At 36.3% G+C, this 271,957-nt stretch overlaps 4 protein-coding genes and 1 non-coding gene across 11 annotated transcripts in view; 3 read left to right on the top strand and 2 right to left on the bottom strand.

The window, feature by feature from the left end:
* The first annotated feature begins 30,374 nt into the window (after positions 1-30,374).
* Positions 30,375-172,985, top strand: baiap3 (BAI1 associated protein 3). 3 transcript variants are annotated; one of them, XM_039775309.1, is made up of 34 exons: positions 30,384-30,570; positions 73,940-74,095; positions 99,194-99,281; positions 119,756-119,839; positions 126,829-126,936; positions 127,412-127,471; positions 128,923-128,989; positions 132,089-132,302; positions 135,537-135,581; positions 137,235-137,312; positions 140,851-140,956; positions 142,412-142,519; positions 144,594-144,686; positions 145,045-145,148; positions 145,663-145,780; positions 146,558-146,682; positions 147,339-147,429; positions 149,009-149,065; positions 149,881-149,978; positions 151,313-151,364; positions 152,340-152,491; positions 153,131-153,254; positions 155,184-155,327; positions 162,720-162,815; positions 163,630-163,845; positions 164,222-164,290; positions 165,390-165,469; positions 166,412-166,520; positions 166,781-166,852; positions 167,568-167,651; positions 168,041-168,161; positions 168,253-168,376; positions 171,128-171,333; positions 172,445-172,985. In XM_039775309.1, exons 2-34 carry the CDS (start codon positions 73,947-73,949, stop codon positions 172,549-172,551), a joined length of 3,549 nt encoding a protein of 1,182 aa, XP_039631243.1. In that variant the 5' UTR covers positions 30,384-30,570; positions 73,940-73,946; the 3' UTR covers positions 172,552-172,985. The 3 variants fall into 3 exon arrangements, with proteins under 3 accessions (XP_039631245.1, XP_039631243.1, XP_039631244.1); XM_039775310.1 differs by lacking the exon at positions 30,384-30,570 and adding an exon at positions 32,485-32,503; XM_039775311.1 differs by lacking the exons at positions 168,041-168,161; positions 168,253-168,376; positions 171,128-171,333; positions 172,445-172,985 and having other exon boundaries at positions 30,375-30,570; positions 167,534-167,618.
* Positions 172,986-175,640: 2,655 nt separating this feature from the next.
* tsr3 (TSR3 ribosome maturation factor) lies at positions 175,641-200,349 on the bottom strand. Its single transcript, XM_039774641.1, has 7 exons — positions 200,228-200,349; positions 193,026-193,245; positions 187,204-187,420; positions 184,385-184,578; positions 184,002-184,169; positions 179,147-179,201; positions 175,641-176,124 (listed from the first exon to the last, which is right to left on the bottom strand). Exons 2-7 carry the CDS (start codon positions 193,141-193,143, stop codon positions 175,923-175,925), a joined length of 954 nt encoding a protein of 317 aa, XP_039630575.1. The 5' UTR covers positions 193,144-193,245; positions 200,228-200,349; the 3' UTR covers positions 175,641-175,922.
* A 180-nt stretch (positions 200,350-200,529) lies between these two features.
* gnptg (N-acetylglucosamine-1-phosphate transferase subunit gamma) lies at positions 200,530-215,240 on the top strand. The gene is made up of 11 exons (XM_039774640.1): positions 200,530-200,672; positions 201,455-201,503; positions 202,316-202,383; positions 202,600-202,654; positions 205,595-205,678; positions 206,028-206,121; positions 207,690-207,804; positions 208,321-208,403; positions 210,389-210,520; positions 213,028-213,109; positions 214,508-215,240. Exons 1-11 carry the CDS (start codon positions 200,606-200,608, stop codon positions 214,633-214,635), a joined length of 957 nt encoding a protein of 318 aa, XP_039630574.1. The 5' UTR covers positions 200,530-200,605; the 3' UTR covers positions 214,636-215,240.
* A 13,700-nt stretch (positions 215,241-228,940) lies between these two features.
* Positions 228,941-229,075, top strand: LOC120543454. Its single transcript, XR_005636354.1, has one exon. It is a non-coding gene; the product is annotated as a U6atac minor spliceosomal RNA (small nuclear RNA).
* Positions 229,076-234,452: 5,377 nt separating this feature from the next.
* unkl (unk like zinc finger) overlaps positions 234,453-271,957 on the bottom strand; it is a 97,095-nt gene continuing 59,590 nt past the window's right edge. Inside the window, exons 6-16 of one of the 5 annotated variants that reach the window (XM_039775705.1) lie at positions 271,894-271,957; positions 271,647-271,731; positions 257,377-257,537; positions 247,197-247,385; positions 243,695-243,757; positions 243,348-243,525; positions 242,255-242,347; positions 237,042-237,278; positions 236,188-236,378; positions 235,089-235,346; positions 234,453-234,706 (exon numbers count right to left, since the gene is read on the bottom strand). The exon at positions 271,894-271,957 is cut by the window's right edge and continues 54 nt beyond it. In XM_039775705.1, the coding sequence (XP_039631639.1) occupies positions 234,551-234,706; positions 235,089-235,346; positions 236,188-236,378; positions 237,042-237,278; positions 242,255-242,347; positions 243,348-243,525; positions 243,695-243,757; positions 247,197-247,385; positions 257,377-257,537; positions 271,647-271,731; positions 271,894-271,957 (1,675 nt within the window). In that variant the 3' untranslated portion in view covers positions 234,453-234,550. The remainder of the gene's footprint in view (positions 234,707-235,088; positions 235,347-236,187; positions 236,379-237,041; positions 237,279-242,254; positions 242,348-243,347; positions 243,526-243,694; positions 243,758-247,196; positions 247,386-257,376; positions 257,538-271,646; positions 271,732-271,893) is intronic. The other 4 variants (XM_039775710.1, XM_039775708.1, XM_039775706.1 and 1 more) reach the window with 4 other exon arrangements.

Below are 271,957 nucleotides of genomic sequence, written 5' to 3'. Positions count from 1 at the left end.
GTCTGAATAAGAGCTTACAACTAGTGAATGCTTATCCAGAAGTGCAATGCATAGAATATAGCGACAAAGAATAAGGAACACTTGTGCTTTGAACTTTGTAAACAGAAGAAATGATTGTGTTACTGATGATAAAACAGAATGGAAACAAATTAAAAGATGTATGGAACATTCAGGCACGTTTGGCAAGTAAGTTAACTGATATGAAAGTTGGAGCTTTTTGCACTTTTCATGTCCTTCATCCAAGAGTTGGTTATTACATTTTGGTTGATTAAATAGTTTTGTAGCATTGAGTCATGTTTAAAAGTAACAGTGATAATAGAATGCAGTTCCATGTGTTAGTAGACTGCACTAAATACTGTATGTGCTTTTTAACGGCAGTTTACGATGGAGTTAAAAATGGAGCACAAATAGGCTTGTGGTGGCTCAATAGCTTTCATATAAAGAAGAATGTATTTCAAGTGAAGGGAAAATGGCATCGACTGATGTATGTCAGTTGTAGATGGTCTATGACTAATTATTATTCAATTTTCTTAAAACTAACATTTCTTAAAATATACAGAGTAGTATCAAATAATTAATCATTGGGAAAAATCCATTAATACAAAATGACCAAAACTAGTGTAAAATCAGTATCATTACCAAACTATGAAAAGAAGAAAAGTAGCTGAAATAAACTCCCCCATCTAGGTATTGATATTAGTTAAAAAATACTAACATTTTATAAGTAAGAACTTAGAAAATGACTAATTTATTGTATAAACAGAATATGAATGATGATGGAGTTTCTCAAGGAATAAATACATACTTAATAATTAACTAATTCACCAACAAAGACAGATTACAGAAACTACATCTTGTTGCCCATAGAAGCCTTCATAGATAACAATCTACCCACACCACCACTTGAAATATTCACTTGTAATCGTGCTGGTCAAAATAATTCAGTTTCCAAGATAATCAAGTATTTCTCACATATATTGTACAGCAGGGGCCCTCAGTCACAGTCCTGGAGAGGTTTTTGTTTTAATGCAATTGCTTCATGAGAAGTCATTTATTGCTGATGAAGCACTTATTGTTTAACAGACATTTTTTTGCTTCCTTTTAGTTGTCTCAGTTGTTAAGATTTTGAACCCTTAATTGCTTATTTTAATCTTAAACAGCTGCATTCGCTGTTTTTAATTGCTTCTTATTAGTAATAAGATGCAAATGACAAAGGACCAGCAATTCTCCATCTAGCTTGTTTCCGTTTACACCTCTGTACATTCATCATACGCTATTTGGTTTAATGAAGTTCTCAGAAGTAAACTAAAGATAAGGTGAGGAACTGAAAATTACTCATTCATTTTAGGATTCAAATAATTTAGATGATATGATTAGAAAGGAAAACAAATTTGTGATTTAAGAATGACCTGACATTGCAGAGTGAAAACACTAACAGATCATGATATTAAATAAGATCTGCCATTGGCAAGGATTGTTTTCTTATTAATCAACTGGGTTGGAACACAAATCTACTGTATAGCCAATATGGTCCTTCAGGACAGTGACTGAGGACCTCTGTTGTACTTTATTTTGATTGGTATAAGCTAAGGTTTGAACATTCACCATTCGTGTAGGATTTAAACATAAATTCTTCAATAAATCACAGAATATATACGTGTACTGTGCTAGTGGGGACATGGCCACAGTATTTATTTATGAGGAAGGCAACGAGATGAGTTAATGTAGACATAAACTGCATTAAAACTGAAAGCCAAGAGATTATATAAACTGAAATCACCAAAATGAACACTAGAACCAGAAATCATAGTCAAAAAAGTTAAGAAGCAAAAGAGTCTTTTTTTACTGAGAAGTTTCATACTAACACTTCAACACTTAAATGTTTCTTTTTAGATTTTGTCCTCAATCTTAGAGGACAAGAGTTGCTTTCAACAGTATTATAAAGTCTCAGACAATTGACACCATTCTGCAATAAGTGTGAGGAGCGCAAGGGTGACAGCAGTGCTGGCTGCTACAACAAAAACAGTTGCAGCAGCTATGCAGACTGTCAAAATAGTGCCAATTGTGAAGAAAAACAATAAGGTACTATTGTCACCAAAATACTATTATCTACTGAGAATCTAACAAGCATAAAATCACAAAATGTGTAAAACCTTCAGTAAATACAACAATGCAAAAATCACAACAATCAGCAGAACATGACAAAAATTGCCAAAATCTGCATATCATTCAAAATTGGATTAAATGTTTATTCAAAATAATCCGCAATGGATATAGCTTTGACTCTGCAACAGACCTTTACTTACCATTGTATGTGTGACAGCAATGGTTTCAAATGACTTGGATAACCTCTGCTTAGTCGTATTAACCAAGAAACCATTTGACTAGAGACAGATGGCTTACAGGAGTAAGTCTTCTGCTCAATCTGGAATATCAGCTTCCTACCACTAATAAAAAAGTAATGTTAAGAAACAAATAAAACATCCTTAACTTTTACATTTGTTTCATTTGTGTTTTTTCTTCTTAGTTTTTTGGAGGACACAGAATTTCCTTTTCTCCTTGCTGCACTAAAGAACCCACTAACACGAGTGCTATTGGATTTATGACAAAGGCACTTGTGGTGTCACTTGTGCAGTTTGTGTGGGAACAATGTTGGGCATCATTGCATCCTAATGACCATATCTCACACTACAGTGTGAAATGTATAATACAAACACAAAGAACATTAATCAAACAAATGAATAAAAAGACAATTATTGGCATAGAAAATGAACTCTGAACCTTTAATATTTAGGTAAAAGATCCCCAGTTTTAACTGCCATATTTCTGTTCTTGCTGTAAATGTGGATTCTGGACAAAGTTCAAAAACTCAGTCCCTTTTAAATATGCATCTCTGTTATGCACTAGAGCATTTTCCAGAGGAGGTGTATTTAGCAATATTATAGTCAAAATATATATGTTTGCAGAAAAAGAAAAAAAAAAAAGATATAAATCGTTTGCAACTAGTGCAGAATGCAGCTGCTAGAATCCTAACTAGGAAAAGAAAATCCGAACACATTTCTCCAGTTTTAATGTCACTACGCTGGTTACCTGTGTCATTCAGAATTGACTTTAAAATTCTGCTTATGGTTTATAAAGCCTTAAATAATCTCGCCCCATCTTATATATCGGAATGTCTGACACCTTATATTCCAAATCGTAACCTTAGATCTTCAAATGAGTGTCTCCTTAGAATTCCAAAAGCTAAACTTAAAAGAAGTGGTGAGGCGGGCAGCCTTCTGCTGCTATGCACCTAAAATCTGGAATAGCCTGCCAATAGGAATTCGCCAGGCTGATACAGTAGAGCACTTTAAAACACTGCTGAAAACACATTACTTTAACATGGCCTTTTTATAACTTCATTTTAATCTTAATTTAACTTAATCCTGATACTCTATATGTTCAATTTCCTCAAAATAACTATTCATGGTGGCTCTAAAATCGGTACTGACCCCTACTCTCTTTTCTGTTTCTTTTTCCGGTTTCTTTGTGGTGGCGGCCTGCACCACCACCACCTACTCAAAGCTTCATGATGCTCAAACAATGATGGACGGATTAAAAGGCAGAAGTCTACGTGACCATCATCATCAAGTCCTTCCGTGAGAATCCTAAATCCAAAGAGGACTGTTTCATTTATGTTAGGTAGAATGCCCAGAGGGGACTGGTCGGTCTCATGGTCTGGAATCCCTACAGATTTTATTTTTTCTCCAGCCGTCTGGAGTTTTTTTGTTTTCTGTCCCCCCTGGCCATTGAACCTTACTCTTATTCGATGTTAATTAATGTTGATTTATTTTGTTTTATAATTGTGTCTTTCATTTCTCTATTCTTTAATATGTAAAGCACTTTGAGCTACTGTTTGTATGAAAATGTGCTATATAAATAAATGTTGTTGTTGTTGTTGTGAACATGTGATTAGATACTTGACATTTAGATGTGACACAAATAAGTTGGGATTTTTAAATGTATTTTTTGATATTGTATGCTGTTGTACAAGTTGGGTCTCATTTGAAGTTCATTTTTGTGATCTTCATTCTCCATGAAAACAAGAGACTAAAACTATTTCTTAGCCATTACTGCAAACAATGGGTTGGGATAAGTAGCAAAAAAAAACTATTTTTAATGCTTCAAAACAGAAGCTCTCCAAGCCTCTGCTGCATTTTGGTATCCTGTCTGTGAAATAACAAAAAGAGGACTGATGCACTCTTGAGCAAAGATTTATGTCAACCTTAATTGGATTTTTACTTTATGTGGGCACCAGTTGTTATTTTTTTATTTGGTATTTGGTACACTGTATTAACCCGAGGAGAAATTGCTATGATCTGTTTTAATTTTTTCCAGGTTTCCTGCTACTTCTTATTGGATATTTTGCATTTATTCATTTTTTTTATTGGAAAACCTGTTCATGTTATTGATTTTTCATTTTGGTTTTGTTTTAAAACAGCCACAATTATTTATCTTCCTCCCACAATACCACACGGGCACTGCCATTTTGGTGAATTGTGCTGTTTGTAGTTGCTGCCATATTCCTATAATGTTGCCATTCCGACAATATAAAGGATAGTGTAATGCACTTCCTGGTTGTGCAAGACTGTAAATAATCTCAAAACCTTCCAGCATACTTTTAAATTTAATATAATGTTTCTTATTTTTAATTTTTAGCTTCTGAATTACAACTGTGGTTTAGCTTTGTATTTTGGGTTAGACATAGCAATTTAATATACTTACTGGTAATGAGCTTTAACCTGTTTTTTGATTAAATTTCATCTCATGATCTCTTTACCTTTAAAAACTGCTATGTCCCTTCTACTAGCAGAGTATTTGCCTTGTATTGAAAATACAAAAGCTGAATGTCACTCAGCAACAGCCCTGGCTCCGTGTATTTTTGTAGCATCTACCACAAGATACTCTAAAATACAGACATATACTGTAAGCCTTCTACAGGCACAAAACTTATGGGTAAACTCTCATAACTTCACCAAAATCTGTGTAAAGACAAAGTGTTTGTGCACTACACCATGGTCAGAATGGAATTCACTTTGCTTCCCCTGAATCTGAAGTTTAACTGTCATCTTTCCTTTTTTATGGTTATGTTTATTTTACTTTCTACTGTTTTAGAATTTCTATTTTTCAAATGTTTTGTTGGGATGTATTTTTTTTGTTAATATTGTTATGTTTATACCTTATTTAGTATTTATCATTTATTTATGTTTTTCTATGTTCCTTGTTTTCTGTAGGTGGAACACAAACAGGTAGAGCCACCATGACAACAATGCTGAGGTACTGCCCTCTTCCTGTATATTTCAGGCCAGGGAGTAGTCCCTCAGAGGTTTATTGTGATTACTGTGCCTGCCTTCAGAGTTTGGGGCCAGGCTACTTGCCTTAGAGGTGATTCAACTGGAAAGTTAAAGAAAGAGAGAGAGAGCAAGATAATTTCCCCTACATCAGGAAGTCTAATTACATTCTTTATAACTCCACTGTAAGTTCTGATTCCTTTATACCAGTGAAGAGAGAGTCTATGATCCAAAAAATAGTTTCCATTCTTAAAATTACTGACAACTAACTTCTGAAATTGATATTTGAATAAGACGGTAAAAAAGAGCAGCTAACAAACCGTACTAATGGCTTTCTGCTTATCACCATCATATCATATACTATTTTGTTAGAATTCATCAAGCTGTCCAGACTTTGGAACTTTACTCGATTCCAAGACAGCTGGACACAAGTGAGGAGCCAAGAAACATGTCCATGATGCTGTTTTCCTTGTTGGACCATGTTCTGCCTCTCTGTGCCTTAACAGTTGATGATCTGAAACAGTCACATCATCAGTTAAAGCCAAGCTAAGGACTTTAACGTTCCAGTGTTTAATTCCTCTGCTGTCTGTGTTGAGGATAACATGTTCAGTAGAAGGAAAAAAAAGCAATTAGCGAAGGCTGCAAAATGAATGAACCTGTTTTTGAGGAAGAATGTGCCCCCTGTAGAACACAATGAATTCAGCAATGATAATGATAAGCAATCAATAGGAGAGTCGTGCTTTAATTGAAGTTGAAGACATATGATATATTTTTGTTATATTTACTCATCTATACATAGATTTAGTTTGTGTACATCAGACACATGCTAAAAGTATTAGAAGTGCTATATGTTAATTATTTTAGTCATACAGTACTGTGGTTCTAACAAGGATATAGCATATGGCGGTGTAACAATAGGAAGGGAAAATGGTGCATTGCCTTCGTCAACCGTTTGTGTCAAGAAATAACCCACTGATAGGAACAGACAGCCGCCAGATCCCGGAATACAGATGACGTTGTACAACAACCCGTCGACAGAGAAGATACTGTCGTTCATTTTATAAGAAACGCTTAGGAAACAACCATCACAGTATAACAAAAATAGCAAGGTGTATGGGAGGCCGCAGGCAGCATGGGGAAAGGTTTGGAAGAGGACGAATAGAAATCGAGAAATGCTGTGTCGGCTGTGTGTGGGCAGGACCGGTTTTGAAGTGGAAGCAGGACGAACCAGAAGAGAAATATATATAAGAGATTTTATAACTAACACTTAAATAATAATTTAAAAAGGCCACCATTTCTTTTGTTACAGCCTGCCATCGATCTCGCCCTAATTTTTATCTTTTTTTCATTATGTTTTTGTTATATTGTTTTGTTTATGTTGTATGTTGTATTAATTGCTCCTTCATTTCTATGTTTTGTTAATTCAAATAATTTATTTATTGTTAACTTGAGGTGCAAGACCCAAGATTAAATAATTAGTCTCAGACACTGTTATTAGTGTTTTCAGCAGTATTTGGGGGTTTATAAGAACTATCTGCTACCATTGCAGAGTGCAGTGGCATTAACCTTATTATTATTTTTCTGCATCTTTTTGCTATAACTTTATATTCTTGCTTTTTTCAGCATTAACTTATGACTTCTCTTTTTTCAGTTTTGGCTTTTTTAAATTTTCAATTTTGTAATTGGATTGTTGTTAGTATTTTTTTGACTTTATGAAAAGTTAATTAATTGTTTTCTTATATTTAGTATTGCTATTACCTGAATTTCCTGGATTTATTCTTTTGTTTTCAAAATTCAACGATTAAAAATCCAAAAAGAACTTTCCAATTTGGATTTTGCTTTGTTTTTTCTTATCATTTATTTTGAATGTGATATGTTGGATTTTTTTGTTTTATTAATCAAACTAGCAGAATACCCGCGCTTCGCAGCGGAGAAGTAGTGTTTTAAAGAAGGTACGAAAAAGAAAAGGAAAAATTTTAAAAATAACGTAACATGATTGTTAATGTAATTGTTTTGTCATTGATATGAGTGTTGTTCTCATATCTATCTATCTATCTATGTTGTTCTCATATCTATCTATATATATATATATCTATTTATATATATATCTCTATCTATCTATTTACGGTATATATATATCTCTATCTATCTATATATATATATACCTCAATCTATCTATCTATCTATCTATCTATCTATATATATATATATATATATATATATATATATATATATATATATATATATATATATATATATATATATAGCAAAATACCACTTGTGCGATGTCATGTGTTAAAGAAGTTATGAAAAAGAAAAGGAAACATTTTAAAAATAATGTAACATGATTGTCAAAGTAATTGTTTTGTGTATTTGGCGGCGGCACAAAGTTATTTTCGTCTAGCTGCATCAGAAAATGTACCACGACGTCTGACACGCCTCCTTTTACTGTTTTCTCACAGCTTGGATTGCTGCTGTCATATACACACACACACACACACACACACACACACATACATACATACATACATACATATATATATATAATATACATATATATACACATACATATCTTCATATCTACATATCTATATACATATCTACACACACAAATTATATATGTGTGTATGTGTGTGTGTGTGTGTGTGTGTGTATATATATATATATATATATCTATACACACACATACATGCATATATATACATATACATACATATATATACACATACATATACTTGTGTGTATGTTTGTATGTGTCTATATGTGTGTGTATAGCTTTGGTCACTGAGTGCAAGGGAAAAATAATGAAATATAGTCTATAAGTTATTAAACAGTAAAACATTAACGTTTTAAGAAGTACAGGTACATTGAGCACTACTGGAGTGGTTGCGGGTAAACTACATTTTAAAGACTGTGTAACAAAACAGGTAAGTAACTAACAGCAGCTAAAATGTATATGGATCATCTGTCGGTAGTAGATCCCTTTTGAAAGGCTACACGACGGCTGTGGTATAGAAATCACATTTTCTATGTGAACGTTCAAATTTGTGCCTCTGGTAATGTGCCTTACCGGCAATTAAAGAAAATTATTTTTGTGGCTTTGGTTTGGGATAAAAGGAAAAAAGGTGTAAAGAAAGGAAAGTTGCCTTTTTCTTTTATATAGTATTGAGAGATGTGTTCGCTGACGTTATGATCGCCTTTTGTGGACAGTCGCGGTGGGTCTTGTGTAGACTGGTGAGACGTCCCGCCATTAATCGGCTGTGATGGCACTGAGTCCTCCACTCGTATGCGTGTGTTCATAATCCGAGTTGAGGACCTGATAATTGTATACGTGCAAAAGAAAGTGTGAATCGCCTTAATATTATTTTTCCGTGGTGTAGAAAAGGGGTCCCGTGTTTGCACTTGTCTGGGCTATAGCTCAGGGCGGATGAAAAAATTAAAAGTGCTCACTTTGACTTAAGGCAGAAGCGCAGTCAGCGTCTCAAAGGCCGGCACAGCTATGCACGCGCGCTGGCTGCTCGGCTTTTGCTGGGCAGGAGACCCCCTTTTGTACACACGTTCATGATATCAAAAGTCTCAGCGCTCTTTGGAGGTAATTCATATATTATATATATAGCAAAATACCAGCCTGGCAGCGGAGAAGTAGTGTGTTAAAGAAGTAATGAAAAAGAAAAGGAAACATTTTAATAATAACGTAACATGATTGACATTAGTGTTGCTGTCATATATATTCCTGCCTAAATAAGTCACCCTCGCTTCGCTCTTACTTTTTTACCGTTCATTTAATCATGGCTATTGGCGGAAAAATTATAAAATAGGAGGATGGCTTTACCAAAACAATTATTGATGGCGAATCGATTATTCATAAAGCTTGAATTGGTGATCTGTTTTTCTGTGTTAACCTCATATTTTTTCATACTTCTTCTCAAACTAAGGTGGTGCGAGGGTAAAATGAATCGGGATGCTGATCAATGTAATCGGTGTACCAGGAAATCATGCATTGACAAAAGCTCCCCTTTGCTTGTAATGCAAAGTGTGATTAAATGCATTATTTTTCAGCGCGTTATGGAGCACATGCATCGAAGCTTCTCAGCTGTGCTTGTGCTAAGAAAAGGAAAGATTTTAAAAATAGCGTAACACGCTTGTCAATGTAACCTTTTGTAAGTAGTGCCTGGAGGATTCAGTGTGTTGAAACTCTAGAGACAGCGTGTGTATTAACTTGAGGTAAATGGGAGGGGAGATGATGGCGTGACTTCCCCACCCGCCTTAACTGTCAATCCCCCACAAACACAGTCTCTCGGAATTTGCATAAGCACACCCCTTCACCTACAATTTTAACTTAGTTACAAAGTGATCAAAACTCTCGTGATGATGTCACACGAAACCCTGCCCCCTACGTCTTTGCAGCTCTACTCCATTACAGTTAATGGAGAAAAATACCTTCCAGTTATGACCATTAGGCGTAGAATTTCGAAATTAAACCTGTCCAACTTTTGTAAGTAAGCTGTAAGGAATGAGCCTGCCAAATTTCAGCCTTCTACCTACACGGGAAGTTGGAGAATTAGTGATGAGTGAGTGAGTGAGTGAGTGAGTGAGTGAGGGCTTTGCCTTTTATTAGTATAGATTAGAAATAGCATTAATTATAATTAAGTTTTGCTGCATGTGTCAAAACTACAACAACTGTAGTAGAGGCACAGAATGATTTTCATACAACAACAACAACAACATTTATTTATATAGCACATTTTCATACAAATAATGTAGCTCAAAGTGCTTTACATGATGAAGAAAAGAGAAAAAAAAAAGACAAAGTCAGAACTGACATAAGACAACACTTATTAACATAGAATAACTGTAAGGTCCGATGGCCAGGGAGGACAGAAAAAACAAAACTCCAGACGACTGGAGAGAAAAAAATAAAATCTGCAGGGGTTCTAGACCATGAGACCGCCCAGCGGGCATTCTACCTAGCATAAATGAAATCAGTCCTTTTTTTATTCAGGGTTCTTATTGAAGGACTTGATAATGACGGTCACGTGGACTTCTGACCTTTAATCCATCAAAGTAGGAACATCATGGTGCTTTGATTAGGTGGTGGTGGCGCAGGTTGCCACCACAGAAAACCGGGAAAAGAAACAGAAGAAAGAGTAGGGGTTAGTACGGATTTGTAATCCATAAGCATTATTTTAAAGTCAATTCTGAATGACACAGGTAACCAGTGTAGTGACATCAAAACTGGGGAAATGTGCTCAGATTTTCTTTTCCTAATTAGGATTCTAGCAGCTGCTTTCTGCACTAGTTGCAAATGATTTATGACTTTTTTGGGTAGTCCTGAGGGGATTGCGTTACAGTAATCTAGTCAACTGAAAACAAAAGTGTTAACTAATTTCTCAGCATCTTTCAATGGTGTAAGAGGTCTCTTTTGCTATGTTTCTTAAGTGAAAAATTGCTGTCCTAGTGATCTGATTAATATGCGATTTAAAATTCAGGTTACAGTCAACAGTTACCCCTAAGTTCTTTACCTCTGTCTTCACTTTTAATTCTAATGCATTAAGTTTATTTCTAATAACCTCATTACATCCATTATTGCCAATCACTAAAAATTCTGTTTTCTCTTTATTTAGCTTGAGAAAATTACTATTCATCCAATTAGAAACACAAGTAAGACATGGTGTTAATGAAACAACGGAGTTGGGGTAATCAGGTGCTATTGATAAATACAGCTGCATGTCATCAGCATAGCTGTGGTAACTCACATTATGCCCCGAGATAATCTGACCTAATGGAAGCATGTAGATTGAAAAGAGCAGTGGACCCAGGATAGAGCCTTGTGGAACACCATATAGGATATCCTAATCAGAATTGACTAACAAGAATGAAAGGTAAAATTTTCTTTTTCTTTTTGGTAGAAGAATACACAATCTTGGACCAGAAATTGTATGGAATTAACCTTTATAATGTAACAATACGTATGTGTCAATCAAAAGGTCTTGAAATGGCAGTGCCCATAAGAAAACACTATAGTGCTATGGGTGTACATAATTGATTTTCAAAATAGTTAAAACTTCATTAAATTGAAAAATAAAAACATGACAGCATGGATAAAGTTTTCTTTATAGTTTTCCCCTCCACTTTCAGCATTTTGTCTATAATAGTTTTTTAAATATTGAATATATCATGTTTGTGATCTCTGAAACAAGTCAACTGGACACAGCTGAAGAACCAAGGACTCAGTACTAGATAACAAAACTAGCTAGTGATTAGACTGAAACAGACATAATGTGTGTCATGAAAGTGAATGCATCAATCAGATATTTGTAAGCTTCAGCTGGAAAATGTTAGGTTGCATTTACCCTAAGTCCTGCAATAAGAGAGTTACACTATTATGGCCTACAAAGAACAAGTGCCTGAACACTGAATTCGCTGGTATAGCTAGGGAGGAATGATTCAGTCTTTGACATGTTGTAAAGAAGGAAAAAAAAACTAAGACTAGGTCAATAAAGAAATGTATCGTGAAAAAAAATGTCTGTGAATGAAAAAGGTAAATCAGTAGGTAAGTGTTTAGGCTTGTAGTCATATTGTATGCTAGATAGTGACTTCAGAAATGTGAACATTAAGTCATATAAAGTGGCCTTTCCACTTTTTTGTACATTGGACCTCAGTCTGACTGCTGCCTAGGCAGACTCATTCTGGAATTCTCTTTCACCTGATTGAGTGGCAAAATGTGCAATTTTATTCAAAATGTCCTGAGATGAATTAAATCTAGTTTGTTCATTACAGACCTGAGGTTGTATTTCTCACAATGCACGAGAAGGAAATGCCAACTACAAAGTGCTCATCACACTGTAAAAGACATCAGATTGGAACGTTGCGTAAGGAGGCTACCAAGCGCCCCATTTCCTCCTGGGTGCCTAAATGTGTACCAATGGTGCTCTGTGTGTGTCATTCCTCTCTCTGACAGCAGCATAATTAACATGTCGCACTCTATTTTTAGCCCTGAATGCTCCAGCTGAGGCCTCACTGCCATTAAGATTGACAAAGAAGGAAATGAAACAGAGCTGAGAGAAGCCCACAAATGCTAAAGCACGAGAAATATCACACTTAATTAAAAAAACCCTGAGAGGCGGCAGCAATTTCTAAAGCAAGGAAAAGTCGAACAGTGTTGCCAGATGATCGCCAGTGGCAGAAGCATTCAAAATCCCACCTGAGACTGTAGAATGTAGTGTGATGACTGTACTTTACATAGGTTGTGTCTATAATTCTTATTTCTCGAGTTTTTGATTTTAATTTATAGTCTTTACTTGATTTTTAAATATAATTTCAATTAAAATTCAGCTTATTAGATAAATATCACTCAATAAAAGCTTTGTGTAATCAAGGGAAAAAACAGTTACGCTTACAAATTCACACATCTATCAATCTCGCCTATCTAACATACTTCATTTGGGGTTACAAGTAATATGAAGGTTCTTCCAATATTTCAATAGACAGGGCCAAAAGGACATGGTCTTCTTCATTGAAATAAACAATATCATTATAAATAATGTAGTACAAAATAGAGCTTGGTCTGCTTAATATGAGAAAATATTACCTGTGACTATAGTGATGTCACTTAGCTGCTAACGGCAGCCTGTTTGAAACAATATGGCTCACAAAAGTCTGATCAATTTCTTTGAACTTTTGTTAGCTGTCAACAGTCTTTTGTTTACTGAATTGTAACTAATGAACTGTAAGTAGATACAACCAAATGCTGCTACAACACAGTGCATTAATGATATTAACTCCAGCCAATAAGCTCTTGCCCTGTATTTCCTCCAGCCTTAAGCATAGTCCTTTTCCATAGTGCCAGTTCTTGAGCTCATATTTAGAAGTAGGTTGAAAAGGCAGAAGAATAAAACAGGAATATCAATGGCATTGACCTTACAATGTACCCAGGTTCTCCACCCATACTCGGGGTCAAGGAGAGCTTTGTTATTCAAAATACGTTTGGTCTTAATATGCTACAATTAACAATCATAAATATCAAACAAGACAAACACATTTACTTACATTAATATACTGTGAAAATTCAGACCATTGCAATTAAATATGTAATCTTAACTGTACTGATTTCTGTATTTTCTGTATTTACTAATTATTTTAATATGACCAAAAATATTTATTTTTCTATTGTGACAGATAGGGGGCGCTATCGCTCCCTTGAAGCCTTGACCAAGACATCAGACATGAGGTAAAAGTCCAAATACTTTACTTTATTTTACAGTAACATGCACAAAGTACTCTCCACCCCACTATATTCATAAATCAATAATCAATCACAATACAATAAACAATCCTCCACTCCCAGATGCGTTGCCACCCTTCCACCCAGCTCATCTCCTTCCCACAATGCACTGGGTGCGGTCACGTGTCCCTCGCCGGCAGCCGACATGTGGAAGTCCTCTTTCGTGCTCGTCTGCTCATACTGGAGTATACCACCATCTTTGGGAACATCTCCTGCCTCCCGCAGAGCCTTCGGATGGACATCTGTGAGTCCTCTCAGGACTACCCAAAAAAGACATAAATCATTTGCAACGAGTGCAGAATGCAGCTGCTAGAATCCTAACTGGGAAAAGAAAATCCGAACACATTTCTCCAGTTTTGATGTCACTACACTGGTTGCCTGTGTCATTCAGGATTGACTTTAAAATACTGCTTATGGTTTATAAAGCCTTAAATAATCTCGCTCCATCTTATATATCGGAATGCCTGACGCGTTATATTGCAAATCGTAACCTTAGATCTTCAAATGAGTGTCTCCTTATAATTCCAAAAGCTAAACTTAAAAGAAGTGGTGAGGCGGCCTTCTGCTGTTATGCACCCAAAATCTGGAATAGCCTGCCAATAGGAATTCGCCAGGCAAATACAGTAGAGCACTTTAAAACACTGCTGAAAACACATTACTTTAACATGGCCTTTTTATAACTTCACTTTAACTTAATACTGATACTCTGTATGTTCAATTCTTCATAATAATTATTCACAGTGGCTCCAAAATCCATACTGACCCCTACTCTCTCTTCTGTTTCTTTTTCCGGTTTCTTTGTGGTGGCGGCCTGCGCCACCACCACCTACTCAAAGCATCATGATGCACCAACATTGATGGACTGAAAGCCAGAAGTCTACGTGACCATCATCATCAGGTCCTTCCATGAAAACCCTAAATACAAAGAGGACTGTTTGACTTATGTTAGGTAGATTGCCCAGAGGGACTGGGCGGTCTCTTGGTCTGGAACCCCTACAGATTTTATTTTTTTCTCCAGCCTTTGGAGTTTTTTTTTGGTTTTTCTGTCCACCCTGGCCATCGGACCTTACTCTTATTCTATGTTAATTAATGTTGACTTATGTTTATCTTTTATTGTGTCTTCTATTTCTCTATTCATCTTGTAAAGCACTTTGAGCTACATTTTTTTTGTATGAATATGTGCTATATAAATAAATGTTGATTGATTGTGAGGTATGTGAACGGGACAACGTGTGTTATTTTAAAAATGTTTTTGAATCCTTCCCCGGCACATACCTCATTGAAGTCGTCCTCTTCCGGATGCTTTTCCCGATACGTGTAGCTGCTCCATGGCACTTCTTGAGTGTAGGCAATGTTAAACACAGGACCTCCAGTCAAGCTGCCGCTCTGCCTGTTCTTCTTTTTCCCCATGACGATCATGGAAAATGGGGTTTGTGGCGATGTTTCTGAGTATCTAAACGTAGACGTAGTCTTCTCAGGGTTTATCTGGCCACAGAAAATTTATATACAGGTCCTCTGCCAAAACGACGGCCAGAGAATCCTGCCAACTACACAACTGTGACAGATAGGGGGCGCTATCGCCCCCTTGAACCCTTGACCAAGATGTCAGACACGAGGTAAAAGTCCAAATATTGACTTTATTAATAATGCACAGTGCACAAAGCACCCTCCTCTCCACAATAATCATTAAATACACTACAATAATCAAAATAAAGCAATCCTCCACTCCCAGACGTGTTGCCACCCTTCCACCCAGCTCAGCTCGCCATCTGGGAGTTCTCACAGTCCTTTTATATTCCCTAACCCGGAAGTGTTTCCCATCCTTCAGTCCATGATTCCTTATCACTTCCGGGTCAGATAAAAAATCCTTTTCTTCACCCCAGAAGCACGTCATTCCGCTTGTCCATGTGACTCGGACGTACTTCCGGGGCATAGACCAAATAGTCTTTGTTTCTCCCTGCAGCTCCATCTAGTGGCCCCTGTGGTATCCAGCCCAGCCAATACCACCAGACCGCCAGGTGGAGCCTTCCCTGCAGCGTGGAGGTGCCCCGAATACCAGCAGGGATTTATGGACAATGGAGTTTTCATCCTCAGCCCTGCTGGATACTACAGGGGCCACTAGATGGAGCTGCAGGGTGGAACAAAGACTATTTGCCCTACGCCCTGGAAGTATGTCCGAGTCACATGGACAAGAGGAATGACGTGCTTCCGGGGTGATAAGGAATCATGGACTGAAGGATGGGAAATACTTCCGGGTCAGGAAATATAGAAGGACTGTGGGAACTCCCAGATGGCGAGCTGAGCTGGGTGGAAGGGTGGCAACGCATCTGGGAGTGGAGGATTGGTTTATTGGAATATTGTAGTGTATTTATTGAGTATTGTGGGGAGGAGGGTGCTTTGTGCACTGTGCATTATTAATAAAGTGAATATTTGGACTTTTACCTCATGTCTGATGTCTTGGTCAAGGGTTCAAGGGAGTGATAGCGCCCCCTATCTGTCACACTATGTGTTAAGTCCACTTCAGATAATCTTAGAGTGGTGTATACATTTTGAAACAAAGCATAAAATAATATCCCATAAAAACACCATGGAGAACATAACCAATCTGAGAACATCTTTTAAGGTTTAGCATTGTCTCTTAAACTCTTAATTTGGATTTCTCTTAGCTGTATTTTCGTTTCCCTTCTATGAGATTATACTGTATACAGTATGTACTGAAATATCATCTAGTTCTTCAATTTGCAACCAATCTTAACCTCTACTTTACACTATTTTCTTTACTGGTTTTCTGCGTTGGTGTTTTGCACCACCACCATCTGATCAAAGTTCTGTGCCGCTGTCAACTGTTGACGAAACCCATAGCATAGAATCTTCTAGGACAAAGCTTAAAAACAATAAGGACTTACTTAAGTACATCCATGTTAGGAAGAATTCCTAGTGAAAGCTGGTTGGCCATTTGGTTTTGGAACCTGTACAGAGTATTTTTTTATACCAGCGTCTTGCCAGCTGGAGTTTTTGCTTTATTTTTTCTGTCCACCCTGGCCATCTGACCATAGATTGGACTTATCATTATAATCATGTAAGACTTGCAAATAAACCTATAATTAAGCAATCTACTTTATCTGTCTCTTGTATATCTCTATTATTTAAGTGCTTATTGGTTTACTTTTATTTAATATTGCATTTCGTCTATTCATTCATATACATATTTATTTCTAACTTGTTTTTTTCTTGCAATTTTCTTTGACATCTTGTAAAACACTTTGAACTACAGTATATTCCTTGTTATTTAATGTGGCTTTTTGACACTGATTAATGGAAAAAGATTTTTAGATTTCAAAGTGAAAACCAATCTCTGCAAAGCAATCTAAATTAATTAAAGCTATGAAGCCCCTCAAGTCAGCATTTAGTCGATACAACTTTGGCAGCCATGACAGTTTGAATCAGTATGCACAAGTCACTATTAGCTTGCACTCCTGGGCATTGAATTTTTTTCTCCATTGTTCCTGGCAAAAAAATGCTCAAGGTCCGTCAGACTGAATGGGGATTATGAGATGTTTTTAAGTCCAGCCACAAATTCTCATTTAGATTGAGATCTGGACTCTGACTTGGTCTCTCCAGGACATTAACATTGTTGTGTTAAAGCCATTCCTGTGTAGCTTTACCTTTCTGCTTGGAGTTGTTTACTTGATATAAAGCAAATTTTCTCAAAAAGCACAGGTTTCCTGCAGACTGCATTAGTTTTTTCCTCCAGGATTTACCCTTATTTTGCTGCCTCCATTTCCCCCCCTACTATCACAGGCCTTCCGGGTCCTACTGTAGAAAAGAATCCCCACAGTATGATGTTGCCACCCTCATGCTTGATGGTGGGGATTGTTTGATTTTGATAATGTGCAGTGTTTGCCTTGCACGAAACGTGGCATTCAGTCTGATAGCCACAGAATCTTCTTCTAGCTCACTTATAAGTGTTTCATGTGCCTTCTGGTGTCTTTAACAGTGGCATTCTTTTTGCTACTGTCCTGTAAAACTGAGAAGGTTGAATTAAGTTCTCATAGGTCTCTTGGTGGCCTCCCACACTAGTCTTCTTGATGATCACTCGGTTTTTGTGGATGGCTTGCTACACTGTACACAAATTTACATATGTGCCATACTCTTTCCATTTGTTAATGATTGATTTAACTGGGATTTTTAGTGACTTGGATATTTTTTGGTCTACTCTACATCCCATGAGTTGTGCTTGTCAATCACATTTTCATGGAGTTGCTGGGAGTGTTCTTTTTTTTCTTCTTTGTGTAGGTTAGGCCAACATATTAACTTACCTGAAATAGGATCTTCCAGATTGTGTACATTTAGACTGCAATCAATTAAAAACCCCTGACAGATGATCTCCACTGAACCAGTTCTGTCACTTCTAAATCCAATTGGCTGCACCAGTGATGATCTAGGTGTGTTGTAATTAAAGGGGTAAATATTTATATAATCAATTAGTTTCTGGTTTATACTGTATTTGTAATTATGTTAGACAACTTTGCAGAGATCGGTTTTTACTCTGACATTAAAGAGACCTTTTCTGTCAATTAGTGTCAAAAATGTCAAAATATGTCTACTGTGATTCAGTGTTATATGACAATAAAATGTGAAAACTCCCAGAGGGATAAATACTTTTTATAGACACTGTATGAACATAGAAGCATATGTGTTACCTTAGAGAAGGTTTTTAAGCTCCTGATAGAAGCAAAATAAATAAATGAATTACAACAAAGGTCTGACACTCTTTTTGCCATGGGTGATGCACATGTAATTTATCCCATGTCAGATTACACTCCATGGTTATTAAGAAGACAAAGAAAATGTGAAAGACTTAGTAACAGTTGACCAGCAGTATTACAATTCAGCACTCTATGAATTGCCTCAACATTAAGTCCAAGACAAGAATGGTATGATGTTAAAATAATTGGCCTTCATTCATGATTTAAATGTTAAGCCCAATATAACAACTCTTATATTGGCAGAGAAACATTAATTTTACTTATCCTGGGACTTTTAAAGTCATTTACAACATTATATATCATAAGAAGGATATTTAAATGAGTTCTGTAATTTACCGGATGGCAATGTAGAGATTTAAAAACTGTATTTATCCGGCTATAGTATCTAGTTCTAATAATGATCCTTGCTGCAGTATTTTAAATGAACTGAAGAATAACAATGGAAGTCTTTGAACAGTCTCTCAGTCAAGCATTGAAGTGTTTAGATATTTCTAATACATATGATTAAACTAGCATTTCTGTATCCCACATGATAAGAAATTTTGGATTTTTTTCTAAACAACTTTTAATAAAGCAAAACGGTGGCAAGTTAAAGCTTAGATTAGTATGAAACATAACACTTATTTTTTGTGGATTCCACCAAATTCATATTCAGTCCCTTAAAGTTTAAGGCTGTTGTTTTTGTCCAATTTGCAGAAATTTCCACTTACTAAAAGAAATTTTCCCTTTTCCTAGAATTAATGACAGCAATTTCCCCATATCCAACATTTTACCTTATTAAAAGACAAAACAGAAATAAATCCTTCAGTTTTATTGATAAATAATGCTAAAAGTGTCACCAGGGTGAAAATTTAAGAATGGCTTCACCTAATCTTACAATATAGTGACGACTCAACAACTTTACACCACTGGCCCACAGAAAGGGTCCAACTACTGCATATAACGGTATCACAGGCATGTAGATGCATCATCATCTGTTATAATGGATAATATCAGAATATTATTCATAATGCATGTTAAGGCAGATTTTGAATTGTGACTCAGGCAAAAATCAATTTGAAATTGTCCACGTGTTTCTGTACCTTTTTGAAGTTAACAATAAAGTTGTGTTTAATTCTACTATAAGATGTATGAAAGAAATTGTAACTTAGGAATTCAGTATAAAAAAGAGTTTAATTAGATATCTTTAATATAATTCTATCAACAGCCATTTTTCAACAATTAGTGGCAATTGATGTATATTATTCATACAGTATTCATAATAGAATCTGCTACTACTCTTAATCTAAGGAATGTGTGGTTGGTTTCAGTTTCCTGTGTGGCGATTGTAAAAGGAGTTCAATTATTCCAAGAATAAATAGTAAGATTTAAAAAAGAAAATATTTCATCAATCCATTCATATTGTCATCACTATTTTCAAATCACAATCTCATTTGAGTGATCTCTAAGTCTGTGATTGCCACTGCGAGTTTCTGTTCTTTAGTGTGCTAGGCTGCTAACATCATTTCAAGGGAGACTCACAGAATCAATAAGCTGATTAAGAAGGCAGGATCAGTTATGGGATACACTCTAGACCGGCTGGTGGTAGTAGTAGAGGACAGAATGAAGACAAAACTGACAACTGTAATGAAGAAAATGAACAATGATATACATCCACTCTCTGACACACAAACTTACAGGACTTTCAACCAATGAATTACTCAACAGACGTGTGTGAAGAAATGCTACAAGTGCTCCTTTATACCAACACAAATATGTTTTTCTAATGCCATCTTCAGGTCTCTCCACAGATATTTCATGAAGCTTAAGTCTGGGTTGTGGCTGTGCCGCTCAAGGACAGTTTAAGACTTGTCCTGAAGCCACTCCAGAATGGTTTTGGTCTGAATGCTTCAGGTCATTGTTGAGCTGAGAGGTGAATTGTTGCTCAAGTCTTAGGTCGTATGCACCCTGGAGCAGGATTTCTTCATTGACCTCTCTGTATTTGTCAGTATTCATCCTTCCCTCAATTCTGATCCGTCTCCCTGTCTTTGCTACTGAAAAGCACTCCAGATGCATGACACTGCCACCACCATGCTTCACCATAGGAATGTTATTAGGCGGATGATGAGCAGTGCCTGGTCTATGTGAGACCTAGTGCCTGGAGTTCTGCCCACAGAGTTCAGTTTTTGTTTCATCAGACCAGAGAATCTTTTTCCTCATGCTCCTTTAAACTGTCATATTATGCCTTTTACTCAAGAGTGGCTTTCGTCTGTCCACTCTACCAGAAAACCCTAACTGAGTGCTGATGAGATGGTCATCTATCTGACAGATTCACCTATATCAGCAGGGGAATTTTGAAGCTCTGTTAGAGTGACCATTGGGTTCTTGGTCACCTCCCTGACCAAGTCTGTTCTTACCCAGTTACTCAGTTTGGCCAAACGGATAACTCTAGAAAGAGTTCTGGTGGTTCCAGACTTCTTCCATTTCACGAGGCCATTGTGCTCTTGGGAGCATACAAAGCTTGATAAACGGTTTTATACCCATTTCCTGATCTATGCTGTGCCACAGTTTGATCACAGATGTCTAATAAGAGTCCGTTGGACTTCTTCAGTTTTGGCCCTGACATGCAGTGTGAATTGTGGGACGTTATATAAACTTGTGTGTCCCCTTCCAAACAAAGTCCAAACAATTAAATTTGCCACTGGTGGACTCCAATCAAGTTCTAGATACATTTTAAGTATAATTTAAGTAAACAGGATACATCATACCACAATGGCTCTAAAAGCTTATTGAAATTAGAACACTCTAGATGAGAACAGGCCATTCAGCCCAACAATTCTTGCCAGTCCTATCCACTTATTTCCTCCAAGAAAACATCAAGTCGAGTTTTGAAAGTCCCTAACGTCTTACTGTCTACCACACTACTTGGTAGCTTATTCCAAGTGTCTATCGCTCTTTGTGTAAAGAAAAACTTCCTAATGTTTGTGCGAAATTTACCCTTAACAAGTTTCCAACTGTGTCCCTGTGTTTTTGATGAACTCATTTTAAAATAAGTCTTGATCCGCTGTACTAATTCCCTTCATAATTTTAAACACTTCAATCATGTCACCTCTTAATCTTCTTTTGCTTAAACTGTATAGGCCCAGCTCTTTTAATCTTTCCTCATAATTCAACCCCTGTAGCACTGGAATCAGCCTAGTCGCTCTTCTCTGGACGTTTTCTAGCGCTGCTATGTCCTTTTTGTAGCCTGGAGAACAAAATTGCACACAGTACTCAAGATGAGGCCTCACCAGTGCATTATAAAGGTTGAGCTATAGCAATGTTTTTTAAAAACATGTTTTCACTTAGCCATTATAGGTTATTGAGTGTACATTGATAGGCAAAAATGGAAAATGATTGTGTTATAGATTTAGCTTTAAATGAATAAAGTGTGCACAAAGTGAAGTGGTCTAAATACTTTCTGAATCCACTGTATGCATGTGTATACTGTATATATATGTGTGTGTGTGTATATATATATATATATATATATATATATAATTGTGTGTGTGTGTGTGTATATATATATATATGTGTGTGTGTGTGTATATATACTGTATATATATGTGTATATATGTATATATTATGTGTGTATATATATATGCGAATATATATATGTGTATACAGTATATATATGTGTATATGTGTGTATATAATATATGTGTATATATATATATGTATGTATATGTATGTGTATATACTGTATACACATATAAACTATTCACATATTAAACATGTCAATTTTCACTTCTATAGTCACTGAAGTCAAATCAAAACTAAATAAAACTTTGTATGTTACGCCATAACACAAGTAACCTATTGAGTCACTAATCTGACTCTATATTTACTAACAAATTGATATTTTTTTGCAGCACTTTAAAATGGATTGGCAGCACTGTCCATGTACATTTTCCATCCTAGGCAGTCACCTAGAGTAATCCAGTGACGGCATTAACGAAACACTAGCCAGCTGGCGAAAGCCTCCAATTTCAGCATTACTGCTCACTGCCTTATTATTTAGTTCCACAATAATTTTGCTTTTGTCTAATTATGCATGATTACAGCAAATTGCAAATGCACCAACATATTATTTTGTTCAACAAAAAATAACTGCTTAAATTTTACATTTTATTTGGTGCATATTCTGGAGTTTGCTTGGGTTTCTTCCCACAGCCTGAAGATGCAGTAACTAATGATTGTGTCTGTATTTAGGACTGAACTGTTGTCATAAACAATGCAGTTACAGTTTTGTGCCCACTGTAGCTAGGCTAGGAGCTGGCCCCATTTGAATTTGGATAGTCTGGTAAATGGAAATTGTATACATTTAATTAAAGATGTAAAGAAATTAAAGCTTTTCTACAATTAGCAGCAGCATTCATCTGTTATGCTAATATCTAAAATTGTGCTAAGCACCATTTATTTAAAACAGACTATATGTAATTTTAAAATGGCAATATGAAAAATGGAACAATAATATTGCAGAATACCAATATCAAATTTTAAAATGTTAATAATAGTTTAAAAATTTCAGACCAAATTTGTAAAAGGTCAAGCCATATTTCTAAAAAGTATTTCTATTTCTCAAATACAAACATTTTGGTATCAATTTGATTATACTTTACTGTATACCAATTTTTTTAAAGGTCAATAACAAATCAGATTGAAACAAAAAAATAACCTGGTGTAAGAGTTCTGAAAATTCCTATTGTTTTAAAAGAGGGACTATACTGTATGCTACAGATCTGCCATAATTTCAAGTTGTTTTCCTGCAGAATGGATCCTGTTATAGCCATGGTGCCAGTATTTTTAGTATAATGCCATTCTTTAGCTGCAACAGGTAAAAAAAAAAAAACACAAATATGTCCTGTGTGTTGTAGATTCTCAAACTTTCACCACAGGCCAGAATGAAGATGCACAAATCAAAAGTTCAGGAACCATAAATCTATAAGACTCCATAAAGAAATTGGCACTCTTTACTATATATTACCACATTTTTAAATATTTTTTATGGCTGCAGATAAAATGGTGAAATACTGCTCTACTGTGTTTGCCAGTGTAAACAAGTGTTACAGATTTAAACCTTCAGGCACTATTCCAAAGCACTTTTTTGTTATGTTAATTTTAGTTAGGGGTTGAAAAAATCAAAGGTGAACAACAGACAGGTTTCACAGAAACTTAAGTATTAGCTTTAACTTTAAGAGCATTGAGTCCAATTTTAGCGATCAAGATGCATTTTGGTGTTTGATGGTCACTTACAGTCAGAAAGTGACAAAAAAGACCCAATTTATTCATTAAATGCAACAGTGAATTGTCCCAATTTTTTAAATGACTAAATGATATAATTTTCCAAATTACACTGGATGCATTTCCTCTGTTCTCCGGAAGAAGCCATCTGAAGTGAATTAGAAAATGGGTAAAGATCAGGATTTCCCTTAAATTATGTTAATTATGCAGGTGATTTTACTGAAAGGAATAAGTGGGCGTTTGAATAGAAAATAGCTTTCCTGATGTCCTTTGTGTGTTACGATTATCCCACTCGTGGCCATGTCCGCAATAACCCAGCTGTCCCGCATGTCATCCCAGCCAAGTGTACACAGCAAAAACTAGAAGCAGCAGGCAGAATGCATGTACATTGACAATGAATACTCTATAAAAAATACAAACATGAAGCTTCAAAAAGCAAACAAGAAGCCTTTATCACACCCATTGATGCCCACAGAGCATCTGATATAAAATGGCCAATGTTGGAAAGGAGATCCCTGTCACGACCAAACAAGTAAAAGAGGTTTTTGATGCAGCTACTGAATTCAACCACCTTTTAGTCTCTCACACTTTGATCTGCATATGAAAAGGTGGTTGTAGTGATGCAGTTTTATTTATATAAATAAAATCATAAGCTGTGTGTTCACCAATCACACATAAATGGGTAAACTCATTTTTACAAAATGTTATGGTGTTTAAAGTTTATAGAGTTCCCTAACCCAAAAGAAGCAATGTTGCATCTATTCAACTCTCCCAAAAGCATTTTAAACTCTAAAACAACTTTTTAGTGAGTTTCACCAATGCAAAATCGTATGTGAAATGAAGTTTGGCATCAATTTTGCAAAAATGTATGTAAAAGGAAACTCTGTCATTTCACTCAAAACTACCTACAAATACTAATACATTAAAAGTATGTTTAGAAAATGGTTGCATTCCTGTTATACATAATCAAAAGACCAAGGTTCAGGGTGCCAGGCAAGGACAGTGGCAACCTGTTCCATGTTGGTCAAACGTACAGATAGGAATTTCACTGTACTGTGTGTATCGGAGAATGGCTCCAAAATGAAATGAATACAGTAAATTTTTTATCAAAGGAAAACCTTACATTTTTGAAAAAGGCTATGCTGGTAGACCTGTATATCATTAGTACTTGTAAGTGTGACAGAGATAAGCCACGATGAAACAGATTGAAATTTTTTTTTTAACACATGCTGAGTCGCTGCTCAAAATAGAGTAGAAAAAGAATGATGTTAGGAATGTTTACTGTTTCTTAATGGTAGAGATTTCCTCAAATCCATTTTATGATGAATGAGTTATAATTTTACACTTTGATGCCAGTACAATATTATGATTTGTCTTAAATCAACATTGAAAGAATCAACTTTGAATCATTTTTATAATATTATCAAATATTTCCACTGGTACTGCTCCCTGTTATAATGTAGAGACCTGCAGTGATGTCCAGGATCCCCAATTCCCCCAAGCCCCAACTAATGTACACGCTTCTGTGGACCATGGAGTCAATTTTTCAAAAAGCTTTTCAGTTTATTTGTTTTGGATTACACAACTATTCATGAAACCACAGTAAACCAGGAAATACAAAGAAGCAGTGTTCATGGTTTTAACCTGGAAAGAAGTTACCACAATTACGGAATCCAATCATAAAAAAAGAACAAATTAATGACAGCGGACAAACTGATAGTGAAACAAATTGATAGCAATGGATGGTACACTTCCACTTCATCCAGTATTGACAAAAGCATCAGAGTTAAAAAAAAATAAAAATAAAAAATAAATTGTCTCCTTACCTTAACTCAATATAGAAATTCAGTATATCTGGGCAATGTCAGGCACTTTGGAAAATTATTCTACAGAGCATGCCTGATGCATATTGGAATCATTAGACTTCCCTTTATTTTTTAACACATTTTAAACATACACTTTACTTTTTGACTCATTCTTTGTGCATTCACAAAAATTTTTAGCAACCAGCTTGGCCCCAATTTTCTGGTAACAACTGCTGCTGAGATTTTTTTCTTTGCCTTTTCAAATCATGGCTGTGTAACACATTAAACACTAAATGTCATTCCTTCCTAGTGTGTTCAAATACTTGTAGTTAAAGTCATTATGTCTTAAAGCCAATTATGCAAGGATAAGTGGAATGCAGCTATTAACTATTCATGCAGAGAATGAATGGTTCTCCATCTTATTAGGATTTGGAGGAAAAACAACAACAAAATCAAGCAACTGTGGACTACTATAAAGTAATAGAGGAAGAAATTGCCCATCTTATTATTTTTGTGTATTTGAATTATTTGCACCCTGTATTTCACAGAGCCTTCTTCTTTTTCAGCTCTACTGCCATTGTGGTCCATTCATTGATATATTGTGCAAAGACTACAAAAATATTGAATAGCACATCTCCAAAGCTAAAATTGTTACAATGTACAAATAGTAACAGAACCTCTGTTCATTTCTCATGTATTTATATTTCTTTTAAATCTATACCTATTGTAAGTTCCAATACTGCTTTGCTTTGCTATTCACGTACAACCACCTGTGTAAGGAACATGCTCTGTAAACACAGACATTCATTTAATTTATTTTTTTGCAGCATACACTTTGGTAACAAATATCTAGACATCTTAACCATACAACTTGCAACTGGTGGTTATGTTATGCAATTTTAGTTATGTAAAAAATTAACGAGGACTATACTTTTCCCTGTTAAGACATCTCATCTTGGCACACAAGTCTACTTTATTATAATATTTAAATTTCTAAAGTCTAGCCAGAGTCTGTGATTTCACTGATGTGGGAAGCAGCATATATCTTTAATCCTATGTTCAACTGCCAGTTGAGCCCTAAGATTTACCCTACAGATTTCTGATCTTCTTTTGCAGGAAAAATTAACATCATGTTCTGTAGTATGGATTCAATAATTTGTAATCCATTAATAACATACAATAAGATAAAATCACTATACAAGTATTCCTAATGAAACAGAAAATAAACATATTCTTAACCAACCAGTATGCAGTGAATAGGATGGACATATTGAAATAACATCTGTAGTGCAAGCATCTATGGCTCACTCATTGTTTATTAGAATATTTAAAGCTGGTCTTGGCTTACTTTCAGTACTTTTCTTTTGCAATCTTATCTTGCTTGCACAATTGCAGTGGATCTGTGTTTTGGGATTTCTTTGTTTGGACTATGCCTTGTGATTTTATTTTTTACTCATTCGCTGAGAATTGTTGCTTTGTTTAAAGACCTCACTTTTGCCTGATACCCATTCTCTTGCTTGGAGTCACCATTATACAGACTTTACTCTTTTCCAGCAAGATCTTTACTTGTCCCCAAATTGCCGGCATTCGTCTTCAGACTTTTAATATAAAAAAGTAAATGCATCCTTCTTTTTTTAATTTTAGAGATGTCCAGTCACCCGCATCATAAACCTGTGTATATGCATTGTGTGTGTTGTTAATTTTCCTTGTGAGAGGATGCCTAGAGAGGAACTTGGTATGCCACTTTGAGAAATCAGGGACCATGTGGGGTTGGAAGGCCTTGTCATGCATGATGCATTTGTTTTTTGCTCATTGAGTATTCATTCTTTTGTTAATCACTCCCTTGTTTGTATATATGATGAACCATTCAGATTGTCATGCAGTCTACCAGTAATAAAACCATTAACAAGTACTGAACGACTATGAAGGTGGCAAATTACAAAAACAGGGTCTGGCAAAGATTTGCCAGACAGAGGTGATAGTAACAAAATCATGATCATATTACAAAATAAATACTTTTCAATGAATATTGTTCTCTTCATTATTATTGGATGTTCATAACAGGGTGAGCATATACATCTTCCAAAGAGTAATCTGTGGTTCAAAGATGACAAGTCCTACCAAGTTTAAATCAGTATATTTTTTTTGCCTGATGGACAGGGAATGTCAGGGCACATCTGTCTCAATGAGTCACAATACCCTTAATTGATTGCCCTCATTGTGGTATTTCTTACCTCTCAATTAGTTGTTCTAGGAAATATTCATCAATCCATTCCCTGATCTGTTTATTCATTTCAATGTCTTGGGGACCCAGCGTCTGTCCTGTCAGCAGTGGGTACAATGTGGTAACCAACTGTAGACAGGCAACCAGTCTACTACAGGTAAGACTTATCCACTTGCTCAAAAAGGCTAATTCTTTGCTATTTTAAAGTCAGCAATGAACCAAATATGCATTTTTTTTCCTTGGCAGGAAAAGTGGAGTACTTTTGCAAACTTCAAAAATATAGTGACCATACCTAGATTCTTACTGTGGATTCTGGAGCTGTGAGGCAGTAATGCTGACCACTGCACCAGCAAGCTGGCATCTAAGAAGCATGCCAGAGATAAACCACCCTTATGAATGCAGCTTTATATAGCTGTTTTGTTTCCATGATGTTCTTGCTCAAGTGCATTCAACCTAATAGCTTTCAAAATGGTATTTTATTGTGATGACATGACCACCAAAAATGTGTGCCACATAGGAGTAGCAAGTATGGCTGGTAAACTTCAGCAAACTAGACATGAAATTACTGCTAATGAAAACATATTTGATTTCATAAAGAGACATTGCTAGATTAATTCCAGATTTCTGGTTTCAAATCTCAAACTAGGCACAATCTGTGGGGTTTTCTCCTGATACAAATGTTTTCTTCAACAATTTAATGTGTACTGAAATTAAGGTTAATTAATATTTTGCAGAAATGATTTATTTTAAAATTGGGTAAAATCCAATTAACAGTAACTAGGTTATTTAGTCACTCTAAATTATCTCATTGTGTTTGAGCATGCCCTGTGATAGTCTGGTGCCCCATCCATCATTGTTTTTACCTTGTGCCCTGTGCTGCTGGTATAGGTTCTGGCTTCAGAATAGCATCCATATAGCTGGGTTAAGATAGGTATATGTTTGTCTGATTCTTTACTTTGCTACCATGCACCGTTGTTCAGATTAGGTTTTTGAAATAGTATCATAACAAATAACCTCAATGGAAAAAAATAAATGGAATGAGTACTTTTTTTGTTGATTAAAACAACTTTTGTTTTCCAAGTAAACATAGGTAGTTTTAGTTTGAGTCCTATAATTTGTATTAGCATTTTGCAGCTGGAGACACATCTGTGCATTTTGACACTATTGTCGAGGGTCACATTGTCATAAAATTTTCACTGTGAGCACTTTGATCAGACTGATAGTAGAACCAAATAAAGACCTGGAGCTTTTCTGCATACACAATTACATAGCTAGTCAGAATGATTTCATTGTAAACAATACATCTGTTAAGAATGCATTCATGGAAGATTTTACAACTTATTCCTTCTTCTATTGCTATCTTTTCTAAAAGAAACAACCATTCTCCCCCTTGTGTGCCATCAATTTTACATGGCTACCCTTACCTATGGTAATATTTAGGTCTTTTTTTATTTATCCAAATAACTACCACAACAAAAAACTTCTCATCTCATCTTTTCTCATCTTCTCATACCTCTTTTCCTGGTGAGGGTCTTGGTGGCAAGTAGGCCAAGGAGATCAGCCCAGGCCCCCCAAATTAGAAAACAGTGTACCTTGTCCAGGATGTGATTACTGAGACGCAAACCTGGAGCCAACCCTGGGGGTGGCATTTACTGGCAGGCACCTGGTGGTTTAATAGGCAATATAACCCGATCAATCTCAGGTCCATCTTGTGGGCTCACTACCTACAGGAAGAAGGCCGGTTATGATGCCAGGTTAGTGGTAGACATAGTCATGAAAGACCTATAGGTGAACTAAAAAATAATAATAGTATAATGTCACTTAAGCCATTACATGACCAAGAGTGCTAAACAAAGTAAATTATCAGTCAGTAATAAAGTTAAACATTTACCCATACATGCACAACTCACATACTAAATTCTGCTGTTTAAATTAGTCTTTTGGTGTTTTCTGGTTCATAAATTGTTTTGTAATGACAAAAATTTTGATTAATATATTGCGAAAATGATTGATCTAAAAATAGAGTAAAACGCAAATCAACAGTTCAATCAAAACAGGACATTCATGATAAGCACATATAACATAGTGGATACATTTCTGTGAACAAAATAACAAACTGGGTTCAATAAATTGCAAAAATCGTCACACAATCAAGCTGTGGCACCTTGGGTTTTTAACTCCAGTTCTGAAACTAACCAGGAAGAACATGAGCTGCTAAATGAATCCATTATACCGGTTATTTTAGGAGTAAGAAATCGGTTGAAATGAAAACCTGTAGCCAGTGGCCCCCTGTTAAAAAGGCTTACTTCAATCTGTCCTAGAATTTTGCTTTGCTACGGGGAATGGTTGCTGTATAGTTTGCATTTCTCGTCTCACGGCGGTTCTCGAGTCAAAACTCTTACTTAAAATGCAGTCTTACATACTACTTGTGTACTGCTGTATGAATTAATTTCATACAAAAGACGCACTCATCAATGAAACGCTGTTACCGAACGCATAATAAAGAGATAATAGAAAGAGAATTACAGGAAGCTGCTTCAAGTATGTCCAGGTGCTAAACAGAGAAAAAAAACGTGCTTGTTAGATTCCCCCCAGCAACAGCTCGGGCGAAGCTTTCTCTTGCACTTCCTGTAACCATATAAGGGAGAAGTGGGATTAACGGTGGAAGGAGCGAGGGGGGCATCTCTTGAAAAACCGAGAATCGATCGATCAGCAAAATAAAACCGTTTCGTGCTGCCACTTGTAAAGTGTTAGAAGGACCGGCGGGGAAATCGAATCGAGCTCAGATTTTCCACTCATCGCTTGACGAAAATAAAAAAGAAGACTTTAAGACTCACGCTTGGATTCGATATTCAGTAATAATAGTTTAAAAATTACTGTGCGGAAAATTTAACAGGTGAGTGTGGGGAGTGAATGCTGTATGTATGACTGACTAGCTGATAAAGCGAGCAAATAACACACAGGCAATTCAAGTTAGGAGCTGTTACAGTACAGGCTCTTTCACTGCAGATCGTTAAGATACAGCAATGCGAGGAAAGTTGCTGTCCATGGTGCCATGAATAGCCTGTTGTGGCGGACTATTCCCAAAGCCAATTTCGAAATTATTTGTAATACGCTTGAATCCGGTCCACCACACGATCCAGACTTGGCTAAGCTGCTTCATATAATGGACGGATGAATGTTAAAATGAATCTCCAGAGCGCAAGCAATCCTTTAAATCTGCAAGTTTGCTCAACAAGACTGTCTATATAATAAACAAACAACTTGGTAAGGCTGAGCGCGGACGCGTGTTGGTGTCTCGTCTGTGCGCCTGCGAGCGCGCGTGTCGGTGTCTAGTCTGTGAATGCCTGAGAGTAAATAGCTCAGTGATTAGACCTAAGCTTACGCAGCCTTAAATTCTGGCTGCAAAAACAAACGGTGTTTTGGAGGATTTTTTTTTTTTACATTTCGGTTATTACAAAGCATTACACATGAAAAGTTGATTCTTAGCAAATTCACCAGTTTCGACTGCAAAAGGGAGGAGTCGCTTTTTCGAATGCCAAGTGCAAACAAGACACCTCGCGCGCACAAATACAAACACGCATTTCCGCAACTCATTTGCACGTTCCTTTTAACTCTGTTTAGTTATATGCTTACCAGTAAATACTATTTACACATGCCGACAGAAAGCATCGACGTCCTTCAACTTCTTATCCCGTGAACTAAGCAGCTACAAATAGCCTTGGGCAGAGCTAACGTTTACTAGATAGGCATCGACAGGATAGCTCGATAACAATGACATGCCGCTGGGCACCTGGCCAGACATTTGTGTAGTGGGCAGGCTGAAGGCGCCTGGCCCGACTCGGACAAACAGCAAGCCCAGTTTGGGCGGGAAGTTTTGACTCCTCGCCACTCCGAGTTCCGCTGAAACTGAAGGCAGCGAGAATTTATTTACGCGCAGGTTTGGACGTTACTTCAGTGGTAGAACGTAAAACACGAGTAAGTTTATTAAATGTATTTTTTTTTTTTAGCCAGCTACAGTTATAATAAACACTATTCTGTAACGATGTGCAAATAAAGTGGCAGGTTTAAACTTAGTTTAAGGGATTAATGTTGTTAGGCTTAAGATATTTACTATCATTTCGTTCAAGTTTATTGTGATCGCATGTTGTCCAGCCTCGCCCCCGATTATTCTGAAATCTGCTGGTTTTCGTTTCTGCCGTTTTTAATAGAAATGTAACCTTCAGAATACATGTACGAATTATGTAATTAGACGGTTTAAATTCGGCGTGTGAAGTCAGGAAAGCGCTACAGTGTTGATTTTACAGTTTTCTCCAAAAAGAATGCAGATTACGTTTCCGTTTGGTAGTTAAAATTAAGTGATATCTTCTTTTGTTGACTATAGGTTTTGTTTATTTAAAATAACGCATAATGTGTAATGGGTTCAAACTATGTACTGTTCAATTATTAGCTTAGCAGTCAATATTATCCAAAATGACTTACAAGCTGGGTCAAGATAATCTAGAAAACATCAGTCTGGGGCACTGGGCAAGGTTACAATATTGCTTATCACAAGTGAAGTGTACAAAACGAAGTACAAGCTAGTTACACTTTCTTAGCTACAAGAACCTAAATTTACTACACCAGAGGTTCTTCACACATTTCTTAAACATATTGAAGGGAGTCAGAATTTCAGATAGAAATGGCTGCGCATTCCAGGAAAATAGTCTGGATTGAGATGTGATGCCATAAGATGCCTTTCATCTGCAGACCTGAGTGGTTGAGAAGGAGGATAGGCCCTCGCAAGCGTCTCCATATATATAGGTGCTGACGCATCAACTATTCTGAAGGTAAGCATCAAGGATTTGAATTTAATATGTGCCAGGAACATATGGAGGTAATGTGCTACTATAGGGAACCAATGTATTGATCTGAAAAGAGGAGTGACATGTACCAGCGTTGAATGGTTGAGCACCAGATTTGCCACTCTGTTTTGAATAATTTGCAGCCAGCTTGTTGACACATTCTGGTACTCTTGACATCAGAGAGCTGCAGTGATCCAGAAGCAACACCACCAAAGCCTGGACCAGGAATTGTGCTATATACCCGTAAGAAACAGTCTGTGCTTGCTGATGTTCTGTAGAGTGAATCTTCAAGACTGAGAGACCATTTCTGTGTGGTCAGTGAAAGACAACTGGTCATTGATCACCACCCAGACTTGGCTGGTGTTAGCATTAAGAAGCAGAGTTCAACAGTGATGGGGTGTTCAATAGACGGATGTGCAGGGATAACAAGAAGGTCTGTTTTTGCCAAGTTGAGCTGTAGATGGCGCTCCTTTACCCATCTTGCAATATTTGTGAGACATGCAGAGAGATTCTAGTTGATACTGCATGGTTCTTTGGAGGAAATGACAGGTAGAGTTGGGTATCGACATAGTACTGCTAACATAAACCATGGCATCATAAGATAGGACCTAGTAATGAGGTATACAAAGAGAAGAGGAGAGGGTCCAGAATCGATCCTTGGAACACCCCCATGCTTGCCTTATGCACACAATAGGAACTACCCAAGTGGTAGGAATCAAACCACATGAGAGCACACTTTGTGATGCCAAAGTCAGAGAGGCTGGCAAGGAGAATCTGGTGGTGGACTTTGTCAAAGGCAGAGGAGAGATCAAGCAAGATAAAGGCAGATAACATGTTGGAATTACTAGCCAGCCATAACTTCTTTTGAGAACCAGTCATTCTGTCATTACTAGCAATATGCATACTCGTCATCAAGGGAATACTTTTAAATTTTTAACAAAATATTAATTCAACATTTCATTAGGATTGTTACTCTATTTGTAAAATATATTATAATTTTAAAAGAAAAACATTTAAACAATTTAAATATTTATTGTTTCATGTTGTCAAACTTTCTGTTACTAATTACAATTTGAGGACAAAAGCAAAGCATCTAATAAAGAGGACCTCACTCAAAGGCAAGAACTGGCCTGAAGAAAGTTCGTAAGGATCAGGGCTGGAGACTCAAAATATGTTCAAAAGCTCCATTCATGTCTTCATTTTCTTTATTTTTTTTCAGTCTGTGTGTACATGATCATGGCAATCTAAGATTACAGCATTTTGTGTAGTGAGCAAACGGGGTATAGGAATGTATGAGTGGCATGCATAGTGGATGTACATTATTAATTTCTACAGTGAATTCTTTGAATAAGTAGATCTTTCATTTTGAGTAATGTAGGATGCAGTGCATTTTGGTTTTGAAATTTCTAGTTGGACCATACCTGAATTTTACTTCTGTATGTGAAGAGCTCTAAAACATTAACATTAACTTAGCTAACAAATCATATATGTCCCTCTTTTGGTAATAACTAATGAGGCATGAAAGTTCATGCTCCATTCATGTCACACAAAATCAATCAAACAATGTAATGCGGGTAATGGGCGGCCTTGACTGGCATCAGGGCACTGTAGTATCCTCTGAAATCATCATTATCTAACAGAATACGGCAATATAGATTTAAACATTAAGTGAAGTGAGAAGTTTACAACCACAGGCTTGTCTAGGAAAATATCAACTATGAGCTGCCTAAATTGAAAGGGCAACATCTCAGAATCATTTAGATTCAAGCGGCCTTTTAGATGAAAAAAGACAAGACATAATAACACATAAAGAATACACAAACTACACATGCATGACTCATGTACAAGACTGGGGCTGTCCAGTAGCAGTGCTAACAAGTGCATGAGGCCAGCAAACAGTTGAAAAAATAATTTTCTACATACCTGTTCTGTCTGCATTAGAACTGTACACTTTTGTGAAACAGTAGTGTCATAGTGCTAGCTTATTTTCTATGAAGTGAAAGGTGCATATGTTAAACTTCCTTGATGGCTTTTTCAAATTTAGTGGCATCATGCAGGTCCCCTTCAGTAAAATGGATGAAGATCATGATTTTGCTCAACTGTAGTCTGATCAGTGTAATGACTTGTGTGCAATGCATTCCTGATATTGTGTTTCAAAAGTACTGTGGCTACGTTTATGGGACTCGACTTTTCATATTATATCCCTGGCATAGCTTTGACAGGTAAAAGCTGAAACTGTAACTTCAACAGACAATTAAAAAAATAAAAAGTAGTCCTAATTTTAACACAGTAAAAAATACTATTATGTTGGGTGTTCTTGGCATAAATTAGTAAAACGTTGCTGAATAGCAGTATTAACTCAAGCATTTTAATTATATTCAATGTGAATGATGAGATGCAAATGTATTCTTACATGTAAAAGATTGAAATTTTATTCAACACTACAGCACAAACATGGCCAGTTAAACATTTGTAAGAGTATATGCTTGTTTTAAAGAATTAATTTTTACTGCCAAATTAAAAATGTTTATTTCCTAGTTTTAAGTAAAGAAATAAAATTTCTTCTTTCAGAAAACAAGCCATAATAGAAATTTTCCGCAGATGTAAATATATCGGTATAGAAATCTAATCATTTCTTTTGTGCCTCTTAATATCTATGTCATGTGAGCTAGCATAGGGTGTAAGGCAAGAACAAACCCTGGACAGGGTGCCATTCCATCACAGGTCGAACACACACACACACCAAACACACACTAGGGCCAATTTAGTGTTGTCAGTTCATCTAATGTGCATGTCCATGGAGAATGGGAGGAAACAGGGGCACCCGGAGAAAACCCAGGCAGACATGGGAAGAACATGCAAACTCCAAGCAGAGAGGACCCAAGATTTGAACCCTGGTCTCCTTACTGTGAGGCATAAAATCTATGTTTTTTTATAAATGCAAAAAAAAAAAACAGTTTAGGGCATTTTTTAACTGATTAAGTTAATTGATTGCATTTTTTGTAATCCATTCAACAAGGGAATATTAACTTTTTCAAATTAATTCAAATTTCAAATTATGAGATTTTGTTTGTCCAGTTTTGTAGAACTTTGTCCTCATATTAGATAGACCTGAAGCTAATATTCAGGTATCCTTGGCAAGTTCAAGTAATACAGGACATCTGAATTCATGAATGTTATGAAGCTCTTTGCTTCATCCAATGGTTTTGTTAGCGCAAAGCCTTATAAAGTAATTAAAATATATTGTTATTCAAGGATCACCATTTATTAAATTGTTTTTAAAACTTACATGAATCCTGACTCAGATTTTTGCTTGTCATTATAGATGTGCACCAAAAATAGTAAGACAATTTATTTTTAAATTAGGTCAAGAAAAAGAGGTTTACAGAAATTTTTCAGCATAATGTTGTATTTATGCTTTTAAACCTTCCCTCCATTCATCAAATATATATGATTAATATGTTTTTAATAACCTAGGGATACATTTCTATTTAAATCGGAAATGGTTTTGTTTCCTTTTGACCACATAGATATGATTACAATATATTGTTAACTAAGATGCTTTTGGAAAAAAACAACAACAGTGTTTCTCACTGAATACAGAATACAGGTTGACTGTAGGGTTTTTTCCATTGTGACTAGAATTACTTAACAATTTTATCTGCTAACTTTGGAAGGGCAGGGGCAGTAGATCATGTTGGTAATTGTGCTCCAGAGATTCTACAGGCAAGGTTATCAGTGCAGAAAGAAGAGTGACAATTTCTTAAGTGGCAACATACTATAATGTAATTTCTAAGGGCCCTGGGCAGCAGGAAACCCTGGAGATTTCAAGGGGGGGTCTAAACCACTATTGAAAGAGACAGTCAGAAAGAACAAACTTATAGAAGGCTTGCAGGGAGTGCACATCTTCCTAGCAGGCAGGTGACAGCACAGTGTCCTTAGCTGGGGCCAGGTTTCTCATTTGACTTGGAGGATAATTCTCCTGCCCAGCCAGTAGGTGGAAGTAGACAGTTGTCCCTTTAAGGATGCAGACAAATGATAAGATGTCTTTAAAGAACAGGTCTTTCAATAACTAGTGAGGGCCCAGGACTTCAAGGACACAAGGAGGTGCCAGGCAAGAGTTCTAGCCTTGGGTCACTGTATTAAAAAAATGGATGTCCTTGATTCTGGAAATTGCCACTAGAATGGTTTTAAAGCTTCCTATGACTATAATATATTGAGTTTAATGTGGAAATAAATCGGGGTCATGAAGAAAACAAAGCTTGTAAATGGGAAGTGGTTTGGTGTGGTTCCTACAGACTTAGTTTTTTCTCTATGGAAAAATTTCAGAGTACTCTGTATATATGACAATACTACTGCAAATACTAGTACAATGTACTACAAATACTAATACTACATTAGAAGTGGGCAGATAGGCTAGCCGCATCACTGGATGGGGGTTCAAAGAAGCAACAGACATTCTTTTGTAGTTTGATTTCTCCCTGTTTAGCCCTCCCTTGTCTCTAATTGTGATGATAAGCACATCATTTTTTATACTTTTGGGCTGTATAGTACCAGTGTGGACAGATGTCTTTAGGGTGGTGTTTCCGGTTTCACAGGGTACTACATCTTTCACTTGCCTAATTTTTTTTCCTTACACTGTCAGAAAACTTACTATCTGATTTACTGCTAAATTGATTTAATAGAGCTTCCTATGGTATATGGTGTTTATTGTTAATTTTACTTTATCATTACAGTCATCAATAAAATACATTCTATTTGTTAATTGATTTGTTGTGCAATATTTAGAGCAGTGCTGTAATTGCAAAGAATTAAGTGTCAAAAGTAAATTAAGAACTGCTTAGTTCAGGGTTGATATCTATTATATACACAATGCAAATTCTCTTTGTCATTGAGTCTTAATAAACATTTTTTGTACATATTAATTTAAGCCGTTATGCAATTCCAATTAGGTTGTGTACTCTTTGATAACATAATTGAAAGCCTGGGATTGAGGACAGCACTCCACTCTTTGTAGTTTTCCTATTGTAATCCCTTTCTGCATAGAAAATGTAGTTTTTTCGGCGCATATGGATTATTTTCTATCTGTAACCTTGCATTAGCAAGTTGAATAAAAACAATGTTTTAATTACTTATTATAATAATGAAGTTGTATTTGTGTAAATGTCTTGTCCTTGCTGTATTTAGAAGCTTATGGTATACTAAGTATCAGTATTAACCTAGACAACCAGTTACGGGCAAATTGATATGCCATGGATCGATCGATCTATCTATCTGTTTATTTAATTTATTTATTTCCTGTGACATTTAGCAGAAATCAACTCAAGCATTCTTCTAAAATACTCACTAAATATTACAACTTATCTTTTTCTTTAATGGCAGTTGACTATCGATGAAAAACTAGATGGTTTTAAAATTGGAGTAGCATACAAGTCCATCCATCCATTATCGAACCCACTATATCCTAACTATAAGGGTCATGGTGGTCTGCTGGAGCCAGTCCCAGCCAACACAGGGCGCAAGGCAGGAAACAAACCCTGGGCAGGGCGCCAGCCCACTGCAGAGCATACAAGTCATGTCATGTTATTTTCTACTCCTCCTAATCCAGACCCTTGGTTTGGAGTGGAGCCTACCCCAGCTAGCATATGGCGTAAGGCAGGAGCAAATCCTTGACAGGGTGCCAGTCCATTGGAAGCTGCGATGTATTCAGTCCTATACTGTTTAAAATTGAGAAGCTAAGAGATGATTGATCAATTTTACCTTAAAGTACTTCGATTGAACCTCTTCAACAGTTAAAGTGATATGGCAATTTATTCTCCCTCCTTCTGTACTCAGTGTAGTCTAGTCTCCATCTAGGTCCTTGGTGGTAGCTTTACTGTGGTAGTTTCTGGGAATCTTTAAAAGGTATCAAAGTATATTTGTCAAAGGCTCTCTGGAGTCTGTAAATATAAGTTGGTTACAGCCTTTTGTGTAGGAAGAATCTTGTTGAGAGAACCTAATAGAGCTATGTGACCTTAATCACCTCAACACTTTATACCATATACTATCTTACTGTTGCACAGAACCTTTAAATTTTTTTCCCAAATGTTTAATGTTATACATTATTTTATCATTTGCCTTCTTGAATTCCTTTTTTGCATTATATTTTTCAAATTATATTTCTGTTCAGTTAAAATGACTAACGTGTACTTTTCAAAAATTAAAGAAAGAATTTAGCATCTTTGTGTCTATGTGTACATTGGCTTAAGGAGCAGACACTAGAAAATTAGAAAAATATCACATTTTCTGGCAAATTATCCAGTCATATTATGACTTTGTGCCAATTCATACCAATGGGAGAAGAGGCACCTTCAAATTATTTTTTTTATAGTTAATTTCACTGAGGACAGGCTATACAGTATACAGTAAGTTATGGCAAATTGCATGAACACTTGGATCATTTCTGCTGGGCCTTAACAGTTTACAGGAGTTTTGTAAAGATGCTTTCAATGTGACACGTTTTGAGTCCTTTAATATGAAAAGAGTAATATTTAAATGATATAGGCTATCTGAACATCATTTTTGTCAAGTACATAGTCACCCTCTTGCCAGTGATACAAGCATTTGCTAATGGGATTTCATTGCTATAATATGTATTTTACAGGGAATGTAAACACAGTACAAGTACTGTACATGACAGTTCATTCAGCTTAATGATTTCCTCTTTCCACCCAACTATCACCAATTCTTAAACCATTTAGGCATTGGTTGGATGAAAAGGAACAAGTTATTTGAAGTAAATACTAAGTCACCACCTTATTTAACTCCATCTAGCAACTGTGGGACCTGTGGAAGTGTGAAGACAACAAAAGCCTTGTGCCACACTTGTGGCTACTTTTTGATGTATGCGTGAATTAATGTTGAATATTCTGAGGTAAAATATAGCTTTGGCCGTATGTTTTGGGTCATTGTCCATCTGTATCATGAAACACCACCCGATCAATTTGACTGCATGTATTTGGATTTGAGCAGACAGTATGTCTCTGAACACCTCAGAATTCATTCGTCTGCTTATGTCCTGTGTCACATCATCAATAAAAAATAGTGTTCTAGTGCCACTGGCAGCCATGCACAACCAAGCCATCACACTGCCTCCACTGTGTTTTACAAATGATGTGGTATGCTTTGGATAATGAGCTGTTCCACGCCTTCTCCATACTTTTTTCTTGCCATCATTCTGGTAAAGGTTGATCTTGGTTTCATTTCTCCAAAGAATGTTTTTCCAGAACTGTGCTGGCTTTTTTAGATGTCCTTTAGCAAAGCCCAATGTTGCCTTTCTATTTTTGAGGCTTATGAGTGGCTCGCACCTTGCAGTGCACCCTCTGTATTTACTTTCATGCAGTCTTCTCTTTATGGTAGACTTGGATATCGATACGCCTTCCCCCTGGAGAGTGTTGTTCACTTGGTTGGCTGTTATGAAGGGGTTTCTCTTCACCATGGAAATGATTCTGCAATCATCTACCACTGTTGTCTTCCGTGGACGTCCAGGTCTTTTTGCGTTGGTGAGTTCACCAGTGCTTGCTTTCTTTCTCAGTTTGTACCAATCTGTAGATTTTGCCACTCGTAATATTGTAGCAATGTCTCGGATGGGTTTTTTCTGTTAAGGATGGCTTCTTTCACCTGCATGGGGAGGTCCTTTGTCTGCATGTTTGCTATTCACAGCAAAATCTTCCACATGCAAGCACCACATCTCAAATCAACTCCAGACCTTTTATCTGCTTAATTGATAATGACATAACGACGGACTTGCCCACACCTGGCCATGAAATAGCCTTTGAGTCAATTGTCCAATTACTTTTGAGCCCCTGAAATAAGGGGATTGTGTTAAAAAATGCTTTAGTTGCCTCACATTTTTATGCAATCTTTTTGTTCAACCAACTGAATTAAAGCTGAAAGTTTGCACTTCAGCTGCATCTGAGTTGTTTCATTTAAAATTCATTGTGGTAATGTACAGAACCAAAATTAGAAAAAAGTTGTCTCTGTCCAAATATTTATGAACCTAACTGTATATCCAATATCTTGTCTGTAAAGGCCTGCATACTGCATACGTATTTCCATGAATTATATACTGTGTACATTAGTACATTAGAGAGGGCTGGAATATATGATTAGCATGCACAGAAGCAAGAGCTCCTTTCCATGAATAAACAAATGAATGCATTTCTCTTACCTTTTGTCTACCTTCATATTTGCAAAATATGAACATTTGCATCCTGGTAGTAAAGCTAGGTTAGAGCATGTCGTACTACCCTCGGATTTAGATCTTTACAATGTCATCCTTTTAATACATGGCCTTTATGTATTTCACATTTACAAGATTGCAGGTGAGTGGTGCAGTGGGTAGCGCTGCTGCCTCACAGTTAGGAGACCCAGGTTCGCTTCCCGGGTCCACCCTGCGTGGACTTTGCATGTTGTCTGTATGGGTTTTCTCCAGGTGCTCTGCTTTCCTCCCACAGTTCAAAGACATGCAGGTTAGGTGCATTGGCAATTCTAAATTGTGCTTGGTGTGTGTGTGCACCCTGAGGTGGGCTGGCTCTGGGGTTTGTTTCCTGCCTTGCGCCCTGTGTTGGCTGGGATTGGCTCCAGCAGACCCCCATGACCCTGTAGTTAGGATATAGCTGGTTGGATGAGGCATAGATGGAAGATTGCATCTGTATCTCGCTTCATTAAATGGTTAGTTAACAATAGGGAAGTAGAAGGTTTGGAAAAATATTTATTTTAATAGTATTCATTCTCCCAGCTAAAGAGAACCAAGTAGATGACCACCTATAAGCATCTTGCTTTTAATTAATGCCATCCTGTTGCAGAAATTAAATTAGATTTTTACATTTTCTTGTCACTGAGATATCTGTACTGTGCTGAGGCAATGAATAAAAATTGATTTTGTGATTTACTATGACATTGAAGAGATGTTTACTGAAAAAGTGTGCTCTTATTTAAATTAATTTTGAACCTGCAGATATTGTAAAATCCTTGAAGTAAATTTAATAATATTGAAAATGAAGAGTTCGGAATTGTGCTAAAGCATGCCATGTCATCCTCACAGACAGAAATTTTTTGTTACATTTCTTCCTTTATGATTCCATCCATTATGAAAGCATTGATAAAAACAGACAGCCCTGTCTGGTTCTGCAAGGTAAAATATCCAGAATTTATATTGTTCACAAGAACAGAGGCTTTTGGGCTAGAATATAAAAATTTGATCCAAAAAGATATATTGAGTCCAAACCCATATTTGCTTAGTATAGTAAAAAGATATCCTCATTCCAGTCTAGCACATGATTTTTGCACATCCAGAGATAATAAAATCTTTGGAAACTCAGATGTGACATAGAATATTTGGTAAAATATCTTTTTTCACTTATTCAAAGATGACTAGCATTAATATGGTTAATTTAATAAACAACATTTTACAAAATTCCGCTTGATAGCTGTCTGGTTCTGCAGGTTTCTTGATTTTATAAAGAATTAATAACACTTGGATTTTGAGTACTACGTGGCAATACAACTTGCCACAGATTGTATACATAAAAATTAATTATTTATAAGTGGTGTGACTGTGTTTTGTAGTTGCCTTCAAAATGTCCCTGGAACCTTAAACAAACTTACTAATATCCACACCATGTTTCAAAATCTCAGTTGAAAATTGTCTATAATGCCAGCTGGCTTATTGACAACTGGTCCCTAGATATCTTCTTTTGATTTACAAGTAATTTTCTTTACTTTGAAATTTTAGTCTAATGAATTTGAAATAATACGTAAGCACTAAAGGGCAATCATATTGAATAAGCCACTTATTGAGCATGAATCTAGTTGTTTCTTTCATTCTAAAACACTCAATATGTTTATGAAATGTAATTATGAATCTTTTTCTTAGGAAGTAATTACTTCACATGATATTTGTTTTCTCCTATATGTCATTGGTGGGTCCGTTAGTTGCTATTTTGTGTGTGCCTTTAGAACTTTTTGGTAATCTGTACAGTACCTGGAGCCAGCTACATAAAACATCTTTAACAAAGTATCCACTGGTCAGTTGTCTGGAGCCATTTTATCATTTACATGGTTGTGAATAGCATTGGGCAAAAGGAAGTTACTAACACTGTACATGTGTGCTTGACTGAGTCCTACGGTGGACCAGCCTCTCACCATAGGACTCATCTACACCCACATCAAACCTGTGTAATCTTTCCATTCATCCTAACATACATGTCTTTGGGATGTGGTAGGAAATCAGAGAGAGTGCTGAACTAGAGCATGCAAAATACTCGCAAATGATTACTGAGTCCAGAATAGAGCCGTAGTTTCAGAAGTAGGGGGCAACACCAACATGTTGCTTTATGTCTAAAATTTGTTGATAAATTGTGATTTTCTCGAAGACCATGTTTCTTGAGGCATCCACTGACAACAAAAGACCCTACTTAAATGTCTTAGTAATGCGTGTTTTACTATAATACTGTAGTCATTGTCTAAACCTTTCCTCCTCAGTATATCGAATTTCCTTCCACATATACACAAAAGTTTGAATGGTGAATTTTCTTTAAAGAAGTCATTTTCTGTGAATGCAATTTTTTGACAGCACTGTAAGAGTTTTATTCAACAATCTAGGACAGCATATCAGTAATAATGACTGCTCTATTATTACATTATTGTGTTATTGCAGAAGGAGAGTACACCCTGGTATTTCTTGTAGATAAGTATTGCTGGCTAGTTTGATTATCAGTTTAAAAAAGGAAGTTTTCATGAATTAAGAGCTTGTCTAATATGTTAACAAATATTTTATAATGCAGGTTATATTCTTTAATTATGAATATTTCAATTGAAATTCCCCACCTTTTCAATAAAATAAGCAATTTCAACAGTAATCTTGTCAAGATTTAGCTGGTTTTTAATTAAATACTTATCAAATCCAATTGCAGAAAACTTGGTAAAATAGTCTAGGATCATCATTATAAAGTGTCAGCATTAATAACTACTTTACTGCTTGTTCTATAAATATAGTGAAATAATTTTCCTTGTAACAGGTTGATATTCTATGGGTAAACTTAAACTTGCATATCCAGCTCTTCCTTGAATGAAGCCTACTCCTCCATCCCAATAATAATTTTTAAAAACATCATATATTTTTGGTATAAAGTCAGACAGCCTTTATCTTTATTTATGAATAATTATATTTGGGTGTATATTTGTTAGGCTCCTCTAGTTTTTAGGGAAACATGTACCTGCTATCAGGGATGCCTTATTTGTCTGTGTTTCATTTTCTAATCTCAGTTTACTATGGCTCTTGTGTTAATTATATGTAGATTCTTGCTCAGCATTTACAAATGCCCTATAAAAACCTTAACAGAATGAGAATTTCTAGTTTAAATCAAGATGTGAACAGGGAGCTTAAGCTGGTGATGTCTCCCTTTATGAAATTCGTATTTCAGATTTTTTTTTTTTTGGCAGTCAGTATGACTGTGGATTTACTGCTTGACCTATCTGCTGGCAATATAGTCTACCTGTTAAAAGTGATGACCAGAAAACTGATCCATTCTCTTTGTGAAGTTGTTGTAAAGTGTGTTGTAGCTTCTTTCTAATTTCCTGTCAGTGCCCTCAGTGGTTAGTCTGGCTTCCATGTACCTCTGTCTCATTTTCTTCTAAGACCTGCAGCATTTTTGTTTCATCTCCACTACTGCACTGCATTTTCTTTCCGGATTCCTTGCAGACAGTCTCCTTTGAAGTTGGCTCACTAGGTGACATTTTCACAGCGATTTAATAAACAAGCTTCTTCCCTGCAAAGCACTTCCAACAGAGGCTTGCTGGAGAAGGCTGGGCTGCTGATGAGCAGGCAGGTAGTAAGTGCAATGAGGAAAGTCACAAATTCAGATTCAATGCCTGCATTTCAGTAGTCTTCTAAACAAGCAATCTATTGGCATATTCCTTGTAAGAGTGTTCCTACTTTCTGAAATGTATTATACATAAACTTTAAGGTATATTCAGGAGACTGGAGTAGGCACAATGATGTGTAAAAATGTCATCAAGTAATTGGAAAAAGAGCAGGATTTGATCAGCTATCTAAAAGCACATGACCACCGTTACATGAGAAATTATATGTTCTCTTCACTTTTTCAGTCTTAATGTCTATCATAAGCATCACAGATGGAAACATAATGAATTCAAAAATGGATGGTTATTGCATTAGTGCTAAAGTAAACCACATAGTGATTTTTAACTTAAGTACACAGGGAAAAGAAATAAATGAAATAAGTATATGTAAATTAACTGAAAAATGTTTATATCTACATGGGATTAAAGTTTCATGACTGTAAATAAATTACTTTTGAGGTAGTTGACCTTGGCTCAAGGTTTCCTAATATAATGGGCAGGTATATGGTCAAACTATGAGTTTGTCATATTTTAATTGCAGACTGTAAAATTATTTACATTTAGTTGTATTTTGGAAGGAAAATAATGTCTTCATGTGAGTGATATGTGTGTGTTTTGTTTTTAATAAAAAAAAAAAACTGCACTAGGGTTTTCCTTGGCACTGTCTTAACACCTACAGAATGAGGTCTTGTCCTACAATTAGTAATGCCTGGGTAGTCGAGCAATGGTTCCAGTTCCCTAGACTGATGGAATCACAAATTGTTTGATATTCTTTTGTAATGCAATTGCATCTTGAGTGTCTTCCTTAAAAGAACTGATGATGTTTACTCAATTGTTGCCATGGATACGTCACTTGCAAAGGTATTTATACTTTTGGTTTCATTTAGTAAAGTTGCAGCTTTTTTTAATCCATAGCTCTGCTGCTGTTCTGGTAAAAGGCTTAATCAAAATAGTACAATGTTTTATGACTACATGCTTAAATTAAAGGTGGCACTGGTATTAGTACTGCTGCCCCAAGATGTCTTTGACAGCTCTTCAAACTTGTCTATATGGGATTTCTTAGGCTCTCAGTGTCGATGAGATCTTAGGTGAATAATGTCAATTCACTTATTTATTTATTTATTTTTGCACTTAATATTCACTGCAGGTAAAGTAGATTCTAGTGCGGGGTGGGCAAATTCAGTCCTGGAGGGCCACAGAGGCTGCAGGTTTTTGCTCCAACCCAGTTGCTTAATTAGAAAACAATCCGTGCCAATAATTTAATTTGATTGCTTGTTAGTGCTTTAACTCTGCCATATCAGGCCATTCTCATATCCTAGATGTTCTTCCCCTTTGTAAGGATATCATTTAAATGATTTGAAGGCTGAAATGGAGTAATACTCAATCTTTCACTTTTTTCTCTTCACTTTCCTTCCAAGTATTTAATTAAAGCCAATAGTGCATGATAAAAACACACAGGTGTAAATGGTAACAAAATAAATGGAGAAAAGCTGCTTTCTTTTGTCATTTGAATCTTATTGCTAATAAAAAGCCATTAAAAACCAAGAGAACAGCTGTTTAAGACTAAAACAAGCAATAAGGGTTCAGAATCGTAACAAGCGAGACAACTAAAGTGAAGCACAAGTGTTACTTGAGCAATAAGTGCTTCTTATTAAGCAATTGGGTTGGAGCAAAAACCTGCAGCCACTGCGGCCCTCCAGGACTGAATCTGCCCACCCCTGTTCTAGTGTCAAGTATGCTCTTGGCTGTTTGAAATGCATTAATGATTTCAGAATAGATTAATCAAGGTGGAAAATATGTATGATTGGAACATTAAATTTAATTTAATTTGTGACAAATTATTGTAATGCAAAGTAAGTCAATCTCACCATACATTTTCCACAAGTTTTAGAAATTTGCAGAATAAGATTTGGACAAATATTTGTTTGGAGAGAAGCTTGAGAGAACTTTGAAAGTAATTACAGAAGGATAGAACACACACTGCACCCCTTTTCAAGTGTATATAAGCATAATTTATTGGAAATGTATTTCGTTTTATTTTGCATTGATTTTCAAATTCAGCATAAAGACAATCTCCATTTTTACTAATCTCATGGAAGAAATCAGTTTGGCTGCCTCCAACTGGAATTTAATGTATAGCTTTCAAGGCAACAGGTCCTTGACCTCAGATCATGTAAGAAACATTCAGCAGTGAGAAACTTACTGTAAATGTATAATGTAATCTATTAAAAATGAGTTCATTGTTTTAGCTTGAGTTTGCTTCACGTGCTGTTCATTTTTGCATTGTATATAATTCTTGTACATATGTTTCTTAAATGCAAGAGGCATTATCTTCAAACCTGCCATTCCAAAGATGTATCATAAAGATACCTAGACATTGTGCTTTGTCCAAATTTCTATGTTTTTTTACATTTTCAGTTTTCTGTTCATCTTAGCTATTGTTTTGATTTTATATTGAAGTCGCACAAACTGAGGACTTTGAAGGTCTTGGTATCCTTCCAACATCATAACAGGCTACTTAAAGAACGACATTAAGATAAATGATGTGCTGTAAAGCCACTTTATGTTGGAATTCCCAAGTGTTCAGTATTTCCCATTTGGCCAGTTAATATGTCAAAATATATTGTAAAATAGGTTTAAATGCTTTTATTGCAAATGAATCCTTTTCTGTGCTAATAAAATTACTTTTAAAGGACAATTTATTAAAACCCCTATTTTATATGTACTAAACATCATCCTTGGACAAGAGATGCCTTCAGGGACTTTATGTTTACTCTGAGATAAGCTTTGATTCTTAATAGATGCAGCAACATTTTTAAGGCATGCCAACAATTCTTATTGTTATAAGTAAATGCAGATTAATGCTTTGTCTTACATTTACTTTATGAACTCATACAAAAATGTTTTAGTCCATAGTTGCTATGCTTTATTATACATCTCTTTTTTAAGGATATTCTAAGAATCTTGTTTTACTGTTGTTTATCTATTCAATTATTGTTCTTAATGCTTCTGTAAATGAAGGTGCTTATACATATTGATTTGAGTACATACAGTATTGTTTGATCAGATAATGAAGGTCCAGAGTCATAGAGGAACCTTTTTTTTTTAATTGCATTTGTCTGGAATCTGGACCATAAAGGGGACTATGTTGTCATAGCAACCAAACCAAATCTCTGGGACCTGTCAAGGCAGATAGCTGAACCAAAGAACACTACACCATTATATTTAACCTGCTTTTCTTCACTCTCCATTGCCAATAAAACCTGTAAAAACTCGCGGCAAACTGACAGCAATTAGAGAGAAGCATTCCCTGTAACTGAAGCCAACTTCTTTGTGAGCTGTGAGTTGTTTACGAGCATTCAAGAGAGCTTTGCATTGCATTTTCCTTCTAGAGCACCTGTTGATGTTGATCACCAGAAACTGTTTGTCTAAATTCTTTTCTGTGTCCTGTGGTAAACAGGCAACACAAAGATGAGAGCAATGCTGAAGTTTAATTTTTAATGCTACCTAAAGCCTTTCTAAGCTGTAACTTTCAGACATAAATATTAATTATTAATCACTGGGTGCATTATGCACGAAACAGCATTAAAAGGTGTCATGAAAATAATCACTTGTGACTATTTACTGAAAATATATACTAAGGAAGATCAATTAGTTAATTGAGGAGTTTTTCATTATTGCCTAAGATAGTAAAAGATTGCATCTCTTTGTGAAGAGTGCTAATCAAGAATGTGTTTACAAATTTCAGAGCCTTCTATCTAGTGTTTTATAATGAGCTGCATTTCTTTATGTGAGCTCTGGTAGTGTTTGTTGAAACTACAGTTCCAATTATTTTAAAAATCACAATGGAAGATCAACTTATAAAACCTAATAATGTGTGATCCTTAACTGTAATTTGTTTTTTTTATTTGAATAAAGATAAGCTAAAAAATTTGTAAAAAATATCAATTATAATTTCTGATTATAACTGACATTTCCTAGGAGTTGCTACTTAAATGTCTGCATTATAATGTAGTATTTAAAAACATTAGGTTGTGTCATCAATTGTGCCATAACTGATACAGTACCTTTTCAAAGAGAGACATGTTTCCTTTTAAGAATAAATTCCCTTCAAAGCTGATGAAATTTTCATAAATTCCATTCATAAGAATAAGATTGTTTGAAGTATTTTTATGCAGCAAGGTCAAAAATAAATTGATTTTGTAAGGAAGCAGGAAACTCCAGTTTGTTAGTCTTTATTTTATATAGACTGACATGTATTATTGGCAATTAACAATGCATCATTGTGGTACATTTGTCCACTTCTTTTACTGAGGTGGCATAATTCTTGTCAGAGATATGGGGAGCTGGTGTCTGACCTTGCATTCCCCAGCATAAGGCAGGAATCAAAAATGGACAAGAATGAGTAAATAACAGGACTCTCAGTCACACACATTTGGTCAATCAGAGTCACTCTTCAGTCTAACCTGGCTGTCTTTGAGATATGAAAGGAAAAGAACCACAAAAAACAAGAGTAAAACCAGCACAGACAAATGAATAATGAGCAGGCTGTACATAGGCAGTGGCCAGGCCAGCTTTAATCCTAATTTCAGGAAACTGTGTGGCAGCTGCACTAACCAGTGCACCATAATGCTTCCCTACTAAATTACACAAGTAACTGGGGAGGGGGTTGGCGAGCTAAGTGAGCAGTGGGCACAGCCCCCTAGTCTTAAGTAATATGAAAACAAACCAAATTTACATATATTAGATGAATGTGCTTTTTATTTGCATTGAAAAGATTTTCCCGAATGGACCTAATTAGAACAGCCAATTTGGGTACTAGACAGGTTACTCTGAAGCTGCCTGGCCCTTTAAGTTTGAGCTGGTACTCAAGGCTCCAGGAACAGCTGGCCACAACAGATCTACAGTGGCCACAGTAGGTACACAGAACCCACCTATTGGCAAAGATAGTTAGAGGGATTTTAGTTGAAAGTAATGTCTAGCTGGAATATAAAAGCTACTTCCAAGGCAGTGCTACAGTTAGCCTGATGTGGAAAATGCTTGAAAGATATATAATGCTTGGGTAAAATAATTAGTGGTGTGCTTGACTTGGTGTTAACCTGGGAGGTGAACTCGCCACCGCTGTACTTATATAGGGGATTAACCTTGTGTTTAAGAAGGCTCTGAGTGGGTTGTTGTATTCTTTTGTTTGCTGTTGGGTTTTTTGACTTACTTTGTATATTCCTTGCCTTGTAGTTATTTTGAGTTGAATACAGTTTATTTTGTTGTAAGTTCTGTACTTGTGATGTTATTCTTGGTTTGGGGAAACCATGACAGCGCATACTATCGTCTAGACTATATTTATACCATAACTGCAATGACTTCTTGCAATAATACCTGTTGTATGTAACCTGCAGATAAGGCATCATAAGAAATTAAACTTTCTCCCTTTGTGTAGTTCTTGATCTGATTACTTTTTTTAGAATTGTGCTTTTGATGGGATATTTTACCACTCTACTATAACAATTTGAGATGATTGGTTTCACAATGAAGGGAAAATATTTTTAATCCTCAAGATCTGTCTTATACTTCTGATTCAGATTGGTTTCACACTGAAGAGAAACATATTTTTAATCATCATGATCTGTATCATACTTCTGATTTACTTATAAAATGATATTACACCACTTTGTTTTAGGGAGCTAACTTCAGTATTTGGTTAAGCTTTTAATATATAAACTGTTATTTGTACAATGAGTAATTGATTTACAAATAATTGACAAGATCAAAACAATTATGCATATCTCAAAGCAAGCTGAAATGAACCCTACAGTCAGTGGTTCTCCGCACAGTTTTTACACACTTTGAGATGCAAAGTGAGACACTGTATTATATATAGGTTATACTCAATTATCTCATAATTAGTGACAATCTGCACAGACTCCAGATGATATGTAAATATTTACCATTGGCAATTCATTGTCCAACTAATTATACTACTATTTGCTATCTTAGTGCAAGCTAAGGTTAATAGCTTTGCAGTTTTTTTGCTTTTTTACTGTTTTGCATGTGAAATTGCCATTCATTTTTTGATCCCACCATTTCTATGACAGGAACCATGTTCTGAACGTTATCTTACTGCCTGGTCAGACTATTTAGGAAATTTGAAATGCTAAGGCCAAAAGGATTGAATGTTGTTAAATAAGATGAGAAGAAGATAGAGAAAAGATATAACACTACATATGCATGGTCCCTACTTTGATGTTATGAGCAACTTTAAAATACATCTACAGTGGCATATACAGACTATTAGAAGTTGAGATTGATTTTTAAGCCTGAAATGTCTAGAGTATCATAAATATAACAGGTGCTGTTGTGTCTTCTTAATAATCATGATTTGAAGATTGCTTGTAAGATTGCAGGCTACTAGTAAACAGAATATATATTATTTAAAGAACAAGAATGAGAGCGAAAACAATGAGCAAAATTTGTAAGTAATTTAAAAGTGTATTACATTATGGTAGCCATATGCAGTTAAGAGTTTGACATTGCAAGTAGCAAAGTGACAGGTAAAAACTCTGCCATATTCTGCCTTTTGTGTCATGATTTGCCATCCATATTGTCCCTTCTCCACTTCACAAGGTATTAATCCCAGACTTATGAAAGGTATGTTCCATATTTATATATTTGGACTAGATTATGGAGTGGAACCAGAGAACACATATCCAAGTACAATGAAGGGCATGTGCCAATCCTCTTTAATAAAACCCCTGTGTGCGTCCAGGTGTCCCAGTGTGTGTCTTCTGGTGAAGTGCGCATGGGCGGGGATGCACGTGTTCAGTCTCTCCCTGTGCATTCCCTGTGCAGAGAGAGAGACACACACAGGCGTGTGTGCGAGAGAGACACACACACACACACGAGAGAGAGAGAGAGAGAGAGAGAGAGAGAGAGAGAGAGAGACACAGGCACAGGCACACACACAGGCGCGCGCGTGCATTGTTGCAATGTTACTTTTCTTGGTTGTTTATTAAATTATGGATTTTTCAAATGTAAATTTTTTTTCCCTGCACTTAAAACTCATTTAAAAAAAAGTGTTTTTAGTGAACTCTTGCAGTGTTAGTTTTCTCGGTTGTTCAAGGTTTTTTCAGTGTTATTCAATGTTTTTACATTTAGTTTACTATTATGCTATGCATTCTATGGTGTAATTAACTATATTTTAAAAACTTAAAAAAATATATATTTACATACAGTTTGTACGGTCTGGAAGAGATTGATTGTACTGTATTTACGTACAATCCTATGGGGGAAATTAGTTCGGTTCACGCCCAAATCGGGTTTCGACCAGAGTTTTGAAACGGATTATGGTCATAAACTGAGGTTCCACTGTATTACTGTCAGAGAAAATTACAAGCATTTTACGGAAATGCAAACCAATATTACTGCGACAGAAAATTAAAGGCACACAATACAGTGACGCATATTACAGCCACATACAAGGTCCCTTGCTATTTAATATGGATTGTTCCTACTAATGTTTATGCACTACTGTTCTAGCGCCCGTTATTGAAACGGGCTTAATGTCTAGTATCTTTATATTTAGAAACTGTCAGAAAGCAGTGAGATCCATCACCACAGGAATGTGACTAAAACTCCTTATTGTAGAAACAATCCTATTAGTAAATGTCTGCTCTGTTCCTATATACATTTGTTAGAATTCATGTTTACAAAATTGTTTCTATGAATAGATTTAAAAGAATAATGTATTATGTTTTGCTTTGTCTAATCTTCTGGTACAAAAAGCTATTGCTAAAAGAGTACTTCTGCTTTAAAGATTTCAATTGTTAAAGCATTTTGTGCGTAGTGTTTCCTTGTTTCCAATCATATTGCGATTACTATCAACAACATGGAATTAGAAACCTGTAAGCTAAACTCTAAGAACATATTATGCTACAGTGTGTACACTGTGCTGTAGTGTGTTATTATAGATGGTCAGATCTGTCAATCAGTTAACAGTTTAATTGCAAAAATCACATAGCATCAGTATCTCTTAATTATCTCCTTATTTTTGTACAGCCCTTGTATACTGCATTATATTTTATATTTTATAATTTTATATTTTATCTTGTTATATTTATCTTTTCTATTGTGTGATGTCCTTGTATGATTCGCCAGTACTATCAAGACAAATTACTAGTACACATTCGTGTACCTGGCCAATAAAATTAATTCCTATTCTGATTCTAATATAGTGGACTGAACCCAAAAAGAACTAAAACATAAAAATGAGATGCACATGACATCCGAATAATTTTTTCTTTAATCTAGGGTTTGAAGCGCAACGTATAACAAATGACAATAATTCCATTCCACAGGTAGGCAGTACCAGGCGTCAATCAGTAAAGGCAGAGTCAACTGTCCCTGGAAACACAGACATTCAGTTTCCTTAGTCAAGAGCTAATATAATAAAAGAGATGTAGTGGTTTTGCAGATGTGGAAGCAAATCCATAGAATTTCTGGATCTAGCACATAAAACGTGTCAGTGGCCTTATGTAAGAAATGATATCTTAATGCCAATAAAAAACATTCAATACAAACTTAAAGGGCTACACATTTAGGGCCTATAAATAGCTTGGTTGTTTTCACAAAAATTACATTGTTTTTTTTTTCAGAGTTAGCTAAACTATATGGAAGCTATGCAGAGTATAACATAAGGTTTCCATCCGATTTTGCACAAAATCTTTGTCAGATTTTTAGTGGGCATGGCTTTCTGTTTCAAAGCCACTGCTGAGGTAGTAAATTTTCTAACAGCATTGGGAGTGGTGGGCACAGACAGAAGATAAACAGGATGTCTTCATCTAGTTGAATTGAAGTAGTGTGCAGCTGATGTTTAGAATAAAACATTCAAATATACTTACTATGAAAGAAATGGGTTAAGTGAAGTTTAACTGAGTTTTTAAAATGGAGTGCCTGTTGTAAAGAAGCAGTCTTGTTGTTCTGAAATTTAACATTTTGAAAAAACTTTAGTGTGGGATAATGGTACAGTGGTTAGTGCTACTGTTTCATAGATTTGTTGTCCTGAGTTTAAATCCCTTTGTGAAGGTTTGCCTATCCAGTTTTCATCCTGCATCCCCAAAGACATGCGTGTTAGATTAGCTTTTTATTTCAAATTGGCCAAATGTTAGTGTGGGTATGGGTTTTGGCCCTGTGATGGATTGGTGACCTCTCCAGGGTTGGCTCCTTCTTTGTGCCCAATGGTACTGTGATAGGTTACAGTACTCAATGCCCCTGAGTTGGATTAAGCTGGTGTGAGAATGCATATAACTGAAGAGTTAGTTAGCAACAAACACTAAGTTCATTTCAGCATCTTTGTGATAAGAACATATTATTTAAATATATATTTGCATGAAAAATGTATCTAATAGACTAAACAAAGAACTTAACCACTGCTGCTCACTAATCAATTACTTTAGATGAAATAAATAAACGTGGATATTGGCGGGACAGAACCTTTTATGCAACTTTCATGATTCCCACCCAGTTATTTGTGACTAAGATATGTGAATGCTATCTGTTCAAGAAATTATTGGGTCATCCTGGTATGTGTGAATCCTTCTGATTTCCAAGGTTCTTGAAAGAAGCTAATGGTGCAAGAGATGGATTGAATTGGTTTTGTAATCTAAAGGGGCATAATTAATTGATTGCTAAAAGTTTACGTAGTAAAATGGTTTAAACATGAATACTGTGGACCACCAGGGGGCGTACCAGCCACCCTACCCGACATGGACAGGCACAGACTCAAGTGCAGGTGCAACACACCTTTATTTTTTCACATGGGAACAGCTTCCCCATGCTTCCCACCCTCATAGCACAATTCTCCAGTAACTACAGGTTCTCTTTCTTTCTTTTGTCCTTTTCTTGCCACCACTCCTTCTCCAACAAGCTTTGTCCTCTTCCACCTGACTGGCCTCTGGAGTAGTGGCTACTGACTTCTTTTATAAGGCACCTGAAAGTGCTCCAGCTGCTCATTGAGTGGCTTCTGGCAGCACTCCTGGGTGTGGTGGAAGCGCTGCAAGGCAGGACTCCAATAATGTCCAAGCCCCCTCTGGGTGCAAGCCAGGTTGAATGCCCTCTAGTGTCCCAGGAAAGATAATGCCCAGAACACAGTCTTTCCTCCAGTCCTTCCATTACAGGGGCATCCTGGCCAGGCAAGGGTTCCAGTTGTTCATCACAATACATTTTGAACAGTTGTTTGTTTGCTATTTACAATGTTCTGGCTAGCATTATATTATTCATTTTTGAACTTCCCCAGGGGATAAAACTCCTTCATAATCAGTGATTTCTTACTGCGCTACATTTTAAAAAGATGACCTATTGCAGTTTTTTCTGGACTTCATTATTATTTTCATACCTCAGCAGATGCTTGCCTTCTTAGCAGGCTTCCTTCAATTAATGTCAACCAGCAGAAATCAATCGGTGTCTTATCATCTTATGTGTGCTTATCTTGTTGATAGACACTTCACTTTAATGAATTATTTTAGATTAATTTCCACACTTGCATATCATATTTATTTATAATGTTTAACTGAACATTAAGGTAAATGTTAGATGCAGGTGTAGATATCAGCAGCAAAATATTCATTACTACAGTCAAATTTCCTTACAATATTACCCCCTTGTTAACATGATCAAGATAAAATTTTAATGTGTCATTATGCCAGCAATATGCCCAGTTGCAGTGTAAAAAATATGAACTATTGTATGTCACACAGGTTATGATCACATGTAGACAAACTAATACTTGTCCAAATTTTATTTTCGCGGTTGCATTGTGGTTTGTCATAAACTTCATTGAGGTGAATAATCCACTGAAAACTTTGGGTCTAGGTGCTGGCCAATCATAAATTCATTTAAAATGTATGATTTTACTTTGGGCCTTCTGATGCTGTCTCATAATTGTTAACATTACGGTGGTACCCACACATTTAAATATTACAGTTAAAAGAAATACTCAACTTTAGTGACTTACAATATAAATGTAAATGATTAAACAGGTCCTGCTGATGTTACTATCAGAAAAAAATGTCAGTCATCTGAAGAGCTTTACTAAGTTATTTCTGTCCCACACCCTTACAGGCACTGTTTAGGATCTTTTACTTTGTTGTAATATTTCCTAATTAAAGATTTGGAAATTAAGGCATGGAGAGAATTATTTAAATTATACACTGTTAGCAGATGCTTTTATACTCCCGCCTTGTGCTTATTCAAAATGCATAACTGGTTCTTCTGTGAACTGTTTCATGAATGTAAAAACAGATTGAAGAAGAACAAAGAATAAAACAAAATGTCTTCTTCACAAAAAGTTCTCACCCTGTCTAAAGATTCTTAGCTATGTATCTTTTTAACATTGTTTTTTAGGCTTATAGTCATGTTTGTGTTTTGAGATTGCCAAAATATATAGTTTGACCAAAGGAAACTCTAAAACAGTTAGCATCTACAGCACTAACAAGCCCCATCTGCAAATCATACTACCTCTGATGAAAAAAATATTGTGCTTCTTGTATTTTATCTTACAAGCTAAACATATAAAAGCATTGCAGTTTACTTTTCACCCTCCCCTAAATATGTTCAAAACCAAGTTCTTCTAGGACAGTTCTGTACTTGAGTGTACTAATGTTTGAAACAGACTACTAAATTGTCCTTAATTTGCCTTAAATAAAGTTTGATATTAGGAGTCATAAATCTTTTGTTTGAATACTTCCTTGATATGGTGATCAGATAAAAGCTAAATGTTCAAATTATTTAGGAACATTTAACCATAATAGTAGGAAAAGGAGGAGGTTGGCAGCATGCACTGATACAGCGTGTTGCCTCAACCACCTCAGTGTCTTTATTAAATGAACACCTTGAAATGGAAATGGATGGCAGCCACTGGGTTACTGGAGGAACAAAATTGAAATTGCCCAAGTACACTTAATATGGTACCCCCTCTGCCCTTCATTGAAAGTTAATGTGATAAATGTTAATTGAACTGCAATTTGACATTCTTAAGCAAATGTTGTGCTTGTGAAAAGGTGGGCACCATTCTAATGGCACCTAGTTCTGAGCTGAAAAATATTTACTTTATGACCATTCGTACAAATAATGATTGTTAAAATAATCTTAATTATTTACTACTTCACTATAACACATTCAGTTGCCTCTTCACCTCTGTGCTGCATCACTACCAAGTGCCAACCACTCAACAATCATATAACCTCTATATACACTAATCAGGCACAACATTAAAACCCTGAAAGGTGAAATGAATAATATCATTCTTACAATGGCACCTGTCAATGGGTGGGAAGTATTAGGCAGCAACTGAACAGTCAGTTCTTGAAAGTGATGTCTTGAAAGCAGGAAGAACAAGCAAGCGTCTGTCTCTGTGCGACTTTCACAAGGCTTATTGATGCACATGAAGAGTGAAGACTTGACCAACTGTTTTGATCCTGTAGAAGACCTGCTGTAGTCCAGATTCTTTTGTCAAGGGTCATATTGTGATGGCTAGATGTCTGGATCAAAGCATCACCAAAGTATCAAGTCTTGTGGAGTGTTCCTGTTATGCAGTGATTAGTAAGTACAAAAAGTGGTCAAAGGAAAGGCACTCGGTAAACTGAAGGTAGGGTCATGGGAGCGAAGGCTAATCCATCTGGTCCAGTCCTACAGAAAAGTTAATGTAGCTCAAATTGATGAACGTTTTAATTCTGGCCATAAGAATAATGTACCAGAACACACAGTACATTGCAAGCTTGCTGCATATGGGGCTGTGTAGCCACAGACTGGTCAGAGTGCTCATGCTGACCTTTATTCTCCACTGACCATGGAGCAATGGAAGAAGGTAGTTTGGTGAGATAATTAATTTTTTCTTTTAGAACATCTGGATGGCCGGTTGTGTGTGCGTCATTTACTTGGAGAAGAGATGGCAGCAAGATGCAGTATGGAAAGAAGACAAGCCAGCCGAGGAAGAGTGATGTTCTGGGCAATGTTCTGCTGGGATACCTTGTTTCCTGGTATTCATGTGACTGTTACTGTGACATATTCACCTGTTTAAAGATTGTTGCATACCATCTACAGCTCTTCATGGCAATGGTATTCACTGATGACAGTAGCCTCTTTCAGCAGGATAATGCTCTCTGGCACACTACAAAAATTATTTAGGAAAAGTTTGATGAACATGACAAAGAGTTCAAGGTGTTGACTTGACCTTCAAATTCCCCAGATCAAATCGAGCATCTGCTGGATGTGCTGGTAAAACAAGTCTGTTCCATGGAGGCCCAGCCTTGCAACTAAGTGGACTTAAAGGATCTGATGCTAGCACCTTGGTGCCAGATACCACAGGACACCTTCAGAGATCTTCTGGAGTTCATAACTCTACTTTGGTGCACAAGGGAGACCTACATAATATTAGGCAGGTGGTTTTAATGTGTGTGGCCAACTGGTGTTTGGCTTTAGCCTTGTGTTCATCCAGGAGTACTGGCTTGTGTGCTGTTTATTGCTTTTTGTGTTCAGTTTATTTATTAATAGGTGAGGCATAATCACTACATTTGGTATGTTACATGGTCAGTTATTCAATGACAGCCAACCAAAATGCTCCACTCCTGATCTCCCCATTCAAGTATCATTATCAGCACCAGGGTAAAAAAGTATATCTACTGCATGTATTCATAAATCAAAAACAACTAGAAACCCACAATAAACAAACTCCCAAGAGAAAAATGAAAAACTGCGCAAGGTAGTTATGTTTGAAATACTTGTAATTTCCACAAAAAGCATGAAGAAATGAAATGAGTTAAAAAAGCATACATCTTAGTGGTGCATAATCTGTTGGATTAAACAGGAAAGCTACTCTTCTAACTAAAAACAAGCAAACAAACAAATAAAGTTGAAAGTATAGGAAAAGTCCCAACACTAGCAGTGAAACCAAGCTACCTAGGGAATTGTGTGAGTCAGACTGCATGTTCTTGAGGTAATGTTTCTGCTTTGAACCCCCAACCTCCATCTTAAAGGTAACCGGAAATAAACGCTCAAAGCTATCTGCTCAAGAAAAATGAAGAATAGATTCTAACAACATTCCATAAACTTGCATAGCCTAATATTAAGACAAACTTGTGTAGCTTAGGGGTTCTGCATTACATCTCATTCCAGTCGCCATGGTTACACTGTCTGAAATCCAATTTAAGGGGTGAAATGAAGAACCTGCCTTCCAATCTAAGATTCTGTGTTGCTTGGAAATGAATTATATTTAGCATAAAAAGGTGATCAGGCAAGGGATTGCTCATACAACAAGTCGACACATGGCAAGAGTAAATGGTGGTTAGGAAGTGCCACTCAGAGTCAACGACAATATAGTACTTTTTAATTTGGAGGCTGATAGGTTTTCTAATAAAGAGACAGGCATTAGCACTGCTGCCTCATGAATCTAGTATCCTGTGTTTTAGTGCCACACTCAGACATTGTCAGTGCCAGTCCCCGTGTCTGTAGGGTTTATTTGTGGAAATTACAGTTTTACTCCAATACCCTAATGATGTATATGTATTACTTTGATTGGCAATTCCAGATTGGCCCTGGTTCCAGAATATAAACTGGATTAAGCAGGTTTGAGGATATTATGTTACAAAATGATGGGAATATTCCTTTCTCTCTGAATGCAGATATTAACAAAGATTAGCACAGTGTACTGTACCAGTAAAACAAGACACTGGGATATAGTAGATACTGCTTATCCAAAAAAGAAATGGCTGCTTTGGCTCACTCCAGACTATGCTTCATACTGACTAAACTGCCATCTTTATTTAGCTGAAATAAATATCAAAAAAATGGTGTGTCTAGCTAGGGACCGAATGAAAGGTTTTCTGTGCACATTTTCCTTTTTACTACTCCAAATAATAAAAGATTCCTGATATGCTGACATCACTATACTATTGTGATTTTACTATTGTGTAGAAAACAGTAATTTGATTATATTGAGTCTTCTGGTCCATAGTTTTGTTTATGTTTTAAGTCATGAATACCAGAGAATGGTTTGAAATACTACTTTTTTGTCACAATTGTGTTCACTAAAGGAAAATGACCAACCTCTGCTGAAAATATTGATTTTTGCATTTCTGTTTAAGCACACATTGTTAAATCACCATCTCACAATTTGGGCATTACCTTCTATATAAGGTGTAATCCAGTGGTTGTCTGTCTGCATATCTTTAATTTTCAGTGGTGCTTATTAATCTTGATTGTGACCTCAAATTGCAATTTAACAACTATATTTTAAGTCTAATTAAAAAAATAATATAAACAGAGAGATGTAATATACATCAGTTGTTGAGTAACCTTTTCACTCATTCATACATATCAGGGCTACCCAATAATTTTCTGGTTTAACAGGATTTATATATACAGTCACATGTAAAGATGTGGATCTCCTGAAAATTCCCATTACTGGCTACAGAGCTGTGTTATTGACTTATTCAATATTTTTCAAAGAAAGATATTACATTGCAATGATCAACATTTGTTTTTATTATTCATTCATCAGGTAAACTAGGGTATAGTGTAAGATATAGTGCCACAAGAATTTAAAGAACCTGTGCCACTCTAATTTTGCTGTTTGAGATAGGTGCATAAGGTTTAATTTCCACTGAATGAGGACCACACCATTTCTCATTAACCACTGGTGGAAAAAGAGTGACTGTGAAATGGATAGCACATGGGCATGTCCAATGACAACCAAGGTGAACAATTTATACTTTAGCTTAGTTGGAGAGTTTCTTAAATACTTGAAATGTATCCATTTTCCAGAGACTTTACAGTCAGCTGGCCATATAAAGCAAATTACCCTAAAATAATTAAGCTAGTGGTATGCTTTAATTCAACACCACCCTGAGTCTCTAATGATTAGTTCACTTATATCGAGGTCAGTGGGGTGCATGTTAGCTAGGCAGTATGGTGAGGTGGCAGACTAGAGTACATGAATGGTGATAATTTCTTTCCTGGATGTAGAATCTGTGCTTAGAATCTACATTCATTTTCAGATAGCTGTAGCAATCCTAGATATTTTGTCTGTCTTCCATTTTTCAGAATATGCAGAATTAAAGTCTGTATCAACCCGATGTGTTATCTATGATAGTCATTTAAAAAAACATGACCCAGAAGTTAAGTGTTGGAAGTATTAGATGTCTTGCAGCTTATAATGAAAAATCTTAGAGGTGAAAATTAGTGACCTTCCTGTGTTACAAAGGCAACTAAATACTGTACCAATGTACTATAGACTAAAGCAGCTGGCTGTACCACTAAAAATATATATCAATATATCCGTGTTTTGACCTTTCCATTCTAATATTTGACAATCCAAAGTGAAGGCTGTGTGCAAATGCATTCTGAAAGATCACTTTGTATACCAAGTGCATGGTTTATATGAAAACTGCTTTGTAATATAGTTTGTTTTGCCAACAAGGACAGCCATTTACAGAATGAAATGGTCACTATGGTTACAAAAGAATTATCCAGGAAAAGAAGTATGTCATAATCTGTTTTGCAAGGTCCATATAAAACTATCATTGCTATTATATGCTGCAAGAATTCTTTTCATTTTTAAGACCTTGCCTCATTCAATGGTATTCAGATACTTTCAGTACTTATTCATTTATTTATTTTCAGTGAGCTGCATGAAAAAAAGTTATTTAAAAAAGTGAAGGCTCAATGGCTAACACATTGTGTCTTGCACTCTTTTGATTTTTAGTGTGGAATTAAATCTGTCAGTTTAGTTTTAAAAAAATGTCTTTAACCCAGGAAAGAGTTCTACACTTACAGTATATGCGAGTGTCCTTGACTTTTTTTTTTTGAGTTTCACTTCAAAATTTCCCTTTATAATGTTTGATTTTTTGGGCATGTTTTATGTTTACTCTACTATTTAAGGATTCCACTCTTATCCTCATTTGTTGTGATGTGAAGGATTTTCTGACTTCCATGGTCGTGCCATTGTCAGGAATAGCATACCTAGATTTGCAATTGGAATGGCAGAAGTCGCCAGGGGTTGGTAAGGCCTGAACATGTATTGGTTGCAAAAGTACATCAAAAAAATCTAGCATGGGTGGAAGTATTCCCCAATGATTCAGCAGAAGCCAGTGAAGCCAAACAAGCTCCGAGCATGGCCAAGAATGGCGAGAAGAAACATGAAAGACTTGCTGGATGCTAGATAACAACATGCAAGTTAGGACAGCATCATACTGTCCCTTAAAATAAGGGAGAAGCATGGGGGCTGCCTGAGAGAGTTAGCAATTCAAGGTGAATACTTATTTGTGTAATAATATCAAGTCCTTTAGAGAGTTTAAACAAACTTTAGGAGGAGTGTTAATTGAGCTGAGAAGGAGAGATTGGAGGTGAGAAAGGGAACTCTTGGTGTTACTTTTATGGTAGGTAAGTGGATAAGCTACTCCAACAGGTAGTCACTACATGCATTCCCATTATGGTAGTATGAATTACTCTATTTTCTATTTTCATTTATCCCATCCTTGTGTATTCCACAATAAATATGTAATTTTTAATTATACTGTCAGTCATAATGTCACCTTAGCCTTATTCTGGGTATGGTGAGTTCACCACAAGGGGCCCTGGTCTAGTAACCTGCCATTGTTCCAACTCAAGAAATTTTACACATAATGTACATGCTATACTGTATATGTATAACCAGTTTTACCAAGTTTAAATAAAAGGTAGATGGCATCAGAAAATGATATTTTGTAACTTAAACTTTGCCTATATAATTAAGAACCTTTGGATCTAACTCTAATTCCTTTAATAAAGCTCTAAGAATAGCCAGTTTAAAGCATAAGCTGATGTTAAGTATATTTGTTATTAATTGTATTCAGTATGGGCTGTGCTACAACTGAAAGTGAACTTAGCAGACCAGTTGGAACTGAGTTTAATAGTCAGATAGTAGTTTTTCATTTAAAAGTTATGTTTCGTGTTCTGTTATTGAAAATTAGTATAATTGAAATGGTAAGCACAAGAGGGATGTGTTGCAATGGAAACCTGCTAGATCTGAAAAATAGCTTCTCATTCTGTAAACTTACATTATCTAGCTTAATATTAAACCAGTAAAGACATGGATAGTATTGTAGAAGATGAAAAGTAAACAAATGATGATCTGAAATGGTTACATTATCATGAGAGGTAATTACATTTTGATTGGGAACAACATTGGTAATTTAATCTAGGTTTTATTATGGAAATATGCAGGATCCTATCTGGACAAAGCATCAAAAAATTAACCTGCGCTTGAAAGCCTTTTACTGAGGATAACTATTTCCTCATCTGTGTCAATATTAAAATTATTTGCTAAGACAGACTGTTAACTAATTCAGATCGAATTTTCCTTTTCTTGAGTATGAATGAGAAATAAGGCTCAGGAGGTCTGTGATAAAAATGGTTTATCGTATTTTTATTTCTGAGGAGAAGACCTTGAAAAAACTTAGTATCATTTAAAACTTTTTTTTTTTGAAGTTCATGATTAATTTTAATGCTATCTCCACAACCTTTGTTACATTAATTATGGAACAAAGCAAAATCATTAAGCAATGTCTCAATTAAAGGAAACAGAGCTATATGTTTAAACCAGTGTTTAGATAAATAAATATAAAATAAACAATTATAATTGCTTTATTTCCAAACAATTGGGTGTTGAATAAACTGGGGCCAAAGTATGGCATATATAATGATTATTATAATTATTTTTTTGTAAATTTAGTCAATAATGAAAAGTATTTTTGAGATGCTACATCCTGATGCAGAGTGATAGATGACTCACCAATATGTATCTGCTGAGAATGGCATTGTGTTTTGTAATGTTAGTTATTTTAAAGTTACTACATAAAATAAAGATGGCCTACTGACCCCAAGAATGAACTTCTAAACTTGTGTTAACACAAATAAGTCATTGCAGAATTTGGTGTCTTTTAAAATGTTTGTGCATACTGTTATTTATCCAGCGCAGTTTAATATAAACTACTTTTTCATTGTATGCATGTGGCTTTGTAAAGAACTTTTTAAATGTGCTTGTTATGAATTACGGTATATAAAATGTAGCTTTACAGATTACAATAATTTTCTGAGTGGTAGTATTCATTCACGACTACTAAGAATGTGAAACATTCATTTTAGAATCATTGTGTTGGGATAAGAATTCTATTTTGTTTCAGGCAGGCACTTTAGTTACTTTTTTGCCATTATGAGCTTTTCAATTTCACATGTGTCCTGAACTGAAATAATGGGAATGGTGGGGCAGGGAGTATAGCACAGGCCAGGTTTAGATCTATGTATGGAGGAACAAACAACGGTGTAAAAATAAAAATACGTAGTGATGTAAATTCTAAGCCAACATTTAAATGTAGAAGGAGTAACAACATTAAAAATAGCTTACTTGAATGTTAAAAGTATCAAAAATAAGGTGAGTTGGAGCTGTATGTAGCAGAGCATAATTATGATATTATAGCAGTAATAACAAAGATAGGGATGAGTGTAACACAGAGGGATACACATTTTTTAGGAAGGATATACAGAACAGAAAAGGAAGTTGGGTTGCTGTCTATATCAAACAAAATTTAAATGTAAGTCCTCTTCAGTTGGACGATGAGCCCCATCTTTAGTGAGGACATATGGCTTTACCTGGAAAATATTAGGAAAGAGGTCTTATTTTAGGATTGTATTATAGACCACCCAATTTAGACAGTAATTTCAACACACATCTTTTTAGTAATATCAAAAAGGCACATTTACAGGGAGATGTTTTAGTCATGGGGAACTTTAATTATTTAAATATTAACTTGGGATAACCTTGCAGATGGAGATTTTAGAAGTAATCAGTGACTGTTTTTTAACACAGTATCTTAAAGTACCAACACGGGGTGAAGCTTGTCTGGATTTAGTATTTTGTAATAATCAGGATAGAATTGAGGATGTAGAGGTGATTGAACCACTAGGGTCAAGTGACCATAATATAATACAGTTCTCAGTGTTTTATAACAGTGCAGATGTAAAGACTAAAATTGTTAAATTGAACTTTGGTAGGACAAATTTTGATCAGATGCAACAAAGTATAAGGAGGATACACTGGGATAAGCTTTTAAGTGTGGAGAGAGTAGAGGAGCAGTGGAACAGGTTTAAAAATGTTTTACATGTAATGCAGGACAGATACATACTTACATTTGGAATTACCATGAAATTTAAGAAAGCCCACAGTGGATTAATAAAGAATTAAAAAAGAAGCTGCAAAGGAAAAAAAAACTGCTTTATAAAGCATATAAGACTAATGACTGCAAAGTGAATCATAGATCATATGAGAACATGAGAGCAACCATTAAGAAGGATGTCAGGGAGGCTAAACGACAGTTGGAGAGGAATATAGCAGATAAGGTGAAAGAAGACCCTAAGAGATTCTTTCAATATTTTAGTAGTAAAAGAATAGTCAAGGAGGAGGTGAAGTGCATCAGAAATAGTAAAGGGGAATTAAAAGATACAGCGAATGAAATTGGGGATGCCCTAAACTTACATTTTTCTGAGGTCTTCACAAATGAGCAAGTGTATAACCTCCCAGAGGTAAACATGACTACTAAGGAGGGATTTGGAAATTGTAAAGGGAGAAGTACTTCTCAGATTAAATAGGTTGAAATCAAACAAATCACCAGGACCAGATAATATTTACCCTCGAGTTCTTAAGGAGGCTTTCGAGTACATATATAAACCCTTGACACATATTTGTTACTGCACACTGGAGAGATTGAGAAGGACTGGAAAATGGCAAATATCATCCCATTATATAAAAAGGGTGACAGGGCAGATCCAAGCAACTATAGGCCAGTAAGCTTAAAATGCATCATATGAAAATTAATGGAAGGAATTATTAAGGATAAAATTGAGCAACACCTGTCGAGGACAGGAGTTATTAGGAATAATTAGCATGGGTTGAGAAGAGGGAGGTCATGTTTTACAAACATGCTGGAATTCTAGGATGAGGCAACAAAAGGATATGATCAAAGTGGGGCTTATGATATTATTTATCTGGACATTGATAAAGCATTTGATAAGATGCCACATGAGAGGTTGGGCATCAAGCTAAAAGAAATGGGAGTTCAGGGTGGCGTTTTTAGAGGGGTGCAGAATTGGCTCAGACTGGAAGCAGAGGGTGGGTGGTGCGAGGAACCTTATCAGAATTGGCTGATGTTAAGAGTGGTGTTCCACAGGGGTCAGTGCTAGGGCCACTGCTATTTTTAATATATATAAATGATTTAAATAGGAATATAAGTAACAAGTTGGTTAAATTTGCAAATGATACCAAGATAGGTGGATTAGCAGATAATTTGGAATCCATTTTATCATTACAGAAGGACTTGGATATCATGCAGGCTTGGGCAGATTTGTGGCAGATGAAATTTAATATCAGTAAATCTAAAGTATTACACATAGTAAGTAAAAATGTTAGGTTTGAATACACAATAGGCGGTCAGAAAATCGAGAGTACACCTTATGAAAAGGATTTAGGAGTCATAGTGGACTCTAAGCTAGCAACTTCCCAACAGTGTTCAGAAGCCATTAAGAAGGCAAACAGCATGTCAGGTTATATAGCACGATGTGTGGAGTATAAGTCCAAGGAGGTTATGCTCAAGCTTTATAATGCACTGGTGAGACCTCATCTGGAATACTGTTTGCAGTTTTGGTCTCCAGGCTACAAAAAGGACATAGCAGGACTAGAAAAGGTTCAGAGAAGAGCAACTAGGCTGATTCCAGGGCTACAGTGGTTGAATTATGAGCAAAGATTGAAAGAGCTGAGCCTTTACAGGTTAAGGAAAAGAAGATTAAGAGGTAACATGATTGAAGTGTTTAAAATTATGAAGGGAAATAGTGGAGTGGATAGAGACTGTTATTTTAAAATGAGTTCATCAAGAACACAGGGACACAGTTGGAAATTTGTTAAGGATAAATTTCACACAAACATTAGGAGGTTTTTTCTTTACACAAAGAACAATAGACACTTGGAATAAGCTACCAAGTAGTGTGGTAGACAGTAGGACTTTAGGGACTTTCAAGACTCGACTTAATGTTTTTTTAGAATAAATAAATGGACAGGACTGGCGAGCTTTGTTGGGCTGAATGGCCTGCTCTTATTTAGATTGTTCTAATGTAAAATAGAGAGCAACCAGGATCTGTCTATTAGGTTGCATCTGTTGACAAACTTGCTTTTATTCATTTTTAATATTTGTGACACATTTAGAAAAGATATATGTATACATTGACATTATATTTGGATCACTTGAAATTTAATTTAAGCAGTCAAATGGAGAAAAATAAGATAAGACAATGTGGACATAGCCTAAAAAGTTATGATCATGTTCAGACAAGAGCTTTTTTATTATATTCGATAACAGCATCCAGTAAAGTACTAAATTGGGGAAAAATGCTAAATATAGAAACATTAATTATTACTTTATAAGCAAAATGAAATGGAATATCAATACAGTGTATTCATACCCATTAATTTTTTTCTCATTTTGTTATGTCGCTAAAAACGTTTAAATTGATTAATCTCTCAACCAGCAACACTTATTACCCCAGAATGTCATAGGAAAAACAGGAAAATAAAGTGAAATGTCACACTGACACTCTTGTATTCTGGCTGGGGTTCTAATCCTTGTTTCTTGTCCTTTTTGTTATTTTTTAAATTATTTATTTAAGTTTATATTACTCTTGTTAATTATTTTCTTTATAACCAATGCATGTTATGTTGCTAGTGTTTTGTTAGTGACTCCACAAGAGGCTGGGCCATCTCCCCATCAATGCAAGGAAACCCACAGTTCCTTGCTGTTCATTCTGAATGCGCTCATAGTGTGGCTAGTTATTCTTGTGTTTTTATGATTTTTCTGAATTTTTGTATTTGTGCTCTGTTTTTGACTTTGTCTTTTGAATTCTGTATGAGGACTTTGATTGCTGTTGGATTGCCATACTACTTAGGCAACTTGTTTGCATTTTGTGCTCTATGGAGCTTTTTGTGCCCCAAGGTATTCTTGGAAAACAACCCAAGCCCAGCTAGTAACAAGGGCTTGCCTTCTTACTAGCCGGGTTTGACTGTTTCTCCACTAGTGGGCATTCATATTAAGAGCCTTTACTCAGACCTTAGCTGAAACACCCGTGATTCCAGCCTGGAGTCTTCTTGTGTATGACAAGCTTTGCACATCTGGATCTGGGTATTTTGTGCCATTCTTCTCTGCAGATCCTTTCAAGCTCTGTCAGGTTGGATGAACACAGTCAATGTACAGCTGGTTTTACATCTCTCCAGAGATGTTTGAGTGTGTTGAAGTCTGGGCTGTGCCTGGGCCACTCAAGAACATTAACACAGTTGTCACTAAGCCACTCCTGTGTGGTTTTGTGCCTAGGGTCATTGTCCTATTGGAAGGTAAACCTTAAGCCCATTCTCAGGTCCAGAGCACTCTGAAGCAGTTTTTCACTAGCGAAATCTTCAGCTTTTATCAGCCTTGACTAATTTCCCAGTTCCTGCAGCTGAAAAATGACCCCACAGCATTATGTTGCCTCCAACATTCTTCACTGTTGGGGTGGTATTGCATAAGTGATGAGGTGCTGGGTTTTCTCCAGACATGACAATCAGAATTGAAGCCAAAGACTTAAATCTTGGTTTCATCAGACCAGAGAATCTTTATTTCAGAGTCATTGTCAGCACATTTCTGTACATACTGAAACTAAACCATCCAAGGATTGTACCTGAGAACATAGTTTTTCCAGCCTATGTAACAGAATAGAGTAGTTGATGATATCAAAGGCTACACTTAAATCTAACAATGTCTATGCAATTTGGAAGACTTGCAGCTTTATTGCTTTCTACCTAAGCTTAAGTTTTTGGTTCTAATTTAAGTTTACTTTCATTAAACCAAGGTGAGTTTCTATGTTCTTCAATCACTTCTCTTTTAAAGGCAGCTTGTCTATCCAAAGCGCCTTTGAAACTCACATTATAATTAGATGTTATCTGATCTATCTACATAGTTTTCTATAATGATGCTTGAGCTTTTCAAAATATCTACAAATTTTGATGCAATCAAAATCTAGATGTTGCACTGTTCTTGTTTTTATTTGCAATTAGATTGGTAAGGGAAAAACATATCAGGCATAGTTACATAGTGATTAGGGATAACTTAATTTAATGAAGTAATATTTAAATTTTGAATCTCAACTCTGTAAGTAATAATTAAATCTAATCTGTGATTATGACAATGAGTTGGACCATTGACACACTACTCTGTTTAGCAGATGAGTAAAACATTTATGCAAAGTGTCATTCTCTACATTCATGTAGATATTAAAATACTCTGAACAATACATGATCATAATTAATAGCTAAATCAGTCATAAAAAATAAAAAGAACCCAATGGTTTGTAGACTACTATTACAGCTTGGTTTATTTAAAATGTAAAACAATTTGGTTCTCCCTCAATTAAAGGAATAGTGTTCAGATTTACAAAGCTGAGCTTCAGTAAGCAGACAAGAACAAAGTTCCAGAAGGGACATCGTTGTTCTTTCTGGTGGTGTTCCCCCTCTCTAAAAGCGGAATTAGACAATCTATCTATCTATCTATCTATCTATCTATCTATCTATCTATCTATCTATCTATCTATCTATCTATCTATCTATCTATCTATCTATCTAATTAAAAAAAACATAACTAAGACTTTTAATATTACAAACAGCTTAATCAGCAATTCTGAGAAGGGAATATAAGACTAAATACTGAATCTACAACTTGGATTTAATGCTATGATTGATGGAGTGTCCATTACAGTAGCAGACAGATCATTAAAACATTTTGGTGCCTTGTATCTAAAGACTGTACCATATGCTAGTTGTTGCTTCTATACCTAAAGTTTTTTGAAGAACTGCTACTGGTTGTTACAGTATACTTTCTGAAATTTATTCATGAATAAGTTCTCTTAAATGTAAAGGGTCAAAGTCATTTTCTGACTTATATGTTAGAAAGAGGATTTGATAAGGATGAACTAACAAGATATTTATACAGTAATAGAGTGGTGTGGTCAGTTGTGTGAAAATTTACACTTATATCTAACAGCATATTATTTATAACTTTTCCTCTTCTGCAGGATATTAAAATGTTGTTGACAACACAAGTTAAGGATATTTCTGTTTTATGACCAACATTAATGCTAAACTAAAACCTTACAAATAGTGTGTAGTGTTTAAAGCTTAAAATTGCTAGCCATTTTTTCCAAGCCATGCCTGAAATTGATATTTAATTATGTATTCAGTTTGACAATTGATTTTTTTCTATACAGATTTGATAGAGGGCAGTTTATGGCTTGAGAAACAATAAAAAATAAACATATAACATAAAGTAAGGTTGATGCAAGTACAGTAATTGAATTCATCATTAGTTTGGTTGAAATAAGTCCTAAAAGACAGTAGACTGTTTCATCACATAAATTTAAGGTCATTTTTTTTTCTTTTAATTTTGGATCAGATTTTTCAGTCTATGCTGTTTTAATAATTTTGGGAGGAATTTTACACAAAACCTTCAGGTTTAATTATTATCATATTTTCTGAATGATACAAAAGCTTATTTCTCTTTTCATCTATTGGAATAATGTTAAAAACAGGCCAGATTAAGAGCTTTCTTACATCTTTCAGTGTGTCTACCTGATACTATTTGCTTTCTACTTTAGTCTTGAGCATTTCAGTTTAGGAAATGTTTCAGCTATTGTTAAAACATGGAGAGTTCATTTTTGCATTACAGTATATTGTTCCCGAGAGTAATGTTATAGTTCTTCACAGTATCATTTTTTTTATTATAATCTAAGTGTCACAGTTGTAACCTTCACATTGGCTGGCAAGTCATGCAAATACTTAATATTTTTTTAACTTGCTGTTTTTTGCAATCAGGGATACATTATAACCCTTAAAAGCATAGGTATTTCCTTTAGGGAAATTACGAAGAAAGACAAGGTCTCAGTAAGTATGGTATAGATTCCTACACAATTTAAACAAACTTGGAAACTGGAGGATACTCCGACAGGAACAGGTGAGACATACCCAAAGTCACAACAGAATCAGAGGACACGTTTCTGAGAGTCAACTGCTTTTATGATGGGCACCTCACAGGACAACTGCTTCAGGCACAGCTTAATAGTGGTTGAAGATAGGAAGCCTTACTTTCAACTGTGAAGAGAAGTCTTTGATCTTTGGATTTGACAGGTCATGAGGCAGTAAGGAAACCATTGTTAAAATGGTCAAAGGTTTTAGAACGAGTCTGTTTTTCCAGTTTTTATTGAAATTTACATAGTTTAATGTCTAAGTCTAATCTTAAATTAAAGCATAGAATGTGAGGGTGGTGATGTGCTGCATGTTTATTAGCACAGGCAAATAGCAATTTCACTGGACTCTTTATATGTGACAATATTGTCTATTTAAAACTATAAACTGCTTCTGAATATACTGATTTGAGTGCCCATGGCCCTGCAACCTTTTCTAGAAAGGAGCAGTAGGAAAGACAGTCAAGCAGGATTGCTGAGGTCTTTACCTGTTTGCCTTTCTTAGGCAGTGTGTGTTGTATATGGCCTGAACAGAAGGCAGCTTTATACTAGTAATATTCTGTGCTGCCTTCACCACCCTTTGTAGTGCTTGCAATCTTAAGCCAAGCAAACACTACCAGGATGTAATGCAGCTAGTAACAATGGACTTTATTATGTACCTGTAGACGTTTGTAAGAACAGATAGAGATATGCAAGTTTTCCTCAAACATCTAATGGAGTAGTGGTGCTGGTGAGCACAAAGGTAAAATGTGTTATGCCCATTTCAATTCATCACTAGCCACTCCAAGAAAATTCAAGCTGCTCACTCTTTCAACAGTATCTCATTCAATATAGATGTCAATGTGGTCTTCCCCTCTGACCTTTGAAGTCTAAGACAAGTTTCCTGGCCTTTCTGACATTAAGGATGAGATTATTGACAACACTGAGTCAGAAGGTAAACGTTATCCTTTTGATCAGGCCTGTGATGGTGGTGTCATGAGCAAACTTAATGATGAAGTTGGATTTGTGTCTAGTCACACTGTCAAAGGTGAACAAGGACTATAGAAGGCAGCTAAGCACACTACTCTGTGTCGAGGGTCAGCATTGACGATGTGATACACCAATCTGCACATGCTGAGGTGTGCTGGCTAGGAAGTCCAAGATCTAGTTGCAGAGTGTAGCACTAAGTCCTAAATTGAAAGGTTTGGTGGTCAGCTTTTTTGCTGGTTGCAACAATGTTAAATGCTGACCTGTAATTTATAAACAAGACTCCGACATAAAAGTTTTATTATTATTAATATTATTATTGTTATTATTATTTTTGCTACATATATAAGGGTATAAATTTCATGTGTGAAGAGAAAGGATGATTCATTTCATTGCATCAAGAAATGTGAAGGATTTGTTTGGTTCAGGGGAGTTTTTAACAAAGAGTTTTTACAAAATGATATGATGATCATGGACAACCTGATTTATCTTAACAAGTGCATGTGAAAAATGTATTCTCTGAAGTTTTCTCTGTAGTAACGAGTTGGCATCTCATTCACTCCCATTGCCATTCAAATATGTGTAGTATGTGTTTTCAGTAGGTGAGTCACATTTTATTTGTTATACTATTAAAAATTTATTTGCCTTCAAAATTCCAATGAATGATAGATTAAGCTCATTCATTTTCAGCAGTAAAGTATGTTGTTTTAGGAGTCCTGCTAAATGCAGTCTCTGTAATTTTACACATACACTTTAATTTAACACATTACATGTTACCACTGGAGAGATTCTACTTTTACTTCTAAAAATTATGAGCTCAGCCATATGAATGTCTGGCCAAATGTGGAAGCTATTAAACCCTAACTAAAGAAATTTTATTTTGGAATGAACATACAGAGCATCTCATTTTGTTACTTTTCTAAACATAAGTGTGTGTGTTTGTGTGCCAGGGTTGTGCCCTGTCTAATTCTGGATCCTGTGTCATACACAGTATAGATGCATTGGCTCCTAACTCTTACACTAAACAAGAACAGAGTGGCACAGGTGAGAGATAGTCTAGAACTACATTTCTAAAAAAAATGTTGAATGTTTAGAATCACATATAAAGCAGTAATAACAGTGTGAAATTCATGTTTTCAAGGATTGGACATGCTGCACACAGCACTTCGCCTTATTCCTCTTATGACCTCAAAAGAGAGAAGATTTGTAAACTGTAAAATCCAAGCAGTATTGGTTGGTGGCATAAATGGAGACCACACTGTGAATATTTACCATTTCCCCATCTTTTACTGCATATCCCCTGTTGTGTAAAGCTTTTTCCTCTCTTCTCATTTTTGAACGGACCATTAAATTTTTTCTCCTTCCTGTCTCCACAGAAACCATATTTTTTTTAATCAATTAACAGCTGGGCTTAATTGTGTAATTATTTTATTCTGCATTTAAATGGCCCTAGCACATTGGAAGCCATATATATTGATAGATCTGCTTAAAGGCAAAGAAATACAATGTTAAAATGTGTGGTCATATTTTGAAATGTCACAGCACCCTGGTATGAGCCTTTCTAATACAGCTGAAGGTAAATATAAATAAATAAAAGAACAGACAGAACCAAATACGAGACTCTGATTTTCTATTGATGAAATGAAGGTCACTGGTAACTCTTTTAGAGCATTCAGAAAGGCAAACAAGCTTTCCATAATATCTCCATTCAGACTGTTTCAATATGTTTTTTTCTCTTTTGTGTCGAAACAGAATTTTTATAGTTTCCATATAATGCAAACAACAAGGGACAGTCAGTGTGCCCATTAAATAAGTGCTCTATTGTAATTTGAAGAGTTTGCTTCCTTGAATAATTTTTTTATTCTGTCCCATTCTATACATTCAGACAATATAAAATGTTTCTGTCTTGTGTTTATAAAGATAACTAAGGTAAACTTGAATAGAAGAAAATAACGTAAAGGCTGTTTTCACTCTGATAGAATATAAAAGAAGGTCAGAAGAAAACCTATTCGCTGTATAGCCTAGATATGATGTGGGATTCAGAGATTTGTGGATGAACTGGAAAATGTTGAAAATAAAGGGACAAAGAACTAGAGAAGTCAGGCATCAGGTTGAAGTTAGGGCCAGAAAATATTCAACCCTGCCGAAGTCATCTTTAAAGAACAATTCTAGGAATGTGGAAATTGGTTGGTTTCTTCAGCAGTTGTGTCTCCAAACTGAGAACTTTCAAATGTGTTCTTACATGCAGTGGTTTTTGATTATGATACCTTGTTTGATATCTTTACTGCTGCAACAAATCAACACCTTATTCAAGACCAAAGGATGATTTGCCTATTTGAGATATGCGTCTCTACTCTGAATAGGTCATGTATATTTTCAGGAAGAAACTGCTGGCGAAGTTCCAATCACTATGCTTATTTTCTGTCCTTCCCACCCCAGGTGACAAATGAGCATGTCGACCCTGCTGGAGCTGAAGAGCAGTGTACTACGGCAGGTTCAGAGCCGACAGTCCTTTCGAAGGAGAGCAGACACAGTTGCCAGCCCTGGCAGCTTTGGCAATCCTGAGACTTCTAACCGAGAAAGTTCAGCAACCAGGTAAAAACATGCAATTTTCTGTCAGTGTGTTTTTCATCGTATTCCCAGAAGTTATATTTCACTTGATATTATGTAAGGTGTCATTTGTGTGATAAAGAATGTGTATTAAAAGATACTGTTTCAGGTATAGACTTGAAACATATATACTTACAACTTATAAACTTGTAGAATGAGAATTAATTCATATGCAGGGTGCATTTTCTAAATGGAAGATGTCACCATACAACAAAATGGTTAATAAATTGTTTTTTTTGGGTGCTCCCCTTCTTGAAGTGTTGTGTGATCTGGTATTCAAGTACAAGACGAAAAGTTTGCCGGTGCCTTTCACATAAAACTTATGTAGTCATATGTGATACATATTTGCAGTGAAGGTAGCAAGCTGCTTTAATTTCAAGCCACTATTCGAGACCTGTAGTTCTTTCTTAAATTTTAAACTTATAATGTGGCTCGGGTAACTAAGAGTGACCTGTTGTGATGGTTTTCCCTAAACAAATTTACAGTTGATAATAAAATGGTCTTAAGCAGGAAATCACAGGTGTCTAGAAGAATAACTATATTAATAAAGACAAGTAAGTTTCAAAATCCGGAGAGACAAGGGTATAAAACATTTATCCTAAACATATATTTTAAGCCCTACAGTTTAAAGCCCATAATCTTATAGAAACAGAAACTCGTCCTTGTGATTTCCACATTTTTTCCATTTGTTTTCTTTTTCGTCCTTCATTCCCCTTTTTAGATTTTTTTAAAATTCCTGACTACTGTATAGCAAATTCACATTTCAATATGTTTGGTCACCTTAAAAATGGGCCCCTTAGATGTACATTTTGTGTGTTTTTTTTCAGCAAGTAAGAAATGCTGGCTAAATCCTCCACATCCCCGCCTCCACACATTAAACACCTAACAATACTGGACTAGAAACTTACAAGCAAATTTGACTAGAGGCTGTTCAGTATGAGATCACGTGAAGTGTTAATGTATTGTATATATTCATTGATTCATTCCACACTGAGTGGAGGAGTTTATTAAATCATCTCTGGAAGATGACAGAAGTAAAAAAGAAAAAGTAAATTACAATCACAGGCAGCTTGGTATGAACGTTGTGTTGGGAATTAAGTCCTCAATTTTTGCTTCAGCTTCCTTGGGACAGCAGATGAGGTTTTGCATCACATTGCATTTGCTGATAAAGAATGGCAGGTGCACCCAGAGACAAAGGAAAATGCACACAGCTACAAAAAAAGAAAACATTTCATTGGAAAAAAGTGAATGTTATCAAGAAAAAAAGAAACATATAAAGGTAAAAAATAAATGAACCACTGTAAAGAAATTCATTCTTCGGCTCAGCAGCATACCTAGGATTGAAGGCAGGATGACTCCACAGCATTGATAGCAGTGACATGTAAACACCTACTTGTACAGTAAGATAGCAGCACTCAACCTCAGGCCCATCTGTAGCTGGGTCTCTACTGTGTACCCTGTGCAGCACATCACACATTTAGCTCTTCTGATCACTACTGGTACCCATCACTTTGTTCCATGTCACTGCATGCTGTTTATATGCCTGTCTGTGGGCCACTGTTTACATTCAATCCAAATGCAGATTTGTACACGAATTCTTCCCTTAAAAAGGTAAAGACAAACAGAAAAAAAATGAATGATGTAAAATCAAAGAAATTACTTACAGAACATGAAATATTATCACAGGATCAAAGAATTACATTTCTTGCTTTCCACCTCCAACATAAGAAGCCAATTCAATGCAACCTAATCTTCCCTCATCTCTCTAACTACTTATGAGGAAACAAAGTTATGTCAATACAGGTGTTTCAAGCTTCACAAATTATTCTGCCTCATTGCTCAACAAGAAAAAAACAAAGTGAAAGAAAGTGCTTATGCCTTAAACAAATAAAATCATTCTGTTTCTAAAGCACACTGTTTCTAAAATTAAGAGTTGTGAAAAATTATATAAGAATGGTTTATCAAAAATAACCTTTAGTCCACATATACTTGTACGAACAAAGTCAATTTTAATTAAGGAATGCAACTGGGAACAAGTTAGGCTGATTCTCACTATCTTCAAGCACATGACATGGATGCAGATGGACTTTATATTAACAAATAAATCTTTATCTCTTATCTTTTTTAACATATGTCTGTTTGATATAACATATTTCTACTGATGAAGAATAAAAGTATAATTAAAAAATACATGTACAGTACTATACAAATTATTAATGCGCATTTTGGTAACGTAAAAATTCTTCTATTTAACAGAATTACACTCTAAAGATAGTAAAAAATGATAGAAAGAAAGAAAGACAAAAAGAAAAATTACTCAGGATAAAAGAAACAGGAGTTTTCATAAATGCTTCCCATAACAAGAAGAGTGTGTGCATATCAGGAAAGCTTACTTCTACTGGTTTACCAATATTCCTTTTTTGCTTAAGCTGATTTTTCTATTATTGGGTTGCAACATGTCAAAGTCTATCCCTGGAACAATGCAGGATCCAAACCTGGATGTCATGTTAAATCATTATAGGGCACAGTCATACACAAACCTACTCACTCACAATAAGTTAGTTTAAAGGCATGAATCAACAGATATGTATATGTGTTTGCTCATTATTTCAACAGTACTCTGACTTTTAACATCACAAACTTTATGATAACATGGAAAAGCCACACAGATAATGACTGAGCAGGGAGTCAAACCTAGGCCCATGGAGTTGTGGGGATGGAGATCTACTTTTCCCACATATGTAAAATGTAGACATGAAAACTCTTAGTAATAATGCAGGTATTGTTGAGTAGAGGAAATACTAGAATTGCTTGCAGGAAGTAATGCTCATAAAAATTTTTTTCTGATGATCAGATAAAATTAAAATAATATTATAGTATTTACAACAATAGAAACAAAATGCTAGGAATCGGAAAAGAAAACACTAAGATGTGTTTTAATTGTGAGTACTGTATAGTATATTTGAAATGACAACAAATATAATATTGTACATAATAATGCAGGTATTGTTGGGTAGAGGAATACTAGAATGGCTTGCAGGAAGTAATGCTCATGACTCTTTTTTCTGATGATCAGATAAAATCCATCCATCCATCCATTTTCTAACCCGCTGAATCCGAACACAGGGTAAAATGAAAATAATATTAATAATATTATAGTATTTACAACAATACAAACAAAATGCTAGGAATCGGAAAAGAAAACACGAAGATGTGTTTTAATTGTGAGTATAGTATATTTGAAATGGCAACAAACATAATATTTTACCACTGAATACATGTTGTTTTGTTTAACTGGATATGAAGGATAGTAGCTATCTCAGAAAAGTATAGGAATACTTAAATATCACTGATAGTGAAAAGGATCTATAAAATGCCTGCCAAGAGGCAAAGGAAAAGGCTGAACATCTACTTTACTAAAATTCAGTGAGGAAACTGAGGTTCTTTTGTCATATTCATCACACATCACTTAAGGTTTTTCAAACTAAATAAAGAAAGAGGTAGCTCTCTTCACTATTTGTAAGTTTCAGTTTTCTGTTATGTATTGGCAATGTGCAGTACTTTGCATATATCTTATGCACATATAAAAAATCTGTAAAGTGAGGATACTTTAAAAATATTGAAAAGTTTTTCAATATAAAAGACAAATCTCTATTGAACAGCAAATCCAATCAATATTTAATGTGACTATCATTTGCCCTTAAAATTATATTGTTTTTCTTAGGTATACTGTTGAGCAGTTTTATAAAAAATGCTAGTAGTTTGATTCAGGCATCTTGAAGAATTTGCTACAGTTCTTCTGCAAAGTTTGGCTGTCTTGCTTGCTTCTTTTTCTCTAGGTAATCTCAAATAGCCTTCATGTTTTTGAAATCAGGGCATTGTGGAGACCATACCTACTGTTCCAGCGATCCTTGTTCTTCTTTTTTCTGAAGATACTTCTTTATGCTGCAGGATGAAGTTGGGCCTGATCAGACACCACCTAGATGGTATTGCAGAATGGATGAGAATGTGCTTATGCTTCTCAGCAGAGAGGATTCCATTAATTCTGATCACATTACCAATTCCATTTGCAGAAATGTAGCCACAGACTTGCAGGGAACATTTGTCATGCTTCACTATTGGTTGCAGACACTTATCCACAAAGGCCTTCAGTGGACAAACTGCCTTCACTCAGAAATTAAAAATTTTGACTTGTCAGATTAGAAGATTTGCTTCCATTGTTTATAACTCCAGTTTTTGTGTTTCTGTGTGTGGGCAAGTCTCTTGGCTTTGTTTCCACTTTGAAGTAATGGCTTTTTTCTTCGATGAAGACCACTTCTGACAAGACTTCTTTGCACTGTAGCACATCGTACTTGGGTTCCACTGCTTTACGTAAAGTGTTAGACATCTTTTTGTTTTAAGGGACATCAATTTGATGTATATTTTGTGTACTGCACTCTATTTCTGTGTCTGGTGACTACATTTCTGCTCCTCAACCTTTCATATTTCTTTGCCCTTCCTCAGAAGAGATCAGGGGTGGTGAACTCCAGGCCTGGAGTGCCACAGTGGCTACAGGTTTTCATTCTAACCCTTTTCCTAATCAGTGACCAGTTTTCACTGCTAATTAACTTTTTCCCCATCACTTTAATAGCCCTGTTAGAAGAGTTCAGCCCTCTGAATTGATTCCTTTCTTCATTAAATGACAGCCAAGCAGAAATTAGATGTGAAACGAGCTAACAGATGACCAGCTAAACTGGAGCTTCAAACTCCAACCAATTTCACTCCAATCACTTTCTTCATGAGAAGCCAATTCTTGCTGTTAATTAAACCCATTATTTAATTCCATGGCTTGTAGCTGCTCTCATTCTGCCACAGCACACATTTTTAAAACTGTTGTTTTTCTGTTCTTTCTAAGAGCACTGTCAAAATGTTTTGGTGACCTGAGAGATCAACCTTACCAAGACCATCACCTCTCTTTAATTTCAGATATTTTGTAATTGGCACAAGGGCGCTGGTCATGTTGCTGCTTGTTTTGTGTCTCATTATTGTTTGGCTGCTAATTAAAGAAAAAGAAACAACTATGGGGCCTGAGTCAAGTTAATTAAAAAAAGTTATCAGCAGCAAAAACTTATCACTAATTAAGAAGATGGTAAGAATGAAAGCCTGCAGCCACTGCGGCACTCTAGGTCTAGAGTTCGCCATCCCTGGCTTAGACGATAATCTTGAAACTCCTGTATGCCATGGAATGTCTGCTTGGAAAGACACCTGCTGATACAGGATAACTACCTTATGTCTTGTAATTTATTCTTAATATTCTGGTCAATACTTTTTCACTGCAAAAGTGCATGCAGTCAGAAAAGAAGAAAAGATAGTGCTCATCTTTAATGTGTTTGTGTTTCTTTTTTTAAACTGAGTTTTAATAAGAATTAATTACAAGTACAGTGGTGTATATGCATAGCAGTGAGTGAAGACACATAAGAAAACCTGTTTTTTAGCATAACAAAATTGTTAAAATTGTTAAAATGAAAAAATGAAAATGGTCATCTTTTGAAATATAATCAAGCAAGTCTCACACAATAGCCTGTCACTTTTACTGATGTGTTCTCTCCCTTAATGGTCCTTTACAGAACCACCATAAGCATTAAGTAGCACTTGACAGTACTATAGACCATATATTCAGGTTCACACTTGTTACATCCAGGTCAAAAACATTGGTGCTTATTCATGTTCTCTCCTCTGTAAATATTCACTTTTATTTGAACACCCTTTGTACTTACAAGTTAATGTTGAATCGTCACATAATTCTCCCCGATTCTCACAGTTGTCAACTGAGGCAAGCTGCACTGTTTGTTTTTATTTGAACAAATGCTACACCACACACAGTATCTGGTTACACTGCATACAGGTTCAGTAAATACATCTGTTGTACAAAGAATGAAATAAATATTTACGTCAATTGTTTTTTCACACAGACTGAATTCAATCAAGAGTTTTAGGGACTTTATAAATACCAGCTAGACTGATATTTTAAGTCTCAAAAAGAGGAAATGCTTGAAAAAAGAGGATGTCTTATAACCCTATCTATCTATACATCTTTTGAAAATGATAGGATTGAATATATTGTAAAAACAATAAACAGTCATAAACATATTTACTCACACCTGTATGATGTTTTTCCTCTTGTAAATTCTGTTGTTTTAAGAATCCACTTAGGCTATATACCAAATTTTTCAGGAACTGGCAAAAAATTTTTGCAGGAGTAGAAGAGAGTTTGTGGATAATATTATTTTGGGAGTGAGGGTCAATAAATAATATCATGCAGAGCTGTCGACTTCTGGTTGCTTTGTACTGTAGCTGACTGTAGCTGAAATACAAAGCAATGTGGAGGCACTGAAGTGGTAAAAATGCTAAAACCAGTTTGGTAAGAAAAATATTATTAATGATAGGCTCGGTTGAATTGATAATGAGAAGACATCTGAATGAAAGAGTTAACATTAAACAAAGGTGGCTAATGTGGAGAAAGGCAGTCCATTGGAGTTAACATTTGAATAATGCAATGAGTTAAAGCCTAGCAAAATGGGAGAAATGGTTGGTTACTGTTTTTTAATAATAATGACTATAGTAGACCTGAGGGCAAAAGGAACTGAGCCAAGCTGAAGAAACCCATAAATATCATCAGGTTAGTAGTGTCAGGCAGGGGGAGAGTAGTGGGAGGCATAAAGCTAGAGAGTAGGTGGTAGAAGAAGAAAGCAAAAGGACCTCATAAGCATCAGAAAAAAAAATCTCACAGGAAAAGATAGACTCTGATAAGTGAACGCAAGAAAGGTAGTAAAAAATATGGAAAAGTCAAATATGAATTTACATTTGACCAGAAAGTAGGTAATAAAAATAGTGAATTATTTATGTTCTCAGTATGGTTTAAGGTTTGCATGCGCAATCAGTGTTTATGCTTAAAACACCTTTACTGTCTTCTAATGTAATCACTATTTCAAACATGCACTTTAAAGAGAATAAAACAGACAGAAAAAAAAGTGCATAAATTTTTACACTCCTCAAACAGTCCCTGCAAGAGGAAACCAATATACTGGCATAGAAAACTATCTAATAAAGTAGGACAAGTTTTTGCTTCTAGAATTGATAAGTAATTTCAAATAAAATATATGAAAAATAATAATGCAACTAATTCTGTACAGGATAAGCAGATGCCTACATTTGCAAATTTAATTTCAACATTTCTTTATTTATTTGTGTTCAGTAGTTTCTTTTTCACTTTTCTAGAATCCTAGAAACAAGGATGTTTCTAAGACATGAAGGTCTGTATTATAAAATGCTCACTTGGATGGTCTAAAAATCACACATGCAATTCATGCTAATAAGCTGGAAAACTCTTCACATTGGAATTCTCTTTTGCCCTCTGAAGATCTTTTTGTTGTGTTCTGCCTATTTCATTTATCTATATAGAACAGTAGTATCAACCTCTGTTTTAGAGTTATATGTCATGCTTTTACAGTCACCAAAAGCTTACAAGGCATATAAGTGGTCAGCATGCTTATCCAGTTTTTCATTACATTCACTTATGCATTTTTTATACTGGATGGAGATAAGGAATTTTGAGGAAAATGTGCAGCACTGTCAAGCACATATATTGAGCACAAACCTTTTTTGTGCTAAACTGGAATGCTACAAACAGAATAAGAAATAAGTGTTTTGTTGAAAACAAAAATACTGTTTAAGTAGCCTTATCTAAAAGACTCAAGCAGAAATTGAATTGTACATTACAGAAGGTCACATTAGCAAAAAAAATCTATTTTTATTATATAGGATAATTTTGTACTGTTTGGCATATGGATCATCAAAAATAAACAAGACAAAGATCAATGCGCACAGTATGATGAATGTCGAGTACAGGAAGCCAGAGAGTTGAATTGACCTGCTTAATGAATCCTGTGGACTTTGTGATTACCAGGATATGGCTAACAACAAGAACACAGCTGGGGTTTAGTCTACATAATGTAGCTCCTGCTCCAGAAACAGTTGAAGGACTGCAACCATTAATAGACCTATAAATCTGCCTATATTGCATGCTTATTCTAATTTTTAATTAGGTTTTGCCATGTTTTAAAAAAGTTTTGAACTGATCCCCTGATTTCATTTTTTCCAGTTTCAAATAACATCAGTTACCCACTGAGTTATAAATGGTGGGTTGGGATTTTTCAGTTAAGCAAGATACATCTATGTGCTACTAGCAGTAGGCTATTACAATCAATTTGTCTTTATCCACTTTAAGCCCATCTGGGATACATTTAAATATACAGTAGCTGTTAATAGGTTAGAAATGATTATGATACCAAGGCTGTCTGATAAATATTTAAAGAGTTTTATCCAAAATGATATTAACTTGGTGCACTCCCAAAACATGTAGCCTAGTGAAGTTAGAGCTGGATGGCAAGACTTGCAAGCTGGGTTTTTCTCTGGGTACATTGTGAGCAATATTAAATGAGATATGTGTGATTGATGAAAGATTTTAAATTGAATTATTGAGTACTTGGTGCACAGAGAGCTAGAGTGAATTCTGTGTATGGCTGATTTCCACCACATTTCTGAGATGTAACTGAAAAGTCCCTTTCCTAGGATCATCGAAGGGAAGATTCTTTGAGATGTTTTTATATGTATATTATTGTGATGCTGCCTGAGATTTCAAGACTCATCAGTATTGCCTCTGAGATAGAAATAGAGGATAGGTATGAAAAATTGAATAGATTTCTTTTAACAAAATGACTAATTTGAAAACAGTGGAACAATTGTGTTGCTGGTATGTTACATTTCAAACATAGTTGTTCATAAAATGCAAATACACGATCTATACACAGTTGTTTTGGTGTCTTAATCAGGAGCTTTTTCCAGAGATTAAATACTGAGTATGTTTGAGAAGGTTAAAAAAGGTGATTATCATGTAAAGGAGCAACAGATAAAAACTTCTCTACTTTGAAGTGTGTCCTGCATTGGTACCATATTCTAAGTGATTGGTTGACGACTAAATTATTCACATATTGACAAAAGTTAATATTTATAGGGGCACAAAGCTGTGTATATAATAAAGTACAACAAGTTTTAATATCCATTGCTGGCCAAGTTGGTGTAAATTCATCAATTTGTGCCGATTCCCAGGTCTTCATAGTGTGTATTTTGATGCCCAGTAATAAAAGTGAAAGTTAGTGTCATGCTACATACAATTTTGGTCTTTGTAGAATAATTTTTTGAATGCATGGATGTCTTGAATTCCAAATAAATGAGATTATGCAGTAGTTAAGTCTTGTTTCTTAAAGAACGGCTTGTTAATGTATATAGGGATGCTCTGAAATAGAAATAGCAGCTTAGGAAGGGTGTTCCTCTTGACAGTATTGTTGCTTTCCACCAAAATGAGATAGAGGGGTAGACCATCCATTAACATCTTGTTTGACTTTTTCCATGCTGTTACCAAACTTGTATTGAAAAAGATCTTTATATTTACTTGTGATGTTTATAATTTTCATTTGCTTAAATTGAATAGATTCCACTGTTTCAGTCTTTCTCAGAACTTATACCTCGAGTCCTAAGACCAGCCTAGTTGCTTGTCTTTTGACTATTTTCTAGCACCACTGTTTGTTTCTAATTTGGACAATAAAACTGCACAACATACTCTAGATGTGGCCTCATTGGCGTGTCATATAACTTGAGATTAACCATTCTTTTCATGTACTCCAGTAAATCAGGCTGTATAACCTAACAACCTATTAGCCTTGTAATTATCTCTATACACTGTCTGGAAGGTAACAGTGAAGAGTCTACTACCACTCTTCTTATAAGTCATTGTTGAAAGATATACTTTCAAGTTTCAAACCTACTTTTGTCAATTAAAATCTAACATTTTTACTTCCTTTGTGTAAACTCTCACTTCTTTTAGTTTGATCACAAAGCTGTCATTTGGAACCTTATCACAAGTCTTCAGATAATCAAGCTACATAATATCATATTCAACACTCTGATCATATGCATTTGTTGTTCCCTCATATAACTCCATGTTAGTACAACCCAATCTCTGTTGCCTAGACCCATGTTGACCATTCAGTAATGCATTTGTTGTTCATATTTATTATACAATATTTGGTTTAATTACTGCTTGCATTAACTTACCCATGCTGTATGTTGTACTTACTGGCTTAAACAAAGATTTGGAGATCTGCATTGCCATGGAAATTCCACTGAACTTGACTCAAGGTTTTGTGGCATGAGGCTAAATTTTAAAAGTTGTCAGTGATGTGGACAATAGAACATTATTCATCTCTGTCTCTCTTCATATTTATGCTAGCTGTGCTACCTGTATAAGACAGGTTAAAATATTAAGTAATCAACATAGACCTCAGTGTTAATGTTTGCAGTGCACCATGCAATTTGGTATGGGATTCGTAAAAGCAGTGTTAATGTATGTGATGCACCATTTATTAGAATGATGAATGCAGTATATTTTACTACTAAAAATGTTTGTAATGCGCCTTCTGTTGGAATGACAGAGACATAGCAACTGGACAAATAAACAGACAGACTCTCAGTCACTTATCTTTTATTTTAAATTGGACACACAGAAACACACACACACACATTTTTATATATATATATATATATATATATATATATATATATATATATATATATATATATATATATATATTCAGAAGAACCGTGACCAAATAAGTCCCTGGATAGGTCCAGACGCCCCCTGGCGGTGGCCACGGGTTCCAACATAACCCATGGTCCTACTGAAAACACTTTGAGCATCCTGGTCGAGCAAGTGCCCCAGCCATCCGCCACAATATATATATATATAGGAATAAACAGGAATATGGTTAGGAGTGAATAAAACTATTTGTGGTAGGAATGGAAGGCATGGGTGGAAATAGAGTGGATTTTTGTTTGGAGTGGATGGGAGCTGGATGAAACTTTGTGTGGGGGGTGTGCTCAGTAGTGGGATAGAATAATCAGTACTGCATACAATACAAAAAGCACCTACTGCAGTTGCCATGTATGTCTGTCCATATGAAAGAACTCATCTCCCAGTTTAAAGATTGGTGCACTTGTTATTCAAAAAATGTATCTGGACAGTTTGATTTTTGTTGAGATATCTCAAATAGAGCATGCTGTACATTGCAAAGCGTTGATGAATTTGCAGACTTGTCTAATTAATAAACGAAAAACAGTGTACAATTTCAATTAATGATTAGTTTTTTGTTTCAAAATTACCTTGAGAAACATTACTTTAACTTGTATATTTTGCATATTTTCCTCATTAACTAGTCTGAAAGTCATTCAGTTAGTCAAAGCTCTGGGGGAGGGTATACACCAGCCAAGCTTCTTTCCAAGCTTTTAGTTATTTGAATAATTTAATCAGCCATTGGGTTTTTACTAACATCAATAGCTAGATGGGGGAACCAATTGAAGTTTCTTTTTCCCTTTCACGGAGTAATATTGATTGTGATTTTATGCTAGTATTGGTTATTTTGCATTTATAGTCTTATTTCCCTTGTTAATTTCTCTTTGTTGTTGATATGTCAGCATTTAGTATGTAACTAAGTGGATTGGTATTATTACCATTGTTGAGAAGAAGGGTGTTGTATTTATTGCACTAAATACATTTTGGGGTGGTTATTGGGGTTTTTATTTTTGAGGATGCTTTTTTTTATTAAAAACTTTTATATATTTTAAATAAGCTTACATTATATAATAATTAAATATTTCTCTGCTGATACAATTTATGGGCAAAACTCCAGATGTGCTCTCCATCCTGGTCTGAATCAGTTGATAATTCTATCTTGTGACTTCAAAAAAGATTTTAACTCTCTGTTAGGTAATTGTTTTAAAAATGGTGTTTAAGAAATTTGACTCATAGACCCTTCACAACTAACAATAGCACATCAATTGATGACACTTTTTATATCACTTGAATTTGACTCTCCTGTCTATGAAAGGTATTTTGACACTAGAAGCATAGTTGGGGCTACATTTTTAACTACATAATCCTGTAAAGTCTTGTTAAAAAGCATGCATACTAATTTATGTAATTGTATATATTATATGAATATAACTTGTTACAAAAATATTAAACAAAAATGTGCTTTTGAAGTAACTAAAAATTAAAAATATACCAACTTTTAGTTGAGTTAACTGAATGTTACATTATGCATACATTTTCCAACTTGTTATGTATTGGGAAACATTTGCTAGTTTACAATCTGTAGAAATTTCCCCTGTAATTTTTGAAAAATACTTGTCAAGGGTTTATGTATGTAATCACCATCTTACTTAAGCACTATAGGGTAAATGTCATCTGAGCCTGGTGATTTATTTAATTTTGGCCTTTGTTTTCTATGGCCTTTGTTTTCTAAGCAGCACTTGTTTTTCTACATTTTTAAATGTCAGGATGGAATTTGTCCTGCCTTACATGTAAAATGCTTTTAAATCTGCTCCACTGCTTCTTGACCATCTCTATACTTGAAAGATTGTCTCAATTTACCTTTTTTTAGTCTTTGTTACAGGTGATCAAAATTTGCCCTTCACAAATTAAACTAAACAGTTTTAGTTTTTGAATAGCCCAGTCTACCTAAATAACATGAATAAACACCTCAACATCATGAATGATATCCTGATTATTACACAAAAATAAATCTAGGCAGGCTTCTCCTCTTTTTGGTGCTTTAATGTGTTGAGTTATGAATCAGCTACTGATAATATCTATGAAATCCTGTTCATGTGCTTGGGTATCCCAGTTAACATTTTGGTAATAAAATTCTCCCTTTGCTATAATATCCCATTCTAAATTAGATTTTTGAACGCTATTAAAAATGTTGTATATTGAAACTACTGTCTGTCTTTGGGGGTCTATCATACAATCCCAATCTTAATTTCCCTAATCCAGGCGGATACACTGGCAGTGTATCACTCTACCGTCATATTTTAATTGAAGCAATCTCTTGATTATGCTTCAGTATCACATCCTTCATCTGTTTTTAGTCTTCGTCTGCTTCTTTCCCTTGGTAGCTGTGTTTGTAATACTCGTTTTAGCACAACAATGTAGTGTTGTTTTGTATTATTTTCATGGTTGTGATTTTTTTTTTCAAATGTCTTCCACAATTTTGTATTATTTTACAGGTACAGCATTTACTTGCCATGCTGTTTGCCATCATGTGGGCCACACTGCATTGCATGTGACATTGCTAATAGCCAATCCTATTTATTATGCCTTTGAGGGAGCAAGCGTTACCCTGGTTTTGCAATTCTGTAATACTTTACTTTGTGATTCTTTTTAGGGACCTATTTGTTTGCTTGGAAGAGAATTTTAAACCATGACAATGGGATTTAGACTTTGATTTTTGTTTTACATTATGATTTTGATATTAAGTTCCTTTTGATCTCAGTAAATGATTCTCACCATGACATTTGACTCCCCTTTATTGAATGAACTGATAAACGGAAACTGAGTGAAGGCTTATAAAGTATGCTGACATAAAGGGGTGGGTCCAGGAGAATGGAAACTGGAAATTATGTCAGTGGTGGTTGGATTGTCAGTCAGTCATTCTGCAGAGGAAGAAAGAGAAAAATGATAAGCACCAACCCCTGGTTTGGCGGATAATCACACTTACTCAATCCCATAAACTATCACCCATGTGCATAACACTACTTACACTTAACTTTTGGGTACAAGTTACATTTGTGGCATTACAGTTTTCCTCATGTCTCTATACAAGTTTTTGGTCTCACTAAATCTTGGAAATTTTTTCTTTTTTTTTTTCAATTTTGTCACAGAGTATCCCACTACAGTCTCTCCAGTTTTTTTTTTAACTTATTCTGATTTTCTTCCTACTTTCCTGCCTCTAGTCCTTTGCCCCTTTGACTCATTCATTCTAATTACCAAAAAAACTACACTTTTCTCAACTGCTGTCCAGCTTCACTTTTCTATTTTTAGCCCCTCCAATATAGTCGCAGAACATATATTGACTTTTTGATCTACTTTTCACCCCTCTGTCACCCAGCAATTTCTAAACTTCCACTGGTACCTCATATTCTTCATCTGCTTTCTCATTCTTAAATACTGTATATTGCTATATGTATCTCTATAGCTCTATAGATAAAGTATATGTATACCTACTGAAGACCACAGTCTTTAACAAAAAATGTAAGTCAAAAGTTTTCATATTATTTTATTTTTGTCATTCATGTATTGATGTATACTAAAGTAAAGGGTATTGTATATGATTTTGCTGTATTTATACAATGGTCTGTTACTGGTTCTGCCAGTTATGATCCTTGTTGCATAAATCTGAATTAAATGTAGAAATTTAACTGAACAATGTTAATAACCTGAATATACTAAATTATTGTGGCCATTTTTTCTTAATATTTATGCATTAACTTGATTTTTATCTATCCTGTATGTTATGAAACCATCTTAATTTCATGTATTTTTAAGATGGGGAAACAGTTTTGAACATAGTGTTGAAAAATGATGATTAACAGCTTAATCGGTGTCAAAGATAACCTTAACTTATGCAGCGTCACACGATTGTAGTAACGATTGGGACTTATAGTTTAAAGTCATTCTCCTACTCTCTAGATCACATTCTTAAATATGTTAGGCACTTTTTAAAGGATCTAGTTAATACAATTTGGAGTTGTAGGGACTAGAACCTGTCATGGGAAACACTAGGTATAAGGCAGGAACTAATTCAGGATAGGCCACTCTTTTACCACAGGGTTTCCTTGTACACACATACTAACATACAATATATGTCTTTATGATTTTGGAGGAAAAGTGAAGTGCTCAGAGAAAAGACCCATGCAGTCACATAGAGATAATGCAAATTTCACACAGACAGAGGCCATAGGGGTTTTATACCAGCTTCCTTGACCTATTAGGTACTGGCCATTAATAACTGCTTCACAATAATTCCCTGCATGTATAATATTATTTTCTTTTTTTATTCTAAACATCTGCTGTTTATGTCAATTACTCCTTCCTGTTTTTCCTTTATGAATGTAAATCTGTTTTAAGACAAATTATCATTTTGTAATATTTGGAAAGTGAAAAATCCGTTTTCTTATTGTAAAAGAATGCTTGTGCTACCATTGTTGTTGAAAAAAAGGTTTCACCTTATGTGTAGAAAAGTGTTGCGACAACAAAACAGAAACTAATAATTTACTCTCTTGATTGACTGATTTATTTATTAGCTAGTGAATTTAACTGTTAGAAAGGAAATCAAATTTAGGACCAAAGCATTATCTGGTTAACTTTGAAGAAAAATATTAAATGTCACACAGAATTTTTCAGATTTTGTAAACCAAATAAAATGCAATGTGTTCCTATCTAAGAAGCACTTGACAAATTGATCACTTAGTAATGTTATTTTAGGACATTTGCAAGAAAAGATCAGCCTTAAGCATAAACATAGACTGCATGGCATTGGTTGGGCTAGTAAATGCAAAGCCACATCAGCATTTTCACAGTATTAAAAAAATACTTCATCACTGAAAGATGAATGATATGTTGTATAAAACAGGCATGGAGTTAAGAATACATTTTAAAATAAACAGCTATAGAAGATAACAATAACAAATGCTCAGATATATTCAAATTTGCACCAGAACTGGTAACAGAATTTTGATAAGTTTGCAGTTTGCTTTTTGTGATGTGTAGTTTCAGCTTTGTAGTGATGTTTAAGTTGGGTTGTGCACCATCAAGAATTGTATTGTATGTGGTTTTTAGCAATTATACTGACAATTTAACTCAACCCACATGCTTGCCTGAGTGATAAAGCTTACTTGTTTATTTGATGACAAAGATTACAGATTGGGCACACACTTCTTGAATTCTTGTAGCCGAATTCTATCCCAAAGCCATTGACACATACCACAAAACAATCAGTGGGAGACTGCACATTTAAACATCAGAGAAAAACAGCAGTTAGCTTTTTTAACCTCTTTACATAAACAGCTACGAATGTAGAATCAACACCATCAAATAAGAGCATCTGGTAGAACAAGAACATAGACAGTTTCTTGTCTGTGGCTGAAATATTGACTTTCCAACTTTGTCTAGGTGCTGTGGCACAGATGAAAGGTCCAAAAGGTGGATGGCTTGATTAATTCAATTAAGACAACACTCAGATAGTAAACCATTCTAATTGACAAACATTCCATTAAAAATTGAGCAGCTCTCTTTTTACCATTTTATTCAAATATCATTTATAGGAATTAGTCCAAAAAAATGTTAAATTTTCTGTTAAGTCCCTTTTCCCCACTTTCTCTCTTTAACTAGAATATTCCAGGAAATTCTTGGTTATGAGAAAGTTTTGTGCTTGATTCTTGCTGTAATCTTATTTTCTAGTTTATTTCTGGATATGTATATCTTAAAAGGAGCTTGCATAAAATAATATAAAATCTACTTTTAATTATGCATGTACACTTAAAAACAGAACCAGCTCATTTATTTAGGTGAACTATTTAATTGCCTAGAGTGGCAATTCAGCAAGGGTGGTGATGTATTATACAACCTATAAGGAGCTTGATGGCAGAGCACTCCACCCAACCAAGCTCTGACTTATCATACCAAACAAGTGAGAAATGTGACAATCACAACTTAGGCTGCTGACTCCAGAAACTATAGTTCTGGTACCAGTTCCAATCAGTAGGGTGAAACGTTGTCAATCTACAGTAAATTACAGCATGTTGAAAGAGAAAGAATCAATCTGTCTGGCTACAAATACAATATGAAGAGACGGTTGAAAAAGCAGGCACACCAAAAACACAAAGACTCATTCTTAAGATGCATTTTCTTACTGTCTCAGACAGTAGACAGTGTTTCCTCACCATTCCCATCACAGTGGTTCCTCCACATTACAGTATTATAACACAGGGCAGTCATAACTGACGAGTAAAATTTTCATAAAGCATTGACAGGCTCTGACCATGAAGGTTGACATGCCCACTTCTTTAAAGTAGCATAAATGAAGTAATAATATTAACTAATGTAATAATTCTTTTTTTTAATTTTTTAAACATTCTACCAATCTTGCTTGTACAAAAACATTTCTTTGTAGACTTCAAGTTTGAGTTTGTTAACACTCGTATTAAACAGTGCATTACTAATGCTGGTCATCGTGTTTGTCTTATTACCCATTTACTGATTATTGAATAAAGAAGTGCCATAGTGCTACATTATTTACTTCGTGAGTGCATGGGCAGATATTGGACTTCATACGGATTTTATTTTTTATTGTCTATTGTTTGCAATATTTAAAGTCAAAAGGGGCAGCACTACTGTGTTTTATCTGGAGAAACAGAATGTGAAAGACAAGCTCCAGCAGAAAGTCACATACCTGTACATGTATGGCTAACTACTTAAAACTTAAATCACAATAGCATTATAATTCTTCATTATTTTTCTAGCATACTTCAACTTCCTCTCTTATTGTGTTTAATTAGAACCCTTGCAAAATTAATTTCACAATCACGCAGACACATTCACATATGGCTTAGCTTCATACATGGATTGAGTGTTCCAGTTGTTTTTCCAGTCTTATTATAGAAGTACAACATTTACCACTGCTGTCTTGGCTAGCTATAATCAAAGTCCTAGTGTCTCCAAGAGGGATTGTTCTTGAACATTCTCTGCCTTGCTGAGATAACTCTAATTGTAGGTAATTGTAGCCACTGGTTATAAAGTACAGTATTCTGGAAAATGTATATGATCAAAATGGTAAATTCTATTAAAATAATGTGACTTTGGAATTTTAGAAAACCTCTACCAGAAAAAAATTGATTACATTGCAGTTTACAGAGCAATTAAGAAGCATAGGTCACAAATGACAAATAATGAGTATGAGTAAAAAAAATATATGAGTTACGACTGCAGTCAGATGTTGCTGAGAGGCTATTTTGGTATTTATTTAAATCAGTCAGATAGATGACACCCTTGAATTCCCCCCTCCCTCCAAACATATAAGAATTTACAATTGGACATATTTTATGGTAATGCTTATAAAAGAGAAGCAGGTGGTGGCTGTGAGAAGCGGCTTGAAGGGTTATGCGGCAAGCAAAGCTGGTGCCAACATGCTGGAGACTTTGGAGCTTGCAAAGATTCTAATGATGCTGGCTCCTGAAGGAGTTGTGCGTGGGTGTGGGAAATGGAACTGCTGATTATTATAAACTGTTAATTGCTATATTTATAATGAGAATAAAAGCCTAACTTCAAAAGGAATCATGTGTTTAGTGCTTTTAGTTAATTAAGTGATCTGTTAGGTAGGGGAGTTGTACTGAAGTTTCATTACATGTTAAAGTATTTTTCCATGTACTTTACAACTTCTTATAGAAAAAAAATCACACTGTAATAAAAATTGAAAAAAAATTATAATTTTCAGGCCAATTGGCTGTGAAAGAGAGGGTAGAAAAAAAAACTTGGGCATGTATATTTGTATTTTGTGATACAAAGCATCCTTCGGGTTATTAGATATAGAAAAACAGGCGATGAAAGGAAATTATTTCTTTTTATATTTAAAGAAAAATTTTATTTTCCTGGGAAGTAAATCTGTGAATAGAAAAGCAATATTTTGCATCTCTGTTTTTACAATGGTCATTTTAAAATACTTTTAACCTTGTACTGGTCAAGATAGCTATCATTGCATCTTTCTTTCACCATGATCATTGTTCTGTACTTTTCAACAAGTATATGTGAAACAACTGTACAGAAGTTGTAACAGGAAGTCTCTTAATTTACTGTCCTTGAATTTTAATTTGATAAGAGTCTACCGTGAATTTAGACATTTTTTCTGATATGAATGTTTTTTTTTTGTAATATTTCCACGTTTTTTAAAGTTTACTTCCTCCAACTTAAAACAGTCAGTCAGTCATTTTCCAACCTGCTATATCCTAACACAGGGTCACGGGGGTCTGCTGGAACCAATCCCAGCCAGCACAGGGTACAAGGCAGGAACAAACCCCAGGCAGGGCGCCAGCCCACCACAGGGCACACAAACACACACACACACCAAGCACACACTAGGTACAATTTAGGATCGCCAATGCACCTAACCTGCATGTCTTTGGACAATGGGAGGAAACCGGAGCACCCAGAGGAAACCCACGCAGACATGGGGAGAACATGCAAACTCCACGCAGTGAGGACCTGGGAAGCAAACCCCGGTCTCCTTACTGTAAGGCAGCAGCGCTACCACTGTGCCACTGTGCTGCCCACCTTAAAACAGTACAAAAATTAAAACCTTTAAAAAGAATTATATGCATTCATTTCTATCTCAATTGATTATGGTAGTGTTTTATTATTAATGCATTAATTTCACTCACTTCCTAATATATAGTTAATTCACACCATGGATCAACATTAGAACTAAGAAGTTTGAACATATAATTATATTGGCTTTTGAATGGATTTATTGCAGATTTAAAAAAAATTCTCCTTTTGACATACAGTATACAGCCTTAAATGACCTAGCAGCCATCTACTACCTTCTAGAACTTTCACACTGTAACATCAAAATGCAGGTCTGCCAGAGATTCCAGTGATTAAAAAAACCTACTGTCTAAGACAGAGCCTTTAGCTGTAAGGCAACCATTCTGTGGAATGATCTTAATGGTCAATGTTGAAATCCACCTTCTTAGCATTTTAATGATGACTGAAGACTCAGTATATTAGTCTACCATACACTGGTTAGAGCTACTTCTGAGGATATTTTGGTTTCTTTTGAATACTTGGAAAATTTGTTTCTATTTGACAGTTGTGCCTCTGTTGTTTTCTTTATTATCTTTGCATCCCGTTTTGGTACTTGATGTATTCTGGAGTGGCCAGGAATGTATTCACTAATATTTAAATGTGTCTACGTATTTCTGTTGTTTTTTTAGTAATATGTAATGTTACTGCTGTATGAAAATTTAATTTGTTACATGTAAAAAGTATCAGTTAAGTTTAAAGTATACTGTAGTAAAAGGATCCATTTTTGCTAAGTTTAATGTAATCATAAACCGACATGCATCCATAAAACAGAATCAAATAGGTAAAACATTGATTATATCTTTCAAACATACTGAAATTTTCCATTTGATCACTTGAAAAGATTGAAAAGATTTTTTACAAGACATATATTTAAACAACCCTTGGAGTTAGTTGTTGTTGGAACAGATCTCTAAAAATTAAAAAATTCATGCATTTTTTTACCCAAAGTAATTTTTCTAGTTAATATTTTCAATGTTTTATCAACAAAGACTAAACTTGATACATAGTTCAGTCTTAAGGTTCATAAACTCATTTGGTGAATTCATTAATATTCTTTACTGCCCCACCTTCAGGTTGTTCAGTAACATAAACCTACAGATAAATGTGCATGTGCATAATAATAAATGTAGTACTTTTTTGTTTTCTACAGTTTTTATCTCCTGTTTATGTCATGCTACACCTCAAGTGACTGTTATAACTATTTTTGTGCAGCACATTAAATAGCATGTTGCTTCAAGTGCTAAGTGAATTCAGTAATAAAATAACAAGTAAGCAATACACCATCTGATAATGAGGAGGTTGAGGGTTTTTGCAAAGTACAGCTAAATTAATTTGAGCCAAAATATAATGATAAGTATCTTGTCAGCTGAATGAAGCAAGTGTATCAAATATTTATCCTGAAGACACCTTGATGCTGCTCTAACACTGTAATTACATTTCTTAAGGAAAACAATAATGTACAAAAGAAAAAAATGCACTAATGAGTTAGAGGAGTTAACGTGTTCAGTTGTGGGCATGCACATTTTTGCCAGTTCTGTACCTGATACAGCTAAATAGTGAGCTATCCTTCACAGTATTGCTGATTTTTCCAAAAGAAGCACAGTATTCTCAGGAGTTAAATATTAAAGCATAAAATGTTGTCGCCTTTCATAGCATACACCAAATCAGGGCTTTGCTGTTTTGTTTATCACACTAATCTATACATGCAAACTTATTTTTTCTCTCAGTATAATATGCTATATGAATATTAAAGTACCCTGAAAAGACTCATCTCTATAAGTTTAAGATTTGGATAAATGATGTTTGAGAAAAACTGTTTTTTTTAAAAGCATCTATAATTATGTGCAAATTCATAAGATAATAAGCATATCCAATGGTTGTGTCATTGTATACATTCAGCAAATTGAGAAAATTGAGCAGAATAAATTTAAACCATTCAGTATTTCAAGGGCTGATATAGCAGTTCTTCTTAATGTTATTAAACATTGAAAATTCATGAAAAAGAACATGCAGTCGATTTATAAACACTTTTTCTGATGTTTTGTTGTACACTCTCTCAAAGAAATTATCACTGGCTCTCAATAAAAAATATTGTATCCACTAAGAAACCCCTACCTACCACAAGTCTACTATGTAAAATTGTCACTGGGAGCATGGTTAAAGGATTCTCTGCCATTGTTAAGTCTGCTGCAAAGCAATCTTACATTTAAGCAGCTGGACATAATAGCATGGTACAACTATCCAGTGCATATTAAAGATAAATATTATTATTAGCAAAATATTGCAGCTATTAAATTGTAATTTGTTGATTACCTTCTGTCTCACAATAAAATAATTTGAAATGTGCACTTCTCTGAAAAACAAGTAAAAGTGGAAAAAAACACTTGCGGTATGTTAATGAAAGCTAAGCTGTCTGCTGTCTGGCTGGTGTCTAGCTGGCAGCCATGTGAAGCTGTTTCTTATCAAATATGGGAAATTCCTCTGTTTGTGAAAGTGTAAAGGGCTTCTCTGCTTTTGGTTTCTCAAAAGCAATAAGTGGAATCTGAGGCAGTTTTAAAATATGCGTAGGCTATTTTCAAGTGTCTGATCTTCTTCCTGAGAATAAATCATACCGCACATGATGACTGCTGAACAGATGCATCTGTAAAGAAATCAAAGAAGTCACATAAAAGAAATTCCTGTTTCAAACCATAATTTCAGAATCTCCTGCTCCCAAAAGTGACATTTTCAACTTGCTTTCCTTTTTCTTTGCAATCTGACAAATGAATCTTGAAAACAGTCAAGAGAGACCGGGCACAATTTAATTAAGTGGGCTTCCCTTTAAAAGCAGCTTTGGCTGAGGTGCGTAGGCAGGAGGCTGTTCCTTAGCAACACAGAATGGAGATGCAACTAAGCAGGAGAGCCTTGTCTGTCCAGATGGCTGGCCTGCCAGATGTATAAATAAAGTTTATTGGTCTAAAGGCATGTGATTGTAAAACACTGGAAAGTCAGACAAATTAGCCAATCCAGAAAGATTAGTGAATAAAAATATAAAAGGACAAGTTGCATTTTATTATTGCAAAACAATGGCAACGTATACAAATCAGCATTTTTTTCCAATTCCCATGTGTACTAGGGCATATAGTACTTCAGCCCATTTCCTGTTTGAATTGAAAAAAAACAACAAAAGTAGCCAGGTGTTCAGGTTCTGCCTTGAATCCTACCTATTCATTAAATAAAATCAACAGGTTCCCACCAAATAAATTTTGTTTAGTTTTTTCATAAACACAGCAAAGCATAAAGAAAACCTATTGTACAGTCCAGAATTGACAAATTCTGTTGCAAGACAACAGAGAATATTTACCAATAAAAAATTCTGCATGTCACTGATCAGATTGGTGATTTGCAAAAGCTATTCTCTTATGTGTGCTTTTCATTTCTTAATTTTACATTTATCATGTTGTTTTAATAAAACGTATCCTATTCGCTTTCTTTTTAAAATAATAAATTTGCTGTAGAAAATCAAGCTACCAATTCAGTTACTGAATGATATTTTATTGTGGCCTAGACAATGTCAACTAGTATACCTATGATTTCTATATGCAGAACTGTTGAAAAACCTGATGAAAATAAATTGATAAGTGTACCTTTGTATAGAACATAGGTATATTCTGACTTGGATAATCCTGAAACAGTATCCATTAAAAGCAAGCAGAAATCCTGACAAAAGACTAGTTGAGATTATATTTTGTGTACAACTGAGTCATTCCTTTGGTAACATCTGTGGAGCCCCTCCATGTAAATTAGCAATCACAAATACAACTCTGTTTCCAAAAAAAGTTGTGACACAATGTGAAATATGAATAAAAATGGCATTTGATGATTTGCAAATCATGCAAACACTATATTTAATTGAAATAGTATAAATGCAACATACCAAATGTTGAAATTGAGAAACTTTCATTGTTTTTTGAAAAATATATTCTCATTTTAAATTTAACTCCAGCAACATGTTTAAAAAAATTTGGGACAGGGGCATGTTTACCACTGTGTTACATCACTTCTTTTAATAGCACATTAGGGAGCGAGAAGAGCAATTGCTGTAGTTTTGAAAGTGTAATGTTGTCCTGGTCTTGCTTGTTATAGGATTTCATCTACTCAACAGTTTGGGGTCTCCTTTCTTGTATTTTTCGTTTCATAATGCACCCAATATTTTCAGTAGGTGACAGGTCTAGACTACAGACAAGCCAGTTTAGCATCAGAACTTTTTTACTGTGGAGCCATACTGTTGTAAGTGCGGTTTTGCATTGTCTTGCAGAAATAAGCAAGGCCTTCCCTGAAAAAGATGTTGTCTGGATGGCATATATTTCTCCAAAACCTGTATGCACTGTATATCATTAAGCATTAATGGTGCCTTCCTGGATGTGCAAACTACCCATGCCACATGCACTAATTCACCCCCTTACCATTGTAGATACTGGCTTTTAAATTATGCGCTGATAACAAGCCAGAAGGTGCCCCTTTTCTTTAATCCAGAGGACACAGCATGCATGATTTCCAAAAAAAATTCTAATTGGACAGTTTCCACTCTGTCTCAGTTCATCTTAAATGTGCTCAGGCTAGGAGAAGGTGGCGGTGTTTCTGGATCATGTTTATATATGGTTTCGTCTTTGCATGGTAGAGTTTTCATTTTCATTTGTGGATGCAGCAGCAAACTGTGTTCGCAGGCAATGGTTTTCAGAAGTGTTCCTAAGCCTATGTAGCGATTTTCATGTCTGTATTTAATGCAGTGCCACATGAGGGCCTGAAGATCACAGCCATCTAGTATTGATTTTCAGCCTTGGCCCTTGAATACAGAGATTTTTCCAGATTCTCTGAATATTTTAGTGATAATACTGTTTGTACTCTAGAGTTTGAAATCCCAAATTCTTTGCAGTTTTACATTGTGGAACGTTATTCTTAAATTGTTACACTATTTGCCCATGTAGTCTTTCACAGAACTTTTCCAGCCTTCTGTCCTAACATTTTTTAAACATTCAAATTCAAAATGATCATATATTTTTCCTAAAACAATAACACTTGTCAGTTTTAACATTTTATATGATGTTGTTGTTCTGTTTTCAGTTAAATATAAGTTTTCATGATTTTCAAATCACCACATTCTGTTTTATTTACATTTTACACATCATCTCAACCTTTTTAGAAACAGGGTTGTAGAATGTTTTTGTAGAACTCACCATTTGTTTAATAACATTACAATGGAGAAACAGTAATTATCTTCGGCTATTAATGCTTCATGTCATGTGTCTGCCTTAGAGAATGTTTTTTTTTTTTTTTGCTTTTAATTTTAGTGTTTTATCTTTGCTTTGTCCTTTTGTTCACCTGTCAATTAATCACTTAGGGTAAGATCCATTTTTCTTATGTCAGTTATTCATACAACATTTCCAGGAACACAGGAACTGATAATAATCTGTTTTCAAAATGTTAGGGGACATTTTAGATCCTAATTAAGACCATACAAGAGTTTGCAAGGATCTTATTATGAAGCAGTGACTAACCAACATATATATTTAGATAACACCTATTGTACCATATATAGTTATTTATCTAGCCATGTGATTAAAAATACACCTTGGAGACCAATTTAAACCTTGACCATTATAGTTTTGGAATTTACAGACTAAGTTGAAATTGACAAACTGTATAGAGTAAAATGCCTAGCTCTCTTTAATTGTTTTATGTTTTTCAGAGTGTAAATATATTATCTCAATGAAATACTCATAGTTTCAAAGTTATATTTATAACTTTTTCAGGAGTGATCATGATAATGGCGAATTTTTTGAAAGACTGAAAATCATTCTTCAGAAACAGGAGGCCATGCAACGTTCCACTCGCAGTGAGGTATGTGAGAGGCAATTGAAGATTGCATCTTTCTGATTCAGAAATGGATATATACGTGTATTAGTATTATGATCCTTTCTGTTTTGTCATGTATGGATTGGGGCAGATAAATATAATCATGGTAGTCATTATCATCCTCTGGTACTCATTAGGTCACTAATATTTTCTCCAATATGTTTAGCTACCTGTTTGATATTCTGCTTAAATTTCCTATTATTTTTATTTCTCATACTATTTAAATTGGCAATGGAGCTAAGGTTGATCACTGCAATAATAAAGACAGTATAAGTGTTCTTGTTCACTTTGAACAATTTAAGTTTAAATTGACTTCAATAATCCTTATAATGCTTTCTTTTAACCATCCTGTGACTTCTGCTTTTCAATCACCTTTTCATGGATTTGCTTAAAGTGTTTGTTTGTCACACCATTAGTTGAACCTTCCAGATAATGTGCATTTATACTACTAACAGTTGAAACCCTTTGACTACAGACAGATGATCTCCATTTAACTAACTAGCTGACTTCTTAAAGAATTTGGCTGCATCAGTGATGGTTTAGGTGTGTTATATTTTGTTATACTTATGAAATCAATTATTTGTGTTTTATATTTGTAAATAATGTAGACAACATTGCAGAGATCTATTTTACTATGACATTAATAACTATTTTTCTGTTGATCAGTGACAAAAAAAAAAAAATCACCTTCACTGTGAATAAATGTTTTAAAACAATAAAATGTGAAAACTTCCAAGGGGTAGGTTCTGGCCTCCAGAAAGTTTCTGTGTTAAATTGTTCCACATTTTAAAAATAAAATGCTTTTAATTCTTCTCTCAGATTTTATTTGCATATTTTTATTCTTTGCTAAAATGTTTTAATTATGTGAATGGAAGAGTGTCATTACATAACTCTCATTTCATAATATAATGTTATAAAATCTAAATTGTAACACTGTAAATACAAATCCATTTTTGTAATTTTGTAACAGAGAGAATCAAATTATAATCCATCCAACCCACTAAATCCTAACACAGGGTCACGGGGGTCAAATTATAAGGTATTACTTATTTGCAGATTCTCCTTCCAAAGGCTTGAGTTCTCTGCTTCCCTACTTGAACATGTGTCACTTTTAGTAGAAAGACTGTTTCTGTTTAGAATTTTCAAGAAAAATGCTTTCAGTGGTGGTCAAGAAAAATTTCTCAAGGCTGAAGTTCTGGACAAGCTTATTTCACTATACAAGTTAAAAGATGCAGCGATCTCAAAGTAGAATTACCAACCACCTTCTTTTGACAGTATCCTATCTGAGTTATTTTTAGCACTGTTGTCCATACTGACATTTTTAGACTCTATAAATTGAAGGGAATTGATTTTTAATGATTATAGATAGAACTTAATTTATCCCCAAAGGGAAATTAGACTTTTTGATTATCCATGTTATCCTGATGTGTCTTCAGTTAATATCAGTAATAATCAAATACACTAAATATATTTTTAATATGCTAGTGACATATTGCTGTATTTGATCAATTTGTTAGTAACATAAATGTTCTATTTGATGAATATGATGCATTTTTAGGAAATATGATAAAGTCTATGTCTGTGTTTTTCGGGATGCAGTTGAATCCTGCTTCTAGACAATTTGTTTTTCTGCCTTTCCATTTGCAATTTTCTGGTTTTATTTATTTAAGAATTAAAATTGTCCTAATTGTTGGTCCACACCAGCAATTCATTGCAAGGATGTATTTCTATAATGCAACTGAATATTTTGATTAAATAATGTCTTTATTAAACCTCTCAATTTTATTTGGAAGAATACCTGCTTAAGAATATGCTTTGAAATTTAGAAATAACCAATTTATTTACAATCTTTCGCTTCTTCAGTTCACTTCACTTACTATTGGCCTTTTGAACTTAGAAGAATTTTGGTCTGGTTAGTCCCAATTCTTCAGGTTTCATTCTGTGGACAAAACCAAAATTACAGTGCTCAGGCTGAAAGATTTGCCTTTTTCAGTTAAAACAAAGAAAACAATTATCTTTTTGTCTAAGACTAGTTATGGCTTACTCACTGAAAGAATGGAATGAATGAAATAAAAATATAGGTCATTTAGTCATTTTGGTTATGTTTGTGTGTTGTATACTTTCCTTAATTAGGTTCCAGATGTTTTGCATAATCTCAGTGATCATCTAAATCCAAATTCAGGACATCTTTGATGAAAAAGGGAATCTCACTTTTTGGAATATATTAATTTATTTTTTCATATATTTATTTATCTGTTTTTGGAAACAAAACATTATAACAGAGCACAAATCAGTTAGACAACAAATAATCCAACCCTTACTCAGCAATTAGCTCCTACCTGACAAAGACAACAATGCAAAAAGAAATATCTAAAATAGTTCCTTGTATAGGATAAAACAGCATGTACATAGAACTTGCATAGAAAAATGTTGTGCCTACTTTTACTTTAAAATGATATTAATGAGATCTTGCCAAATTCTGATAATGTTTTTAATAGACCCTTATAAAAATGTTTTTTTTTTCCCTAATTGAGATACATGTATAGAACACCAGTTTCCCATTAGTTATAGACAATATATTGGGATTCTTCCAGTTAACCAAAAACTTATCTAGCCTAGTAATACAAGTGATTAATGACATTGCTCACAAGTTGCATCTTGTCCTGGGTACATTTTGAACAGTTAAGATACAGTGTATTCAATCAATTACATTTTTTTGTTAAATTATAGTGTACTTGGAGCATATTGAACTAGAATATTTTTTTATGAACGGCAGAGTTACACTCTTTTTCTGAGATTTTTATTTATTTATTTATTTTTTATTTTATTTTTAATTAAAAGATCCCATTTCCATTGTTCCCTAATAATAGTAAAAGATACATTTCTTGCTTTTTTAAAATACATTTCTGAAATGCTGCTTCAAGCTTACACATCCACATCAACCAGTATTTCCTCCCAAACTGGAATCAGTAAAAGGTGTTAGACTAATTTCAGCAAAGTTCCTCATTTGTGTACAGAAAAAGTGTGTAGTTCAAAGATTAAATTTAGAACTTAACTGTTCAAAGGATGCAAATATATTCTAAATATTCTGTATGGATCTATGTAATCTGCAATCCCAATAGGAAGTTACCATGTATAGGGTCAATGTTTAAAAACTTCTTTCCCTTAAAATTTGTTATGTTAGTGCTATATCTTTGTTAACTTGACAACCACATGATGGCTACTATGATAATATTGACAGGAGAACAGAGCAGAGCTTACAGGGAAGATTTAGAGCAGGATTTATTTTCCTTTGCAAACCAAGCAGATGTAGATTCATAGACTTTTGCAAGTTTCCAATATTTAACTATACAAAAATGTGATTCCCAGTAATAGGACTAGAAGACAGTTATTGCCATGCTTCCAACTGTATTAGATCTCCATACAGTTACCTTTTTGATGACTGGGCATTTTGAATTCAATATAAATGATGGTACAATTGAGTCTGAATTATTAATGAAAGTTTTGTTGATTTATGGATTCTCAGAAAGAAATATAGGAGCTTTGTAAAATATTCATTTTGACAGTTTTAATTCTGGCTTTTAATGTAAGTCGGAGGGAGGACCTTCTATTAACACCTTGTTTGATATTTTCTATTGTACTACTAAACAGGGCTTAAAGAGTTTCCTTGTAATACATATCACTGGATATTCAAACTGTTCTGATACAATCAACAGAGAATTCACTGGAAAAATCACTCTTTTATTTGATTTCATTTTGAATTCAGAGTTCTTATGAAATTCTCCAAGGAGATTTAATATTAATTGTATAGATAATTGAGGGAAAGAAATATACCACCATATCATCTGCATAAAGACATATTTTTTATTCAAGGTCTTTAATTATGATCCTATTTATCTGTTGTTTCTCCCAGAGATGAATAGCTAATGGGTCAATAACAACTGCAAAAAGCATTGGTGCTGATGTACATCCTTGTCTGGTTTCTCATTCTCAATCCAAGCTCATATTATTAATTGGCTGAGGCTTCTGGACTTGTGAAAAGTAATTCTATCATGTACATATGTTGGGGGAAAACCTACATTTGCACATGTAATGTCTGTAAAGGTATGTTTCAGTGCATTTGAAAAAAAGATCATAAGAAGAAATGTAAATAAAAAGACCTTGTGTCTGAATTCAGATGGCAGCCAGAAATCGAGGTCTTGAAACATTGCAAAATGTTATTTTTTAATTTCATGTAAGAATGTCAATCGCTAAGCAGCCTAGACTGAATTTAAATGGTGGGGATGAATTCTCCATATCCCAAAAGCTCATAATACTTCAAATATAACTAAAAAAATAAAGTGATCACCTCATAAAGGCACAGTATTGTTGATAGATATCCAACTCTACTTAAGGTTTTTCATGCATCCAAGGACAATAAGACTTCTGGAGAGTTAGGTTCTGTAAATAAGTATATTACATAAAGAAACATTGAAGATGGATACTAAGTGTCCGTCTTTAATTAATCCTTTTTGCTCTTGTGATACTACAGAGGGAAACACTTTAATGATACTTTTAGAAAAAAAATAGGGCAGTGCCTTAACATCATTATTAAGTTGTTTTATTGGTCTGAATGGTGTACATTATAGCAAGTTTTTATTTTTCATTGGAAAAACAAAAATTTATATTTGGTTTAATGTTTTGGATAGACTTTTATTTTCTGTAGCTTCTGTAAACATTGTTAACAATAATGGCACTTAATGAGCTGAGAACATATTATAAAATTTTACTGGATAACCATTTGGACCTGCAGCTTTTCTGCTCTGCAGTGAGTTTATGGTATCTTGTGCTTCAGGTTTTTTCAGAAATTTATCAATCTTTTCTGCACAGATAGCATCATGCTGTGGTATTTTTATTTCAGCAAAAAAATCCTTATCTTGAACCATGTGTTCTTTACCCTGTGAAGAATATAGTACTTGCAATACTTCATAAACTTATTAATTATTTAATTGTTCTTCCTAAGTTTATTTCCTATATTATTAATCGGCATCATTGCATTGCAAATTTATTGATATGTATTTATTGAGCTACTATCTTTTTTGGCCTTTTCTCCATATTCATTATATGGATGTCAAGATCTGAAAATAAGTTGCTCTTTTTCTGTTGTAGTCAGGAGATTAAATTCCTATTGAATGGTCAACTAATCAGTTCTGATGTTTTTTACTCTGCAATTCATTTTACAAGAATCATGTAAGATAATTTGTTCCCTTTATAACAAATTCTCACTTTCTTTGAGAGTCCCTGCAGGAACCTCTGGGGACGCTTTGGTCTTTAAAAATATATTTGCATGGATGTGCATTTTAATTATTCCTTCTTTGGATTTAATGCTGACTAGGGGGCTTCGCCCCCTGCTCGCTTTGCTCGCCAACCCCCGTGTTTGGTTTTCTGGATACACACTTTTAAGATTTTTTTTCTTTAAATTGTTTCTATTTCATTATTTTCACTTTTTTTTCAGAACTTCTGTAAAAACAATATTTGTAATCTTGCGAGTCCCAACGTGCTGAATCTTTTTAATGAGGTCAGTGAGACATGTGTTTAATGACTTTGTACCATAATTCAGTATAGGTTTCTCTGTTTGAAATTTTAGCACTGACAAAACGATCTACATCATCAGCAGTTAATAATTTTTTTTTTTTTACAAAGTAACCAATAAATGCATGTGCGGTAAACTCTGTTTTTGTAATTGTCAAGATTCTTTATTTGTCACATGCATAGTTTATACAGGACAACACGCAGTGAAATGCATCCTGATCCGCTTATCAAAAACTGTGCAGAGTTAGAAGAATATCAGTTAGATTAACAAAAAGTCATAAATTGAAAGATAACAGTACAGTAGAACATAATAAATAACTAAAATTATGTGAATAAAGTAGAATTAAGTGTTAAGGTGCAATAGTGTAGTGATTACTGTGCAAAAACCAAAGTTAGACTGGTGCATAGTTAAATGAGGCAGTTTGTTTGTTTACGCTACTGTGATCTTTACTTTCTTTTTTTATTTTTTCTAATTATCCTACTTTCATATCATTTAACTTTCTCCACATGTGTATAGCAACCAATGTTTTTTTTTTAGAGCCTTTCGAATTACACTGCTTTCATAATCTGTAACCTGCTCTGCATGTATTTAGCGCCAACGTTTGTGAACGTCTTTTTGAAGTTCTACTTTGTCTTTTACTCTGTCTTTTAATTCTGAGCCGGATTGGACGTGCTTTTTTTCAATTCCACTTGTTCCGGGCAGATAATTGCTTTCCTTATTTTCTGAATTTGCACCTCGATTATTCTTTTTCTATTTTGCTCTTTTTTCTCTCCAACGCTTCTGAGTCTCTTTTCTCCGCTCTGCTTTCTTCTTCGCTTAGATGTCGACATTTCATTTATAATGTATTGTCCTTATACGCTTTATATGCGCTGAGACCCTCGATCTTTGTGTGCTCAAAGCCTCCTTTACACGACTGAATGTTTTGCTGCCTCTTGGCTTATTTGATATTGATTGTAAGTAGGGCATGTCTTGCAAGAATCTCATGTTCCACGTCATCACAAGACGGTCCTGGGTCAATCTCTTGGCACAAAGTCTCATGTTTAAGGTCCACGCAAGACCCTCCATGGCCATCTCGCGGTTTCTTTTTAATTATATCTTCTCTTCTCGACGCCCTTGTGTTTTTCTCCAGGATTTTTTTTTATAATAGAGAGATGTTTGTGATTGGGTCTTCTTTCTTTATTACCCATAGATTACATTTTACAGTATTATTTAAAAGCTTATTGTGAGACACCAATGTTTTAATTGATGCTTTTCTGTCACAGGTTTTCACTCAAGGCTTGCTTTATCAAATTTACATCTAAAATAACTGTCATCCTATAATTCAGTCATTATTAGAGAAATCCATAATATTGAACCTAAGTAGAATTAGGAAAATCAGATTCTATGTAAAAATGTGGCTAAACGCCCAGTCATATTAAATTTGTGGTAAAATTGTATGTAGTGTAAAGAAGATGTCAAATTCAAGTTACACAAGAAAATTTGCGTAGTTGGTATCTTGAGTATGCTTAAGCATTTGCTTTGGGGATATTCAGCTTTTTGTTCTATGGAAATGGCCTCCATGTTGTATAAACTTAATCGGACTGGTGGAGAGTCTCTGTGTCTCCAGCTTAAATATTTTTAGATGTCTTTATACTCTGTGTCTTACTGAATCAAAAATATTTGTTGATTAAGGCATTAACTTTAGCTAAGAATGCTGTCTTATAGGAGTATGTTGAACTATATCATATGTCTAGACATTAGATTTGTACTAGTTAGATATCTGGATATTAAATCTAAGAATTCTTAAGTTCATTAGCAAGTATCTCTTCAGTGTTGTCTTGTAAATCCCCATTTATTTGGATAACATTTGTCCACATTAAAATATTTCTAATTCACAAATACTAATGAAATCAATCAAAATGTCCATCCATCCATTCATCCTCTTCCGCTTATCGGAGGTTGGGTCGCGGGGACAGCAGCTTGAGCAGAGATGCCCAGACTTTCCTCTCCCTGGCCAGTTCTTCTAGCTCTTTCGGGGAAATCCCAAGGCGTTACCAGGCCAGTCGGGAGACATAGACCCTCCAGTGTGTCCTGGGTCCTCCCCGGGACTTCTCGATGCGGAGGAGCAGCGGCTCTACTCTGAGCCCCTCCCTGATGACTGAGCTACTCACCCTATCTTTAAGGGAAAGCCCAGACACTCGTTCTTTCGGTCACTACCCATAGCTCATGACCATAGGTGAGGGTAGGAATGTAGATCGACTGGTAAATTGAGAGCTTTGCCTTACGGCTCAGCTCCTTTTTCACCACAACAGACCAATGTAGAGCCCACATCACTGTGGACGCCGCACCAATCCACCTGTCGATCTCACACTCCATTCTTCCCTCACTCGTGAACAAGTCTCCGAGATACTTGAACTCCTCCACATGGGGCAGGATCTTGCTCCCAACCCTGAGAGGGCACTCCACCCTTTTCCGGCTGAGGACTATGGTCTTGGATTTGGAGGTGCTGATTCCCATCCCAGCCACTTCACACTCAGCTGCGAACCGATCCAGAGAGAGCTGAAGATCACGGCCTAATGAAGCTAACAGAACAACATCATCTGCAAAAAGCAGTGACCCAAGCCTGAGTCCACCAAACCGGACCCCCTCAACGCCCTGGCTGCGCCTAGAAATTCTGTCCATAAAAGTTAGGAACAGAATCAGTGACAAACGGCAGCCCTGGCGGAGTCCAACTCTCACTGGAAATGGGTTCGACTTACTGCCGGCAATGCGGACCAAGCTCTGACACCGGTTGTACAGGGACAATCAAAATGTATATCTTGCAAATACAGTACATTAAACATGGAAGCAAAACAAACAAACAAAAATAAATAAATATATAAAAGGCATTCATAACTTTTGTGATCCAATATTTCTTAAAACAATGCATGACAGACCTATGAAAAGGGTTTAGACAGGATTTGGATATATTTTTTTTTTATCGTTTATTTATTTACTACCGGCTTCACCTGGGAAAAGACAATGAGCCTCGGTTATAGTGGCATCAGTTAATCAGATGTACCAAACATACCATGTAACCAACTAATTACTTTTCTGAACACAATATTTCTATATCCTTTTTACCAGGGGCTAATTTAATTTGTTCTCTAGAGCTACATATTCTTGAATATACTACATATAATTGGCCACCAATAGAACATTCCTGCTGTTGATCAATTCCTGCTTTTCCTAGTCACTGACCTTGGCTTTTGTTGATGGTCATTGGAAAAAACAGTTTTGCAATTTCTCCTTTCTTTTCCTTTTTTTTATAACATAGGCTCAAAACAAATCGACCCCACCCATGAGAAAGAGAGCTAGGTCAGCAGAGTAAAACTTTAACAATGGTAAACATATGTAAGTAAATAAATTAATAAAAATAAATTAAATAAAAAAATAAAAAGGGGAGAGAATCTACGACATCAATTTAAATGCTTATTCTAAAATGTTAAAGATCAGTTCCTGCCAAGTTTTGAAAAAGTTTTGTACAGATCCTCTAAGTTAGAATTTTATTTTTTCTAATTTTAGATAATATATAACATCAGTTACCCACTGACTTAAAAACGGTGAGTTAGCATTCTTCCAGTTAAGCACGATAAGTCTACATGCCAATAGTGAAGTAAAGGCAATTACAGTTTGTTTGTCCTTCCCCACTTTAAGCCCATCTGGAAGCCCACCAAACATAGTTTAATGGATTAGGAGGAATTGTGACACTAAGGCTGTCTGATTATGTTAAGCTGGTGCATGTCCAAAACATATTGTCCCGTGAGGCTGGAACTTGATTGCAACATTTGCAGGTTGGATCTTGCCCTGGAAACAATTTTGGACATTTTTAAACATGACAGATGCGCTCAATATATAATTTTAAGTTGAATAATTGTATGTTTTGCACATATTATGCTTAAGTGAATTATGAGCATTGTTATCTTTCACTCCTTTTCCAAGATGTTAAGTGAGAGACCCTTTTCCAACTGTACTCTGGGATCGTTGAAAGGGAAGGACTTTAAAATGTTTTTATATATTATAGAAATGCTGTCTTCTGGAATAGAGGTAGGTGGGAGGCGAGGGAAACTGGGTAGGTTTTGTTTAACAAAGTTTCTAATTTGAAGGTAGTGAAAGAAATGAGCTGCTGGAAAGATAAATTTAGATTGTAATTGTTCCTAGGATGTGAAGACTTTGTCTATGTACAGATCTGTAAGTGATTTAATCCCGAATGTTTTCCAGATATTAAAAACTGTACGTTTGACAGGGTGGAAAAAGGTGGTTCTCATGCAGTGGTGCCACAGATAAAAGCTTCTCTATCTTAAAATACTTCCTACATTGGTTCCATATTCTGAGTGAGTGAAGCACTATTGGGTTGTGAGTATATTAGCGATAACTTGTACTTATTGGGGTACAAAGCAAGGAATTTAAAGAAGTACTGCAGGATTTTATTTCTTTTGCTGACCAAGCCTATGTCTGTTAATCTATTTGTGTCAATGTCCAGGTTTTTATAGCTTTTGCAATTTCTGTATTTTTCAAAGAAGTACTTAGTAGGAATAATGTGAATTTTGGGTGTAAACATAATTTCTCCTGCACATCTTGCAAAAATAGATTTGGATGTAATGCTTTACTCTGTAATCTTGTACCATCACAAAGTTTTTAAGAGTTTAAATCAAACGCAGTTTATACTGAATCATGGTTTACTTTAAATTGCTGTTACATACAGCATTGACATTTACATGCCATTTGCAATGTATTGAATATTTTAAGTATTGTACAGAAATGAACAAGTGAAAAAAATATTATAAACTGTGTACAATATGTAATATATGTAGGTTTTGTCTATGGAGGACCCCTGTACTGATTTCCAGAAGCATTTAAACTGACCAAGGCATGCTGTTGCTCTGCTTGTATTGTGCACAGGACCTGAAGTTGGCCAGTGCACTGGCATTTCACTGTTTGTGTTTTGAGAAATGGTTTGTAGCGACACATCATGGTCTGACCTTCAAAGTGATACACCTGTTCTCTATAATACTGCAAGTATTGCACCACCTAGGATCACTGTCCCCCACACTGCTAGTCGAAGTACATGTATATAAGCACACTTCACAATCCACAGGGGACAATTCCCACTCCAAACCTTCTTCGAATTTGTATGTTGAGTCTGCAGGGGACAACCCCCAACCTTTTTTGAATTAGTATGTATTTTATACCACATTGAGAGTAGTAATAAGCCTATATATTAGGGAATTGGTTGTACCCAAGTACACAACAAAAGGACATGGGGCTTTACAATATCTTATTTGTTACAGCACAGGGTGGCTAATTTTCTCTTTTCTATAAAGTTACCAAATTTTAATTAAATCAGTCAAAGCATTTTTGAGATCCTGGGATGTTTAGTTTTTCTATTGTAAGGAGGGGTTTAACCCCTAAATATTGTTATCTCAAAATATATTTTCATAGCAGATACATACTGCTCTAGATGTACAATCCTGCCAAATTTCATCCTTTTAACTAAACAGGAAATAGTATTTTTGTTGACGAGTGAGTCAGTCAATTTTGAATATATATATATATATATATATATATATATATATATATATATATTTGTATATGTGTGTGTGTGTGTGATTTAATTAGATTAGATAAACTTTATTAATTCCAAGGGGACATTTAGAATTCTAATTCTCATGTTTTAATTTTAGATCTGGTTAAGTGAGTTCATTTTACAATCAGCTGACAATAAAAAAAACCTGTATAAATTGTCCTCATTTAGGACTGGGACGCTATGATCTGTCAGAACAACTTTAGTGTGCCTTGGTACATTTTCAAGTATCTTGAAAGGTATAGAAGTGATTCAACACAGTTTTTCCACCAAAAAATTACATCATTTTATATTTTGTTGGTGAAGATGACATTCTTCGGAGACCCTTCTCGATTAAACGTTTTTCCCTAATTTGATGATGATTTCTGCTTTACAGTTAAATGATATTTGAGTTTTTTCCTCTTTGTCCTTTCATCTCAAATAAATGCCCAGGGTTCATGCTAATGAAATTTGCAGTTTTCTCTACAGTTGCACCCAACCTGCTGATGTCTTTCCATCTGATTTCTATGATAACCTCAAATTACCTCTATTCGTCATAAAACATAAGTAAGCTGAGCCATCATCAGTCCTGAAGTTCTTATCCTAACTACCATCCCACCTTAAATTCTGTGAAAGCTCACATTTGAGTTGTTGTAGCCAACATAATTAGTAACCATGTTTACATGGCATTTCTACCTATGAACTTAAACTTGATTGGATAATAATTAATCCATTTTCCTCTATATAATTTGCTTCATTTTCTTGTTTTCTTTATTTGTCCGTTGCATGTATGGTGTACACAATGGTGCCTAAAAAGTAGACATTTTAAACATCTATTTAAATAAATCCTTTTTTATTATGTACCATTTACCTATAACTTATAATTGCTAGAATTCAGTATAACACTCAATATGTCCCCGCAGATGATCTTATATCATGGAAAAGAACACAAACCTTCAATAGCAGGAAGTTTCAATTATTACCATTTTTCTTAGGTTTCTTCCTTTTGTTTCAATTTATATTCATTCTTCTTCTTAAGACCAGTGTGTTGTAAACATACACTATATTTAAATATAATAAAAGGTGCCATGCAATAAAAACACAAAACATAATGTGGGAACAACATGTAATTAAAAATGAAAGATTTCTTTCCCCAGATTTCAGCCATTCTAGGTTGGCTGCACTCTGCAATAGCCTTTGCTACAGACAAAAAAGTATGATTACAGGATAATTCCAAAAAGATCTGACAGTGGGTCAGAGTTTGGTAATGACACATCCAATCCATATATACCCAGAAGGGAAAAAATTGGAAAAGACTTCAAAATGGTTAAATAAAATAATTACTCAAGCTTTTAAAAAGCACTATGAAAAGCTATGGCTGCTGTAACAATTGTACACTATAATAAAATATGATGTTTTCAGCCTTGATTTAAATACTAAGACCAATGGTACATTTCAGATATTAATAGATAAAGGCTCAGACTCCTACAGTTGTTTATTCACCCTTGAAATTCTAAACAGAACTATATCTTGAAATCACAATGTATGCTCTGGAGTATTGATATTGATACATTCAGTAATGTAACAAGAACTACATGTATATTATTTTACAAAGAGTTTAAGTGATATTAAAAACTGGAATTATGGTATTTTGTATAACATCTTAAATTAAGTTATGCTCCTTGGTGCTGTGTTTTTAATTAGGAAATAAAATGAATTTAACAGCTTGGAAATAGAACATTACATTAGTCAGTTCTGCTTAAGATGAAGAATGAATATGTTTTTCAAGATCTTGCAAACAAACTACCATAATCTTGCAATATTTGTTAGCATGAGAGCACAGATTTAATAAAGTGTGGAAATGCCATGGCTAAAAGTAAAATTAGTAAGACAGCACCTAAAGAATGAGTGAATTCAGCCAAACTGCACTTCAGATCTTTAAGTTAAGAATCTTTATTACTGCTTCAATATTTCTACCCAAAAATCTATTTTTTTGCCTTTGATGACAAATAATTTTCACTTTTTTCACAGTTTTACCTCCCTAAAGTAATTAATAATGAACATAAGTAAGCATTATTTAGTTTAATATATAAATTTAGCTGGTATCACTAACATGCAAATAAAATTATCATTATGATATATTTATTATGAAATAGTTTAGCGGATACATGTGTGTTAGTTAAAAGTGTGCAAGAGTCTTGATGCTTTGCTCTTTCCAAAATATTGTGTATTTCAGTGAGATTTCTTGGTAAGATTAGAACTCATAGTAGCATTTTGTCTATCAAGTGCAACTTGCATTGGTTACAAATATGAGTGTTCAACCATCAAATTATGGCAGTCTTTACAGATTGATACATACTGTACAGCAAATGTTGAAAAGTAGTACAGGGTCTGCCTTTCATAGCTAGCCATGAAAATGTGGGTTCCATGCTCTCTGGCTCCATCCAATTCTCAAAGTACAAAGATTGATGCTCAGAATTCAAACTGAAAATTAGGTATTTTATGAAAATTATAAACTTAATGCATAATCAACTTTGCTCACTCTTTTAATTTACCTTCTTTAACATTTTTGAAGCTCTGCTTCTAATGCTAGTAAAGGAAACACTTCAAGACTATATGATCATTATAATATAGTGACATAATTCTTGATGATCTGGGAATTGAACCTATAGCTAGGTTATCGGACCATGAATGGCCAGCAGTAGACAAAATACAGTCTTCTGCAGTTTGTGTGGGACATGGTCTAATTTAGTTTTGCATGCATTTCACTAAGGTTAGACTGTGCAAAATATCACTTTCTAGTCCCTTTCTGTCAAAGATGTTTTCAGCTATAAATCTCCATGCATAAATTATCATTTATGGGATAATGCAAAATGAAACACTGCATCTTAGGTATTACTGTGTAATACCTCCATATGTACAAAAAATCCTGACCCTAACCCTAACCCTAATTTCAAACATTTTAGCCTATGACAGCTCCTCACTAATATTGTCTACAGCTTCTACATGTTAATAAAATAACTAAGTAAGTTCAAATATTGAAGGCAATTTAACTAGACTATCTTTTTCAATACTACAGTACTTTTTACTATACTTTCCTCCATCTTTGTAACCTGTTTTGTGGTGGGAAAGAGGGATTTGATTGTTATTTTAAAATAAATACTTAACGCATAACTGTAATTGGCTTATTGAATTGAAATGTGTATATTGTATCAACATATTGAAATCAATAAAATATTTACATAAAGAAAGTTATATTTCTAAATTACATTTCCATAGTGGTAATATATAAAGAAAAAAATAATTATCCCCAGCACTGAACTAGAGAGAGGAATGACGTAATCAGTTTCATTTTAGAAGTTAAATGTAAAATGTTCTTGTCTTTTCCTAAATAAGAATACCACAGTAAATTATGTATATTTTTTCAGTGCTAGATACTGACAAGGATCTCTTTTTATTAACATTGAAGGAAACTTTTTAAACATACTTTTTAATAGTTGGTAAATGAGCATTGTGCAAAGTTTTACTTTTAACATTCTTGAGTGTAACATATTGTACATCACTCATTGACTAAAAAACATAGTTCAGTTCAGTTTATTTTCATGGACACTCAGTTAGGGTGAGGGTGCATTTACTTATTTACAAATATAAAACCACAACATAAAGCAAAAACACAAAATACTACACTATACAGCATCTATGTGTATATATACGTATATATATATATATATATATATATATATATATATATATATATATATATATATATATATATATATATATATATATATATATATATATATATATGATATATCTATCTATGTGTGTGTATATATATATATATATAGTGATATATGGCTGGCAGCTTATCCCGGCCAATGCCCCCAAGCCGCCAGAGGGAGCCCTCCCTGCGACGTGGAGATGCCCCAAATTCCAGCAGGGCATCATGGACTATGGAGTTTTAGTGCACAGCCCCGCTGGATAACGTCGGGACCGCCAGGGGACGCTGCAGGCAGGCATAGAGATGTTTATTTTCCATACAGCCCGGAAGTACGTCGCAGTCACATGGACAGAAGAAATGACGTACTTCCAGGTTGAAGAAAAGGAGTTTTTAACCTGACCCGGAAGTGCTGGATAATCACATGGACCGAGGGATCAGAAGCACTTCTGGGTCATGAACTATAAAGGACTGTGGGAGATCCCAGATGGGCGAGCTGAGTCGGGTGGCAGGGTGACAATGTGTCTGGGTGTGAAGGATTGGTTATGGTTATTGATTATTAGTGTTGTGTTTATGAATATTGTGGAGTGGAGGGTGCTTTGTCCACTTTATTATATGAATAAATTTAGTTGTTGGACTTTTACCTGTTTACTGGTGTCTGATCCGAGGGTTCAAGGGGATGACAGCGCCAACCTGTCACAATATATATATATATACATATAAGCACCCAAGTGTTTTTAATTTGTGTCATAATTCTGATAATTCTGTACACATTTACAGTATTTTTCGGACCTTAAGGCGCACCGGATTAAAAAGTGCAATATTAATGAATGTTTCTACTTTCATACATAAGGCGGATCGGATTATAAAGCGCATTCAGCGAAACAAAACAGTCAGATAAGTCAAACTTTATTCAACTCATTCACAATAACTCTCAACATTGTTCAGTTGTAACATAAAATGCAAAACAATACACTCACTTTTTCAGTTCATTCCTCTTCCACAAATCCATCAAATTCTTCATCCTCAGTGTCTGAGGTAAACAGTAGAGCGATTTCAGCATCAAGCATGGCCGGATCTCTCTCGTCATTATCCGAGTCAGTCTCATTGCTTTTACTTAGCTGTTTAGTGATGATTCCGCCCTTCGTGAAAGCTCGGACGATACTTGAGACTGATGCCCAGGCATCCACGATCCATTGGCAGATAGTGGCGTAACTCACCTGGCATTACTTTCCTGTCTTGGTGAATGTGTGTTCGCCTTCCGTCATCCAATGCGTCATCCGTCATCCAATCCCACGCAGCTCGCAATTTAACTTTGAACGACCTGTTGACACCGATATCTAACGGTTGGAGTTCTTTGGTTAATCCACCCGGAATGATAGCAAGCTCCAAATTAGTTTACTTCACTATGGATTTTGAAAGTATCGGTGAGATGGGTGCGCATGGAGTCGCAGATCAATAGAGACGGAGGTTTGTGGAAAAAGCCATCCGGTCTCCTGACGTAAACTTCTCTCAGCCACTCATTCATCTTCTCCTCGTCCATCCAGCCCTTTGAGTTAGCTTTGATGATGACGCCGGCTGGAAACTTTTCTTTTGGCAAAGTCTTCCTCTTGAAAATGACCATGGGTGGTAGTTTCTGGCCATTAGTTTGGCAACCGAGAACTACAGTGAAGGATGACTTCTCGTTCCCTGTGGTGTGTATAAATACCGTACTGATTCCTGTTTTCTCGACAGTACGGTTCACGGGGATGTCAAAGGTGAGAGGGACCTCGTCCATGTTGGTGATGTGTTCTGGCCGGATATTCTTTTCAGTGATCTTGTTCTTGCAGTAAGTGCGGAAAATGGCCAGCTTTTCTTCGTAATCCTTTGGCAGGTGCTGCAAGATGGTAGTTCTTGTGCGGATGGAGAGATTACGTCTTTTCATAAAACGGAAGCACCAAGAAGGACCTCCTTGAAAGTCAGTGATCTTCATGTCACGTACTACCGCTGTTGCCTTGAGTTGAATAGAGACTGTAGAGACGCTTCTACCTGCTGTTCTCTGTTCAGTAACCCACTGTTCAAGTTTGTCCTCTAACTGTGGCCGTCTCGCTTTGTTCCCTCGGAAACTCAGTTTGGTCTTCTTTACTTGGCACACGTCATTTTCTTGCTTCTTCCACTTCCGCACCATTGATTCATTAATGTTGAATTCTCTCGCAGCTGCTCTATTTCCATGTTCTACTGCATGCCTGATTGCCTTGAGTTTGAAATCCGCCTCGTAAGCATGTTTCTTAATAGGTGCCATTTTGAGGTCCTAATAAACCACCGTAATATTATGTTGAAGTACAGTACATATTACTCCGCGAGGCCCCTGACTACGGTAGCCGTAATGCTCCAACAGTCCATCAAGTGGTGCGGCTTCGTAGCTTACCAAAGTCATTCTAAAACATTTTGACAGATTTTTGAGCACCGTGTGCCACCTAAAATCGGTTTGAGGTCACTAAGCATAACCTGAATTAATACATAAGGCGAACCGGATTATAAGGCGAACTGTTGATATTTGATAAAGGATTTTAAGTGAGCCTTATGGTCCGAAAAATACTGTACCTGGTTAGATCACTTTTATTCTAGCATTGTATTTATTCTGGCATAACCTAAATAAATGCACATATATGACTTGCGACCAATGTTCTCACATTGTTGACATCCTCTATAAAAAGCACATTTCTCCGTTATCTTCATAGACTGTTCAAGAGTACTGACATATTACCCCATTGCAGGTTTTGCACCATAGTTTACCTTTGTTCCTTTATTTATTGATTGATTGATTGATTGATCTATTTGTTGTTATGTCTTCTTCTATGTTGCCACTGACAATACATGTCATTAATATATTTTCTAAATGAACTGCAGGAAAGCCCCCCATAGAACCTGCTTTTTTTATTTTTTGCATCTGCTTTACACTTTTATTAGCTATAGCAAGCCACATTTCTTCAAGACTTAGCAGCATAAGCCAGTGCTGCAAAGCTGGCAAAAAAACTCTGGCTGATATTTTATCTCAGACCACTATACACCGAATTTAATATGAAAATAATAGAAATGTCAGCATGAGAATAAAGCATTAATCCTTCCATTTTCTAAGGGTAATATATTGCTATTGAACTATTATCAGTGATATGTATAAGTCTGAATGTGGACATATTTCATGTTTTGCCTTTTTACTAGTTTTAAATTTGAAGGTGTTAGAAATAACTATAGAAAAATCAAAATTGGCTAAAGATTGATTTTTGGTTTAATTTATTTATTTAAATTTCTGAATGTCACAAGATATGCCATCTGTCAGGCTCTCAAAATAACAGCTTGCAAAGATGCTTCCTCCAATATTAATATAATGAAATATGGAAGAAAAACATAAGAGTGCACATCTGCATTGCCATCCCATTTGGCAGCTTCAAGAGTATTCATCGTTAATACCAATTAAAATCACTGAAACAAAATGAAGGTGAGTTTCAGATCTTTCCAAACTGTTCTTTACCAACAATATTTAGTTTCTTTTGGGAAACCAGTCTTCTCTGAAAAAGAGAAAACATTTCTAATACATTAGATCATTTTGACTTGTTTTAAAAATGTTCAGTTTTTTATTTACTCTGCTGTTTAGCATTCCATAAGTTTTCTCACTGAAATGGTAAGAGAAAGAGGTGAAGGAGTCACCATTAGGAAACTTAAAATAAAATGTATTTCACAAACTGCCAACATATCAAAACTGAACAAACCTGGGAACTAGACAGGTGTCAGTAACCTACCCAGAAAATGGCTGCATGCATCTTATTTTGGTGACAAAAAATAGTATGATAAGTTAAATGATTGAATACAAATTTTATCATGTTTCACTTTATAGTCTAAGTGAAAATTGTATTACTAGTGCAATTATTATTAGCAAAATTATTCATATCTTGGCTGGTTTTACCATTTGGATTTTAATAGTGATACAGTACCAGCTTGATTCCCTACATGATCACTATCTCTATGGGTTTTTTTTCCAGATACTAATGTTTCCTTAAACAGCCCAAGACCATGTATGTTAAATTAATTTGCTGACACAGTATGAATGTTACTGATATTTCGGAACTTCCAGTTGGTGTGTTGGATATTCTATTGCTGACTGTTAGTAAGTGAAATTAACAAAGAAATGGAATGTAACTAATAATAATGATACAAAATCTATATTGCAGGAACTTCAGAAATTTGCATATAGAGTTTCAGATTAGGTGCTCTTTGAAATAATAAATAAGGAGGAAATATCTATCTATGCATACATTGTCATTACCTGCTTGTTCAGTTATGGGGCTGTAAGGACCTAAAGCTTCATGTTTACAAGCACACTTACATAACAGTCAATCAATGCATATTCTACACAAAGATTTTGACTGAAAGTTAAACAGATGTACTGGGAGCTTTGAGCCCAGAGTGCTAGTCTGTCCAAACCAGTTCAATGGAGATAATAGCAAGGAGCTACATACGATTACTAAATTCAACTTGTAATGACAAAAGAAATCCTGAACACAATTTGGAGGTTTATGTTAATAAAGTGTGCTCTTCATAAATGGAAAAATAATGGGCTTTGTTGTAAAGAATTGTTATATGCTATGTTTATAGTGTTATTTTCAAACTCTTCTTTCAATTTTCAGACTACATTTTTGAAACGTTGTGTTCACCTGATCTCCTGCTTGCAAAAATGATGGCTGGCAGGCAAATCTGTAATTTTTATGATACTTAAAACCATTGTCAAAGAAAAATAAACAACATACTTCCATCTTACAACTTAAACCTGCATTTGAAGACACTGTTAGAAATGATGGAGAATTTTATTCCAAGCAGATTACAGAAAGCAAGCATGATTCACGTCCATGATGCATTAGGTTGGGAGCATGCATTGATAAATAAATCTTGACTAAAACACTTAATCATGTAGCTGAGGCTAACAACTTGCCATCTTTGAAGAACAGGTTGAATAATTAAGTGAGGCCAAATGAACAGAGTTCTGTCCTCTAGTTTGAATATTATTAATATTATTTTTTTTTTCATTTTTACAGCTGATATGGACTTAAGTAAAAAAGTAGAGTAGCACAATAAAATACACATAGTAACTGGGGTGTGTTAAAGTGTTAAAAGGTTCACTTGTAAAAAATATATTCATGCAATATTAAATTGTCATGTTAGAGGTTACATTTCTCAGGATAGAAATGTACAGTTAGTTCTAAGATATATATTAGCAAACATTATGATTATATGTGTGATGGTATGGCTGAGTTAGAGAAGGTTCATAATTTGCTATTACAAATGATGATTTTTTTATGCACCTATAGCATTAAAGATCTAGTGTTAAAGGCTCTTTATAAAAGTGGACTGTAACATGTACTATATCATCAAATAATTTGAATTAATAAAATGAATGAAATACTAGATAAATAATCGTGTCATTAAAAATTCAGTTTTTGAGGTGACTGAAGAATGTTTAGTGTGCATTGCTCAGAAGGTAAACTTTTTTCCCTCATTCTCTTTAATAATACTTTCTCTGTTAAGTGACTACTGCTTATCCCTCTAAATATCAGGTGTCTATGGAAAGCCGACCTCCTCCACCTGAATCAACTGGACAAAACAGAGGTCCACAGTACCAAGGCTTATCAAGGCGGGAGGTGAGTTGAAGTACAAATAAATACCGTCTGAAACCATAGAAATGGGGACTATATATAGTGAGCTATGTGAAATTGTGTATGTCTTTATTTGTAGATTATTACTTAAATACCTCCAGATGTAAATACCAACTAGTTCAGCTACAGAATATTGCACAGGGTGCTTCTTAGTAGTATAAAGCTTTCATAGTGGGATCTAGTGGCCTTGGTTCATAATTGAAATAACTGGAACATACTACTACAACTAATAATAAGATTTGTTTAAATAGAAGTTTTCTACAAACAAATGTTAGCAAAAATTGCACACAATAACAAAAGAAAATTAAACACAATTAATTTAAAGGAAGATTAAATAAAAACATTATAAGATTATTGTCAGTTCTAGACTTTAGAGCCATAACAGTTTATTGCTGATTCCCCATATTTTAACCTAGTCCTGGGATTAATCAGCAGGGTGCTCTTTGATTATCTAAGAGACCTGGTAGTAACATACCTGATAATCATATCTCTGAGATAGGGACGAACCATGCCATTCAAACTTTTAAAAACAAATAAAAGTATTTAAAAAGTTATAGATTTCTGTGTGTCCACTTGACCACTATTCCAGTACCAAATGCACTTCCCTTACCAATCTTACTCTTTATAATAATAATAATAATAATAATAATTACTTTATTATATATCACTTCTCAAGACAGATGGCACAAAATGCTGAACAAACAAACCAAACATTGAAGAGCTTTACAGTTAAGAACCAGGACCATTTAAAACATCTTGCCAATAAAGGAAGATTTAGAAGTTGATAACGAATCAGCGGGTCTAATTCTAAGTTGTAATCTGTTTCAAAGTCTAGGTGGTATCACTAAAAACACTTTATAACCTTTAGTCTTTAATCTGGACTTTGGAACAGCCAATAGGCTTTTACCTAATGATCTTAATATATATCCACACTACCACATATTTATTTAAAAATGGAGTTTTTTAACAAAAATTATCTCTGTCTACACTGGAGTTTTCGCATCATTTACAAATGAACTCCTGTCCGTATTGAAATGGCCAAAAGAGCATATGACATAGACTTTCTCCTACACTGGGCATGCGCACATGGGCGAAACTGTGTAGTGAAAAAAATCAGAGCTCCGTGAAAATCTGATTCCTTTGTGCTTTATGCACATTCAAAACTATCAGGACTCTGATAGCATGGTCACAGCTTAGAAAAAGAAAGAAATTCTTTAAGGAAATTAATAGAATTGCTTTGTGTCATGTTAAAACATTGATTACAAATCAAAGCAACAATCTTCAAAATTGGTGATGGTTGTATTGTCATTAAATAAAAATAAAGGAAATGTTAATGTAGGGCGGCGCAGTGGTAGCGCTGCTGCCTCACAGTTAGGAGACCCGGGTTCCTCTCTGCGTGGAGTTTGCATGTTCTCCCTGTGTCTGCGTGAGTTTCCTCCGGACGCTCCGGTTTCCTCCCACAGTCCAAAGACATGCCGGTTAGGTGGATTGGCGATTCTAAATTGGCCCTAGTGTGTGATTGGTGTGTGGGTGTGTTTGTGTGTGTCCTGCGGTGAGTTGGCACCCTGCCCAGGATTGGTTCCTGCCTTGTGCCCTGTGTTGGCTGGGATTGGCTCCAGCAGACCCCCGTGACCCTGTGTTCGGATTCAGCGGGTTGGAAAATGGATGGAAATGTTAATGTGAAATTGTATAGCTTCACATTCATTTGCGAGATAATAAGTTGTCCACAGCAATCGAAGCGCATCTTGTATCAAACAACATTTGTAAAACTAACTCAACAGAGCAGTTAGATAGATAGATAGATAGATAGATAGATAGATAGATAGATAGATAGATAGATAGATAGATAGATTCTCCAACTTCCCGTGTAGGTAGAAGGCTGAAATTTGGCAGGCGCATTCCTTACAGCTTACTTACAACAGTTAAACAGGTTTCATTTCGAAATTCTATGCGTAACGGTCATAACGGTCATAACGGTTGACAGCGTCCGCCATGTTGAACTTTCTTTTTTATAGCCCCATCTTCATGAAATTTGATAGGCGGCTTTCCTGCACTAACCGAAACCAATGTCCGTACTTATTTCGGTGGTATGATGCCACTGTCAGCTGCCATATTGAACTTTTCAATGGTCTTTGTTACTTATGGGCCCATCTTCAAGAAATTTGGTACGCGGGTTCCCAACGCTAACTGAATCCTACTTACGTACATATATACATCCATAGCCTGCAGCTTGGTCACCGTGTGAGGCAGCATTGGATCCCCCATCCCAACGCCTCCCACGTTGTTGGCTGCCTGCCTATATAAGGCCGTCCGTCGCTCCGGTCTCTACATTCCCTTCCTTGCTTCGCCACGGGATTCAAGTCTCCCTGCTGATAACTACAGCCTTTTTATTTAATCTACTGCTTCTCCGCTGTTTTATTGTTCGCTTATTACGATTATAGTTATTGTGTAGGTATTTTAGACTTACTTTACATTGTTATGGTACCCATTTCCTTTATCGTTCAACCGTACCACCATTAACATGTCTATCGAGGTGATCACCATCGATCAAAGAACTGTCACTTACTGAGTGGTTTCCATGCCCGGAGATGGCACCTGCCTTTTCCATTCTCTTTGTTACATATTGCACGGCCATATCAGGCTCACTCTTGATATCCAGAGGAACATTGTGTCTTATATATTGAATGACTGGGACAGGTTCAAGGTGTGGACTGATGACGGTACAACACAGGAGCACAAGAGTGAAATGCTTAAACCCTTCACCTATGGTTCTGCATGTGAGTTGATGGCTGCCGCTGAATTGTTCGGTTGTCGCTTTCAAGTCTGCCGAAATGGCCAAATATTTTACACCTTTCAACAACCGCCAATGCCTCTTAAACATCTCAGATTCACAGGTGACGATTTCAGTAGTTGATACTTTGATGTTTACGAATGTTTAAACTCTCAAAAGCTGGATGTGAAGTTATCGATGAAACCGGTTGTATGCTTACAACGCTTGACAGATGCCGAATGTCACTTCAACACAAGTCCTGCAAATACTGTCATAATTGAAACAAACCATGAAATTCACACCGATTATGACAGCAGCAATCCAAGCTGTGAGATTTGAGACAAGATTACTTTTCACATGGCCAAATGTACATTGCATGCTCAAGAGTAAGCTTAGCGCACAGCTTGGTCATACAGTATTACAACCGGAGGGCCGTACTGACAACGTGGTATACAAAGAAATCCTTAACAAATAATTATTGGTATATTTTCCCTCAGTTTAAAAAGGTTTAATTTTCTTCTTAATAAAAATTTTAAGGCTGTGAAGCGCGGGTATTTTGCTAGTTAAGTAATAAACGTTGATTAGAGGTTGTCAACTGACTTATTTAGAATTTGATTTTCATGGGGTTGTGAATTTTTCACTACAACTGTAATGCCACTGGCTATGGGATTTATCATAAAACTGCAGTGACTGGTAAGTAATTTGCTTTTTATGCATACAGGCAGCATTAAAACTTAACAAAGTACAATTTAGATCAATACAAGTAAGCAGCACATGAAACACCATGGAAAACAACTCTTTCATACCCGTTATGTTGGAAAGTGATTTTCTTCCATGAAGGGAGCCATGTAATAAGGATGAACCAATTGGAGTACGATTAGAGGGTTGTTTTTGGAAAACCATATTTACATCCATCCACACCAAAACGCTGACACTATGTTTTCAGAAGCATCTGGCTCTAGAGAACAATTTTAAAAGTTTTCATTTTCATGGTTCAAAAATGATGGAGTACTGTGAATGAAAGGTGAAAATGTAGACAGACAAATGTATTTTAAAACAAAAATGCAGTAGTAAGTACAAGTCTTTGTAATCTCACTGTTTGATAATGTATCACCACTTCAGTGATATATGCAGGAACTAAATCATGCAAGACATTAAAAGTAATTAAGATAAGTAATTAAGATTTTTAACTTTATTTTAAAATTAATTGGAATCTAGTGTAAAGGTGCCAGTATTGCAGTAATGTGATCATTTAGTTTTAAACTTTTAGTTGATCTAGCTACAGCACTCTACACCAAATACAGCTGGGCAAGATAGGCTAAGTTCAAAGTAGCAAACAAAGCATTGAAATAATCAAGACAAGATGTAAAAAACACTTGTATAACCCTTTCAGTATCTTCAAATGATGAAGAAGTTCTGATCATAGCAATGTTACTCAATTGATAAAAGCATGGCTGTACCAGTTGATTTGCATGAACTTCAAAGCTGGAGTAGAAAAGCACCCCTGAATTCCTGGATACTGATTTAATACTTGCTGCCAAACACTGTAGGGCCTGTTTTACCTGAACTGTATTTCATTGTTGGTCAATTATTAAAATCGTTGTTTTAGTAGAATTTAGCTGAAAAAAGTTATATGATATCCAATATCTTCTTTCATCTATACACCTACAGAACTGACAGATATTAAACATTAGTGGATTTACAAACAAGAAGGTAGTAAGTCATCAGTATATCAATAAAAATAAATATAATGTTTCTCAAAGACATATCAAAGTGGAAGTACGGTATGAATATTTATAAATAAAATTGGACCAAAATTGGATCCTTTGAGGAATTCCAAAAGTATCTATAGAAGAAGAAGAAATCTCCTTTCCAATGGTTACTACAAGTGTTCTGTTGGACAAATAAGAGGAAAACCAATCCAGTGCCATTCATGATATTCAAACCTACTGTTTTAATTGATTGAACATGATAGCATGATTAACAGTGTCAAAAGTGCATTTAAATGCAAAAGAACTAGAGCAGAAACATTCCACACATCTTCACTAATTAGGCCATTTGTATCCCTAAGGAGAGCCATTTCTATAATATGATTTAGTCTAAAACCACATTGAAATATCTCAAAAATATTATTGCATTTAACCAGGTGTGAGGCTACCACTTTTTCCAAAACTTTGGAAATGACTGGGAGCTTGGAGAGTGGAGTATAATTATTTAGGTCTGACTCATCCAGATTCAGTTTCTTGATCAAGGGCTCCACAAGAGCATCTTTAGAATAATTATGAACTACTCCATTGGACAGAAAACCATTAAAAATTTATAAAAGAAGAGAAGGTACAAAATCACTTACTTCTTTAAGCAGTCTAATAGGTATGATATCCAGAGAACAAGAGGTTGGTTTAAATTGATGGATTATTCCAATGAGTCCCTGGTAAGAAATAGATGTAAATTATCTCATTAGCAATCTTTTATGACAATGTACCTCATTATAATTCTAAGGATGCACAATCAAAGCCCTTAGTTTATTTATTTTACTGGTAAAAAAAATTGGGCACAGGTGGCGTACGACAAAATAAGATGGTTTTCATCTTGCTTGGGTAGAAAGTTTTAAAAACTATAAATAAGCACTTTCAGCTGCTAGGACAGTATTTTTCTCAGATTTTATTAACACTAATAGAAATAATCCATGATTTTTGTTTAATACGATTATCAAGCTCGCACAGAATGCTCCTGCACATAGCTCTTCATTCAGTGTTAATGAATTTCTGAGATTTTTCATAAATAAGATTGACTTTGATTGGAGAGAAAATCAATGGTCTACAATCCTGTCAGAATGATGGCTATGATCTCTCCAGCACTTTCATGAATACAGGTACTGTGGCTCTGACCTCTTGCAATTTTTCACAATTTCAGTTAGTTTCCCCTGAGGCTTTGTCCAGCTTTATAACTGCTTTTAAACCTACAACCTGCATATTAGACCCAATACCATCTTATCTTTTAAGGATCTGTCTCCCATTTTAATTGGACCTAGTTTGAATATTATCAACAAGTTACTCTCCATTGTCTCTGTGCCCTCTGCTTTTAAAACTGCCATTATTAAGCCATTGCTTAAAAAACCTAACTTGGATCCAAAGATTTTGAATAATTATCAACCAATTTTCAAACTTTCTTTTATGCCTTAATTACTTGAAAGGGCTGTTGCTGATCATTTTAATGTCTACTTGTCTGACAATAATCTTTTAGACAAATATCAATCTGGCTTTCAGTCCTGTCATTTTACAGAAACTGCTTTGACCAGAACATACAATGATCTACTGATCACTGTTGAATAGAAGTTGATGTCAGTGTTGCTGCTTCTTGACTTAAGTGCTGCTTTTGACAACCGTACACCATAGCATACTTTTTTTTTAAGTCGCTTGGAGAAACATATTGGCATCCAGGGGACGGTACTTTTATGGTTTCATTTTTATTTATTAAACAGAGCTCAATGTGTAAGTTACAACAATACAATCTCTGGATTTTATGAAGTAAAGTTTGGTGTACCCCAGGGATTAGTTCTTGACCCCATGCTTTTCCCCATCTATATGCTTCCCTTTGGTGAAATAATTTATAAATATGGTGTTCATTTCATAGTTTTGCTGACAGTACACAGCTATATACAGTATACCGTTAAAGCCAAATTAATTCTTAAATACTGATAAAACAGAATTATTGGTTGTTATACTGTCAAAGAGCGTTTGTGTATTGTGCACCTTATATTTGGAATGGCTTTCCATTATGTGTACATGACACACACTCAATTGATATTTTTAAATCAAGACTAAAAACCTACTTTTACTCCCTTTATTACAGTGTGCCTTAGAATTCTGTCAGGTCTATCATCCTTGAAATATTCCATATTATGTTATTCCTTTGTTTAAATATCTTAACTTTTGAAGTTTTATTGTTACTACTTCAATTTTATTAGTTATTATTCCTTTAACATTTATATTGTTTTATTTTAATTTCTGTTTTCATTTGTTTATATTATATCTTGTCCCATGTATTCTTCTAATTTGTACAGTGTATTGGGACCATGCTGCATGGTGATTTTGCACTTTAAATAATGTTGATTGATTGATTGATAAAAAATAATTATTTTTGTTTCAGTTTTTTTATGTTTTTAAGGAATGCTCTTTACATGTTTCTGCTTCATATACTGCAGTTAGATCTTCTTTATGAAGAAGCTGTCTACACTGTAGTGAACAGGGTGGGTGTCACTTCTCCAGACTATGTCACAAATGAAGAAGACCTTTTTTCTTATCTTCAGGAGGTATGTATCATTAAAATCTTGACAGTGCTAATATCATACAGCAGGAGGTCATGAAAATAATGAATGGGTGGGTGTAGAATGCCGCTGAGCTCACAGTATTACAGGATAGAGAGAATGAAAGATTTGCAAAACAAGCAATTTTAATTTAGAAGTACATAGGAAAGAAGTTATTTTACACTGTGAGTTTCCAGAAATATTTTCAAAAAGCAACATTTAAACCATCTGTTAAAAGCAACATCACCAAGAAAAGTAATATAGTATCCAAAAAGGTTTAACAGTTAATATTTAAAGTGTAAAAAATTTTGACAAATTGCTAATCAAGGCCTGCTTTGATAATAGTAGGAAATATCTCTGTCCTCACTTTTTTCTAGTATTTAATAATACGCTAAAAATCAAACAGTAGATGGCATAAAGATTACAGGTTCTACCCCTTTTTGCTGGTCATAAGGATTTTTTAACTTTTGCTTTCCTCTAGGTATTTCAGGTTGGTCCAGATGAACATGATATAATTCTACAAAGAGTCAAAGAGGCCAAGGTAACAGTCTCACTGGTTCTTACTTTTCCCTGTATTAACTCATCAGCTTTGTTTTTTGCCATATGTGCACAGAAAAATTACATTTTTACTTGTCTCACAGGGAAAAGTAACAGTAGTACAATGCAAATAATAGGTAGCAATTACAAGGCAGACTGTAAATGCAATACAAGCATACATCGGGTACACTCAAGTAGTTCACAGTATTAGCAAGGTCTCCAATTACACTGTTTGCCTTCCTAAGGCAGAGCGTGGTATGCATCACTTCATTACCCTGCTTGCAGTTTTGATTGTACTATCTCAAAGGAGCAAGTAAGAAGTATCCAACTTCAGATAACAGAAGTTTGGGGCTTACAAAGAGTGACTTTTGTACTGTCGCTCTTGATAATGTCGTCAAGTCATAATCTCATTGCCTGATGGGAGCATTACCGAGGCAACAGGTGACGCAAGGTTCTCAGGATGCATGGCAGCACCCATTTCCAAAATAAATGGCTTTGAAAATAATGTTACTAATTAACAAGTATATAACTAAGTCCCCAAATAAAAAATAAACAACAGAAATTGATTATCTGGTTAAGAATACCCCATAATAGATGTAAAGATGAATTTTAAGGCTTAAGGAAAGCTCAAGAAAAATTAATAAAAATGTCAATCTCAGCACTGAGCAGGTGACCTACTAAGATTTAATGTAGCCAGTGTAGATGAATTCTTCTGTGAACGTATGCATGTTTGTGAGCACAGACAGAGATAGCTAGCTTTTCCTGAGATTTCTTAGGAAGTAATTGTTAAATGTTGATATATTGTATCTACGTCAGATCATCATCTACACTGCATTCTCTGTAGATGGGAGTTTAGTCTGCCTCCTGTTTCTAGAATTTTATGACCAGGTTCTTGGCTTTGTTGACATTAAGGGAAAGATTTTTATTATCAAATATTGTGTTACAAGGCAAATGTTTTCTCTGGATGCCATTTTGTAGTAGTTGGTCATCAGGCTCAGGATAGTTATGGCTTTCCACAAATATAATGATGAAGTTAAAGCTGTGCTATATTGAGAGCAAGGTGTTTTCTATTTCACTTCTGAAATCACGTGGATGTGAAATCCATTACAGAACATTTAACTTAGGCGGAACAACAATATATATAACAATATATAACAATATATAGGCAGCAGAAACTTTTCATGTTGAGATAACTTAACTGGTGGAGTACAGAACATAGGGAACTCTTCAGAGCACAAAAAAGGGATATTTTGTCCATTGATTAGCATTTAGGTCATGTCAGACCAGTGGTAAAACTGTAGCCATCAGTTGGAAGGATTTTTTCTGCAAGTTTCTTTGTGGTCTATATATATATGGACTTGACCTCTTCAATGGTTTTTAAAATTTTTGTTCAGAGTTACATTTTTGATATGTGCATTAGTAAATATTAGCATTTTCTTTTTTTCTTCAATTTAGCGCACAAGTTATTCTCTGAAGGTTTCAGTAAAAGAAGGGCGAAACCTGCTGGCCAAGGATGCCAATGGTACGTTTTTTTTCAGTGTTCACTGGTGCTTCATTTTTCATTTTTATGTATAACATTTATTTATTACTATATTCAATGAAATTCTGGTATTATTTATACTGTATAGTATATGGTAAAGTATGGTACTCAATTACTTTCGTCAAAATACATTAGTGCACAAGCAACCAGAACACAAGATCTTTCAATACAGTTTCCATCCCAGACATAAGAGAAACACTAATTAAATCGATTTATTTAAATAATACATTTATTGTGAGTCAAAGTTTCTCTTTCCCACAGTTATCAAAGCCAGGCACTATTTAAGCCAAAAAATACAATTCAGTGCTTGCAATACAGTTTGTTTATAAAACAGCATGTGTCTTGCTTATCAGAGTACGGCCCTTTCTTTTCACATCTGTCACAAGCAGTATACCTCAGGCCCTTCTGATGTACAGCTTCTTCCCCTGTGAAGAGGAAGAAAACTTAACTGCTTTTCTGGAGCTCATATTTTTCCATCAGTCCAAAGTTATGTGACTTGAAGTTTTCATCTACCCCTTAGTTGTGACTGGGTGAGGTTACTTGCTGCTGGCTTTTGATTTCCTTTGGGAGTGTGTCTATTACTATGTGCTTTCAGTCTCCTCCTGGACAGAGAGAATAACATGTTTTGAGGTATCTGGAGTCATTTGTCATTTTCTTTGCCTCATTTTCCTGGGGAAGCAGAGCAAATTGTGACAATATATGCATATGTGAATACATGTAAATATGCTGTACATACATGCAAACATATACACATACAGTAAACTGCAGAAGTCTTATGCTACTTAATAAAAGTATTTTTAAAACTAGTTATTTTGGTGTTAGTTGTTTATTTGCTTGAGAAAACACTATATAATATAAGAGTTAACAGAAATAAATACCATAAATCCAGAAAGAGGCTTGGAAGAATTTACCACAGGACTAACTGAAAAAAATGAATTGCTTAAGTTTTGCATTCTGAGGAAGGCCATATAAATCACTAGTTGTATTTACTTCCCCTATAATTGCCATTGATGATAGAAAGTAATTGTAAATAGCCCAAGTTCTTGTTTTGTTTTAATTTGTTTTGCTTTCTGCCTTGAAAAATTGCGCACCAGCTCATCTGCAATATACTTTTGATTACTGTGTCTTTTTCGCATCCCAATTCAATGGCTTATTACAGTATATATATATATATATATATATATATATATATATATATATATATATATATATATATAATATTTGCGTGTATATATATATATAAAATGTATACGCAAATATTTTATATACATAACAGTATATATACATACACATTCATACACATACATATATATGTATAAATACATACACGCAAGGTGATTTTTGAAGCCCAATAAACCAATGCAGTGCCTAAATTACAAACTGCTGATTCATCACAATTAGTTTGGAAAAGTAAAATTTTTAGATCACCACTCTATGAAAAATGTATAGTTGTGTTGGAATATTTATAGAGAGAAGCAAGAAAATGCATTCTTGAACTTAAATTGAATTTTTAAAGAACAATGTAGTATACAAATACTTTCAAGATTCTTATTTTGGATACTCAGTCTACTCAAAAGCTTTTGTAAAATTTAAATCCTAGAAACAGAGTGTAATGAGCACTAAGAGACAATAGTGTAATGAAATTTGCTCAAGACAGAAATCAGGAGAACTTGTACTTAACATACAAGAGATAGCAGCAATATGAAAACATGCTTGTCAGTCATGTGGCATAGATGAAGTAAGAATTTTAGAACACAGTGATATACTAAGATCTAGTATCTAACCATATGTTCAAGTGTAGCGAAAAACAGGATTATCTTAATGATGTTCTAAAAACCTAAATGTTTTGACAATATTACAGAGGCTGTTTTTTGTTGGTCATTTTTGTCTGGCTTTATCTATCGTCAGTTTGTTGGCAGAATTATTCCATATTAGTTTGCTGCAAAGAACTGAACTATCCTCCTATGTTTTCAAGATTTCTTTTTGCTTTGGTATGCTTAAGCACAAAATCAACTTCTGTTGTACCTGCTGCTGATTGCTGCAGTACAATTATGCCCCACACCAACATTGAAGTTATTGAGTGAAGACAGTCCCACAGGAATACATGCCTTTATGTGTCAATCAGTTCTTGCCTAATTCAATTAAATCTTTGCAGAAAACTGTCATATGGCTGGATAACTAGACAAATAAAATACAGACTCCTTTAAGGTCACTTGCTACATTTACAATTCATGTAAATGACAGTTTTGTTTATGTTTTCACAGCACTGCATGGTGAACAATGGCTTAGACATGAACTACCTTCAGTTGTCAGTTGTTATGCTCAAAAAGCTTTTCAACATCTATTGTAGCAAGCCAACAACTACTGGTTTACTTTTTTAATGACATTGGAAAATAACTTCCATATATTTCATATTCCTTTTGTTATTACAATGGATTTAATGTTGTCCATTTTAAGGACCTTTTCAAGGTAGAAAATACTTTTTTCAACTGCCTCACACCACTAATCTTTTTCACACTAATTTAACATCTAGTGTGAGTGGAGTGTGTCCTGCTGTCTGCATACTGTATTGGCACATGCTACCTAAAATAGTGAGCAGCACCTTAAAAATGATAAATATTTATTCAGCAACTTAAATACAAATGAAAATTTTGATAAAGAATTATTTTAGTCCTGCTTGTTTTGCTCTCTCCATTTTTAAAAATGGACAGATATGTGGACTGTTTTTATATAAAGTTACATGGCCATCTTAAATAAACCCACTTTTTTATTAGATTTTCACATTTCATGTCTAAGAGACAAGACTGTTGGATAAACATGTAGTATTAACTTCAAGAATAAAAGAAAAAGATCATAAAAACCAGGCTGCAAAACCAGAGTGGCATTCCAGCAGCCAGAGTTGTGGAGAAACGTCTTCCTAAAAATAAAACCTTTCAGCACAACCACATATGTGGGAAACCCAGCAGAGAGTGCAGGTTGCTCCCAAGAGCAAGGGGGATTAAAATGGCAAGGCTATATTGTAGGGAAGGGTGATTTTTATGAGATCTTTAGACTCAGTGTTTTGGTGTCTTCAACACACAGGTTACAGCGACCCCTACTGTATGCTGGGTATTCTTTTAGGACAAAGCCCCAAAGACCCAGAAGAGAAGAAAGAAAGAAAATTCAGTTTTCGTAAGAAAAAGGACAAAATTGAGAAAAAATCCAGCATAAGAGATGTTCTACCAGCAAAAGTTATTCAGGTTACTGAGGTCAAGCCAGAAACGTTGAACCCAGTGTGGAATGAAACATTTACCTTGTAAGTTTTTAAACCTAATGTTTAAATAATTAATCTCTTCCACATATTCCTAAGATTATATTTACAAAAACATTTATTTTATGATTGTTTTTATTGCTTATTTGAAGGTTAGGTATACAGGTTGGTTATGGGGACCCAGGAACTTTAAAGGAGAAATTCAGACTTTCCACATATTTGCTTGTTATAACTATTACTGGGGCCAGTCCCCATATCCCAAACAGTAATAATATTAGTTGCTTAGATTATTGCTAATTTACATTTTTTCTCTTTAATTGTTATTTTGGAAATTACTAAAATAATGCTAAATATCTGATAAGCTATTAATAGAATATTGAATGTCAATTATTGGATTGGTAGAAATATTTTATTTAAAAAACCTGTTTCTTTCAAGTGCATATCAACTATGTCTTCTTCAGTAAAGACAAGCCAGCAAATTCACAGTTGGCTTTCAAGACTGTAATTAAAAGGCAGATTGTTAGAGTATAAAGTGATAAACTTGTCGAAAATATAAAAAAATCGGATTATTCAAAAAATAGTAATATAAAAAAAGTTTAGAAACAAGGTTTACAAAAACTACAGCTACTATGAGAAGCAGCAAGATATGTTTGTAAGGTACTTGGGTAGCAGGGTATATTTTAAGCTTATCAAAGTATGTCTTTTTCTAGGGAGAATGGATATACATAGGGATACTGATACATGCTCTTGCAAATGTTGTAATTATATAGTGTTTAAACGTTTCCCTTGTAAACCTCCCTTTTAAATTGAAAGCAGTTCTCTCTAGCAATTTGGATGTGACATCTTACAGATTTTAAATTTGAGATTTGGTCTATTGTTCATCTTGTATTTCTGTTTATAATTGAGGGGCAAACGTAACTAAGATTTCAAAATAACAAATGTAAAAAAAACTGCAAACAAGTCATCTCTACCTGTGTTTCCAGTTTTCTTAAAAAACAAAAATAGTAACACTTTTTATTAATATAGTAAGAACACATGTACAGGCTTTAAATGATACATTGCCAGCAGAATGCATTTTAATCTTATATTTAAACAGACTGCTTATTTTAAAATGAACAGTCATTGATTGTAGTCAACAGCTTTTGGCAGGCCTTCTCCCAATGTGTTGCTAGTGATTGTTAAAAAAAATATGGTTTGTTGTTTACAAAGCCTTATATTGTGTAAAGCAAGGCTGGATTCATAGTTTACATATCTAACTAAAACAACTTTTCTCCACATTAGAAATTTTCCATGTCTTTTATAATAAAAATGTGCACCTTTTTTCTCCTTTCCATTCCATTTTAATGCTTTAAAGTCTACTTTTTGGAGTAATTCTGAATTTTGTTTCAGTTATTGTGTTAAATTTATGTTTAGTATGATCATTTAAAGCTTCTTACTCTGCAAACTATGCCCTATAAGTATATGCTAACTGTACCACCTGACTTTGCCCACGAACTTCCCCAAGTCAATTGTTCTAGTTATACGTAGCGCTATCAGTTAATCATATACTGTATGTCAGAAGTACTATGTATCTAAGTACTTCTGTGTATGCAATATTTGTATTTTTTAGCAGGAATAATATCATTAGTTCACTGGAGCCTAAATCTTAAACATGCTATATACAGTTACACATGAATAAATCATTCTCTCCTTATTTCAATTCCTGTGTTTGCTACTATATGAACTTGGCTTTTGTGTAATTATTGCAAAACACAATTATACAGGAAACTATTCTTTTAAAATGAAACAGATAATCAATAGGAATAATGTGTATTTTTAGCATATATTATTATTATTGGATGTTTGCAGTTTTTGTTTTTTATGTTGTTCACTCCATCATTTTTTTATTTATTTTTTTTTTTTTTGTCAATTGTATGTTCAAGCTTCATTTTTGCCATACCCATAGCCAGACTTACTATAAACAGCATTAACCTTTACTGGTTGGACATTTAGTCATTGAACCATGAATTAAATGGAATGTTTTTAATTTTGGGGTTGTTTTTGCTACTGCTTGAAGTGGAAGAAAATAACTGCCAGTAATTTGTTTTTGGAAGCTTCTTAAATGATTGGGCTGAGGATTTAATTCTGCAGATGCAAAGATGCAAGTGGAGTGGGAGTCCCCCTTCAAAGTGGGAATGTTTATTAGAATTAATCTTATCAACAAATAAAAACCATGGGTTGGCTAATTTTCTTTTTTCTATAACACTAGCAAATTTCAATCAAATAAGTCAAAGCATTTTGGAGTATGTAGTGTTTTTTTTAAGGTTACCCCAGAATATTGATAGATCGAAATGTCATTTCTAAACAAAGATCTACTGCCATAGAGTTCAGCTTTTTAACTAAATGGGAAGTAGTATTTATGCTGATGAGTGAGTGAGTAAGTCATTAACTTTGCATTTTATAAATATATACCCCTGTTGAGTTAAATACAGAATGGAGCTAGAAAATCAAATAAAGTTATCAGGTGTTTTAGCTGAGAACATGTAAAATTGAAATATGAAAGGAAAAGTGAAAGTTGGCTGGAACAAGATCGATAAGGTGTATGTGAAAGATGCCACTGGGAGCTGTGAAATGCAGCAGGCAACGTGTGAAATCAGGCAGTTCTGGATCACAGTGACAACTGCAATGAATGGAATTTATTTATCTAATCTGCAGTTCTTCAATTTTAAAGTATAACTAAAGCTTTCTTTCTCAGCAAGTGCCTAAATAATATCAGCATCTAGCCTTTATTGTGAGCTGGTTTTACATTTTATATACTATACTAAACTCATTTCAGTTTTTTACACAAAAGCTATTTCATGTATACAGATCAACATTTCATAGCTTATCTATTACATGCATTGTATCTGAACACAGCAAAAGTACTCAGGGTTTTTTTTTTCTTAATGAGCTGTGTAGTAAATGCCTGGTAAAAAAATAAAAACAAAAATTATTAATTGTCTAAACATATTGAATAGAAATTTCAATAAATAATTCAAAACCAATTGTTATTTTAATTTTGAATAAACAAACTGAAAAAAACATGAAATTTTAAATGTACTTTGCAATCACATATTAAACAATCACTTCCCAGCATATCACTTAAAAATTGTATTTGTATTTGGCAATAGACCAAATAGTTGATTAATACAGTGCTTTTTGAAATATAATATTTATTTCCTGCATTTACATTTGATTCTTCTTTGAGTTATTCCTTTATCCAAATTAAGAACTAAGCAAGTTAAATGTTTTATTTTACAGTGAAATTGATGATGTCTACAATGATCAACTTCACCTGGATATTTGGTGAGACTATCCTTAATTGTTTATTTTATTTTCAACGTAATTTTTATTTTATAATGTGCTACAGCAAATTTCCTTAAATTTCATTAAAGATCCTGCTTTGGAATGCTCCTTTTTGTTTTCCTTAGTAAATTCAATGAATGTTTCTAGTTAGAGAATTATGTTGTTGCAGGTGCAAAGTTAAAAGTTAAGATTTTAAGATAATTAAACAGAAGGGAAAATTCACACAGAGGTCAAATTGGAGTGGGAAGGATGAAGGGGTTGGGTGACATAAAAAGACAGAAATCTGGAAAGCTTAGTGTTTGGATGAAAAAGATGAGTCAGACATTTAGCACCAAGTGAATGTGTTTTAGACAGTCAATACACTTGGCTATTGCTGTTTCCCTTCACACATTTGTTGTTGGTGAATTTCTTTGAAGCACATAAATAGAAAAATTGAAAGAAATAAAATATAGAAGAGACTGGACTCAGATAACTCTATACTTTTAATATCTTCCCTGCTCTTGTCAGTTATAGTTGTATCCTTTCTCTTAACTGCTTTCAGGCAGTGTATCCACTAAGTCTACTGGACATGCAATTAGTTGACATTGTCAAGTTGGCTGTTGAAGTAAAGGTTTTTGTAGCAGCTTTGTGGGGTCTGACATCAAACTTAATGAGTTAAAAAAGTTTGTATTTTATTATTATGGAAAATAACAATTCCAGCCCGGAACTATAAACTCGGGTTCTCAAATCCCACCTAACATTGAAAAAAAATGTGTGATCAGAGTGCTATACTTTCACAGCTTGGCTTCAGTGAAGGCAGCTTGTGTTGCTGTTCTCATCAAGGCAGTTCAATTACTCTACCGAGAGTCATTACACATCTCCATTAACAATTAGTGCTGTGTCAGTTTAGACCCAGGTACAGAACACATCTATGCACATCCATTTTCAAGTCTGCAAGCAGTCAGCTTCCTGAGCTCTGCAGTATCCCTGACATCAAGATTGCTGAATGAGTGGACCCTGCTTAAACAATTTAGTACATATAAGACTTGTCATGCAAAATGTGTGCTATTTATTATAGAAGAAGGTCTGTACAGTCTGTCAAGGTTAATAATAAAGAACCGTAGCAACACAGAAACCATAAACACAGTAACATAGCAAGTAAAATTAAATTGCACAATAAATATTCTGCAACTGAGTACCTACTTTATTTTAAGAAGTCATTTTAATCATTGTAGAAGCAATGTGGAAGAAGAGAAGAGTTTTAATGATTTAAATAAATGGGAAATGAAAGTGCTGGCTGTGTAAATCATTTTGTTCCTTATTTCCTTGAAAGAAAGAAAGAAAGAAAGAAAGAAAGAAAGAAAGAAAGAAAGAAAGAAAGAAAGAAAGAAAGAAAATTTGTGTTGCACCGTTCTTGGAGTGTTTTTTCTTCATTATTGCACAGTTCTTGGAGTGTTTTTTCTTCATTACCCTTAATTGTGTAAAATAGCTATTTATAATATGAACAATTAAAATTAAATTATTTTTTCTCTCATTTTCTTATTTCTATGAGACAAGGTTGTCTCCTCTGTAAGTCTTAAAATAATAAAGCACATAGATGGCTTTTATGCCATAAATCTATTTTAACAAACTTAAACTTCACTAGGATTACTAATGCGCTCTGTTTCATTACAGGGACCATGATGATGATGTCTCTGTGGCTGATGCTTGCAAAAAGCTCAATGAAGTGAGTGGTTTCAAAGGCATGGGCAGGTAAACAGTCAATTCACTTAAAATTTCAGTTTAATGGAATAGGGGAAGCTAGCTGCCTGAGCATTTGGGTTTACAAGCATAGGGAAAAAGATGGTCTGAGGATCTTAAAGAAATTACATGAACTGTACACAATACCTAGACTGCGTGATCTAGCAATGAAAAGGCTTCAAAACAAAAGCTCACCCATTCAAATTTAATCGCTCCCTTTCTGCAGTAACCCTGCATAAATCTGGTAACTCCTTACTTATAATGCAAATCCATAACTATATAGGCAAGTTACTTAATTTAATTGTGTTAAATCTGTAAGCAAATCATTTTAGGAAGCATACAGAAAAAGGTTTGGGGATGCCCACCCCGTATACTGAAAATCAGCAAAAGAAAAGAAACACATTTTTACATAAGCAGAGTTCACAATTGAACTGACTAACAGGTTGAATCTGCTCTGTAAATATGGTGGATAGGAGGAAGAAGTCAAGAAGAGTCAAGGTGGCCTGAACAGGAACTGATGTGGCAGGAAAGTGGATTCTGGTTACCGGAAATGGTGTCATCAAAGTTTGCTGGAAGTGATGTCAACAGTGGATGGACTGGTGGTGATGTCATTGAGTGGCAGGACCTTTGACTAAACTGCCGACTGACATTAAAATATGGATGTCACAAAATTTTCTTAAATGATAAAAAACAGAGATTATGAGTTTTGGATATTCTGATCTTACCTGTGCTCCTGCAAGTAACCTTGACCTTTTGACAACCTACCATAAACAATTTGAAAAATATTTTGGATTGATTTTTTATAATGCCTACAAATTTAATAAACAAAATAACTCCATTGTAAGAGCCAGTTTTCATCAGTTCAGGGTACTAACTAAAGTCAAGCCTTTTCCTGCTGCAGATGATCTTCAAAAACTAATTCATACTTTTGTCTTTTCTTGGTTTGACTATTGCAACTCATTATACACTGGAGTAAACTAGTTCAGAATGCTGCTAACAGGCACATGAAAATATAATCACATCACACCAGTCTTAGTGTCTCTTCACTGGCTTCCTTTTCACTACGGGATTGAGTTTAAAATTTTGTAACTTGTTTTTAAGTCTCTGAATGGTTTAGCCCCCTGTTATCTTACTGACCTCTTAAACCTTTACTTTCCCTTGCAATCACTTAGGTTCTCTGACCAGAACTTGACTTAAGCTCAGAGGTACCGTGACTTTGCAGTGGCTGTCTATAAGCTTTGGAATAGTATCCCTTTTTATATTAGGTCAGCACCAACTTTGGTCACTTTTAAAGCCACTCTAAAAATTTTTTTGCCTAATCTTTTTAAACTTGCTTGCAAGTACTGTTTTTTAATTTATTTATGTATCTCAGTGTTATTTATTTACTGTATCTATATATTTATTGGTATATTTATGGAAACTGTATAGCACTTTGGTCAACTTCTGTTGTTTTAAATATGCTCTATACATAGAATTTACCTAATACTAGTTATAAGTAGGTGCACCTGTTTACATTGAGTTTAACTTTCATTTCTACAAGATATTTTCCTAATTTAAATGGACCATGCTCATGACAGCTATTGTGGAGGCAGGGGCAAAAAGCTGTGACCAAAGGTTATTATCATGGTGGCAACTCTTAGACCCATTGGTGGACTCCAGTAGCAAGCAAAGCTGTCAAGATAAAGAAAAAAACAGGCAAAAAAGGTGGTTTATGAAGTGGTGGCCTGAGTATTTATGTAGTTTTGTGAGGCCATAGAGAATGATTTTTGCACAGCTTTTAAAAACCCCACTACTCCACTAAAAAAAACTAAATGGGATGGTTCCCAGGCTGTTTTAAACTATGGACGAAGTGGCTGGCCTCACATAGGGATGTCATTGAGAGGTGGAAAGAATATTTTGATTAGCTACTAAATGAACTGGACATGCCTTCAGAGCTGGAGATAATGCTAGAAGAAATGATTGGGGGTGACCATCTCTGTGCTTGAGTTGTAGCAGCCCCGTAGCGGCAAGGCTATAAGATAAACAAGATCTAACTTGTGCTGCTGAAAGCACTACATATTGTGGTGGTATTTTTTATTTCATTGTTTCATGGAAGGCAGGTATAGACAAACTGGGCAGTTTAACCCTATTTTTGAAAGAGGGGCAAGAGAATCTATTTACTGAGGGATCACATTCCTCAGCCTCCTAGTAAATCGTAGGCCATGGCACTGGAATGGAAACTCTTCCCAGCAGTTGAAGGGAGAGTAAGGTATAATCTATCTTAGCCCTCGAAGAGTGCTTTGGGAGTTTGCCATTCCTACCTATATGTGATTTGTGGAGCTGGAAAAAACTTATGACTGTGTACCACTTGGTATCTTGTAGAAGATGCTGCAAGAATATATATAATATTCTTGGGGCAATGCTGCATGCCATTTAGTCTGTGTATTTTGTTGAGCACGGGTCGAGCATTCCATCAATGTTGCAGAATCTTGTTTCCTCACAGATTCATGATGTTCATGGACATGGATATCAGAGCACAGCCAAGATTTGCATGATATTAAGTTTAAAGATCTATTTGTTGCATCTCTGGAGTTTGCAGATACTATCTTCATAGCTTTATCATGCAATGATCTTCCAATGCACTATGGAATGTTGCACTGCTGAGTGTGATGCATTTGGGATGAGAACAAGTATTTCTAAATCTAAGGTTGTGGTTCTTTTTCTGAAAATGGTGGATTTTTCCTTTCAGATAAGTGGTGAGAAGCAGTTCCAAGTGTAGGGGTTCAAGAATATTGGGGTCTTATTAACATTCAAGCGTCAAAATGATTTACAAATGAATCTGAACTAGAAGGGGTTTTGAGAATACTGTATTGCGTTGAAACATGTTGGTGAAACAAGATCTAAGTACATGGATAAAGCTGTTGATTTCAGTCTACAAACCCATCATCACATATGGTAACAAGATTTGACTAACAAAACAAGAGTACTAACAGCAGAATTTTTTAGCAGGGTTTCTTGGGTCACTCTTTATGAAAGGTTGATAAGTTTGGCAATACAGGAGGACCTCAGATCAAAATGAACCACATGAGGTGGTGTGGGCATGTAGTTAGGATGTCTCATAAACACCTCTCTTGGAGGGTATACAAGGCATAGTCTACTGGGAGAATACTGAAGGGAAGACCCAGGACATTCTAAAAAGACTATCTCTTGACTTCCCTGGTAACAACTGGGTGTTTCCCATGAAGGACTAGAAGACATGCTGAAGACAAGGAGGCCAGGTTAGGCCAGCTCAGAATTTTAATAATGGGATCCTCACCAGAAAAAACAGAATATAAGATGATGATGATCATACTGAATACTAATGCAACTCAAGGCACATATTGTAGTCATTTATGTTGGAGCAGAAATATATTAGCACAGAAAAAAATAATGTGGGAGAGAAACACATTGTGAAAGCAATATATCAAATAAAAATAGCTTTTTTAAGCACAGAGCATTAGGAAACTCTTTCGGCTTCTACCAAAGGTACATTTAATACAAGCAATCCTACACCTGTTTCAAACCTCTGCAGGTACTTCAAACAGATAGCCAAATCAGTGCGAGCTAATGGGACTGCAGGATCTGCAGTAGAGGAAAATGTGGATGACTTTCTTGGCTGTCTTAATATTGGCATTAATGTAAGTATCTTCCATTTGTATTAATTTCTATTGAATGCTGCTTTAAACCTCCACTGACTTTATTCAGACATTCAGACACCTACAAAAGGATTTACATGTCCATGTATACCCACTAGAGAGGTTGATTTATTTATCATAAGAAATGATGTTGTGCATGTATCAGCTCTAATAAGTGTGAATGAATAGGTAAGGCTGGTAATATACTGTATTGGACTAGTATATACTGTATTGGACTAGTAACCCAACATGTGACAAATTATCGCCACCGACTGTGTGTAAAAGAAATGGTGTAAATTGTCTAAGATGTGGGATTTCCAAAACTAATATTTAGAAGTGGGCCGCATGGTGGCGCAGTGGGTAGCGCTGCTGCCTCGCAGTTAGGAGACCCGGGTTCGCTTTCCAGGTCCTCCCTGTGTGGAGTTTGCATGTTCTCCCTGTGTCTGCGTGGGTTTCCTCCCGGTGCTCCGGTTTCCTTCCACAGTCCAAAGACATGCAGGTTAGGTGCTTTGGCGATTCTAAATTGTCCCTAATCTGTGCTTGGTGTGTGGGTGTGTGTGCACGTGCCCTGTAGTAGGCTGGTGCCCTGCCCAGGGTTTGTTTCCTACCTTGTGCCCTGTGTTGGCTAGGATTGGCTCCAGCAGACCCCTGTGACTCTATAGTTAGGATATAGCGGGTTGGATAATGGATGGATGGATGGATATTTAGAAGTATTGTTTGGAAATGTATGTATTTGTCATGTTAAAGAAAATTTCTCTGTGGAACTACATTGTGGTACAGAGTTTATTTAGCACTGCTCAATAAATTCTTGTTTTCTTACACCAAAGATGTGTGTGTTAGGTTGATTGGCAACTCTAATTTCTTCCTGTGTTAATGTGTGTGTTTAAGAATGCTTTATAATGGACTAGGATCCCAACCAAGGTTAGTTCTTTGCATCTAATACTGCTGGGATAGGTTCTGGTGCCCTAAAGGCCTGTACGGAAACATGTAAGTATACAAAATGGCAGACTCAAGTTTTTTTTCAGTGTACCAGTGATCTTAAACCTTTCTGCTATAACTGAACTGAGCTTGATTTAAAGTTATGTTTCAGAAATGCTATGAACACTACCCACTTAACCCTACAAGAAGCTTAACAAATTTTAAAATAGACCAGTCTTCATTCAGGCATATTAGAGAAACTATTTTGATTTAGTTGGGTGAGTCAAAGAAGTGGTTGATTTATGCAGACTCTTTAGATGTTCTTTTTCCCCAGCTACTTGGTATTTTAATTTGTTCCCATATGTGAACAGGACCTGTATCTGGAAACAGTATTTTTCTGGCAGAATGAATGCATGTGTTATCTTCTTTCTTTGTTAAACGCTCTTAGCCATGAATGTGTGTACTGTCTGACATTCTGGGCTTAAATGCCACCTTAAATGTACATTTTGCAAGCTCATCTATTATGATTTTTTTTGTCAGGAAATTCCTGTTGAAGGAGTTGACCGCTGGTTTAAATTGGAACCACGCTCCAGTGCATCCAGTGTTCAAGGAGAATGCCACCTTGCACTCAAACTAATATCTTCCCAGGTACACTCGGTGCCAGTGCCATTTCTAATCTGGATTCCATTTCATTTTTTACACAGCTTGGTTATTTTCTTTTGACTTTTTCTTTAACTTTATAATTTAGCTAGTCAGATAAATGGAGCAAAAAGGAAGAAAATGACAAATTTTGAAAATGTTATCAGAAGTCTTGATTTGCTAGAAACAGACTGTTGTTTTCTACATATAAATATTGATATGTCTGTTACAATCTTAGTGCTTTTATTGGTTCAAAGACCTGATTTTAATTAATTCTGTATCTTAAAATGTTACCCAAGTTTGGGTGGATATATGTATGCATGTGCACATGCTCAAAGAGCAACTGGAATTCCATTCATGTTGACACTGTTTGTAATAACCACGAAAGAGATTAATGTATGAAGGAAATACATTTATTAGCTAGAGATGCTAAATTGTCCCTGTGTTAGTGTTTGTCTACAACCTCAAATCTTAAAACTTTTTGATGGTATGGAAAATGCAAATTAAAAAAAAAGAATTCATACATTTACATTGACTTTTGTTTCATTGCAGGTAGAATGAACCCAAGATATTTGATGTTTTGTTTGGTCAACGTCATTTCAATTGTTAATATACATCCATTCCTAAATTTCAGGCGAGCAACATATTGTAAAAAAAGTTGGGACAGGGGAAAATTAGGGCCAGTAATGTGGTAAAATAATTAAATAATGACGTGATTTCTAACAGGTGATGCCAACAGGTGATTGTAATCATGATTTGGTACAAAAGCAGTATCCATGATAGGCTGAGTCTTTGAGGAGCAAAGATGGTCGTAGGATCTCCAATTTTTTAACAAAAGCATGAGAAATTATTGAAATGTGTAAAAAAATGTTCCTCAAAGAACGACTGGAAGGGATTTGCATACTTCTTCCTCTACAGCGCATAATATCATTAAACGATTCAATGAATCAGGAGGAATTTCAGTGCATAAAGGGCAAGGGCGCAAACCTAAGCTGAACACCCATGATTTCCAATCCCTCCTATGGCACTGCATCAAGAAATGTCATCAATAGCTGATCTAACCACATGGGCAAGGCATAACTGTGGCAAAACTTTGTAAAATACTACACTACAGAGTTACAAATGCCACTTTAAACATTACTGTGCAAAAGAGAAGCCTTATGTTAACCATGTACAGATGTGGCGTCGTCTTCTCTGGGTTTAGAGTCATCAGGAATGGACCATCACACCGTGAAAATGTATTGTAGTCAGACAAATCAATATTCAGTTTCTTTTTTTAGAGAAAATGGGATGGCATGTGCTCTAGACCAAAGATGAAAAGGACAATTTAGACAACAAGACAGATCAACAAGTCCAAAAGCCAAGATCTGTCATGGTTGGGGTTGTGTATGTGCCCTTGGCAAAGGTAATTTATAACTCTGTGATGGCAACATAAATGCAGAGAAGTACATTGAGATTTTAGAGCAACATATGCTGCCTTCAAGATGACATCTTTTCCAGGGATGTTCATGCACTTTTCAATAAGACTCTACACACATTACAAAGGCATGGCTTCGGAATAAGGCTATGGCTATGACTAGCCTGCCTATAGTCTTGACCTGTCCCAAATAGAGAATGTGTGGAAAATGTTGAAATGAAAAAATGCAACAATGACTGCTGACACCATAAGAGGTGTTTGCAGGAAGAGTGAGACAAAATAACACCTGAAATGCTTCATCAGTTGGTATCCTCAGTGCCAATTTGTCTTTTGTGAGAAGGAATGGCGATATTATAAAGTGGTGAATGCTTTACCGTCCCAACTTTTTTTGGAATGCAGGAATGGATGTATATTAAAAAAATTGAATGAAGTTCACCAGACAAAACATGAAAAAAGTCATTTAAGAATCACTGAATTTTTTTATTTCCATTTTCTATACTGTCCCATCTTTTTCTGATTTGGGGTTGTAGATTAGAATTAATATGTTCATTTTTATTTTGTAGAAACATATTAATAAAAAAGTTTTTTTATTCTTTTTGATAATATGTATATTGATGAAAATGCAAATGTGATGTATATTGATTCTAATTATGTACTTTCTCATAGAGAGATACATCATTAAGTAAGAAGGAGTCATATGTGACTATTCATAAACTCTTTCTCAGACAGATCATAGAATATGAACATGCCCAGATTAAGGTATCATTTTCCATCTTGGTATTTTTTTGCCTTTTTTCTGCTGTATGTGAAAATTATGCTTTAGGACAGCACAGGTTTCTCAATAATACCAATGCAAAATACACTAAGTTAAAAGAATGTTCCTCCTACTGAATGTCAGTCTATAGTATATTTTTACATAGCACACTGCTCTGCATTGAAAATATTTGATTCAATATGTATTTCATCATTTTATTACAACTAATAGTAGGTAAGTATTAATAGAATTATAATGGAATATTAGTAATTACCAAGGTTACTAGAAGGTATTTTCATATACTGAAATTAAACAGATCATGTTTTTTAGAAATCTATTAAAATTTCTGTCCTTTACTAATAGATAGACTCTTATGCTTGGAAGGGACAACTCAGTAAGCCTGCATGGACTGTGCTTTCCCATCATGCAGCACAGATTGACCTATCACCTTTGCATCGAGTCATTCTGTAAGTAATGGAGTTCAGTAACAGGAACATTTTGGTCTTCAATTACTAAATGATTATAAACACAACTATAAACCTGAGCAAAAGACAAGGCCATGTGCACCATCAAGTTTGGTTAAGATGTATGATAATTTAATGTAGGCAAAGCATGGGGATGCATCATTTGGAATTAAAAGAAAACCCTATCAGGGCAATATATGGTTAAGAAATGTTAATAAAATGCTTTATCATTGTAAACAACTAACAGTAAGTGCAGTCCTTGTTATGGTATTTATTTATTTGGCAGGTGAGGTATAAGCCCTGGGAACCTACTACTAGTCTTCAAGCTATGCTCTACTTATGAATTCCTCTTTCTTTTCATGTAACAAGATTTTGTTTTTAATTTTCCCAGTATTACACATGTTGAATTTCAGTTAACAAGTGTCAATTCTGTTCAAGATACAGTGAATGTTATGAAATATAGATCAATATATATATATATTTTATTTATATAATTATGTATTTATTTTTCGTTTAGGCAGTGGCAGTCCTTCAGTAAGCATCATGAAGTAGAAAGCTTGGACTATTCCTATCTCCTTGAGCTGCTAAAGAACATTGAAGAAAAATGGACAACTGATGTACTCAGCACAGAGCTGGTACTTATGTTCAATTTTATTTTGTTTTACTGTGAAATTCATTAAGTTACAAATTGTTCTTGTTCGGAACTGTATTTGTTTTAAACAGATGGATAATTTGCAATATGTTCTACAAGACTGCCCTTTCTATTTTGCTTTTCCTAGATAACTGCACTTCAGTTTACACTTCAAGGTCAAAACAGCTCATGTGCCTCTCACTTGTTCTCACTTTTATCAACCCAGAGTTTAATTACTTAACAAATAAAAAGACACAAAAAAATAATTTTAGATCCAAATACTGCCTAACTAATATATTTGTTTTTCAACATAAACCCAAAAGTAAAGGGCTGAAATATATTATTTGTTCCTCCCAACCTCTTCCTCCTCCATCTGCTCCTAGTAATTGCATGGTAAAGTTTATTTGCCTACCACATAATTTTACAGAAACATAGTTCAACATAATATGAGCGTCTGTAGCAATTTTCAGGTGATGATTGCAATAAATTATTTTTCTAACTATGAAGATCGTTAATAGAAAGTCTGTTAGAGTTAAACAGTAAAACAGTTCTTATTTTAGTTTAATTTTCTCTTATTAGATCCTTTTGCTTTTACTGTTTGTAATTTTCTTCTTTTATCATTCATATTGTTAATTACATTAGGTAAGAATTGGCCCTTAATGGTAAAGTTGTATTGGTTCAAAGACATCTTTTTTTGCCATTAAGCAATATAAACATTGAAAAAAAACTGAAAGTATACAACATAAAATATTATTGTAACATTCCAATTCACATTATTCAGGAACGAAGTCTAGCAGAAAGTTTTACTTCTTTTCGAGAATACTGCCTGGCACTGTTGAAGAACTTAAGAGAACTATTTCCAGTCAACAGACCTAGGGCAATAACACGCCTTGACTATATGCTTAGGTATGTGCTGAATCTGCATTTCTTTATGTACAACTTACACATAATAGTTTTAATAGTGGTAAATTATATTAACATGTAATATTTCATACACTTACTATATTTTCTTTTTTACTTATACAGAGGTACATACTGATTTACTAGTGCAGGTTGGTTTACCTGCGGTGGGCTGGCGCTCTGCCTGGGGTTTGGTTCCTGGCTTGCACCCTGTGTTGGCTGGGATTGGCTCGAGCAGACCCCCGTGACCCTGTAGTTAGGATATAGCGGGTTGGATAGTGGATGGATGTATGGGTCTCTTTACTTACCTGTGGTATTAGTAGAAAATATGCAAGTGGTCTGCTTAATGTGTCCTATAGTTTATGCAGGGTTAAAAAAAACATTAAAAATGACAGGCAAAGGAGAGTATCACAAAAGCTGAGAATGTAACCCTCATCTGCTCGGGTACATCTATATTTCACTGGAAGTAGCTTATGTGATGTTGTAGACAGTTGCTAGGTATCAAGTCCCCTGTGAAAAATTTGCTGAAAAGTAACATGATGAAAAAGATGAAACCTTGGTGAAAAGAGAAAGTGCAACCATCAACCAGTTAAAGAAAAATATTACTGATTATCACATTGATTACATTGATTATCACACTGATAATTCCTATTTATTTGTAGATGTCTCAATCAAATTCATTGCCTGCAGGCATTCAAAACACTTTGTCCTTTTCACAATGAGCTACATGTGGAAATTACTACTGTGCTGAAGGTAGGTAGTATTACGGTCAGTTTTAATGCATTCTGGTTGGCCTGGATGATGTGGGACATAATTTGGTATGCAAATTGGCCTGACTCAACTTTCTCAATTGATTCACTTGTTCAACTGAACTATAAAGTTATACATGAACTTACAAAACATAATGGCAGGCAACAGATGAATTGCAACAGCTATTCATTTCTTTTAGAATTCAAAGGGTCAGGAAATGAGTTTTTATAGGGATAAACAGTGCTATAGACACCAAATGAAAGTCACCATAAGGCAAATTGCATATCCACATGTTGTTCTATTGAACACTCTAGGGGGCTTTGCCCCCTGCTTGCTTGACTCGCCAACCCCTGGGCCTGTGCTACATGCTAGCCTCCTTGCAGTTCTGTTGCTCGCGTATGGGGAATGCGGATGTACAATTTAAACAGATTATTATTTTCATGGGAATTGTTACATATGCATAATATAACTAATTATTTTACATGTCAGTGAGTAATTAACCATATTAAAAAATAGTAAAATGTAATAATTTGAAGGTAAATTATGTTTCATGTTGTATTAAAATTATTCATTGCGTAATGTGATTTCGTTCTGTTTGGCTTTGAAATTGTGTTTTTAAACTTACACTTTTACTGTAAAACTTCAGTAAAAACAATTTTTCTAATTAAATTTTCATCAATATCACATGGAATTTTAATTCTGTGTTTGGACTTTCATCATGACAACACAACGTATAACTGCCCGTGATTGAATTTAGTTTCTTTCTCACTTCTAAATACAGTAAAATGACTTTTTCATATGTTTGGCTCTGAGATTTGTTAATTGTCTTTGCAAAAGCTACAGTATTCTAACAGGAAACTGTTAACGTTTTAATACAAATGGCATATTAAGATCTCCTTTGTTGTCTGATGTTATCTGCAGAGGATGTACTACATTACCTTTCTTGGATACATCCTTCTTTCTACAGTAATTTGTGTGGTAGAAGACCGGATGGTGTTAATGGTTGTAGATATTTTTCAGGATATTGTAAGCTGATGTTTTTATCTTCCACATGATCACCACCAACTGTTTTAGCGTAGTCTATTGATATGCATTTTACCAATCTGCCGTGTAACCGATCGTCATTTTTGGTGTTAATTTGGAAGTTTGACTTCATTATTTCTCGATGCTAGGATTGCCCGTGTACTCATTTTTTCTGTTGATAAAAGTACCATGTGCGTTATTGAATATGGTTGAGAGGAGGGCGTGACTTGATAAAATCTCATAGCCAAAGTCTCGTCTCGTTGGACTTGAAAAAATGTCTTGAAAAAAGTCTTGTCTCATTCCAGGATTTTTTTATATAATAGAGAGATTTTGTAATGTGTATTATTAATAGCATTTCTAGTTATTATTTATGTATCACTCTGTGACTATTTCTGTTTACAAACTCTAGCATTTTAATCAAATGATAGCACTTATTTATTGTCCCCTTACTGTATCCTAATGCTTTATAAAGCACATCACTCTAGCTTTCAGTGTTAAGAGACATTATTTGAATGTTTAATCCAAATTAAGGCTAATGATTATTTTTTATCCGTTGCAGAAAAGTACACTGGAATGGTATGAACGATTAGCATCCAGTTTAAAACCAGATGAAGGTGTAAGTATTTTATCTAGTTTGCTCCACTTTTGTCAGAAAAAGTGCTTACTACTAGAGCAGACTGTTGCTTGCAGGAGAGGGTAGAACAAAAACAAATGTGATGACACATAGTCTGCATTGTTCTGTACACTCCATAGTGTCATGACTTGTAAGTCTAAGAAAGACAGTTTAAAGCTGTCAAAGAATATCTATAGAAGCACTGATTGGTTCTAATGTAATATTTTGAGGTGTAACATCTGCATGATTATTTATTGCTTTTCTTTAAAGCCCCAGTGTGTCCTGCTCACTGCACCAATAATTTGTACAACTGCTGCTTCTTGAAGCATGAGGCAACTGTATGGTTTAAGTTCCCCAAAAAAAGAACCTTTGGATATGAAGGTAGACAGAATCCAAAAAAGAAATAAAAATAAAGAAATAATTGGTTAAAGACTTTCTTCACTCATAGCAATAATGTGACACTCAACAAAAGAGAGTAGCGTGCAGGAAGAATACAGAAAAAGTATCTATATCCTCAAACTGTCTGTCTTTTTTAGGAAACATGTCTTAAGCATGACAATTTTTTCTTGAACAACATTTTTGTCATAGCAACACAATAAATGGTACAATTAATGGCCTCCATAGCAGAAGTTTCATCTGTTGTTTTCCTTTTACAATCATATCTAAAGAAAGGGCTTTTTAAATCTTTTAAATAATGCTCTTTACAGCCTTTGCTTTCATTCTGCTAAATTCCATCAACTTTTTCCTTTTCCTCTTCTGTTGAGGTAATACACTGTAGTTTTGGTACACATGCAGTGTGTAACTTTTCTTTTTCTCAGCCTTCTTTAGAGCAACTGCGTATTCTTGTGCGCATCATTGATGCTGTCTATGCAGATGTTCAGCGTGACTACCATGTGTATAACCAGCTCTTCTACAGGTACAGTGGGTCTGTTTCCACTTGTGCTATCCCTATCAGAAAGATATGATGGTCCAAGAAGTAAGCACCCAACAACTACTCTTTGTTGCATTTGAGCAGTCCCATTAATTAAAATCTGAAATTACTTCAAGAGAGTTATCAAATTGGTTTTAGTTACTGTTACTAGTGAAATACTGAGTATTATATGGGAGAGGGAGAGAATGTGTATATAAAATCAACCAGAAAGGAAACAAAGTACAGTGTAAAGCACATAAAATATTGGATTCTGTGTAGAATTAATCTGTGGGAAATGGCAAAAGTAAGACATAAAAGTGTGCAAATAATTGCAGTAATTACACTTGGTAACAAAAGCTCATTCCTGCATGTTTCAAACTTTTATTTCCCAATAACAACTACATATCCTTCCCATTATCCCAGTTTCACCCTTCAGTCCTATTAGTGAAGAGAAGTTCTTATTCTGCTAGCGTTTATGCTGCTGTATAACAAAACTGCTAACCTGACAGCAGCTAATGACAATACTGTACTCATTCATTCATGTTTTAGAACTGCTTTATTACACTTAGGATCACGAGCTAAGCATACTTCCATTGTGAGATTCCAATCTTTTCTACTGACATAATAAAACTGACATATACATTCAAACACAGTCAGTTTTGCAGCATGTACTTCAAATATTAATATTTGAAATGTCAGAGTCTAAACAGAAGATAAATATCAGGAAATAAAACTATATGTGCACCAAATCACTAAACTGAAAGCATATTAAATATGCACCCCCTATTTTTATACAAATTCCAAAAGCAAAATGTCTTCATCTGTAGTGATGCTTGAGGCTTAGTGGTCCGACTTGCCCTCTGCAACAGGATGTAAATAATTATTCAGAAAACACAGGGGCCATAGTGAAAAGTGACAGCTCTTGATAAAGATGTATTCCTGAAGGCTGCCTTTAGAAATTGGTTAATGGACTTAACCAACCTGTGCGAAGGTAATGAGTGTGTGATCTGCTTTGGTCTTCTTGGCTTGTTTCTACTGCAACTCTCACTAGGAAAGCTTGCTTTATGATAAAGGATGGATGACACAAGCTGAAGTTCAGGAAGGTTGGCATATAACCTGTAAACAATAAACCTCAACACTGCTTGATCAACAACCAGCTTGACACCCATCTTCTGACAGATCTGTCAAAACCTGCTTCTGCAGTTCTTCAGAAACTGATAGCTGGAAAAATTATTGTTTTCATGGCTTCTGCTGAGACTGTTACATCTGAGAAGTATAATAAAAAATATTTACATCTGACTAGTACAATATGTTAATTAATTCTCCTCTTTCTTCTGCAGTACTGTAAAAGCAGACTACTTCAGTATCACATATCGACAACTAGAAAAACTGGTAAGATGTTGTCCTATTGCATACATTTCTCATTTAACAGACAGGAATACAAATAGAATTTCTGATGTTTCTTAGCGGAAATGGATGATAAAGTGTAATACTGTGTTTTTATATTTGTGCTTGAATTAGATCTTTTAACCCATTAGTCTATGCCTATAAATCAGCAGGATACCGTCTTTTCCTTACAGGTACTTTGTGATTGTGTGTGTTTTGGCAAGTATCTGCAAAAAACCTGCCGGCGCACTTAGCTTTACAATTTTAACATTTTGCAAGTTGCTTGATATAAATACACAATAAAATGTAAACCCCCGGCATGTAACCTATGGATACTGGGAGAATATTTTTCTATGCATGGAAAATAAAATGATTTATTTTTCAGTTACTAAGTGCAAGTGAGTAATGGTCTTAAATTAAGGGTATTTCTGACTTTGCTTGGAATGAACATAAATCATCACTGCAGTAGTTTTTATTTTATTTGCAGATAGAAAATGCAAAGAAGTTAATGAGGTTTATTTGTGTAGAATGTAGTGTGTGATCACCATATTCACTAGTTAATTATTTCAAAACAGTTTTTACATCTCATCAAGGCATCACTTCCAATGTGCCTTGCATATTAGAACTCAGTAGCTTATAATGCTGGCAGATATGTTTGAATACGAAATTATAATGCATTTTGTTGTTAACCCTTACAGTTTTTTATTTTGAAAATCTGTGATGTATTAAGATTGGGGGGATTGTAGCAAGCATTTGATTTCAAACCCTGAGGCTGCGGGTTCAAATCCCGTTACTGACACTATGTGACCATGACCTTTCTCTGCTCCAATTGGAAAATCAAAGAAATGTAACCAGCTGTATCATAAATGTTGTAAGTCGTCTTGGATAAAGGCATCAGCTAAATAAGTACATGTAAATGTATCCTACTTAGTCTTACAGTATCTCATATGGAACTCTTACTGCCATCCATTCTTGTTTCAGGCTGCAGATGACATTAGTGCTGCCATGGAGAAGGTTTGTGGAATGCTGGAGCAGGAAGGATGCAAATTGGTGCAGAGTATGGGGGAGACATTATTTGAACTCTACATCACCTTAAAAGCTTTGAAACAGTTTCAAGAATTCCTGCCTACAAAGTAAGTGGGAAACCAAGATAACAAGTTTGATGAAGGATTGTAAGTAGAATTAATGTGCTTACAGTATTATCTAAACTAATTTAACTTCTCCAAAATTGTGTATGGACTTGCTGGCTTAACCTTTGTATTATGGCATTATATGAATTGCTAAATAATTAATTTTCTAGTATTTTTTATCTAGTATTTATTATGCAACACAAGAAAAAAAATTCTGACACTGGTTTCCAATGTGGAAGTCAGGGTGCAAATCAAGTAATGTGTAACTTTAATCATGTTTTTAGAGTAAGATCTTTCTGCTGCTCCCTTGTATGTAGTAGACCTGTTCTTCTTAAAACATCTGTTTAGCTGTTACTGCGAGTGCTTCAGGCCCACAGCTACTTGTCTGTAATATGCCTATATGAAAGTCAGTCCTTGCTTTCATTTTAAAAGTAATCTACTGGCATCAGCCTGAATAACATTGTATTTGAATGCACATTAAAACTCAAGGCATGCTGTCTTCAAGTTCTTTCTTCTGTACAAACAATGGCTTCTATGTTACAATGCCAAAGTCAGTACAGGAGTGGGATATACCACTTATTGAGAGCATATCAACAATGAATGCATGCATGACAGTCACATATTAACTTGGTATTCCTACAGGGACAGCAAATGCCTTTCTCTGGCATCATTCCATAACTGGTTTCAGAGCTTCATCCATAAGTGGCTACAGATTGTTCATGAGAAATGTTGTGAAAGAATCAAGAAAGCAGTTGAAGTGGACAAGGTAGATGTGTTAGAAGATTTTATAAAGTTTTGCCAGTGGAGTGCTCTAATATTGTTTGTCTGTCCAGCCTTGATTTGCTGACTGAGTGAGTGGTAGCTACTGCTTGACTGGCAAATTCCATCAAATGCTACTGTCTGTGTCTTCCATTTTGGTGTACCAACTCATTATTTGTTGTACAGCTCAGCTGCGTAAGTTCATTCTTCTGCCCCATTTAGCCATGCAAAGGTGGGGAGTATCTGTCAACATTTTGTCATTTAGGGGTGACTGCATATACCAGTGGTGGCGAACCTATGGCACGCGTGCCAAAGGGGGCACTCAGAGCCCTCTCAGTGGGCACGCGCGACGTCGCCCGAGCACAGAGTTCGTTACTATAAAGCCAGAGGAATGCGGGGCCGGGCTGCTCCCCTCACCGCTCCCCCTCTTCACCGCTCCGGAGGACTTTTCTCACATCACCCGCCCCTCTGCCCAGCAGCCCAATGGGAGCGCTTCCTTCCTCTCCTGTCTGGGGTAAGGTGGGCGACACACATGCTGCTTGAGGGTGCGGCACGGACTGCAGCCTTTTGAGTCTGATTCCGTGGTGGGGTTGGAGGGGATGTGGTATAGCGGGTCCACAGCTCAAAATTGAAAAGGCCAGTTTTAACAGATAATTGCCACACTCGCGGCTTAAAGGGGGTTATGGTAGAGTGGCCGGAGCGGTTTCCGGGAGCTTTGTGACGCGGGCAGTCCTCACTTAAGTGCACAGGTGAGGAGTCGTCCACATCTGTAATTATTGCTAGGAGTTGCTAATCGCCACACCTGATCCACGACCCCGTAATATATAATAGAAGCGGGGGGTGGGGGGTTGGCGGAGCTTAATAGGGAAGACCTGCGTGAAACACTTGAGAGGATCGAAGGGATGACAAAGGACAGTACAGTTAGTTATGAAAATGAAATCCTTAAAGTGTGGAATTCTCTGCCAAATAATCTTAAGTCAATGAAGGCACTTGAGATTGCTTTCCTTACTTTGTTTGGAACATCTTATGCTTGTGCGCAGCTGTTTTCAGCTTTGAATTAAATCAAATCTGACACCAGAAACAGATGACCTGAGTGCTGCATGTGTTGCTCTCAAACTTACAAAGAATGAGCCAAGGTTAGACAAATTATCAGCAAGCATACAACAGCAAAAAGCACATTAATTGTTCAAAAGCATACAGAATGCAAACTTTTACCTTTCAACAAAAAGTTGTTTGTATCATTGAAAGCTCTGTTATTATGTTTTTCTTTTAAGACAAAAGATGTTAATGTATGAGTTGCTTTTCTAAACTAAAAGCTCAGTAGATAGACAGACAGAGCATCATTATTGGCAGTTCCGTCCAATTTATCATCCAGCTGCACTCCCAGGTATTTATAGGTCTGTACCCTCTGCACACACTCACATCTGATGATCACGGGGTCCATGAGGGGCCTGGGCCTCCTAAAATCCACCACTAGCTCCTTGGTTATGCTGGTGTTCAGTTTTAGGTGGTATTCAGGTTAAATTGCCATGTTGGCACTTTGTGATAAATAAGTGGGTTTTGGATTGCAGTTTGGGCACTTGGTTTCTAAATGGTTCGCCATCACTGGCATATACAATATGATACAAAGCTGAAACAACTGTCCCTTTCTGTTTTATATATTATACATCTGGGTGGAGTCCTTCAAGAATAACTAGAAAGACTTTGATGTACACAAAATTTCTGTTACTCAACTTTCATATCTTATACTAGGAAAAAGCACTTTTTATTGTGTTTCTATGAGGAAAAGCTAATGTGACCTTCACATGTATCGCTACATTGTGTAATCACTGTGTCCATAAAAAAGGCAAATACACTTATCTCCAAATGAAACTGAATTACACCTGGGTGCCTTTTAACGTACAGTTCTTTATAAACTTTTTTTTTTTTATTGTAGATGGAGCATGTGGATACACTATCAAAACATAGCAGCTCAGCTGTGGATGTAACCTCTTGTCTGACTGAGGTCAAGGAGTTCTGGGTACAGCTTGCCTGGCCAGACGCAGCAGGAGCATTTGTGTTTTTGACACGTCTTACTGATGTAAGTAAAACATTGAGAGCCTAACATCTATTCAAAACTTCATCTAGTCTCTTAACAGTGTATATAACACTGCATGGATTGTAAGATAGGTGGCTTTATGAGCACTGTGATTCAGGGAATTAGAAAAAACACTGCTACTCTGATTTGTATGTTGTTACTGCTCAGTGATAATATCAGTGGCATCAATCGTACATGGGGGTTAAAGTTATCTTTGCCTTACTTAAAGCTCACCACCAATTCGTTTTCTTGATATATAAATTCAGATTTTTAATACTACATCATTTGGCCCAGTTCTTTTGCATTATTACTGTATAAAACTTCTTGTTTCAGCTGCTCCCATTTAGGGTCGCCTCAGCAGATCATCCATCTCCATCTATTCCTGTCTTTTAATTATTTTCTGCCTCACAAACTGTCTTTCATGTTTTCTCTCACTACATCTCCTCTTTGGCCTACCTGTTGCCTGACAGTTCATCTTTCCCTTGCACGTGCCCAAACTATCTGAATGTAGCCTCTCTCACTTTGTCACCAAACTGTTGTAACTGTGTTGTCCCTCTAATATTCCTAAACCTGTCTACCCTCGTTGCTCTGAGTGAAAATCATAGCACATTCAACTCCATCACTTCCAGTTTTGCTTCCTATCTTTTTGTCAGTGCCACCATCTCCAAACCATCATTGCTGTTTTATAGACTTTCCTACTTTTCTATCACAAATCACTCCTGCCACTCTTCTCCACCTAGTCCAACCTGCCTGCACTCTCTTCTTCACCTCTCTGCTTCAGTCTCCATTGCTCCTATCTGACCTCATCTGTCAATCTGTCCATCACCATTGCAAACAGGAAGGGGCTCAAGAGCTGATCCTTAACATAATCAAACTCTCACCTTGAACCAGCCTGTCATTCCTACCGAACACCTCACCATAGTCACACTGTCTTTTTACATATCCTGCACAATCGTCACATACTTTTCTGCATCCTCATACAGTACCATAACTCATCTCTTGGCACCCTGTCATATGCTTTCTTTAAGTCCACAAACATGCAGTTCAAGTCCTTCTAACCATCTCTGTACTTCTACATCAACACTCTTAAAACAAACATTGCATATCATCCAGGCCAATTGCTTTTCCACTTTTCACCCTCTTCATAGTTTCCCTCATTTCAGCCTGGTTGATACCTGGTACTTTGTGATTTACTGTCTGCACTTCATCCAACTTACACTCTCTCACAATTTCTATATTCATAAATTCTTCAAAGTACTCCTTCCTTCTTTTCGACATTCTCTTCCCACTTGTCAGCGAATTTCCCTCTGAATCCTTTATCACCCTGTCATACAGCACATCCTTCCTCATTTGGTTCCTCTGCCTGGCCAATCGGTATAAGTGCTTTCCTCCTTCCTTTTTGTCAAGCTTCTTATATAGCTCGACATGACGCATTTTCCTTAGTCTTCTCTATCTCTTTCTTCACCTTGCAGCGCCTCTCTTTGTATATTTGTCTGCTTTCATCATCTCCCTGGTTATCCCAATTCCTTTTCAATAACCTCTTCCTCTTTATGTTTTCCTGTACTTCCTCATTCTACCACCAAGTTTCTTTGTCTTCCTTCCACTGTCCATATGTCACACCAAGCACCTTCCTAGCTCTCTCCCTTACCGCTTCAGCTGTGGTGATCCAATCATTTATCCTCTCTTCACCACCACCAAGCACCTGTCTCACTTCCACTCTGAATTTCACACAATAGTCTTCCTGTTTCAGCTTCCACCACTTGATCCTTGGTTCCCTTTTACTCTCTTTCTCTTTTTCATCTCGAAATCCATCCTATATACCACCAGTTGATTCTGTCTAGCTACGTTATCCCCTGCCACCACCTTACACCATCTAATCTCTTTCACACTGCACCTTCTGCATAGGACATAGTCAACCTGTGTCCACCTTCTTCCACTCTTACATGTCACCCCATGTTCCTCCTTCTTCTTAAAATGTGTTCCCTTCCACCATTTCCATCCTTTTTGCAAAGTCAATTTTCAGCTGCCTTTCAAAATTTCATTCCTTAACACCATACCTGCCCATCACCTTTCCTCATCACCACTGTTGCCTTCACCAATGTGCCCATTAAGGTCTGCTCCAATCACCACTCTTTCTTCTCTGGGTGTACTCAACACCATTTCATCTAACTCACTCCAGAAATTTTCTTTCTCCTCCATCTCACATCCTGCTTTTGAGGCATACGCGATGGTGACATTTAACATTACCCCTTTGATTTCCAACTTTATGCTTATCACTCTATCAGACATTCTCTTCACCTTCAAAACACTCCTGACATACTTTTACGTCTCAATTACCCCTACCCCTTTTATCTTCCTGTCCACACCATGGTAGAACATTTTGGACCCACATCTGATGCTTCTGGCCTTACTCCCTTTCCACTTTGTGTCTTGTGCACTCAGTACATCTTCATTTCTCCGCTCTACCATATTGGCTAGCTCTCTCCCTTTACCAGTCATAGTGCCAACATTCAAAGTTCCATCTCTGCAGTCTTTCCCTTCCTCCTGTCCTACTGTCTTTTAATCCGTTTTCCCCCTTTTATTCTTCTTTGTCTTCTTTGCCCAGCAGTAGCATAGTTTCTGCTGATACTCTGCAGCATCGATGGCAGCCATTGTTAACTCAGGCCTCGACTGATCCGGTATCAACATTCTGTTGCTCATCTGTATGTCTGATTTGGCACAGGTTTTATGCCAGATGCCCTTTCTGATGTAACCCTCCCCAATTTATCCAGGCTTGGGACTGGCACTAAGACCGCAATTGCTTCTATAACCCTGGTGGCTGGGTTTTATTATTTTATTTTATGGGTTTTATTACTGTATGAAACAACAGTCAAAAATTGTGTGAGGCCTACAGAACTCTTCCTCAATTGTATTCATGTGAAAAAGACTAAGGGTAAGGGGCTTAGAGATGTTGTTCTTCAGCTCCACCATCTCCTTCCTGTCATACAGAAAATCAGATAGCCAATGACATCATCATTGATTGATCATCTTTGTGAAATAAAGAAAATCCACACAATGCCTGTCTGATTATAAATGCTGAAGAATGCCATGTAGCCACAGGCACACAGCATCCTCTACTGATCTATTTACAGTATCATGTAAGCAAATTATGACTGATGTCAAGGTGACACATATATATATATATATATATATATATATATATATATAGTCACAGAGGCAGCACATTTTAGATATGTTCTCATCAGTTATCATAATATATTACATTATAATTTGAATCAAAGTGCACAATACTTGGAGCCAGGTGGTTGCTCAGCTGCCTGAATTAGACACAAGTTTCCCTAAAGGTATTATTTATGAAAGTTTAGGAGGTCTCCATTATGATTGAAATGGCCAATTTTAAAAATATTTATTTCTTATAATATGTTATGGATTTAAAAAAATATATAATATAAGCAGTTTTTTTGTCACAAATGATTGTTGAAGATGACACGTTAATGTCACTTTTACTATGTGTGCTCTGATCATCAAGCTGAGAAAGTGGCAGCCCTATCAAACTGGCATGCACATCTTTGAAAGATTTTCAGGGGAAAGGACAGAAACATACAAGTCAGTCTTAGTCAGGTGTACACAAAAACAAAAAGTCACATGTGTCATTCATTATTAAATCCTTATCTCTTAAGCAAAAAATGTCAAAAAGAAAACATGAAGCCTTGCTTGCTAATTTTGGTTTTGCATAACAACCTGAACTGACCATTCTGTCCAGCACTGTTAATATTATACTATTGAACGCAAGAGGTATTAGTTCTGCATACTCTATTTTAGGAACACCTAAACTGGCTCTTGAGAATATGAATACTGGCTGCATTAGTATTGCTGAGGAACACAAAGTGCTACTCTTAGCTCATTCTTTACTGTTCTAATCATGTATATTATGAACGAGCAATGGTGAAAGAACAGAAGGGTTGTGTCATCAAACATGTATACAAAATAGTCTTCTGTTCTCTAAAAATTACATGCATTCAACTGAGGATTATATTAATGAAGACGTAAATAAACTTGCAGAGAAATACTACAGAAAACATCTTTTAAGGACAGACATTTGATATAGTAGAGAAAGTAAAAGGAGTGTGTACCAATAAACCTTCAACTTAATGCTAATTTACTTCAGAAAACTGTAGTATCTTTTAGACCAGCCTACATCTTCACAGCCTTTTATTTTTTTGTGATCCCATCCCTTTTCCACCCTTAGAATGGTTTGAGGTGAGCTTTTTTAATGCCAAGCATAATTTTCACTAAAATTAATATTAATAACACACAGACCTGTAATCTGGTAGTTTATTGCCAAAGGCATAGTAGTCACTGTTCCATGTCATTGCATTTATTTTTGGAATATGCTTTCAAAATGGTTTTATTCTTACAATGGCAGACAATAGGCAGCACACACATTAAATAAATACTCCATTCAAATTATTATTTTTTTTATCGAGTACTTACTTGTTTTCTTTGTAGTGGTTACCAAGAAAAATCTGTAATCTCACGTTTTCATATAGAATAGAAATATCAAAGTTCCTGGCAGCATGAGCTTCAACTGAGCTCAGCATCTAGTAATCCCATGGCTACCTGTGCTGAGGTCAGTGTTTACGAGTGCTTCACCAGAAAGACATTGGGCAAAAATCTAAGCTGTGGTAAAGTCCCCCATTTATTCACAAGATTGCAGTGCTCAAATTAAGTTTGCCAAAAGGTATTTAGATAATCCTTCAGAGTTTTGGAGAAATATTTTATGAACAGATGATTCAAGAATGTTCCTATTTGTTCAACATTGGTTATATCTGGACAAAACCTAAAACTGCACTCCAAATTTAAAACAGTGACAATTTGACAATTTTTGGTAATTTCAGGCTAATTCTAATAAAGATCATCTATGGCGTAATTGTTCTCCATGGGATGAAACAACAATTTTATGTTAAATGTAATCATGAGGGCTTTTATTTAAACACAATAAAGCACATCAACATTTCAGTAAACATGTTCTCCGAGCAAACCAACCTTAATAAAAGCGCAAGTGTCTGTGCATCTGTATGCCTGTCCTGTTGCTATGTCTCTGTTATATGCCATTTGGTATGAGATTCATAAATGCTGTGCTAATGTTTGTGATGCACCATCTGCTAGAATGAAAACTGCAATGTATTTTATTACTACATGCATTACAAAATACATTCCAATATATGGTGAACTGCAAATGTTAACACCAAATACACTGAGTCTATGATGATTACTTAGAGCTAGTACAACTAGTTAAAAATAAAACTGTTGGCAGTTTGTTCTTGTTCAGGCTAATGTTAACATCACCTCAATGGTAAAAGCTATCTACAATCACTTCAGAGAAGCAATTATTATCTCTCATCAGTCTGGAAAGGTAATGTAATTCTAATTTCAGAATCATCTCAAAGCTGTTATTCTTGCTTTAAAAGTCACTCATTCAAGACAGTTGACAATATTTCCATGAGTGGTTATCCGAGACATAATCTTATACTTTGAGAAACTGCAAAGAAACCAAAAGCTACATCCAGGAATCTACAGCCTATGTAAAATGGTAAATGGCCTGTATTTGATATAGCGCCTAACTAGAGTTCAAGAACCCTCCTAGGCGCTTTACAACAGTCAACATGGAAATTGTTTTAGTTCATACTACCATCAGAAAAATAAGTATGGTGTTCATGTAAGGATATAAAGGATAGTAGGACAAAGTACCATTGCACTCTTTTCTGTCATTATACTACTGCAACAGCTGCAGACCTGAGCCTCGGCCAAACCCCAACCCACTCCTGTTTAATGACATCAGACAACCACTACAGCCAAAGTCTGAATTCTCTGTGGAACTGTTACTTTGGCCTCTGTTTGGTAGGCAGTCAAATGAAACTTGTGCTAGTATATCTAGGCTCGGGGACGTCACTATACTAAAATGACCACTCATTCTTTTATAACCCTGTGTCAGCACCAGCTGGTTGCTTTCTCTGCAGCAGAGTAACCTTGGGTTTACCTTCTGCTCCATAGCAGAGGACCTATTGCTTAGGCTCTGCCAAGGCTAGAGTAAAACTTTAGTTCTAAGGGATAATCTAGCAGAAGACTGTTTGTAATGTAGTTAGATGTGGGTGACACATTGAGTCTGGCCTTGCTAAATACAAACAAGGTGCTCAAGTCATACCTAAAAGCAATGCATTTTTCTCTCTGAAGTAGAGATTACCGATCACCAACTCTCAAAAGACTTTTTATTCTAGCAGAAATGCAGCACTTTGTGAAACCTCAGAGACTGTAACTACAGTATACAGCCATCCACAACAGTGTTCAACCAAAGCCAAAAGGGAGACAAAAGAATTTAAACAAAGAAACACTAAACAAGTTCACCGTCCTTGCACTTGTGACAATGAAAACTTCTCCGTGAACCCTGACAAAATCGGGGAAAAAAGATACTCTACGCCCTTTGAGATGACAAGAACCACAAAGAATAAGTGCATTGCTGTTTATACTTTGGTTCTGAAATTAATATTGCTTAAGGCAAAGCTAGCAAACATATTGGCATAGTATGTCTGGTCATTTGAACTACTTAAATTGAAAAATAACCTGTGTGATGGGAAATCTATAGCTTTTATGTTTCTCCTCCTACATTTAACAGGAAAACTAAACATGCATGAGAATCTTCCATTAATTCGCAGCATCTGTCCACACATTGTCATGCAGCAACTTCAAACAGTGTGTAACACACTCACACACAGCTTTGTAGTGGACCCGTGGTGGAAGAAATGCAGACATGCTGTGAAAAAAAACAATGCCATTCCATGAAAGACTGCAGACACCTATAAACTGGACAAAGGCTAATATATTCAGCCATTCAAAACGTATACCAAAACTTTAAAAGCCAGTTCTGAATGAATAATGTTTACTGAAGGCAATCTTCAGACAATTATTAACATGAGTAATATAATTTACATGGGTTCGTATTTGTGGCATCCCACTTGAACATGAGACAGGAGAAAGCTTCCTTGCCACAAAAAGAAAATGGCAGCACAGCCTAGGTTTACAATGTTGCATCTGAATGAACCACATGACTTCTGGAACAATGTCCTCTGTATGGCTGATACCAAAAACCTGAACTATTTGGATGCTATGTACTGTGCCGTGTTTGACTAAATATAAACACTACATATCATCCATATTGTAAAACAACAGAAATGAAAGGTGTGCTTACTTTTTCATATAAAATATTTGCAGTTTTACCAGGAGCAGTATAAGCGTTAAGTTGTCATGTTTTTACCTTTTTTTTTATAATGGGGGTCAAAGCAAAACATTTCTGCTGTTGTCAAGAATTAATGTGAAATTTCCTTTTTCTTCATACAGGACATATGTAGTGCAGTGGTTTGGTACTCAGAACTAATAAAACACAAAACAGAACGAGGCCAGCAAGGTCAAGAAAGCAAACGTATAACCAATCAGGTAATGTTTGTTCCAAAACCAAAATAAAATAACATAATATTATGAATGCTTAAGGACTATCTGTCTCATTGCTTATGGTCTTAGAAGATTGGCTCTGCATTTCATTTAAGTTCAAGTTGATTGTCACATACATTCCAAGATAAAAAGAAGTCAATATATACACCCAAGCCTAATGAGCAGGAAACATACTGTGTTGTACTGTGTATTATCTTTCATTCATTCATTCGGTCAACCATTCTCTGAAATCACTTATTCCAGTACTAAGCGTATTCTCGCAACACCAGTCAGAATCGCAAGAACCAATTGTGGAAGTGGCACAGGTCTATTGCGGGTCATACCCATGTAGACACACAGTAACAGTTTTATGTCACTAATCAAAATGATCTATTTTGAAATTATATTTTTATTAGTTTCTGAATGACAAACGTCTGGTGGTGGTATGGTCTCCTCAACTCTGCATATGTAGTCAATATGAGGAGTGCAAACAGAGCAAGACTTTATGTAGAAAGATGGGAGATTTAAATACTTGTATAAAACAATTCATTTGCCACACTAGCAAGCCATCAACTTGTATTTGCTGCTTTAGTCCCTGGCAGTGAGATGTTTTTCTCAGCACATTATCAGCAATCACCTCTTCATTCTGAGTAATTTAATATGCAAACTATGTAGACATCGCATGCTAAATTTAAAAGTACTACAGAAAATGTTGTTAGTCTCCAAACTGCAATGCTGAGCCTTAAAAACGATTGCTAAATTCAATTTTTACTTTAACTCTTGATTTATTTCTATCATCTCTCCACCTTACTCCACCTAGCTCTGCATCGCTCTAAACAACATTGAACATGTTCGAAGATTCATTTGCAATCTCCCCAGAGATCTTGACTGGAATTCACTGGAAGCAGCCATGGAAGAGTCCAGTGGGGCTGACAGTAAAGAGCAGGTTCACAAAGCCCTCAGTGCTCAGCTGCTGAACATTGATGTGGACTTGAGGAGGGAAGCTAAGCGCATGATTGCACATCTGACTGACAAGGCAAGTGTCCTACAGGCATCTTCATGTCGAGTAGTTCATGACTATTTTTTGGCCCTTTTAAATATATAGAAAGTGAGCTTTGCTATAAAGCATGTGCTTCTACTGTTTATACATCTTAATTTATTCAGAGTGATTTAACAAATCTTAAGTACATGAAGACACATTTTCCATACTTTTACTACTTAATAATAGCTGGTTAAGTGAAATTCATTGAATCATACCAAGTATTAAATGGCAGTTTTCAAGGTTATACTCATCACGTTCAGCACTGCCAGAAAATGCACGAGCTGGCATATACTTATGCAATGCATGTCCTCTGCAGCATGGTCACTTTGCATGTGAGTCCAATTTACAGATATATTCTTTTTCTGTGCAGATGGTGGCAGATTTAAAAAAATATATTCAACATATCAGCCTGTCACCAGATTCCATTCATAATGATGAGGTAAGTACTTAATGTGTTTATCCTATTGCAGTAAAAAGACATTATATTTTGCTGGAAAAGTAAATTTATGCCATGGCCTGAATAAAAACTGAGCTGCTTGCAACTACATCAAAGTATTAATCAGCAACTTTAATTTCCAGCACATCTTTGTAAAGACAGTAACTGCATTTGCTCCTTTTACTCATATTCATTCCTTTGCTGTTTTGCTTCAGGATTTTTAAAAAGTGTTGCCACTGCAGTTGCATGATTTAATGATACGAGTAACAAAGTGGAATTCTCAGAGGGCGTGGGAAAAAGTAACTGGAATTGGAAATTCATATTTAGAAACAATATAAATACTTTTCTATAAAAAGTAACATCTATTTTACTTAAAAATAAAAAACAAACAAAAAAAAAACAAACACTTTTCAGGATCTTCTCACAGATCACACAGACACAACGCCCTTGTGTCTACAGCAGATAAAATCTTTGCATATGTCCATGAAATTTAGGAAGAAATAGTGAACAGAAGTATGTGGTCTGTAATTATGCCAGTATAGCAATGCCCCCTCTTCAAAATATCCCATAAACCTGGATAAAACATTACATGCTCACCAGGACATTCCCAAATCAGCAGTGTCCTTTTGCATGCACAATTTTTGCCATTGTTTCCTGATGTCTCATTCTGTCCAACATCTGTGGAAAATTTTCATTGTAGCACCTGTAATGCTACCATTATGAGTGCCACTTACCAGAAGTGTAGTTGCAGAAATGCACCTAATCAGAGTACATAATCAGGCACCAGACCGGTGTGTTACTTCTAAAGTCTCTTTTACAATTATCCAAAGCAATGATTTTCACATATATTTATTGGCTGCATTTTGCCATATTAATACCCACTGAAATTTGGCATTAGAGCACTCATTTATTCCAAAGTTTAGGTTCATGCGAGTGTTTAACTTGTTTTACCTCTTAGACTTTACTAGAAACAATGAATTGGCCAGCCATTAAACATACTTTTATTCCATTACAGTTATTAAAATGATAGTTGAAACTGAACTGTTGCAGTTGAATGCAAATGTCTGTTATTTTACAGTTGAAATTTACATTTTTATTACAGGCCATATCCCCCTTGATGAAATACCTTGATGATACCTTAATTATACTAAGCGGTTCTTTAGTAAAGGAGAACCTTAGCAGGTATATTTGCTTTTACTTCTTTCTGCACTTGATTAGACAAGATCTGTTTGTCTTGTAATTATAAGCATTAAATAGTATGCATTAAGTTAACTGTGACTTACAGCTGGGGTACCAAAGTCTTAATATATTTAGATAATATGCTTAGCTTATGACTGCTTATCTTTTTATTTGTCATTTTTTATATTCCATTGTACTTATAAGTTAAAGTACAGGGCATTTAGATGAGGTAGTATTTATTTTAATTTAAAATATAATCAATTTTACTATTCATAGGACTTTAATTCCTTCACACACTTCTCAGAAATACATGCATGATCATTCCACATAATGTAGGACACATATGGCCAATACAGAATTATCCAGGAAACCCTTCAAAGATACAGTATCTTTAACACTAAGTGCTACGGTTTATTGAAAAAAGTAGACTTTGAAGCTGCTGACACTCATACACACACATGCATGGATACGGACAGAGTTAATAAAGGGTACATCTCCATATTAACCCTATATCCAAAATCTTTCCCACATTAAACAAAAAGGCAATTAGGCAAGTACCATAAACTGTTTATGAATGAGAACGGATTTTTGGAGAATATTTGTGAAAATGCCTTACATCTTTTTGTAGGACAAGCATTCAATACAGTACAGTCAAAATTACATTTGGAATTTTGTGCAATATAATTGTTACTGGCATTTCAGGAAAACAAAAATATGTTTACCTGCATTAATATTGCAGTGATGTACACTGGCTGATTAGTTTGCATTTGAATCTAACAGCTTATTTTAGTATAGATTGTGATGTCATTAATGAGTCTCTTAGCTGAGATAACTGAGATTTTATATTCTTGGCAAGTAACATAATTGTTGTGAGAAAAGGATAAACATCCTGTTGTGATAGAGCCTCAGGACTGAAAGTGGAGCTAATTTTGATTTTCTTTGCAGAGTTCTACAAGGTCTGTGGGCTTTGTTACTAAAGCTCATCCTTGATACAGTGGCTGAGAACAGAGGAGTGTCTTTAGAGTTTTATGGAAGATTCTATTATACTGTTGAGGTAACATAATTGATAAAAGTCTAATATACTTTGTATTCATGTCAGCTTCTGGAAAAACCTAAAAACTGAGGAAAATGAATATGCATTAAAAAAAAAAAAGATCTTCCATTCAAGAATAAAAATTGCAAAGCTTGATTCCAACTATCAGATGACAGTATACCAGTAGCAAAAGATATTTTAAAGTCAATCTATGACTAAGTATTATCTTGCAGTTTTCATAACTAATTTAATAATTCCACATGTTCTGTTATTTGTTCCAGGCTTTGGTGGAGTTTTTTCATGCTGAAGGTGTAGGTCTCCCAGTAGAAGAACTCAAGAATGAGGAATACAAGGTATGTATTTACTGTAATTGTTTTTGCAGGACAGTTGTTCTTGGATTAACAATCCTACAGTATTTACTGATATGAAATGAAGGTAGATGGTTATTGAGAAATCTGTATGGCCATTATGAATATCACTGCATTGTTTTCTGTGCAGAACCATTATTTTCTTCTGTATCGTCAACATTTTAGTACCAATCCAGTAGTACTACAGATAATAAACTAATGTTGAATTTCCTGTGCTTTTTTAGAAATGCCCAAATGATGTTTTGCACAGTAATACCACTTGACTTATGGGCAAAGAATAATAAAATCTGTACATAGCACAATTAACATCAAAGAAAATTATAATACAGAAAGGAGTATTGCACAAAATAGTCAAAACAGTAAAAACAGGAAAAAATAAAAAGGTGGCACTGACAGAAACCAGGAAGAACTTGACTTTAACATTAATAGCAACTATGAAAAAAGCTGCACAAATTAGTTACTGTACATTTATAGCAAACAAAGTCACATTAATTAGTTTTGGATACAGCTTTTAAAAGAACTGAAAATGAGCTAAATGATGGAAAATGTGGCGAATGCATTTGTTTGCAATCAACACTCTTAACTATAGCATTATAACCTCTTAATACTTAATACAGGAAAAAAAGACAAAGAACTGCCACAAAAGAATATTGTTTGACCTTTCAGGAAAAAACAAAGTGACAATGGATTATCTTTTCAGATGTTGGAAGAAGAACTAAGGCTGAATAAATGCTCCTCCAATGAACTCATCGAGCAATATTACACAGAAAAAATAGCTCTTCAGGTATTGTGATTGCCAAGTCTCTGTTGACTTAAATCAGAGTAAACCAGCAGAATAGGTCCATGTTACTCGAGAGCTGTAGACTGTATTGTAGTAAACGTCTTTTCAATGTGTGAATATATTAGAATGTGTTATTCATAATTCACTATGTAGTTACTGACTTAAGGAAAAGAAGCAGTGCATCAATAGGTGTACTGGCAGCTGAAATCTATGGAAAAAAACGAATTGGCATTGGCAGTGGTATAAAGCATTTTTCAGGGTGCACTAAGTGCAAAATAGGGAAAGACACATATATTCCTAATGATTGCTAGTGATGAATACAGAGTTTGTTTCAAATATATCCATCTTTATTCTACAAAAAAAAATTTAATGTTGGTTGTTACTTACTTTAGAAAACTTTGAGGCAAAGTAGATATGGAAGAATTAGTGTCAAATGCTACTATGAAGCCTCAGAACAGAAACTTTATGTTGAAATTCTGCATGCAGCAGATCTCATCGCTTTAGATGCCAATGGTAGGTGATACACCATAATAACTGTTTAATACTTTTATACATTATTTTAGGAACCTTTATGCAAATAACCTGTCTGATTGCTTTTCTCTAGGTTTAAGTGACCCATTTGTCATCATAGAGGTGTGTCCCCACCACATATTTCCAATGTCAAGAAGTCAGCGAACACAAGTGAAACACAAAACTCTACATCCAGTGTTTGATGAACTTTTTGTGTTGTGAGTATTAGGTATATTTTCCAGTAGGCACAATGGCCCCTTTTCAGGATGAGAAGAGTCAGATACAGTACTTTATTTTGGTCTCAAACTGAAAACAATATCTTATGTCAAAATGAAAGGATGGGTTCAGATTTAATTTTAGAATCCATTACTTGTCTTAAAAACTTTTCTCCTTCTTAAGGTTATGAGAGAAAAAAAAACCCACTTAAGTCAGAGCAGGGGAAAACAACGTACAATGATATGCAAAGACCTCGAGGGGGCAGTAAAATGGCATGTACTGATCAAGAGAACTGAATGTATACCTAGTTTTAGGTAAATCCAATACCATGTCATAGTCTATTTAATAATAAGAATAACTATACATTTATATAGCATTATAAGGTTCTTTAATAAATATAAATATTCAACCTATGCAATATTAGCTTTACAATTATTGTCAGAGCCTATAATTAGATTCCTGGGGCCTCATGCATAATGCTGTGCGTAGAATTCGCACTATAACAAGCACAAAAGCCGAAATGTGCTTACGCACAGAAAAATCCAGATGCAGGAATCTGTGTGTTCTTCCGCTACATAAATCCTGGTCAGCGTGAAAAGTAACACTCGTGCATGCGCGTGCTGTCCCGCCCCAACTCCTCCCAGAATTACGCCTCTTTGAATATGCAAATCAATATAAATCGCCCTTAAGCTCAGCATTCTGTGAAAAGACAATGGGAAAAGCACGGGGGAAAATATAAGAATTTCAGCCAATACCAAGTGGAGTCAAAAGAAAAGCATACTATTTGTTGATTTTAACAGTGGTGTAAACAAGGTTCACAAAGTCGAACAGTGGCAAAATAAAAAAGAAGTCACATATCAAAGTCGCCATGAAAAGGCGAGTTGTAGCCCACCATGTGTCTGAGTGTCATATGATAGCTTATTAGGGTACAGAAAAAAAATTAGGCACACAGTGGGGAAAAAAACATGAAATGTCAACTTTAATCTCGAAATTTTCACTTTAATCACATAGTTTATTTTGTCATTAAAGTAGAACATCATAAACTTCATCTTAAAATCATTTAATGTACTAGTTTCTCAAATCCCATCGTAACTAAAGTAGCATGTTAAATGACTTGTTTTGTACTTGATCTTCTATGTGCTTTGTGTGTGTGAATCACTACGTACTTCTGTTCTTTCTCTTTCTCCGACAGGACACAAAATCCATTACATTCGTGATATTACAGCTCTCTGAATAATTAAAATACTGAGACGTATACGTGATATCATTTTCATGATGATTGGAATGAAAGCATGTTATTAAACATAAGAACACGGTGGCGCAGTGATTGTTCATGTCTCACACAAGATGCTGCTGCGCCATGCACGACCTTCGATGAAATAATTTATTGCAGCAGTACTGTCTCTTTCAAACGTACTAACCTCCAATTCCTGTCGTTACTTTTCTTTCCCCAAATACCCAATCGCCACACAATCAGCTCTGTAATAGACGTTAAGCCATCTTTAAGCTTACAACGACGATTCTTCAAAACTTTTAAGGAACATTGAAATATCTTCATAGTACGTGTTTAATTATGCTATCATTCTATCCTTCCAGTGTTGCGCCAGCCTCAGTAAATATACAGCGCGAGGCAGGAACAATACGTGAAAATACGCGCTTTATAAAGTGGCTCAGGTTGTGCAATATTATAACTGTAGTGCAAGTTTACAGTGAGGTGATTGTATTTATAAGTACAAACAGTTCTACAAGGAGCAATTGATTGAATGCGTTTATAGTTCTTGGGATGAAACTGTTTCTGAACCACGAGGTCCGTACAGGAAAGGCTTTGAAACGTTTTACCGTGGCTGAGACAGCGTGGGCTTGATGCTGTATACCGATAATTCTCTATGCAATCAGTTGCTGCTGTGATTCACACTCAGATACAGTGATAAAAATACTCCGAGTGGTGCAGTGAGAGTAATATGGAAAAAGATAATCCACTGTGGCAACTCCTAACGGGAGAAGCTGAAAGAAGAAAAAGGTGCAGTGAGAGTAACAACGCTAAAGCAGTTATGGTATGTAGAATACTATGGCTGTTCCCTGGACCATTATATTGTTACAGGTTAATTACAATCAGATGCATTATACTAATAAACAATATGCGGTTAGTTTCAGTGTATTTATAAAGCCGTGTCAGGAAAATAAAGAGTAAACACACAGGAACAGTAGTACTGCTTTGACGCTGGGAGCCGGCAGTTTGCAAAACCGAGCGGAGAACTTGCATACGATAGGGTATGAGGTACCGTGGAAAAGTACGTGGCTTTACGCCAAATGTAGGTTTTATACATCGCGATTTGAACATGGAAATGTTCTTACGCAACATTTCTGTGTGTACGCACCGTTTATACATGAGGCCCCTGCTGTTATTGGTATTCTTTGCCTGACCCCAGGCACTGATGTATAGTTAAAGGGGAAAACAAGCTTTCCACTCTAAAATAAGCATATGATTACAAGCAAACCATATAAAGTTGTCCAACCACAAATGCGTTTTTTCTGTTAAAAAAATCTCTTAAAAAGACAGAGTTGTGTTCTGCATTGAAAGAGATACAATAGTATGTTCCTTGTGGAAGACACATTTAAGATTATTCTAATTTAAAAAGTTGGAAAAAAATAGCCATTACATAAAAAGGGATAAAAGAATTAGATTTTATCAGCCATATCTCATATGCATACAAACTATATTCTCTTAAATTGTTGTACGTGTCTCTTCACAGCCATGTTACTCAGGAGCAGCACAAGAAAAAGTCTGCCTGTATCCTGTTCACCATTATGGATCACGACTGGCTGTCAGCCAATGACTTTGCTGGTGAAGCTGTTCTGTCATTAACAGACTGCTGTGGTTCAGACAAGCCGACAACACATGGAGGAGTGAAAAATGCCCAACCTCTGATACTACACCTGGCAAGACCCAAACCCAGTGGTAAGATGCCTTTGAGTTTTAAAATGAATCAGATTTGGTTTCTGCTTCTAATACAAGGACACTTGGGGAGGATCAGAAATGCAATCACGTGTTGCTGCAACCAAATTGTCACAGGTTTATGCTATGCTGACTTGACGTTGTCATCACTATGGAAGTTAAATGGCAGATCACCAACTTGAGCCTAAACTGCCCAAGGAACAAGGCTTTCAAATTATTCTTTTTGCAATTTAGTGAATTAAACCAGGAATATTTCGACTGAGTTTGGGGATGCATGGGAGTATAAGAAGTCTCATAGCAGCAACAAATTCCTGTCTTTCCTTATTGTAGCCACTCTGTTTCAAATCATTTTTGCTTTTTATACAAAACCTTTACATGATTACAGTACCTAAAGCTGTACAAATACAAATGTTACGCGCTATAGGCATATCATATCAAACATCAGTGTCCAACCTTCCATCATCCTGATGCCATGAATAACAACATAATTAGGGACATACAAATAATGTTTTTTGTTATATGAGTTTCTCAAGTGAGTTTTTATGTTTTACCTTGTATGGTATGGAATACCATTTATGCCAAGTTAAATTAATAAAGACAGCAATTTAGAAAAAAACACATGAAAAAGTACATTGACATATACAGTGTACAGAAAAATGTCAATAAATTGTGAAATGCAATTTCAATATTTTTCTTTCAATAATGTTATTTTAAATTTAGTTTAATAAATGTCACTTATTAATAATAGGGCACACAATGTGCATTTTTTTGTAATTTACAATGAGAATACAGAAGCCACTTAATTACAAATACAACTGGACTTTCACTCAGGGGTCTGATAACAACAAAGGACTTCCTTATAGAAAAAAACAGCTAAAATGAAACATTTCCATCTGTACTCACATTTGAAATGGTGCAGACTGCCAAATGTTGCATATTGATTACTTATGTAATAAAATCTCATGTATTTACCCACCATATTATAGATATTTATATACATGTAAGAAATTAAATCTGCTTGGGCTTATCCTGAAACCGCAGTTTGTGCCCGACGCTTAATGTATTTGTTGCTTCAACACCCTAACTGTGTTTTTCCATTGTGTGCTCCATACAGAGAAGCCCATCCTGAAAATGCTAGAAGCACGTAGTACTGACAGAGAGGCCCAAGAATTTGTGAAGAAGCTCAAGGAACTTGAAAAATCAATGGGAGAAACAGACTAAAGTTATACAGGGCTGATGGGATACCTATGGCGTGCTGTACATCTGTGTCATGTTCATTGTGACAGTTGATGTCTTTTACAAAGTTTGATTCATATTATGTCAAAACGTTCATGATTAAGAGGAAAGTATCGATACAAATGCAACACAGGAAAGAATGTGTTGCAAACAGTTGTGTAGTGTGAACCTGCCTAAGCTGATCCTCGGCACTTAACCTGTCTGAGATGACCGCAACTTATTTTAGTTTCTCTCATCACCTGCCAACTGTTTACAACATTTTAAGTGTACTAAAACTAAACTGTTATTTCTCTGTATAAGTTTGATAGTAAAATTTGTGCACATTGATGATCAATATTTGCTCTACATGCAACAAAGCTGTACTACAAAACTGTACTTTTCTAACTGTTGACTGAAGAAAGTTGTTTATTTAAAAAGTCTTCTATTGTGTGGTCCTTGATTTTTTATGTAGCCGATTTAAAAAGTATCAATCTGAGCGCAACTGGGATGATCCAAGTGTACCAAGTACAGCATCTCAAATAGTGTTCTGAAGTTCTTTATGCACTTTTTATTTTTTGCATGAAACAAATGAGAACATGAAATGCTGAAGTACAAATTCACAGATAACGGTAAGTCACACAAATACGTTATATAAACAAGACTTCATATAATACACACTTCTCATTAACGTATTGTCTGAGTTAAGTGGCATCAAAGATAAAGATGATTTCTTCATTTCTATGATCATGTGATGGATAAAAAATTAGATTACATTAGATCGGGGTACTCAACACCAGTCCTGGAGGTCTGCAGTGGCTTGGGGTTTTCATTCCAAACTGTTTGTAATTAGAAGCCAGGCCAGATAATGAAACATTGTATTTATTTAATTATATGCCTTATTAGTGCTTTCATTCTTTCAAGACACAACTTTATCACATTGTAGATTTTTCATTTTCTGAGAATCCAAATGTTTTGTGGCCCTTCCCTCTCATTTATTTCAAAACACTGTATTAACATGGACACTTCCTGATGCACATACACAGGTTACATGGTAGCAGGTTAGCTAGAGAGTTGCCAATTCCAGTGTCATATGCACCTTATTATTAACTGATGGCTGGTTAAGGAAACAGGCAAAAATTAGAATATAAATACAGCAGTTTAAAACTAAAATAGATAATTAAGGGTCTGGATTGTAACAGAGGATTTAACTAAAACTAAGCCAAAGAAACATATTACTTTAATCTATACTAATACAAGGCAAAGCCCTCACTGACTCACTCACTCATTCTTCAACTTCCCATGTAGGTAAGAGGCTGAAATTTGGCAGGCTTATTCCTTATAGCTTACTTACAAAAGTTAAGCAGGTTTTGTTTTGAAATTCTACGCTTAACGGTCATAACTGGAACCTACTTATGTACATAAATATGGCCATAGCCTGCAGCTTGGTCGCCGTGAGAGGTGGAGTTGCGTCCCCCATCATCACGCCTCCCACGTAATTGAGTGCCTGTCCATATAAGGCCGTCTGTCAGCAGCAATCCAATAGACACGCTGCTGCTAAATATTCGCGGGTGAAGGACTGTGCTTATGCAGATGAAGATGAGATGGTCAGGGATAGACTAGTGTTTGGCACAAACTCAGCAAAAGTGCGAGAGAAATTTTTAAGTGCCGGGTCTGAGCTAACATTAAATAAAGCCGTGGACATCACAAGATTGCACAAGCACAGCTGAGAACCTTCGATGCATGTACTCCGAGCGGCTCACGTGAACTGACTTTGCAGGACTGGGAAAGGTAAACCCGTGCATGCAGTGTGTGATGTCTCAGATGAAGACAAAGACAAGCTGCTTATTGATGCAGTAGGAAAGGAACAACCCTCTGATGCTGAACAAGCCTTTGTAGACATATCAATAGGAAAGCAAGGTGTAAAGCTTAAGTTTAAATTAAGTTCATAGACATGCTGCCGCTAAATATTCGCAGGCAAATCCACAACTTAATACCGGGAATGCCTGTTAAACATCTTAGATTCACAAGTACCGATTTGGGTAGTGAACACTTCGATGAATGAAACCTGTTATCTTTACAACGGTTGACAAACACGGAATGTAACTTGAACACAACACATCCTCCAAATACGAACTTGACTGAAAGAAATAATGATAATTAAATCCTTGATGACAGCAACACTCATAACAGTCACAAAACAGTTACATTGACAATCATGTTACGTTACTTTTAAAATGTTTCCTTTTCTTTTTCATAACTTCTTTAAAACGATTTCTCCGCTGCGAAGTGCGGGTATTTTGCTAGTAGTAAATAAAAGGCTTCTAAATGAAAAGTTTGGTTGAAGCAAAAACCTGTAGCCACCGCAGAACTCCAGGACTGGAATGATTACCCCTGGATTAGATTATACTGTATTTGCTTCCAAGGTGAAATTAAATTTTTACACAAGCTCCAAAAAGAAAAAAATACAATATATAATAAAAACAAACAACCACCCTGTCAAACACACTTAAGAACTTCTTGCTTGAATATGTGAGCAGCAAGATGAGGTCAGATATGCCCAATTGGTTTATATTTAAAGGAATTAATATTTGGACAAAGCAGGTCCAGCCTGTCAAGACCACAAATGGAACAAGCTGATAAATGTTTCTTTGCTTGTTTGAAGTCACCAGCCTTCAGAATTATTCATCATTCAGATATTGGTACAGATTGGTGCTGGTGATGAAAACAAGCAGAGGGATGTAACTTGATGAATTCAGTCTGCATTCTAATGTCTGGATCACACGTTATGCTTTAATCCTCCTCCTTAATTTTCAAACTCAGTCTGATGAAAACTTTCCAACATTAAAATAATGTCTGAAATAAGTTCTCCGCAGTACTCAAAATGTCACAGTACCTGAATTCACAGTAACTCACTCTGAGATGTAACACATCATAAAACTTATATAAAAGCAATTGGATATTTCTCCTTATATTTAGTCAGGCCACCTTACTTTTATACTCGCTTCAGATCTGTTAGCTAGTTTAACTGCAAAATAGACATGGAGATCGGAGGAAAGTGGTTATTAAACAGATCTTTCAGTGATAATGTACAAGTGTTACTGAACATATGATTTGCTTTATTTAAAAGTTTACTTTCATAGTTTACAAATAACATTTTATTTACAGAAAATCCTTCAGTTGACACAGTATTGATACATTTTTGTGCCTTTGCCATATTTGATGTATATCTTTGTTTACTAGGTAACATAACACAGAATATAGACTTGCTACAAATTCTAATTCACCCAAGAATTAATGTGGAGCCATTGCTATGCTGCATCTTACAGAATTTACTGTTAATGTGACACTCCCCGAGGAGAGAACTTTCTAATAGCTCTTTAGTTCCTAATTCTTTTCTTTGCCCCTTTCCAAATCTGCTGTGGATTAGGAACCGGACTGTTGTCCCCCGTTTCATCTTCATCATCATTTTCACTCTCACATGTTTCTTTGTGATTTTCAGGTGCATCTCCAGCGTCTTCATCACTGTCATCTTCAGTCTTATCCAACTCCGCCTCACTATCATCGTCCTGTTCATTTGCCCTAAAAATGACATGATATCATAATTCAGCTTTTCACAGCTGGATAGGCACCAGCAGACCTTCGTGACCCTGCTCTGGGCTAAGCGAGTTAGAAAACGACTGACTGACTGACTGACATTTTATACCTGATACGACAAGTCATTTGCATTACTGTCATTTTACAGTTACTGCCTATTTCATTTGGGTGCTTCGCCTAGTGCTTGAACACTGGATTGTTGCTTGGTACTTTTCCACTAATAGGTCAGAGGTGAGGCCACCATATGAGCAGCTGATACCCTTCATAAACAGCTTGGTCCTTGGGTTCCACTCTTTACCTCTGGAAGACAGATTGTTGTTGTTAGTCTTTATTGTCATACCATCCATACACCTGCATTAAGTGGGTTAAAAATGCACTCCTTCAGTCCCTTGGTGCCACAGTCACACAAATGAAGTTATATTTTTATCACCAAGTGATTCACTTGTTGCTCTTTGAAGCAACAAGCCTTTGCTATTTGCTGTGGGTGTTTTGTACTGAGCTCTGAATTTTTGGCAGCTGTCTTTTTTACGTTCTTTGATAAGTAGCCATCATTTTATCATTCCAGAATCTTAGCTCCAATTGTTCTATAATTTGTTACTAACATATTGCAGCACAAGCTTTGGCTACTTTTAAATTTCTAGTTATTGGATTTTACTTTTGCAAAGCTGGCTGATGATCTGCCCGATTCGCACCTCTAACTGCTCTCTTAAAACGGCCACTTTAATCAGCTTGCTGGTTCTCCAAAATATCCAAGAATGGTTGCCCCTTTGCTGTAGCAAGCAAATTAATTAAAAGCAGCTCACACTCCACCACAGTTCACTTGGTCTTTTTAGTTATATTACACATAACTCAGAGAGGCGAGATTGCCTTGGTTTGGACATGTGCAGAGGAGAGATGCGGAGTATATTGGGAGAAGGATGCTAAGGATAGAGATGCCAGGGAAGAGGAAAAGAGGAAGGCCTAAGAGAAGGTGTATGGATGTGGTGAGAGATGACATGCAGGTGATGGATGTAACAAAACAAGATACAGAGGACAGGAAGATATGGAAAAAGATGATCCTCTGTGACAACCTCTAATGGGAACAGCTGAAAGAAGAAGACACATAAAGCAAGCATGTGTTGTAGTTAGGCAAAGGAGATTAGAAGAAGCATAAAGCAATGAGAACTTTAAAAAGATATACGGTGCATCCAGAAAGTATTCACAGTGCATCACTTTTTCCACATTTTGTTATGTTACAGCCTTATTCCAAAATGGATTAAATTAATTTTTTTCCTCAGAATTCTACACACAACACCCCATAATAACAACGTGAAAAAAGTTTACTTGAGATTTTTGCAAATTTATTAAAAATAAAAATACTGAGAAAGCACATGTACATAAGTATTCACAGCCTTTGCCATGAAGCTCCAAATTGAGCTCAGGTGTATCCTGTTTCCCCTGCTCATCCTTGAGATGTTTCTGCAGCTTAATTGGAGTCCAACTGTGGTAAATTGGACATGATTTGGAAAGGCACACACCTGTCTATATAAGGTCCTACAGTTGAGCGTTCATGTCAGAGCACAAACCAAGCATGAAGTCAAAGGAATTGTCTGTAGACCTCCGAGACAGGATTGTCTCGAGGCACAAATCTGGGGAAGGTTACAGAAAAATGTATGCTGCTTTGAAGGTCCCAATGAGCACAGTGGCCTCCATCATCCGTAAGTGGAAGAAGTTCGAAACCACCAGGACTCTTCCTAGAGTTGGCCGGCCATCTAAACTGAGCTATCGGGGGAGAAGGGCCTTAGTCAGGGAGGTGACCAAGAACCCGATGGTCACTCTGTCAGAGCTCCAGAGGTCCTCTGTGGAGAGAGGAGAACCTTCCAGAAGGACAACCATCTCTGCAGCAATCCACCATTCAGGCCTGTATGGTAGAGTGGCCAGACGGAAGCCACTACTTAGTAAAAGGCACAGGGTAGCCCGGCCTGGAGTTTACCAAAAGGCACCTGAAGGACTCTCAGACCATGAGAAACAAAATTCTTGAACTCTTTGGTGTGAATGCCAGGCGTCACATTTCAAGGAAACCAGGCACCGCTCAACACCAGGCCAATACCATCCCTACAGTAAAGCATGGTGGTGGCAGTATCATGCTGTGGGGATGTTTTTCAGCAGCAGGAACTGGGAAACCAGTCAGGATAAAGGGAAAGATGACTGCAGCAATGTACAAAGACCTCCTGGATGAAAGCCTGCTCCAGAGCGCTCTTGACCTCAGACTGGGGCGACGGTTCATCTTTCAGCAGGACAACGACCCTAAGCACACAGCTAAGATATCAAAGGAGTGGCTTCAGGACAACTCTATGAATGTCCTTGAGTGGCCCAGCCAGAGCCCAGACTTGAATCCGATTGAACATTTCTGGAGAGATCTTAAAATGGCTGTGCACCGACGCTTCCCATCCTGCCTGATGGAGCTTGAGAGGTGCTGCAAAGAGGAATGGGAGAAACTGGCCAAGGATAGGTGTGCCAAGCTTGAGGCATCATATTCAAAAAGACTTGAGGCTGGAATTGCTGCCAAAGGTGCATCGACAAAGTATTGAGCAAAGGCTGTGAATACTCCTGTACATGTGATTTCTCAGTTTTTTTATTTTTAATAAATTTGCAAAAACCTCAAGTAAACTTTTTTCATGTTGTTATTATGGGGTGTTGTGTGTAGAATTCTGAGGAAAAAAATGAATTTAATCCATTTTAGAATAAGGCTGTAACATAAAATGTGGAAAAAGTGATGTGCTGTGAATACTTTCCGGATGCACTGTAAATATGAACTGCGGCAGAAGTCTGTCAGGCTGATTTGAAAAGTCGACAGAGACTTAAAGAGTTGTGCCTGAAGTTTCAGGACTAGCTCCAAGATGGAAAAAAGAAACCCTAAAAATGACTTGTTGCTCTACCCTGCATCCTTTGGCTTAACTACACACAGATTTTTAATGGTTAGCCGATTCAAGGTCCTGCATGTTTTTAAGAGAAAACACAGACTTACCATGTGGGTCGGTTGGGGTTAGAACACAATCTTCCAGAATCAACATCAAATGGATCTGTTAAAAAAAGATGGACATTTTAATACTCATTAACCTGTTTAAATAACATAAAAATGTGATCATTCCAAGTATATTAAAAAAAACAGACATCCAGGTAAAACAAAAGTAGAGTATTATAAATGAGAAACCCAGATCTTTCAGTGTCCTTAAAAAGCTGCTCAAAGTTACGAGGAGACCTCAGGGTCTGTAGGCTTCAGAATGGGCTGACAGAATGAATATATAGAATAAGCACACCATAATAAAATGGAGAACTGTGATGTAAATAGAGCGAGCTAGTGTCACACTACACAACCTCTGGTCAGAGGAGAATGTCAGATTATATGACTAAACGGTTCTGTCATGACTATCCAGTAGTTTCACATTTCCAAAATATTGCAAATTCAGTGTTTTTTTTTATCAGACCAATGTGCTGCGGACAGGGCTTGTGCTGTACTAATAATGCTTTACAAGTACGCAAATTTCACCTTTTTTATTCTTTTTTCCCCATTCTGTCATGGCATGTAAAACATCAGACAGATGCGCCTCCCTTCCGTTTGTCAGGTCCCAAAACACCCACATTCCTAACTGTCTGTAACTTCATGATACACACTGTACCTCTGGGTAAGCCCTCTTAGGTTCTCACTATTCTCGCCCGTATCCGATTTAGGACAGGAGACTCACCACCTGTCAGAGTTAACTTGCAAACTGGTTGGACTACGCGAGTGCAGGGGAGTGCGCCACAACTACTAAGATTATGCAAATGAAGTCTCTAACTGCAAATCACTGGAGAAGATGTGTAATACGACTGGCCTTAACAATACAATCCTAAAAGCCCTAAAGTTTTTCATTGTCCTGGACCACCCTAATTTTCCTCGTCTGTTCAGAATGCAGTTCTGTTTCGCAAATGTGTCAATTGTAACAACACAGTCTGCACTAATCCACCCCCCATTCAGCCAGCTGAAGTCACCACACAGTCACATGATGTTTATTAAAGTTCATTACCTCCATAGACATTGCGCTGTCTGTTTTTTTCAACAACATACCAAGAAGAAATCATTTACCCACGTTGGTGTGTCTGCTTTTATCCCTTCAGCGCAAACTTTTACAAGTGCCATAAACTTACACCATTTGTTACAGATTCAAATCATGTTTTTATTATATAATAATAAAAATAAGAGCTCACTACTCAAAGCGCTCCATGAAGGGCGGACCTGGGACTTGAACCCATGACCTCCTTGGCTGTGAGGCGGCTGCTCTGTGCTCTGTATTGGGCTGCAAGGCCGCGGCATTTCCACTGTGAAGCCTGCGTGTCTATTAAATGTAACCGGTTGAAGCATGTGAACACACACACGGACGCAAACGTCTTGAATTTGTAGCGACTGATGCTGGGTATTTGGACATTCATTGCCACATGTCATTTGAACATTTTTATTTGCTTTTATTCTTGAATAAAAGCACACTTGTTTTGTTACACCTTTTGTGAAAGTGTTTAATATTTGCACCCCTTCACATCAACATGATGTTATTAGTATAACATGAACAAATGTGTTGTCTTAGCTATGTGTGCAACTTTTGTTGCCTCACATTTCTTATGCCATCCTGCATTTATGCAGATCGCTGTGGACACAGAACACACACAAAAATAACGTATCCATCCATCCATCCATCCTCTTCCGCTTATCCGAGATCGGTTCGCGGGGGCAGCAGCTTGAGCAGAGATGCCCTCACTTCCAACTCCCCGGCCACTTCTTCTAGCTCTTCCGGGTTGAATCCCAAGGCGTTCCCAGGCCAGCCAGAGAGACGTAGTCCCTCCAGCATGTCCTGGGTCTTCCCTGGGGCCTCCTCCCGGTTAGACGTGCCCGGAAAACCTCACCAGGGAGACGTCCAGGAGGCATCCTGATCAGATGCCCGAGCCACCTCATCTGACTCCTCTCAATGCGATACGTATTTCAAATAACAATATCATTTACCTGTACAACTCCCTACATCTCATTGCCAGATAAAAACATCAACACAGACTTAGGCTGTGAGACGACTTCAGATACAGAGATATAGCGTGAATTACAGTTCCGATATTCTGAAGTCTAACACCGAAACTTCTACAGGAGCTCTAAATGGACTCCTTATTTTAGGTCTCTAATCAGGTTGTCATTGCTTCATGGATCTTAGGTGTGGCGCTGAACAGTAATTGAAGTAAAGGTGCCAAACTGAATTGATTACACTGCAGAGATGGCAGCCAACCAGAGTGGATCAAATGAGGAGAAAACAGTTAAGGGTGCTCCCTCTTACTTCAAATCTAAATCGGATTTTCTTTAACAGAAGGAAAACTCAACTAAGACCAAGTGATATGCAAAATGTGTTCAGCAAAAGCAAAACACACTGGTAGCTCGACGAATCTACAGAGCCACCTGACCATAATGGCTGCCCTCTAAGTTTAAAGGTCCCCACCAGACTTCTCCAAATAAAATTTGAAGTGTGCCAAATTATGAAGTCAGGCACTCTATCTGTGGGCACGTAGCAGGCTGCAAAGGGAGAGTCCTGCTCAGAAGACGTGCCAGAAACACTTGGATATCCTTTTAGCACAACACCTGTGACATGAAAACAAAAAATTGTTACAGTGATATCATGTCACTAAAGCAACTACACATCTGTAACAGTGTGTGGGCTACGAATGAGCTTTCACTTAGTGTTGGTGCATTTTAAGTATTCAGACAACAGGTTTGTTTACTAGTTAATGTAATCTCCAGAATCACATGAATATGCTCGGCTTTATTTTAATCCTGCCGCAGACAGGTAGCTACACCAGTGTGTATTCCCAAGAAGCTTCCTCTCATCTGCCTGCCTTTTTATCAATGCACTTCTGTAAGCTGGCAGATGAAAGACATCAACGCTTCTCAAAGACCCTCGCATTCATTTTCTCCGTTATCATTTTGCATTTTTAAAAATTTTACTCTGGTCTATAAATATCTAAAAAAAAAAAAACCACAAGAAAACGTGCAATTCAATCCGTCAGTCAAACTGCTTTGGCAATCACATGCAAGTTGGCTCATGTGTAAAAGCTTAAGGCTTTGACTTCAATATGTCTGCAGCAGGACCCGTGCCAAGCCAAACAGATTTCTCTCTCTGCTGCTTCAGCCCACTTAAATTGGTAAAAAAAAAAAAATAAAAATAAAAAAAAAATGAGGTGTGAAAAGCCTTTGAATTTGTTTCCTTATTGTACAAAACACAACCTTTTTTTTCTGAAATATCTCACTTGCTTTTTTTGAAAACGTTGACAGTAAATGCTCATCAATCAGGGAATGTCTGCTTCACACGGCCGTCACAGTGAGCATCATAGTGGGCGCCTGAACAAAAAATATACCAGAGCCTACAAAATATATATAGATTGTGGCCTACAGGTAGCGCACCAGCTCCCCAAATCAGACACAGACAGACAAAAGGCACAAGTTCAGCAGCACACACACTTTTTGTATCCAGCAGTGGGAAACGCTTTCCAAATGTTTCCCACCAATGCACGACACCACAAGCACAAAGCACAAATAAAGCAGCACACAGAACTTCTCTTCTCTCTGACTACTTCCACCAAGCTTTGTCTTCTCCCTCTCGACTTGACGTAGTCCCTTCTTTGATGAACCCGGGAGCACTTCAGGTGGGCAATCAGCATGATCTCAGAATATTCCCAGGTGAGGTGGCAGCCTAATGTCGTAGGGCTCTGTTGCTCCTGCAGCACCCACAAAAACCAACAGGGCTGTGCCGAACTCCAATTCCCATGTAGCCCTGTTGGAATCCATGGCACCACTGCAACCCAGGCCATTTAGCACTCCAGGGGAGATAATGCTCTCCTGGTCCTTCCTTACATTATGGAGGCATCCTAGCCATCTGTCACTATATATATATATATATACATACATACACACACACACAGATTCAAGTAGGTCCTGCATGAGAGGTACAACCAGTAAATGCTCACCCAGAAGTACAATGTGTTTAATGCAGCAATGAGGAATAATGAACGCTGGTATTTAGGACGTCAGAAACAGAAGACGAGCTCATCTGCCCGATGTCTCATGTTTAACATACATTGACAAAACAGAAAAAAGAAAAAAAGGGCAGACACTGCAGCTGAACTCGCCACATTTGTACCAGCTACATCAGGCATCATGCTACTGACTATCAGAAAATGAGAAGTGCATAGCTGTGCTGGAAGGTCAGCATGCAGTCACTAAATTAGACATGTCTGGCAATTTTCTGTCATTTTTAAACTGAAAAGATTTGACCATGAATCTGCAACTGCAGTTGGCAAGTCTGACACACCCTCCGCTTAGAAGTCACATAATGTGACATAGGCTTTAGTTCAGTGCCCTTCTTCATTTAATGTTTCTCATAAAGATGTGATCTCAAAAAAAGATTAAACAAATTATTGATCAAGTAAACATACCATATTCATTTTGCTTGATGAGGTTTAAGGCTGCATAATTTTCAAGGAAACATGTTGATTTCTTACTGTGCACTCCACTTAGCTTCTTAACAATTACAACTGACACTGTCAGAGTGAGAACCACAGACTATATTGGCATACAGTGCCAATCACAGACTAAGAACTGTAAAAAGTTAATCTTGTTGAGTGGTGTCCTAAATTCATCATCACAACGATACTTAAGTATCATGTTGGCCTTACCTGTAAGTTTGGTCAGAGAAAGGCAGAATGACTGTGACTAGCGACTAGGCTGTCAAAAGACCGAGAGGCATTAATGACTTTGTTTTTCAAAAAGATGACTCAAACGCCACCTAGATAAGAGTAATAAACATAGTATTTACCAACATCTTCCTCTTCAGGTTTGGATGCCAAATACTCCCTCTCCACATTCAGCACTTCCTCCTCGCTATGGCAAGCGGCATACTTTTCCAGCAAACACTTATTCAGGTCCAAGAACACTTTTCCCCATTTAAACTTCCGTAACAAAATGACAGCAAGATCTTGAAATCCTGCAATAGAAAAGCAGAACACAGAGGGTGCAGAACATTATGCAGAGCACTGCCACTTTAGCCCTCAAGATACTCCGTCCCACTACTGCTTAGTTAAAGAGCTTTTATACGTTAGGTTTTAATACGTGACATCACCATATACAGCTTTTGTCTTTTTGTCAACATTATCTCTCTCTTGGGTAACACAAACTACCACAGAGAAAACTGTTACTCACCTACAATGCAAAAGGTTGCAGCAAATGCTTCAACACAGGACAGCTTGCAAGGTCGGCCATAATTAACTGGGTTGGCTGCTACCAAGTATGGCAAAAGCCTAGGATGGCTTCCTCTCATTTTGTTAAAAGGGGTTACCTCCAATTTTGCCCAGGAGCAGTCAATAACAGCTACACCACTTTGGGTCACAATTTCCCTGAAAATAAGGACAAATTCTTTCAGTGTTTCAGTAGTAAAAAATTATAAAGGAAAAGTCAGACTTTTTAAGAAAGAAGGAAAAACTAAAATAAACAGACTGTGAAATAGTGAATGATGTAAGTTTACATTTACTTTTTTAGTTTTAGTTTCTTTAGGGCCTATCAAGGAGGTACTCAGTGATTTGGAACATCAAGAGAAGTGCCGCTTATTGTAAAAGGCCAAAAATCAAATAAATCACCAGGAACAGATACCACTTTTCCTAGAGTGTGTTAGTGATGTACGTAGTTAGCACATACATCAACACTTGATGTGTATTCTTCAAAAATTCCTGCACACTGTGGACATTCCTAAAAAACAGAAGCCAGCAAGTGTTGTCCTGTTATATACAAACTATGATCGAGATGATCCAAAAAACTATAGGCCAGCAAGCTTAACTTGCTCTATGGGTAAATTAATCAAGGAAATTATTAAGGAAAAGACCAAGCGTAGACAGGGAGATTGTGTTTCATTAATATGCTAAAATTCTAAGAGAAAGCAACACAAGTTTATGGTCAGAGAGGTGTATGATATTTGTCTTGATTATCAAAAAGCCTCTGATGTGGTACCACACAAGGGGCTAGGGATCAAACTAAAAGAAGTTGGAGGTGTGGTGTGTAGCTGGGTGCAAAATTAGCTTTAATACCAGAAGGAGAGGGATATGGTGAGAGGATTCTTAAGATGATGTTAAAAGTGGTTTCCTTCTGTTCTTACGCCGGTGCTCTTTTAAAAATATTTATAAATGATTATGATAAGACTATAAACAGTCAGCAAGTTAAGTTTGTAGATGATATTAATATAGGTGGAACAAAGGACAATGAACAATAAGCTGAAACAGTACAAAAGGTTCTGGAGAGAATACTGGTCTGGGCGGATTTATGACAGATGATATTTAATGTAAATAAATGTAAAAGATTACATGAAGGAAATAAAAATGGTACATCTGAATACACAGTGGGAAAGTACCCCTTATGAGGAGAACCTAACAATTGTATTAGGCTGGTCATTGTCTACATCTAGATAGTGTACAGAATCCATTAAGGTGGCCAATAGAGGGTAAGGTTATATAGGCCAATGTGTGGAGTACGAGTCAAGGGAGGTTATATTAAGCTAAATAAACACAGTAGTGAGACCTGATCTGAAGTACTGCGTACAGCTTTGCTCTCTAGATTACTGAAAAGACAAACACAACATCTGAAGGAGAGCAGCTAGGCTGGTTCCAGAACTGTGAGGTATGAGGAAAGACTAAAGAAGTTTTCAGTGTAAACAAATGGAGGTTAAGAGGTACCATGAGTTAAGCGTTTCAAATTATGAAAGGAACTAGAACAGCAGATGCCAGCTATAAACTCTAACATCAGTTCATCAACAAGAACACAGGAACAAAGATGAAGACGCATTAAGGGTAAATTTCACAAAAATGTCTAAAAGGTTTTCTTCACACAGAGAACCACAGATACATGGGATTAGATACCCAGTAGTGTGGTCTGCAGTGTTACTGTATTGGCCTTTAATACTCATCTTGATATTAATTTGGTGAAATTAAGTAAGACTGGTAAAGTCATTGGGCTGAATGTCCCCTCCCCATCAAAACTGCTGTAATTGTTTAACCAAAGGATTATCAGAAATACATGCATGCCTCTTGGTAGCCATACTTAAAACAAAAAAAAAAAAAAAACTATGGCCTTTCACAATTAATTACAAAGTTGCATTTCTAGTCATGTAGAGATAATAAATGATTTTTTTAGACTCCCAGTGATTAAAAAAAATGCAAAAGGGGAAAAAAGAAAAAAAATGTGTTAAAGAGAAAAATAAATCCCCCCAAACCCTACTGTGCTATCCTGAAAAGGCTGTTACCCTGTGGAGTGGCTCCTCCAAATCTCTTCTCACAGTACCTTTTCAGTCTTCTTCTCTGTCACCAATTGTCACTCTTCATCCAATAACTAAGCTTCACTGTAACTCCTGACTCTGAACATAGAAGCAGCTCCATATTTTATCCATTTTAAAAGAAAAGTAACTGATGGCAGTACTTTCAACTGGGCAAGTGCAACAACAGGTCTGGGTGTTTATTAAATAATATTTTTGAAATGCTTATTTTACAGATGAGTTCCGGCAGATGCATTGTAAAACTCATTCGTCCATTTTCCTAATTATTTTATCCAAGGTAGGACTGCAGGGAAGCTGGAGTATATGCCGACAATCATTGGGCACAAGGTGGTAACAACACTTGGACAGGGTACCAGTCCACTGCAGGAGCACATGAAGGAAACCTGTGTCTACACCAGGAGAACCTGCAGACTCTGCACAAACATGTGAACCCATCATAATATAAGAAAAACTGATATGTTTTATTATTTACAAAAAGAAATACATTAAAATACCTTTCAGGAAGTAAAGCCAGATTGTGAACCAAGTATACTCTTTGTGCACTACAAGGCCATTAAATACTCAATATGATCAAATAAAAATTTGTAGTGGCTTTAGTCATATTAAAAGTATCATTGGAATACAACCACGAGAAAGGAGTGAAAAAGAAGTTGCAAGGCAACACGTGTGCAGCCTGTTTGTTGTAGCAGCTGAATAAACTCACCTGTCACAAGGGGAAACATATTTTGTACCCATGGGACTAAGGATGAGTCCATTAAATCTCTGATTCAGTTTCAGGTTACAAACCAGTCCTTTCCGAACCAACTTCCTCCCGGTGCATTTGTTGGGATCGCAATGGCCTAGTTCCCACATGGCTAGTGCACATGGAAATTTCACTTTTGGCTCCTCTCCATCTCTAGCTCCATCATGCTGGATGCTTGCTTAAAAAAACAAACAAAAAAAAAGCACATATTTTACACTTTCAATAAACTAAAGAAATAAAAAGGTCAACAGCAAATTGAAAGTTATTTATGGCTATTAAATATCAGAATTCCCTGCTTGAAAAACCTGTATAGAACAACAGCAAGCCAACATATATTGATGAAACTGACTCCTGCTATGTAAATTAAGGAAAAGTAATAGGATTACATTATCAAAGACAAATGGAATACAAGAAAATATAGAATGAGGTTTACTGCCCTCTAATGGCAGGATTTGACTGAGCATCCACTGCAGTGGAAATGAGCAGAGCAACAAAATCTTTCTTTGCTACTTCTAAAACATTTTGTATCTGGCTCTAAATTGTAAGACACACACACTCAGACACTTACATTGTGTACTTTGCTTCACCTCATTGCCAATTTTTTTTTTTGGCAAATTATTTTAATTGCCAATCAGCTTTTTTGCAAATGTTCTCATTACAATATCAGGCAATAATCGGTGTCACTGTCTTGCACATTCTCCCCAACCAAACCCTTTACCTTACAGGAATACAGGAGTAATGTGTTTGCTCTTTTGGGCACCCGTTAGTAATCGAGCTGCCGCATTTTGAACCAGCTGCAGATGAGCTAAAGATGACTGACTGACACCAAAATACAGTGAACTATAGCAGTCTATCCAACGACAGATAAAAGCATGGTTAAACTGTCTCTGGGGTTTTCATTTGCAAAAAAGGTTTAATTTTAATTATATTTCTAGGATGTAAGAAACTACTCTTAGCCATTGCATTTACCTCCCCTGTAAAAACAGAGGGAAAAGTCAAAAGTCATCCCTAAATGTTTAGCATATGATTTTATACATGGAGAAAGAGAACCAAGATTGTTAGTGAAAACTGCTAATGCCCATAAGAGGACCAAACAGCACCATTTGTCTTATTTTCATTCAGCTGGAGAAAATTACTAAAAATGCACATTTAATATCCTTGAGGCAATCAAGCAATTTGGTTGTTCATCCCTTTTTACTTGTCTTTACTGGTGAAATGCAATGTTATGTTGCTGAATTATCAACCTAAAAGGGGCATTTACAGCAAATAGTGGGAGTGCAAAATGGACCCTTAAGGGTCACCACAGGTTACAGTAGCAGAATAAGTGGAAAACCTATCAATATTTACAGAAAATGATCTATCATTAAGATTTAAACTAGGCAAGGTCAGTGCCTTGAATGTGTACCAGATGATCCAAACAATTAAACAAGATGGTATGTTTGATTGCACCAAAAGAATCACTTAGATCTAGCAGGGTCAGACAGGCACTGTCCCCAGCAAGAAACCACTAACGAAAGGATATTAGTCACTCTTAACAGAAGAGATTCTGTACTAAAGCTGATGTTTGTTTAGGAAAGTCGGGAGCTGTAAATGGATAACATTTTTCATGTTTTTAGCTACAAAATTTAGCTTGGAGATAGGATGAAAACTTTAAAGATCTGATGGATCAAGATTATGTTTTTAAGGATGGGCTGGACAACAGCAGCTTTGAGGCTAGTTGGCACAGTGCCCGACACTAAACAACAGTTTATTATGAATAAAAGGCTTCGACCAATGGTATCCAAAGCCTCTTTTAGAAGGTAAGGAAGGAGGCATAATATCCAAAGCACAGGATGACAATTTCAAACTTAAAATTCTCTCTCTCATGATAATAATCAAACCTGACCTAATGCCATCAATTTTGACAATAAAATAATGCAGAAATCTTTCACAGATGGCAAGTGAGGACTGGGACAGAGTCCATTCTAGTCTAATTCTGAAACAATTGCTCGATTCTTTTTTTTATCCATTGGGGTGTAATTATGAGGACCCTCGTGCACACAGAGCCCATCCCTACAATTTAAGTGATCATATCAAACTGCATTATCACTACTTTCTCACAGCAAAGTCTACTCCTACCACCTTAATAACTGCAATATGAATAAGCAACACACAAACATGTCTATAAATAGTAAACTAAAATGCATAACTACAGTCATATGAAAAAGTTTGGGAACCCCTTTCAGCCTGCATAATTATTTACTCTACTTTTAACAAAGATTAACAGTGGTATGTCTTTTATTTCCTAGGAACATCTGAGTACTGGGGTGTTTTCCGAACAAACATTTTTAGTGAAGCAGTATTTAGTTGTATGAAATTAAATCAAATGTGAAAAACTGGCTGTGCAAAAATTTGGTCTCCTTGTAATTTTGCTGATTTGAATGTATGTAACTGCTCAATACTGATTACTTGCAACACCAAATTGGTCGGATTAGCTCATTAAGCCTTGAACATCATAGACAGGTGTGTCCAATCATGAGAAATGGTATTTAAGATTGTCAACTGCAAGTTGTGCTTCCCTTTGACTCTCCTCTGAAGAGTGACAGACAGCATGGGATCCTCAAAGCAACTCTCAAAAGATCTGAAAACAAAGATTGTTCAGTATCATGGTTTAGGGGAAGGCTATCTCAGAGGTTTAAACTGTCAAATTTCAACTGTAAGGAATGTAATCAGGAAATGGAAGGCCACAGTCACAGTTGCTGTTAAACCCAGCAGGTCTGGCAGGCCAAGAAAAATACAGGAGTGGCATATGCACAGGATTGTGAGAATAGTTACAGACAACCCACAGATGACCTCCAAAGACCTGCAAGAACATCTTGCTGCAGATAGTGTATCTGTACATCGTTCTACAATTCAGCACAATTTGCACAAAGAACATCTGTATGGCAGGGTGATGAGAAAGAGGCCCTTTCTGCACTCACACTACAAACAGAGTCGCTTGTTGTATGCAAATGCTCATTTAGACAAGCCAAATTCATTTTGGAACAAAGTGCTTTGGACTGAGGAGACAAAAATGGAGTTACTTGGTCATAACAAAAAGTGCTTTGCATGTCGGAAGAAGAAGACCATATTCCAAGAAAAACACCTGCTACCTTCTGTCAAATTTGGTGGAGGTCCCATCATGCTGTGGGGCTAGTTCAGGTACCGGGGCCCTTGTTAAAATTGAGGGTCAGATAAATTCAAAACAATATCAATAAATTCTTCAGGATAATGTTCAAGCATCAGTCACAAAGTTGAAGTTACGCGGGGTTGGATATTCCAACAAGACAATGACCCAAAACACAGTTCGAAATCCACAAAGGCACTCATGCAGAAGGAGAAGTACAATGTCCTGGAATGGCCGTCACAGTCCCCTGACTTGAATATCATAGAAAGTCTATGGGATGAATTGAAGCAGGCTGTCCATGCTCAGCAGCCATCAAATTTAACTGAACTGGAGAGATTTTGTAGAAGAATGGTCAAAAATACCTCTATCCAGAATCCAGACACTCATCAAAGGCTATAGGAGGCATCAAAACACTTATACTACAATAAATCAGAAAAATGCTGATATTTCTATAATAAAGTCAAAAATATGTATGTATTTAACCTAGTTAAATGCTATGTATGATATGTGGACGCTTGAGAAACATTAAAAAAAAACAGGCGGTTGGACTGTCCCATATTTTAGAAAAGATGATTACCATGAAAACAAATTTAATCATTAGGTTTGCTACACTATGCTTATCTTGCAATTTTATAGATTCTAGAAGATTAGCAAGAAGGTAGGAGACAGTTGGTCTGAAAGCAAAGGACACCAAAATAACATGTCTGCAATATACAAAGACACCTATGGAATAGAAAAGTCACATTGTAATCTCTTCCATTATGTTAAATAAGGAGTCTACAATGACACTGTAGGAGTTAAGCAATGCACATATTTAAACAGCAGCATCTACTGGCATGGTTAAACAACATGTAATGTCCAAACAAAAACCAACACATGTATTGTCTAATTTAGAAAAAAATCAAATACAATTACAGTTTTCCATAACTGACTGGGGTATTGTCAAATGCCTTAACAGGGCCAACATAAATTAGTACTATCAGTATCTATTTAACAGCTTGCCAATGTACTGCTGCTGATGCTTCCTTTTATTTATTTGTATTACAGACAGCAGTAAATAAATAAAGTGAATTCAAGATATTATTTATGATACTTTATTCATAGTATTTCTTATATTTTGCGAAGTTGTTCTCTCCTTGAACATTCAGCATTATAGCAAGAAAACAATATTTCTACAATCTCAGGAAAACCTGCAATACGTGAGTTAGCAAATTCACCGTCACCTCACCATAAGCCAAGAAACAAGCATGGAAAAGTCACCTAAAACCTGAAGCACGTAAACCGTAAATGTGCCTTGTGTGCCTTTCGGCCGGTCTTCCCTCTTTATGTATAAGCTAGGGGTGTCAGTTTATTACTGTATGTAATTCTTTGACTACCGGTGTCCTGCTCTGCAAAATGATCAAATTGTGCTGTTTCATACACTTTATCGACCTTCCAAACCCCGTTTTAAAATTTTGCTGTTTTATGTTTTACTTAAAAATTCTGCTTCTAAGTTGCTTTTAATGAAAGTGTATGCCAAATAAAAATGTAATGAGAAAGGAATACTAATAATTCACTATGCACTAGTTGCCACATTCAGCAACTCTTTTTTTGAAACGTGAATAGACTTATCATGCCATAACTTATACAAAATAAACACATCTTTTGCACTAACAGAAAGGCACACAGCCCAGTGGAGGGCTGAAGGGGGGATGCAGAGGACTAAAGTATCAAGTGTGTTTAACTTAAGTAATCATGAGGGATTTTATATGGGTTTCGCATATGCATTATGGGCATATGAAGTGTCCTGGTTCCACTTTTCTCATTGATAATGTCACCTTCCATGCACAAAAATACTTTTTTGTGTAGGAGTGTCAGTTCACAAGTCATAAATGCAGCACAGAACACACCACAAGCAAAAAAGAAAAACTAATACAGTAATAACAAAGTATACAATAGCACATTAAACACATTCATGCAGTAGCACTTAGAACTTTTAACCTATATTCAAATGTATAATTTGACAGCCCTACTATAAGGCCTGTTCTAAACACATATTTCTCCAGGTCATGGTTGTATGATCATTAACATTAATTGCAAAGCAGAACCCAACCTTAATCTGAGAACAAGTCCAGCTCAGGGCAAATTCAGTGTTTTCGGGGGTGGTTGGGGGAACTGAAGAACAAAGGAAAAAAGTACATAGAAAAACAACATAAAAATGCCACAGAAGACAGAGGTGGGATCCTGGATTAAATATCAGTCTCTTTGAGCTGTGAGGCTAACTACTGAGCCACAAAGCACAGCATTTTATATATACGTAAGAATTTGGAATTTTTATAATCAGTGAATTTTAAAAGTAAACTGTATACAGTATTTGTGCTTAAGTGGCTCAGCTAACATTATTTAAACCCAACAGCCAGAACCCCTGACCACACAGAACAATAAGCAAATGTATTGTAAGAGCTTCACAAAAACAGACTTATTAATTATTTGCTCTGTCAAAGGTGCAGCCAGTAATTCATTAAATACCTGGATTGTAAAGCAATTTGCTCAGTGGATCACAGTTGAGAATTAAACTAACAGCCATGCAATTTTAAGAACAATATTTTAGACCCAAAGCTGTACTGGCTGACTGTGCTTACATAACAACACAACCAACCTTGCAAGGCCTCGTGCATCTCATCTGTAAACATTTCCAGTGATTTTCCTTTCATTCGATGCCTCCGGTCTTTCCCTTCAGCAGCTGACTTGTTCTGATGCTGTTTTTTGCGCCCCATTTCTGGCCTTTTGCAAGTAACTTTGTTTTTTGAAGTATAGAAATGCAGAGCAGTTGTTAGTTTACAGAGTACAGGAGGACTGCCACAGCTTGTTTGCAATACCTTGAAAATAAAAAATTTTCAGTTTAATCCTGGATTACTTAATGCCGAGAACAACACAGGCTGTATACAAACAGTCACAAACAAAAGAAACCATTAAAGTACATCATGCATGTCAGATAATCTATGTAAAACATAGCCTTTGAATAAGAACTACATTTATTAAATAGTCTTTTTGTTCTGCTTAATCTCACAAGATTTTTAATGAATGAGTTAGAAGAAAAACATATTCATGCCACAAACATGTAAGTTAAAAAAAAACAAAACTGTAAAGACTAGCACCCCACTCTCCTGCCATCAATACAATCCACATGATTTCTGATCTATACTAATAAAAGGTAAAGCCCTCACTCACTCACTCACTCACTCACTCACTGACTCATCACTAATTCTCCAACTTCCCGTGTGGGTGGAAGGCTGAAATTTGGCAGGTTCATTCCTTACAGCTTCCTTACAAAAGTTGGGCAGGTTTTATATCGAAATTCTACGCGTAATGGTCATAACTGGAAGCAGTTTTTCTCCATTTACTGTAATGGAGATGAGCTTCAACGCCGTGTGGGAGTTTCGTGTGACATCATCACGCCTCCACGAAATCACGCAGTACATAGAAAACCAGGAAGACCTCAAAAAAGCGCTGAAGAAAACATGCATTATATAATTGAGAAGGCAGCGAAACAATAAGAAGCGAGCGAGTGACATATCTATACTAATAAAAGGCAAAGCCCTCACTCACTCACTCACTCACTGACTCATCACTAATTCTCCAACTTCCCGTGTGGGTGGAAGGCTGAAATTTGGCAGGTTCATTCCTTACAGCTTCCTTACAAAAGTTGGGCAGGTTTTATATCGAAATTCTACGCGTAATGGTCATAACTTGAAGCAGTTTTTCTCCATTTACTGTAATGGAGATGAGCTTCAACGCCGTGGGGGCGGTGTTTCGTGTGACATCATCACGCCTCCCACGTAATCACGCAGCACATAGAAAATCAGGAAGACCTCAAAAAAGCGCTGAAGAAAACATGCATTATATAATTGAGAAGGCAGCGAAACAATAAGAAGCGGCGAGTGACATATACAACCATATTCATGAGTTCTGCTACTTGAAACAAAGCACGATGTAAACCTACACTTTAAATTAAGTTCATAGACAGGCTGCGCTGGCGTTTGTAATTTAGTGCCTGCCCATATAAGGCCGTCCGTCAGCGGCAATCCAATAGCAAACTGCCACGGGTAAATATTCACGGGTGAAGGACTGTGCTTATGGAGAGGAAGATGAGATGGTCAGGGTGGTGTTTGACACAAACTCAGCGAAACTGCGAGAGAAAGTTTTAAGTGCCAGGACTAAGGTAACATTAAATAAAGCTATGGACATAGTACGACATGGCACCAGCACAGCTGGGAACCTTCGATGCAAGTACACCGAGTGGCTCACGTGAACTGGCGCAGTGCACAGATAAAAAGCAACAGTTCCAAAGAGCGCTGAACAAAACCGAATTACACAATTGAAAAGGCAGCAAAAATATGAAGCGTCCTGATAAGCATATTCATAAATGCAGCTACTGTGGAAACAAAGCACACGGTGGAAAAGTCAATGTCCCGCTAAAGGAAGACAGTGTAAAAAACCCGTGCATGCAGTGTGTCAGGTCTCAGATAAAGAAGAAGACGAGCTGTTTATTGATGCAGTAAGAAATGAATCGATGAATGAAACCTGTCATCTTTACAACGATTGACAAACACGGAATGTAACTTGAACACAACACATCCTACAAATACGAACCTGATTGAAAGAAATAATAATCAAATCCTTGATGACAGCAACACTCAGTAACACTCACAAAACAAATACTGTATATTGACAGTCATGTTACGTTATTTTTAAAATGTTCCCTTTTCTTTTCTACCTTTTTAACACACTACTTCTCGCTGCGATACGCGGGTATATATATATGTATATATATATATCCCGCTCTACATACTCGAATAATGGATACTTTATTCGCCATCAATGATTGTTTTGGTAAAGCCATACTCGGTGTAATCATTAGATGAACGGTAAAAAAGTAAGAGCGAGGAGAGGATGACTCATTGAGGCATGCAGGCTGTAGTCGCGTCAACTCTATCTGAATTGCGATCACATTTGAAAAAATATATCTTTTCAAGTTCTATTTAGTCCATATGTGTCAAACTCAAGGGCTGCGGCCACATCCGGACCGGCGTGTAATTATATCCGCCCGAGATCATTTTATATACTGTATTATTGTTATTAAAGCCCGGGTATATGAAGCGCTGGTAACACAATAAACTACAGATCCCATAATGCAGCGCTTCAGCTGCCTTGCCGAACACTTACCGCTTACTAGAGTTATTGCGCACTGAGTTTGCACGGTGCTTTGGTGACTTTGAAGAACAAAAAAAGTCCGTCTACATGCGTCTCGAACCTTGTGCATGTTTGGTAGCACATATCTGTGTGAGAAGCTCTTCTCAGTGATAAAGAATAACAAAACAGCACACAGGAGTCGCCTCACTGATGAGCACCTGCAATCCATCCTGAGAATCTCCACAACACAGAACCTCACACCAAACAGAAACGAACCTGTGGCCAAAAAAAGATGCCAGGCGTCCAGCTCTAAAATGACATATGAGCAAAGACAACTGAATGATTTGATTTTTATTGCACGTAAGAGCGGAGTCAACCGTTTTAACAAACAGCGTATTGCACTGATACGAAATAGCTGTGTGTGTATATATGTAGATATGTATGTATATGTATATATGTGTGTATATATGTGTGTGTATGTATGTATATGTGTGTATATATGTGTGTGTATATATGTAGATATATATGTGTATATGTATAGATATGTATATATATATATATGTTTATGTGTGTGTGTGTAAATATATATATATATATATATATATATATATGACAACAACACTCATCACTCACAACAGTGACAAAACAATTACATTGACAATCAGGTTACGTTATTTTCAAAATGTTTCCTTTTCTTTTCATTGCTTCTTTAACACACTACTTCTCAACGCTGCTCAAAAAGCGCTGGTATTTTGCTAGTACAACCATATTCATGAGTTCTGCTACTTCGGAAACAAAGCACGATGTAAACCTACACTTTAAATTAAGTTCATAGACAGGCTGCGCTGGCGTTTGTAATTTAGTGCCTGCCCATATAAGGCCGTCCGTCAGCGGCAATCCAATAGCAAACTGCCACGGGTAAATATTCACGGGTGAAGGACTGTGCTTATGGAGAGGAAGATGAGATGGTCAGGGTGGTGTTTGACACAAACTCAGCGAAACTGCGAGAGAAAGTTTTAAGTGCCAGGACTAAGGTAACATTAAATACAGCCATGGACATAGCACGAGATGGCACCAGCACAGCTGGGAACCTTCGATGCATGTACACCGAGCGGCTCACGTGAACTGGCGCAGTGCACAGATAAAAGCAACAGTTCCAAAGAGCGCTGAACAAAAACCGAATTACACAATTGAAAAGGCAGCAAAAAATATGAAGCGTCTGATACATATAAGCATATTCATAAATCCAACTACTGCGGAAACAAAGCACACGTTGGAAAAAGTCAATGTCCCGCTAAAGGAAGACAGTGTAAAAAAAAAAAAAGAACCGTGCATGCAGTGTGTCAGGTCTCAGATAAAGAAGAAGACGAGCTGTTTATTGATGCAGTAAGAAACGAATCGATGAATGAAACCTGTCATCTTTACAGCGATTGACAAACACGGAATGTAACTTGAACACAACACATCCTACAAATACGAACCTGATTGAAAGAAATAATGATAATCAAATCCTTGATGACAGCAACACTCAGTAACACTCACAAAACAAATACTGTATATTGACAGTCATGTTACGTTATTTTTAAAATGTTCCCTTTTCTTTTTCTAGCTTTTTTAACACACTACTTCTCCGCTGCGATACGCGGTATATATATATATATATATATATATATATATATATATATATCTACATACTCGAATAATGGATACTTTATTAGCCATCAATGATTGTTTTGGTAAAGCCATACTCAGTGTATTCATTAGATGAGCGGTAAAAAGTAAGAGCGAGGGAGGATGACTTATTGAGGCATGCAGGCTGTAGTGCGCGTCAACTCTATCTGAATTGCGATCACATTTGAAAAAATATATCTTTTCAAGTTCTATTTAGTCCATATGTGTCAAACTCAAGGGCCGCGGGCCACATCCGGCCCGGCGTGTAATTATATCCGCCCGAGATCATTTTATATACTGTATTATTGTTATTAAAGCCGGGTATATGAAGCGCTGGTAACACAATAAACTACAGATCCCATAATGCAGCGCTTCAGCTGCCTTGCGAACACTTACGCGTTAATCAAGTCTAGCTTATGATGCTGCAAGTTATTGCGAAGCTAGCTCACACGATGCTGAAGAGAAAAGTTGATTCTGAAAATAGAGCCTTTAAAAACCGATGGGAGGCTGAGTATATGTTTACTGAACCCGTGTGTCTCATTTGTGGAGCTAATGTGGCTGTAATTACAGAATTTAATCTAAGACGGCACTATGAGACAAAACATCAGGGTAACCTGAATGCAATGCAGAAGATACAGAAAGCAGAATAATTAAATAAGAATCTGACACTTCAGCGGACGTTTTACCGTGCACAATCACAAAGTGATTTCAAGTGAAGCTGCTTTTATGGGAGACACAAATGCACCTGCACCTTGCCCCACTTTCCCTGTTGCCAAGTAATGTTAAACCAAGTCGTCACTACGGTGTTCCCAAATACGCACTTTGCTGATAAACTGAGCGCACTGCGCACTGAGTTTGCACGGCGCTTTGGTGACTTTGAAGAACAAAAAAAGTCCGTCTACATGCGGCTCGAACCTTGTGCATGTTTGGTAGCACATATCTGTGTGAGAAGCTCTTCTCAGTGATAAAGACTAACAAAACAGCACACAGGAGTCGCCTCACTGATGAGCACCTGCAATCCATCCTGAGAATCTCCACAACACAGAACCTCACACCAAACAGAAACGAACCTGTGGCCAAAAAAAGATGCCAGGCGTCCAGCTCTAAAATGACATATGAGCAAAGACAACTGAATGATTTGATTTGTTATTGCTGAAAGGAACACATTTTATTTATATTTCCAGGTTTTGTTATGCAGCATGTTCATATTTGAATTTGTATAATTTTGACAGGATATATTTTTATGGAGAGCAAAATCTTTTGGGATATTTCAAATCTAAGTTTATTTTTTATATAAAATTACATAAGAGTAAAGAAATATGAATGTTTGTTCTTTTAACGTTTACTTTATTTCTAACTTGTATAATTTAGACAGGATATATTTTTATGGAGAGCAAAATATTATAAGTTGTTTAAGGTTTGAGTTGATTTATTCACGAATAATATTCCTGTCTGTTTTTACCATTCCTACCAAAGATATTTCTGTCGACTAAATAAAAATTCCTTCTATTTAAAATTTAAATAGAACTTGAACAAATACGATAGTTCATAATATATATAAAATGGCCTGGGCTCCAAATGAAAAGACAACAGAAACGTAACCAATTGTATCTCAAATGTTATAAATTGCCTTTTTTGGACCAAGGCATCAGCCAGATAATAATAATAAAAATAATAATGTATCAAAAGGTAACTACATATAAAAAAATCCACACAGTAAAAGGCTGCATACAGGGGTAATAGAAAATTGTTCTGATGACACTAAAAAGGGAACAATGAGCAAAAAATGAATAAGTGCTAAATAACAATTATATTTTTTACAAGAATTCATAAGTCAGGACTATCTAATAAGGAAGTGTAAAAAGAGAGAATGGTCAACAGCCAGTGAAAAGTGCTTTTAAATGAACAGCAAAAGCTGAAAATGCCACTTTCTGTGTCATTGGTATAAACAAAAAAGGCCAAGTGCAAAAAAATAAGCAATAAAAGTAAATGAGAGGAAGTAATTTCTCTCAGTTTTCAGACAAGACAGACATACTTTTGTTAAACTCTACCTGCGTTTTGTTCTGCTCAATGCAGGAAATTGGGTTAAGCTCACTGGCAAACATGGCACCGTGCCTGTTAATTACAATGTATCCCATGCATTAGATAAGAGTATGCCAAGTCTGCCAGTGAATGTGTCTGGTGTATCAACACTTAGCTTGGCAAAATTCAAATGCAGATTAAAGAATGAACTTGCCTTATAAACTGTCTAAATTAAGGTGGCCTAATGCGATGTAACCCTTTATGGCGTCTATCTGAAGTCTTACTTAGACGAAGATGAGGAAGTTTGTCAAGTTTACCGTCGAATTTGACCCATTTATGCCGGACACTATATATAATTGAGGTATTGTAAGGACGCAAATCATGTATAAGAGTGTGTTTGGCTCTAACATAAAATAAACAACTTATTTACATAAGCCATATATGAACGTACGTATTTGGCTGCAAGTGAATAAGTAGCTTGAAGCAAACAATTGGCCCGGCGAATAAGAAAACTACATTCTCTCACACTGATTGAGCATTAAGAGTCTGGAGAGTTTAGGTTTACAACGAGATCTTTTATTTTCTTGTTTAGTTTTCCTCTCTAGCGTTTTAAATCAAATTGGTGCAAATAAAACATGAAATATAAACTGCCTAGTGACTCCTGCGCGTAACACTGATATGGCGAACTCTAAAGTCAGGGTTACCTTGTTGCCATTCTTCTTTTAATGGTCAATACTATGACATTTGTCACGTTCATTTAAGCGAACAGACATCCAAGTTAAATTCCCCACGCGCCGAAATGCATTCGACATTTTCAGTACAACCCCATACAGCCCTAAGATTAATGAACATTACTAGGCTCTTATATTGTAACTCGCTCAAGATCTCCTAACGAACTTTCTACGTTTCCTGTTATTTTTATCCATGCAGGTGGCTCTGGGCTGGCATCAGAAATTCAAAATAAAACAAACTCACATGGTCACAACAAGCCACATATCAGGGACACGGCCGCCATTCTGGCTTTCTGATCGCCTGTTTCTAGTTTCCACCCGCGCAGAAATAACGAAAGACACTCCCGATAATCCTCAATTCAATAATTTTATTCATTAACCCCCTAAACACAAATGTTGATTTAAAAGTAACTGTCCTAAGTATGTTCTTCTGAAGGCGTCAACTATACTGAGGGTAGGCGCGATGACCGCCGTATGCTTCAGGCTACGTTTAAAGATACGTGAAACACAAAATCAACCATTGACAACAACACGTACATGCAACTCGCTGTTTCCTGCTTCCGGTAGTGTCGCCTGAAAAAAGGAGTGATTTCTAGCTGTCCGGAAAGCGTTAATATGAAACATGGGATATTTCTTGCTGGATAAATGGCTTGTTCCTTGCTTTACAGTAGCGTGCCTCTTCCTACGAGGTAAGGGTCGGAATGTTTTAATGTTCGCAGCATGTTGGAGGTCCGAAGTTATTTTAACCCTAGTGTACTCCATTTATTCCGCATTTGTTCTCTCTCTGTCAACGCTTGGGAACAAGTACGAGATGAGTTTTGTTTCTTTTAGCAATTAAAAAAATATACACATAAAACGGGACAGACTCATATGCAAATTACTTGGTTAGTATGTATTCGATACAACACTGAAAAAAAACAAACCCGAAATAAACCGCTTTTTGTTTCCAACAACACGGGAGCACAGACAGCCACGACAAGTGTAGAGCCCTGTCCTGATTCTGTGCCTTATTTCTTACAGTAAACGTAAACGTTGGTCGATGCAATGGGTGGGCCATTACTACAGACCACTATGTACAGCTTTCACGATATGGTACTTGTCAATCATCTGATTGGGTTGCCATTCCAGTGCCGCAACCTAACCTAATGCATTAGTTGAACTTGATTTAAACCAATATGCAGTGAAACACCAATACTAACCACTGTACAGACACATATTAAACAGTATTCTGGGCAGAGTAGTGATTAGTAATTATTAGTATAACAGGTTAAGACTGTTTCTTATAAATACTACATGGAGATATAGAGCAAGTCTTTTTCTTTTTTTGTGCTTTTGAATTTGACATTTGAAGGCCAAATTTGTATGTCAGTGACAGGCTTTGAAACCTAAACCATAATACCAGTAACACAGTATTTATATATTATAATAATATATAGTGTAAACTTGGGTTTTATTTTTGTGTGTGTCTCAGGAGTGGCCACTGGAAAGATGAAGATTGTTGAAGAGCCAAATACATTTGGGTGAGCTGAACTTTTCTCTTTAACAAAACTCCCAAAAAATGTAAACTTTATAAATAGTATGGACATATGGAGGATATTAATAATTTATACTGTTCATAATAAAAGATAATTAAATTAGATAAACTTTATTAATCCCATGGGGAAAGTCAATAATAACTTCGATTTGGGATTATTTAAATGTATATGAAGCAAAACACCCAACATATCATTCCTAAATCCACCTAATCTAATTCTAGGTCAAGAGTAACAGGTGCTTTTCCTAATAGTATTTGATAAAAGGCATGAATCAGTTGTGGCTGGGACATCAGGCCATATAGTAGGGGCCTCTCACACAACTTACATGGGACCAGTTTAGAATCACCAGTTAACGTAATAGGAAATTAACATGTATTTACCATATGTGCCACAATAATAGATTGAATAAATTGGATAAAATGAGTATAGTCATCATAACAAGCAACCAGTGGGAATGGAATTAAACAGCATTTATTACCTCTGTTTCAAGTTATTGTTGAGGTGTTAGTTACTGCAATAACATGCAACATGTAGATACAGTTATAAGAAACAGAAAAATCAATCGAATTTAATCTACTGTTCTGCCTCCTTCTGCATTTGCAAGAGGATGATTAGTCAGAGGTAGCGATGTAGCAGTTTTATTTTACATAGTGTGTAATAATGACTTTGCTAGTAAAAACATGAAAAAAGCCATTACATAATGTTGTTTTAAAAGTTCCATCCAAGTAGTAGTTAAAAATAAAGTTAGCTCAGCTTAATGTGCTTTAAACACATACATTTTTTCATTTCTTTGACAGTTTAAATAATCCATTATTATCTCAGACAAACCATATGCAGCCAAAGGTGGTCCCTTCTCCTGTATCAGGTAAGAGAAAAATCATTAAAGGAAATCTGACTTCAGTGCTAATGGTGTTCAACAGGTTATTAGGTTCCTTGCTAATCATTATGAAGAATTGTTGATGCTCTTCTTTACCTCTTTTTTTAAATATTATTCATATATGACATTAAGTAATTAACTAACATTTATACACAAAAACATTATGCAGCCTGTAAATTTATGCATGTTTGCTATTATTTAAAGGTCCCCATCACCTTCATAGGCTATCTGGAAAGTGCTTTAGCCTTGTGGAATCCACGTAAGTACCAAATTAACAGATTTATTATTTTATTCTTATAAGTACTGTTTCTTTATTCTTAAAGCTGAACACTAAACGTGCCTTTCAAATAGAAAGTGAAAGTTTATTGAACCATTTTGATTGAAGTAGTGGTAATATTGCAAAAAAACATTAGTCTCTAGCTCCTTTCACACATAGATCTTGGGAAATCCTACAGTTAACCCTCCAAATAATTTAACAGGATTTACTTGTTCACACATACCAGAGTAAACCAGTTATTTCTTGGACTGATAGCATTAGTACAATACAGTTATATTCCAGGTAAATGGATGCAAATTCTGGGGTGGGTTGGCACCCTGCCCGGGATTGGTTCCTGCCTTGTGCCCTGTGTTGGCAGGGATTGGCTCCAGCAGACCCCCATGACCCTTTGTTCGGATTCTGCGGGTTGGAAACTGGATGGATGGATGCAAATTTTGAACTGTTTAATTTCACAGTGTTTCTTTTTTTTGTAAAAGAAAATAGATTAAAGAAAGAAGGAAAACCAGACAAATGAGTCAGACACTGAGAAGCAGTGGCCAAGTGATATGTCCTTTATTTTTGCACAGCGGACAGATATTACAAAAAATACTTTGTGGAAATAAACAATGCAATAGATGAGACAGTAAAACAGAAGAGTCAGACACAAAACAATAGGGATCCAATAATATATGCTACTCTATTTGTATTTTTCCTGAAAGTTACACAGTGTGCTCAATTTTGATTGGAGGACAAATGCACATCCACATTTTCAAATCATTCCCTTCATTGTTAGAAAATAGGATCGTTGAGCTGAACTAAATAAAGTATGTAGACTTCCATTGCTTGTATGGGGAATGTTTTATTTCAAAACCAGTTAACGGTGCACTGCATGTTACATTTGACTTGAGCATTCATAGTTTTCATCCTCTTTCTCTGTATGTTTAACATTTGTTTGCTCAGAGGTTGATGCGCTTGCTGCTTCCTGAACAGCTCTTGTTTTCTCCACCCTAGCGGCCCACTTCTTCTCTTCTTTCGTCTGCATCTTTTCGTGTTAAAACTGATTAAGTCAGTGTTTGTGTTGCATTTACTTAGTATGTTTTCTTTAATTCTTCATTTAAGCTGGCAGTTAAGTCTTCAATCTGCCTCAAGAATGATTTAAGATATGAAGAGGGAAATGACAGCAAAGGTGGGAGGGATGAGAACGGTGCCTGTACGCATGCGCTGCTGGCCGCTGCCGAGAGTTGACTCTACAATTAAATAAAAAAAATAAAAAGAGGAATAACCTTGGAAGTCAATCATCACCCTGAAAATGGACAGTAGAGGTCACGTAGTATATGTGTACCAAATTTCAGGTCAATAGGTCAAACGGTTTGCAAGCAGGTGATTTAACATCCTGTCCAAAATGTTTCCAGGGCATGATCCAACCTGCGAACGCTGCAATCAACTCCCTGCCTCACTGGGTCACATGTTTTGGGCCTTCACCAAATTAACATCATTCTGAACAAAAATTTTTAAGTGCCTTTCAGACAGCCTTGGTGTCACAATCCCTTCTAACCCATTTACAGCTGTGCCTGGTGTTCTTCCAAATGGGCTTAAAGTGGAGAAAGCCAAACAAACTGTGATTGCCTTCACTACACTATTGGCACGCAGACTTATTTTGCTAAACTGGAAGAATCCTAACTCTCCTCTTTTAAGTCATTGGGAAACCGATGTTTTATATTATTTGAAACTGGAAAAAATCAAATTCTTACTTAGAGGATCTGTACAGAACTTTTTCAAAACCTGGCAGGATCTAATCAATAATATTTTAAAATAAGCTCTTAAACCACTGAGGAAGCAGATTATCTTCTCATTTCTTTTTCTTCTCCATTTATCTGTATCTGCCTATCAAACTCTTCGATTTATTTATTTTTTTTTTACTAATTTTAAGTTTTATTCCATTGGCCATGTTCTCTTTCTCAGGGGTGTGGGGGTTGATTTGTTTTCAATCCTATTTTTTTATATCATACATACTCTAGATACAGTATAGAAAAAATAAAGTATTGGTTGACAGAAGGACAGAGACAGGTATAAATGTTCCCTCATGCATATTTTAGATTAGAACAGATAAGGTCCTGGTTGTTAGTAATATATAAACGGTAACCTTTAATTACTCCTACAGTACCCTAAAATGCATATAGCAGAAGTATGTAGTAGAACCTCCATCAGTCTTAGAATTAAGGATGATCAGAGCGCTGCAGCACTGCTTAATTAAATAAGGTAATTCACAGGTGTATTAAACTACCTTTAGGATAGTAGTTGTGCACAGGAGTTCAGCTCTCTGTATGTATGCTCACCAGTCTCATGTATTGTTTGTAAAGAAATATAAAACGGAAGTACAATACTGATAACCTACCAAAACAGATACATTGACTTTCCCTGGTAAGAACCTAGAGAAAAATCAATCTTTGATATAAAGTACAAATATTAATTTTCCCCTGCAGCAGTTATTATCTTTATTAATATTACGGAAATACTGCATGTTAATTCAGAATGCAGAGACACCCAGTGGTCATTACGTCCTGTGGTCATTTGGGAATCTTCTAACAAAACAACACTTTATAAAACATATAACATAAGATTTATTTCTTAGAAGAATGTGGAGAATGAAAGATGTAGTATGATAACTACTGCCCTAATTTGAAATAACTAAAAGTATGACCTGCAAAATAAATAAATAAATGCCACAAGATAAAAAAATGCAAATCTTGAAACGGTGTGAATGGTACAGATATCATTGCTTAGGAATATGGAAATCTTGTCATAGCTCAGAGTTTCAAACAGATTAATTAAAATGAATGAATACATTGCTTCCTACTCTAAATTCAGTGTTTATATAAAAAAAGAAAGGTGATAAGATCTGTCTGTCTAAATAACTTCTTAAAAACTGTGTTCTTTCCACAGTTATAGGTATGAATTCTGTCCGTTTGCCAACATCACCCAGCATGAGCAGTCATTCCGGTGGAATGCATACAGTGGCATACTGGGGTAGGTGCTTATCCTATCAGCTCCGCCGATATACATGCACTAGATTATTATTTTAACAACAGAATAAACTGTGGCATTGTGCGTCACCATTATCAATGTTAAGAATTTCATGTTTAAAATTATGATGCTAATTATTCAAAATTCTAATGACTGTGAATCTTACGGAATTGTTTGTCCCTCTAATGGGAAGAAACAGTTGACCAGTTGTTAGGAATATATTGTTAATTCATCATATCATGTTAAAGTATGCCTTTGAAGAGGCAGTGGGTGTGTGTAGAATATATATTTTCATTCAGTTGTGAGGAGTGAGTTTTGGGCCACTTATTTAAAAATTATGTATTTTTAACAGAATTTGGCAGGAGTGGGAAATTTCAAATAACACATTTACAGCAATGTGGATGAGAGATGGAGATTCATGTGGAAACAAAAATAGGCAATCAAAGGTAAAATATGTCTGTTGCTTTCCCTAACATCTACTGCCTGTTTGTTAGTTCTTGCTTTCCTTCTGATTTTAACTTGATAGGCTTATGGTTTCATTTGACCTTAAAGTATTAAATTTGATATTTCTTAAATTGAAGCATTTTTCACATTTGTGGCATACATTTCATTTGCCCTGGAAATTAGCATTATTAAAAGACACATAAAAAAGAAAAGTGTTTCCCACAATAGCCTAAAATGCAGGTAAGTGAACACCAAAAGCAACTTCAAACTTTAAAAGTTTTTAAATATGTCCATTTAAAACCAGGAGAGGCTGAAGTTTCAGAAAACTTTGTTTAGGAGACAAGTCTATGGTAAACAATTAATTTGAACGTAATTCCATTTTTATTATAAATTGTTGGCACTGTGAGTTCTGTGGAGGGATACAAATTCTCTTCTGTGTAGTAGTGACTGCCTTGAGTGGAATTTTCTTGTAAAATTGAAAGCACTAAAGTATACAGTCACAAAGTAAAAACATGTCTGTGGCTGTTTAGCACTGCACTACCTTTTAAGTAAAATATTAAAAAAAAAATATATATGTACATCCAGAATGTAAAAAGAAAAGTCGAGTGACTGTAGTTTCTGTCAGCACCCTTTTAGTAACTTGTAAGATTGCACCTGTAGTAGTAATAATTTGTTGCTGTAATTAACATGATTAGTAAACAAACCTGCCACTGTGCAGCAAAGACATTTGTTCTTGGTAGATATTATTTCATATTTTCTACATGTGTGACCGTTTGCCAAAAGATTTTTTGTTCCGAGCCTCACATACCTAACCTCAACTACCTAACACACATTTTTATTTTTCAGTTTCCAGTTCTGTAAATTATTCTCATCTGTCATCTGATGAGGCTCCTCTTCAGTATATTCTTGCTCATACACAAAGTTAAGCAAAGCGGTTGCATTTTTTATCTTTGTAGCCAGGCGTAGCAATGCTAACAGTTTACCTGAAAAGATTGTTTAAATCACTATCAACATACTATCATAATTACTGCATACATGAAATTTTTACTTTTGTGAAAATATGAGTGTACAATTTTCTTCTATATGAATCAATACTGAATATCCCTGGCTTCAGAATTGACATATTAAGTTAATTTTAGTGCTTTTGTTTCTTCTGAGAGCCATTTTAAGCTTTTGGCAGTAATGTGGGCTTCTTCAAGTTTATAAATAATGCTTCATTTAACAAGGCAAGTTTTTGAGGCAAATGAATGTATGTGAAAATTAATTTAAGAAATACTGATCATATCCTTTAAATAGTAAAATGAGGCTTACATTTACGTTTATTTGCTTAGCAGACGCTTTTATTCAAAGTGACTTAAAAAAGAGATTAACATAATAAAGTAACATCAGTTTAAGGACTGTTTTGAACAAATGTAGCAGGACAGGTTACAAAAGTTGATTACCAAAAGTGAACATATTTCTATATGTCAAATACTATTGCAGTAGTTTTTACATTAGACATTTTGCATCTTTGCCAAGCCTTAAACCTAACTGTATGTTTTAACAATTTTTGTATTTTTTCCTTTTTCAGATCCTCTTGACCTGTGGAAGACACAACAGAGTGGCCCAAGTTTCTGAGCCAAGCACTTGCATTTACTCTGTCACCTTTGAGACTCCACTTGTCTGTCATCCTCACTCACTTTTGGGTAATTTATTTTCAAATTCATAAATAGTTTCTGTAAAGTGTTTACTTTTGTAGAAAAGTAAGGTTTTTTTTTCCATTTTGTACTTATACCCACTTACTGTTTACCCTTTACACTGTAGTAAGCACTTTCTTCTAGTGTCTATTGTGTGTTACTGCCTGCAGCATATTTATAATAAAACACCAAAGTTCATTTCTCTGAATAATGTGTAATTATAGGGTGTCAGTACCGAGGTAAAGAGACAAAGGCCTTCCTTACTGTCCCATTTGCTGAAAGACTGATTTATTTATTGTGACTCCTTTTATGCTTACATCCCTTATGGCTATATCAGGAGAGCATTAACCTTGTTTTGCATAGCATCTGGCATTAAAAGAGTTTGTTCTAGCCTTGCAATTGAGGAGCAGTTTTAGTCAGCTATGTTGTTGTTATTTTGTTTTTCTTTTTTTAACTAATGCTAGATTCAATGGACTGAAAATCCAGAATGGTTGAAGTCCAAATACAAATTTGTTTATATTTCAGTGTATCCAACCCTGAGTGAGAAACTGCGCAGGGAATGGGACAAGGCAGCTCAGTCTGTCTATGAGGAGCTCATTACTGAACAGGTATTGAACTCAACAGCAAGCTGGTTCTGATCAGTATAAGACTCACTGGTCTTCAATGTGAAAATAAAAAATGACTTTTGCACTTTGCTTTATCTGGGCTGGCACCCTGCCCGGGGTTTGTTTCCTGCCTTGTGCCCTGTGCTGGCTGGGGTTGGCTCCAGCAGACCCCAATGACCCTATGTTAGGATATATTGGGTTTAACAATGACTGACTGACTTTGCTTTATTGTCACTGTAACTGAATCACACCTCTGCAAGAAGTCAGGGCTTTCTTTTTTTTACCTCCCATTAGTAACAGTGAAGTCAATATACATTATTTCAAATACAATAAAAACCCAACTATCTGTAGGAAAAAAAACATGGATCACACACAGAAAAATGTATTCAGTGCTTTGCAGAAGTATTCACATTTTCTAAGGTTATCTCTGCATGTTCTTTCTTAGTTTATTGCCACTAAGTCCACTGCACCTTGTGTACTACAGTAGGAGACCTCACAGCTGCAATGACGAACGCATGTATATACATAGGATATATTAAGTTTTATAATTAAGATCATCCCTATCAAAACTACATGCTATACGTTATTAAAAACTATATTATTTTCTATTTGGGCAAACATTTTATTTCCTGTACAAAAAGTATGGATTGCTTCAGTTAGTTCCAAGCATACTTAAATCATTCTCTGAGTCACACTTTTTGTTCATTGCACGACTTAGTTTAACTGAAACGCATGTCCTTTTAATATTGATTGTATCTTTTGCTTGCATGATACTGGGAATATAATTTTTGTTTAGAGGCTTTCCAAATTACTGTTCTTGCTTTAACAACCAAATGATGCATATTTTTGTTAGACTTGTGATACTAAAAAGTAATGGAGGTTTAAATTTCAAAAACACATAATAAGTGCTCCATTTTATTTTGATACACTGCAGCAGTCCTGAAACTTTCAATATATTGTATATAATGAATGGTCTTCTGTGATTTCCTAGATGAGTTTAGACTGGTCATTATTAATGATTTTCCTTGTTATGTAGAAGATTCAAATATATTAAAGTAAAGACGTAATATATTCTTATTTGGTAGCAAGTTATCTTATTTAGATAGGGTCATTTTCATATGAGTCATTTTACATACATGTTTCAAATAATAGAGAGGGAAAATAAATATATATTCCACGTAAAACAAAATTAAAAATCTGAAATATTTCTGTTTCTGTACATATCTGAATTTGTTAAGTTTTACAATTTGTATAAACATTATAAACCTTTCTGTCAGAACAGTACACTTTCAGGTGATTTTTAGATATTTAGGTTATGCTCATCCTTTGCCCTGCCTGCTGTCTTCCTGAATATAAAAAATGATATAAAATTATGACATTTTAAATTGTCATCTTTACAGAACTCCAGGTTAATACTGCTTTAGACATATCACAAACAGAGTGTTATAAAATAAAGATCTTTACATACCTACATACAGATTTTTCTTTGCATTCATTGAGAGTAGGCTGATAAAACCTACAAGATAACTCTGTCACATACACCCCTGCCCAATCAGTACCAGTAATCTAGATGAAGTAATAAATAGTTTTAAATGAAAGTTCAGTATGAAGTCAGTATGTTCTTGTTAAGTCAGATTTCAGCATTAAGCGCTCTAGAATGAGTCTACTTTTTTTGGTGTTCTCTCATGGGTATGTTATTGCAGTAACCAAATCAAATGCCAGGCTTGCTCAGGGAGATTTTTTTTTTTCTGATTGTGTAGCATTGTATCTGAATTGAGCATAATGTATATGTGAATAATGAAACGGGTCATTAGTGGTATGTATTCTGGTAATCAAGGGTTGCATGGTACTTTGAGGAATGTGAATCGTTTTAACAGTAAATGTAAACAAAGCCTTACTTGGTTTGACTTTCATTCTTTAAAATGTATATCAGGTGATGGGAAGTGTTATTTAGATTAACCCTTTTCATTTTTTTATTTGTTTTCAAGGGATATGAAAAAATGCTGAAAGAAATTTTTGTTGAGGCAAAACTCTTAAAAATGCCAATGAAAAATGAGTCAAAGCCTGAAAATAGGCAGTCAAAAAAAACTAATTTTGAAAATCTGGACAAGTGTGAAAAGGTAAGTGTCTCTGGGGCTGTTCTCCATAGTGCATTGTGGTTGAATCTGTTGAGAGTGGGATTTCATTGACAAGTGGTGCAATTGTGAGGGTTTAAATTTCAAAAACACATAATAAGTGCTCCATTTTAATTTAATTAGATACTTCAGAAGTCCCAGGAATTGATTGATTGATAGATAGATAGATAGATACTTTATTAATCCCCAAGGGTAAATTCACATACTCCAGCAGCAGCATACTGATAAAAACAATATTACATTAAAGAGTGATAAAAATGCAGGTATAACAGACAGTAACTTTGTATAATGTTAACGTTTACCCCCCCGGGTGGAATTGAAGAGTCTCATAGTGTGGGGGAGGGACGATCTCCTCAGTCTGTCAGTGGAGCAGGACGATGACAGCAGTCTGTGGCTGAAGCTGCTCCTCTGTCTGGACATAACACTGTTCAGTGGATGTAGTGGATTCTCCATGATTGGCAGGAGCCTGCCCATCGCTCGTCGCTGTGTCACAGATGTCACACTGTCCAGCTCCGTGCCTACAATAGAACCCTACCTTCTTCACCAGTTTGTCCAGGCGTGAATCGCACAATTGTGAGAATTTTTTCAGGTAATCATTAAAAGGATAAGGTAAAGCTGAAGGCTGACCTGTAGCAACTTCTTTTAAGTACAATTTTCTTGCAGTATCTTCCCAATTTAACCCATGGCTATACTGGGTGGGTCAGTTTTGAATGTTGCTGATTTTGATATGTCTGACATGAGGGAGTGCCAGATTCAGAATTTTACACACCCTGTCCCTCAAACTCTGCTGTCCACATGATAGAAACACTCAACACAGATGTGTATGTTGCTAATATGAGGGTTTTTTTATTTATTACTTATCTGAAGACATTTTAAGTGGGTTGGAAAATGACTGAGATGACATTTAAAGTCTGTACCTAAGCCAGATTGTTTAGCAAGTGCCTTGGTGAACGGTGTTGTGGAAAACAAGAAGTAAATATGTACGTTTGAATGTATATAGCGGATTAGATTACAGGACATCTTCAACTTAGAATTCTGTATTATCAAGTAGAACTGGTCATCTTAAAGGTGTTGCATAAAAATATCAGTGGATTACCTTAAATACTGTTATAAACGTTAAAAAGTGAATTAAAAATGAGGAAATAAATAAAAACAATGAAAATAGGGATCTTATACTACGTGGATGACTGCTTGATAATGTATTTATGAGGTGGGATAAAAAGTACAGTAAAAGAGAATGTTAAGAAAAGAAGGATTGTGGTATAGCCACACACCAAAAGGCAATAAGGATAGGTTAAACCTCATCTATCCAGGAAGGACACTTTTTATGCTACAGCAGATTTGTGTTTAGATTGCCATGGTTTGGTGAAGAAGTCATGAAAAAGAAATTCATAAGTGTTGTATGACCACAATATGTTGAGGAAGTGTAGTATGTGGTCCATGGTGTTTAATAAGGAGATTGGGGACAATCGTGCTTACACTTGAGTGCGTGATTGGTTCCAGTTTCCTCATTGGCTCTGTGCAGGTTGTAATTAGGACACTGCACCCATGGGAGTATAAAGAATCCTGGGTAGGCTGGAAAATGGAAATAGAGAAAGAAATCAAATGCATAGAGGGGTAGAATTGGTGAAGTGGCAGGCAGTCAATTGCCCTGCGTGAGAGTGAGGGGAAGGTGCTCCAGTGATTCACTGTGAAGGAGCAGGGAACTATCGAGTGGACTTTTGGGGATCCTGTAGATGGTGTGAAAAGTGTAGGGAAGATGGCGGTCCAGCACAGAGTGTCACGCCGGATACCCAAGGATGGTGATTGGAACGAGAACCACAGAGAGGGACTGCAGCTGTTGGCATCTCTTCCTGGCAGTGACACCTGACAGGTGAGCTGGGGAGATGGAGTGAGGAAGACTAACTGGGCTGGCAGGAAGGGATTGTAAAGGTGACCCAATCTCTGCATGTTTTGTGTACTTGGATTTTATCTTCATGAATGAACTGTTTTTTATGGACATATTTATTGAAGTGTGTATTGAATTGACTGCACCACACTTTCTTTATTGTTGAGCTTGTTTGAATGAACAGTACAAAGCACTTCTGCACCACTGTTGTTGTTCTGTATCCTCACTGTTCAGTCCATATCGGTACCTGAGTATTGATGCCCCAGGTTCAAGGATGAGTTTTCCTGCTACATGCAAACTTGGGCAGCACAGATACTTATGACTGTGTATTTTGTTGTCTTACTACTTTGAAATGGCAGAGTAGGTTGAACTACATTAACTAATTAATTACAAAAAGACAACAGTAGAAATAGTGGCAATTAGAATGAGATGTTACGAGAGAACATGTCTTTATATTCAGTAACATTAATCTCTGGTAGAACATTCCTTCTTCATAGAAGGACAAATCTTTTTTTTTTTTTTTTTGTTTAGTTATGATGTTGTTATAGTGTGCCGAAAAATGACAGTAAATTCTTGAGTAATCCTGAATTCTTGTTCCCTGCAGGAGAACCAGAAGCTGTCTGCTGAAGTTGAAAAACTGAAAGTTGTTTTGTCCCAACATGGCATCACTTATGGCAGTAATCCTGGTATTGCTTATTTTATACTATTATATAGCTTCCCTAGCATTGTTTATTCCTGGAAGAGTAAACCAAACATTTTGAATTTTTTGAACAGGAGGAAAAATGTTGTGTAACAGAAATATATTAATACCAAAGTGCCGACATAAATACAGTCGGAAAGGCATGTCTAGTGTCCAGATTCAGATTTAATGCATGTCTTTCGTATATGGTTTGAAACGGTCGCCAACAAAAGTCCCAACATTACACTCAGGATGGTAGCTGTGTATTACTTGACCATGTTAATGTCTTTCTGTTCTTTTCACTTGACTGCAATCATCTCATCTTTTTGCCACACTGACGTTTCTCACAACTTAATTCACCAGGCAAAGCCTGGCGGTTGTCACACAGTGCCATATGCATCCGTTTTAGTACCTGTCTCAACATATAAAGAGCAGTTCACATTGTCATCACTCTTGCTTAATTCAACTAATGGTTCAGTTTCAGTTTGTTCCAAAACTGTTTTGACATATATTTGTTTTCACACCATTGTGTGTTCTGGTTTGAAGGCTATGTCCCTCATGAATATAAAGTGGCAAAACACATAGAAACAGTCAGGTTTGGATGATGTTGTTTTATCCACTAGATGGGAGTAAAATACTGTCCTGAGTGCTTTTCACTCTTAACACTGTACATGCAAACCAATTTAACCTGAGAGATGGTTGGGCTTAACCGTGTTACATTGGATTGCGAACCCAAGCTGCTCAGGGTTAACACTAAGGAGGTTCAAATCCTTCTTTGACTATAGCATACAGTTTCCTAAACTGTTTAGATAAACAAACTAGGTGCTTAATTTAATAAATGTGACTTATGGTAACTGATGATGTAACATTCATCTCAAAGTCAAATTTATGTGTCTTGCATATAAAAAGGAGAGACACGGTGCCAACACAGCAGATACAAGCTTAAAGAAATATAATAAAAAAAGATCTGTGCAGGCAGTATAATATTTTCAAACTTGTTTAATCCAATCACGGACCGATGGTGGCCAGAACCTATCCTGGCAAAACTAAAGTGCATCAAGCAAGTCACAGGGCCCACTTTTTTACTTTTTCTACATTTTTAATAACGGTTACTTTTTGGTGGTCAGGGAGATTTGTTTATTGCATACATTTTCTGATGTCAAAAGCTTGAACTCTGAAGAGGACACTTTTTTTTTTTTGGGCATCTGATTGTGTGGGTCATTTATTAAAAATACCTTTACAGGGCTTCACTGTAGTTGACTGAGCCAGAGCAATTAACAATGTCAACATGTATCTGTTTGAAAGATAATGCACCAGCAGTTCTATTTGTTGCTTTGTTCCATTTGAAAATTTTTACAGAAGAGAGTGCTATTTTAATTACTAGAAATATTTTTGTCTTTTCAAGGAACCCATGGTCAACAGACAACACCCAGCCCCTCTCCTGTGACCAGCAGCAAAACACAACAACTCAGAGGAGATGCTGGAATTTTGCAAGTCTGGTATTCGGCCAAAAAGAAAAACCTGCAGCGTTAGCAGGCAGCATAAGCACCTGGGAGACTTCAGCTGAGTGGACTGTCTGTCTGCCTTTCAGGAAATTCTGGGGGACTGCTTGGAAAACAAAAAATGAGGATGAATGTAATCAAAAGCTTTGTCCTGCATTTTTGAAAGCAGTGTAGTAGAAATGCAGATTGCTAAAACAGAATGCCTTAAAGATGATCAAAATGAAGATCACAATGACAGGGACAGAATGGTTACTTCCATTATTTATCAAAAGTTGTTTTTCCCCAGAAACCAGTTTACAAAACATTGCCATCATGGTCACCTATACTGTTTTAACTGTGGATGAGAAACAAAGTGAATTGTAGCAACACATGTAAGAAGTGGATACAGTAAACTTGAACCAAGTTCCTCCCGATCCATGTCTTCTTCATGGGCTTAAGAGGACAAAACCTGCCACAGAAAATTAAGTGTTGACATTTCTTCATCCTTGAATGGTTGTGATTGCAAGACTTGTTTTACCCTGCCAAACCTGGCATGTTCATGGGGAGAATAGTGGTTTGAATACAATACAATTTATTTTTGTATAGCCCAAAATCACACAAGAAGTGCCGCAATTGGCTTTAACAGGCCCTGCCTTTTGACAGTCCCCCAGCCTTGACTCTCTAAGAAGACAAGGAAAAACTCCCAAAAAACCCTTGTAGGGAAAAAAATGGAAGAAACCTTGCGAAAGGCAGTTCAAAAAGAGACCCATTTCCAGGTAGGTTGGGTGTGCAGTGGGTGTCGAAAAGAATGGGGTCAATACAATACAATACACAGAACAGAACAAATCCTCAATAAAGTATACAAATTTAAATTTTACTAGTATGGAACAGAATTTAACAGTAGATGATATCCCATAATATGATTTGGATTTGTTTAGAGTCTTGGAGACCTCAGCCATCAAGCTGCCCTCCCCCATTTGGCTATTCCACAGCTGAAACGGAGCTGGGCCAGCCAATCCGATGAAAGGACACCTCTACCCCACGATTCCTGCATTTCTCCATCAGGGATGACTTTACCTTAGGCAGGCAAACAACTTGGCAGGTGGGCCGTGGCACCAAGTGACACATTTGAGTACCAAGAAGAGAAACAGAATAGGTGAGGGTTAATTATGTTTTAGTGCTAATGACTAACAACAGAGATGCAGTCTGTACAGTTAATCAGCAGCTCTAGTCAGGGTATGCTAAACTGAAGTAGTGAGTCTTCAGCCGGGATTTCAAAGGGGCATCTCCTATAAAAGCAGGCAGACCATTCCACAGTTTAGGGGCCCTGTAACTAAAAGCTCAACCTCCCACCGTTATTTTATTAATCCTTGGAATCATAAGCAGACCGGCATCTTGAGATCCTAATGTGCGCTCAGGTTTGTAAGTCATGATAAGTTCAGACAAGCCGGACCTTGGCCATTTAATGCTTTATATGTTAAAAGGAGGATTTTGAAATCTGCCCTGAACTTAACTGGGAGCCAGTGTAAAGAACTGGAGTTGTGTGTTCATATTTTCTTGTTCTTGTAATAATTCTTGCAGCAGCATTTTGGATTAACTGGAGGCTGTATAAAGTACAGTTTAAACATCCAGTGAACACTGCATTGCAGTAGTCAATCCTACTAGAAATGCATGAATTAATGTCTCAGAATCCTGTTTATTTAGAAAGTGCCTTAATTTCCTAACATTTTTAAGATGGAAGAAACATGATTTGGACAACTTTGTAATATGCACTTTAAATGACATGCTAGAGTCAAAGAGAACTCCTATATTGCGGGCTGATTCAGCAAAATTAATGGTGATTCCAACTAAGTAAAATGATCCCAAAATATTGTTGTGATCGGCGTCATTCCCTCCAACAGTTAACATCTCTGTTTTATCTGTGTTTTAAAGACAAGTAGTTCTCATCCATCCACTCCTTTAATTCACTAACACAACTAATTAAAGACAACATCAGAGAAACTTCATTTGATCTAAATGAAAGGTATAACTGGGTGTCATCTGCATGCGAGTGAAAATTAACATGATGTTTCCTAATGAGAGATTCCAGTGGAAGCATGTAAATTGAGAATAGTAAAGGTCCCAGTACTGAGCCCTGCGGGACACCATATTCAACTTCTGTGTATAATGATGGAGTCCTGTCAGCACATTTCTGTAAGTCAAGCGAGCACAGTGCCTGTAAGCCCAACATCATTTTCTAGCCTGTGCAGTAAAATAGAATGGTCAATGGTGTCAAATGCTGCGCTTAAGTCTAAACAACATAATTACAGTGGAGTTTCCTTCATCGGAGGGTATCAGAATGTCATTTACAAACCCGCATTAGTGACATTTCTGTACTATGACCAGTGTGGAAACCAGATTGGAATTTCTGAAATAAATTGTAATGCATAAGGTGTGACTGAAGCTGATTGGCGACTACTTTTTCTAGTATTTTAGAGAGAAAGGGTAAATTTTGAAATAGGCCTATAAATATTAAGTGTGTGTGGGTCTAGGTCTGACTTTTTATGTAATGATTTAATGACTGGCACTTTTAGTGCCATCAGGTACTACCTGAATGCCAGATAAATCTGTTATGTTTTATAGGGTGGTCCAGATCTAATTATGCAATTTTCATTAAGCTATACCTTATTAAGTTTATTACATAGAGAATTCACAGCACCTGCCCTGCACATAGAGATTTCACTTAAAATTCTTTTTGTTGCCGATAAATGGCAACACCTGCCCTGCATTCCAAAATGGCGGGGAGACGATCGTCAGTCGAACAGTTGCATAATTAGATCTGGACCACCCTGTATATAGTATGTGTATTCTTCATGTTTTACAGTCTGTGCCAAATTATGCGGGTACTTGACGGGTTTTGCCAGAGTGCAGAAGTTTCTTTCAATGTGCTCATGTTGCATTGTGCAATATTATTTTAAACCAAGGGGAACAATTACAAAGTTAAATATTTACATGACATAAATACTACATGAAGATTTTATTTTGATAATTCACTGTTTTCAAGTCTTTACACTGCCCATACTTTTACTGCTTATGTGTATGTTTACCTCCAACTGCATACAGAAGCACTTCATTTACCTCAGTGTCATGGGTAGTCCGAGGCTAACCCGGCAAGGAGCAGTGGGTGATGTTGATCCAGGATCCTGTGGTATACTGTAGATGGCAAAAACATGTTTTGATGTATGCTTAACATTAATGAAAATTTTTGAACACTTAAATGTATACTTTTTACCTCAAAACTGCAGCTCAAAAGGAGAAATGGGAAGTGTGATCATCTATTGGTGTACTAAGTGCCTTAAAGATAAAAGCTGTGTGTATGGACTTGTGTGAGAATTACAGTACGTGGAATAAGTGAGGATTAGCCAGAATTGTGTGTGGAGCAGTCCAATTGGCTCTGGCTCTGCATTGGATTAATGCTAATAATTCTTTGCATTTATATAGCGCTTTTCTCACAACTCAAAGCGCTCAGCAATTGCAGGTTAAGGGCCTTGCTCAAGGGCCCAACAGAGCACAGTCCTTATTGGCATTTGTGGGATTTGAACCGGCAACCTTCCAATTGTCAGTGCAGATCCCTAGCCTCAGAGCCACCACTCCGCCTAAAGCAGGTCTGACAGAGTACTTGGCCACCAATCTGAAACGCAGAGAGGACCAGAAAGAGCCACATGTTGTCCTGTGTTTGTTTGGCAGCAGAGTGAGTGGGGAGAAGAAGCTGCTCTTTTTATCATTAAGAAGTGTTTTAACACATAGTGTAGGAAACCTGCTTTAATTAACTAGTCACTCAATATATAGATTTTCTTAAAAATATGTTACAGTCTGAAAAGTATGTAAAAACTAGGAGGCTCTGCCCTTCGCTCGCCCACCCCCTGGGTTTGGGTAACCGGATATACAATTTAAAGAGATTGTTATTTTCATTTCAGCCATTCATTTTTTTTTCTTGATATTTACCAGTAATAAAGCTGTAGTGAATGAGTTATTAAAGCGGTGCGCTACGCACCAGCCACCTTGCGTCTCTGCCTCTCACATTGTGAAGAGGGGGGCTGAACACATGCTAAGGAGATGCGCTCACTTAAACGGTGATACAATGGGAAACAAATACAGTTTTTTACCTCTACTTTGCTCGATTAGCTGGCTTGCTGCTGCTGCTGCCTGTGCCGAGCTGCGTGATCTGCTTGTTGCGATGCATTGAATGTCGATCATTTAAAAGCCTGTACAGCAGCTGACCTTTTGTCTCACGGGATGTTATAAGCGTCTCCGAGAAAATCACGTCTTAATCCAAGATTTTTTTATTATAATCGAGAGATGTATTGCAACAGTATTTACTGAAACCATCATAATTGCTAATTATACCATAAATATTTTTGGCTATATCACCCACACCGGCTGGCAACAATGGATGTGAGATGCAAATGATTTTAGCACATGATGGGGGGGGTGGTGGGGAAGTGAAGGGGTCACTTGGACAGTGATGCAATTTTCGTATGTTTTGGCTCATTGTCTATCTGTACTGTGAAGTATCATCCCATCAGTTTTGCAGCGTTTATCTGAAACTGAGCTGACAGTATAGCCCTGTACACTTCAGAAATCATTCTGCTACTTCTGCCAGCAATAAACTCCATAACACGGCCTCCACCATGTTTCATACATCTGGTATGCTATAGATAATGTGCCGTTCTTTCTCTTCTTCATCATTCTGGTACATATTGATCTTAATTTCATTTGTCCAAAGGAAATTGTTCCCTAACTCAACTGTTTTTTTTTTTTAAATAAATGATTTCAACAAAATCTAATCTGTTCTTCTTATACTTGAGGATTACCAGTGGTTTGCACCTTGTGGTAAACCCTCTGTCTTTATTTTCATGAAGTCTTCTCTTGCTTGTAGACTTTGGCAATTAAAGGTCTACCACCAGGAGAGTGTCCTTGGTGTGGGTAAATGTTGTGAATTGGTTTTTCTGCACTATTTTCTTCAAAATTCTGCAATCTTCCAGCACAGTTGTCCTTCAAGGTTGCAGAGGCCTTCTGGTGTTGGAGCTCACCAGTGCGTTCCTTCTTTAATGTACCAAATGGTTGATTTGACCACTCCTGAGACCTCATGTATAACGGAATTCACACTAGAACTTGGTGTACAGACAAAAGCGGAAATGCTCGTACACAACAAAAAAATCCAGATGCATAAATCTGTGCGAACGTCAACTTCCACGTTCTTCAGCTACATAAATCCCGGTCAGCGTGAAAAGTAACACACATGCACACATCTGCTGTCCCGCCCCAACTCCTCCCAGCATTACGCCTCTTTGAATATGCAAATCAATATAAATAGCTCTTAAGCTCAGCGTTCTGCGAAAAGGCAATGGCAAAAGCACAGGGGAAATAGAAGAATTTCAGCGAATACTAAGTGGAGGCAAAGAAAAACGTATTATTTGTTGGTTTAAACAGTGGTATCAACAAGAAAAGGAAGCTGATCTGAGTGATATAGCGTGTCGGTGAAACTCGAAAGCTCAAGTTCACAAAGTCGCACAGTGCCTGAAATAAAAAAGAAGTTGTCAGATATCAAAGTCGGTGTGAAAAAGAGAGTCGTAGCCCACTGTCTGAGTGTGATATGAAGGCTTATTAGGGTACAGATTAAAAAAAAAAAAAGCATGAAATGTCAACTTTAATCTCGAAATGTCCACTTTAATCACGTAGTTTATTTTGTCATTAAAGTAGAACATCATAAACTTCATTTAATTTACTAGTCTCTCAAATCCCATCATAACTAAAGTAGCACGTTAAATGCTTTATTTTGTATTTGATCTTCTTTGTGCTCTATGTGTGTGAATCACTATGTGCTTCTTAAACCGGCTTTCTCTTCCACCAACAGGACACAGAATCTATTATATTTGTAATATTACAGCTCACTGAATAATTAAAATACTGAGATGTATACTTGATATCATTTTCATGATGAGAGGCAGGGCCGGATTTAGACTTGATAAGGCCCTAAGCTATTTGAGACATGGGGCCCTTTATAAGTCCAGATATTCTATGTAAGTGCCAAATATGATTTTCCGATACCTAGAGGTTTAAACTGAAATACAATCAAGAAGTATATAGATAGTGAAATAATAAATGCTTAACATGCTTAAAATAATTTTTATTCATAATAAACTTAAAAATGCAAACTCTGGTAAAAAGAAACAAAAGTTCTTTTAAAAGGCACAATGTACAAAGGTTTATTATCTAATATCTTGAAACATTGTATAAGGATTAAGGAATTATATTAAACTAAAATATTTTCTTTCTTGCCTTTGCCAGAGCAAAGTCACTGATGACATCATCAAATGATAAACTGCGTAGTTTGTCACTTTCTATGCACATGAGACTCTTGTGTCATTGTTGTAGTATATTTAAGTATATATGACAATTGCTCACTCTGACAATTTGTTTTGGGGGCCCTAAGCTATAGCTTGTGTAGCTTATACGTAAATCCTGCACTGATGATAGGAGTTAAAACATGTTATTAAACATGGGAACACGGTAGCGCAGTGATTGTTCCTGCCTCGCGCAAGATGCTTGCTGCGCCGTGCGTGACCTTCGATGAAATGCTTTATTGTAGCAGTACTGTCTCTTTCAAACCTCCAATTCCTGTCCATCCTTTTCTTTCTCCAAATACTCAATCACCACACAATCAGCTCTGTAACAGACGTTAAGCCATCTGTAAGCTTAGAACGCTGATTCTTCAATACTTTTAAGGAACATTGAAATGTCTTCGTAGTACGTGTTTAATTATTTTATCCTTCCCTTGTCACGCCAGCACCAGCAAGAGGCAGGAACAATCCGTGAGAACGGAGCACTAACTCCTTGCTAGTGCTGCGGCACCGTGTCCTCACATGTTTAATAAATAACAATACAGATTATTTAAATGATGTTAACATTTTATCTGTATGATATAATAAACATATTTTCCTGCATTTCATCTTAAAAATGATATCGTCATCATATGTAAATATGTGCTTTATAAAGTGGCTCAGGTTGTGCAATATTATAACTATCGCAAGTTTACGGTGAGGTGATTGTATTTATAAGTACAGATAGTTCTACAAGGAGCAGCTGATGGACTGATTGAGTGCGTTTATAGTTCTTGCGATGAAACTCTTTCTAAACCGCAAGGAAAGGCTCTGAAGCGTTTGCCGTATGAGAGCAGTTCAATAGACAGCATGGCTAAAGCAGCGTCTACTTGATGATGTATATCGATAATTCTCTTTCTGATCAGCTGCTGTAGATCTTTGATTCCCCACTCAGATACAGTGATATAAATACTCCGAGTGGTGCAGTGAGAGTAATATGGAAAAAGATGATCCACTGTGGCAACTCCTAACGGGAGCAGCTAAAAGAAGAAGAAGAAGGTGCAGTGAGAGTAACAACAATAAAGCAGCTATGGTATTTGGAATAGTTTGACCATTCTGTGGACCATTATATTGTTACAGGTCGATTACAATCAGATGCATTAAACTAATACATTGCAAGTAACCGCATACTGTTTATTTATAAAGACGCATCAGGGATGTGGATGTAAAAAAGAAACGGAAACCACACTGGAACAATTTGATGCTTTGTGTCGCCAGTTTGCAAAACCGAGTGGAAAACTTGCGTACACCAGGGTTTTAACTACCGTGGAAATGTGCGTGGCTTTACGCCAAGTTTAGGTTTTATACATCACGACTTGAACGTGGAAACGGGCTTACACAAGACTTTTGTACGTACGCACAAGTTTATACATGAGGCCCCTGGTGTTTCTGCTATCTCTCCGATGTGTTTTGTTTTCTCTGCCTAATGATGGCCTGCATTTAATAATAAAACTACTTAACTTGTCTATGACTGGTTGAAATCCAAATAATCAATGTAGACCTCAGCATTAACATATGCAATGCATATTCACTGTTATATGCTGTTCGGTGTGGAATTTGTAAAATCAGTGCTAATATTTGAGATGTACCATCTATTGAAATGACAACTGCAATGCATTTTATCAATGAAAATGTTTGTGATGCACCATCTGTTGGAATTACTGAGGCACAGTAACCAGGCAGCCACTTGCACCTTTATTAAAAACATTTCATATTTACTGCAAGGTTTATCAAAATGTGTATTAGGTTTAGCCAGAACTTTTTGGTCACAGAAATAAATTTGTCTCTTAAGTGTGCAGAAAATAAGCTGGGGTGCCAAAACTGAGAAGTCACTGGTTGGTTTTGTGTTTAAAAACATGCATTTGAGTACATTTTTCATTGTTCCATGAGTAAAGAGTAAACTTGGTAAATGTATTCTTTATTTTAGACTTACTTTACATTGCTCAGGTACCCATTTCCTTTATTATTCCAACCGTACCCGCATTAACATGTCTATCGAGGTGATCACCATCGATCAAAGAACTGTCACTTACCGAGTGGTTTCCATGCCCGGAGATGGCGCCTGCCTTTTCCATTCTCTGTGTTACATATTGCACGGCCATATCAGGCTCACTCTTGATATCCGGAGGAACATTGTGTCTTATGTTTTGACTACTGGGATAGGTTCAAGGTGTGAACTGATGACGGTACAGGAGATAATTATACTACACTGGAGCACTATAAGAGTGAAATGCTTAAGCCCTTCACCTATGGTTCTGCATGTGAGTTGATGGCTGCCGCTGAATTGTTCGGTTGTTGCCTTCAAGTGTACCGAAATGGCCAAATATTTTACACCTTTGGACAACCACCAATGCCTCTTAAACATCTTAGATTGACAGGTGACGATTTCAGTAGTGGACACTTTGATGTTTATGAATGTTTAAACTCTCAAAATCTGGATGCGAAGTTATCGATGAAACCGGTTGTATGCTTACAACGCTTGACAGATGCCGAATGTCTCTTCAACACAAGTTCCTACAAATACTGTCGTAATTGAAACAAACCATGAAACTCAAACCGATTATGACAGCAGCAATCCAAGCTGTGAGATTTGAAACAAGATTACTGTTCACATGGCCAACTGTACGTTGCATGCTCAAGAATAAGCTCAGCGCACAGCTACAGCTTGGTCATATTACAACCGGAGGGCCGTACTGACAACGTGACATACAAACAGATCCTTAACAAATAATTATTGGCATATTTTCCCTCAGTTTAAAAAGGTTTAATTTTCTTCTTAATAAAAATTTTAAGGCAGTACTTTGCCGTTGCGAAGCGCGGTTATTTTGCTAGTTTTTAATAAATTTGCACAAACCTCAAGTAAACTTTTTTCACGTTGTCATTATGGGGTGTTGTGTGTAGAATTCTGAGGAAAAAAATGAATTTAATCAATTTTGGAATAAGGCTGTAACATAACAAAATGTGTAAAAAGTGATGTGCTGTGAATACTTTCTGGATGCACTGTAAATGTAGACATTCACTGAGCCCATAGCAACCCCATTAAATGATCAAGGAGCTTCAGGACACCATGTTCAATATGCACATTCCCCAAGCAAAAGCATCTTCATTTCACATTTGCATTTGGAGACAAGGTTGTATTAATATACCACACTGAAAATTGTATTTTTATTAACATGTTTTCCTCTCACTTCTCCTGGTTAAGAGTTGTGGAGGCCCAGACATCCTACAGCATGTGCAGAGTCTGCTGCAGGGTCTCCGGCTAGTTGAACATTCCCAGAGCAGATCCAATGGGAATCCCCAAGGGAGGCAACCTTCGAACCTGTCCAAACCACCTCAGCTGGCTCCTCTCATGACCCTACTCTGACAGTCACCTGAATTATTGAGCTTTTTGCCCTATCGCACAGGGTCAGCTCTGCAAACAATCCTCATTCCTGCAGTTTGTATTCACAGTCTCACTCTTACCAAATCTACGTTACATTATCTCACAATCTCATGTTACCAAAGCTCATGACCAAGGGTGAAGATGGGGATGGTGATCAACCTATAAACTCGGTTGACAGGTCCCACTTCATCACCATGGACCAGATCAGAGTCCACAAAACCACTGCCACCGCTCCACGCCACCTGTAAATCTCAAATTCTCTTCTTCCATCACTTATCAACAACATCCTATGATACTTGAACTTTTCAATTAAGGGCAGCATTTGGACTCCGCTCTCCCTGCAATTATATAGCATGCAATAGCAGCCATAGTACACCATATTTCTGTAGCACCTTTGCACAACACATACCCAGGGACACAGTTGTATGATTTTCCAAATCCACAAAACATGTTTAGCAGCGGTGGGTTGGCACCCTGCCTGGGATTGGTTCCTGCCTTGTGCCCTGTGTTGGCGGAGATTGGCTCCAGCAGATCCCTGTGACCCTGTGTTCGGATTCAGCGGGTTGGAAAATGGATGGATGGAAAACATGTTTAGACTGAATCATCATACTTCAACTCATCTGATCTACTGTTCTACTGCCAGGAAGGACTCCACATTGTTCCCTCTGTATCTCTGGCTCAGCTGTCGGATGGAGTCTACCCTCCAGCACAGGCCTTATTGGGGAGGCTGCAGTGTGTGATGCCTCTGCAGTTGGTACTTCTGGTCACTTTTTTTAAACTTGGGGACCATACACACCAGTCAGCTATATTAACCATGCTGTCCCAACAATGTCCAGTGCTTTTAACATCTCTGGCAGGACTCATCAACCCCAGAAGCTTAACAACCACAGTGTCTTCAGCAACAATGATGGAACCTCATCCCACCAGATGTGTTCAGTGCCGTCTTCTGAGAGGAGGGAATGGCCACGAGGTTGAGGAGTTCCTTAAAGTGTTCCTTCCACTACTTTTGACATTTTCCACAGAAAAGGTCATCATCTCCCTATTTCAGCTTAACAGTCTGGGCAAGTTCATGTCGTCCCTTTCTCAGGTGTCAAATGGTTTTTTAGAATAGCCTCTTGGCCGGGGTGTCCAGCTCTTGTCCTGGTGGGCTACAGTGGCTGGCGATTTTCATTCTAACCCTTTTCCTAATCAGCGAGCAGTTTTCACTGCTAATTAACTCATTTTCCCTTCATTTTAATAGCTCAGTTTTTAAGGATTCAGTCCTCTGAATTGATTTGTTTCTTCATTAAATGGTAGCCAAACAGAACTGAGATGTGAAACGAGCCAACAGATGACCAGCTAAACTGGAATGTCAAACTCCAGCCCATTTCACTCCGACCAGATTCTTAATGAGAAGCCAATTCTTACCGTTAATTAAAGCCATTATTGAATATTAGGACTTGTTGCTGCTCTCATTGTCCCACAGCAGACCTGAGCAGACCAGCATGACCAATATTTTCAGGTTAGCTGGTCATGTGGCGGCTTGTTTTGCATCTCATTATTATTTGGCTGATCATTAAGAAAAAAACAAACTAAGGGGTCTGAGTCACGTCAATTGACGTGACTCAAAATGGCAAAAGGCAAAACAAGTTAAACAGCAGCAAAAATGGCTCACTAATGAAGAAGATGGTTGGAAAGAAAACCTGCACCCCACTAGGCATGGTGTTGGACAACCCTGCTCTAGGCCATCCATAGCCTCTCTAAACTACTTTTTTGATTCTGCAACCACTTTTGCAGAAGTCCCCATAGGTTCTCAGTACTTCTCAATAAAGTCAGGAGATCCCACAGAGAACATTCCCCTGTAGGCCACCTTCTTCAGTCTGACAGCTTCTTTCATCTCTGGTATCCATTATTGCGCCTTAGGTTTGCCACCATGAGATGCCCCAACTGCCTTAAGACCACAGCTTTAACAGCCGGTTCCCATAATTTACTTCTTGACCAGGGTACAATTAGAGGCAATGGCTATGATGACTTCATTTTGTACACAGGAAAAAGTTTTCTCCATAGGAGTTGAACTCATCATGAACGAAATCCTCAGCCAGACGTTCCCAAGACACCCTAATTGTTCATCTAGGCTTCCTCGGTCCATCAGGCCTTCACTCGTTCCAAATGGTATTGAATTGACAGCTCTGTCCCTCTGTTCACCTGAGTGTCCAAAGCATATGGCCTAAAGTCAGATGACACAACTTCAGCCCAAGATGCTCTGCTACCAGGTACATTTATGAACCTCCGTTTTAACATGGACTGTCCATGGCCCGCACAGAAATCTAATAGCACCGTACCATTCTGGTTTAGAACCAGCAGGACGTTTCTCCCAATAATGACCTACCAGGTTAACTGTGTTATTCTCAATGTGAGCCCTTAAGTTTCCTCAGTGGGGGGGTTTGTAAGAATCCTCACACCCACCTGAGGCCTTCTATACCTTAGAAATCCAAAGGAGAAAGATCTCCACTGATCAAGAAGTTTGACTCCAGAACCTGTGCTATATGTGGAGGCGGTGCCAACTATATCTACCAGGTTCTTCTGCACCCCTTGCATCACCTCTGTCTCCTTTCCCTATAGAGAGGTAATTTTCCAAGCTTCCGAGGTCTGTCTCCATTACCAGGGTCTAGTCTCTCTTGGTCTTTCCTGCCTTATCGTGCTACTAAACTGGCATTACACCCGACCCTAACATTTCATGTTACAGGTGGTGTGGCCATAAGACAGCTCCACAATGCTGTTTTCTGGTTCACCCGAGCGCGCCAGCCCCTTGGAATGGGCCCTGGTAACCCTTTCCCAGGCAAGGTACGGTGTTTTTTTATTATTGATTTTAATTAAACGCAAATAACATTCCATACAATCAAATCAAACTTAACAAAACCAAAATCCCACAACAGAATGAGAGGAGAGCCAGCCATCAAAACAAATCTTTGAAAGCAGCAAGGAGGAAGAATATCCTTTTCCCCGATCTAGAAGCTTATTCTAAAATGTTATTCATTAGATCCTGCTATATTAAATAAAAAAAAAAAGGTTTGAACAGATCATCATCATCAGAGTGAGAATTAGATTTTTTCCAATTTAAAATTTTCAATTTTCAAATTTCATCACTTACCAACTGACTTAAAAATGGTGGGGTGGGATTCTGCAAGTTGTGCAAGATAAGTCCACATGCTAGTGGTGAGGTAAAGGCAATTCCGATTTGTTTGTCCTTCTCCACTTTAAGCCCATCTGGGCGCCCACCAAACCCAGCTGTTGAAGGGTTAGGAATGACTGTGACACCAAGGCTGTCCGATAGGCATTCAAAGAGTTTTGCCCAAAATGATCTTAAAATGGTGCCTCCCTAAATAAAACATGTGGCCCAGTGAGGCTGGAGACTGACTGCTACATTCACAGGTTGAATCTTGCCCTGGATATATTTTGAATAGTTTTAATTAAGATAAATACGCTTAACAGAAGATTTTAAGTTGTATAATTGAGTGCTTTGTGTGTATGGAGCTGGAGTGTATTCTGTGCATGGCTGCCTTCCACTCCTTTTCTGAAATTAATTATTCTATTGTAGATCAGGCTTATGTATGTCCATCAATTTGTGTCGATTTCAAGGTCTTTTATGGCCTACATATTTGCCACACAATAATAACATTGAAAGTTAGAAAGTGACATACTCCTTTCTGCTTTAGACTGTTGTAGAGTCACCCTTTGGATGTGTGAATGTTACAATTCTAAATAAATGAGGTTATGATTAAATCTAATTTCTTAAAAAAAAAAAAAAAAGATTTGTTAATGTACATTGTGAAAGATTAATTTTAGGGTAACATAGCATTCATCTAAAAGAAATAGCATAGAGGGTTAATAAATGTGGGAAACCAAATAAAGGTCAAGTGAACAACAAAATGTACACTGAAATATAAGATTTGGTTTAGGAAAAATACTGAGATGGTCAAGTTAATAAAGAATGTACCAGAAGAAAGGTTGACGTAATATACAAATTGTACTGAAGGATGACTAAGAGATGACTAGGAAACCAGCAGATATTCCATAAACTAGAATGGACAGTTGTTATATGCACAGAAGTTTCAAGGGTGGTGTCATAATATACCTCAAAAGGTATAAGAAGAACCAGAATATAATATAATAGACTTTTATTCTATATAGATATTTGGGTGTAAACCAAGGAACCAACCAGAGTAAAATGTATGCATTAAGTGACACTGTATGTAAATTGCAGTTTATAAAATGAGCCTCTATCTATCCTTTGGTTTCTCTGACCATTCTGTAACAGACTGCTTTTTGATGAACGCTCCCTCCAAGGCATTTTGCCGAGGAGTAAATTAAAAGATACAATGAGCAGCTTTTCCCCTGCCTGATTACTGATTGTCCTATTACAGGATGTTTGTTTCTTTAACAAGATGTTAAATTTTGACCACAACACTGGGATGGTTTGAAAGAGAAAAAGAAGCTCAAGAAGATGTCCATCTTAAAAGTGTTGAGTCTCCCTGCTAATGTGAGATGGAGGGTGAAGTACACTGTTTTAATATCTACCGTCATGAGGGTCAGAAGGCTAGCACTCTACATGAGAAGGATGGAAGAGGTCCTAGTGGCTTTATAACACATATACGTTTAAGGAATATATTTAATTAGATAAATGACTTGCCTATCATACATTGATTAATCATGTACACCATATAAAACTAAATATGTAAAGAAATGTATAGAACTATGAGAAAGCTAAATGGGGAAGGAAGAAGCCAGTCCTGGTTTACAATTTTCCACAAGGTGGCTTGTAAGGCAGTCTCTCTAAAACACACACAATGGGCAGACTTGTTCTAGCTGGTCATTTGAGTTTTCATTCCCACAAATCATGAGGTTTTCATCTTTACTGCAGTCAAATAAGAACACATACAAATAAGATCAAAAATTATTTTAATTCCCATAATGATAATAAAAATAATTCCATGAATTCTGTAAACCATTGCATAAATGCTATAGTGTAAAAATTTTAACAAGTGTTAACAATTTTAAAACAATACACTAGAAGAAAATGATTATGCATTATAAATAATACCTTCTACTTAAGGAAAAATCCATTCAGGTCTCCAGTCTTTCTAGACTTTTCTTCTAAACCAAACAAAGACTTTCATAAATTAAACACAAGAGAATCCCCATTATATGCTTTTAAGGTTTCAATTTGACAACACATACACAAAATTAATATACTGACAATATTTCTAGAAATATTTAAATACTATTTAGGATGTGAACTATATGCCAATACATAATAAAATACGGGATATGTTTCCATTTCTATCATTAAATGTCTATTCCAATTTTATTCTATGCAAATAAACCTAAGAATTGCAGCTTGGAATTTTTATAAGAACTTAATACCTTTCTTTATTCTACAGTCATTTCTACTGTAAAGCCCTGAGAAAATCATCATATTTCCATTTTGTCTTTTATCCCCAGGCTGATATAGATGCAGATACAGAACTGCCATCACAATAAGTTTCGGTTTATACCATTTATAGAAACACATACTGTATAGAATAGCCATTTAATACAAATTAATGCTACATTTGAATAACTCAATGCTATACTCTTCAATTAAGAGTGGCTTTTCTCCAATTTGACAATGGTACATTCAAAGTTCAGGCTTTAATGATGTCAGATTACTAATACATACATTTGTTTTCAGGAACATGATGCTCCTGGATTTTTGGATATTTTTCAAGAAAGACATTGTCAAAAATACAAAGTTTAATTTTAATAATTTATGCTTTGATATACTTTGTTTTAAAATAATTCTATCCAATGTATACATATATATATATAGAGAGAGTGAAAAAAGATTATTTTTATAAGGGATGGCATAAAGGTAATCCAAATACATAATATATAGAGAGAAAAAATATGATAATGTAAAAACACAAAACAAATTTATGTGAATGCAGATTGACCAGACCTTATACAACAGCTCCATCACATTTAGTTTACAAGCTGCTTACACTGAGAATGTATTACTGGTGCTTTCTTTTGGTCTCCACTGACTTCTCTTTAAAGCTCTTATTAACATTATTTGAAGTGCTTTGAAATATAATACATTGTGCTGTATTTTTAATTTCCAACTTCTTCTAATTGGGCCAACAGGGTGCAATACAATAATAAACAGAGTGCAACAGAGAAACTTACAGTTGCATCCTTCTAATTCTCTCTAGTTGCCTTCTTACTAAGTAGTCAACCATAAAACCCCAGCTACAACAACTAAAATCTTACCAAATCCAGGCACCAAAACCCACTGGGCTTTTGCATAAAATAAATATAACAACCTATAGCAGCATTTCAAGCTCACAGGGTTTTTATTGCATTCTTGAATAAATCTTAGAAATTACTTTCTCTAAACAACCTCCAAAAGAATCACATTCACAATGTGAGATAGCCTGCTCTGTGTGGAGATCGGGAATGCAGCTCAAAATTACACATTTAAGTAAACTTCATTTAGGACTAGTGATGGGAGTTGTTGCTCTGACTGTACCTAACCTAACAGAAAAGAACAAGTGAACACCGAAACATTAAATGTACTCAAATAAATACACAATTGTTCTATAAAAAGCAGATACACATTTGCATAAATAAAAAAACAGGGGATTCCAACTGAAACAACCCCTTGTACAGCCTTTCATATAAACAACAGTAAACGTTTCAAAGTGGGTCTATTGGAAAGCTTTTAGAATTCATTACAAAAATATTGAGATCTTTGTGAAAGCATGAAGACCACCAGAGCAAAATAAAATAAGAATGTGAATGGACTGAAAAGTTTCCAGAATTAAGTTTTGAGGCCATGTTTCCAAAAATGAAGTGTGTGTACATGTCAATCAGTAATGGTAAATTAAACATATAAAAGTATGCATAGATATAAGCAAGTATAAAGGTCAGCATTCTTGGTGTTTGACTGGTTTAGCATGCTGCTACTGTTGCTAGCTACTCTTTTCCAGGTGGTGGAGATCTCCCAAGATGACAAGATGTGGCCCTGTAAGATAATCTCACTATGCTTCAAGTCTGCACTATTTCTGCAGCATCTAACAATCTGCACCTTCAAACAAGCAATTTTACCAAACTACTAGCTGAAGGCAGAAAATATGTTTGACAAACAACTTGGCAACTGGCCTCTCATCTTCTTGTCATTAAAATACCATAAAAAAAGGGGGATAATGCAGCTTTAAATGGGTATTCAGTGGAAATGAAAGAAAAGCACCCGGATTTTCAAATACAGTTACTCCTGAACACAAAACAGCAGTGCACAACCATTAATACAAAATACAGATTAGAAGGCTTACAATAAGTGACACTTTAGCACAAAAAATAAAAAAGAAACAATAAATAGTACTGTCATAAGTACTTAACTAATCATTGATCCTTATGGCCTCATAAGAATAGGAACACAAATTTAATTTCTTGCTAAATACTTCAATGTGAACTGACAAATTCAACCGCCCTGTTTGCATCTGACTGAATGTGCATCTTCTTATCATACTTTATGTATCTTCTTTGTGTACAAAACAAAGTAAAATAATAGCACACTTTGTTATTCTTATAAATACACAAGTTAATTTAAACACAACATAAAATTTGGTCATTTAAAAAAGTCATTTCTAGCCAGTTCTTGCTCAGAATGTCTAAGAATGTTAAAAATGACAGAAAACATCATTGTAAAACAGCAAAGATCTTTGGCAAAAAACTACAAATGGGTAGATGTCCATTGACATTGACAGCAAAATACATAGCAGACACATTCCCCTTAAATGTACACACAATTCTGCATGCCCGTATTCCCAAAAACGAAATATACTATACTGTATTAAGACACAGGGTTTAGCGAGCAGCCTTTAATTAAACTGTATAATGCTAATAACAGAAAATGGGTTAACTAACTGTAACTGTGGTTACATAAGTAACATAAAAAATAAAATGGCCAAATCATCTGCCCTTTATATTCTTTGCAGGAGTGTTCTTGAGAATACTTTACAAATGCCACGCTCACCACATTTCTCAAGGTATAAAAGGGATGCCACTACTTCAGAGGCCTAGCTAGAAAAATCGGCAACTGAAAATAATTGAGAGGTATAGAACAGGTGCTCCAAAGTCATTAAACATACCTGGTTAAACAAATAGCTCTATGCAATTTAAATATGTATGCCTGAGGTTTCCAGTCATTTGTTCACTTTAAACTTCTTGTTTAAAAAAAGAAATCAAATCACCCAAGCCTGCTGAATCCCTTCAGCTGAGCTGTGACATTATATTAGCTATACCATTTGCTGTTAATATGAATGGACAAATCTATGTACACAAAAATAAACAAATGAACACTAATACATGTTGTGAACACAGTAGTAGGTCATTGAAATTTGTTTAACCTAAACATTTTACACGGTCATATTTGACAACACATAATACATATAAACACTATTAATTTTGTCTGTTAGGACAGTACAGTCATCACTTTATCAAAAGTGTACAAACAGTGCCAGTTCTTACATATACAGTAAAGATTTTTTTCCTGAATTGTAAACTCCTAACAAGGTAAACTGTAGATGGTCAGATTTTCTTTTCCTAATTCTTATTGATACTGTAAATACAAAACTTAGTATGACTGTCACAATGCACCATTGCCTAATGAACGTTCTTCAGAAAGGTAACAGGATTAAGCTTGAGATCTAGAAGTTTACAACTTGGCTTCCACTTACATTCTCAATCATTAAAATATTTCCTAATTGAGTCTGTTACAAATTAAAATACACTATCTCAGATTTTTTTTTTTTTTTGCAGAATTTGGTACAAGCTTGTAAACACCTGTATCCATTTTATCACAATCTTGCATTAGCAATAAATGCTGTAATTCAATTTTGTTGAAGGCAAGGCACTTAAAATGAGTGGCCATGTAGCAGTTACACTCAAAATAGTTTAGAGATGCTAGGAGTTATACAAAACAAAGTTTTAAGAAAATAGCCACAGACTACTGCAACAGTGCTGTATGTGGCAGCAAGAAGTAAAAAGCTGGTTCCTCCAAGAAAACAAACAACTAGAAATGGCAATTTAATTCCTAAATTCTTTAGCATATGTGCCTTAATGATATCATTCTAACTGCTGGTTATGCTTGTAAGCATTAAAAGTTTGCACTTAATTTTAAATTCAAAAATGTAAAAATCCTAAGCAAGTTCAACAATACTATTATTCATTTAATAAGTACTATTTTTAGAATATGAAAATTTTAACAATATATCTACTATACCATGATTCAACAGTAAGAAACTGAATATGAAAAAATCTATTATGTTTCACAGTACACAAACTAAGCTTCATTATAGCATATTTAGAAGAAACAAATAAGGGAAAAAACTACCTAAGCAGCTTAAAGCAAATTTCTATTATAACCTCTAACAAATCCCAATGTTAACAAAGTGCTTTTACAAGAAAATGAACCTTCTTCACATAAATAGTAGCGATAAACATGTTAGACTGATACATTACCTGGGAGCAAAAGCCAATAAAATGAAATGTAGAACATTAAAGAAGAGAAGGGAAAAATGAGTCCCTTCCCCACTAAGACTTTCTGGAAATGCAGAACAAGACAGCTAAAACAGGCGTAAAAATGAAAGCATTCTACCAAGCAAAACGCTTTGTCTTAAACTTGAGCTTTAGCAGTATCCTTCTGCTGAGTGTTTTGCATGGGAAACATCATAAGCAAGTGCAAAACTAGCCCATGTGTAGGAAGAGCTTTAATTTCAACCTCTTCACTACATGCAGGACACGTGAGAAAAGGGGCAAGTGGTTATGGGTGTAAATATTCCAAACCTGCCAAGTGCATAACAGCATGCTTTATGTCAAAGATGAATTCCTTCGGAAAATGCTGCACATCTTTGACACTGCATAACATGTAGCATCCTTATTGAAGGCATCAATGTATCAGTCTAACATATTCAATTATATTAAAAAAATTATCAAATCTAGTTGCAATACTGAAAACACAAAATGCTATGTTTAAACGTTTAGCATTATATATATATATATACACATATATATAGATATATATATATATATTAGTAGTTCTTCAAAGGGCTATATCAAGAAATAGTACCTTATATTTCATTATATCACCACTTCAAAATTTTTGAATTACAGTAAGGACATTCTGTTTTGCTAGATGCGCAGTTTTCACAGAGTACATAATGCTGGCATGGTTGTAGAACTATGCAACGATCATGATTTTGGCAAACTATACATTTCTTTGACTGCAGCTGATAAATAACCTGCATAATGACAGAAAAGAATTGTTAGTTGGAATCAATAACAACAATACTTGATAATGTCATTTTGCTGCACAGGTTTTTCCATCTTTAGTTTTTCGCAAGATGATTTTTTTTAAAACAGAAATGAATACAACAAAACTGTACCCTATTGGAATCCATGGGGACCTGACCAAGTATAAAGAGAGCACAAAATTAGTATGTACTATTTTAAACAATTGCATGGCTGTCTGGTACATGCACATTTCAAGCTCAAATTTGAAAAATGTAGGAGTGGTGAAGCAGCCAAATTATTCTGAGTAGTTGGTGATCCCATTAATAATGCAACTTACCAACAAAACTATGATAAGCTTGGATAAATAGCCTATTAAGAATGTTTGCTTACCCCATCTATTAGGTCTATATCAGCTCTCAGCTGGCTCTGAATGGAGTGAAGCTTTGGTAAAGGAAGTTTATTGATATCTCCATAACTCTGTAAAAAGGGCAAATTAGGAGATCTGCACATTGTGTCAAAGTCCTCCTGTAGTTTCTTTAGCTTATGCTCTGCTTCCTCCTTTTGCTGTATGGCTATCTGAAGCTCTGCCTCGGCTGATTTTGCTTGATCTTTTGCTTCTTGAACTTCTTTCTGCCAAGCATCACAAGCCTGAGAAGAAAAATAATGCAAGATTATAGATGTGTCTATAAAGTATTCCAAATTACTTAAGAATGGTAACAAAGTATCACTGTATTACATTAAAAATATATACAACAAACAAGTCCATTTATGTTAAATGAATGCACATTTTCAGGATATCTTCAAGGAATATTATACATTAAAAAGACAGCCTAAGATTCAATCTTTGCAATGTCAACCACATGTACGGTTAAACAGTGATATTGATTTTCCTATCTAAAAGTGTAAAGAAAATAATATTTCAAATATACTTTAAGTAATGTAGCAACAATGCACAATTTAATATGTGCATATTTCAAAAAAGGCAAAACTACCTGGTAGTAACAATGGAATCTACCCAAAACATGAGAATTTTTTTGCCAATGCCATGCAATCTTAAATTATTAGACCTCCTCAATGAAAATCTGTGACAAAAGCCAGAAGCCATTTACAGACAGCATCCTTAGGTACTACATTTAAAAATTAGTCTACAACCTCTTTTAGAAGGTGAATAATGCCCCCTTGTGGTTTATCAACTCTATTTCAAGTGCAAGTTTCTTGCCACATGTGCTTACAGCGAATTTCTTATCTTGCATGTCTGATGAACATGAAATATAACACAGAAATATAAAATTGTACACATTTTTTCTGAAGCTACAAAGCTTTATGCTAAAATCAACATCTTCTCTTGCCTGGAAAAAGAAAGCAATTACAGTACAGCTAAGTAACAAAAAACTGGCTAATGAATTCACACACAATACTCTTATTATTCAAAAGGGAAATGCACAGCCTAGGACATTTACTTTACAGTATTAAAAGGCTGAGAACCAACCTGTTTAACTTGCTGCCAGGAATCCTCCCATTGTTTAATCTTTCTTTTTGCTTCATCGAGTTCCCTTCTGAGTTTTGTGAGGTCTGTGCTGTTTGAACTTGTTGTTGTCACATTGCTAAAAACCGGTGATGGACTAGGAGAGAAGCTTCCACTTGCAAAATCCCAAATGCTGCCCGCACCACCATTTAAACCTGAGAAAAAGGATGAAACATACTGAATAAGCAAGTAGAATCTTGGAACTAAACAAAAAGAAGTAGGAATGTGTTTTCTTTTTTGGTAGCACCTTTCATAGGGGAGAAACAATTTCAGAGTGCTTATACAAGTAGAGTGCAAATGTTTAGATAATCTAATGCTGCAATTTGGGTCAATAAAGATTAAGTGACTTTAATATCATACATTGAATTAATTGGGTGAAGTGAACTTTATCCATCCATCCATCCGGTCACGGTGAAGCTGGAGCATAACAAGGTAAAAGGTAGTAACAATCCCTGGACAGAGCATTAGCCAAAACAGTGGGAGCACATATACTCACAAATATACACTAGGGACCAATTTAGCATCGCCAATCCTCCTAACCAACATGTCTTTAGACTGTGAAAGAAAAAAGGAGCACAAGGAGGAATCCTACACAGACATGGGGAGAACACTACCATAGAGCCACCAAGTGAAATTTATTTACAACCTAACTACCTAATCACAGAGCCTCTGTAACAAAGCTACACTAAAAAGTACACTTAAAATATTTTTACTTTAATACTATGCATTTATAATATAGAATCTTACAAAATTAAACCACTGTAAAAGAGCACAAGTTAAAATTTATTGAAAACAGAATGTAAATGCTATAGCCATACCTAAGGAGTTCTGTGAGGATGCAGAAGTGCCTAAAAGTCCGTGATCTGAAATGCCAGTCTGATGTGACTGCTGTTGTTGATGTGGGGTCATTCCAGCAGAAAGTAATGACTGAGAGAAGGACTGTGACAAAGAGCTTAGTGGAGAAGCTGACAGAGAAGACGAAGAGTGCAGTGAAGAAGAACGGGCAAGAGAACCAGGTATATTTACAGGAGCAGAACCTCCCAATAATCTCTGACCTGCAAAGGGAAGGGAAAGTTTTACTGCATCAAAATATGGAATACAAAATTAGCTTTTATCACACTGTACTGAACTTTAATAGAGATGAGAAATCAAACACCATGTTTTACTATTGGGAAAAAAAGACTAAGAAAACATTATTAACTGGATTGAAATCAGGAGCTCAACTACACCAATCTAAGACAGCCTCCCCCCTCACTATTTATTTCATGTTGATTTTAAAAAAGTGTTCCATGACAAACTCTTGGACAAGATGAGACACTGACCAATGTGCATGTTGGCACACATAGGAAAACAATGTAAAATGCTTCTAACTCAAAGGTCGGCAGTTACATCTATACGAATAAAAGGCAAAGCCCTCACTGACTCACTCACTCACTGACTCATCACTAATTCTCCAACTTCCTGTGTAGGTAGAAGGCTGAAATTTGGCAGCTTACTTACAAAAGCTGGGCAGGTTTCATTTTGAAATTATACGCATAATGGTCATAACTGGAACCTACTTTTCTCCATATACTGTAATGGACAGTTCAGCTCGATGGCCGTGGGGGCCAGAGTTGCATGTGACATCATCACGCCTCCCACGTAATTACGTGAAATGACTGTGAATGCAGTACGTAGAAAACAAGGAAGAGCTCCAAAGAGCGCTGAACAAAAAACGCCATTTCACAATTGAGAAGGCAGCAAAAGATTATGAAGCGAGTGACGCATACAAGCATATTCATAAGTGCATCTACTGCGGAAACAAAGCACGGTGTGAACCGTAAGTTTAAATTAAGTTTATAGACACACTCCCGCTGCCGTTTGTCATTACTACGACGAATATGGTATTCGTGAGATACAAGTTTAATGAGAAGACACGAGGTATAAACGAGACTTTGGATCACTTTGTAACGGAGTTAAAATCGCTGTAGCAAGAAACTTTTAAGTGCCGGGTCTTAGCTAACATTAAATAAAGCCGTTGACATCGCAAGATCACACGAGCACAGCTGAGAAGCTTCGATGCATGTACTCAGAGTGGCTCACGTTAACTGACTTTGCAGGACTGGAAAAGATTAAATTAAGGTCATAAACACGCTACCGCTAAATTAATTGCAGGCAATTTCCACAACTTAATACCGGGAATGCCTGTTGAACATCTTACATTTACACGAGTACCGATTTGGGTGGTGAAAACTTCGATGAATGAAGCCTGTTATCTTTACAACGGTTGACAAACACGGAATGTAACTTGAAAACAACACACCTTCTCCAAATACGAACCTGATTGAAAGAAATAATGATAATCAAATCCTTGATGACAGCAACACTCATAACGGTCAGAAAACTATTACATTGACAATCATGTTACACTATTTTTAAAATGTTTCCTTTTCTTAGCACAAGCACAGCTGAGAAGCTTTGATGCATGTACTCTGCATTAAAAAAAATAACGCATTTAATCACACTTTGCATTTCAAGCAAAGGGGAACATTTGTCAATGCATGATTTCCTGGTACATCGATTACATTGATGCACACATCAGAGCTACAAAAATGGAAGAGTCGGAAGAAAGCGCGTTGCTAGGAGTGATCGGAGGCAAATTTCATTTCAAAAGTCTACCCAACGGAAGCCTTGATAAAAGCGTGGTTTTGTGCAAACTGTGCAAAAATGAGTTTGCATACCACCGAGGCACTTCAACCTTACGGTACCATCTACAGTGGTGTGAAAAACTATTTGCCCCCTTCCTGATTTCTTATTCTTTTGCATGTTTGTCACACAAAATGTTTCTGATCATCAAACACATTTAACCATTAGTCAAATATAACACAAGTAAACACAAAATGCAGTTTTTAAATGATGGTTTTTATTATTTAGGGAGAAAAAAAAATCCAAACCTACATGGCCCTGTGTGAAAAAGTAATTGCCCCCATGAACCTAATAACTGGTTGGGCCACCCTTAGCAGCAATAACTGCAATCAAGCGTTTGTGATAACTTGCAATGAGTCTTTTACAGCGCTCTGGAGGAATTTTGGCCCACTCATCTTTGCAGAATTGTTGTAATTCAGCTTTATTTGAGGGTTTTCTAGCATGAACCGCCTTTTTAAGGTCATGCCATAGCATCTCAATTGGATTCAGGTCAGGACTTTGACTAGGCCACTGCAAAGTCTTCATTTTGGTTTTCTTCAGCCATTCAGAGGTGGATTTGCTGGTGTGTTTTGGGTCATTGTCCTATTGCAGCACCCAAGGTCGCTTCAGCTTGAGTTGACGAACAGATGGCCGGAAATTCTCCTTCAGGATTTTTTGGTAGACAGTAGAATTCATGGTTCCATCTATCACAGCAAGCCTTCCAGGTCCTGAAGCAGCAAAACAACCCCAGACCATCACACTACCACCACCATATTTTACTGTTGGTATGATGTTCTTTTTCTGAAATGCTGTGTTCCTTTTATGCCAGATGTAACGGGACATTTGCCTTCCAAAAAGTTTAACTTTTGTCTCATCAGTGCACAAGGTATTTTCCCAAAAGTCTTGGCAATCATTGAGATGTTTCTTAGCAAAATCGAAACAAGCCCTAATGTTCTTTTTGCTTAACAGTGGTTTGCGTCTTGGAAATCTGCCATGCAGGCCATTCTTGCCCAGTCTCTTTCTTATGGTGGAGTCGTGAACACTGACCTTAATTGAGGCAAGTGAGGCCTGCGGTTCTTTAGACATTGTCCTGGGGTCTTTTGTGACCTCTCGGATGAGTCGTCTCTGCGCTCTTGGGGTAATTTTGGTCGGCCAGCCACTCCTGGGAAGGTTCACCACTGTTCCATGTTTTTGCCATTTGTGGATAATGGCTCTCACTGTGGTTCGCTGGAGTCCCAAAGCTTTAGAAATGGCTTTATAACCTTTACCAGACTGATAGATCTCAATTACTTCTGTTCTCATTTGTTCCTGAATTTCTTTGGATCTTGGCATGATGTCTAGCTTTTAAGGTGCTTTTGGTCTACTTCTCTGTGTCAGGCAGCTCCTATTTAAGTGATTTCTTGATTGAAACAGGTGTGGCAGTAATCAGGCCTGGGGGTGGCTACGGAAATTGAACTCAGGTGTGATACACCACAGTTATTTTTTAACAAGGGGGCAATTACTTTTCACACAGGGCCATGTAGGTTTGGATTTTTTCTCCTAAATAATAAAACCATCATTTAAAAACTGCATTTTGTGTTTACTTGTGTTATATTTGACTAATGGTTAAATGTGTTTGATGATCAGAAACATTTTGTGTGACAAACATGCAAAAGAATAAGAAATCAGGAAGGGGGCAAATAGTTTTTCACACCACTGTAAATGCAAAACATGTTACAGCGAGCACAGAAACTGTGTATGCGGTTAGCACTAGCAGTACGAGTTCGAGTACCAACAAAAGGTGTCGGCAGCCGAACCCTCATGAAATGACTGGCTTCAGGACCAAAATTAGTAAGTCAACATCTGTCAAACTTACAAATTCTCTCGCAAAATGGATTGCTTTGGACTGTAGACCACTAACAGTGGTGGAAGATAGGGGGTTAGAAAATGTGCTACAGTTAGCGTCAGGGGATCCAACTTTACAACTGCCGCGCCGAAAGACTATTTCAAGTAAAATTCAACAGCTTTATGACACTGAAAAGCAAGCAAAATCAGATGCATTACAGAGAGCGGACTTTGTGGCTCTTACTGGGGATCACTGGACTTCCGTGACCATTAGTAATTCTAATTACATCTAATTACAAAATGTTTAATGATCACACTGTTTTAGCCTAATGTGCAAAATAATTTTGGCTAAGGTTATTTAGAGTTTAAAGGTGAAGCTGGTCAAGTTACCTTTTATGTTTCTGCCTTATTTTTTAAGAAGAAAAACTGCACTTTATGTTGAAATTTTTGATATTATTTAAAGACAATACCATTCTGAAAATGTACTTAAAGTACTTAAAATACCACTTTATTTTTAAGTCTGCCCAATTTTAGCCAGGAATGATATTTTTGTTTCTGTTTTGAATTGAAATGCAGTTTAAATGCATTTTTTTTTCAGAAATTAAAAGAGCTTGAGTTTACAATATTCATGTCCATGTCTATTATTTGATTCTGTCGCCCACTAAAACCCTTTTAAATTAAAAAAAAAACTTGTGATTTGGGGCAAATTTTCTTGTGTGATTACATACGATTAATCAAGATTAATTAATGACACAGCCTCTAATTAATTAGATTAATTTTTTTTAATCGAGTCCCACCCCTTATATATATATATATATATATGCCAGCAACACTCATGACAATGACAACACAATTACATTGTCAATCATGTTACGTTATTATTACTTCTTTAACACACTACTTCTCTGCTGCGAAGTGCTGGTATTTTGCTAGTCATTAATAAATGTGAGTTAGCCTCTTCCAGAGCTGGCCACAAATTCTTGCCATGACACTAGCTCTATGTGATTTCAAAGATAAAAAGGCATGCTTTGGTTTGCCACCAGTTACCTGATTATTGTAAAATCTCACTATAGCCTTTTTCTTGTATGCAGACTAAACATAAGCCAGAAATCTAACTTTGTAATGTAATAAATTTCGAACCTGCTTGAACAGAGTTGTGGGAAGTGCTGAAGCCTAACCCAGCCAGCATAAGGCGCAAGGTAAAACCAAACCCTGGACAGAGCATCAGTTCATCACAAGGTGAACACACACACCCAACTACACACTAATGCCAATTTGGTACTGCCAATCTACCTAACCTGCACGTCTTTGGACTGAGGAAGGAAACAATGTAGTACAACAATTCCAGGAAGAGCTAAATATTTTTAAAGATTGGCTTTGCAACTTGATGCATTTTCAGATGTTTTATTAGAAATAACACAGTGAAATGATACGAAAAGACAATGTTTGTTTTGCCAATACTGTAATAAAAATATATCAAAGGCTGTGGTTTAATATTGTATCAGTGCTCTTGCAAGACCCTACAATTCACACAAATTCTTACTTGATAATCCAATATCGCTATTTTCTGTTTCTTCTAGTTCTTTATCAAGTGATGCTACGTTGATGTCACTAAAATTCAGATCTAGAGCAGAACCTAAAAATAAGCAACAAAGCGTGAACAAAATGTTAAATCAAGGTAAAATAGTAGTACAACATTTTACATTGCGTTCAAAGTTTAAAGTAGTTCAAATAAATTGCAGGCTGTCAGTATTGCTCAGTGGTATGCATATCACAGAGAAACTTTGCATATTGCATTTTATTAAACCCTGCACACTGAAATGATCACATTTTATTCAAAAGGCATTTGCATAATATATATCCCCTCAACACTAATGTTTCTAGTTTCCTACTTTATAGTATACCTCACATCTTCCAAAACACCTTGATGTTTGTAGACTGTAGAGTAAGATCCCTGTAATGAATAGAGGAAGATTATTTCCTGACTTGTTTCAAATTTAGACAGGTGCACTTTTCTTTTTTCCTCAGTTTTAGCCAGATATACAGGTAAATGGTTAGACAGTAAACAGCACTGCTATGGCAACTGGTACTATAGGATTTGCTTGTTAGCTCAGAATCCCTCTCCAGCAAAAATGTTGGCAAGTCAGGGACTATCTGGACCCTGAAAGATTAAATCAGTGAAACAATGGGATCTTAATGAGCTGAAACTGAGAAAAAAGAGACCCTCCTAGCCTTTCTCTTTCCCACCACCCCCAAAATACAAAATTTAGCTTATTTAAAAAAAAAAAAGTAAAAAACACATTAAAGATGGAAGACATAGATGCTGCATCACAGGCTCTCCTCACCTGAATTGATTACCAGCCCTGCTGACTCACACTGCTGCTGCTGTCACTACCTCAGTTGCTCCTTCACACGCCCATTTAAACACATACTCCTCCACATACTCCATTTGCTTACAACAAACCCTCATCATGTGGGGACAGATATTGCAGTAACAAAGTATAGGCTTCTTCCCTTGCTAGCAGTCTATTCCCAATGTAGTATATTTCTAGCACTATGGAAACTTCTTTTACTTTGAACAAAAATACATTTAAAACAAACTCTGAACATCCAACATTGGAAATATTCATATTTACCTATTACTGATTCAACAGTATTGCTGCCAGGATAAAAAGGTGTCGCTTTGGCATTCATTGTTGAGAGCGTGGTTGGGGAGGAACTGTCTGATCCAATACTAGATGCTAAGCTGGAAGTTATACTAGAAGTGATGCTTGATGCCAGTGGGTTTGCCACTGAAAATACACATATAAGGTTCTAAAAATAAAGAAAAAAATCAAGTCTTATTTTAGTAAAGAGAATGCTCATATCCAGGACACTTCTGGACTGTGGCTGGACTAAAAACTTCAAATTTATAGATACCTATTCTCTAGATACCTTCACTCAAAAGTATGTTAGCTTACAGAGTGTATGGCTGATTGATTACCTGTTTGTCTTGGTCATTCAGTTTTTGACTATTGTCCAGTGAATGGCTTTTCAGACTCTTTGTCTAAAAGCAGAACAGAAAAAAAAAATACAAACTATAGCAAAAGTTATAAATAGCCATTCAGTAAGAAAAATATATATACAGTATATATAATTCTATGTAATTGTTAGGGAATTTTTGTTTCTTAGATTATTTAAACCACTTTAAACTGAAAAAATTCTATTTACATTAAGAGATACTAGAATTTTTTTTTTTAAAGTCACTGTATATCCTCGCTGATCATAATTAAGTTTTGTTTCCAAATTCACATGATAGTCGCACATTTTACTCTTCACTTCCACATCTTTATTTTTTGCAACAATAAAGTTTCCATTGTACCTTCTCAAATCTATTAAAATCTCACAAAATCAGTTATGACAGTCATTTTCCCATACATAGTGCAAATATTCGGTATTTAAGATGTGACATCAAGAATTATTGTAAGCAAAGATGTATCAGGACATAATTCAAATGTTTCACAGTCGGTGGTTTAATGATAATACTTAGTGCATATTGTGAATATGAGTGAAGCACTGGGTACTTATTACATTCCTGACACTTGGCATACCTGGTTGTATTTCTTATACCCAGAAATTACAGGAACTGAAACCTGATAACGGGTGCTAGACCCTCACAAGTTTAAAAAAAAACAAAAAAAAAAAAAAAACACAAATGCATTAGTCATATTCTTTAGTGCAAATGTGTTTTATTTTTTGATGGAGAGTTCTAAGGAAGCAAGGCAATCTTACTATAACAACATGCAAAGAGAGCTATATCCAAAGAGGGATATTTTTAGAACTTTGAGGAAAATATTTAATTTTTGTTTTCAAATTATGATTAAAATAGAGAGCAAATAACATTACCCTGTAGCAACAATAAGCAGCATCCACTGTTACACATGCCTTTACAAATTATGAATGACAGGTGTGCTGGTGTGTAAGTGAAGATCTTGTGTTTTATCCAAATTAGAAAGAATCAACATACCTGACTAGATATATTTTCTCTGCATACTCCATACTGGAACTTCACATTTTTTAGTAAATTGGTATGTCTATACTGGACATACATTTTAGAGAACCATAAACTTTATAACCATAAACATTAACTACTTTAAGGAATGAGTATATGCATCTAAAGGGTTACCAATGATGCCTCATAGCTTCAGGCAACTGAACCAAATCCCTGCCTGGGCACTGTCTGAATGGAGTTTGCAAGTCCTTCTAATGGTATTGCTGGTTTTCTCCCACATAACAAAGACATCCAAGTTAGGTTAATCAATGACTCATTAGGCCCTGTGTTAAAGAGATCTGACTGTGTTCCTTGCAAGGATATTTTTTAGAAGCCTGTGGACCTGCTTTAACCTGCTTTCATGGAACTCCACTGGAAAACTTTCTGATTTGATATACTTTATTAATAGCTAAGGAGAAATGGTTATTCTATATGACCTTTGGTAGTAAAGATAGGTCAGCCATTGTACAGCTCCCCTTGAGCGACTTTTAGGTTAATTAAGGGACTTGTTCAAGAGCCCAACAGAGCAGGATTCATTCTGACAGTAACAGGATTTGAAATGACAAACATTGATACTAGTGCAGATTCATAGCCGGACAGCCACCACTTTACATGACAGACAGCAATCTAACTACAATAAACAGATTCTGTGGCAATTACTAGAAGATCTGCAACTACTAAGTGCTCTACAAACTTCACTTACTTTTGCACATGAAGGAATATTTATAATTATTATTTTCTTTAATATATGTACCAATTATTATAAATAATTCACAGTTAGGAAACTTAACCCTGCTTCCTTTAGTAAAATTAGGGCTAGGTTCTATTTAGTGTTGTACAGAAATTATGTAATGTTTGAAGAACTATGGATTCATAAATGTTCAAGCACTACATTGTATAAGTTTATATTGTGTTCATAAGAATAGCTTATAAAAACTTTGAAATCACTTCAGTTTGGCTAGGCACCTCCTGACTCAGCAGTATGAGAAAACTCCCACATATGATATACCACTCAACTCACCTTTGTGTATAGTTATACAAGACATTGCTGTGTTTATTATTGGCACTCTATACACAAAAAAATGCCCTATTTTTTAGATCAGATTGTGTGAAGGAAATTTCACCTTTATTATAAAGAGTACACAAGTAGGTGTCTTCAGCAAAAATGATCAAAAGGACTTGAGGTTGTACATGCCACATCAACCAACCTCAGGGCTTCACCCTAATGGGATACTAGGAGTCAAAAAAAAAAAAAAACTTTGAAAACCTGGGGATCAGTATTATTGGCAAGATGAATGTCATTTTATGCTACTGTATTTCCAGGTTGCTGACCATGAATATGATATTTTGATTATTTGATTCTTTACCAGTAGTCCTAACCCTCTAAAAGCCACTTACAGAAAGTTAAAAATGAGAAAATTCAAAGATAAGCATAAGGGGTATTATTTCAGACTATTCTAACATCAGTGATTATGAATATGAGTTTTTTTCCAAAATATTTGATACAAGTATTCTTGTTTATTATGTACTTCTACCTCAAGGTAAATCATTGCATTAACTGTAAACACACTGAATTAAGGTGGCCTATGCTAATTCAGACTTTTTAAAGAGTTAAATAAGTGCATAAAAGAGGTATGAGCCTGCAACACTTATATTACTTCCATTACAATCAATCTTCCAGCACCCTTCCTGGAGTGCTACTTTGTGCAGGTAAGTAATTGCCTGAATTTCCACATGAACAATTAATATACAGACGCATGTAATTGTTTTCAGTTGCTGAAGAAATGGGTTATTTTTTGGTCAAGACAGAAGCAGTCTAGCATAATTAAATAATTTGATGTGCAGCTCAGTCAATATACTTAATCTACTGTATAATAAAAGTCAAACACTGGTGTCAGAATATAACAAAGCACTCGAGAAAAGATTTGAAAGAAAAAAAATGAAACAATTCTAACGTAATGAACTAGAAAATGCACTTTTCATATAAAACACATCTGTATGTTTTTCTGCAATACAAAGTCCTGATTTCACCACACTAATACCACCATACATTTAGCAATAACAAAGTAAATAGTTATTACCTCATAATAAAGTAACCCAAGGTAAAAATGATAATAGTTGTGTATTAATATGTCACTCTGGTATGTTCACCGAGCTGATAAAATGCACAAGTACCAATCTGAGGCAATCTGAACGTTTAAAATGAATGTGACGTGGCATTAAAAAAACACTTGAAAGTCAGAGATCTAAAAACAAAAGAGTTTTTACCAATGGGCTTTATTTGCTTTCATGTATTGCTAATCATTTTGTACTCTAGCTGTTTATAAGTATACCAAAACTCTCCTAAATGACAGTGGATACCCCTTGTCAATGACTGAGTGTAACGGAAGACTAAGCTCAAGGATTCATTATCTGGGGGTTGGGGGAGATAAAAGAAAAATGAATCTTTATATACCTGATCCTCGCGTTCAAAGCCAGGTGCTTTTGGATAGTGAGATGTCGGAGATGATACATTGGACGTTGCGGATTCTGAACATAAGCTACCATTAGTAAAGGATTTGGGCCTGCTGATGGGTCCAATAGGGGATAATGAGCTGTTGCTTCCTGAGCTTGATGTAACAGTTGGACTACTAGAGCAAGAAACCTAAAGGGAAAAAGTACAGAGGTTCTTAAATAGGCTTCTCTACTACCGATTTAAGCCTTCTGTTCTTGTTCTGCCCCTAATAAGAGATAGTACTGGATAATTCCTTGGCAGGAAATTCTATTTTATCTTAAGAGTAGCTTAGTAATGGGGCAAAATAAGAAACCATATACATACATAAATTTTGTAAAGAAGGAAAAAAAAAAAAAACTTTTTACACAGACAATTTTTCAATTTTTTTTTATGTTTTCCCTCAGTCATGTTAATCATAACTATACAGTCTTAAAGTCTCTATCTATCTATCTATCTATCTAACAGATTAAAACTGTTTATTACAAAATTAAACCTAAAACTGTAAAACTTGTGTGGCCTATTCTTTTCCTAATGCATAAGATTCTTGGTTTGTGTCTTTCTGTAGAATTATTGTTTTTTAACCTAAGCCTACACTAAAAGGTATGACTGCTGTTGTAGAAGAAAGACTATGTATGTACCTTATAAATACAGTGGCTAAAAACCTAACACATGATTAATTTATTCTACCAAAGACCATCACAAACATAGCAGCCATAAAACATTATCCAAGTTGATTTCAAATAAATTAATAAAAACACTGCTTGCTTTTCTCTCTTTTCAACTTGATAGGTTTTCAGATGTCAGATTACAGGGTGACACAAAATGAAGTATTGATTTCAGGTTTAACTTATTGGGAATACTGGTATTTCTTGAAGTTCTCCTAAATAAATAAGCTTTATACCAAATATTGATGACACTTTTACATTCATGAATAGTTCAAGAATATCTAAGTAACTTATTTAAGATTATTGCATAAAGAAGGTTCAACTTTATACATGCATTTTAAATGCATGCTAATATCTAAAATACCCTAGAGGATACTAAACAATCAGTTTAGTTTATCTCATTCTGGGCCAAACTACTCAGATCTTGCTCGTTGATGAGAAAGTACATTTATTCACATTTTTATTAATAGCTATATATTTACGATAAGGGAAGTCCAAACGATCTGAAGATTTTTTAGCGTATAATTTTACCATGGAGAAAACATACTTGAAAAGGACAGTGGTTCTGGATATGAGAATACGTAGATTAATTCCATACTAACATTTCAGTATAACCATGAACAACTCACATACAGCATTGGCACTGCAAACTTAAACACCCTTAAAATTTAAGGATAAGCTTTCATTTTTGTCTGTTACTATATACTATGCTAACCATCAAAAATCATGATTTTACTTCTAAAAGGATGAGAAAAATCTTATACATTACATTGCACAGACAAGGAATTATAAAAATATGCCTCTTGAAATATCATTGGCATTCTGTAATATCTGAGGAACATAAAGTACTACAAACATAGATGTTCCTTTTTTATAATTGCAATGGAGAATTCAATATCTAATGTTATCAATGAACAGGTCAATTTGTTTTGTGGGTACCTCCCACTGAAACTTGGAAAAATAAGGAATAATCTGAAAAGTTATTACAAAAAACAATAAAAAAAGTTTACTCCACAGGTACCCTTTGCTCAACAATCTGCAATTGCAGTTCCAATGAGCAAATATTTTTTTATTCAGCTCTTTATTTAACATAATTTACAAGGCTAAGTAGACTACACCAGAAGCTAAAATGAAGCAGAGATATCTACAAGCAAGTAGATGTATGCCTCTGACTTTTTAGAATTTCATAGATTACACCAGAGTTGCAGGGATTCCAAACACTGAGTAGACATCATAAAAAGAAAATTTGTAAAAGACAAGTACTGACTTCAAATCTGGGTAAACAAGTAGAAAACATAGTTTAATGTAGATAACCTGACAGTTATACAACATGGCAAATAAGCATTAAATATAAATAAGATGGGTGATGCTGATCAACAGGAAACGATCTTTGAAAAAACTTGGTTTACACGGATAAAACATTCTAATCATCAGCAACTGAATAGGCAAAAATGTTAGGTTATACTGTAAAAACTGCTTAATATAAATCTGTATAAGGTGCTAGTCAGACTGCATCTGGGGTATTATGTGCCATTCTGGTCATCATGCAAAAAAAAAAAAAAAAAAGATATATTAGCTTTCGAAGCTGTTGACAGAAGAGCAACTAAGTATATGGTATGGCTAAAGGGAATCCCACTCTAAGAAGCTGAGAAATTAAACCTTGTTAATCTTCCATCTGCATTCTTTCAATTAAACAGCGATTCATATACTCACGGACACAAATGAAAATTAAAGGGAAGGTTAAGGCAGAAGTCAAAAAACACTTCTTCATACAAAGGATCATAGAAATCTGGAAAAAATGACCAAGTTGTATAGTGAAATCAAAATCTTAGACAACTTTTAAAAAGTACCGCATGTAAACGAGGTTAACAAACTGAATGTTCTCTACTTATTTGTCACACTTCTTACATTCCGACAACAGCAGCAAGGGATGCAGAAACAACCAACTGCCATGATTCATCATTATATATGTATTTTTTCCTTGATTCATTACATAATATCTTACACACCTAAACTCAACAACATACCACTCTTACACCACTAATTCTTTTTTGGGGGTTAAGCCTATCCCAGGAGAAAACAGCCAAGAAAAGGGGATCAGTTTATTGCAGGGGCTGATAAAGTGTTAAATATGATTCCAATATAATGGGAATTAGAACACTCTAAATTAGTTGTAACTTGTTCCCATAAACACATAAACTGAAAACTACAGATGTTACCATTAAAAGACTTATTCAATTTTTATCCACGTCCTGCAAATCTTTTAAACTACATTATCATGTCTTATGACTCCAAATTGCATTACTACAACTGTAACACACAGTGTGTAAGGTTTCTCATTTCTAATTTTAAAGTCATATTTTTACAAACTTCACTACATGATGCAACATGATACTTCAGTAACTACTGAAGACAAGTTTTTTAGAGGTATGGGTATATTTCATCACTAAAATTAACCTTCAGAAATGTACCTTTAAAACGCCTTAAAACAGAAGTAAATTGTGAAACACAGATTTTGTTTCTATGTTCCAATGTTCCAAATTATGCAACAAAGAAGCAGATACAATAAATTTTCCAAACTACAGATCTCATACATATATACATCACTACTAAATCGCTGTGCTTAAATTATTCTTGAAAAGACAAAATATGATGATGTTTAGCAATTGCACTTAGTTTTGTTCACTTTTAGAAAAAGGTTTCTCTCCAGAAAAAGAACACTGTAAAATTTAAAAACAATATCTTCTGTATTACCAAAACTCTGATCAGAACTGTTAAGATACAGGTGAACCTCTACTGTTTTGGCAGTCAGAATGCGAATATGCCATAAGATGAAGCTAACTTTATGGCAAGGCAATGCCTTAACCTATCTTTACAACAAAAGCACTGTTTAATTACAATACAAATTTTCAAACAAAGTATTACTTAAAAAGAAAATAAACATGCATACATATTTTGTCTCCTATAAAGCCAAAAATAATTATATTTCTGCCACACCAATATCATATGCTATAAATAAACAAATAATAAATCACAAATGTATTCAATATTGATCTGCAATGGTAGGACACAGCAGGTTGCAGAAGAGATTGCTTTGGGTGGAATTAGTAATAGCCACAACACAAAGCAAGAATACTACAGCTTTTCCATTGGTGTAGTATGTTTACATTCTTTAACCATCAAAAAACGTAAAACTGCAAGTCAAACTACCTATTGACTTGATGAAAGCAAAGAATGGCATTTTCTGCATTAAGAAAGTGTCAAAAATATTTAATCTTTTCATTCTGATTTAATAGGCTGTGTACTGTAATTGCCAAGCCATTTAAAGTTTATTTATGAAACTATTATAACATTTTGTTCTTCTCAGTACCATTGGTCAAGATAGGTATTCTACTGACTAGCAGATAAACCACAGGTATAAGAAACACAGGTAAGCTGATTGGGCTGTCTCTTAATTACAATTAAGTTATGTACTTTAAACAACACATTCTTGTTTATGATGGATCCAGTGAGTGGCAATGAGTTTCATTTTATTCTGTACACATGACAATGTTACTACTACCACTACTCTTATCCTATCAGAAAGTTCAAAGTTAATACTTACAAAAAACAGATACATCTGTGTGGTTATGTGTATTTATATATACATATTGCATGGTGTTGTGATGTAGGATTTTACATATAACTTGATAAATGTTTTGTATGTCTTTATTTATAATTTAGTGGTACCTTGGTGAGAGGCATTCTTGTTTATCCCCCCCATGTTTACGACTTTTCTTTGTAATTTTACGACAGGATTTGGGGGATGTGTCTTAAACCAGTTTGATGAGCATTTCTTTGCTAAAGTCTTTTCTCCCATCCCCCACATAAAGCCAGGTTAGTGTAATATATGGTCTTGGGGGGCAGGAGATAAGATGTTCTATTTCACCCATTGGTCTGAGGTATGGCTGTTTGGAATTGGCTAGTCTCAGAGGCCTTTAAGTACCATGATGTCCTATTGGTTCTAGGAATTGGAGAGAACATCTATAAATGTACTTGCTCAACCACATTCTCTCTCTCTGACTGACTGACATATGATGAAGAAGCATCTCTCTGACTGACCCACATATGAAGAAGCATCTCTCTTGCTAACCTGTGATGATGAAGACAACACAATGAAGAGCACAGCTCAGCAGCCATATTGAACAGACATGTGGCTGAAAGCTGAGCACCAACGATGCCTTAACTAGAGACATTTTAAGTAACTGCAAGTCTGTGTGCCACCTGAATTACACATCACCATTTTATCAGGTTGTATGGTTGCCAATATTCAAATGTACTTTGCATTTTGTTATTATTTATGAATATTATCAGTAATACATTATTTTATGTGTAACTTAACTCCTGCTTGTCTTTTTACTACATCTAATTGCCTGAGGTTATAGATATAGAAGGGAAGGTGGGGATAAGTTATATACAGTGGTAAGTCTGTGAGATTAGGTATTCTAAGGCTACATATTAATAATACAATAGGGACAGTAGATCAATATATATTACTCTACCAAGATAAAACAATTGGCGTAGTCGGCAGGATTTTGGGGTAACCAAGTTTTGCACCCTGTTTGCAAATACTGTTTTGATGTATGTGTTTGTTTATGTATGTGAATTTTAGGGCACCCAGTGTACAAATGCGGTGGAAGTAAAACATTGTTTGGTTGCTGAATGGAATATAACCAACAAAGTGTAGAGACTTCATGTGTGTCACAAGGACACCCGCATGTTTGTTAGTACTGGTGGTAGTGAGTCCCTAATTAAAGTGCTAGGGAGTGGTGAAAGATGCATGCGTCATTCATACGGCATTTAAGTGGTTAAAGTGCTAGGGAGTGATGGGACATGCATTCGTCATTCATATGGTACTTATTGTTTAGAATCTTTGTGTATGTATGTGTATGTTTGCTTACAGGGGCAAAAGTAGGCCAACCCATAACGAATTTGGCAAATTGTATTAGAGAAATTGTAGACTTAGAAATGCCTAAGTTCATTTTAAAGTCAGCCATCTTCCAGTGGAGTGGCAGAGGAAGCAGGCTAAAGCTAGGAAACCTGTAGTTCAGGTAGAGAAAGCAGAAGCTGAGCTGAGTGTGCCACAAAATGGAAGGGGGCTGGAAGGATTAAAAGCAAGAAAACAGAGATCAGGTTTAAAGAAGACAGCTGCTGTTATAAGAGGTTTACTAGCTTGTATTATTGGTAATAAGGAAGATCATGATAAGGAAGAAAATAGCAAAGTGAATGAAAGTGAAAGTTGTGGAATGTTGAGTGAGAGTTTTGAAAGATGTAACAGTTGGTGTGATAATTGTGAAGTGTTAGCATGTAGAACACCCACTGCTAAAGTAGAAAGCAGTGAAAGAAGTGGAAAAAGAAATGTAAACCACCCATGGTGAAAGTTAGGGCAACAGTAACCAGATCGGACTGTAACCCTAAAACATGGGTGGGTGACTTACATGAGACAGATGTGTGCTCAGATAATGAGTGGGAATGTGAGTGTGAGGAAAAGGAGAGAGATGAAAGGAAGGAAAAACAGCAAGGGTGTTTTCTTCCTTTATTCTCCACTGCACCACAATCTCCAAGTAATTCTGAGGTCTGTCCAGTATTTAAAGAGCATGCTACACTGATAGATATTTCACCACTGTTAGGAAAGGTAACCAGTGCTGCACTGAAATTTGATTTAGGACAAAGAGATCAGATAGAAGGCAGAGGAGCTGGTGAGTGTGAATGGCAATTGTTGACTAGAGGGCATGAACTGGATATTGGCATATTGATACTGAGTAAAGAAAGTGTGGAATTAAAACAAAGAACAATGGAAATGAAAGGAATTCAAGTGCTTGTGTGTGAAAGGTCTGAATGTGCTAGTGCAAGAATGGCTGAGTTGGAAAGAAAGTGCACCAGTTTAGGAGTTGGTTTGAATGAAACAGGACAAGCCAAAGAACAAAGGATGGGGATGGTGCAGCAGGAAGTTTTACAAGCTCAGCAGGAAGCCAGGAATGCACAGGGGTGTGAGGTCCTAACAGCTGTGCTAGGGCCAGCAGTAATTAAAAGCACACACACTTAGGTTCAGTAATTGAAACCTGACTGACCAGTTGTTCAAAAGACAGCCTATGACTCTCCATGCAATAAAATGGAGAAAAGTGAGCTGGTCTTTAGTAAAGAACACAGGTCAGTTTTAGCAGAAATGCTGGATTTAGAACTTGGGTTCTGGAGAGGCTTCAGTCCACACTTTCAGGTAGCAGTTACCATACAATAAAAAAGGACACACAGGCAATGAAAAAAATAGAAGGGTAGTGCAGGAAGACAGGAAAGGAAAATAGTTATTTCTGTTTCAATTTTCTGGCCTTTTGCAATAGTGCTACTTCTATTGTAAGGTTTTTATGGACTTTGGTTTGGTGCAGGTAATAAATAGTGAAGGCAATTAGCAGAGTAAAATCCATGCAGGAGATCGGGTTACCATTGGCACATTGGAGTGGCGTGGCACTAGTGCCAAGCTGTTCCAATGAATGCCTGGAAGCAAAGTTTGAGTTTTGGCACCAGGTCGACAGCCAAGAAAATGAGATGGACAGAAACTGCTTTGTCACCTTCCATTTTGCAGACCTGCCTACATAGCAGAATGAAGAAAAGACAACAAGCAAAGACAAAGACAAAGACATGAAGAAGAACTGAAGAGACAGCAAGAAAAAGACACTTACTGGGGTTTAAGTGAGTAACAAGTCCACAAGTCATGCAATAATAGGACTAGTCACAATAGCTATAGTTTAAAAGGAAAGGTTTGTTCATTACTGCAGCAAATTTATATTCCAAGGGGTGGAAACTGAACAAACCAGTTAGGAATGCCAAAATAAGGGGATTCATTTTGGGCTCATAAAGTATACATTCTGGGTATTAATTAATTAAGTGGGATAATTAATATAATTAATAATATTAAGGAAAATGTATACTAAGAAAATTGGTGAACTTTTCAGGAAAGCAGGTGCAGCTGATACATTTGCAAGACATATGGGCTCCGATGTTTAGGTATAGTCTAATTGGGAAAATATGGAAGCCCTGCTGAGATTGTCGGCTATGGTGCAGGCACAGGACCAGTGGGCCAATTCTGAACCGAGGTGTTTAGCACAATGAGTATGCATATGGTGAGCAAACAACTCTAGGGGTGGCCTACGGGGGGAATGATGAGAGTTGCATAGCTTTGATGTCTCATGGTGGTGATGCCAGCCTATACTGGTAAAGGCTGATGGCAGTCAAGAGTTGCACCATGGGTAGGAAAGCACAAGAGGCAACTAAGTCAACCCCAAATGTGTGCAGAGGGCCACAAATGTTGGTTTGTGAACAGTTTATGCAGTGGCACATGTGCTGTCACTTGGGCAGAAGTGGTTGTACTGGCACCTGTGGCATGTTACCTTTCAAATTTTGATGTTAATTGTACAGCTGCATATGCTTAAACAGATAGTTTGGGACAGGGGTCTAATTAGCAGTTAGACAGAGAACAAGTACAGATTAAAAATTCACACAATAGACTCAATTGTAGTGGGCTAGTTTAGTGGAAGGTGTGGACTTGTCTCATTTTGAACCACCAGATCTGATGACATATGGAGACTGCAGAAAGAGTTGACGCAAGCTGGAGCAGATACAAGTCATCGGGAGCCTTCCAAGTTCTTCAGATTGTCTTTGAAATAAAGAAGATATGTAATGGACAAATGATCACGGACAACTTTTAACACTGGGAGAGCAAATACTGCAAATCAATGCACAAGTTATGCATCAGACTCTTGAAACAATTTAAAGACATTGTGTATAAAGACACTGTACAAAACATTCATCGGGGTGGAGTGTTGTGATGTAGGATTTTACATATAACTTGATAAATGTTTTGTATGTCTTTATTTATAATTTAGTGGTACCTTGGTGAGAGGTATTCTTGTTTATCCCCCATGTTTACGACTTTCTTTGTAATTTTACGACAGGATTTGGGGATGTGTCTTAAACCAGTTTGATGAGCATTTCTTTGCTAAAGTCTTTTCTCCCATCCCCCACATAAAGCCAGGTTAGTGTAATATATGGTCTTGGGGGGCAGGAGATAAGATGTTCTATTTCACCCATTGGTCTGAGGTATGGCTGTTTGGAATTGGCTAGTCTCAGAGGCCTTTAAGTACCATGATGTCCTATTGGTTCTAGGAATTGGAGAGAACATCTATAAATGTACTTGCTCAACCACATTCTCTCTCTCTGACTGACTGACATATGATGAAGAAGCATCTCTCTGACTGACCCACATATGAAGAAGCATCTCTCTTGCTAACCTGTGATGATGAAGACAACACAATGAAGAGCACAGCTCAGCAGCCATATTGAACAGACATGTGGCTGAAAGCTGAGCACCAACGATGCCTTAACTAGAGACATTTTAAGTAATTGCAAGTCTGTGTGCCACCTGAATTACACATCACCATTTTATCAGGTTGTATGGTTGCCAATATTCAAATGTACTTTGCATTTTGTTATTATTTATGAATATTATCAGTAATACATTATTTTATGTGTAACTTAACTCCTGCTTGTCTTTTTACTACATCTAATTGCCTGAGGTTATAGATATAGAAGGGAAGGTGGGGATAAGTTATATACAGTGGTAAGTCTGTGAGATTAGGTATTCTAAGGCTACATATTAATAATACAATAGGGGACAGTAGAGCAATATACATATTACTCTACCAAGATAAAACACATGGTTAGATTGTACTTTGTTGTATTTGTTTTTCAACTGAATGTTGCTTGCTTGTTGTATAGAATCAAGTACAAAATCCATGATTTAAAAAAATGTAAAATGTAACAGGCAAAAGACTTCTGGAAAGAAGATTAAGAGAACACCCACTGTCTAATGGAATTTTACTATTAAGGTTGAAAGCAATAAACATTATTTATAAAAAAAATAATAATCATATGGTCAAAGACTCGCCTCATGCCCCAATGCTTTAGCAAAAAAAAAATGCATGCCTCTGCACATTGACAGCATACAACTGGATGACGTGACATGTAGATTATACAAATAATGTGAGCTTTTTTATGAACATTTTTGTCTATCAGAAAGTTTGTTATCTATGTTCTCTTTTTTGTTTCCTCGACAATCACTACAAAGTACATTGAGTAAGAAATATATTAAAATATGTCATTTTTGAGTTTAGAACTCCTTTATGAGTGCACAGACAATGTCACATTCAACATACAAAGCTCAGGTTTCAAGCAATGCCCAAAACCACTATTTTTGCTATAGACAAAAAAAAAAAAAGTTCACCAGCAATTTGTTCTATATTTTATCATCAATGACAAGGCATGCTAGACTATAAAATTCCAAAAAGGGTAAAAATGGATTAATCCATTATAAAAAGTCCACCATAGACTAAAACCAATATGTAGGGTAATCTCAAATAAAAAGTACATTTCCATATACATACATTTCCCGTTTGTCCGTTGTTGTTACCAGTTCCAGAGGTGGAACTACTACCCCACTCATTTACTCCACAGTCAGAAAAGTGTTGGGAGCCAGCTTTAGACTGAGAACCACTATGCATCACAGTAAGCAATGAATTCACTGATTCATCAGTGGAAGGGATTCCTGCAAACAGAAAAAACATCAAATTTTGTAGGTAGACGTAGCTGTTTTACAATGATCACAAAACTAGCTGTAACTGCTAAAAAAAACAGTTCATCACACAACTACGAGTGTTTCAACTTGGACTTAAAAATTGATACATGACTTATCCTCCTAAAAAGAAATATTTATACATCTCAAGTTCCAAGCCAACATGAATTTGAAAAACAGTTACTCAAATTTTGAGAGAAAACTTTCATTTCACAGTAAGTCCACTTTTATACAAATTAATTACTCAAGCAAAGGTTTCCCAACATAAGGCAGTATGAATAATTAAGCAGACACCTCCAAAAATAATATTTAGGAGGAAATAATCATTGTTATTTGTATGAAAATCAGAATTATGTATCTACCACATATCATAGTGAAACAAAAAACTACATAAAGACATTTCCAGTTGAAGAGGACACACCGTTTGATCAAAGGTTACTGACTGCGGAAACTTGAATAGGGGACCGCTCTTTGATCGAATGTTACTAAATCACGTTATGCTGTCACTTAGTTTCATGTGGAGAACCATCCCACATCGATCAAAGTCATTGTTTTACCCTACTGTTTCTGAATATGTCAGTTTTTGACTTGCATGCCAAAAATGTGCTGTTTAGGTTGACTGGACACTGTGTGAATGGTTTAGATGTATGTGCTGTTTCCTGCCATGTTCCCATAGCTGCTAGAAAAGGCAAAGACCTCAGAACTTGAAGAAGCTCGTATGAAAATGTATGAATGTATATACAGTAATTAAGTTTATTCCAGACTAGCAAAATACCCTCGCTTCGCAGCGGAGTAGTGTGTTAAAGAAGTTATGAAAAAGAAAAGGAAACATTTTAAACATAATGTAACATGATTGTCAATGTAATTGTTTTGTGACTGTTATGAGTGTTGCTGTCATCAAGGATTTGATTATCATTATTTCATTAAATCAGGCTCATATTTGGAGGATGTGTTATGTTCAAGTTATATTCTGTGTTTGTCAGCTCGTCTTCCTCTTTATGTGAGACATCACACACTGCATGCACGGGTTTACCTTTCCCAGTCCTGCAAACTTTAGCGAAGTGGTTCAATTTAACACATTTTTTGCACTGTCTTCCTTTAGCTGGACATTGACTTTTTCCACCGTGTGCTTTGTTTCCGCAGTACCTGCACTTATGAATATGCTTGTATATGCCACCTACATGAGAAGTTGGAGAATTAGTGATGAGTCAGTCAGTGAGGGCTTAGCCTTTTATTAGTATAGATGTGAAATGCGCAAAAAAAACCCCACAAATAAATAAAAACACACTCAACTTCTGTGGGGCAACTTCAACAGAAGATCTGTGAACTGCAGCACAAAAACCCCTACTGGTAAACAGAAATTGTTTGAAGGACTGGCATGAAAAGTAATTTTGAAAGTAAAGGTTTGGATGAGATCATAATTATAGGTTCATAGTTACAAATTGTTTACTTGTTTCTTTAAAGTGATATATAAAGTGTGTGTGTTTGTGTGTGTGTGTATATATATATAAGGCCTGGGAAAGTTAACATGCTAATTTTTCCAATTAATGCAAACTGTTTAATGAATTAAAAAAATACTGTCGTACCCAGGGCCAGCAACGAGGCAATTGTGTCAGGCAGTGCTTTGGTCAGAACAGCATCTTCATGTAACTTTTGTTTTTTACATTACGAAACAATAATATAAAAAAGTTAAGTGTGAACCTAAAGAATTACATACACATCCAATACCATATTTATATACTACCTTTAAATATTTTTAGAAATAAAATTTTCTTTAAGAGTATCAAATTACACATTTCACAACGCTTTGCCACAGTTCAGTACATGGTTCTGGCATTCACTTCCTTGATTTATATATACTGATATAGGTGAAGGGGAGTGGGAGGAAAGGGGGTTTTATGGTAGTCCTGCAGCAACACTAAAGAAAAGTAGTTAAGGTAAAAATTATGTTCCGTCTTTTTTTCTTGTCATGTTTCTCTAAGAAGACTGAATCAACTATCTATACTAATAAAAGGCAAAGCCCTTACTGACTCACTGACTGACTCACTCACTCATCACTAATTCTCCTACTTCCCATGTAGGTGGCAGGCTGAAATTTGGCAGGCTCATTCCTTACAACTTACTTTGTTGGGCAGGTTTCATTTCTAAATTCTACATTTAATGTTCATAACAGGAACCTATTTTTTCTCCATATACTGTAATAGACTGCAGCGCGATGGCCGTGGGAGGCGGAGTTGTATGTGGCGTCATCACGCCTCCCACGTAATCACGTGAACTGACTGTGAAGGCAGTACATAGAAAACAAGGAGGAGCTGCAAAGAGCACTGAAGAAAACATGCATTATACAATTGAGAAGGCAGCGAAACAATAAGAAGCGAGTGAGTGACGCATACAAGCATATTCATAAGTGCAGCTACTGTGGAAACAAAGCACGGTGTAAACCGTAAGTTTGAATTAAGTTTATAGACAGGCTGCTGCTGGCGTTTGTCATGCACAGTGATGCACACAAGCATATTCATAAGTGCAGCTACTTCTGAAACAAAGCACGGTGTAAACCGTAAGTTTGAATTAAGTTCATAGACAGGCTGCTGCTGGCGTTTGTCATGCCCACTACTAATATGATATTTGTGGGATACAAGTTTAATGAGAGGGGCGCAGGGGTATAAGCGAGTTTTGATCACTTTGTAACTAAGTTAAAATTGCTTATACAAATTCCGAGAGACTGTGTTTGTGAGGGGGATTGACGCCATCATCTCCCCTCCCATTCACCTCATTTCATTCACTTCATTTCGCTCTGAGCTGAGCTCCGCAGCTAAAGCGGTCTTGCAGAAGCAACTTTGTGACGCTGCCACCAAATACTCACAGAAAAATCCAAAAATTAATACACACGCTGTCCCTAGGGTTTCTCCACACTCTGAACCCTCCAGGCACTACTGAGCATAATCCAATTTTGAGGGCTGGGACACCACTAATATTACTGAAAACCTTACAGCCACCAAGACTTTGTAACAGCATGAGACTTCAGGTCACGTGTCTGCAAAAGAACCTAATTGAGGCAACTATTTTTACTGGCAGTTGCTCAGGGTAAAGAGTTTGTATTCCTCGCATCCCCGTTATACTCTCTGATCTCAAATTTCAATTCATCCATCCATCCATCCATCCATTCTCTTCCGCTTATCCGAGGTCAGGTCGCGGGGCAGCAGCTTAAGCAGAGAGACCCAGACTTCCCTCTCCCGGCCACTTCTTCCAGCTCTTCGGGAGAATCCCAAAGGCGTTCCCAGGCCAGCCGGGAGACATAGTCCCTCCAGCGTGTCCTGGGTCTTCCCCGGGGCCTCCTCCCGGTTGGGCGTGCCGGAACCCCTCACCAGGGAGGCGTCCAGGAGGCATCCTGATCAGATGCCCGAGCCACCTCATCTGACTCCTCTCGATGCGGAGGAGCAGCGGCTCTACTCTGAGCCCCTCCCGGATGACTGAGCTTCTCACCCTATCTTTAAGGGAAAGCCCAGACACCCTGCGGAGGAAACTCATTTCAGCCGCTTGTATTCGCAATCTCATTCTTTCGGTCACTACCCATAGCTCATGACCATTGGTGAGGGTAGGAAGGTAGATCGACTGGTAAATTGAGAGCTTTGCCTTACGGCTCAGCTCCTTTTTCACCACGACAGACCGATGCAGAGCCCGCATCACTGCGGATGCCGCACCGATCCGCCTGTCGATCTCACGCTCCATTCTTCCCTCACTTTCGTGAACAAGACCCGAGATACTTGAACTCCTCCACTTGGGGCAGGATCTCTCCCCCAACCCTGAGAGGGCACTCCACCCTTTTCCGGCTGAGGACCATGCTCTCGGTTGGAGGTGCTGATTCTCATCCCAGCCGCTTCACACTCAGCTGCGAACCGATCCAGAGAGCTGAAGATCACGGCCTGATGAAGCAAACAGGACAACATCATCTGCAAAAGCAGTGACCCAATCCTGAGTCCACCAAACGGACCCCTTCAACACCCTGGCTGCGCCTAGAAATTCTGTCCATAAAGTTATGAACAGAATGGTGACAAAGGGCAGCCCTGGCGGAGTCCAACTCTCACTGGAAGCGGGCTCGACTTACTGCGGCAATGCGGACCAAGCTCTGACACGGTTGTACAGAGACCGAACAGCTCTTATCAGGGGTCCGGTACCCCATACTCCCGAGCACCCCCACAGGATTCCCGAGGGACACGGTCGAATGCCTTTTCCAAGTCCACAAAACACATGTAGACCGGTCGGGCAAACTCCCATGCACCCTCCAGGACTCTGCTAAGGGTGAAGAGCTGGTCCACTGTTCAGCGACCAGGGCGAAAACCACACTGTTCCTCCTGAATCCGAGGTTCGACTATCCGGCGGACCCTCCTCTCCAGAACCCCCGAATAGACTTTTCCAGGGAGGCTGAGGAGTGTGATCCCTCTATAGTTGGAACACACCCTCCGGTCCCCCTTTTTAAAGAGGGGACCACCACCCGGTCTGCCAATCCAGAGGCACTGTCCCGATGTCCATGCGATGTTGCAGAGGCGTGTCAACCAAGACAGTCCTACAACATCCAGAGCCTTAAGGAACTCGGGCGATCTCATCCACCCGGGGCCCTGCCACCAAGGAGTTTTGACCACCTCGGTGACTTCAGTCCCAGAGATGGGAGAGCCCACCTCAGAGTCCCCAGGCTCTGCTTCCTCGTGGAAGGCATGTTAGTGGGATTGAGGAGGTCTTGAAGTACTCCTCCCACCGACCCTAGCGTCAGTGAGGTCAGCAGCGCACCATCCCCACTATATACGGTGTTGACACTGCACTGCTTCCCCTCCTGAGGCGCGGACGGTGGACCAGAATCTCCTCGAAGCCGTCCGAAAGTCGTTCTCCATGGCCTCTCCAAACTCCTCCCATGCCCGAGTTTTGCCTCAGCAACAACCGAAGCCGCGTTCGCTTGGCCTGCGGTACCTATCAGCTGCCTCCAGAGACCCACAGGACAAAAAGTCCTATAGGACTCCTTCTTCAGCTTGACGGCATCCCTCACGCGGTGTCCACCAGCGGGTTGGGGATTGCCGCCACGACAGGCACCGACCACCTTGCGGCCACAGCTCCGGTCAGCCGCCTCAACAATAGAGGCACGGAACATGGCCCATTCGGACTCAATGTCCCCACCTCCCTCGGGGCGTGGTTGAAGTTCTGCGGAGGTGGGAGTTGAAGCTACTTCTGACAGGAGACTCTGCCAGCCGTTCCCAGCAGACCCTCACAACACGTTTGGGCCTACCAGGTCTGACCGGCATCTTCCCCCACCATCGAAGCCAACTCACCACCAGGTGGTGATCAGTTGACAGCTCCGCCCCTCTCTTCACCCGAGTGTCCAAGACATATGGCCGCAAGTCCGACGACACGACCACAAAGTCGATCATCGACCTGAGGCCTAGGGTGTCCTGGTGCCAAGTGCACATATGAACACCCTTATGCTTGAACATGGTGTTCGTTATGGACAATCCGTGACGAGCACAGAAGTCCAATAACAAAACACCGCTCGGGTTCAGATCGGGGGGGCCATTCCTCCCAATCCGCCCTTCCAGGTCTCACTGTCATTGCCCACGTGAGCATTGAAGTCTCCCAGCAAAACGAGGGAATCCCCAGAAGGTATGCAATTCCACGTGGGACGTGGAATTTCAATTCAAATGCCTCCAATTTCCAGTAAGGCTCTGCTTCGCGATGACAATTAATAAGTCTCAGGGACAGACCCTAAAAAAAGTTACATTGACAATAATGTTATGTTATTTTTAAAATGTTTCCTTTTCTTAGCACAAGCACAGCTGAGAAGCTTCGATGCATGTGCTCCATAACGTTAAAAAATAACGCATTTAATCACACTTTGCATTCCAAGCAAAGGGGAACTTTTGTCAATGCATGATTTCCTGGTACATCGATTACATTGATGCACACATCAGAGCTACAAAAATGTAAGAGTCTGAAGAAAGCGCGTTGCTAAGACTGATCAGAGGCAAATTTCATTTCAAAAGTCTACCCGACAGAAGCCTTGATAAATGCGTGGTTCTGTGCAAACTGTGCAAAAAGGAGTTTGCAGACCACCGAAGCGCTTCAACCTTACGATACCATCTAAATACAAAACATGTTACAGTTAGCACAGAAACTGTGTATGCTGTTAGCACTAGCAGTGCAAGTTCGAGTACCAACAAATGGTGTCGGCAGCCCAAACCTGATGAAATGACTGGCTTCAGGACCAAAATTAGTAAGTCAACATCGGTCAAACATACAAATTCTCTCGCAAAATGGATTGCTTTGGACTGTAGACCACTAACAGTGGTGGAAGATAGGGGGTTAGAAAATGTGCTACAATTAGCGTCAGGTGATCCAACTTTCTAACTACCGTGCCGAGAGACTATTTCAAATAAAATTCAACAGCTTTATGACACTGAAAAGCAAGCAAATTTAGATGCATTACAGAAATCAGACTTTGTGGCTCTTACTGGGGATCATTGGACTTCCGTGACCGTTAGTAATTTTACTTACATCTAATTACAAAATGTATAATGATCACACTGTTTTAGCCTAATGTACAAAATAATTTTGGCTAAGGTTACTCAGAGTTTAAAGGTGAACATGGTCAAATTACCTTTTATGTTTCTGCCTTATTTTTTTAAGAAGAAAAACTGCACTATATGTTGAAATTTTTGTTATTATTTAAAGACAATATCATTCTGAAAATGTACTTAAAGTACTTAAAATACCACTTTATTTTTAAGTCTGCCCAATTTTAGCCAGGAATGATATTTTTGTTTCTGTTTTGAATTGAAATGCAGTTTAAAAGCATTTTTTTTCCCCAGAAATTAAAAGAGCTTGAGTTTACTATACTCATGTCCATGTCTATTATTTGATTCTGTTGTCCACTAAAACCCTTTTAAATTAAAAAGAAAAAAACATTTGCGATTTGGGGCAAATTTTCTTGTGTGATTACATACGATTAATCAAGATTAATTATTGTACAGCCTCTAATTAATTAGATTAATTTTTAATATATGTGTGTATATATATATATATATATATATATATATATATATATATATATATATATATATATACATACTGCTCAAAAAATTAAAGGAACACTTTTTTAATCAGAGTATAGCATAAAGTCAATGAAACTTATGGGATATTAATCTGGTCAGTTAAGTAGCAGAGGGGGTTGTTAATCAGTTTCAACTGCTAAGGTGTTAATGAAATTAACAACAGATGCACTAGAGGGGCAACAATGAGATGACCCCAAAACAGGAATGGTTTAACAGGTGGAGGCCACTGACATTTTTCCCTTCTCATCTTTTCTGACTGTTTCTTCACTAGTTTTGCATTTTGCTACAGTCAGTGTCACTACAGGTAGCATGAGGCGATACCTGAACCCTACAGAGGTTACACTCCAACTTCTCCAGGATGGCACATCAATACATGTCATTCCCAGAAGGTTTACTGTGTCTCCCTGCACAGTCTCAAGGGCATGGAGGAGATTCTAGGAGACAAGCAGTTACTCTAGGAGAGCTGGAGAAGGCCATAGAAGGTCCATAACCCATCAGCAGGACCAGTATCTGCTCCTTTGGGCAAGGAGGAACAGGATGAGCACTGCCAGAGCCCTACAAAATGACCTCCAGCAGGCCACTGGTGTGAATGTCTCTGACCAAACAACCAGAAAGACTTCATGAGGGTGACCCAAGGGCCCCATGTCCTCACTGCCCAGCAGCATGCAGCTCGATTGGCAATCGCCATAGAATACCAGAATTGGCAGATGCACCACTGGTGCCCTGTGCTTTTTACAGATGAGAGCAGGTTCACCCTGAGCACGTGACAGAAGTGAAAGGGTCTGGAGAAGCCATGGAGAACATTATGCTGCCTGTAACATCATTCAGCATGAGCAGTTTGGTGGTGGGTTAATGATTGTCTGGGAGGCATATCCATGGAGGGTCACACAGACCGCTACAGGCTTGACAAAGGCACCTTGGCTGCCATTAGGTATTAGGATGAAATCCTTGGACCCAATGTCAGACCCTATGCTGGTACAGTGGCTCCTGGTGCACGACAATTCCTGGCCTCATGTGGTGAGAGTATGCAGGCAGTTCCTGGAGGATGAAGGAATTGATACCATTGACTGGCCACCACACTTTCCTGACCTAAATCCAATAGAACACCTCTGGGACATTATGTTTTGGTCCATCCAATGTCACCAGGTTGCACCTCAGACTGTCCAGGAGCTGCCCTGGTCCAGATCTGGGAGGAGATCCCCCACAACACCATCTGTCATCTCATAGAAGCATGCACCGATGTTGTCAGGCATGTATACAAGAACACAGGGGCCATACAAAGTGCTGCGTACAATTTTGAGTTGCTGCAATTAAATTTTGGCAAAATGGGCTAGCCTGCCACATAATTTTTTCACTCTGATTTTTGAGGCGTCTTTGAATTCAGGGCTCTGTAGGTTGATCGTTTTCATTTCCATCAAACGATGTGGTATCCTTTCGTTCCTAACACATTACCCAGTCTATATCAGTATAGATATCCAGGAGGATTTCTTTTTCTCATTGAGATCTGATGTGTTTTCAAAGTGTTCCTTTAATTTTTTTGAGCAGTTTATATATGTAGATTTGTATATATATATATATATATATATATATGTATATATTTGTATATGTGTTGTAATGGACAGCCGGGTCCCATGCCCAGTCGGGACAACCCTGCTGTATATGGACCGGGAGAGCAGCCATGGACTTCTCAGTACCTCCCCCGGGACACTTGGTGGCTGCCTCTCTGGTTGATGATGCCTCAGTTTCCAGCAGGGTTTCATGGGAAATGGAGCTCTCCCCAACCCTGTGGGGACCCAGGATGGCCGCCAGGGAACGAGACAGAGATAATTAAGCCCAGCTGGTTTAATCATCAGGCCCACATGGGAGTGCAATTGGGAACAGGTGAACAAGCAACAGGAGCACTCCCGGGAGGGCCATAAAGGAGCCAGCAACCACCACTCTGAGCCAGAATCGGGAGGAAGAGGACGAGGTTGCCGGAGAGGAGTGGTGGTGCCAGCGGAAGGATTGCTGTTTGTAAAGTAAGGTGCTTTGGGACTGTATTATACCTGTGGGGTTCACGGGGAAGACGTGCCCCACAGGGGAAGAGTGTTTGAACTGTTTAAGTGTTTAGGACTGTGTTGGGCCTGTGGGACACGCGGGAAGACGTGCGCCCACGGGTGAAGAGAAAAAATAAAAGATTTCTATTCAATTTACACGTGCCTCAGTGTGAATCTGTGCCAGGTCAGGCGCTTTATATAGCGCCTTATTCACAGTGTGTATATATATATATATATATATATATATATATATATATATATATATATATATATATATATATATATATATATATATATATATATATATATATATAGTGTGTGTGTATAATATATATGCCAGCAACACTCATGACAATGACAAAACAATTACATTGTCAATTATGTTACGTTATTATTAAAATGTTTCCTTTTCTTTTTCATAACTTCTTTAACACACTACTTCTCCGCTGCGAAGCGCGGGTATTTTGCTAGTCTATACTAATAAAAGGCAAAGCCCTCACTGACTGAATCACTGACTGACTGACTCATCACTAATTCTCCAACTTCCTGTGTAGGGAGAAGGCTGAAATTTGGCAGGCTTATTTCTTACAGCTTACTTACTTACTTACTTTCATTTCGAAATTCTACACGTAACGGCCATAACGGTCGACAACATCCGCCATGTTGAACTTTCTTATTTATGGCCCCATCTTCACGAAATTTGGTAGCCGGCTTCCCTGGGGTAACTGAAACCAATGTACGTACTTATTTTGGTGGTATGACGCCGGTGTCGGCTGCCATATTGAACTTTCCAACGGTTTTTGTTACTTATGGGTCCATCTTCAAGAAATTTGGTATGCGGGTTTCCCAATGCTAACTGAATCCTACTTACGTACATATATTTGTCCATTGCCTGCAGCTCGGTCACCGCTTGAGGCGGCGTTGGGTCCCCCATCCCAACGCCTCCCACGTTGTTGGCTGGCTGCCTGCCTATATAAGGCCGTCCGTCGCTCCGGTCTCTACATTCCCTTCCTTGCTTCGCCACGGGATTCACGTCTCCCTGCTGATAACTACTGCATTTTTATTTAATCCACAGCTTCTCTGCAGTTTTATTGTTTGTTTATTATGATTATAGTTATTGTGTAGGTATATTAGACTTCCTTTACATTGTTCAGGCATTTCCTTTATCATTGCAACCATACCCCTATTAACATGTCTATCGAGGTGATCACCATTGATCAAAGAACTGTCACTTACTGAGTGGTTTCCACTCCCAGAGATGGCACCTGCCTTTTCCATTCTCTTTGTTACATATTGCACGGCCATATCAGGCTCACTCTTAATATCTGGAGGAACATTGTGTCTTATTTATTGAATGACTGGGACAGGTTCAAGGTGTGGACTGATGACGGTACAGGAGATAATTATACTACACAGGAGCATTATAAGAGTGGAATGCTTAAGCCCTTCACCCATGGTTCTGCATGTGAGTTGATGGCTGCCGCTGAATTGTTCGGTTGTCGCTTTCAAGTGTACCGAAATCTATATAATAAAAGCCCAGCGCGGTGTCCGCGTTCCTTTTGGCTGTATAGCCACCCCATAGAAAAGCCCTAGTCCGTCTTCTCTCAGAATTCCTGCTTACCCCCCTCCGTTCTTTCCCCTTTACTTTTATTTTTCCTGTTCCCGAAAATCTTTTCAAAACAAAAGTAAAGAAATAGACAGAGCATCACATTAATGTCTTCTCCCCTCTGCCTATTAAATAATCAATAAAATGAAATAAAAAAATCACGAAAGAAACAGAAACCACAACCTACCCTTACAGCGTCCACCGCGCTTCTGGTGTTACAGCCAAATACGTGGTGTATGCAGGTTATGAGGTGTGATGCTAATTAACGCCCGTACTACAACAGATTATATTGTTCATATACTATTAACTATTTAAAGGGATCTACTCTTTTGGGGAAGTTCATAAAAAAAAAAAAAAAAATTAAATTATAAACAACATGTGCACTTGAGTATTTCGAGCCCCGTGTCTGAGTCGGATGGTTCCCCAGGTCACCAATTCATGTGTTTCACTATGCCCACTATGCCTTTCCGTCTTCAGCTACCCATGTGCACTTGTACGGAGGAGACCTTACGGAACAATGCTGAAATGAAACACAACTAAACCTGCTGCTGCGAGAGAGGACACATTACAGTGTGATCACAAACCAAAGAGGCAAAGGCGTGACAGTCGCTCGCAAGAAGCGGACACTCAGCATTCACACACATTAGCTCAACGACGCGTCTCTGTCGCACAACGAAAGGCAACTGAAATCCCTACAGAGAGAGAAGACAGATTACGCCATGATTGCGAAAGAAAGAGGCAAAAGCATGCCAATGAGACACCAGACGATTGAAGGACGATTGAGTCCTTCAACTGTGGTCATCCAACGAGCAGCGTAGCGCACGCGCCAAGTGATGTTTATGAATGTTTAAACTCCCAAAAGCTGGATGTGAAGTTATCGATGAAACTGGTTGTATGCTTACAACGCTTGACAGATGCCAAATGTCACTCCAACACAAGTCCTGCAAATACTGTCGTAATTGAAACAAACCATTAAACTCAATCCAAGCTGTGAAATTTGAAACAAGATTACTTTTCACATGGCCAACTGTATGTTGCATGCTCAAGAGTAAGCTCAGCACACAGCTTGGTCATATTACAACCGGAGGGCTAAAATGACAATGTGGTATACAAAGAGATCCTTAACAAATAATTATTGGTATATTTTCCCTCAGTTTAAAAAGGTTTAATTTTCTTCTTAATAAAATTTTTAAGACAGTACTTCGCCGCTGTGAAGCACGAGTATTTTGCTAGTATCACATATGTGTAAAATATATTTTCTTTGAGTGGCACTAATACCAAAATAAGTCTCTAGTACCTCTGTATTTAACTCACCGGTCTGCAAAGTAGCTTAAATTGCTTACTGCCCTAAGAAAGGGTGGCACACGAAAAACCAAAACGTCACTGACCAGCTGGCTGAAGCTATTATACAGGCAGGTGCTGTCGCGACGTTGGGAGTCTGAGATGGTTCAGTTTTTCGTGCGCCACCCTGTATAATGACATAAGTCTACGAAACAGAAGTGCAATGATTATCACTACCCATTATTCCAGTTTGCAGTATCTTTGTTAATTTACGCAAAGAACACAACATAACCACCCAAGTAATGCATGGTGTCAGTTTTTAAGCAAGATAGCTGCTACAGAGAACATTTTTAACGTGCCAGAAGCAAAGGTGTAGGTGACATCGAAAAATCACAAGACACACCACAATTATACCAACCACAAAAGTATTAAATCTATACACTTGCTAAACTGTCCAAATAGGCAGGACAATCAGAGACGCTGGCACAAAAAAAAAAACAACTTTGTGAAGGTTGGCGTTTGCAGTAATGCCACTTAGTAAGCATTTTGGATGCATTTTCCCCAACTGATTTAATCCTTTTGCCCACTCATACAGTCGATCCTATATGACACCCCGGGGTAACTCTTATTGTGTATCAGATGAAAGACACTTTTTTAGAGAGTAACTATAAAGTCATTGATGGTGATGAACAATTGATTGATTGATTGAAATGGCATTTTGCAGAGTTTTAACACAAGTTTTAATGTATGCCCGTCTAAGAGATGCTTATTTCAATTAGACTTTCGCAGTGCATTCTAAGTCTACAATTGTTTTGATTGTTTAATTTTACTTTGGCATGTCTGTGTCTGATATGCCATACCAATTTGAGAATTAATACAATGGCCTTGTTTTCTTATTTCTTTCTTTTCAACTTGTCTTTTAGGAAGGCATTCAAATTCAGGTTGTACTTGCTCAAGTAGTACTTTGTTAAAAGGTCAGGTGTCAGGTCATTGTTTAGGTTTAAGCTATGCCATTTAATTTTTAAAAATTCCTTTGTTTTGAATCTACATTAATTTTCCAATTCAGTGTATATTTACTTCATGATTTATGTATATATTTTATGACTGCATGCTTTAATGGTAGAGGAGATTAATCATGATTTATTCTATACAGTTAAGTGACTAATTTGTTAATTTGTTTAAATTATTCCCAGCCCTTGTATGTATGTATGTATATTTATTTTTTTTCCCCCCACTGAAGTCAGAGAGATTATTTTGGAGAGTAAATATAAAGAAAGGACATAATGTTCTCAAAAAGGGGGACACCTTGTGCAAAACAGTATAACTTTGAAGTTCTACAAGATATACAATCCAATCTAGACAGAATGATAGCTGAAAGATTGGGACAGAAAAGAAAATTGATTTCAGGATTGTGCATCATAACATGTATTGGTTTGTACTGTAATATCTAGTTTTTTGTAGAGAAATTTCTAAAATGCCTAATTTTGGGGGGTTTTATTTAGTTGATATTGGTGTGAAACATGTTTTTATTCATTATAAAGACTTTCTTTTAAAAATTTTAAGTGTCATACTCAGCATGCTTCTGTCATTTGAAACTCCTTTACTACATAAGCAGAGTCGATAGCCATTTATTTTTGGATATGTAATTTAATCACAATAATGGCAAAAATTCATTAGGGCATAAGAGGTTAAAAAGCAAACAAATAAAGAGGTTAAGAAAAAAAAAAGCCCACTAGTAAAATGATGCGAATTCTGTACCACTCATTATACACAGCGAGCACACACATTACAACTGTTAAACATTATTTAAAAATTAGAGTAAACATTTCTCTCACTAAAAACAGAACACAGTTGTAAGTCAACTGTACTTTATTAATTTTATTCAGCAGTTTTATAATGCTGCACGTGACATGCCATTTGAGTAAAGCATTTTTGAAATCGACATTAGGTTACAAGAAAAATAACATTACAACTAAACATGGCAGCATGATGTAAAGGCAGTATTAAGTACTAAAATCTTGGGTAACTAAAAGTTGTGACATGCATAAATACAATCAGTACTTACTTTCCACATGTGCGAAAGCACAAAAGGGTCCCCTTGGACAGTAGCCAGTTTGACGCATATCATTGCACTTTGTTGATTTGTAAATCTGTAAAATAAATAAAATATATTCAGCTATTTAATTAAGGAAAGTCTACTAATCTGTGTGTACATTACATATACAAAACAGAAACTAAGAATCTGTCATAAGTCCTTTAGGTGTCTGAATAGCACAGCCTGTTCAAATCTTAATAGAAATAGTCCTCATTACCTCAGGATGAAATTGCTGTTCAGTTCGGGAGTGGCAATACTGGCAGTTGTCCCCACTGTCACAC

Source organism: Polypterus senegalus, chromosome 13 (genome assembly GCF_016835505.1).
Source record: "Polypterus senegalus isolate Bchr_013 chromosome 13, ASM1683550v1, whole genome shotgun sequence".
Taxonomy (NCBI): Eukaryota; Metazoa; Chordata; class Cladistia; order Polypteriformes; family Polypteridae; genus Polypterus; species Polypterus senegalus.
This window is presented reverse-complemented; position numbering and strand designations above follow the sequence as displayed.

What these genes read in the sequence shown, in the direction of transcription:
- baiap3 (XM_039775309.1), top strand. Translation starts at nt 73,947, where the DNA reads ATGAGCATGTCGACCCTGCTGGAGCTGAAGAGCAGTGTACTACGGCAG. An exon ending in AACGTTCCACTCGCAGTGAG is followed by an intron (nt 99,282 to 119,755) that starts GTATGTGAGAGG and finishes TCTAAATATCAG; the next exon opens with GTGTCTATGGAAAGCCGACC. An exon ending in CGCCTTGACTATATGCTTAG is followed by an intron (nt 146,683 to 147,338) that starts GTATGTGCTGAA and finishes ATTTATTTGTAG; the next exon opens with ATGTCTCAATCAAATTCATT.
- tsr3 (XM_039774641.1), bottom strand. Translation starts at nt 193,143, where the DNA reads ATGGGGCGCAAAAAACAGCATCAGAACAAGTCAGCTGCTGAAGGGAAA. An exon ending in TATGTTTCCCCTTGTGACAG is followed by an intron (nt 184,579 to 187,203) that starts GTGAGTTTATTC and finishes CCTTATTTTCAG; the next exon opens with GGAAATTGTGACCCAAAGTG. An exon ending in TGCAACCTTTTGCATTGTAG is followed by an intron (nt 184,170 to 184,384) that starts GTGAGTAACAGT and finishes TTTCTATTGCAG; the next exon opens with GATTTCAAGATCTTGCTGTC.
- gnptg (XM_039774640.1), top strand. Translation starts at nt 200,606, where the DNA reads ATGGGATATTTCTTGCTGGATAAATGGCTTGTTCCTTGCTTTACAGTA. An exon ending in AGCGTGCCTCTTCCTACGAG is followed by an intron (nt 200,673 to 201,454) that starts GTAAGGGTCGGA and finishes TGTGTGTCTCAG; the next exon opens with GAGTGGCCACTGGAAAGATG. An exon ending in TCATCCTCACTCACTTTTGG is followed by an intron (nt 207,805 to 208,320) that starts GTAATTTATTTT and finishes TTTATATTTCAG; the next exon opens with TGTATCCAACCCTGAGTGAG.